Here is a 231,266-nt window from a genome sequence, read left to right as displayed (position 1 = left end):
TACCTGATTCCTACTGTAATCCCAGAGGCATCTCAGGGCCATTCCTGTGTTTTGCAAATTAAAAAAAAAAAATCAGCTGCAGATTGAAAGTTGGAAAAGGAAGCTGAAAAAGTGTAATACAGCCTTGATATTAATCTCATATTAACCCCATGGACATCACTGCACTGAGTTACTTGTTTTCATGTACAATTTAAGAGATAAAATCAGCTGCTATAGATCTACTCCTGATTTTCCACCCTGCTTTCCTAGAAGGGCTTAAAGCCCACCCACCCTTCAGAGCAGAGCTCAACCTACAGAAGAACCAAGCGGCCACGTGCATGGAGGTTTGCTCCTGCTCAGGACAGACATTTAGTCAAGCACGGGGCAAACAAGTGAAAACAAGTGTGGAGGATGAGTGCCTGTTGTGGACACTGCTGTGTGTTCTAGGAGGGGATGCCTGAGGGGAGACCACTGAAGAACCCTGCCCAGAGGACCCGCATGGCTGTGTGCCCTTCTGCCATGGTGACAGGCAGCCATGCGGAGGTAGACCCAAGTCCTGGCCACTCCTGGAGTCAAGCTTGGCATGGCCTCTGCACAGCCCTGAGTGTTTGTTCCATCGTAGCATTTCCTGACGGTTTACCTCCAGACCAAATTGTTTACAGGGAAAGGAAGAATGTGAACTAAATCATAAAAATCACTTGCTGCCAGAATTTCGAGAGTTCCCCAGGACCAGCACCTGGGGAGCAGTCTCTCGTGCTTACTCTCCGTGCATGGTATCTTGTGGGCTTATGTTTTTCTGACAGTAAGTGTTACATCAGGTATGATCTCTGTTATATTACTGCTGGTTTATGACCTATCTTGCTGCTAATTACCTGATTTCTGTTAAATGTATAAATAAAATGTAAATGGCAACCTGTTGAAAGTCAGATGAGACCCAGCTGTCAGGGTGTCTTTGCTTTTGTCGCATCACACCCCCCCACACACACACCCCTGCCCAAGCCCTACGTTTCTCTTTCTCCATCATATTTCCTCCAGACCCGGGGTGAGCGCAGCCACCCTTCCCTCAGAGACGGAGCCTGACTGGGCCAGTTGAAAACCAGAGCAGCCCCTCACAGAGGGGATGTCACAGGCTGCCACCATGACTCCTCACGGGGTGTCACTCAGCCCAAACGACAGCGCAACGTGAGCATGTGTGTGGTTTCAAGCCCTTCCAGTGAGCTCGCCCCGGGCAGAGCCAAGTCTGCAACCTGTCCTTGCCACACACCTGCTTGGGGTGCTCTCTGCCTGGCAACCATCCTTTAACCCCCCAAGGGGCAACGCTTTTGACTTGCACAGACTGAGCACTGTGATATTCTGTGGTTGGAAGAGTGTTTTAAACACATTCAGAATTCCCGTTTATCTGAATTAACAATTGCTGCCGCTAGAAACATCTTTTCTTGGACTACGAGAAATTACAGGCAACAAAAGATGTAGCATCTGAAAACCCCAGGAAGAAAAAGATCTTCCTTTAAAAAAATGATTGGTAAATACATTTAAGTGAAACACTTATCTGCTGGACATCAGCATCATAATGCACTCACTGGAGTAGGAAATGTGTGTGCCATGATAGATGCTGTGTGCTGAGAAACAAACGAAGACTTCAGATATGGCACGTAACAGAAAACAGAGCTAAAAAGATTGAGAGCCTTTTTGAAGGCAGACTCACAAGCCTAACATAATTGGGGGGAAGCAGTATTTGGAGAAATAAAACACCATATAACTAACTGATCTGAAGTATTTCTTTCCAAAGAAATAAATTATGTCATTTCTAAAGGTGATTTCCATTTAGATACCCCTTTGCAGAGCAGCGTCCACAATGCACTTCCATAGCAGAGCTGACACCTGGGCCTCGGGAAGACCCAACCTAGGTTACAAAAGGTAGAGAGTAACCTATGGTCATTCTCCTTCAGTTATTATTTAGTTATTATTGTCTGGTTATTCAAAGACCATTAGCCATGTGGACCCAGGTGCCACATGGCTAAGGCTGTTGGTGGAACCAGATACAAGAACTCAGAAGCATCAAGAGAAACTATGAGAGAAAAAGTTTAAAAATAAGTAAAACAGAACATGCAACAAGCAGCGCACCTATTGAACTCTTTGCCAATGGATGTTAGAGGTGTTACAGTTTGTTTCAAGAACAAATTAATGGAAGAGGAATCCATTGAGAGTTGCTAAACGCATATGAACTATGTTGAAAATGATGAGAAGCTGGGAGAATAGGAGGAGAACATTGCTATATGTGTCTGCCCTATTCCTACAGTCTTCCTTGCCTGTTCTCGCCTAGCCACTGCTAGAAACAAGATTTTGGGCTGGATGCACCAAAGGGCTGATCCAGGTTGAGTAAATTCAAGTAAAGCCTGCCTTGACACTACATATCCACCCATGAACTGTGGAGGGTTTCAGGCAGTTTTCTTCGGCCTCTGATGCTTAGAAGAAAGCATAAAAGAAAGCTTTTTCTCTTCCTTTCCTACATGGCTCCTGCACTTGCCTTGATGTTTATGTGGATTTTGTTAGCCTGGCTTACATGAAAGATGTGAGAGATGTTTTGTTTCTAAAATAGTTAGAGTTAATAAACACAGATGGTGTGAGAAAGAGAGAGGAATGGAGCTTCTGCTTTCTCATATAAAGGAAAGCTGTTCTCAAAAATATTTCTCATTTTCTCCCTTGAAGCAGTTGATTAAAAAAAATATATACACCATTTCCTGCCTTTTAATGTCCATAATGCTAATTCCCCCCCTCCCAAAATCTCTTACAGAATTCATTCAGAAAAAAAATCTTACCGATTTAACTGTCTTCTAAAGACAGAAGAAGATTGCAATAGTAGTAGAAATGGGAAGATTGGTAAGAATGGGGAAGGGCTGGCGATGGCTGGGTGTGAGGCACCAGAAGGGACCAAAGGCAGGAGACTATAGGTGAAAGCTGTAAGAGTGGCAGATGCTGATGGAACCTCGATGAGGAGCCCACCAAGACGTCAGCACACCCTGCGTGCAGCTGCTGGGAAGCAGTCAGGAAGCAAAGGGCAGGGAGTAAATCCTGGTAACTCCCAGGGGTGGAGCAGGATGGACAGTGTCGTTGCTGCCAGCAGCTAAAGAGTCCAAAAGGCACATCCACAGCCAGCACACAGTCACCAGTCTAAGAGGAATCCAGGAAATCTGATAAGGACAGTCAAAGTCATCACGAAGATGGACAAACACATCCTGGTGCCCACATGCTGGTCAGAGAGCTCAGATACACCCATCTCATGAGTACCTATGTATGAGAATATGAGCGTGACCGACTCAAATCAGTACTGCTTTAAAATAAATTCGCCTGTCTATAAGGTGATAAAGTCACCCTCCTATAGGGACTTGCATTGACTTTGCTATGTTGTAGCTGCTCATTGATTATTCACATACATCCAGCTTCTGTGCACCTCCAATTTATGGCCCATTGAACCTCCTCCTGTGCAGGTGTGGGAGAGCATTCTTTAGATGAAGTACATCCAAATTTGCCAACACTGGAGCAAGTGTCCAGCACAACTTTTTTAAATAAACCATGAGATGCTTCTGACCTAGCCAGCCCGATGGGCTTGGACACATCCTGGTGAATACCAGGCTGCCTCTGAAAAACATAGCTACAGACAGGAGAGCCATGAGTGCTGTCGATATAAGCACTCCGTCTCCTCTCTTCACCTGAGACTGTCTGGGAAGACCAACAAAAGGAAAGAACATAAGTGCACCACATCCGATTTCACTAAAGTGAAGGAAACATGAGGCTCCTATTGCCATTTACCACCTTTTTGTAGGCTTTGGAGTGCTGTGGTATTGAAGGGTTCCAGGAAGCCTGGTCTTGCGAGAACTGTTGGAAACAGGGTATTGAACTGCTCCATCTCAATAAAACCTGCCCTTGCAGGAAGCTTTCAGAGGCACGGCTCAGTCCTAGCAGAGTGGGAAGCCTGCGACAGCAGGGGCTGCTGGTAGATAGTTGCTTTCATTGAGGGGTCGCTTTGTTGGGACGAGCATTTATCCCACAGCCACTTCCTTCTGTCGTCAAGGTAATAAAAGGTCACATCCAAGTGCTGAGTTTGGAGATGCAGCATCCTCCCCTCTCCCTTCACAAACTCCCTGCAATGCCACGTCTGTACGGCCACATCCTCCTACACTCACGTTAAGCCCATGCTGCTCCCATACTGACTTGCACTCTGGCCCAAACTGCGGCGTTAAGTGGAAAAGCCGGTGGGAGAGCAATACAAGAAAAGACAAATGTATCCCCCCCACCCCTTTTGCAGCTGGCGTTATGGCGAGAGGACCCAGACACCTCTCGCCGCAGCTGGTCTCGGCTAACAAAAGCTGGCTCGGTGGGGTCCGCCAGCAGCCCCTGGCCACTTAGCAGGAGAGAGCGAGAGCTCTTTTTAGCCCGGATGATTCAGCACAAAGAAGCCTTTATAGCTCAGCAGCAGGCATCTCGCGCCTCTTCTCATCACGCCTCTTCTCGAGTCTTAAATACAAGGGGACAAAAGTTCTTACAAACCCCTGATTCTGTCAATTCCCTGAGCATATGCCTGTAAGGCTGTTTCTGGCATTTAAGTGTCTTTAAATGGAAAAGACGGAGCTCTTAGGAATCACGGGACACCGCACCCACCATCTCTCTCTCAGAGCCAGCATCTTCCTGGGCATAAGCTAATCACCAATATTCTGTAGCACTCTGCGTTTTGTAGGGCAGGATACTGAGCAACACTGAACAGAAAGATCTTCAACAGAAGAAAGTTCGATGTGAGCAGCTGCGCGCCACGAAAGATGAACAGGAGGTCCTCCGTGCCAAAGGGTATCACAGCAACCATGAGCTCAGCCATATTTTAAAAGGGATTAGAAGTGCAGAGATGGCAACAAGAATTTTAATAACAAAAGACTAAATAGATGCAAGCTTGCAAGCAAGGATAGCTCTCCGCTTTATAGGAAAGTTACACTAGAGACAAAGGAACAGCAGGAAGAAGTCTTATCCTGGCCTGGCAGCTGCTGTGGGGCTTGCAGGAGCCTCAGAAACAGCCCATACCTGTCAGCCCTCGCAAGGAGCCTCCACCAGGCGGAGGCAGAACAGAAATTAATTCCCTAAGTGCCTTATTCACATGAATAAATAGTTCAGACTGTTCATAGAATCATAGAATGGTTTAGGTTGGCAGGGACCTGGAAGATCACCTCTTTCCAACCCCCCTGCCACAGACAGGGACACCTCCCACTAGACCAGGTTGCTCAAAGCCCCATCCAGCCTGGCCTTGAACACCTCCAGGGATGGGGCATCCACTGCTTCTCTGGGCAACCTGTGCCAGTGCCTTACCACCCTCACAGTGAAAAATTTCTTTCTAATAGCTAATCTAAATCTCCCCTCTTCCAGTTTAAAGCCATTCCCCCTCGTCCTATCGCTACATGCCCTAGTAAAAAGTCCTTCCCCAGCTCTCCTGTAGGCCCCCTTTAGGTACTGGAAGGCCGCAATAAGATCTCCCTGGAGCCTTCTCTTTTCCAGGCTGAACAGCCCCAACTCTCTCAGCCTCTCCTCATAGGAGAGGTGCTCCAGCCTTCAGATCATCTGTTCAGAAAGGCATATTCAATTTTTGGAAGTTTTCCCTCTTTTTTTTTTTGCTTGTAATTTACAATTTGGATCACATTTTTCGTGTTTTCTTCCAGGGTTAGCCTGGCTGTGGATAACTCTGAGACCCAGGTACACACCTGCCAAGGCCTGAGCAGGCAACAACTCTTGGAAGTGCCCTAGAAAAATGTGAAGTCAACCTAAATACCTGCAGTTTTGCTTCTGGGCACAAAGATGCCAAGGCATCTGTGCCTATACAAGGCTGAACAACTTTGTACTGATACTTTATCCTGATGTCCTTCCAGTTTCTCTCTAGCAAGATGTCTTAGGAAAAGCAACAGCACGGAGCCACCGCTCACTTAATGCTATGCTATGGCTCAGGAAAAAAAAAGGCACCTTGTTTTCTTTCTTGCCGCAGTTTGGATGAGTGGGAAAGGAGGCTTGATGTAAGACCCCTGGCTGTCAGGAGGAGCCCAGGAATTGCTGGCTGTAGCCACCTGCTTCCCAGCTCACAAGCCCTAGCCCTACAATTGCTCCGATTCTGATCCTGGGACGTGCCTTCCTACCCCTCCTGCCACTGGGGCTGGGCCACTGTTTGGGAAAAAGAAATCAGGGAAAATACATGAAGGAAGAAGGAAGTGTTTGTGAAGCAAAGGATAACAGATCAGTACCCTATAAACTGATTGGTTTTATCTCTTAAATGATTAATGAGAAAAGCGCACGTGACTTGGAGCAGGAGTCCATTCCCCAGTGAGTGCCATCTCCTCCAGGCTCGGCATCAGGCGCACTTTCACTTTCTGTTAGTTTTGGACAAAGGGAGGGGGTCCAAAGATAAGGGGTTCTTGGAAATTAGACACAACAGTATTATTACTTAAATATCTCACGCATCTCTAATGCAGCTAAGTGCCTGCACACAGGTGGAAATCCAACCTCTGCTTCTCGTTCTAGCTTCAAAAAAGTCATCTTCTTAGCTGGGTCTGAAGATCCAAATGCTAGTGATAGTAGCATCTGTTGTTGTTGTTGTTGTCATCAACCTTCATAAATGGTCTTCTGCCTGTCCCTGAAGGCAGTTTAACAGTGAAACCCTTGGTATTATTTCAGCACTGAAAATAGCGTTCTCTCCATATCTTGGTTATATCACCTTTCTGCACTTGTCAGAAGACCCAGAAGAGGTAGAAGACATATCAGACAGTCTTCTCAGTCCCCCAGAGTCATCCAGGTATAAGGTTTGACGGGGTATTACGTAAGATTTATCAGAAGACAGGTGGTTGAGCTGACATCTCTGACCACTTGTGGGATTTCATGGCACAGTACACATCAGGTTGTGTTTCATTGTGCAGAGCTGCTGTTCTCCTGTACTGGCACCTCCCTGGTTCTGTCACTGAGCACTCACAATCCAGATTTAAGATGTGGATGTGTATTGTCTAAACTATACCAAGTATTATACCCTGTGTGTCTTGATAGATGGCCCGGTTGTTGTGTCAGCAAGCTCCAGTATGAGATCCTACTTAGATTCTCAGGTTATAATTAGGTGGGGTTTCACTAAGAATTGAACTTATTTTTAGCAAGGTGGAAAAAGTCCTTTTTCATCTTCTGATACTCGTTTCTCTCCTTCGAGATAGCCAGATCAGACACTTCCACCAGGGTGCTGATTCACACAAGCTGAGATGGTAGCACCTTGTCCTTCCAGAAATGGGTATGATACCGTCTGGGTTTTGAACCCTGAGCTGAAACAGTGCCTGTGCCACACTGACAAGCTGAGTCACTGAGACAGCCACAGGGAGAGAGGCCTTGGGCGCAGCAAATACACTCACCTGCAATCCAGTCCAAAACCCTGACCCTGAAGGACAATACACACGGAGCTCCATCCAGCAGCTCCTGTATGAGCCGTCTTTAACCTGCTGCTGACAGTTATTTTCATTCTGATAGATAAAGATAAGCAGTGGTATGGCAGAGCAGTATTTGGTATAAATCAGTTCACTGAAACTCAGCCAACTTGTGTCAGGGCTGAAAAAAAAAACTGAAAAGAGTAAGTCATCCATCCCAATTATTTTATTTTTATTTCAGCAGTGCTAAAATAATTCAAATGAGAGCAGGTCTCGACAGCAAAGAAAACAGCTTCTGTGCCAAAGAGGCTGCTCACAGGCACAGGGACAGGCTGGCGGGACGGCAAGGGCATGGCGAGGAGGACGGTGCCAGGCGACCCTGCCGGGGTCCATGGGAGCAGAGGGTGAGCGGCCGTCCCTGGCTCTGATGGCCGGCCCTGCCTCTTGCCCACACTTTGCGACCTGTGCAGTCTTCGGCCGGTCCCAGCGATGCCCCGTTGATGAGGTACAGCGTACATGTGCATCGGGCTCGTGGTGAGAGGCTGTGACACCACCACGTGCAGCCATTTGTGGGTGACTTTGGCCTGCTTGGCATAGAAAATGGCTGTTTTCTAGGCATAACTAACCCAGTATGGTTTTGTCCATTACCGCTACTCCCATATTTCATGGTCTGCAATAGCAGCAGGCTGTAGGCAGGACCCGGCAGGCAGGGGATGGTGGCTGTTTCAGTTCACCACTATAGCCAGAGGGACTGTGTGGCCACCTCTAGCTCAGACTTTACAGATGCTCCTCTCTGATTTAGCACTGACAATTGCAGCATGTTGAGGAAGCTTTCAGAGGAGATCCTGATGACAGCCTCCATTTCATTTTCTGTGGGTCTCTAATGGTTTCCAGACACGTACGTGGGACCCCTTGTTGCAGTCTGTTTGGTCAACATAAAACCACAGCGCCAATAACTGCTCGTATCCTACCTTGTTACCCGCAGCTTTCCAGCTTCTCCAGCCAAGTGCTGGCCTCATTGGGTCTCTGTCAGGCTCAAAATCCTTTCTGTAAAGTTTCCTCAAACCTCCCCCTCTTTCTTCTGCTCCTCACTGCAGGTGGCTTTGGCCGGTTCTTCCCTAAGAGGCAAGGAGGTACCATTTCCCTTTCTGAGCCCTTGCCTCCAGGAGCAGATTAAACTTGAAGAAATGAGGTTTTTATCTGTCTCAAAGCCCCTCACCACAAAGCACAGGTGAAAAGGCCTCAAAGGATCGCTCATCGTGCTGCTGCGATGAAGGAGGCTGAACGCTTACAGTGCAGTTGAAAGGGGAGTTGCAGTCCCAACACACGCTGGCAGCTGCAAAAACCCAGCGCTGATGAAGTCACTTCGCTTTGCTTTACTCTGCTCCGCCGACGTGACTAGTGCAGGTGCTGGTACCTCTCGTCACTGGAGAGAAGAGCATTTCCCACGCTGCGAGCCAGCTGACCTGTGCTAGGATGAAATGACCTACGCCCCAGGCGGGCACATTTCTCTCATTTTACAATGGAGGGAGTCTGAAAATCTTCGTTGAAGACCAATATCTGAAATCAGGCAAGTTTGTAGTAGGTAGGACGTGGAAGAAGGGGTACCCAGACCCATAAAGGGCCCATCCAGCCCTTTTCATCCCCCAGGATGTCACACCCCTGACTCTCCCACCAGCAGTCGTATGGAGGCTATTAACTGTTTGCCACGGCAGGCTGCTGTGCTGAGAGGATGGAACATGTCTGGTCCACCTCAGTGTGCTAAAGGCTGGCACAGACATGTCCTCTCCACAGACCTGATACTCACCAGAGCAGGGGACATATCCCAGCCAAAAGCTCTTCCAGAGCTACAGCCCTTCTGGGCTTCCCTTTATCATCTTTGTGTGTTTTAAGGCAGAAACACTGCCTGAGCCACCTCTCAGCAGGGTTTATCCGAAGGCAGCAGGCCAGGAACTTGGCCTGTGCCCTCTAGGGCGGTGGAGAGCCCCTTCCAAAGATTATGCCTGTGGCTCTGCTCTTCATGGACCACTCAACCAGCAGGGCTGCCTTGCCTTCCCCGCAGGAAACCTTTTTGTGAAAGGGAAAAACTCAGGACTGGTTTCTGAATCCCACAGAGAGCAAGACAAATCCACCTGTGGGGAAAAAAAGAAACAGAGCGTGCAAGTTTTGCAGGCAGCTTTCGCAGATGCCTGACATCAGTTGTGCATCTCTAGGTCCTGCCTGCAGCCGCTGCCAAAACAGAAGTTTTCTGCCCTTCCCAAATCTGTCCTGGAAGAGGTCATCTCTGCTGCTTGGAGGTGGTGAGCATAGGCAGGAGCCTGCAAACAGCCTTGGACTTCAGGAGCTTTGGCTTTACCTGTCCGTGGCATAGGGTTGACACCAAAAAGGTATCCCTAAGCCACCTGGCTGTGCTCCTCTTGCACTGAGCCATGGCAGGAGCGGCATGAAGCTGGGCAAATTCAGCCAACAGCTTCTCGGGGACTTGGTTCATGCCTAGCGCCAGTGGTCATGGAGTGGCCCACACACCCCCTTTCATCTTCTGGTTAGAAATAAACCAGGAAAATCATCCTTCCTCTCACCCTACCTCCTGTAAGAAAAGGGATAATGAAAGCAAAGATCCCTGAAGCTTTTGGAGGGCAGTTAAATATCACCACAGACTGATCAAACATCGTATTCAGCCATCCCCACTCTCCCTTCAGTGTTTCTTCTACCTAACAGCACTGGTCAAACCCACGGTGGTAATGTGGGTGTATTCCCATGGGCATACTCTGCAGCAGAATTTTTATTCCATTGCGTGGTGGGTGTTAGTTTCACCCAGCGTCATCATTTCAAAGGCGGGAGCGCAGGTTCTCTCCTCTACTGATGTCTTGGAGATGCCCTGAGGCAAACAAATCTGGCACTTGCACAGAGACAACAGGAGGATTAGGGACAGTTCTTTGAAGCCTCTGTTGCTTCTCTTGATGCTGGAGGGTTTAATCCCATTGCACCATGGTGGCAGGGGCAGAAGGTGACTCTATTTGAATTTGGCTTCCCTGAGCTAGCAGAACACGATGCTTTCCTCAGGCAGAGGAGGCTGTGTTCCTTCTCCTGTGTTTAGACCCTAGAGATTTGGGTTCCTTTGATTCTTCTTGCAAGTCATATCCCACACTTCACAACTTATGAAATAAGGTACTTGTGGGAACAGAATCTGACATGCCGCATCTCTCCCTAAAACTAACAGGATCCTACTACAGTGGGAATTTGGGGGTTTAGTAGCACTTAATTGCACAGTTCTTTGAGTAGAATGAATCTGCCTCGTACGCAGGTTGGAAGAGTCACAAGATAATGACAAATATTTGTTCTCTTTAATTATGTGTGGCAAGGGAGGACAGCCCAGCTCCCTCCAGCTTTCCTCTTCCATCACTCTGACAGCTTCACCACCACCTGCTCTTGGAGCAAAGCAAATGCAGAAATATCCACACTGATTTTTGGACCGGGCATCACAGGCTTGTAATGTGAGAGCGTGCACTTTATTTATAAGTACCAGCAAGGAACTTGGGCACACCTAAGACATCACTGACCTTTCTGATCATAGAATCATAGAATCATTTAGGTTGGAAAAGGCCTTTAAGACCATCAAGTCCAACCATAAACCCAACACTGCCAAGTCCACTATTAAACCATGTCCCTAAGCACCACATCTACCCATCTTTTAAATACCTCCAGGGATGGCGAATCCACCACTTCCCTGGGCAGCCTGTTCCAATGCTTGACAACTCTTTTGGTGAAGAAATTTTTCCTAACATCCAATCTAAACCTCCCCTGGCACAACTTGAGGCCATTTCCTCTTGTCCTATCACTTCTAACTTGGGAAAAGAGACTGACCCCCACCTGGCTACAACCTCCTTTCATTTAGTTGTAGAGAGTGATAAGGTCTCCCTTGAGCCTCCTTTTCTCCAGGCTAAACAACCCCAGTTCCCTCAGCTGCTTCTGATAAGATTTGTCCTCCAGACCCCTCACCAGCTTCGTTGCCCTTCTCTGGACATGCTCCTCATATCTTTCTTGTAGTGGGGGGCCCAAAACCGAACACGATATTCATGGGGGGGCCTCAGTAGTGCTGAGTACAGCAGGATAATCACTTCCCTAGTCCTGCTGGCCACACTGTTTCTGATATAGGCCAGGATGCTGTTGGCCTTCTTGACCACCTGGGTACACTGCTGGCTCATATTCAGCCAGCTGTCAACCAACACCCCCACCAGGGGTGTTGAAGCACTGCATGGGGTTGTTGTGACCCATGTGCAGGACCAAGCACTTGGCCTTGTTGAACCTTACACCATTGTCCTCGGCCCATCAATCCAGCCTGATCTAGTAATAGATGTTCCTGTCTGTGGCAGGGGGGTTGAACTAGATGGTCTTTGAATGTCCCTTCCAACCCAAACCATTCTGTCATTCTGAGGGAGTGAAGGCAACTGTCATCTGCATCTCCACACCGCTGACCTGGCAGCTGCCACACAGGACCTTCACACCTTGCCATCACACTCAAGGGTTTTTATATGAAGCTGCATATCTTGGACTTACCCAGCCTGGCTTCAGACCTATGCTGGGCCTGCCCGTGTACAGGGTACCACAGCAGGAGCTGTTTTGGGCTGTGCCCGCTTCCAGAGAGCAAGTCCTCAGGCTGTTCAAGTCTTTTCCTGAGGCTCAGTTAATCTCATCAGTCCAGAAAAGCTGAAAAAAAAATTCTTCTGGTCTTTCCTCCAGGCTGCCTTTCCTGTACATTGCTGTTATTCTTCTACCACCCTTCCTCCAGGCTCCCCATCCCTCACAACCCTCACTGCTGAAACTCCCTGGGGGTCCAGGACCAGCCTCGCAGGCTCCCACTGCTTCACCCTGCTCCTCACCTGTCAAGGACCACTGGAGTGCTCTCCCCTGCTTCCCAGGCTCTCCCAAAAATGGCTCCTACTCCCCAGCAGCTCTTTTCCTCCTTGTCCTCCTCATCATCATCACATGTTCACCCCTTTCCTTCCTCTGGGAAGGTAGTTTTAGGCTTCAATTGAAGCCTAAAAGTGCAGGATCATCCTGCTACTGAATTCACTTTTCAGACTAATCAAATTTCAGCTGTAAGTGGTAAACTCCGTTATCTCATCTCTGACTATCAGCCAAAGGGTCTTAAAACCGTCTCCTTGGAAAAACAGGGCTTCCTGCTCATGTCAGGAGGAGAAATCACTGATGAACCCTCTTCTGTTTTGAGAAGGAAGGGGCTTCCTCTGAAATATAAGGAAGGTTGTACAGAAGACAGTTCAAAAATGGATACAATCACATCACTCCAGCACCTGGGGCCCCAGGTGTTGATCTTCACCCGAGGCTTGGCCTGTACCACTATGCTACATCTGAAGGAGCATCCATATCCTGGCGATATTATTAGATGCAGGCTATTATTTTTGCATTACTAAATATTCAACAAAAGCTACAATTAAAGCTTGTTCTCTGGAGGCAGGCTGGACAGGCCAAGGCACTGCCAGCTCCACCTCTCGTGCTGGCTGACACTTGACCCTTCCTGATGGTCCTCCTGCTCTGCCTGGCATCGCTGGCTCGCTGCTGGCTCACAGGGCCCTCCTCTGCTTCATTCCCTGTAAGTAATCAGATGAAAATGAAGTTTCTGCTCTTCCTGTGTAACTCTCAGATGGTGAAAAAATAGGTTCAATGCATTAAATTACCGTTATAAACACATCGCGGTGAGGAGACTGGAAGGGCTGACCCGGCAGGCTGGTCTCGCCCTGCAAGGCATGGTTGGGTTTCAGGGTGATTACCAGCGAATGGAATAACATGCAATTTAAGGCCCAGTCCCTGGGGATTCAGACTGAAGCAGAAAACCGCTGCAGAGAAGTGACCAGACCTCAGCGAGTGCCAGACCCCAGGCTTTCATGGACCTACAGCAGCAGGAGGATGGATGGAAAAGAAACCCAGAGGCTGCTTTTCCATAGGAGTGTCAGCCTGCTGAGGGCCACCAGCGTGCTGCTGAGCCATGCATCTCCCAGTGCTGCCCGCCATGCTCAGATAGCAGAGCAGATGTCCTGTGACAACGCTGGGACCTCCACCAGCACCTGGCTGGTGTAGCCACATCTCCATGCCCCGTGTTCCCACCCCCAGGGTGTCCTACAGCACCCTCCAGCTGTGAAACTGGGCTCGGCATTTACACCCTCTGCTCTGTGGGGCTGAGAGATGACATTTTCAGGCAAAAGCTTGCCAACGGGTGACTTTTCCTTCTGGACTGATTCTGGGAAAAGGGAAAGAGTGACCCAAAGAGTGTCTAGGCTTTGAATTTTGGGTTGCTGAAAGAAGTTCCCTAGCATCTATAGCGAAAACCCATCCTGATGTAGTTGGATGGCTTTTGAGTTTTTTTTACATGGTAAAACCAGCAAGTACTTCAGGTGAGATGAAATCTTTACGATAAAGTGCTATCAGCACCTCCTGTACCCTCAGCAGCCGTCTGAGCGGTGTCCTCCCCTCCTGAGCCCCAGCAGTGCTGCCAGGGGAGGCAGGGAAATTCGCCTCCTCAGTGCCAGGGGACACTGGGAGGTGCGTACCACCACTCCCCCTTGCCAGCACCCTCCGCCCGGGGCCCTTAAGACTACCCAAAATGTGTAATCTTATATTACTCATCTATAACAGAATTCCAGTCATCTGCATTCAGTCATATTCATATAAAATTCATGGTTGGCAGCATTATTTTGCATGTATCAAATTTGCTCCTCTGATAGATTTTAGGAAACCAGCAAGCGTATCACTTCACTCTTCTTCGTACACTATTCCTAAGCTCCAAATCCTATGACATCTGAAAAAACTTAAAATATCTATCAGTTTCACCAAATTGTAATATTGATGTACTTTAGTGCAACTTTAATACACTTCTAAGGCTTTGAGGGAGTTTGTGGTTTGTTTTTGTTTGACTGGTGAATGAGTGGTTCTGTATGCTGGAATTTTGGAGGAGAGCTGGACACCTACAACCCTGCTCCTCCGAGACAGACGTGGATTATGAGCAGTCTCGTTCAAGTTTATACATGCACAGTTTGCGGCGTAATGGGATTCTGATCCACATCAGGGACTCCACTGAGCTGCTGCAATGGGAATAATAATAGGCACAGCTGATGTAGAAGGTCAAGAAAAGCTTTGTCTTTGAAAGATCAGGATTGATGCTGTTCCTGTACAGAAAATAAATGACACATGAAAATTTTGTCCTTGGTAGCCCAATAAGTTACATTTGTTTATGTTTTTTCTCCTTACAAGTAACCCCTGAAAACTCATGAAAACACTATGAGTGTAATATCGATATGTATATTCATTGTGTATATTTAGTATTTAATACCTTTGAGTTTTGGTGCTAAGATTTGGCTCTTTTTTTTAATGATTCTTTTCATAAGGCCAGATTTTAAAAGACTGTGATTTAGAAAACTCTTAATAGGCAAATTATTAAGTTTTCCTACGAAAAAGAAGAGAGACTTTCCAACGAGCTTCACCGGATGCTCTTTGAGAGAGCTAACACTTACTCCACTGTTTTTATCATTGTCTTAAAAGGTAGAGCAACTCTACCATGATTAATTTTTCATGCTTTGGGTAGGAAGGGATAATTAGAGTGTGCTTCATAACGATTGTCTGCAACAGCTTTCTAATTAACTAATTGACTACAGAGCTAATGAGATTCAAAATTAATTTTTATATTTGAATTTGGCCAGACCTATTTTAAGAACCGTAAAGACAGATTGGCCAGAAGCTTTCATTTGCTGTCAATCAGACCGGTATTTTGGAAATACTGTTACATTATCGCCTTGGTAGCTATTTTGCAACGGCTTTTGCCTCTACCTGGTGGCTGGAAGATGAATTGCATTTTTCTTTGGTGGGAGGCAGACAGTCTTTTGGGGCAAGAATATATGTAGAAACATGGAAAACACTCTAAGCTATCACTATCTAGGGATTCCTTTTTTCCCCCCGTTCCACGGTTGGGTGAAGAAACTATAGGAAGAAATAGATGGTGTGGATATGTGAATAAATATGATATATTCATCACAGCTAGCGTCAGCAGTCATGACTCACATATCTGTAAGAGTTCTTTTAACACATCGACATGTGAGTGTCAACAGACAAGCAAAACCCAACTGATACAGTCAACTCGATTTTCAAAAGGCATTGGGGAAATCCTTCAACAACAGCTCATAAAGTAGCTGCCGTGGAGTAAGAGGGAGTGTCTTCATGTGAGCAAGCAATTGGCAAAAACCAGGAATACACAAGCAATATTCACAGGGAAATGGGAGTCCCAGCTGGAATCCTACACTGACACGTGCTGTGGCTGCTCTGAGCAACTGATTGGTGAAAAATCTGCAGAAGGTGGTGAATAATAGACCTTCAGGGACAACGGGTAAAATCAGTCAACTGTACACAGCTGTCCAAAATAATAAAAGTTACTTCAGCACTTGTAAAAAGGTTTCAGAACACCCAGAAACTGGACAGTAAAATAGCAAATGAAATTTTCAGATAAAAGCCAGATAAGTTCAAGTAAAACCCATTAGCAAACCCAATTCAAACTTCCAATATGCAGAGATAAACCTGAACCAGCTATTGCAAATCAAAACATGACACACAGTTCTGGGCCCCCAGCTCAAGGCAAATATAGTGGAAAAAACAGTCACAGAAAAAAATTACAGCCATTAACCCTGAAAATAAAGAATTGAGGGGGGACTATGATGGCTGCCTACAAAATTCTGAGCGGTATGAAGAAAGGGAGAACAGGGCACTGTCTGAGGGTGTCTGAGACCCTGAGCTGGTGGCAGATGCTACAGGGAGGGGAGGGTTCCCCACACAGCACGTGCTGAAGCTGCACAACAGCTTGTGGGAGGATGGGAACGTTTACATGGTTCAGAAAGCAATCAGCCAAATTTGTGGAAGAAAAATCCATTTGCCACAATCAAAAATGAAGGCGTCATTTCTGGTCAGGAAGTCTATGGACCACAAATGGTTGCAATCTGAAAGCACTTTCGGGAAGCACCAGTATCTGCTTGTCCTCTCCTTACGCTCTGCCTGCAGGACCATCAACTAGCAACCATCAGAGACAGGGCAGCAAGCCAGGCAGCCCTTTGGTCTGCTTATTCTTGATTTTTATGTATCACTCGCATCCAGTACCTTCTGCATTTGAGAAAGACCCCAAAGGCTACTAAGCTTTTGCTGGAGCACATCTCATCTCCCACTAGATTGCGTTTAAAACCTCAGCAGGACCTGGTTTTCTACAGGGTCCGTGATAGGAATGGAGAAAGATAGCCAGAAAAGCCTCAACTAAATGCAAAAGAAGGGTAAAATCTTTTCCATTATTAAGTCCATACAACTGCTACGCTGAGAAACTGCAACGTACTCCCATAATACATGTACTTGAGGAGGCTGTATAGCATGCATAGCCCACCTTAATTCTGGCATACTTTAGCTCTTGAGAGCTTGACATTGCAAAGGCAGTGATGTTAATTTGGTCTGTGTGTGTGGTTTTGAGTGAATAATTACTGCGAATCATTTATAAAATCAGCAACGCTTTACATTTGCACTCGTTTTGAGATTACTTTCCTTTATCAGACCCAGTGTGGCTCAAGCTGCCTTCTCTATTCCTGTAAGAGCAGGCAAAGCCCATGCCAGCTGCGGACACTGACCCATTGGAGGGTCCTGTCTGCCTGTGGCTGCGCTGAAACCCTGAACGTGGTCCATGGTGAGCACTGGTGCTCGATGGACCTGAGAGATGCTGAGCACCCACCGCTGTGGCCACCCCACCTGCAAGCATGTTCCTCACTGCATGGCCAAGCCCCTGACAGCACCAAGAGTGAAAAGACAGGTCTGGTCTCCGTGGCTTTCAGATACGCTGATGGGTGCCAGATAAACTCTTGCAATGACAGTACTTAGTAACACAGTGGCAACCCAGCCCAAGCCAGGAAGCGGGGCTCAGACCTGCCAGCAGACAACGTGTCAGCTATGATTATCACATCCCGGCGTATCTCACTTAGCAAAACTGTCAGCGGATAATTCAGCAATCTAAATGAACACCGCCGGTGAGGCCCGCCGGGGAGGTCCATGCAGCGCTGTGTGTGCTTGGCGTGCCAGCTGCTTCTGATCCAGCGCTGCAACGCTGCAAGCTCATGCCCCAAAGCGGTTCCAGTTGCCGGGATTCGGACTCCAAGGGAGAGGGAAAAGCACAGAAAAATGCTTGATTAGGAGCCACGTCTCTTCGATCACCCCGCCGTCACCTCTGCACATCCGCAGGAAACCTCTGTGTCAGTACCCAGGTGATGGAGAGCGGGGATGAGGCAGATACTGGGCAGCTCTTCTGGCACTTCCAGGTTTCACTGGCTTGGTGTCGCAGCAGGACGGGCTGGCTCGGCACAGGCTGACTACAAACCACTGACAACCATCCCAAGATGCTCAGTACCAGGTAGAAAGCCTGCCAAGCTGTGCTATGATTACCATTTTCCAGTTTGCAGCCACTTTCTTCTGCAGCATTATAAGTCTTGAGGGAAACTGGTCTCAGACGGGGCCAGAAGAGAGGGAACACTAACCGGTGATCACTCCTGGCAGTCTTCTCCTTCTCTTCTCCTCTGCCTCAGTAATTCACCTAGCCCCATTTTTCTTGCCCTATTTTATCCTGCCCCGTGTCCACTCTTCACTGTCCTGTTTTGAATCACAGAATGGTTGATGTCAGAAGGGACCTCAAGAAGTCGTCTGGTCCAACCCCCCTGATCAAGCAGGGCCACATAGAGCAGGTTGCCCAGGCTGTGGCCAGGTATCCTTCCAACATCTCCAAGGATGGAGACTCCACAGCCTCCCTGGACAGCCTGTGCCAGTGGTTGGTCACTCTCAAAGTGAAAAGGTGTTTCCTGATGTTCAGAGGGAACCTCCTGTGTTTCAGTTTGTGCCCGTTGCCTCTGGTCCTGTCACTGGGCACCACTGAGAAGAGCCTGGCTCCGTCCTCTTTGCACGCTCCCTTCAGGTGTTTATAGACATTGATGAGATCCCCCTGAGCCTTCTGTTCTCCAGGCTGAACAGTCACAGCTCTCTCGGCCTTTCCTCATAGGAGAGATACTCCAGCCCCTTCATCATCTGTGTGGCCCTTTGTTGGATTCTCTCTAGTATGTCCACGTCGCTCTTGTACTGGGGAGCCCAGAACTGGACCCAGCACTCCAGCTGTGGCCTCCCCAGTGCTGAACAGAGGTGACGGATCACGTCCCTCAACCTGCTGCCAATACTTTGCCTAATGCAGCCTAGGATACTGTTAGCTCTCTTCATGGTGAGGGCACATGGCTGGCTCAGGAGTCCTGGCCCTGTCCCAGGCCCTGTGCACAATAGACCAAATTCTTCTCTCGGCTATTCACATTGTTTAAGAGGATTTTCTGGATCAGGCTGAGTTTGGCTCCATTAGCTAGGTCAGTATAACAGGGCAAGTGGAGAAGCAGAGATTTTGCTCTGAGCTTGTTCATGGCAGACACATTTAGTGTCATGTTTTGGCTGAAAAAGCTTGTGCAACCTCATCAAAACCAAAGCGTTGCTCACCAGAAGTAGCAAGGAAAATGAGGCAAAGAAACGCTCTGCAAAGTAACAAGCAGGAAACCTGTCAAACAGCACATCCCTCCACTGCACAGGACCAGAAAAATGCTGCAGAGCTCACCTGAGAAGAGAGGTTATGCTGAAGGTACTCTAATAGCCACCAAGTTCCTACCTAATGGATTAGCGTGGCTGACGCCTTCTGTATTTGAGAAAAATGCTGTCTTAGGGGTGAGTAAACCGTCTGATCAAAAGTTACAGTATATGAGAAAAGGAAGGATTTTTCAAGAGAGCCATATGGCAGTGCAGTGGATGGGGATCACGCATTAGGACAGGGCGCAATCTTGGCTGTATTAGAATAAGACACAGGTACAGGGCAATATGCCTTCACCAGCCCTACTGTTCCCAGGTGCTCTGGTCTCTGCAGGGTATATGCAACATGCAGTTGGGTGAGAAAGCAAGGGGAGAACAGGAAAATTCCCTCTTACAAACAAAAAGACTGAAGGTTTTTCTTCATCCCCTTTCCCAAGAAGCAACCAACTAACGCCCAGCAATTTCCACCCTTGAGAAATCCAGCATCCCAGTGCTACGTCCCATGAATAACCCAGGACTCTTCTCTGCCCCTGCCTGTGCTGACAACACGGTTTGCTGGTTAAAATTTTCAGAATAAGTCAATCCTTACAACATTTTCCATCAGTGACAGTGGCAGCTACAGGAATATTCTTAGTTCTGAGTCTCTCGTTCCCCTCAGAGCTCAGAAAATATTTCATTTTTTGCCCTGTGAGTTGAAATGGAGACTAGCACTTCCTGGTGGTACAGCGATGATCCCCAGATGGGTAGCAGAGATGGTGGTGGGAGTCCTGATGCTTTGCCCACGGCCTGCAAAGCCCAAGGGCACCTTTGCATTTTCCTCACGTGCCATGGCGGAAGGGGCAACTAATTGTAGAGACAATAGCTAGGGCTAATGCCGCACACCCCAGTAGGAACATCTAGAGATATTCCCAGATAATTTTTTACACCTGAAAATGTATTTTGTGCCCCTGAGGACAAAGAAATCATCAAGATGGCACTTGTAGCTGTAGGTCAGGTCTGGAGAAGCAGGCAGGGTGCATGTGGTGCCATTTCGGCTCTGCAGAGCCCAGTGCCGTTCATCCGGGAACGGCTGCTGGGGCAAGAGTGACGGTGGGATTTGAAACCAAAGCCACTCCATGAGAAACCACCCTGTGTGACTCTCATTACCCTGAGGACCGTGGGACCTATGTCTGTCAGTACGGGGAAAAATGTCTTGGCAGCAGCGGTAGGGATGGAGTACAAGCCTGACACCCGAATAACCTTCCCGCTCCCCAGCCTGCGTAACTGCTGATTATCTTTGTCCTTTTTCCTGACTGCAGCTTCCGGGCTAGAATATCTGAAGATAAGGTTGTTTTGGGGAATGCCAGGCCGAATAAGAAGTGACCCCTGTCTGTACCTGAGCAAGAAAGCGGGTCCCCTTGTTTCCACGTGGCGCATCCTCCTACAGCCGCTGCAGAGCTGCCGGTGAGGCTGCTGCGTGCAGAGGGGCTCCAGTCGCTGCAAATAGGCTTGGCCAATTTTTATTTAAAAGCAGAATTTGGAATGGGTCCCAGATTATAATTACTTATATATAAATATAATGCTAATTATGCTACCTAACCGAGACCTCAGAGCACAAAGCTGACAAGTGATGACAACTAAATTCATTAGGAGCACAAATGTTCTTCCTCTCTTTTATGAAACAATATTGAGTGATCCCCAAAGAAATCCAGCAACCAGAGACGTGATCTGCTAGTAAGTGTTGAACCCGGTGAAGGCTGGTGGAGAGGCAGGCCAACCAATGTCCCCCCCAGGAAGAGCCTTGGGGCCACATAGCGAGTAGAAGAGCAGAAAGTGGACAGTTACAACACAGGACTTTGAAAATATAACACGTTTCATCCATGTGAAGCGAAACTTTTCACTTAATTTATACTGGGAAATAAGGCAGGGCAGGGGCTGTTCTTTGGCACATGGTGTGGCATGGCTTGCACCCAGGGTAAAGCTCTTCTGGTTTTCCCAACATACACAGGGTAACCATGTCCCAGTTTCTCACTGGGTATGGTCTCAGGGCTGTGGTGAGCCCAGCCTGGCACGGGCTGGCTAAGGGGGTCAGCTGGCGTGGGGCAAAGCTCAGCCTGAAAGCCCGGCAGCAGTGCAACACCCGGTCGTGTGCCAGTGCTCGGGCCTGACCCGTGTGTGGGGTTTGCAGGAGGACATGGTGCCTCTACGTACCTGTCCCAGAGCCAGAAAAAGCCTAAAATGGGGCCCCTCACAGTCTTACTGATGCTTTTTAAAGCAATTTGGTGTACTGGCTTCTTGAACACTTTCTATTTTTTTCACATTCAGAGGTGCCAAGCCCCAGGGATGATGACAAATCCTCGGAAATACATGACGAAATGCATCTATGAGAAAAAAATGACTCTTCTGAGGCCTCTTGGGAAAAAATGAAAGGTGATGGTGGTGCATGGTGGGCTTCCAGACCAGGACTAGAAATAAAGACACTACCGTCCTGTCAAACTCAACGTATGGAATAAGACTAAGGACAAAATAGCAATAACCATAATACCTCATCTGCAAAAACTACAGTGATTAAGAGAAATGCTGAACATCTGCCTCACCTTCTTGGTCTTTTTGCTGAGACAGTCACAAAGCCTCAAACCCCACCGTCACCTGAGCAACCCGCTACACTGACTTCATATTCCCACATTAAGCATTTCAGCTGATGTTTTTATTTTTCCAACAGGTCAACTAATCCCCCGCCCGCACGTGTTTCATTACAGCTGTGTGCTCCCTCCCCTAAGGGTCTGAAATACTTTGTCTTTGAATGTAATTGAACTTCTGGAAAAGGAACAGTTTAGACCAAAGTCGCGGTGTCCTTGCTTTCACTCCACCTTCATGCCCATCCACCAGAAGCCCTTCGGATACTCTTTTATAAGCAGTTGAAAGAATTTCCCTCGATGGTTTTCCCGTGCAAAGGTTGCTGTGTCCGAGGAGCCCACGTCAAGCTTATGGAAAACAGGCTACAAAGCCCCACCACTGGGAAAGAGCTGAACAGAAAGGTGACTGAGTGTGCGGATGTCACAAAAATAGCCAGGATTGTTGAATCTAACCACATCAAATCTAAACAGCTTCTGGAGGGGTGAAGAAGAATCTCATGGCGCTGAGTGAGCGCGCGATATAACGGCAGATGATGCTCAGTGCTGATAAGCACAAAGTAACAGAGATTGGAAGGAAAAAACTAATCCTGTCTTTATGTAAACGATAAAAAGTTCAGAAAATACCAGTTCACTCTGGAAAAAATATTTTGGAGCCATGCAAATCCCTGGAAAACAGTGTTCCTGTAATAAATGGATGTCAAAAGAGTGGAGAGAGCTTAATGAATTACTAGGGGAGAAACTGGAGCAGGCTGGAGTGTAACAACACGCTACAAACATCTAAGTGTAGTCACCAAGGAGCAGTTACTGATGGTGGTATAAGAACGTTATCCCCATCCTCCCCTGTAAATACAGAGCATGCCTACCCTGTAAGCACGCCATGCAGTCCTGCAGAAGGCTGCTCCACAGCCAGAAACCTCCCTACCGGTACTTGAACCCTACTACTCAATCTGCTCATCTTCCCTGTCATCTCTTTGCTCCACGTATTCTTATACCACCATCAGTAACTGCTCCTCAGTGACTACACTTGGATGACTGTCACATTTTGTTAGACTCCAGCCCGCTCCAGTCCCCAACCTGTCTCTTAGCCAAGCTAGACGAGCCTATCTTTTGCGCTCTTTTCTTATTAATTAGTCCCCTTAATCCCCTGATTGAATACCAGAAGCTGACAAAGCAAGGAACCTGCCCCGCTGCACCTTTGTTTTGATGGGGAGGCAGCAAACTTTCAGCAAACTCACCTGCACCTCTTGGGCAAAGCCACAAGAGCTGACTTTTTAATCTGTTTGTACAACGTAGGGTGAGACCCTGTGAGAGAGAAAGGGCGAGTCCTGCAAAACAAATGGTAAAAGGCAATTCCCAAGGGTTTGTTGTTCACTCAGTACCTCTGTTAATGTACAGGAGAGACCTGAAAAGTGAAGAAAATCACATGAATCTGTAGACCTGGGCTTTCTACTCTGCTTACTTGAACTGGAGCATTCCTCTCGGGTTTTATATACCAGTTTGTTACAGAATTTGTTACAGAGCTTGTTAGTTTGTACGACTACATTTCTGATGCAGTAGCCTCTGCGTAGCTTTTCCCATAGATAAAAGTTGAGCCATACTCAGCTTTTATTTGTTCTTGGCCACTGTGCAATTTTGGGGCATGAAATTTGCTCTTCTATTGGTTTCTTTGTCTATTTGCATGTTGTAACTAGTGGAGCCTTTAGCTAATGTAAGTGAGGAGGGGAAAAACTACCCAAACCAATTTAGAGTGAGGAAATTCACAGGCAGTGTTTGAGAAGGGTGGGGCTGAGCTCCTTAGGGTAAGTTATAAGTGGATGGTATTAAGTCTAAGGAAATAAACAAGTTCCAACACCAAATCTCTGCCATCTCCACCAAGCATTTTAAAAGAAGCAACAGTACGATTGGCTACAACAAACTCATTGTCTAAGAGCTCTAAATTGTTTCTCCTCTTACTACAAGAGAGAAGCTACGTACAGCCAAGAAGCTTCGAACATCATTCCTGCAATAAGGATCCTAGTGTTTTGGAATCTGTTCTTGGCTTTAAGAATAATGAATGTTAGCAATAAAAGTATTTTCTGAAACATTTCCAAACCCTTGTGGTTCCTGCAATAGGTGAAGGTTCAAGTTTCACTTTATGTAGCTCGAACTAATTCTGTTCTTAAAATAAACTCGGATGAAACATGAAGAAAGTAATGACTTTTGCTTATTTGGGCTTTCTTGAGTTGGACGTGGAACAGATTCATACGGGGATTGGAAGTCCAAATGTTCATAGAGCAACTTGTTATCATGCTTCTTTCTAGTGACTGGAGAAATCATCCAAAATTCTGGGTTTATCCCATTTAAATTCACTAAAGCGTCACTGGGACTCACCTCCAGCCCTCGGACCAGTTTGGCATGCTGCACTGGGTGCTTTGGGCAGACGGAGACTCTCGCTGCGGCACCCAGCCCCACAGCACCAGGGACGAGTCAGCCAGCGGCAGCCCAGGGCTCCCACCAGCCTCCTGCCACAGGCGGAAGAAAAGAAATCAGGCCTTCAAAATTGGGGCATACCTTTTAGCTTTCCTCTCTCTTTTTTTATTAGATTTTGTCTGAGATGACAGAAGACTGATCTCTGCTGATGCGCGGTCCCAGACTATGAAGAGACCCAACCTTGAGGGTAGGATGTAACAGCAACTGGCACAGGGGGCCCAAAACCTAGCAAATTATTTGTTATTTGGGATTTTTTTTTTGTGCCTAGTATGTTGTTAGTTTATTTGAAATAGTGGATAATAAAGCTAATTTTGTTCACTTCTAATGTATGGCATAAAACAACTAGTCTCTTTCCAAGTGTCGGAAAATCAGAAGGTTGAAGAATAAAGTGTGGTTAAAGGCTCCTTTATTGCTGCCTGTTGTGGTTGCAAAAATTATTTTCTCAAAGCGTTACTTTAGCAGGAATAGATCACTGGTGCATTTCGGAAGTAAACAAATGCAGTTATGAATACCTGTTAGATGTATCACTTTAGGTTTAACACTATGTACATAGAGATCAAAGTACAAGTTTGTATTACATGGATGCCTAAATTTGAGGTGCATCTTCCTGTGCATAACCTCTCACCCAGCAAGAGTTTAGAAGATAAAACCACTGGTTGGGGGGGGGGGGGGGGGGAAGGGGGAAGGGGGACGGGGGACACGGGACACTGTATATCACCTTTTTGCAATATATTACACAAATCTCATGACTTACTCTTAAAGAAAAAAAGTAAGCTATTTGTAACACAGCATTATTGAGCATGAATTTTTAAGCCTTTCCTTAAAGCACAGATGGGCTGAGATGAGAAAAGCTTCAGCTCCTTCCAGAGAACCACCTCTTTCACAGGGATGGATGTTACACTGAATCACTTCATTCCCAACCTTAAAAATTGTTATCATCGGACCTAGATGCGGGGAACCCCAGCTCTGCCTTCCTCGGCCTCTGGGCTACAGATCTCACAGCAGAGTTTCAATTAAGGAATGAGTCTTGGTCTCTTCCCTGGTCTTGTGAACTTTATGTTTTAAGAAAATTCCTTGAAGTTTAGTTGGCTTTTTTGTTTGTTTGTTTGGGTTTTTTTTAGAGCTGAGCACTGAAGGGAAATGCATAACAATACTATCCTTTCTTATTTTAGCTTCTCAGTTTAGTTTTAAATTCACTTTGGAAAGAAACTTGAAATACTTCACTCCCAGACAAGTCGAAACAGAGCATTTTTTGAACTGTGAAATGAATATGTCATCAATTGGTACCAAGCAAACAAAGGGTCAGGCAAAACCTCACCCACTTGCATATTTTTATGGACATCACCCATCACGGTGGTGTCAGTGCAATTTCTTCTATAGAAAAGGGCAGCTTATACCAGAAAATCTGCAGAATCAGACCCAAAGGGAGTATCTGATTTTCTCAGCAGGATCAGCCTTCATTGAAAACTTGCCAGTTAAAACACGAGACAGATGTAATTCTGAATTTTCCTTCCCACCTTTAGTTTCCTTTACCAACCACTCGGTTTCACTGTTGCCTTCTCCAGCTCTTCTGGACCCGCAGAAGCAGCAGCAGAAACAGATCACGCCAGCCCTGACCTCTGAGCAAGCAGTGACCCCCGGTTCTGTAGGGAGCGACACACCACCCGGCATGAGCCATCTCACCATGCCGGTGTCTGAAAAGGGATTTGAGTCACCAACATGTTAAATAACCCATTCCTTTCACTAGGGCAAAGAGTCAGCCTTGCATTTCAATACTATACTTACCATTTTGCATTTGAAATCTATTTTTATGGTGAAACGATACAAAAAGCGGTGTAACGTGTGAAAGGAACAATAGGGATTATACAATTAATGAGAAAACAGTGAAACATGACAGATAAACAAGACAAAATTAACTGAAAATAGAGGGTAAGTCATACAAACAGGAACAGGATGGAGGATTTTGTTTAATTATGCACAGAATTGGTTTCATACAGATGTTTTTACAGTATCTTCCTTTTCCAAGACTCACGGATGATGCCTCTTGTTGCAATAAAATGGAAAGAAAAAAAGTTTAAATTGCCTTTTCTTGCAGATCTGTTTTATCTAATAAAAAGTCTGGAAACATGTACTTGGATCTCACTTTTAAAAATCCATAGAAAAGGATTATTTTCTAACAAAAGCTTATTTTTCAAAACGTGGACATTAAGCATTGCAGCAGGAAAATGTAGAAAGAAGTAAGAAAAGTATGGACTTAAACTAGCGTTTTCTTATGTGGAACCTGAGTTAATATTGATATGATTTAAACCAGCTACAGAGGGAGTTGCTTGATTTCTGGAGTATAAAACAGATATCCATCCACTCAAACTCAATAAAGGGAAAGTGATGTTTTAACCACTTCCTTCCGTTCTTCTTCCTTTTCATGAACTATCATTTTCACCAGAGGATCTAAAAAACCAACTAATCTTCTAAATTCAATTTAAAAAAAAAAAAAAAAAAAAAAAGAGTAAAGCTGAATTAGCTAAACGTCTTCCAAAACTGCAATTTATAAAGCTTTTTGTTTCCCCGTGACAGACGTATTGGCAATAATCCAAGTGGGTTTTTCTTTTTTTCCCCTTGCAATATTGCAGTTCCGGGGATGAAAGCAGTTGAAAGAAGCTGGGATTATTTTTTTTTTCACGGTCGTCTTCTAAGTGCTGAAGAGCCTGAACTGACAGTAACAGATTGCTCTAAAAGTTGCCTTCCAGCTCCTACGAGGCACAGCGTTTTGCAAAATCCCAGCCGGCAACCTTTGGCGGCTTACTGCTCGCCACCCCCTGGTCTCCCTGGCACGCAAAGCTCTTGCGGGCAACATCTCTGTAGGTGAACACCGGTATTCGCCCCCGCTGGCAGGATGAGCCCCGAAGTCGGGTACCAGAGACCCGCTGCTCCAGACGGGCTGACCCCCCCACACACCCGCTCCCCGGCGGCCGCGGGGTGCGCTGCCGGCGCCCTTCTCGCCGTCCCCACAAGGGGACAGTGCAGCCGCGGGGATGAGGGCTCAGCCTGCGCGCACCGCGCAACCCAGACGTTACAAAGGGGGGAGAAGGGGGGGGGGTAAAAGGAAAACGATATAAAGCGTCTTGCATAAATTCACAGAATTCATAGAATTTATTTACGTTATAACCACCAGGGCCACATTTACATGCGGGGTTTGGCGTTGCTTCTTCCCACAAACTAAGTTTGCATCTTGTATGTAATTATTTGCAATTGCCCGCAAGAAATCTTTTAATTCAGGGCTCCGCATCCTACCTGTTGTTTCGCATAGTTCCCAGCCGAGCGCGGAGCACGTCAGCAAAGCCAACCGCCGGGCGACACGGCGGTCCCTCAGCCAGGCGGGTGATGCTGATTTTGCCCTGAAAAGTACTTTTATTTTTAAAAAAAATCCTCCATAGGGATAATTTAAAAAAATAAAATAAAATACAATAAAATTCAATTTAACTTTGTTCTGGTCGACGGATCCGAGCCGACAGGTGGCTGCGAGCCGCCGGGCAGCGCCTTCCCGCGGCACCCCCGCCCCTCGGGCCGCCGCTTCTGGCCGGGGGGAGCGGGGCTGCCGCAGCGGTACCTGTCCCGCCCGCCGCCGCCTCCACTCCCCCCCCCCCCCCCCCAAAACCGGGGCGGGCAGCTCTGCCGGCAACCGGGACCGGCCGCCGAGAGGCGCCGGGCGGCGGGGCGGGACGGGAGCCCCGCGGGGCCGGAGCGGGCCCGGCCCCCGCCGCCGCCGCCGCCGCCGCCCGGGAGGGGCCGGGCGGGGCCCGCAGCAAACCCCGCCCCGGGCAGCGCCCGCCGCGCTCCGCGCAGTCTGCGCCGCTCAGCGCCGCCGCGGAACCGAGCGGAGCGGAGCGGGACGGCAGGGACAGAACGGGACGGGACGGGGCGGCTCCGCCGTGTCGCGCAGCCACGCGGGACCGCGCCGCCCGTGGGTCGGCCCCGCCGCGGGGAGGGGGGGGACTTCGGTATTTAATTTTCTTTTTTTTTTTTTTTTTTAAATTTCTTTTTTCCTTTTTGGCGAAGGAGACGAGCAGCAGGTTTATGCTAATCACCCTCTCGGGAGCGGCGGTGGGAGGAGGAGGAGAGGAGCCATTTTGAACTCACTTCAAAGTTTAAGGTGGAAAAGTTGGAGCTCTCCAGCCCGCTGCCCGGGGACGGTGACGGGGCGCGGGGCGCGGGGGGGACGGGGCCGGGGCCGATCCGGCGGCTGATGGATGAGGGCGGGCGGGCAGCCCGGCGGGTGGATGGATTGTACGGCAGCCCTCTGCCCGGCACCGCTGCCCGCTGAGCCCCGGAGATGCTGCGGCTGTCCGCCGCCGCCTGCCTGCCCTGGGCCGCGCTCCTCTGCGCCCTGGCGCCGGCGGGCGGCGGCGAGCTGCGGCCGCCCCGCGCCTCCCCGCTCCTCCACCTGCCCCCGGGGGCCGCGGGGCGCCGCGCCGCCGCCGCGGAGCCGCCGGTGCTGCCGCCGCCCGCCGGGCGCCTGAGGGCGGCGGGGGCCGCGCTGCGCCGCGCTCCGCCCGCCGAGCCCCGCGGCGGTGGGCCCTGCCCGCGGCGGCCCCGGCAGCGGGCGGCCGTCGGGCCCCCCGGAGCCGCCCCGTCGGCGGGGGAGGAGGGCGGCGGGCGGCGGGGAGCGCGGCGGGCGCGGAGCCTCAACAGCCCCCCGCAGTTCCAGCTGCCCAGCTACCAGGTCTCCATCCCCGAGAACGAGCCGGCCGGCACGGCGGTCATCGTGCTGCGGGCCCAGGACCCCGACGAGGGGGAGGCCGGCCGGCTGGCGTACTCCATGGAGGCGCTCTTCGACGAGCGCTCCAACGACTACTTCTCCATCGACGCCGAGACGGGCAGCGTGGTCACCGCCCGCAGCCTCGACCGGGAGACGAAGGACACCCATGTGCTGAAGGTGACCGCCTCCGACCACGGCTCCCCGCGCCGCCGCTCGGCCACCACCTATCTGACTGTGACGGTGAGCGACACTAACGACCACGAGCCAGTGTTTGAGCAGCCCGAGTACCGGGAGAGCATCAGGGAGAACCTGGAGGTGGGTTACGAGGTGCTGACCATCCGTGCCACCGATGGTGATGCCCCAGCCAACGCCAACATGCTTTATCGCCTGCTGGAGCCAGGAGCTGGTGATGGGGTCTTTGAGATCGACCCACGCTCTGGAGTTGTGAGGACCCGAGCCCCGGTTGACCGTGAGGAGGTCTCCGAGTACCACCTGGTGGTGGAAGCCAACGACCAGGGCAAGGATCCAGGACCGCGGAGCGCCACGGCTATGGTACACATCACTGTTGAGGATGAGAATGACAACTACCCTCAGTTCAGCGAGAAACGCTACCTGGTCCAGGTGCCAGAGGATGCCCCAGTGAACAGCCAGATACTGCAGGTGCAGGCCACAGATCGGGACCGGGGCAGCAATGCGCAGGTGCACTACAGCATCGTGAGCGGCAACCTGAAAGGCCAGTTCTACATTCACTCTTTCTCTGGCGCCATTGACCTGATCAACCCTCTGGATTATGAAACTATTCGGGAGTACACGCTCCGGATCAAAGCCCAGGATGGGGGCAGACCTCCCTTGATCAACTCTAGTGGCATGGTGTCGGTGCAGGTCGTGGACGTGAATGACAATGCCCCCATCTTTGTGAGCACTCCCTTCCAGGCCACGGTGCTGGAGAATGTTCCTCTGGGCTACTCGGTGCTGCACATCCAGGCTGTGGACGCTGACTCTGGGGAGAATGCCCGCCTGGAGTACAAACTCATAGAGATGGCACCCTCTGCCGGAGGTGCCCCTGTAGCAGGTGACTCTGGGTTCCCTTTTCAGATCAACAACAGCACGGGGTGGATCACGGTGGCTGCAGAGCTGGACCGAGAGACTGTGGAGAACTATCACTTTGGGGTGGAAGCCAGGGACCATGGTGTGCCAGTCATGACCTCCTCAGCCAGTGTGTCCATCACTGTCCTGGATGTGAACGACAACAACCCCACCTTCACGGAGAAGGTGTATCACCTCAGACTGAACGAGGACGCAGCTGTGGGCAGCAGTGTCCTGACCCTGACAGCAGTGGACAGGGACGTTAACAGCGTTGTGACTTACCAGATCACGAGCGGCAATACCAGGAACCGTTTTGCCATCACCAGTCAGAGTGGAGGGGGGCTGATCACGCTGGCCTTGCCCCTGGATTACAAGCAGGAAAGGCAGTATGTGCTGACAGTCACTGCCTCTGATGGCACTCGCTTTGACACCGTCCAGGTCTTTATCAATGTTACAGATGCCAACACACACCGCCCAGTCTTCCAGAGCTCCCACTACACAGTGAGTGTCAGCGAGGACAAGCCCATCGGCACGTCTATTGTCACCATCAGTGCCACTGATGAAGACACGGGGGAGAACGCGAGAATCACTTACATTTTGGATGATAACATACCCCAGTTCCGCATTGACCCTGACACAGGCACCATCACCACCCTGATGGAACTGGACTATGAGGACCAGGCTTCCTACACATTGGCCATTACAGCCCATGACAACGGCATCCCTCAGAAATCAGACACCACATACGTCGAGATCCTCATCCTGGATGCCAATGACAATGCGCCCCGCTTCCTGCGCGACCGCTACCAGGGCTCCGTTTTTGAGGATGTGCCACTCTCCACTAGCGTCCTGCAGCTATCTGCCACTGACCGCGACTCAGGCCTCAATGGCCGTCTACTCTACACGTTCCAAGGTGGTGACGATGGAGATGGAGACTTCTACATCGAACCCACTTCTGGAGTGATACGCACACTGCGCAAGCTGGACCGTGAGAATGTGGCTGTCTACAGCCTGCGGGCCTTTGCTGTGGACAGGGGCAGCCCGCCACTGAAAGCATCTGTGGATATCCAAGTGACTGTGCTGGACATCAATGACAACCCCCCAGTCTTTGAGAAGGATGAATTTGACATATTTGTGGAGGAGAACAGCCCTGTAGGCTCTATTGTGGCACGGATCAGTGCAGCTGACCCTGACGAAGGGACCAACGCACAGATCATGTACCAGATCGTGGAGGGGAATATCCCTGAGGTCTTCCAACTAGACTTGCTCAACGGAGACCTCACGGCCCTCATGGACCTGGATTACGAGAGCCGGACAGAGTATGTGATCGTGGTGCAGGCCACTTCAGCCCCTCTTGTGAGTCGGGCAACAGTGCACATCCGCCTCCTGGACCAGAACGATAACCCACCCGTGCTGCAGGACTTCCAGATCCTCTTCAATAATTATGTGACCAACAAGTCTAACAGCTTCCCCTCCGGTGTGATTGGCAAGATCCCAGCTCATGATCCCGATGTGTCGGACAGCCTGGCCTACACCTTTGTGCAAGGCAATGAATTAAACTTGCTTCTTTTGGACTCTGCCACTGGGGAACTCAAACTGAGTCGCGATCTGGACAACAACAGACCCCTGGAAGCCCTCATGAAAGTGTCGGTCTCAGGTAAGCAAGCGTTCGAGGCTCATAAAGTGCCTAATTTAGCTTGTCAGACCAGTACGGGGGCACGGGCAGAAATAACCTGCTTGCAGTGTGGTGCGTAGCTTTCGGTTTCCTGAGGCAGCAGTTTCTCTGTGAAATTTTTGGGGAGGGACCACAAAAATGTATCAAGCCTGTGTGCTGTGGATTGAAGTGGTGCGTTGAAGTTGTTTAGTAAACATGGATCACAAGGGTAAATAAATACGAGTGTGTGTGGAGGGGTATATACTCCCTCAGTTTAGGTGGTACCTTGGCTGAAGCTCTTCTGATGTGGTTGCATAAAGGTACTAAGTGATGTAATTTGCAAAGATGTAGGGAATGCACATGTAGCTCTAACGCCATCTCCCCTCCCTCTTTTTTTTTCCCTCTCAAAGAAAAAAAGAAAAAAAGAAGAGTTGAGATTTGGTATCTCGGCATTTTTAGTAACAGAACATGTTTATTCCTTTCTGCATACCGGGAGTTTTGGCTGGTAGATCTGTAGACCTCAGGCCAGTTCTCCACTGGTGTGGCCTGGGTGGATGTGCGGAGCTGCGCTGGTTTGCATTGCTGGTGTGTGTTCCTGTGGGAAATGGCAGCTCTGAAAGCAATGAGTTACGGCTGTGTAATAGCTGCGTAACGCAGCTAATTGCACCAGGCTTGCTTTAGGAGAGCTAGGGGCAGATACTGGCCAAACAGAGCCCAAAAGCAGCGCTGCCAGGGGGACGAGGGGACGGGGGGGGGGGAAAGAGGGAGGGGTGCTGTACCATTAACTTGCTTCCTAGTTTGTGTGCGTGTGTGTGAAGAGTGTTCCATGTTGTCCAATATATACTTTTATATGAGCACATATATGCTATTAGGACATGATTCTTTTTCTGCTCAGTCGCTTATTTATCATGGAATTACTTTTTATGCCTCTAATTGTGGCATCAATCATGCAATGAGTAATTTCCTCTGCAGGTGCCACTCTATAAAGTTTACTGTGGACCTGATCCCATACTTCTGTTGACTTTCAGAGGTTTAACCAGAGACATTCCTCGCCGCCTCTCTCTGCAACCTAAAGCTAATATTTGTATTCTTTCTGAAAAAAAAAAAAAATAGCTTGCAAGTACTAGGTCCATAAAATGAGATGCTTCTTTTCGGATGGTTGCATTAAAAAAAATAAAAATAATCAAATTGTGGCATAATCCTGGCAGCGCTTCTTTTACTGTAAGCGGTCATGGTGTGCAGCAGGGCCTCGGGGGAGCGAGCCGCGCTCTCTCTTGTGCTTGCAGGCTTGAGGTCCTTTTTGCTTCAGGAAAATGAAAGTGGTATTAATTGAACTGATTGAATTTACTGCGCTGCGTCACCTGACAAGCCGCTCCTGGTTCTTCCAAAATGCTGGGGGGCAGCTAATGTGGTAAGTTAGCTCATAAATGCCGTTTCCATGTCCTGTGAGGACTTGCAGAAAAAACAGACAGTTGGCTTGTGACCTTAAAGAAAAACATTTGGATTAAGGTGCAGGTGATTGCGTGGTCATTGTCTGCCTGAACCAGTAGCTCTTTATCTAGTAGAAGAAGATAAGAACTCAACTTGGAGCAAGAAGTTTGGAAGAGTCCTTTCGTTAGACTAGACGAAGAGTATGCTCAGACAGAAGAATAGATGACATGAACTGCTCCTTTCTCAATCTAATGATTTACGCAGTTTAAGTGGATGAAATCTCAGGTAGGAATGAAGACCTCTGTTGTCCTAAGTAATAGGAGCTTGATCGTTCCTGCATCATTTTCATGTTTGGTGAAGGTGTGAACTTTGAAACTCTGCTGTGATGTTGATCAAAACTGGCTGTCCCCTGCACGTCTTGAGATATTTGAAAGATTAAAGCTTTTTATGGGTAGGATTTTTAAATAATTTTGACAAGCGCTGAACTCCATTTGATATTAATTCGGAGAAGTTTGCTGTTTGGAAATGGAATGGGCAGAGTTTGGCGGTGTGTGATTGTGTCCAGGAAACTCTCACCTGCCTGCTTTCTCTGCTTTATCTGATGCAGTCTTCAAAAAAAAAAAAAAAAAAAAGACAGAGAAGGGGCTCAGACAGAAGTACTCCACAGGGTTATCTCTAAGTGTTGCAAAATACCTGCAAATCATCTGCTAAAATGACCTGCCAGTTAACTGAAAAACTTGTCTATGGAGTAGCCATTAACCTCTCAACCCAGACAAACACAAAGTCCTGCCCTGCTCACAGCTGCTGGTCAGGTCAGGGAAGGATTGGAGCTCTTTATGAACTTGGGGAATTTGATCTATATATGAGTCGGAAGTAACACTGCTGCTATAAAAATCTTATTTCCACCGAGTGCTGTGTTGTGCCGCGGAGGCATGTGAGTGTGTGTGAGGAGCTGCGCTGCTCAATTAAATTACTTTGGGACTTTGATACTTGGCTAAAACCAGTGTTCTTTCGTTTGGCTTGGGGATTATTCTAGTAAGCACGGTAATTTTGGCTTTCTGCATATAAACAAAACGGAGCTAATCGGTTTTGTAAAACCTGGAAATGGCACAGTTGGCATTTAGAACTTTATGCTAACGGTGTAAAGGTCGTCAGAAGCCAGGTGGGCCGGTGGGCAACCCTGGGCAGGCTCTGCCTTGGTCCTGGTGCCGCGGTACCTGCTGGGCTGTGCCCCCGCAGCCGCTCAGGGACCGACCCGAGCAAGAGGAATGAGGAGTGTGGGTGGTACGGGTGTCAGTGTTTTGCTTTGGATAGGGAGGGAGCTTTTTGAAGTCAGTCTCTTTTGAAGTGAATCTTTCTGGGTGCCCCTCAGCCCTTGCCGGTTGTGCAGAGCTGTCTGAGTGAGAAAACCGGACCCCTTTTGGATGAAACTAATCCAGATGTGCTCCAGCGGTCCCTTAAAAAGACACATTCTCCATTTCCCATTGTACTTTCAAGGCTTTACTATGGAAAGGCAGAGCTTGGCCTTATATTCCCATGCCTGTGCATTGTGTCCTTAGGTTTACGTTGTTTTAACAACTGGGGTGAGATCTGGACGCTGCTGAAATCCTGCTCTTGCTTTCCGGGGGGGCAGGATCTTACTTTGAGCTTCTGAAACAGGTGGTCAAGAGTCGACCAGTCTGTGGTTTCTTAGTGTTACTGGTAAATGTACAGCTTACGTTGGCAGGATCATTTAAAAATTACTTTTTGTCCACAGTGATGTTCACAATAATGCTAAATTGGGACTTACTTGGTCAAAAAATGGGTTAAACATTGCTCAAGTCACATGGCATTCGCCGGTGTTAAACATTATACTGTGGTCCCCACTGGTGCTGGGGCTGGGGGGGAATGCTGGTGCTGGCCTTAACTTTGCACAAGCGTTGCACAATTTTGCCTGGGTATTGCACTGCAAACGCTGCTGGCACCTGCTCAGCTGCGCTGCCACCAGTAGTCCCACTTATCATCAAGGACAGCTCGCTGGGATGCAGCAGGTGTGTGAGCAAACTCCTCTGGGAACCCAGCCTGATTCTCCAGTGCAGGCAAAACCCAACCGGACTGCTACTGAGTGGCCCAGATAAATGTGAAATATCATTATACAACATCCAATTTTGGGAAGGTAGTGCAGTGGCGGATAGACACCCATGTGTTTTTGAGGGCAGGAAAGCTCAAGTGTCGCCTTTTGCATTTCTTTGGCTTTTAATCTCCAGTGGCATTTAGTGAGGTTATTGACTATCTGGCAAATACAAATTAAGACAGAGCTCATTTGTGCTGCAATAAACTTGGGATTTTTACTCAAGGCTTGTTAAAGGATCCTTCATTATTATTGTAATTTAAAAGTCATTATGCTAATGGTCCTGGATCTCCAGCTCTGTGCCTTCTCCATACAAATGTAATAGAAGACAGGATGCTTTGGTTTAGCCCTTCTGATAAAGGTGAGGACACAGCTGTGCCTGAGGTGCCCTGACTGGGGGGTTATTTGTTCGTGAGAAGATTTGAGATTAAAGGGATAAAAGGAACTTATGGGAAAAGACATCTCTGTAAGCACAGGGGCACTTCTGGGTGCGGAGGGTGAGCAGGGGCGACCGCTGGGGATGCCATCCGGGCACCTTGGGGTGTGCCCTGGCCTCCTGCCCCCCACCTTTGGGGAGTGGGGTGGAAGGGGCTGCTGGGGCCTTGTGAGTTTCAGGGGGTAGATCCGTGGGGCGACTGGTTCTGTTAGGGGTGATGCTTCTGGCTGCATGCGAGGACTGGCTGTCAGGGTTGGCGAGGGGTAGTGAGCGCCCAAACTGCTCTCCATGGGTGCCCCCTCCAGGGAAAAACATTCCCGCAGGCAGCTTCAGTGGGATCCCTGCAGGTTATACAGTTAGGAGATGATGGAAAGGGATGGGTGGAGGCTCCTCTCCCTCCCTCCAGGTGGGAGCAGGGCTTTTGCACGCTCATGTTCCTGGGGGATTTGAGTGCTTGCACTTCATGCGTGCATCCTGCACGAAGAAGAGAGAAACCAGCAGCTGGAAGGCTGCAAAGAGCAGGCAGGAAACGATGAGGGACCTCATTTAAAAAGATGGTGTGATACTGCAAATTGTGAGATTGCAGCCCACATTGTTACTTGGTGTATTAAGTGGTGCTGAAGTGAAGGGGGACCCATAATGGTTTGTAGTGGTGGTTTTGAACACTTAATGTTTATTTTCCTAAAATAGCAAAGCAGGAGTAGTGCCCATAATTTTAAAGTTAGGGTAGCTCCTGGGTCTGCTGTGGCTACCTAAATCCTTTACTGCATCCATATAGGTTATATATTCTGTTCTGTTCTGTTCTATTCCACTCCACTCCACTCCACTCCACTCCACTCCACTCCACTCCACTCCACTCCACTCCACTCCACTCCACTCTATTCATGAGATGCATTTTAGATGTGCATCCCTCCAGCCTGCAGAAATTTGACTTTCCCTCTTCAGCTGTATGATCTGTTCCAGCTGATAAAAAGCTGTGGCTGCCTTGTTGCTTTTGTGTGTGCTTCCTTCCACTTCATCCCTGGGTTTCATAGGAGTGGTGTATTTTTGTTTCAAAAGACAGGAAAAGGTCTGTGGCTATGAGAGGAAAATATTTAGTGGAAGGCTGACTGACAAAATAGCTTTTATCTCAGTAAAAAGTTATCTTCTGCATGGAAATAAATAAAACAGGGAGTTATCTGCAGCTCAAGCTACTGTAAATAAACAATTTCTTTGCTAAAATAGTTATCCCTGGTAATAAAAAAAAAGAAGTGTTTATCACAGCACACTTTAGAAAGTTAATGAGATGTTTTATCTCAGATAGAACCTATTTTGTCAGTCAAGTTCTTTCAGAAAATGCTCCTGTGCAATGTAGCTGTCACTAAAAATGTTTGTTTCTCCCTGTTTCTGTCTCTGTGCAGTGCAGGCTGTATATTCCCGTTTTTAATTACACAGTTTTTAGCAAGATATTTCTACCTTAGTATGTCTTGGTGGTTGAAGCATACACAGACAGCACTTCTTAACCCTGTCCCATAAAGTGAAGCTTTGAACCATAAATACTGGAGGTCACAATCGGTTCCTGGAGGGGAAAAAAAAAATTGTATATCAAAGCCCTACATAAACCCAAACTCAGCAATGCTGTTTAAAAGCCAAGGGCGGGTTTGTATTTGCAGCATCTGCTTGTTAAGATTTCTGTACAAGCTGTTGGATTGCCTTGATTGAGAGGGTATGAGAAATGGTTTATTGAGGTTGCAGGGGGCTTTCACTGGTTTTGTACATGTTTTGCTCAGTGTACCAATATTTTTTTTTTTTGCCTAAATGTTGGTGCTTTTGCCTAGTGATTTCTGGGAAAGAGGTAGACTTTAGCATAACAAGGAGAAGGTATAAGAATTAGACTGAAGATGAGAGAGGGAGAAAGATCTACTAGGCTTTACTTGATAAGCAATTCCCAAGGGATCTGAATTAAATTTAGAGAAGTATGATGGTGGGATTGCCAGGATTTTTTTTTCCCCCCTATTTTCAAAATATTGGAAATGGGGAGGTAGTTGTCATAACCATTTTTAAATTGGATTAGTAATTGTTTTATAATTTTTGATTACTTTTTAAGCTTCAGGGGGTTTAATGAATTGTTTTCCTTAGTGTATTCCCTTGTTGTGATTTGCTTCCCTCTTAGATGTCGCTGAAGTGCTCTTACTTCTGACTTGCACTTGCAGGTTGGGAAGAATCCTCTTTTGTTCTGTGGTTCTGGTCACACGTTTCCTTGCAGTTCTGAATTGGTTTAGGTCAGGGTTGTGGAGCCTGCTGCAAGCTGCCAAAGACACAATAAACATCAAATTGTTTTCGAGGGTAATGACAAAAGAACCCTTTGTTTAGTATACAGGAACAGTTGTCTAGTTTTGGTTGTTAGGATGATAGTAAATCTGCTGTAGAATTAGTGGTGGGGAAAGTAGGTGATGTGAAGCAGTGGGATTTTATACTTCATTATCTCCAACATCCCAAGCGCTACCTGAGGAAGTGGCTGGCTGCTGATAAAGCGTATAATTTTACATTTGCTCATTGAATGGTCTGTTTTCCTTCAGCATATATACTTAATGTCTTGAAACTCCCTTTCATTGTTGACTCCCATCTTTGAGCTGAATGGATTTTCTCAGACATCCTGTGACTGAGGAAAGTAATGCAGGGTTTTGAACTGTGACATTGGGTGAAGGTAGGTAGTGTGCTCACCACTCTTCTGGTAGGGCTCTTACCGGTGGGACCCTTAGCAGACACTTGGATGGGAACCCAGGCATCCTCACATTTCCACCAGTCTGGTCAGAGTGTGGCCCTGGTGTCTCCCAGCATCTTCAAGGATGGGTTGGGGAGACTCATCTGTGGTCTTCCTGCCTCCTGCTTAGGTTGTGCTGCAGGTCTGCCAGACATCCCTGCATCTGACGGGTTGTCTCCGGCGTTTTGGCTGGCTAGGTGCTCAGGGGTCATGGGTTCAGGGGCATGTGATAGCACGCAACACCTATGACGGTGTTTGCAGTTCAGCCAAATGTGTAGCTGCTGCATACGTTAGCATAGCTGAGGTCACTTTCATCTGGTTATTTTGGGTGCAGGCAGCAATGATTGCACCGTAGCATGGCTTCGGCTTGCCATTCCACTGGGCCCCTTGATTCCCTCGTGGGTCAGGTAAGACAGATACAAATGCTGTGGGAAAGTGACTGCTGTAAAAGTTGAGAGCAGAATTACTTTCTGGGCAGGAAACAAGCAAACATGAAGCAGAAACCTCTTCTAAACCTACGTGCTACAAACACCTTTTCAATATTTAGCAGCCTAGGCAACTCTACCTTGTAACACTCACGCATGGAAGATGCGTAAAGGGAGGATCAAATGTCAGACACAAGATCTGCGCTCTCCATCCCTTCTCCCTCTCTTTTATAAGCCCTCAGGATTTTGAGAGCCAGTTGGTGGGGACAGACTCGCTACGTTTGAGTACTTGAGATAACAACACGACTTACCTGCTTACCTCAGTATTGCCTAATTTACAGGATTTGGGCAATTGTCTCTCTTCGCTTCCTTTGGCATACTGACTTGTATTTCCAAAAATAACTTCATAGAGTCTCTAGGAAATGTAGGAGGGTTAGAAGAGCTGAAGATATTCAGATCAGATCTAATGACCCTTTTTGGCAGTCTTCCATATTATAGTCTTTCTGTCCTGGTTTCTGCGGGAATGAAGATGTTTTTAGGTAAAATAATACTCCAGCTACCCTGACAATGACTTTGCCATTTAAGAAACAGCATGGCAGTGCTGTCTTCTATGAATGATAAGCTTTTTTGTTGTCTGCTCCTTTTTTAAGACTATTTGGCCAAAAGATTGCATAAATCAGAGTAAGAACAAATTGACGAGAGGCTCAGTTCTTCAAAGCCTTGTTCATAGTAGTTGTCCACTTGAAAGAAAGAACATCTGAGAGCTGATGAAATTTGATTTTGCCACTTTGTGTTTCTGTGACAAGTGATGGTTTTATTATTTTCCCCCCCAGTGCAGCTCTTTTTCCAGTGTTGAAAAACACTGAACTATTTATAGGTGTAACGCAAGTTTCCAAAAGGGGCAGGGTGTAATCTTCATGGAAAGTTTTGAAATCTGCTGTTAAGCGATCTCTTGTTTGTTTGGTGAGATTTGCCTAACACCTTTTTCTGTAAGACCCAGCAGCATACACTTTGGTTGAGATTTCATTGCAAAGCGTTGATTTTGGTGGATTGAAAAAGCGCTATTGAAGCTACAGCTTGGCTCTTGTGGTCAGATTTGTGTCACCTACTGTGATCTGCCTGAGAAGATCAGGTATCTCCTTCAAAGGTGGTCATGTAGGTTGCAGCCATGATTGGTTGGTAGGCAGGAGGGCTGCTGCCTGGAGGTGCCCATCTCGCCCCGCTGATTAAAGAGTGACTTCAGTGACTGAGTTGGGCTAATTGCCTTGTTGTTAGGTGGCTAAAGTTCAGTGGGATGAACCCACCCTGAATGTGTGTGCCAGGATGGAAGAGTTTGTTTTCTTTTGTAGTGATGATTGTACTTATTTCTGTTACAGCAAACTACCTGTAGTAACAGGCTTAGCAGATTAGATGGAAGGGGGAGGCTATAATTTGCAAACAGGAAAATGTTTTGCTGTGAATAATGTTAGGAGAGACTTTGAGTATTGTCAAGAGTTTGAGTGAATGAAGGGGGAAAGTATGCTTTTATGGGGATTTGGCATTCAACAAAGACATAAAAATTTAAAATACTTCAGGAAGATGATCTTCTCACTTGAAAAATAGCAGTTGGACAGCAAAGTAGGATTTGCTGGAGAGAAAGGAAAACTTTTGGACTTTGTTTCAACAAGTCGTTAATGCTGCTAAGCTGTAACCACCTTCGTATTTTTCCCAGTGTTTACACTTGCCAAGCACAAAAAAAGCAAATAAATGAAATGGTAAACCTGTAATAAATCCTCCGGGGACCACATAATAAACATAGACATGTTACGCTTATCAAATACAAAGGAAAGTAATCTGTTTTCAACACCATTGCCGAATGCGTGATAGATGTTAGATTCCATCAGGTCTCCAGCACTTTTGGAAATGACACATCTGGTCAAAATATTTCAGCGCTTTTTGAAGGAGGGAGAAGGAGAGGCCATTGTTAACAACCATTGTCAACACAGCATCTCCTGCCTGTTGTGGAGTCTGTGGGCTAGATCCAGTTTCAGGGAGAAGCAAAAGTATCTGGACCCCACCAAAAGGGGCAGAGCAGGGACTCTGTTATCAGATTTGAGTTTCACAGATGTGATGGCCAGCACCTAGCAATCTGTCTTTGCTGTTAAATGCCAGGGGGCTGGTAGGTTTGGAAGCAAATGTACTCTAGGTGATTTTGCGTGGCTGCCGTGCCACCGGAGCATGCATCATGGGTATAAAGAGCTGCTGCGTCGGCTGGGTTTGTTCTTTCCTTTCACTAGCTCCGAATCAGACTCCTTGACCCTGTTCAAAACTGATGTTAGCAAGTCATTGGGTTTATTGGATTGAATTCCTGTCATAGCACGTTTGGACTTTGCAGGAACCAGCCCAGCCCCTCATTTCCTTGTGTGCTTGTTCGTGCTGGGTTTATTTCTAAAGGAGACCCTTTAACATCCAAGCTGTGGTTTTTAATTTTTTTAGTTTTTTTATTTATTTAGCTGTCTGAATTTAGTTTAAGTTATGTAAAAGCTGTCTCACACTAGTGCATTGCTTGTTTTATCAGCGTGTGATTGCCAGCCTCCAGACACTGCAGGCACAGCTCTTGGAAGAGGCGTTTGGCACCTTTCACAGCTTCGGTCCAGTAGAGGACTTATATCTACCCATCAAATGCCACAGCACCTCGCTTTTAGGTGCCTGTTCCCTGCAGCGGTATCCTGTTTTAGGCAGTTAAGTGTCCTATAAAGTGGGAGTACTTGAAATACCATCCCGCTACAGCTTGGGCACTTCACTCAGCATAGCGATCAGGACACTTAGCCAGGGCAGAGATGGGCTGGGCTCCAGCCCTTAATCTCAAAGCTCTTACTGTGCTATACATTAAAGAGGAGCCAAACAAGGTACAGAAGCCGTTGCGGGACTCACATTTCCCATCTCTTTGGTACGTGCTATAAGCCACAGGGTCGTGCTCACACTTGCAGGGCGCCGGAGAAGAGGCTTTCTGGCTTGTGTTCGCCTGTGTGGACACCTCCGCTTCAGTCGAGCAGCGGTGTGGGCAGTCTGGCTTTGACCCTCAGCTACTGGATTTTGTCGAGGCCATAATAAAAGCTGGATTGTAAACCGTGTCAGGACTAGGTCAGTTGTGGCTGTAGCCAGGGACTCAGCTCTTCCCACCTGGGAACTCAAAGGTGAAACAAACAAGAACCCCCAGGCTTTCCAGGGAATACTTTCCTATTGATCAGAGCTGATGTGTTTGCCTTCTGGCTTTAACTATTTGTAAATGTATTTTACTTTTATGCAGAGCAGCCCCCATATGGGCGAAAGGGTCAGTTATGGAAGGATCCATGGGCTCAGACTTAAATTACGCTGCTAAATATCCAGAGTTCAACCCATCTTCGCCTACTGTTTAATCCTCTTTCTCACTGCAGTTTGCCCTGATGATAGACTAGCTAGTAATTATCAACGTGTTGCCGCTCGTCGCTTGGATCCTGTGGCTTTTCCCGCAATGTGCTCACTGACGCTACAGCTAGCCGACATTGTCCTGACACATACAGTAAAGGTCTCTTGGCAGCTGTGACTGGGTTGAACCACCCCGTCAGTTGACTCGGTTTCCCTTCTCACAGGGTGTATTTCTGATGTTGGCCTCCTTTTATTGACACAGTGTAATTTAACTGTGTGTGCTCTGCATGATGAGCTCTCCATCTGGCAGATAATTGCCTGCTAGTTTAAATCCCGTCTTAACTCCAGTTTCTTGAGATCACGAAACCTGCTGGTGCCTTCTGGTTGGTTTTGCGGGCTGTTCGCAAAAGGATTCGTTACAAACTCAAGTGATGTGGGCAAATTTCTGTGAGTTTTTTGGAATGTTAGGTACGACAGGTTAACTTTTAGGTCCTGCTTACGAAGCTACCCGACATTGTTCTGCATTGAGTTTGGCAATCGAACGCATGGGTTTGTTGACCAAGCTGCTGACGACAGGCGCTGGTTGTTTGCACTGGTTATGCAAAGCGGGAACCCTGGGTACATTTTAGGAGCTGGTGGATGCTGAAACTTGTTATACAAAACATGCCGCTGTTCATCTTTCCTTCTTGCTTATCTCCTTCTCCCTTCTCTCTTCACGTTCCTTGGATCTGTTTGCCTTGTGCCATTTTTCAGCGAGGCGCCGCGTCTGCGGGGTTTGCCTGCTGCAAGTTTGTACAGGGCCGTGCGCAGCGGAGACCTGGCGGAGGCTGCTTTTGTAATACCTGCTGTAAATAATTAGGATAACCACCAGGCATTGACTGACCGACTGCCCCATGAGATGGCCAGATACGGACGGCAGCACTGGGGACGGCCCCGGGCCCAGCCGATGGTGTGTCCGGCGGGCGCTGGGAGCCAGCAGGCAGTTGCCCACCAGGCGCGGTGCTGGCCGGTGGTGTGGCAGCATCCTTTCTCGCTGCCTTCCCTCTTCCCCTCGGGGGCCACGGCATGAGGTGGTGGCAGTCCCACAGAGGTTTTGCTGTCCGGCATCGACAGTCGTGGGACGTCTGTGGCCTACCCCAGGTTGCAGGGCATGCTGCGCGCTGAATGTTGGTGCTTGTTGTCTTTGCAGTCCGTGGGAGCAACACCTGTACCCACAAACTGGGAATTTGGCCCAGTTTGGGTATAGATGGTGACTTTTTTTTTTTCCTATCCCTGTGACAAGTTGCAATCGCTTTTATTGTCTGGTTCCTTTGTGCCTCAGCTCCCTTATGGCTCAGCTAATAGCGATGTCTGGGACTTTATTCAGCTTTAAGAGGCTTTAAACTAAGAAATTCCTATTTACTACCAACAGCATTGATGGACGTGACCAATTAATGGCAATAAACTCAGGTGAGAACCGAGAGACAAGGGCATTTTTTCTATTCTATGCAGTTAACTTGTTTGTTTTGTATGAATGAGTATTACAAACTTTTGTACGATCTGCTTTTAAAATATGTCCCTTGCCAAGTGGTTGGGGATTTCTTAAGCTGAGATGACTGATTCACTCCTTGGCTCAGCCAACATGCATCAGACTGCGCTGAAGCTGAGGTGCTGAGATGATCAGATAAAATTCCTCACTCCACTGGTGGAAGTTGAGCATCCATCCCTTTTTTTTTCCTGGGGGAAAGTCCTCCAGGAGAGGCTGTTTCACCGGCTCTGAGGTGGTGTCAGTGGCTCCCTGGGTGTTTGCTCTGCGTCTCCTTGATCAGACTTCAGCTGTAAAAAGATCCCATTGGTCTTTTCAAGGCCTAAAGGGAAAGTAAAGTGACAACTTTTGTGGCCAATTTGAAAGCTTTCTCAGGCTGGAAAGTGTCCCATGGTGTAAACCGACTTTACACATCGCATACTGATTATATAGGATGGCGTTTTATTGACTTAGTGCTGTGTAAAGTTGGGATATTGTGCATTTTGGGGTGTTTAAATGAACTTATATAAACGACTAATGATAAGAAAAGACTAATTCAATTTCATTCCTGTGCTGAAACTGAATTTTAAAGAAATCAGTCTGAGATACCAGCAGTTGTGAAGTTTGCAGTGTTGTTCTTTGCACTGTAGAGCCTTTGTGCTTACTGCTGTAGTCATATTACACGACATTGCCTAATACCCGGCGAGGCGTGTTCTTGGCTCATTCAGCAGGTACGGCCCCCCCAGGGTCACTGAATCGCTCCATGTACTCAACAGAGAGCTCAGCCTGATGATTTTACGGCCACGTGTCTGCCTTTGCATTTCCAATGCTTTTTCCTTTTTGCAGTAGTTTTCCCTTTTGAGATGCAGTGGTTATTAAAAGCAGGGCTCTGACTAGTTTATTGACCAGTGTCATCCCTCCCCGCTTCCCACTCCTGGCAGTCAGCAGCTAATTTGCTGGTGGTCTGTCCTGGGGATGGGTTTTTCGCTGTTGAGCACCTGCTCCATCCTTGTGGTGCAGTGGGAGAGGCCGGTGGGTGTAGGTGCCTTGTGGACATGTGGGACAAGGGCTTGAGCTCACAGCTGAGACCTGGTCCTTTAGCAAATGAGATGCTGATCCATTAGAGCTTCAGGTTAATTTAATCACTTTGGGATAGCACAGTAGTTAAGAAACCCACAGTAAGAAATTACCACTGCTTCTGTTCCTTATTAGACATCTTAATTAATTCCTTTTCCATTTCTGTTCTTCGGCATTTCATAGCATTTAATCTTCTCTACGATAATTTATGAGTCAAGAAATCTCTTGGAACAGGTTAGCCTCCATGTGATGGCATTTCAGCATTTCTTACATTTCCTTCAGTTGGATCGTGTGTTGCTGCATGTTTAGAGGCAATGCTGCCACTTCCCCGAGAAAAGCAATATATTGTTACCTGGGTGTGATGTGCCAGGACCACACTACCCTTTCTTTGGAGGTGGACCGTCCACTTACTTACGTAGTATTTAAAGTGCTCATCAAATACTGGGGTGGAAAATTTTTCCATTTTCTGAAATTACACTATTTGGGCGTCTGACTTTTCTTGTCCAGCCACTGCCTATGTGTTTGAGTTGGTTCAGAAAGATGGCAGCAACAGACCAGCTGAGAAATGGGTTGGCGCATGGGGCTTCCACCGCAGGGGTTTAAGTGGGATGGATTTATTAAAGAAAGCGAGGTATTACATGCTGTTGTACAAGGCACTGCGAATATCTCATCTATGTACTGTTCTGATAGTTCCTAGTCAAGAAAAGTTAATTTATATGGTAAAGAGAACAAGTTAGGGAACAGAGAATTTGTTTCACTGGAGGTTTCATTTATGGTAGAGGATTGAATCTTTCATATTGCAAAATGAAAACCAAAGAGGGCTGTGATTGCTACCTACCTCTCTGAAGTACTTACGGAGAACAAAGTTAAGAGCAGGGTAGTTTAAAGGAAAAAGTCTTGAAGTGAACCGACTCTCAGTAAATTTGGTTGGGATGTTAGAAGGGAGTTTGAAACCTTTAGGGAAGTAAATTTGTGGAACAACCTCTCTGTGAAGAGATCCAAAGAAGTGTAGCTGGGTATAAGATGAAGCTTGATAAATTAATGAATGCTTGATAGTTTATAAGTAGTATTATGTATATACAACACACTTCCTTGAGAAGCTTCCTTGAATAGAAAATTTAACTTGGTGAGAAAATTATTTCCCGTTCTCTTTTTGCTGCAGAAATTAAACACGCATATTAACAAATTGCAAATGCATTAGCCCTTTGAACTGCCTGAGCTTGTGTAACTTGTTATGTGTTGATAACAGCATTGCTATCTTCTCCTAAACTTGGTATCAAAAGAAGGTGAAGAATCCATAAGGCAGCATGGTTCAGCAGATAAATGAATGGAGCTGGAAGTTATTCACAAATGTCACAGGCTGCAAGTTACAGCAAATCTGAGCCAATCTTGCTCCTGGCTGTTACAGTCCTTCCCTTCCCAGCACCTGTATGACCTTGTGCTGGGCTGTTTCCATACACCAAGTTGCTAAAAAAGCCAACCTGCCATTAAAAAAACCTCAAAACGAACTTCTGACTTAGCATGAAGAAACAGCTCAGTCCATCAAACGATGATCACAAGACAGTGCAGGGAGGATGATAGTTGATAAAAAGCCAAACTACCAATAAAAAAAAAAACAAATAAATAAAGAAGTTCTGACTTAATGTGAAGAAGCAGTTCAATGCAATATGAGATGAGTGCCAGTGCAGAGGAGGAGAGGGACTGTGCAGCCAGCCCTTAGATTAGCTTAGAGCTGCCCTGCATTTGCAACACAGCCTAAAGAAAAATATTCCTTTTTGTTGGGTATTTTTGAGTAGGATTTTTATTACCTTGTGCTAGAACAGTTCAGCATGGCTGGACAGGTATCAGGGATAGTGTAAAAGAGGAGGCAGTAATTAGGTGGGTTTAGGGTCTGCCCTTGGCTTGGTGGGTTCTCTGCTGCTGCTTCTTGGAGGAGATTACGTACGTTTGCCTATGCTTGTGTTTTGTTCTTTCTGGAAGGCAGAAATTCTCTGGAAAGTCATTTCAACATATGAGAAGGTTATGCTTTCCCTGTGTGACCGCATTGACTCAAACTATGGGGAGAATTTGTTCCAGTGCTCTGTGCGCAATACTCGGCACCTAATCCATGTAGGCAAGTATGTCAGCACTCACCACTCTCTTTTGTGGGTACAAAACTCCCAGCTTTCATTTGTATGAAGTTCTGCCACCTAGAAGTCCTACAGCTTGAACCTACCGCAGATTTTGTGATGCAAAGTGCAGCTGCATTGTGCTAATATCAAAACCATAGGAGATGCTGTAAACATGTTTAAAAACACCAGTCTTGGAAACACACGGAGTGCAAGAATATATTGTAATAAATGAATGCAAAAATAAACAACTGAATAATTTTAATTCTTCATTCCCAGATTGCTGCCTTTCTAGGTTTGTTAATAAAAAAAATTAAAAAACTTTGATTAAAAAAAAGGTAAGAAATTCTCTTGTAGTAAGGATTTTGCATTGAGAATGTACATGTATTTATGAGCTCTGACTCAGTCCTTTGAATTATCTAGGCACTACTGTAACCGATAAGTGAATGCTGATAACCCTGTTAATATTTCAAGGACTCTTTGCAACTATAGGGGAGCAGTCGGGAACTATCACATTCCTTTGCACTGCAGGACAGGTTTTTTATTTGCTGTCTTAATGGTGTTATATACATACAGTTTTTTTTCGAGCTCTGTTCGCCTTGTCTCCCAGCGGCTCCTTGGCAAGCAGCCTCATGAACTCTTTAAGATGCTTCTTACAGCGGCTAGGCTCACTGCCTGCCCTGGTGTGGCTGGGATTTGGATTGCAAATTCCTGATCTGAACAAAGAGTGGGGAATAGAAAAGGCTGGTCTCTGGCCTCTCTCACACTTTAGGAAGCCTTGCTGGCTTCAGAGGGTTGTACTCATAACTCTGGCTATGCTTTTAAAAATGCTTTTAAAAAAAAAAAAAAAAAAAAAGAGAAAAGCTTCTATCTTTGAGAAGATGGGTGCAGCCCCACCAGTAGGCACGTTGCTCGAGGAGGGAAGGGAGAGGTGGCTCCGGGGAGGCTGCTGGCTGCTGGGATTTCAGGCATCATCTTATCTAGGGCTACTTCGAGCCTTGTCCACACTTCTTCCCTCTCTATCTTTCCCCCCATTTTGTCTCCTCAGAACCACAGGGCTGGAAATCAGCGTTTTTAGAAAAGAGAGAGGGTAGGGGGAGGAAAATCCTGGATAGAGACAAGCGGCGTGTGCAAGATGCGTCTGCATGCGTTCCCTCATGGCGCTGGGCAGCTGCACCCAGAGGCCGTACAATCCGAGCAGCGGCTTGCTGTAATTGCTTTCACGAGACAGTATCAACTGGGTAGGACTTGGCCTGTACTGGCTTGCGTTCGGTGAGGAGCAGAGGAGATGAGTCAAACTAAACAGGGTGACTCATCAGAATCGGGCCCATGCAAAGGTTTGTGCATAGAAGAATGCTCAGGGTTGGGAAACGGTCTGTCATGGTCATGAAATCATAATCTCCCTTTGGTTTGCCGCTCTTCAGAGCTGTTGAAGAAGACCTGTAAAGGCCGTGTCAGCTATAGTCAGAGCAAAAGGTTCTTAGCTGGCATCTGATTCCCTGGGGGCTGCAGGCAGGGACACGGATGTTACAGCGAGGCAGATGCCGAGACTAAACTCATGTCCTTGCAACTGTGGTTCCCTTTTTGCCGTCTCCATCACTGAAGGTGACCAAAAAAGCTCAAACCACTTGTCTGTGTGGAAGCCTGTACGGATGACTGCACATTAGGTAGCAGTGGGTCTGTATTCACCAGTTTGGTTTAGAAAGTGTGGCCATCGCTTCCCTCAAGCTAGGCTTGTGTTGTGCGATGAGGAAAGCTGCTTTTATGTCTCCTGAGCCGTCTTTTGATTTGAAACCACCCTCCCTCTTACTCTTCTCTCGGGCATTCTTGTGTTAAAAATATTCAGCGCACACTGAGATCTCCACCTCTCTTGTCGCATAAAGTCACAGGTCTTCATCTTAATGGACTCGGAGCCAGAGGGAGCATGGCCAGATGGACAGCAGGATTACCCTGCCCCTCACCCTGGGATCTATCAGAAGAAATCCAGTCAGGGATGCTTTCCTCCTGCATGAGAAACCCTCCTTTGGAGGTGAGCTGGAAGGCAGACCCAGCTGGGAAGCCCTGGCAGGAGAACCTGGTTTGGTCCGCAGGTGAGACCTCCTGTGGAGGCAGAGCTGGCGGTGGCGGCTGGGCGCTGCCACGGGGATCGAGGGCTGTGCTTGGTGGGAAGTAGCCCCCGGGCTCCCTCACAGCCATCTCTGCAGACAGGAACAGTCCCTCAGAAAGCGTTGTCTTGAATATAACATGCACAACACCAGCCTCTGGGAAAAGCTGGTGCTCACCGGAGAAGTTTTTGTGGTACATCCTGCTCTGTGAGCGAGTTACGATTTCTGTGGGGTACAACACACCCTTTTTGGATGTGTTTGTTAGTCAAAAAGGACACTGGCTTCCTTCTGTTTGAGGACGAGTGAGTCTGAAGGAGAGGCAGGTAAACAGTGAAAGAGGATCTCCTGGCACAGCGGCTCCTAGGGCCGGGAGGCCACACAGGGACTGGCACCTAGCTGGGCTGCCTGACTCAGCGCCATGTGTAGGTAACCAAGGTATACCCTCCAATTAGCCTAAATGGCCCTTTTATTGATGTGTGAGATCAATGAGCCCAACTGCCGGTATAGATAGCAGAAACCAGCCTGGATTATTTTAACCACTGTTTTGCATGTTTAAGTAATTTGAAGTTAGAAAAGACCTGCCCTGCTAATGTTTACAGAAGCTCGTTAAGCAAGGCAGGGACGCTTGCCTGCCCCGCAGGCTAAATGGCAGAGCCTGGCTGGGCCGGCATGGCTCCCTCTGCTCCCTCCCGGCCCGGCCCGGCCTGGCCAGGAGCCGTCCCTGCGAGCGAGCCAGCCTGGCAGGGCACTGCTGCAGCTGCCAAACGCTGCGCCAGGTCCAGCACTGACGCTGCTGCAGGTGATCGTATGCGGCGCCTTGTTTTATTTACTAGCGTAAGCATCACCTCTCAGTGCTCTCACGAGCATCACCTCATTCAGGCTGAATTAGATGAGGCCAAAGGGATGTCTAAGCTAATATCCCCCCTCTAGCTCTGCCTAGTAACAAATATTAAAGAAGGAGTATGAGAAACAAGGCAAGTACAGACTGGTCTTTCCCTTCTTGCCCTGTCCCAGCTCCCAGCAGGCAAATGTTTAAGGTTTTTGGGGGCTACAGGCTTTCCCCGGATCATGGTGTTGACTCGCCATGGGGCAAGTCAGTGCCACAATCCGTGGCCCCCTCATCTCTCAGTTTGTTTAATCCCTCTCTGAGGTTTCTGCCCAATCACAGTCCCCACTGTTCAGATGTACACACTTGCAGAAGTTTTCTGTTGAAACATGTTGCATGATCATTTCACTGGGCGATCTTTAGTTTTTATATTGTGAGGAACAGGGATTATTTGTTCTTTGATCCCCTTTTTATTGTGATTTTCTATTTCCTTGTCATGCCTCCCCTTAGCCATCTGTCTTCCCAGCCTACAAGGAGTGCTCCTAGCCTTGGAACACACTGTCAAGATGATTTCTCCAGATGTGCCTGACTTGCCCAGGAGGGTACAAATGAAAGCATCCCGCTGTAAATGGGTGTATTTACACCCAAACCATTTCCAGGGAAAGAGCAAATTACAGAGGTGGTAACTGCAGTTCTGTTCTCAGATGGTTTGAGCTTTGTTTTTTTCTGCAAAATTTTTACTGTGTTTACATAATTCTTTAAAACTCCTTTGCAAAACTTGCAAAGTTTGGCCATAGAAACACCCGTCCCTGGATGGCTGCTGCTGGTGGCTGCTGGTTACTTTCTGAAAAACAGCGGGGTGCCCCATCTAGTTTTTTGTTATTCTCTTTGCTCATCCCTCTAACTGGGTTGTTTTGGATACAGCTAATACCCATTTCGATACACAAATAGTAGCCATATTGCCTCCCCACTCATGTTAGAGCAAAGCTTAGTCATATATTTCAGAGAAGAGTAAAGAACCAGGTGCAGCGAATGTATTTTTACATTTCTATTTGTATTTGTTGGCAGCCTTTTAGCCTGCAGATTGCCAACACAAACGCACGCAGGAGAGCTGTGCCGAGCAGGGGTTCCTCTCCTCCCCGCACTGCAGGTGATACAGGGGAACCGGGACCTGGGCTGGGTTTCTTGTCAAAATTAAGGTGTTTGTCCCCATTTGTCTTTTGATTCCATTTGGGCCCGTCTCCAGGTAATTGCTGGTTGTGGAAACAACCAGGAGAAGGGGCGGGCAGGAGATACCCAGGACTTCAGGGTCTCTGCTTGCGTTAAGACAACGTGTGTGTCTCGCACCAGCCAAGCTGACTCCTGTGCTGGCAGCCATGCTGGGAGCAGGGACCATCAAGGCTCTCTTCCCTAGGGGAAGAGCTCGAATCAAGCTAAATGTTTACCCCCGTTTGCCAGTTTGTTTATTTGTTCATGTACCTGGATTCTTTCGCTATTGTAACCACATTACCTGTGAGTACATCTGAACCTGATACTTTAATTGCTATATGGATTGCCTGTGAATCGCTCAGGAAAATCCTTGTATTTTCCTTTAACAATTAATGCTGCCTTCCTGGTCGGGATTTTGCTTTGGGTTGGGACAGGTATGGCTGTCTGGTTTCTTAGACCCTTTGCTGACCCCTTTGTGATAGAAAGATCAAGGTGAGTGTACGTGGCCAGATTTTTTTTTACAAGAGCGCTTTCCACTAAAATCAGAACATGCTGAATTTCTTTACTAAGCCAAAATCAGTTCAGGAAAGAAGATTTCCATAGGCTTCAAAAAAAAGACCACAGCAGTGAGAATATTATCTAAATAGCATACAGAGTTCAGGGTTTTGGGAGCCTCAAGGTGTTGGGGAGAGGCTCTTCACAGGGACCCTGTCACCAGCCCATCAGAGAACAAGTTTACCCCAAATGGGAGTTCAGAGCTTGCCTTGAGGCAAACAAACTTGGGTGCATGTTATTTTTAGGTGTTAGGTTTAAATTTGTCTTTGTTTACTGGTTTAAACAAAGGCAAAAAAACGAACATCAGAAAATCTTCACAAACACTGTTCAAAGCACGTCTAAAAGAAAGTGTTTGCTGTTTTTTTTGCGTTTATGTTTGTAATAGCATAGGGTCGTGGTCCCATTTTGGATTATAAATCACTGTAATACAATGAAAAGAGCCAGCATATGCTTTGCCTTGCATGCAAGTATGATAGAGCATTTGGATTATTTAATTTTTTTAAGTTTTCCGTTTATGTTTTTGACTCCACTTTTAGTAGGTGAGACTTAACCGGAATCTTACTGGTGGTGGCTCGGTCACAGATGATTGAGCAGGGAATTATTAACCCAGCATAAGAGCTAACATGAGGATTACTGGAAAGTTCCTGTCTGTGTCAGCTTTAAGTGAACTGTGTTACTGCAAAAGCTGTGGAAAGTTCAAATTGCTTGAGATCGTGCCAAAGGATTGTCAGTGGTCTTTTGTTAGACGCTGACCACCTCAGGCAGGGCTCACAAAGAGAGCCTATTTTGTTTAAACTGAGCAGTGCTAGTTCTGTGCTCCAGAGTTACAGCCTAGCTACCTTCCCCTACATCAGTGGCTGGGATATTAAAACCTATTGTCAGTGTTTCTCCAAAAGCCTCCAGGAGGGAACCTGGCAGTGGTGTGACTCGGGTCTTCCCAGCTTTAATGAAACTTACTGCAAAGTGCCTGTAGTCTTATGGGCTACCTCCATCTTTACCTGAATCATAAAACTTGGTTTTGGCCAAATACTGCTGATTAACCCCTCCATGTATCTGGCACCTTGGTCATTGGTACTGAACTGGCCATCTCTGCTGATGTTAAGCCCTGCCAGATCGATATACAATTGAAACAGAGCAATACTCTGGGTGCTGGACAGTCCAGATGAGGCTCCGTGTCTTTTCTTAAGCAATGCAAAGCTGTGATGGAAACATTTGCAAGGCCCCTTGTGTGTTTGAGGTCTGGGGAACATGACCAGCAGTTCCCCTCTCCATTGCACGTTCCTCCTCTGTACCGGTCACATTGCTCTGGGGGATCTAGACATTGCACCGCAGTAGTTCTTGTGGAGCAGAAGACACTGAAATGTCATCAGTTGCACTGAGGAACAGGGTTTTCAGTGCATTGTGGCCAAACCTTTCTTATCAAATGGAACTGGAGTTAGGAGGCTGGACAACTTCAATTTCTCATATTGTCATTTAAAGCACTCTTCACTGTAGAAATGATGTTCTTGATGCCAGTATCTGCAACATCTGGATTTTAGATCATTTCAGGAGGGACTTTTCTAGGTTGCCAGACCCCTGGAGACAGAGGAAGCGGTGATATCAGCAGAACCAGGAGCTGTTCTTCACTGTCAGCTCCTGGAGGGGTTGAGTTCATCCTCCAGGAGACTGGAGGATGTGGAAACTTGTACTGTTTACCTTGCGATGGAAAACATCTTAAGTGGTGCCTACAAGAGGCCGGTTACAGGGGAGAGCAGTGGGGACTGGAGGGGTTTCTGTCAGTTCCCCAACTGCTCACATCTACCAAAGCCTTGCATTGCCAGCGGCTGCCCGGAGTATGTGACCACAGTTTTCCCAGGTGTTCCTGGAGGACACTGAGAGGACCAGCTGGAGAGCTGCACACCATTGGTGCCAATGGAGCTTGATGTTCTGTGGGTAGAGTATCCTGACACAAGTCTCCAAACGTGAACACATTTTGTTGAAATAACCTGGTCGGTGGCACTATGCCAGCAAAATTTGTGACTTTCAGCTTCTCTTGCCTTTTCGCCTCTTTTCTAGATGGCTTGACCTGTGTCTTCAGCTTTAGCTTGCAAGGTGTTGCCTTCTGGGCCAATTTTTTTCCGTCACTGTCAGCAGATCGGTGGGGCTATGACAGACTTTCTCCACCTGTGCCTGTGTTGACTTTGATGGATGCATGAGATTGTCACTCTTCAAGCTACTCCCAGCTTGGCCAGCATCTGTCCTGGAGGACTAGACAAGGACCAGTCTTTGTCTTAGCTGAGAGAAAATGTCATCTATGTACGGAAGCTATAGATAGCCCAGGGCTAAATGTATGCTCACATAGCTCTGCTGCCCTCGGAGCAAGAGGCTGCATTTCAGCAAAGGAATTTGTCACTCTCCTAATTCAGCAGAGAGCAGCATTGCCAGTCCTGCCCCTTCGGCATGTCCTGCCCACTCCCAGAGGTCCTCACTAAAGGGCCTTTTTGCTTGGTCTGGGGGGCTTTGGACACACAGCCTTTACTGGATGTTGTGTCTTGAAGTGGGATCTGGCTGCCTGTCCCTTTACTGATGTAATTTTTCTGACAAAGCTTATTTTCATTAGCCAAATGTATAGGCATTCATAAGTGTTTTCCAGAAAAATTCTTCAGATCCCTTGGCTGAACACTTTGGAGCTTAGTTTCTTTTTCTCTGATGACAGCATGGCAAACACAAGTATTACCACTTACTTGGTGGCTTATATATGCTCTTGAGAGGTCTATAAATATCCTTATATTGCAACATTTTTAATGTTTACTATGTGTCTGTATGTGAGTGTATCACTGCAACTATTTTGGAGGTCAAAATACTGAGACATCCACTGTTCTTCCAACATTTTAACCCATAAATCACATTAGTCTCGTGCAGTAGCAAGAGACAAGATCTTGTATTAGTTTGACCCTTTCAACAGCTTTATGACGCAGCAGATCTTGGTGAGAGTCACAGGCACAGATATGCAGCTTTATGCAGATTCTTCCAGAAACACAGGTGTTTCCCCAACCTCCTCATGTTTTTTACTGTAGCATCTCTTTTTCTTCTAACATGTGCTGCTTCTAGAGGAGAAGGCTCAGTACAGTCGTCGTACTTTTAGCTAAGCAAAGGCTACCCTGCGGGAGTACATACAACTCGGGCGCGTCTTACACGAAATCACCTCCTTCTTTTAACTATTGTATATTGGATAACACCGTATTGCTATTGTACACCACTGAAACCCTCTTTTGTGTGTGCATACCTACCACGTGTGAAGAACACCGCTTAAGCAGTAAAAGCGAACAATTCTTGCAACACGCTGTTACAGCCGTCAGCCGCCGATGCAGGCAGTTGTGTGAGCGTGCGTATGGCCTTTCCGTCCCTCAGATTCAATAGCAACAGCTGCCAGGGCTTTTGTGCCGGCTATGATTGCAAAACCGTTCCCTGCCTGTTTCTTCCCGTGCCGATCCGCCACCCCTGCAGCAGGCTGCCTGTGAGCTCGGGGTAGCGAGACCGCTCGTACAAGGCTGAGGCTCCAAAATCCTCATTTTGCGCTCCAGCATCTGCCGCTGATTTCCTGCCAGCTGTTCCAGCTGTGCCACGGAACCGGTGTTAAGTTATTTCCCTGTGAAAGGAGTAACAGGTCAGAAATCAGAGCAGAAAATGAGCTTGCTGGAACCTGGGTGGGTGCAAATCCTCACTGAAAGGGGAAACCGGGCGGCCGCATGGCTGCAAACCATCCCGCGGGAATCCAAAGCCCCTACGGAGCTGCGTTAATGTGCCTCTGAATTGACACCGGGTTGGAACTGCACTGTGAATATTGAAGAGTTTCTTTTATCGTATTCCCCATGAGGTAATTCTTATGGAATTACCTCAAATCACTGATGAAAGGGGAACTCTTTATTTGCTTATTCTAGAGAGAGATGGCAATATAGTACAAGAAATGCCCTGTAAATATGATGCAAGAAATGGTTGTGCCTGGTTTTGTTGATGGAGATGTAGCAGAGACTTAGCAGATAAAGACTAACAAAGGATCTTTATTGTGGATTGAAATAAAATGCAAATTTGGAGAGGGTACCTCATGTTCTCCTTGTCTGTCCCTATACAATGCATCTTTATAGGTTTGCAAACTCCCGAAGCACCGGCACCAAAACCGTTAGACCCCAGAACGCCTGTGTTTTACACAAATGACATTTATGGCAGGTTCTTTTTTGGTTTTTGTTTCTTATTCTCTCTATTGTTTTTTCACTTTACAGCAGCAATCTTTTGGCCAGCAATAATGCAAAATTCCCAGTTCTTTTTGAAAGCTGATGTTTGCCAAAACAGTAACCTCATAGATTATCTTCTTGTCAGTAAGGCTTTTAACAACAGTTTTGGCAGAGCCTCGAAACATGCCCTTTCTCAGGAAAGAGTTGTCTGGGCTAGAAAAGCATTGGCATTAAAAAGAGGTTGTCATAGTGATTGAAACCTCCTCATAGACATTCCTCAGGAAAAAGTAGGCTGCAAGATGCACCTTTGTAGTCCCTTTTTTAAGTAAGGGACCCTTTAAATTGAAGAGCCTATTTCATTGTCTAAATGCAGATTTCTGTCACTTGTAAAACAATAGGACTCTGGAGTGCTGTTTGTGTATCAATGCTTATTTTAATTACTTTCTACAAGAAATGGCTCAATGGGAATTAAGTTCCAATTTCTTACTATTGCAAGGCTCCATGTTTTTTAGGTCTAAACCAGGATCACAGCTTGGTTCCCTAGGTTAACAAGGAAAGATTCGAGGAAGACACTCAAACTGAGCCCTGAATGACTGGCCCTGAGCAGGCTTGAAAAGCACAGCCTGGGAAATCTGTCCTTGTAGAAGTTTGGTCTTTTGCCTGAAAAGACCTAAACAAGGTCAGGACTTCACTGTTATCTCCTGAGCAGGCAGATCCACGTGTATGACCAGTGTGGTTAAAAAAAAAAGAGAATTGAGAATAGGAACAAATCATTTGTATGCTAAAGTTAGAAATACAGCATTTATTCAGCATGCTTTTTATAGAGAGGTGTAATTATTCGTTTGAATCACTGATAAATCTGCGTTATATTTCTGTTTACCAAAATAGGCTGAGGCGGCACATGTTTCTAGGATAGGGTCTTGGCTATATAAAGTGAAGTGAAATACATGCTGGATAATCTGGGAAAAGATCGGAAGAGAATTAAGCTCGGAATAAAGTATGCGCAGGAACTGGGGTGAGGTTGTAGAAGTCTCCTGGCAATTATATCTTTCAGTGCTTGGAGTCTCTGGACGTGCCTTATTTCATACACCTACTTCCAATTCTTTCATAACACATGCACACGCAAAGAATATTAATTAGATGAAAGCTAAACTCGTGGCTAGCCCAGAGCCATCTGTTAGAAACCCTCTTTTTTTACCTGGCTGCCCAACAAGAAAGGTCTAATCCTGAGACATTTGGAGATGGTGGCAGAATGAGAGGTGTTGATGTGAGCTGCACTGGATTTCAATGCCTACTCCTGCAACAAAATTAACCTCAAATTCCAATCCTGTTGGGATTAAAGGAAGAGACAAAGAAAGAGACCTTTGGGAAGATCTTGTTATTTCTGGAAGTACCCAAAGCCCCGCTGGGAACAGGGCCTAATGAGAACCTATTATTGTTCTTATTGTTCTCTCTGAAGTCAAAGGGACTTCTGCAATCGACTTGAAAGGAGCAGGACCTGGGAGCCATTTATTTTACTTTCATCCCCTGCGTGAGAGTTCATCAGCTCCAAAATAGTGACTTCGGGGTTTGTGGGTATGGGAAAACCCATCTGAGTGAGAAATGGGCTGTTTTTTAATATTGCATCAGGGCGTCTGGGGAATTGGGCAAAGCTGCGTTGTAGTTTAAATCTCTCTCACCGTGGCTGCATCTATGTTACCACTTTAGCTCAGATCACAGGCCTGCTTTTGAAGCAGATCTGCTGATCATTCCCACTTAACTCCACTTTGATGTGCATGGTGGAGTCTCCTGGGAGCACACGAACTGGGCTCCTCCTGGTGAAACTAGTCCAGAGGATGTGCTCTAACTGCTGTCAGCTAGTCCTCGGGACTAAACCAGTGCAGGCGAGAGCAGGAACCCCTGGATTGCGTATGGAGAGGTTGTCAGCCCCTGCTCTTTCACCCCACGGATCCTATTGCACTGCTGTGTCTCCATCACCTGCTGGTGCTGCCACAGCAGCCCGGAGGGGAATACGTGCTCAACCCTGGGTTGCCTGGGTGTCCATCCTTGCGTGGGTGTCAGGTTGTAGCAAGTCCACGGGGTCTCATCAGGCGAGGAAAATCCACGGGAGGGTCTCTGAGCTCGCAAGACCTTCAACAGCAGGAGACGGGTTTTGTCATTTCAGCACACAGCCGTGCTCGCCCTGTGTCTGTCTTCTCTTGCTCTTGGGATGCTGCAGCAGGCACTGGGGTTACTGTTTTCATAGAAAAGTTTTTTCCGTTTGCATAAGCAGCTGATTTTAAATGCTTAAGAAATATTCCTGGGCTAATTGAAATATCTTTGGTAGTACATTTTTAAAGCAGCCCAACATGGTCAGACTTGGAGTCACTTGGCAAAGCAGCTGCTACAGGTGAACTGCGGTTGAAACAATGTTATGAACAATTTTTTTGTCTGCCCTTTCTTCTTGAAAGCCCCGAAGTTAAGGAGGCCCAAAATCTGGATCCAATTCAGAGTTTTGTGGCTGAAGTTTCCTCTTACATGTTATTCTCCACATGAGAAATTGCTGTGAATGCTCATTCAGAAATCCTTTAGGAAGAATAATAAAGGCATTTAGAGAAATTTGCTTTAATATTCGCTTTACGGTGACTCCCACCAGCTACAGGTGTCTCTCCAGCTGCAGTTTCAGCTTGGTCACTTTCCTGGTCCGCCTTCTCCAGGGTTTGTTTCATGCTGCTTGCAGCCTTTCATCCCTCCTTCCCGTCTGGGCCGGCGTTAGGGACCTGCCGGGAGCGCTGGGTGCGTGCCTTTGTCTCCGAGTTACTCATCAACCGGAGGGGCCGGCGGGGCTTGGGGGGCACCCGGTTACTGTGGTTACCGGCAGCATCGCACTCCGCTTGTAAATGCGATCTTTGACCATAGCCACCGCTCCGGAGGAATTTTCACAGCTCCCGGAGAAGACAAAACTCCGGGAGCTGGGATGTAAAAGGTTATCTGATACAAGGCGGATGAAGCGGAGGCTTGTTCTGCGGGAAAGCAAATCCCTCTGCCTTACAATGAGGGAAACGTCGGAAGGTTTTTAAGTTTCAGGCCTCTTCCCTTGCAGCTACGGTCTTGTTAAATTTGTTTTCTCTAGCTCCGGTACAAGGGTCGTGCACGGCAGTAGGGGTTTGGTCGTTGGCCGTTTGCAGAGGCATAAGGTCACTCAAAATTGTTCTTGTGCTTGTGTGTTCACCGCAAGAAAACTTTAATGAGTCTTTCATCGGTAGTAGCCAGATCGTATCTGTGCCAGGGTATCACTCATCTGGCCCCAGCAGAATTAACACGTTGAATGCCCTGAGCTAGGCTGAACTGGCAGAAAAGGAGCTCAAGACTTTGTCTGTGTAGTCACAGCAACAAAAAACCGCGGCTGAGCTATAGGTTTCTCCAGGATCTGACAATAAATGTGTTTTAGCCTGAAAGGTTGCGGTCACCTGCCTGTGGGAGGGTGTGCTCAGTCGGGGCTTTTTTTTTATTTTGTTCCCATCTGCTGCAAAAAGATATGTCACTGGATAACAGAAATAGGGGCCGTAGCACTGCAGACACAATAATACCGCTTCATTTACCATTGTGCCTCGTCTTACATTCACTATTACTTTAATGACTTTGTTTTTCAGAGGAGTTTGTCTCCATAGACCATATGTGTCTATTCCATATCGCATCGTTATTTACTTGAATTACTTAAAAAATTTAGTTGCAAGCACTGGTTTATCAGGGGAAGGGGCTGGTGGTCCCGAGCGCTGCCCTGGCTGAAGGGAAGTGCTGACATCGCCCCCCCTTGCCAGGACTTTGCCCCCCTCCTACCTGCTTCAGACGCTGCAGGGAGTGAACAGCCGGTCCGTTTTGGATGGTGTCAGGGGTGAAACCAAAGGAATTAATGCAGTTAAAACCTGTCTCCGTTTTTTTTTTCTCATCTCTCTCTTTACTTCTGCGGCAAGCTCCCAAGCCAGGTGTGATTCAGTGGGGCCCAACAATATGGGGGTTTGAGGATGCTCTCCTTGCACCACGTCGGGAGCTGAGGACGCAGAGCTTGAGGGGTGCTGCGAGGAGCGGTGCCCCAGCTGAAGCATGCGGGTGAAGGCAGTCAGGGCGGTGTAGCAGGCAGGGGCTGCGTGCCGCTGCAGGATTACAGCCCCGAATGGAGATGATAGCCAGATACAGTTTCACTGGGGCTGTACCGTGGCATAAAGGGCTCTTTTTAGTGCAGCCAAGAATCCCATTAGCCTTTTCTTTTCCTGAACAACCTCTCTACTATCCATTGGCAGTACATTTTGGTTACCTAGCATCGTATAGTGCGTCTGACATGGTTTAGCTATAAAATGCATGTCTTTACGTTTCCCCATCTTACAGCGAAGTCCATCGCCTCACTAGGAGCAGCTCCCATGAGCCTTTGTCATGCAGGGTGTCCTGCCTGGCTCCATGGGTCTGTTCCCATCGGGGGGGTGAACAGGGCTTGACTGCTGGCGTGACCTCAGCCATCCTGGCACAATCTGCACGAGTGGGGGCATTAAAACCTATTGAAGAGATTTGAGCGGTCTGGGGTGTGATGCCTTACAGCCTGCAAAATTGCGGTGCTATGATGATATTTTTGTGAGGTGTTTGACTTTACAGGAAATATTTTGGTCCTTTCCTGTAATTTTTGAAAATCTGTACCATTTTTAAAGACAGAAGTCCCCCACCTCTTCCCCTTGAATGTGGTGAGAAAGCAACTCTTTTCCTGTGTCATAAATGTTATAATACTGCCTATGTGTACTCCCTAGTTCCTATAATGTCACAGCACTCTGGACTAGGAGTTTGAGAACAATTATTTATGACTTTAGTGGAAAGAACACCCAAAATATCCAAGTTAAATATTATCAAAATTAAAACAGTAGATATTGGGCAATATCACTCTTATTTTAGTAGCTTTCTCCGCATTAGAGGAAATCCGTCCTATGAAAAGCCTTTTATCTGTGTGTAAAAGTATCTTAAAACTGTTTATAATCTAGCTGAATTACATGAGTGGTCCTTCTGCTGTTAGAGGTAAATACTAATTTAATTTCACTTTTTGATGGAGCTCTTTTAATTCCCATGTAGATAGCAACGGCTTATAACTAGTCCTGCCATCACACATCATCACAGAAAATGGACTGTCCAATGCTGACTTGCAGAATAAATTGCTTTGAGAAACTGTTGGCAAATAGACTATTGCAATTACACTATTGCAATTTACAACAGTGCTAATGAGAATACATTTGCAGGGATATTTGCCATGATTCAACGTGGCTAGCAATGACAGCCTCCGCTGTTTCTGCCTAAAATACAAGAATATGTGTAATTTGGTTGAAGGTGGTAAAACAGTTTTCAGGTATAAACAGGTCAATTCACTGAAGAGCATAGAGACACAGAAGCTCATTATAATAATTTTCAGGTCTAAAAATTCTGTCTGTCTCTCATAAACATCTCTCCAGGCACCAACACTGCAAATCCTTCCCTGGGTGAGCTGTCCTGTCTTCCTTGAGCAATTTCATTAATTTTACTCTAACTGCCTGTGTAGGAAGAGGTTTGCAAGACCAGGTCAACGGTTTGACTTCCTTTCCCACAAGGTGCTAGAGTTTATTATAACAAATCGATTTTGCTATTTTTAATTAATTTTTAAGAGGGCAGACTATTTTTGTTAAGCAGTCTAGACCCCGTTGTTTGTCCTTTTTGCGAACGGATTTTGCCTGCCTGGGGATTTTGTAATGTTTTTCCTCTGAGACCTATTCTTACTAGAATCGTTATTTTGGTAAAAGCCATACGCTTGCAGCGATTTGCATACCTAAAATGCTGAGGTCGCTTGTACAGTGATACCATTAGATTTCCGTGTCTCGTGTATTTGTCTCCCTGTCGGATTAACCATTCTTGCTATGCCACCAGGAACATCTGTCAATCTTTTCTGCGCTGTCTGGCAGCTTCATTAAGGATCTCAAATGCATGTAAACACCTTGGGGCTGGGGCTGTCTCTGACTTTTCTCTTGGCCAATGCCGTGTATTTCACCAGTGCTTAACCAGCTACAGTTTTGAGTAATAATGACACAGATACCATGTAAGTACTCATAAAAAGCAGAAAACTCAAAGTCCCATTTTGAAGGGTTTGGGAACCGGCCTCTCCCACAAAAGTCGTTTGGGTAGGAGAACTTTTCCATGTCAAGCTTTTAATTTCTAGAATGTCCTTTTTACTTTAAAAAGGCCAGATTATCTCACTGGCTGTTGTTATTGCAGGACGTTACCAGGTTCTGTTTTGCACTGGGGTTTACTGGTGGAAAGGTATTTGAGGTCCTGGTAATTTTGTGTGTTTATTTAGGTGAGGGTTTTTTTTGTGTGATCGCTTGAGGGAATCAATCAGTTCTTTTGTTTTTCTTAATTTTATTTTATACCTGCATCATTAGATCAGAGACGCGGTTTGCTCTTGGTACCTACACTTCAAGTGACATTTCCAATGGCAGCCATATGAAAAAGAAAGCAAACAATTGTAGTAGACACAATCCTTCCTTAGGGTACAATTAGTTTTTAAAAGGTGTATTGATCATAGAATCATAGAATGGTTTAGGTTGGAAGGGACCTTAAAGATCATCTAATTCCAACCCCTCTGCCGTGGGCAGGGACACCTCCCACTAGACCAGGTTGCTCAAAGCCCCATCCAGCCTGGCCTTGAACACCTCCAGGGATGGGGCATCCACAACTTCTCTAGGCAACCTGTTCCAGTGTCCCACCACCCTCAGAGTGAAAAATTTCTTCCTAATATCTAATCTAAATCTACCATCTTCCAGTTTAAAGCCATTCCCCCTCATACTACATCCCCTTGTAAAAAGTTGTACCCCATCTTCCCTGTAGGCCCCCTTTAGGTACTGGAAGAAGGCTATAAGGTCTCCCCAGAGCCTTCTCTTCTCCAGGCTGAATAACCCCAACTCTCTCAGCCTGTCCTCATAGGAGAGGTGCTCCAGCTCCCTGGCCATCTTTGTAGCCCTCCTCTGGACCTGCTCCAACAGGTCCCCATGACTTTCCTGTGTTTGGGGCTCCAGAGCTGGACGCATTACTCCAGGTGGGGTCTCACCAGAGCACAGTAGAGGGGAAGAACCACCTCCCTTGACATGCTGGCCACTCTTCTTCCGATGGAGCCCAGGATACAGTTGGCTTTCTGGGCTACGATCACGCATTGCCGTCTCATGTTGAACTTCTCATCAATCAACACCCCCAGTCTGTCTCCTCAGGGCTGCTGTCAGTCCATTCTCTGCCGAGCCTGTATTTGTGCTTGGGATTGCCCTGATCCAGGTGTAGGATGAAATGTACCTTCTAATCAGGAGACGCGTCAAGGAGAGGCTGAGCCCTTCACTTCAGGGGTAGGAAGGCGGAGGGGTGGGCTTGGCGGTCGCAGAGCTTTGGCTGCAGAGTGGATGTGGAGCAGGATGCCCGGAGCTGTGCATCAGGCAGAGCTGCCCTGAAATACGAGGTCTCCTTTCCCTATTGGGGTGGGGTTTGTCTTTTTTTTAGAATGCAACTTCCTTGGGCAGAGCATAATTCAAATAATCTGTGGCTGATAGCTGTTACTAGAGCTTTGCTTCTCAGATACAGTTCAGGGAGGAGGTGAAGAGAGGGCAACCAGGAGCCAGATTTCCCTCAGGGTAGGTGACGTGCACTAGTTAACTGCAGTTAAAATAAAACAAAAACCTCTCTCCCTTGAATTCAGATCCCAAATACTCTCCTAAACTTCCTTCCTGTGCTTCTTCTGATACTGCCAGTGCTAACATAGCTCTTGCTAACTGAATGATTGGTGCACCCTCATGGGGCTTTTCTCTTTCCCATTGGATGCAGATTTCGATTAGGTATTAGGAAGAAATTTTTCATTATGAGGGTGGTGGGACACTGGAACAGGTTGCCCAGGGAAGTTGTGGATGCCCCATCTCTAGAAGTGTTCCAGGCCAGGGTGGATGGGGCTTTGAGCAACCTGGTCTAGTGGGAGGTGTCCCTGCCCATGGTAGGGGGGTTGGAATTAGATGGTCTTTAAGGTCCCTTCCAACCCAAGCCATTCTATGGTTCTGTGATTCTATGTGGATGGCGATCTGGGAGAAGGATCCTCACATGTACCCAAATAGAGAAGGCAAAGAACTGCACCTGTAGCTCACAGGAGAGCTTGTTTTGTTGTTTCACTGTAGCTTTAGGTCAGTAGCTTTAGGTCAGTCTTTTCCATAGCATGCAGTTAGCCCAGTTCTAAATAGGGTACAGGCTTGCATTTCCTCCACATTTTTTTCTGTATAAATTACCTCTCTGTATATATTTGTGAATGTAGCAATATATGTATTTTTTTCTTATTAAAAGTTTAAAACTCCATAGAGCTTTTTAAGGCAATGACGTAAACTATGGGGTTACTAAAAGACACAAACATGTTACCTTGTTCTTATGTTTAGCCTGAATTATGGTGAGCAGAGAGTGATTTAGTAGGGCTTTGAGGATGTAATGAGTGCATATGCGGTCTTAAAAAATCAGTTTGTGAATCAAACCCTGACTCATGCACAAGGACTTTTGCCTTGCTGAGTTAGTAGGATTTCACAGAGCCAGCACATTCATGAAGTATATGAATTATTGGCCTTTCAGCAACTCCTTTTCCCTTTTTTTTAATATGTCAAATTTGCTAATAGTTAAGAAGTTATTTTAATTCTAAGTATGGGCATTTCATATTATAAAATCATTTTGCTAACTGTAGACTCCTAGTTAGCATTTTCCTATCCTTTCTTGGTAAAATTGATGTTCAGATTTCCAGGAGATTTGCATTGGCACAAATCACTGTCCGGCCTCAAAGGGCCGGAGGTGCCTCCTGCACACAGACTGTGCACCTCCTCCTCCCTCCGAGCTGCTCTTCCCTCCTCCAGCAGTTGCAGCACAGTATGGATGGCAAAACAGGTTCCTTAGCTGGAGGAGAGTACTGGAGACAACATTACCTTTTTTTTTTTTTTTCTGGCATGAAAATCTTGCAAGCAAGCACACTTACTGGTTTTCTTAATGCCCTGACACCTGGAGCTCTGCTATTTCACAGCAATCTGTTTCCCATTATAAGAAACATGGTTTTCTAGAGAAGCTTCAGGAGCCCCCAGTCCCCAGTGTCATTTAACGGCTTAGCTTTATAGCACAAGTAGTAAGATGACAATATTTATTTTTATTTGGATAAACCTCCTTGTTCTTTTTGAGGCTTAGCTCCTCATTTTTGAATACACAGCGTTGGAAAAAAAAATCATAAACATTCAAATACTTTTGTAAATGAATTCTCTTAGGCTGCAAGCAGGGAGAGGTAATAGTCTTACATTAGCATGGAAGCGCCTTAGGCCTTTCTTTCTCCTTTATTGATATCATCTGAAGCGTCTTTAGAGTCAGGTTCTAGATTCATTAAGTCTGGATTTATATGAGTGAGACATTGCTAATTAGCCATCACACTCAGTTTACTCCAGTCCAGCTGACACCTCTCTTCGTGGAAACCTGTAGAATTACGTGATTTACGTGGGTACCACTACAAGCGTACCTTCCCTTACAGCAAGCACTGTTCAGCAAGGTCAGGGGACTTTACCAGCATGACAGGCTGGGTGGCAACAGCAACTTCGGTCATTGCTGGAGCACTACCGGGCTTTGCTCCAGCACCTCCTCTCTGCATGCAGCACCAGTTGGGGTTAACCCTGGCCATAAAGCTCCTCTGACAATTTGAAGTACTGCTGTTACAGCTAATGGGACTTGCACGTCCTAATCCTTTAGATCACTTTGAGCATCTTAGACTAAATTTAAAAAAAAAAAAAGGGGGGGGGGGAGAAAAAAACAATGTTAAGCTAATGTTAAGGGTCTAACTTAAGCTCTCAAAAAACAAGAGGATTTGGCATCATTATCTCTGCCTGTTGTTCCTGTGTATTACTGCTACTGTGATTCTTTAAAAGAAAGACTAAGACCTTCGTGCGATTGAAAGCTCAAGGGAAAAAAATAAACCACTTTAATGAGCAAACATTTAATAGCTTTAATACAAGATTTCCCAACCTGCTGCAATTTCGTTTTAAAGTCACATGTTATTATGAAAAAGCCATACTCTGACAGTTGTGCTGCATTTTAATAGAGTCCTAGGGCCTAATTCTGCCATGTTTGCATTAAGCAACACTTTGTTCCAGGAGCAGTCAGATGGCAATTACCAGGAGTATGTTACTACACACCATGAGTAAGCAAGTGATTAAACTACCTGGTGGAAGATTCTCATTAGTGTGAGAAGAAATACTGACCTTTCCAAAGTCTAATACCTGAAGTTTAGCAAAACTGGACAAAACTGTTTTCTATCTAAAGCCAAGAGTATTCATTGAGCATCAGGAACTCCTTGTAAAAATGCGATGGGAAAAGTTGGCCACAGCTCTGGAAGAAGTGCCGTACGGGCTGGAGCCTGCACCATTCCTGGAGATGGGAATTTTTCCTTTGACTTGACAGAGAGCAAGATAAAGATCAGTTTGCTGAGCTCTGAGGGACCAGTTAGACAACTCTGGTGTTGGTCGCATTCTCATGGTAAGCCAATGGACTAAACATGCAACTACTTCAACAAGTAAATGCCTCTAAATTAACACTGATAAATTAACTAACCTAATCCTTTACTGTAAATAATGTCAGTTGTGTGCCATGTTTTAGCACGTTGGGATCTGAAGAGATTTGTAACAGAAGAGCAGACTCCGTTGAGGGAGAGCAAGTGTGCAAGCACACCTTACATATACCTTACTTTTAGGGATCTTAACAGGGCATTAATCAGTATATGCTTTATTAGCAAAATTCTCCTTTCAAGCCTGTTTATATAAAACACACTAATCACTTTTCATCAGAATTTCTTTCAGAGGGGGCGGCAAGAATCTCTGATGACAAAACTCGTCTTAGTGTGTTGCATTTGCTGGTAGCTGAAAGGGAAGGAGTTACATGCCATAAGAATTTATTCTCATCAGACTGGCGTAAAGAAAATCCACTCATTGCTCCCATGGTTTTCTTCATTTTTTTGGTTGTTCTTCACTAAGTGTCTTAGGTTTTTTGTTTGAAAGACATTTTGCTGCCCTGTAGATTTCTCTATGGTTTCTCGCTGTAAAGCTGTTGAGCTGAATTCTCAGCGAAGCTCTCTTCTGATTCTGTAGGTGCATCTTCTCAGATGATGGTTTTTAAGTTGGAAACCAGGGGAGCAGAAGGTCTTGGTGTATGCTGACACAGAGCTAAACTGGCTCTGACCAGGAGGACTGCTGGGTGTAGCCCTGGTGTGGTGGTTCCATTGACCTCAGGTCAGGAGAGCCGCAGAAAGCAAACCTGGGAGAGGCAAGACGAATGGGGATTACAGGGGGCAGGTTTTGGCCTGGAAGGGAAGAGTGCTCTCTCCTTAAAAAAAAAAAAAAAAACAAACAAACAAAAAAAAAAAACAAAAACAACAAACAAATTACATGTGGTTTGCTTCTGTTAATGGAACTCATTTGGTGCACTGAAAAGATTTAGAGCAGCAGCATTAACCAACAGCATTTAATAACTTATCTTCTAATAGTTAAAGTGTTGGTTTCATGGGGTGAGGAATCAGGATCTGCCTCCTTTCCTCACTGACTGTGTTGCAGTTAGCCTTGTAGCATGTGCCGTGATGAAGAAAGGGTGCCTGGAAATGCTCCAGTGGGATTTGAGTGCAGGAAGAGCAGGGACAGCCATTAGCTGTCCAGCTCTAGAGTTGCCTTTGCTTCCCAAGTCACACATCCTGAGGGGTTCACAGTGTATTGTTTTGTTCATTGTCTGAAAAATTTGTGCGACCATAATCTATGGTCTGTTTATTCATAAATACCAGCCCAATAATTTTGTTTAACTTCTCTGGCTCTATCTTGGAAAACAGTTATCTGGAATACTATAGACCATAAATGCCTGTGGATGCTGTACCTTTTCGGATTGCATTTTTATCTGTGTCTTACCTTGGCCTTTAGAGAATAGCAGAGAAAAACTGTATTCATAATTAACCATATAACATCTGCTCAGGGGACTTACTACCTAACTTGCACATGTGGTTGGATTCGTATGCAGTGTTGGCATGTTTGCTTTGCAGTATTTATGACCAAATTTGTGTGCAAGGTTGCTTGAACACCTTAGACACCAAGTCTGCCGTACCTTCTACATCATGCGACTGTCGGGCAGAAGATTCATTCTTTGTGCCACAGAAATATCTCAGGTGGTTCTTGTTCCCACACAAGGGAAACAGATTTCTTATTTCGTTACTTTTTCACTCTCCAAAGTATGGAGTGAGGACTCTGTGTCAGCCAGTGTTGAAATGTTGAAAAGCAGAAAATAATGAAAGGACAAAAATATATCCCTCTTCACAGCAGGAATCCCTCTCTATTAAAGTAAACAGAGAAAGAATTAATCTATAAATTCCCTTTTAAAACTTCCATCTGTTAAAATGGGATTATTTGAACAACATAATACAGGAAGTTATGTAAAGATTTTAATGATTTGCCATGTACCACTTTCAATTATTAATAGAGATCTCTTTCATTAATTGTATTTTGCCGTTTTGATGAGTAAGTGTTTTCACCTGAAGACGATGAGTGACAACTATGGAAGTTTTGGTGGAGCACTTCTCTCTGGCAGATGGATGGCCTCAGGGAGGCTTGGGGTGTCTCGTCAAGTAGGTGCCCATTGCTCCTGAGGTGTCGTTGGGAGCTGTGAGGAGGGAAAACACCGCTTGACTTCTCATCCTGGTGGCAGCCATGCTGCTCTGACGAATACTGCAGTAAAAGAGCTCAGTTTATACCACTTTGAGTAAGAGCTTGACCATACAAGCCTTACTTCATCGGATTTGTCTTCTCAAACTAAGAACAGACATTGTTGGAGAGCATTTCTCCAAGAAGTAATTCTTGCAAGGGTGGACCTGAGTTGACTTCTCTAGCATGGGCTGTAGGTCCTTGCAGTTTAGGCCTTGCAGTGAGATTCCTCATAGGTGTGAAGGTTTCTAGGATCAAAAGAATAGATTAATAGAAAAATGTTTAATATGGAGATTTATGAACTTTCTGTATCGCACGTGGAGATAGATATTTAAGAACTGAAGTGACCATGTGTTAAACAGTTAGAGCCACGTATCAAGCTGTGGCGCGTGGGGTGGTGTAACTGTCCCCTTTGGTCACAGCTCATTGTCTTCAACTCAAAATGTTAGCCCTCTTTTTTTTTTTTTTTCTTTTTTGTGCTACTTTTATAAACCTTTGGGCAGGAGCGCATTCTTGGCATTGTTCGGTGTTTTGGGGGAAAGCAATTCCACGCATTCTTAGCTTTGGGAAGTGGTCAGGCAGAAAGGCGTGAGCTAACGTCAGATGATTTATCATTGTTCCACCAGAAAAGGGACACAAGACCTTAAACAACTACTGGCTGTGTAAGCCCAGAAAGTTATTTTACACAGGGCTGTTTAAGCCCAAAATAGGAATAGTGGCAGCCTTGCACACTGGAGGCGTGTACTCTTGTTTAAAATCACAGGCATTATGTACTTGCATGTTAATTTTGATAATGCAATAATGGGAGAAAATGTAAAAAGGAGAGGTTTGCTTTCAGGAAAAATATTAAGACTGTGAAGGCTTAATATGTCAAAATGTTGGGTACTTTGTTCAGTGCGGGAGGTCTTTGTCTTTGTGTTCGTAACAATGGTCTTCTCCAACCTAGGATTTAAGTTCGTTGATGTGCTGTCTTGGTGAATGAAGAACTCCCTTTCTGTGATGCTGAGAGAAAGAAAACAGCCTACTTTACTGAGAGTCCCCTTTTATTAGATCCAAAACCAGTTACTGGACATCTGATCTTATGCTCCTGAGTTATTCATAGCAGAAACCTTGCATTTAAGCCCCTTTTATGTTCTACTACATATACTGTGTAGTAGAAATTGGCTAATTTAAATACAATGGTTGTAAAAGGAATATGTCAAGTGCTGTCTCTTTCACTCTTTCTCAGAAAGCAGTAGCAAATCAGATAGGCAGTAAATTGTTTCAATTTGCTTATGAATTCAGTAAGTATAATCTACAAAGCCATCACATTTCTAGGTTTTCTTGGACAAGTCTCCTTTCTCTTCCCAGCAATTTTGTCCAGGCAGAAAAACAGGGCTTTGCTTATATGAAAGTGCATGTGTCAGGCCCTTAGATATGTACTTCAAATGTGTGAAAACTTTGCCTAAGGAGGTATTTTATAATTAGGCTAATTAAAAGCAAGCACTAGGGCAGATTCGCTGAAGATATTTTTGGAAGTTATTTCTCTGTATAAACAGAAGGAAAGAAATAGGAGCAAAAAAAATACAGAAGTCATTACAAAGGGTGAACCTCACCATAATGTACAGCTCTTAGATTTGCTTAGGCTTTTCCTCTTGCTTCAAGCAGTCACTGAACATTGCCATACAACAGTGACGCAAAATGACCCACCTTCCACATTTGTTTGACTCTTGTGTCAGAAGAAGAGCTGCTTAGAAGGATGAAAACTTTAGTTTGTGTCCTTCAGGCCTGAACCAGAACAGTAACTAGCACGGCTGCTACTTTGGCTTTAAAGATAACACCACTGTGAAGTCTTGTCTGGTTTTAGGTACATAGTTTTCTGGGTGATAGTCTTTTGAAGTTTGTGATGGGCTACTTTGTACAAACACACACATGAAGTGTTTCCAGCCCTGGGTCACGATAAAGCCTCTTTAAAAGAAATCAAGCAATGTATTTTGTTATGGTTCACAAAAGTGGTGTTGAATAACGTAGTGAAAACCTTTGCTGCTTAGTGAATCGGGAGAGGGACAGCAGTCTGGCCCTGGAGGGAGGCGAGTCGTGATGCACCGAGCCTCAAGAAGGTGAGGTCCCAGGGCCTTTGGGTTTACATTCCAAAAGAAATAAAGTACATTTTCTTTTAGAGACAAATCAGTCTAATTCTAACTACCTTCAAGCAGGAACCATGGGCAGAGTCAGGAGCTACGAAGCAAAGCAGCCCCCCAGGGTGGGAGGGTGAGAACTGAGGGAGGGAACGCAAAAGGCTGTCAGTTGTGGGAAGCTGCTGGTGTTGGACACGCTTACTGAATCCTAAAGGGTTTCCTTTCCCAGCTGCCCCAGAGTTCCCTCCCTGCCCTCCTGGGGGAGAAATACCTGCTACCCTGGAGCTGGCAAAACGTCCGTCTCTGAAGGCATAGAGATGCCTGTTTACAGCTTTATTAAGAGAGGGGATATGTGGAAGGGGAGAGTGGGAGGGCAGGAATACGTGATGGGTCTTGTGGAACACCGTGTGTTTCCCAGCGCGCAGAGGACATGGGACTTAAACTCACTGCTTGGAAGACAGGACAGTGAATATACGTGTTTGTCCTCAATCCATCCATATCTATGGACATCTGGATATATTTATCTATCTCTGTGTGTGTATGTCTGTGTAATATACAGTCATATATTGGGATTTTGTATGGCAATGCAATTTCAGTTCTGTAAAGAGAGTGTTGAGTGAGCAATTGCCTACATTGTTATATAAATACTTAGTAGCATTTGGACTAAGTGGAAAATAGTGAAAAAAATACTTCTTTGAGGTAAAAAAAAACAACAAACAAACAAACAAGTGGAAACCCCCATTCCTATACATGAAAAATTATCATATTCAGCATCTGCAGCCGGAAGTGGTTCACTTTCAAACCTGAAGGTGAAAACTCCTTAAAATGAAGGAGTTGGGGGAAAAGAAAAGAATCATAAACCCAGAATTGTCCATGCAGTTTTAGAAATTTGTGCTTTAATACTCTTAAGAAAGGTGAAGGCATTTAGCGTTTTGCAGCACACATACACATGTGGCTGTTTTCAGTCGCGGCAGTATGAACCTCATCGGAACCAGTGGGATTACTTCATGTTGGCATCTGTGAGTGTGAGAATAACATTTGGCTTGTGATCTTGATATTTTAGCTTCTCACTAGGATGCAAATCCACAGGTAAAACACACTGATATTTTCCTGTGAAAGTGTGAATTCACAAGGGTAAAAACTAGGTAAAGAGCAGTTGTGCAAAGTCCTAAAACGGCAGATACTTAGGCTCAGATCTGCTTCCATTATAGCTAATGCCAAAACTCCTGTTGTTTTCAGTGAGAGCTGGATTAAGACCTTTATTGATATCATGCCAGTTTGAATTCCTTCTCTTATTCTTGATCTTGATCTTGACAATCACTTTTTCCATTACAGTTCTATTAGAGATTTAAAACAGTATAATAAAACTCAGTGAAAAAATAACTTAATGCACCTAAATTATTATGCAAATAGATACAAAATTAAACTCATTCACATCATTGCAGTTCTCTCTTTACACCGAACAATAGAATCCAAACTTTATTCTTTTCACTTGCTAATCAATTTTTTCATTCACTGCCTTTTTTTTCAGGGCTTTCTGGAGGATCAAAATAATTGAAAATAATTGGTCTTTCAGTTGTTTTACAGTTAGTACTTGGATAATTAAAAAAGAAACAGATTATGCACGTTTTATTTTAATAAAACAATTAATTATTATTCAGTGGCCTTTATTCAGTAGCCTCTATAGAGTATGCCTGGCAGCGCTCAGCCCCAAACCAACGGAGGCCAGTCCAGATGACAGAACTGGCCTCAGTATTTTGGCAGCAACTGAAATGTCTATTATGGAGCCTCCACAAGGAAGCAAAAATAAAAAGACTGAACTGTCCCTTTTTCCCCCTGGGGAGAAGTTGCTGCAGCAGAGATTTGGGAGCAGGGAGGGCAGAGGTGGAAGGTGTCAGAGGGTGCCGGGTCAGCTACATCTCTTCTTCATTCGCATTGGCATTTTTCCTAAGACTGAGGTAGAGGTGTCTAATTTGGGACCATATGTAGATCTAAGTAATAGTCCTCAGACAGTCTATATCAATGTAAATTCAGTCACAGGTGACCTCAATATGGTGATCTACCATATTATGTATTTACATAATTCTGAAAAATTGTAAACTTGACTTTAAGGACTATTGGCTCAGAATTTGCCTGTAGAAATCAGCAGGTATTGACTGAAGCTGCTGTTGGCTTTCAGTGTGCAACTTTGCTGTTATTCAGACTGATCATGTTTTAATTTTGTTTCTATGGTTTTGATATGAATTTGAAGATATGATACAAAGATATGGTTTAAAGAAAGAACCAAAGCGTTTCCCCCATTTTGGTTGTGGATCTCCATGATGTGAGTTCATTTGCCTCCAGCTTCCCCATAGGATAGGTGTAGGAGCATTGCTGTACTGTTTTACCCCTTCATTTGGCAAATATTGCAGACAATTAAAGATAGTTTGAAAAATGACCGTGTTTTTCAGATGTGAAAGAGGTTTTGTGACCAGACCAGCCTCTTGTCCACCGTCAATATGCAAGTCAGCTTTCATATTACACCCCGTAATAGCGCCTGATGCAGGCAAGGGAGGTTCTGCAAGTGCCGACTCCCTGCGAGCTGCCAGGAACCGAGTCTGGTTCAGGACATTTCCACCGCTTATCTATACTATCAGGGTCTTCAGGTACTGCATACAGACACTGAGTAAATAGTGATAAGGTAAGAGGCATCGTTCCCTCTTCTCTGCATAAGGGCACACAAGCATTAGACAGAGTCTTAAATCAGTCCCGGCAGCATGATGCTCCCTGTGAAGCTCAGGCCAGGATGGATGCTGGTTAATGAGACAGATGTGCATGGCCTCCGAAACCTTTGGCTGTCCTTATGGCAGGGCAGTTTTTTAATAGGAATAATGTGGGGCTAAGGAGCCTGTCATGGTCACCCAGTGCTGGCTCTGTGGTGGCTATTAGTGAGCATGAGCGTGTTCGTGCATTTTCCCCATGTGGTTGGACCAGGAAAAGAAGAGTAGATTAGATAAACCCAGTTAATGGAAATATTAGAGACGTGTTATACCTGGGTTTTTCCCCTTCTTTTCATACACTGTATTCTACATATGTTTCAAGCAGAATGAGACTTGCCAAAAGGAATGAGCGCCGTGCAGGGATGATGAAACCTGAATGCTGCAGCCCGCAGCCTGCCGAGGGCTGGGAGCCGGCGGTGCAGCCTTCCCAGGGCACCAGACTGGGTAGGCTAGCCCACATGCAAATCCCGATTTGAACTGTAAAAGCACTTTTGGGATGGGTCTTGCTGGGATGGGTGTTCCAGATCATTCTCATATTCCCAGGGCACGTGTATTACTGTTTCAGCATTTGGCTGAGACTCACAGAGCTAAGTTAGCTTTACTTTTTAAATCAGGGATGCCAAGTTCTCTATTCAGTAACAGTCATGTAAACGTCATCAAAATCGATAGAGTTACTTTGTATTGGCATCTTTGGTGTCGAGGATGGTGATGTTTTAGCTTCCTGCCAGACTTCAAAAACACAGATAAAAAGGAACTGGTTTCTTTTGGCTTGCTACAAACCAACCAGCTTTTCTCCAGCCAGGTTTGAGTGAGTTTTGGTGGCCCAAGTCTTTCATTCGTCGTGTATGGAGCATGGTGTGAAGGTGCTCTACTCGAGCTTTTGTGCTCCCTTGCTTTGCAGCAGCTCTGTTTGCATGCTCACAGGTGGGCAGGTTTGCCTGGAGATGTGCATCCAACCAACATGATTTCGTTCTTTAAGAGTCTTCTAATACTCCACTCAAAAGTTGATAAAATTGTCTTTCCCTTGCAGATTTAGAAACATCTCTCAGCTCCACTTTTAAGTAAATTCACATTATTTAATGGCATGTGGTGAGAAATCTTAGGTGTTGCAGAGCACTGGGGCGACTTCTGCACTTGTGGCTGGAAGGGCAGCAAATAGTACTGCCCCAGTACCACGTACCCAGTCCCAAACAGCATTACAGGATTTCTCTAATAGGGTTTCAATACTTTTTTTTAATCCTTATACACACACGTATACAAAAATCTGTATCTGTTCGGACTGCCGTAGGTTTATGGGCTGTATGCAAAGGGATTTCACTAAGGAGGGATGCTGGGGGGGAAGGTATGAACCAGGCTGGTGCAGCTGCGAGGACATTAGCAGAGCCATTGCCGAGGGCTTTCTGCTTTCTCCTTTCAGAGGAGACACACATACTTTCTGTGGCCGGTGTGGGAGTGTTACCTGGAGTGTTCTCTGTGAGGCCTCTCAGGTGAGTGAACACAAGCTTAGTAGAACAGAACAGCTCAAACAGTAATCAGGTGGTTGTTTGTATAGTAATATTTTTTTATCCTTTTCTTCACAAAAGGCTTCATCAAGGTGTGGGTTACTTGTTAACAGCTGAAGTCAAGTAGTGATAGGCGAATTGTTTCTCTCTATTTGCACAACATAACGCAAGAAAGCTGTGTTTTTGAAATAGTCTGTGTAAGGACTGTAAAAACAAATGTATCCACCCTTCACAAACAAAGGCTTTACTGGAAAGGCCATTTTCCAGATATAGAGCAGAGAAAAAGAAACAAAAATTTCATGATGGAAGTGAGAATCCTGGCCATTCCTCCCTCCATGGTTGCAAACGTATCTGGTGACTCCATGAGCTCTGCAGAGTTGAGCACGAAGAAGGAAGAGAAGAGCTTTGGGGCAACAGTCTGCACATCAACCTCCTCCCAAACCAGTGCATTTCTGAAACTGGTTTGAGAAGAAGCTAATGCCATTTGGCACCTCTAAGGGCTCTTCAGCATAGATTGCTGGTGGGGTCTTAATTTCTGAAGGTTGATGCTTGCTATTTCTGAAGGCTGATGCTTGGCTATACCTCACTCATGCCCTGAAGATACCTGTTCCCGTGCTAGTTAGTCACCAGTCTTCTATTTTGTACGCGTTAGCTGCTGCTTCCCATGCAACCAGAGGTGCACCACAAACAGGTTGCAACAAGACCCTTTAAAATGCTGAAAGGTTAGAATACAGCAAGTGGGATTTTCAGCACATTAAAAAAAATAATCTTGTAAACCTTTCATCCCCACATTTTTAATGGACGTTTTTAGTGTGTGTGTATCTTTCTAGGAAAAAAATTTACTTGAGATCTAGAAGTATAAATTCAACTGTAAATTGAATTGGGAAGGAATATTTTTTGAAATCGAGCAGTAGGATACATGAACTTGTAATGATTTTTCCAGTTGCCTACTTTTATTTTTTTTCAACATGGCTAGCTTTCTCTCTGCCTCTTGTTCTTCAAAATGAGGCTTGGTATGAATTGGGAGGTATCTCAGATCTTAGCAAATAAGGTATCTGAGCTCTGCACCAACTGCAGTTGCAGGTCTCCCCCACGTCAAACAAAAATCCCAGAAAGGAGCGTTTTTCTCTCCATGTCCATGGAGAGTAGGGGAACAGATGGTTGTCTTCTCCTTCCTTGCACTGGAAAAGATCTGCAGTAGAGGCTTAATTTGCAGAACACAAGGCTGTGTGAAGTCTCTTAGGGCCCTGTTTCTGAAATAGTGGTCTGCAAAACAGCAGAGAGGGACCCTTTGGTGCACTTTGGAAACTGTATAGTGTTTTCAATTTATCATTTGCTGTTGAGGTCCCGTTTTGGTGCTCAGAGAAGTCAGGTGGCCCAAAAAGCGCGGCCATTGCTTCTGCAAATCTTATCTAGAGGGGGCTGTAAGAGGTATTAAATGGGTTCAAGTTATGTCAGGGCAGGTTTAGATTGGATGTTAGGAAGCATTTTTTCACTGAAAGGGTTATTAAACATTGGAATAAGCTGCCCAGAGAGGTGGTGGATTCACCATCCCTGGAGGTGTTTAAGAAAAGGGTAGATGAGGTGCTTAGGGACATGGTTTAGGAGTGGTGGTGTTTTTATCAGGGTAGGTTAATGGTTGGACTTGATGATCTTAAAGGTCCCTTCCAACCTCACTGATTCTATGATTCTATGATTCTATGATTCTATTAGGAGAGGCAATCAGTGCTCAGCCACCCGCAGCGTGCCCGAAGCGGGACGTGGGCAGCCTGGGGTGACATGGCACGGGGCGGGCAACGGGGAGCAGAGTGGGAGCCACGGCAGCGGTGGCCCTGTGCCCTGCCCGGAGACGCTTGTATGTGGGACATTTTAGCAGAGTTTTAGTGCTGGAGTTTAAAGGAGCTGAGCAGCCCGAGCTGGGGGCGTTGGAGGCAGAGAGTGAGGGGCAGTTTAGGAATGGACTGTACCTCCTACTAATAATTAACTGCATACTCCAGACTAGATGAAAAATCTGCAAGCTGTTTGATTTTCTCTTTTCAATCCTTTTTTATATGCTGTTATAAATGGTAGAATTATGATGATCAGCCAAATAAGCTGGGGTGGGAAATGAAATGAGCATTATACAGGAAAGGATGTTACAGTGCTGTTCCCGTCTTCAGTTGAAATATGTTTGTCGTGTCTTTTTTATTGTTTAAATTGCCTAATTGCTGTGTTCTATAAAGGTATTATTTTACTCAATTTATTATTCTTTAATTTGCAAGGTAAGCTTTAATTCAGTGCCAAAAGGTCATCTTACGAATATTTTATATTTTTTAGTTATTTAACTTTGCTTTTAAGTCTTTCAGTGACCAGCATTTTGCAGCTTAACTCTGCTAATGCTCTCTGTCCTGTAAAATAACTCTTGAAATACACTGAATAAAATGAGGAATAAGAAACAAAGGGTAGAGTTCAATTAAATTTATCGGGAGCAGGGTGTCACTGGCTTGCCCAGACCTAAATACTGTGAATCGCTGGGTCCGCAGCACATTGCCCCTTGCAGAAGCAGCTTCTCCGAGAATTTGCTGAGCTTCTCTTGGCAAAGGTAGTCTCCCGTGCCAGGAGGAAGAACATCCCCTGGGTGCCAGCCTTGAACGGCTGCCGACCCCTGAGCCAGCCTGCGTTAGTCTGGTGGAGACAGATCGATGTGCTTCTCCCAGCATGTTTTAAAATGTTGCTAAAATCTTCCAAATGCTAGTCCATACACGTTAACCAGCGGAATTTTCTCCCTCGTCAGTGCCATAGGAAGGCACACTGCGTGTGTCTGAGCTTTACCTGAGCTCGGCTGTTTGCTCTGGTTTGGAGCAATAGGGGAACAACAGATGATATACATTCTTTCTCACAAACGTATTCTTTTTTCCATACTCCTCCTTGAAGGAGCTTATGCCAGAAGTCGCTAAGATGTTAGGAAGGCTCCGGAAGCCAGTAATTTGCTCACTTAGAGTTTCACAAAAGATACCGATTTTTTGTATTATTCTTACCATCTAAAGGCAAATATAATTAAGAAATTGAGTCAGCTTACAAATAGGTCATGGATCATGTAATAAACTGCAATTGTTGACATTTATGGAGGCTTTTTCTCCCAAACATTGTTTATGAAGGGCAACTGGCAACGGCAGCGAGACAAAAAGTGCTGTAGGCTCCTTTTCTGGGCAGTGCGCGGCCTCCCAGCTCCTCCTCCCTCCTCAGCGTATCTTTTGAAGCTCCCTTTTAGTATTTTCATGTATGTACATGCGCTACACTTCAAGTGGTGCAGTCGTTGATTTTCTTGTACCGAGAGCTGTGGGATGTTAATTGCGGGGCTGGTTTTAATGGGTTTCACCTGAACGCTGGCTTTCCCCCGAGGAGGCTGCGGTGCACGTCCGTGATTTCAGCCGTTGTCGGGGGGTTGGCGGGGCTGCTCAGGGTGGGTGTCCCAGGCCAGGCGCAGAGTGTCCTGCTGGGCTGCCAGATGTCCTGCAGGACCGCCACCTTCACCAGGTCAGTGTGGAGGCCTCCAGCTGTCTCCAGCAGCACAGACCTTTGTGCATCGCAGCCTCAAATTAACCTCTGGAACAGCTGTAGGCACACATATGGTCTTGCTCTTTGCGGGAGAGCAGCAGTATGTCAAAGCACCATAGCTGTTGTAGTCAAGAAGGGGTCAGGGTATAGTCTGTTTTTGAAGAAGCCAGTGAATTAGCCATCAGGTTTTTCTTATATCAGTCTGCTGTGGGTTGTATCCCATTCTTGTACCAGAATCGTCTACTCCAGTCAGAGGCGGCTGATCTGAACTAAAAAACTCTTGCTTGAGGCAAAATGCATATTCTCTCTTCATTACCCACACCAGACTGGTGAGAAAAAATGAAAGCGGGGGAGGCAGCGAAAACCAGATCGGGAAAGGAGTTGAAAGACCTGAGGCTGAGCTGAAGCCTCATCTGCGTTCAGTTTTTCTCCCATATCTTGTGTGCTCAGAGGTATGGTCGGTTGGAATCAGGAGAAGGAAAAAAAGGGTTAGCCAAGGGATGACCTGGAGCTGAGCTTCCCCAAAGCTGGCAGTATTGGGTTGCAAAGTTGTGTTTTAGCCCCATTGGCAAGGAGGCAAGGACAGGGCCAAACAGGATGGAAGCTGCATCCTGTGGGGATCTTCGAGGAACAATAGCATCTTTCATACTTCACGGCTATAAAATGCATGAATCAACTCACCTGAGGCAGGAGAAGTCAGGAGCAGCTGACATCAGCCACGGGAGCCGAGTCACTCATTCTTTTGGGGTTAGCACATTTCCCGATGGACCCAGTCTGTGCTCTGGAGGCTGTCTTCCTCCCTCCCTGCTGGTACGAGCTGGGGACAGATGTTTTATATACTTATTTCATTGTGTCAGATGACCCGTCGCTCCCACAGGGCCCACCATGTGGGAGCCCAGTGAGAGGCCCAGGTGGATGCTCCTGTTGCTGGACATAGTGCTGGGCAAGAGGTGTTGTGTCATGGCCTTGGTGGCACCCTCCCCCGGGTGTGATACTCTGCACCGCACAGGGTGTCGAGGACAGTCCTCAGCACGACGTGGGGGCAGCCCTGCTTTCCCTCTCCATGGGCAGCTTGGGATCAGCATGCAGGGCTTGGACTTTTGGATGGTCCATGTGAAATCCCACAGTCATGTCTGAGAGAACACCTTTCCCCCCCTGAATTTCTATAGTTGGAATTTTAGTGTAGAAGGTCCCAGAGTGACCAAGATGGGATTGAACCCATTCATGAGAAAACCCCCTGATGCAAAATATCGCCTCCTCGCGCTGCATGAGTCCGTGTTTGGAACACCCATAAAAGCCAGAGAGAAGCCAAGTTAAACTCATTTGATCTTTGTCTTTTGCCACGGCACTCAATGTGGTGTCAAAGACTCATACTAATAGGATTATTCTCTTGTCAGATGGGAGCTGGAGATAGTCATCCCAGATGTGCATGCCTGGTTTGAAGGCCTGATTATCTTGTTGGTGTCAGTTCTTGGCCTCTTATCAAAGGCACTCTCACGCACATCACCTTTCAGCTCCTCACTCTCAGCTCTACAAGGAGGAGGAGTACACTTAAACAATTTCCAGCTAGTAAGCCGACATTTGTCATTTTTTTTTCCTCCAGGGCGGTATTGTCAAGACAAACAGGCTCCCGAGCTTGTCAGGTAGGAGGTAGGATGGCAGAAGGTTTCTCGTGGTTGAGGTCGATAGCTGAGGACAGAGCTGACACGCCGCAGCCGGGAGGGTTACAGCGCGGCATATTGTCGAGCACATGGCACCTGTTGGAGCCTTTTGGGTGGTTGGGATATGGTTTAAGGTAGAAGAACACGTCTTTGCTCTGCCAAGTGTGTGGTATATCTGCTCGAGAAATGGCAAAATGTTGTGTTGGTTTTGGTGGGCGTCATTTGAAAAGACCCTTTACTGGTAAAATGCAGCTTAAAATCTGAAAGCGTTACCAGCTGGCTCGATAGGTGACCTTAGAGAGGAATCAGAAATTGAGTAAATATTTTTTAAAAATCATATATTATTTCACTTTTTTCAATATATCAAATAGATTAACTGGGAAGTCTGGCGTTTCTGGATTCATTTAGATGAACCATGTAGTATCTCTTTGTAACAAAGGTATCAAGAAGAGAAATCAACTGTTTTCTACCTCTAAAATCCCCAAAGATCATTTGGTGGCTGTCACTGTGTCACCAGGCTAAATACAGGCATACGTCCTTCTGAAACCAGCCAGAATATAATAAATATAGGAGCTTCAATCTCCATCGTTCACTGGAAGGGCAAGCTCGTCCTTTCCCAAGGCATGTTGATGAGGGGCTGTTTAATTGAGCTGAACAAACCGGCACTTTGGGGGGGGGGGGCTGCGCCGTGCGGCGTGGCACGGGGGGAGCTGCTGGAGGGAGAGCAGCACTGGCCTGCGGGGAGGCTGGGTTGGCTGGGAAACCCACGCCCGGCGAGGAGTCCTGGCTTGAAAAGTTGAACGTGCATTCTCCAGATGACTTCACGAAGTGCCGAGAGCCAAACCCACATGCTGCACTGCAACCGGTAGCGAGGGAGAGAAATTAAACGAGAGGAGGTGGCAGTTCAAGTGTAGGTGTGTCGCTCCCAGTTAGATTTGCACATGCAGCCATTGCAAACTCAACATATTGCGGCCGTCTCTTAGGTCCAGGTGGACTGGAAATTGCTCCTGTAAGTCAAATAAACATACTCTAAAGATATTCAACTTTTATCATGTATCATTAAAATCAGTAACTAGGCTATGCAAGGAAAGTGCAACCAGCCAAGTTTGTGTTCAGTTAAATTAGCTTGTGTCATGTTTGAATCCTGCAGATAGTGGCATCACTAGAATTAAATATTTTGTTGTTGTGTTTGGCACATCACTTTCAAATATGCTGGCTGCTGTGTTCATTACTAGCCCGTGATTACTAAAACTACAGTGTTACTGCATCACCAGCTAGTTCTTGTGTTAAGACATCTCAAGTCTCTTTTCTTGTAGTGAGATTCTACTGTTTCTGTATCGCAGAACCATCCTTTAGGTCTGCTAGCAGAAAATAAAGATATTTTTGTTACAGCGTGTGAAAACACAGTGTGTTAAAATTCCCTGCCTCTTTGCATGGTGTGCAAAGCCAAGCAAGTTTATATTGTGCTGTGATCTCAGCCTGATGCCTGACTTCAGTTGCCTCTTACAGTTGCTTTGGTTTTCACCCAGTTTATTCAGTCCCATAATGTTTCACCTCCTTATTCTTCTGTGTTATTGTTTGGGTTTTTTTATTATCCACGTCTGACATTGCATCACCCACCCCTCCACCTCTGTCTCTGTTCTCTCCATTGCAAGTCCGAGAATCACTGTGCTCTGTTTAGTGATGTTGCCTAGGTCCCAAATTGCATCATTTATTAATGTTTTTACCATAGCTTGCATGTTTCCCGTACCCTCTACGTTGTGTGCGCATACTTTAATGTAGCTGTCACTGAGTGCTTGTATTTTACTCTTTTAATTAGTATTTTGACTTTTGAGGATTTTTGGAGTCATAAAATGTGCCAGCTGAGAATTGGATTTACAGTCACATATTCAGCCATTGCCCCAGCCTGGCGGAAAACCCCCATTACCTCGACCTGAGAGGCGCGCGTGTGTTAGGACGATGTTTACATACTGTGGGGCTGACAGCAGCAGAAGCAAACACCAGCCATCAGCATACAATGTGTGTCTTAGCTTCTGGTAATGTGTATTGCAGCATACAATTGAGAATATATATTTAGGAATAAGAAAAGTAATTAATGTATCTTTTCTGTTATGCTTTGTGCTGGAGCCAGTGATGAGACCTGTGAGCCAAGTGCCTGCCCTCTTTTTTTCCACTTATCTTGAAGCTCTTCTGAATTGTCAGCTGTGAACACAGGGAGGTTAGCACCCTCTTTGCTTAAGACCATTTAATCTTAGTACTAACCTTTCATCGCAGAAGGCACCCGTGAGCCCTGCCAATGCCGGGCCATTTCTGCAGCACTCCTGTATCCTTTGGCTGCTGCGTGGTGCCTCTGCTGACCTGTGGTGGGTACCAGAGCAATCCTGGAGAGGGCTTCCCCTTGGCTTTCCTAGTCTCACATTTCTAGTATTCCTGAGGTTATTTTCCCTCCATATGTGTATTGTATGTGGAATTCACACAATATGTATTCCCAACATAGCTCCCAGAAGGCAACATAGCATCCCATTCTCCTTGTCACAGACCACAGATCTGGCTCTTCACCACATGAAGCTGCCAGTCACGGTCATTTATTTCATCCCTCTGTCTCATGTTTGCTTCTTGACTGTGAGTTTGGAGAGTTTGGGGTACGTCCATGCAGTGGTGTCTGTGGAAGCTGTAGCTCAGTCGGTCTGAGCAGTCCCTAAGCCTGTGCAGTAAATTCTCCAGAAACATATGCACTGGGACCACAAATCCTTTTCTGCTGAGACTCCTCTGCTGTGTTACTGTTATCTTCTTGTGTATTAACAGCCTGCTGAGAGTCAGAGCAAGATGTACAAACACAGAACAGACATCCATCCCTCGGGGCTGAGAAAAGAGATGGTAAAAGTTTGTCAGACTCACTCAGGGTGAGGGGTGGTGGAAGAGCAAGGCCAACAGTCAGCCATGTACATTTACCTCTATGTTTGCAATTGGGACCTTTCTTTATCCACAGTAGTGTATGAATTGGACATCAGTGAGTGAAGGCACTTGTGCCTGCTGTCTCCTGCCATCACAGGCAGGCAGTTTCCCATAGGTGCCTCAGGAGAGAGAATTTTACGGTGAGAATAGGAGGGAGGACTTTGTGGCCACTCTGGGAGGTGGAGGAAGGGGCAGACACATGAGAGGAGATGAAACATGGGGTAAATCTGATATTGGGAGACGGAGCCCTGCCGTGTTGGCAGAGCAGAGGGTGAGTGGCAATGCATCACGAGTAGAAGCAGCAGAGTGACCATAATGGTGCGGAAATCTCAGTGTGCCGTGCCTACAGCGAAATGTCAGCTCTCTGATGCAGTTCTCTGGCTCATGAGGATCCCATGACCTACTACACTACTGCTTTGAGGACTAAATTTGCTTTTGCTGGTGTGCTGGTTCTCCTTTCTTTCCCATCTCCTTTGAGCTCTTGTAGGGAGGACTTCCTACAGTTCCCAGTTTTCTTCTTTGCAAGCTCTGCAGGTCTCTCTGCATCTGCTCCAACAGAAGCATCTGCTTCAGACAAGGGCTGACAGAACCTGAGCCCGCACCAGTAGTACTGAACAAAAATAATATATAGTTACCCTTGAATGATTTGTTTTCATATCTGCATTCATGGTTTTCCCCTGCTTGTGCTTCTCTGCACCACTTCTTTACTGACTGTTGACAATTTGCATTTGGAGTAGTTGACTTCCGTATTAGCAGATGTTTTGTAGCAGTTTGGGATGCCAAACTGGGCCCTGTTCACCTCCCCAAATGTGCATCTGCCTCCTTGCCCTGCTTTGCAAATCTAGCAGCTGAGCAGAGAGGGATTAGCCTCTAGACAGGGCTTTCAGAAACAGACTTTAATTAAAGGTGCAGGATGGAGCTCAGTGATCACCTCCGATTACTAGTGCAAATGCTTTAAGAAGAGAAATTAGAGCAATGGCGTATTAAGAGGTGGGTTCTCAGGTCTTAATATCTCAAGCAGTTCAGTCTTTTTAAAAGTGATTTGGGCAGATTCTGCCTTCTGGTACCTGTGTGCAAATCTGGAGTATCCCCAGTACACCAAAGATGTTGCAGAGTGGCGTTATTTTGCTTGAGGCAATTCATCGTCCCTGTCCCTCCACCACTTCTCCTTCAAGTAGAGAGTGTTTGAGTTCAGTGCTGCTGAGCACATTACTCTACTTGGAAAAGAAAGTGGGAAGCACCATATTTATTTTACCGTGATAAGTGGCAATAGAGAATTTTTCTGTTTCATGCCTGTACGACCTCATTGGTGTCACATTATTTCTTACTGCTCAGCTTCTGCTGGTGACTTGGGATTGTGTTTAGTATTTTCTAGGATGGTATTACTCAAATCCCACCACTTACACAGCGGTGCACAGCATGCACTGAGTGAGATCAGTACTTTAAAAGTAATTACAGAGACATCGTTGCCTCATTGGCAAATTAAAACTTTTGTGAGAGAGGAGGTACAAGATGCACTCCGAGACCTAAGGAGCCCCCCTGTATTTCCATGGTCTCCAAAGCATCCTGTGTTTCCCGGACAACCCAGTCAGTAAAATGCAGCAGATGTTAAATGATACTATATATTAATAAAATGCAATATTCTATCTATTGGCCTTGGGTCCTGTCTGGGTATGAGTCATGGACCTGTACAAAAAACACCCAGCAAATTCTCGTTACAAGTGTGGATGTAAGGAAGAAGTGTATTGGGTAGGTGATGTTAAAATGTTTCCTCTTTTTGGGTGCTGACTTAACTTGAACCACCTGTCAGAGCATTTTCTGAAGCCTCAGGTTACTGCTACAGAAACAACATGCAGGAGATGTCTTGAGCCAACTGAGAAAGCGAGTCGAGAGAGGTCATTTTACAGAGCTTGAGCTGTTCTAAAGAGTAAGTTGCCCAGCACGGGAGCCTGGTGTCATAGCACAGTTTCCTGTTCACGGGAGCCTCTTTCAAAGACAAATGTGAAAGGATTTAGCAATTAAACGCAGAGCCGGCAGCAGTCCTGGAGTGAGAATGTGGGGTTGGATTTCCCTAAGAGGAGACTATGAAATGTCTTTTTTGCGAAACGGGTCTCTGAAAAAGAGGCAAAGACAAAATGGTAATTTGGAGGGGGCTAGAATATTTTATTTTGAGCTTGAATTTTTTTTTTAAATGTTACTGCTTTTTTTTTTTTTTTACTTTTAATTATACATCCATACTTATTTAGAACGGTGTTTTTTTTTTAATGAAACTGAAGTAGAAGATACATTTGGCAACTGGGGAAGCCCTTTTCAATTTTACTGTAATGAAATTAAAGTAAATTAGAGGTCATCAAGGCTCAAGTCTGGCTAAACACACCCCACCCCGCAGGCTTCATGCCTGCGAACAGTCGTGTGTTCCCCCGACATGCGGTGTCCAAGTTGGCTTCTGCTTCGCTGCTCAGCGTAGCTCACCCGTGTGAACTGTCCTGCTCCACCTCCACCTCCTTGTAGTTACAAATGGAGAAATATGTTTTGGCTTGGAAGGAAGCAAGAAGATAAAAAAAGGAGTAAAAGCCAGCTTCTCTGGGGTGATTCTCTGCTCTTGTGGGGGTCTTGGAGGAAGAGATGCTTCCACCTCTCATTAGCAGTCATGGGAGTCAGTGGTAACGGGAACAGCCTGAGCTGGAGGTCAAGAGCAGGGACTCTGTACAGGTGTCCTCACCAGTACAGGATTCTGAGTTATATATGGATATTAAAAAAAATATGTATGGGGTGGTAGAAATTATCTGAGTCATTCCCAATAAAAATCTCACTGGAATGGGTATGTTTCTGTTAATTTGTGATACTTCTGTATGCATGTTGCTCTGTGTTTATTTGACATGAGGGATAACATGTTTGACGAATTGTGGAGCCAGGTTGGGTGACAACTAGGTATCTTTGCAGGCCACCGCACTGCCCCCAGCTCTCCTGCCTGTGCTGCCTCTGACCTGGAGCGTGCCAAAGTCTTCTCCCTTCCTGGCACACGTTTATGGGAATTTTTCTGTCCTTTCCGCTAAGGTTGCCCCATGCTGTGCCGCTGCTGCCTGCACTGCTCAGGCACCCCAGCAGCCCTATAAACCTCTCCTGATCCGGGCTGCAGCTGCTTTGCCTTTCTCCCCATCACCAGCTGTCTTGTCCTGAGAGAAATACTTCTTTCCATGCAAATCCTGAATCTCTGCTTCCCTTTCCCAAGAGCCCACCTGTGAGACATTCAAGGAAATTAATGCTTCAAGCAGCCAGCACTGTGAGGTCCTGCAGCTGTGGACCACCATGGGCAGGATTTGGCCACCTTAGGCATCAGCAGTTTTCTTGCAGGCTGGGAGGCAGAGCGGCGTTTCTGGTGCGCCCTGCAGACAATCATAGAATCACAGAATGGTTTAGGTTGGAAGGGACCTTGAAGATCATCTAGTTCCAACCCCCCTGCCATGGGCAGGGACACCTCCCACTAGATCAGGTTGCTCAAAGCCCCATCCAGCCTGGCCTTGAACACCTCCCGGGATGGAGCTTCCACAGCTTCTCTGGGCAAAGAGAGGAGGAGTGGGTCTCCTCATGGGCCCACAGGACATTTGCAGGGGGTTATTAGTATAGTAATATCAGGCTAAATCTAAACAGGGGTTTATGAAACTGAGGAAATTTTAGAAAATACTTAAAAAACACTTTTCTTCTGAGAACTATATCACTGGATTGGTGTCGTGACGTACGCCTAGTTATATTGGAGAGAGAGAGAAGTGCTGCACTGAAGGACACACTCTGCAGAGCTCATGTCCTGTCCGTACAGATGGCCCAGGAGATCAGATGGTGAAAAAGTGTGCTATGGACACTGAAACAGCAAATCCTTTCTACTAATTAAACTTCAGCAATTATCTGAGCTCTTGGGAAATGACTCTGCAGTATAAAGCATCCTGCAGGAATTCAGATAAGCTCTTTGCAGAGAAAATCCTGATTTACAGACAGCTGCCTTTCAGCGTGTAGTACAAAATTTTAGAAAGGAGGATTTTTTAAAAAATACAATTAGTATTTATACTCACTCGGAGATAAAATTTATCCCATATTGCATGCATACAAATGGCTGACACAAGGATTTGGTAAGGTTTTATGGAAAGGTGATAGGACCTCTACTAATGCCGTGTGAAATCTCGCTTTTCTGACTCGGTGGTTTCTCAGGAAGTTGCGCTCTCTTGAAGTCGTACCAAAGTACAGTCTGGGAGCTCGGGCTGAAGGCTTCGTGTCCATCAGTCCCATAATGCTCAGGCTTTGCTGCTATCAGTGGGACTATATGGGTAAGGATTCCTAGAATGAGGATTTTCATGTTCTCCCTTAACAATTTACATTTTAAGGCTCAATGTTAATGGTGACAGTTTTTGAGGATATTTTGGATAGGCTCAGTATTTTGTATTTTTCCATAAAATACAATGAAAACAATGAAAAATAATGCCTTTAAAGATATTAATAGCAATCTGCTGCTACTATAATGAAGGAAAGATATATATTCACTAGACTTTGTAGAAAATACAAACAGCCTTGAGAAAACTCGTGTGCAATGAAGCTTTTTTCCATGAGTAGTTTATTTCATGGGAGTCAAAAAGTGCTTTTTCCATGGCACCACTAAGGTCATCATATGTCCAGCTTTCGTTGGATATGTCGTCTTTTCCACTTGGAAATTTTGCCTGGCTTGAAAAAGAGGACTTTGCTACCGGATGTCAGGATGTCCAGCGATCTGATAGCAACAATAGTTTCAATGGGATGTCTGGAAATGGTGGATAAATTGTCACTGCACCAGTAGAACTTTGTGCTGTGCATGATGCAGGTGGCATGAGGAATCGTCCTGCCCTGCCGAGGCGATGGCTCGGTGGCGGGCACGTGCCTGCTGGGTGTTGGCACTCGCCTGTAATGAGTGCTTGTCTGGATCATCTGTGGCCTTGGCAGAGTAGGAAGGAAAGAACTGTCACCCAGAAGAGAAAGACACAGTCACCCTGCCCTTGGCCAGCAGCATGGGACTGCCGGGCAGAGTCTAGGCTGGTACCCTCCTGGTGACGCCCTGCTAACGCTGTGGCAAGATCAAGGATGTATTGGGAGCACCAGTGTTTTCCTCTGTTATCCAGTGTAGTAAATTCCTGTGAAGATAATCTTTTGCTTATGAAATTGTTGGGAAGCTCTATGTTAGTCCTAGAATGCAAAATACATGTTTCACTCATGATCTGTGTCTTACAAAGTGTCCGGCAGAAAATTTTATCTGATTCTTAAAGAAGTGAATCATGTAGTTCTGAATCCATTCCTACAGCTCAGCTGAATAGGAGTCATTAGATAGGCATTTGAGATTACAGTATCGTTTCTGAAAATCGGTGTAATTTCTGTATTTCACCCGTGGCTCCGAGTCACTGAAGTTACCCACTTTAATCTGTCATAACTTGACCTGTCTTTTCTCTGCATCAGCTTCCCAAGATGACGTACGGCGATAGGAGTCAAGCTCTTGCATTCTCCGGATTTTGTCTGTGGGGCTGCTTTGTCTTTGGGATAGTTTTGGAGAGAAAAACACCCACTGCAGGTTCAGTATGATAGAAACAGGAAATAAGTGCTTTGTCCTTTTTGATTCATGTCCAGCATACTTTAACGGCAGGGATCCAAGAATAACCTTCTCAGTTGACCATGTGGCCAAAAATACGATGATCTCATTACCAGTGGCCAGTGACACATAGATGGTTAGCTAAGCAAAGTTCTTCTTTGTTTTTACATTGCGTTTTCAAAAGATTGTGTGAGTTGCCGATCAACAGAGAATCTGGACAAAGTACGCAAGCTTTTTTCTATAAGTACTGCCATTACCTGGTGAGTCTTTCCCAAAACTACAAAAGTTTGGTCCAGGTGTTTTTGCCTGCTCATTTTATCTTTCTGTTCTTATTTCTTTATTTTAATTGCGTAATGCAAGCAAATATTTTTTATTTTAGTTTCTTATTTGCTTAGGTTTTATTTCCTCAAATTTCCTATTTGCTTATTTGCTTCTTATTCTGCTTAACTCAGAAGACCTCAGTTAACAGAAAAGATCAGCAAAACTGGTCAGTTGAAAATCTAGTAAGAAAAAAGAAAACCTATTCCCTTTGAAACCAAAAATGGGGAAAAATGTGATATTTTGCAGAAGAAAATATTTTCATTCTGGATATTTCTAATCCAGTCAAGCTAATTGAAAGTCTAAATTCGGCAGACTGTGGGAGATGGTTGTATTTTGTGTTGGATCCCAGCAGAGGGACCATGATTCTCCCCATCGCTTCTCTTGATTTTGGTCTACTTCTTATTAAAAACTCTTAAACATTAATTGAATTTGAGAGAGAAAGAGGGAAGAGAGAGTTATAAGGTTCTGAAACCTTTCCTTTAGGACATGCACATTACAGGTCATGGCTGCCATCAACAAATTTGATGTGAACTGAAGCAGCATGAGACCATTACCCTGCCTGTGTGGGTCCCTTGTGTTCGAGCGTGTTCGAATCTCCTGAGGCAGAAGGAGCAGCTGCACCAACCTTTCCTCTGCCTGGTGCCTGTGGAAGCTGACACGTAGCCAGTACTGCTTGTCCTTCCCCAGATGGATACCCCTCTGCTTTTTCCTTGTATTAATTTTCAAATGGTCTTACGATGAGTGAAACTACAGAATACTGAAAAAAAAAAAATACACATGCGCCTAAGAACCCTCTTAGTTTCCCAAGCTTTGTTTAGGCAGAGCCCAAGCGCAGTCAGCAACCGGTTGAGCTATCACAGCTGAATTTTCCTGGTGGTTTTTCTGTTTCAGGGAGCTGGGCAAGTTTCTGCATTGCCCAGTATGTCAGTAACTCTTTCAGCTGATGCATAGCTGTTTTGAAAGCTTGACTGTAAACAGAAATGACATCAGAAAAACATGACCATCGTCTTTTTTCATTGTTCCCTCCTTTGTTTTCCAGTCAAGATAACAAACCTGAACTCCGTCCAGTGGGAAGCGTCCCCATGATTTCACTGTGGGTCGCAGCAAGGAGCAGAGCATATCGCCAGGCAAAAGGAACATGGGAATATAGAGACGTTTAGAAAAATAAATGTGATGGATTTTGTTTTGCTGATACTGTTTTGAAAGGATCCTTTTGAGGTTGCTAATAAGCAGTAGGGGTGCAAACACAGAGGCAGAGAAGCTATTTCCTTATTGTTGCTCCTGGTTTTGAAACTCCCAGGCCCCCACCCCAACTCTTCCCACCCCCCTTGCCATCCCCCAAAATAGTTTTCATCGGCTCCAGCTTTGAAAGTGCAGGGAGAAATTTGAGCGGAGCCCTGGCTTGCCAGGGGAAGTTCTTGCTTTAATCAGACCGAGTGAGTAAAAATGTTTGCAGGGGCTGCAAACTCCTCTCTAGGAGGAGAATGGAGGCTTTTGTGGGGACCCGTCGGTTGTTCCCTGGGCAGCACAGCCGGGCACCCCGAGCGGGGGCTCTCTCTTTTGAAGTGGGGTTAGTGACGTAAAAGCTTGTCTCGGGGTAAACGTGCTGCTGTTATCTTACTCTATACAAAATACATGATTTACTTGAAGACCGTGCCCTGAATGGAGATTAACACTTGAGCATCCTGTGACTGCAGTTTAGTTTGTCTGGTACTTTCATGGATCTTTTAAGAAACCTGTTTTGAGTCCTGTGTTCAACTGGTTACAGCTGGGAAGATAGAGACGCCCATGAATAGCCCTTTGGCTGTGGGATGAGTGGGTGACTGGGCTCCCTGTGCCTGGGCTTCGTGCACCCTGGTGCTCACCAGCATCTTCCCCTGCCCGGCAGAGCCCCGTCCAAGCCACTGTGGCCACGGTCCACTGCGAGATGTGGCTGCAGGCAATGCGAGCCTGCTGGGAAACCAACGCTTGCCTTTTAGCTATGGACATTTAGCTATGCATTTAATTAGAATGAAAATGTAAATGATATTAAACCCTCTCTCTTTAAAGTTCAGAGAGGCTTAAAAATTACGCAGTAATTAGTCTATAGTTTTGATTATACATGAAATGAGATCAAGCTTTACGGGAGGTGGCGGAGCCCCCAGCAAGTCAGTCTGTGCATCTATCTGGTGTAGCGATCTGGAGTGGGGTTTTTCATCTGAACAGGTCCGATGAGTGCTGTAAGACGCGCAGTCTCCGTGGACATTAGCATGAAATGGAGAGGCACCTCTCCAGCTCGTGTGCTGGCGGTGGAGCAGCAGCAGGGTGGGCTCCTGGGCTGTGCATCCCCTCCAGGGGACTGCGCGGCCGGCAGCCGGGCAGGGGAGCGCTGCCGGTGTGGGCAGGCTGGGAACTGGCCCGAGCCACGACGCTGGGGCAGGCTCAGCCCCGCTGCAGGAGGAGTCCTGCTGGTCCTTGCTAACAAGGAAAACCAGCTGAGGTACACGGAGACGTGCAGAGCCTGGGAAGGAAAATCAGTTTGCATTTTAGCTAACAGGGAAATCTTCTTGTCAGTAAAATGGACTGGAACGAGCTGGTTATTGGCGTGCTCACGCTATCTTCCCACACATCGTACTTCCCTCTAAGTTTCCTTCATCCTTGTGCTTTCTGCTCAGGACAGGGACTTGTTTCCACCTTGCCGCTGCTGCATCCCTGCCGGCTTCCCCCGCCTGCATCTCATCCCCCACAGCAGTGACACCCCCTGTGCACCAGGTACCTAAAGAGCAAGAGGTGATGCTGTGGGAGGGTGTTGGGGGAAGTTAGGCATCTTTTCAGCCTCGCTGCAGTCAGAATTCAAGAGTGCTTATTCTTGCCAGCAGATCCAACCTGCCTTACTTCCCACCCTCTGGAAATATTCCCCCAGACTAGTGTTATCAACCCAATTAGCATTTCAAAATTCTCAGCTTGCAGGTGCTGGTTTCAGAAAAGCTAATGGCAATCTTGTACAATGTTGAGCAATCCAGTTGGCATCAATTTGTTCTTAATCCTGTGTTCAAGCTGCAAACCAAAATACATTTTTTTTCTTTTCAGTATTGTGTGCAAAGTAAATAATCCTGAACAGCACAGGCTACACTAAAGATAATGATGCCAAAATTAGTCTGTTTTTCTCTCGTACACACGTCAGGAATTCACAGTTGCTTTATGCACAGTTTCTCCTCCCACAGCTTGGTTTTATTTTTTTTTAGCTGTCTGATTTAGTTGGTACTGCTATGGCTGCTGCCAAGGGGACCGCGGAGTGAGGGCTGCCGTGAGTCGCAAGCCCCAGGTCCCACTGCCCACCGTCCCCAGCTGTCCCAGATACCCGTCTCAGCCAGCACGAAGAGGTGACTCGTCTTGCAAAAAAAGTAGTACATGAAAGTTTGTCTTGAAGTGCTTTTAAGAGTGTCTGCAGCCTGTGAGCGTTAGGGGTGGCTTTGCCTGCGAGAGTCTGGACAGACTTGTGGGGACTCTTTGCTTGCAGTGACCCCAACACCGTTTCCTGAGCACAGGTGTGGCTGACGCTGTCATGGGGCAGTGCAGTGGCAGGGCACAAGCTGGCGTAGCCACAACCCGGGTACGTACCCCGTGTCCTGGGTGGGCCGGGGCAGACCCCTCGGGTGCCCTGAGCTGCGGCAGTGGCAGTGGGACGGTGCTGGCGGCAGTGTGGTTAACACTGGTTTGGGGAGAGCTGGTCGCAGGTGCCGTCATACATCGGCACTGACTCTCTGCCAGCATGGACCATTGCCTGGCCTCTGGCAATCTTCCAGCCTTGGACTAGTTAATCCCACATACCTTCTTTTCCCCCCAAAGATGTGTTTTCCCCAGGACACTCCCCTCCCACGTAGCTTGGTCAGGACTGAGCCCCCATCGCCGGTGTGTTTGCACACCCCGTGTGTCTCAGCTGCCTTCTGTTTTACTTTGCCCTGTGATCTAAAATCCCCCCATAACACCACGTAACTCATCTTTCTCTTCCTCCTGCCTGTGGCCCTTCCAAACCCTCTTTTTTTTTTCAAGGGACGCTGGGCAACACTGGCCAGTGTTTTCAAAACAGAGCATCTGCAGAAGGGGGGCTGTGGCTGCTCCTCCTTCCTGGAAATTGAGAGATGTCCAGGTATGGATTCAGACACCTGATTTTAGAAAAGCCCTTACAACCTTTACAAGTCGTGCTGTGCAGTCCATGTTGCGTGCTTCTGCTGTCTGCGTGCTTGCCCCGCTCATCCCTCGTCCTTTGCTTTCTACTCTTGCCATCTTGAATTTCAACCCCGAGTCTTTTCCCAGGCAGACTGTGGCTCTTGTTTGGGGCTGCCGGGTCGGGAATGAAGCTCTGCACGAGTGCACTGGCAGGGACTCAGGGAATTAGGCTCTTGGCCCAGTTTTGGCCGGGAGTGAAGCCCGCTGAAGTCAATGGGAATCTTCCTGTTGACATAATGGAGTTTGGAGCAGACCTGGGCTTCGATGTTCTTCAGAGTAGTGATTCCAATGTGAGCCTTTGACACTGTGTGAATAATAGATAATTATTTTTAGATATCCTTTCCAAAGCCCACAACTTGTGTTGGCAGTTAGTGCTCCTAAATGTGTGAAGCTAAGACTGGCAGTCTGAAACGAAGGGACAAAAGCAATGAAATAAGCCTCATGTGACCAAGGGGAATCATTTCCATGTCATTTCATCCGACTTGATACAAAGAAGGATTTGCTCATCAGCGGCTTTTCCAATCCCAATGAAAGGGAGGCTCTGACAGAATCCATTAGTGCCTGTCTAAGACATGATAGGACATTATACAAAATACGTTTATATTTTTCCACAAGGAGGTGTATATCTCAAGGACATGACCTTTCTGTTATTGCACTATTTAGTATCACTTTTCTCTAGCAAAAGACAAATTTGTACTTTCATCTGTTCCTACCAAAAAACAGGAACTACTTAGGGATGCGTGGAGGACATTTGCTGCTGCCCATCGCTCTGGCCTTTCAGAGATCGAAGGCCAACACCAGCCCCCTGTCCTTTGCCAAAGTGCGCTGAAGGCACTCAAACTGGGGTCACGTACACAGTTTCTGTCCTGAAACACTTCCCCAGTGAGGCTGCTCGCTAACTGGGAAGACCCTGGGGTAGGGTCCCTATAAATTCACAATTATCCCTATTTTCATTTTCCTTTCCGGTAATGTTTTCTGCTGTTTTGGCAAAGCATCTTGCTTAGGTTCCCACCCGGCATTTTCTGTGCAGCTTACTTTCTTCCAGGATATAAGCTATAAGCCCGTGAACTTTTCCATAAAGTAGAAAGTATTTTAAAGACTTTTCTTATGGATGCACGTAGGCTTCTGATTTCTACTTATAGAAGTGAAGCTTTGTAGTGCCTACAGCAGTGGTTTGGAAGGGACTATATTAATACAGTGATATTTTATGCATTTTAAATCTGTTTCCATGGTGGTAGAAGCACAGTGCAAGACTTGCCGACTTTCTGAGGCAAACTGAAACTGAGCGCAGGACTATGCCCCTTGCTTTTATGGATGTCTGCTGGTTTTTTACTGCTGTTTGCTCAGTGGGAAGTGTGGTTTGGGTTCCAGCTCTGCTCAGGCAGACGAGAATTGCCTGCGGTCGCCAATGCTACAAGCTGGTGCTACTTACGTGCTACTGCTACCCAAGCAGTGGAGAGGACACTAAAAGTGTGTCATCCTCAGCATTAAATCAAGGCTTAGTACTGGACTAGGTGTGTATTAACTCCCATGTGTAAAGAGGTGGCTGGAAGCGATGACAGATGGAGGTTTGCTCATTCAAAGGCATGTTACTAGGTGATGTTTGCTACCCATGGGCGTGACTGCTCCTTACGAGCTGAGCAGAGCAAGAGGTCATTTGAACCTATAGGGTGTCCGTATTCTACGTTTTGCTAGCCAAGGAGTTTACGTGGCTGTCGTAAACTCTGACATCTGTTACTGTCAGATGCATTATAAAGCAGAGTCAGACTAGATGTGGGGTGGGCTATCTATGAATTAAAGCTCTGATGCTAAAGTATTTATATAAAATACTCGGGTTTGATATGCAACCCTAAGACCTTTGTATATAATAAACCCCAAAAATGTTAATTATTTTATTTCTGCCAACTTAGAAAACAAACAAAAAGATCCTTTCTGGCCAGGTACTGCCATTGCCAAATGTGCATTTCAGTTAAACTTTGATGTGTTTACATTTCTAGATAATAAAATTCTTTGGTTTATGGACTGCCAGGAGATAGAAAGCTGAGATTAAAGTCTCGAATTTGATTGGGTTTGTCGTAAAGTAAGGGCAATCAGGAAACAATGACTATTTGATCAATTCTTAGTTATTAGTGTGTTTTAGAGAGGTTCAAGCTTTTGTCAGCCTTACTGTCTTTTTTCTTTGTAATACGTCAGGGTATGTGATTGCTATTGAATCTTTTCATTAGTTTGATGGAGGATGAGGATGGGTAGTTATGTTTTTAAGGAGCCTATTCAGTGATGACAATGACACAAAAGACAGCAGTCTGCTTTGATTTCCACCTTCTGGAGATTTCTTTTGTAGAAAGCATACATAAAATAATATTGCCAGGATATAAATTCGGTGTACAGGGACTGCGTAAGTAATGAACACCTCTTCTCCTGTGTGGCCACCCAGCTGTCCAGAATCTTCTTTGTCTGTTCACTGATATGTGAGACGCTAAGAGTCTTTTATTTTAATCTTCCCACCTTGTTTTTGATAAACTTGGCTGCAACAGCTTTTGAAAGAACCTTTTATGATTTGTGTAGGATATTTATGCTGTCTTCATTACCCCAGTATCTCAGCATTTCAGCATCTGCACCCGCTACTCCACAATGTACATGTAAGTGCCATTATCCCCACTTAACAGAAGAGAAATTCGGGGACAGAGTGACCAAAGCCATTGGTACAAGGGTTTTAGGAGCCAGCCCCACAATAGGATGGATCAAAACCTATCTTCCTCTTTGGTCCATCCTGCGTTTCCCTTTTCTCAGGCTGTCTGGGCGGCAAGGGCTTGGGCTGCTAAGGTCCAGGCTGTCTGCTCAAGCCACTCTTACCAGGATGCCTGTGGGTCCCATCTGCCGGCAAGGCTCGTGTTTTCAGAGCTCCTTCAGGAAGACTCCTGCATCCAGCCAGTTTGCTGAAGCCAGGCAGATGATGGCTGTGAGAACCTGTGACAGCTAAGCCTCGCATATGTGTATGTATTCATCTGTGCGGAGGTCTGCTCCAAAGAGTGAAGTGTAGCCGGAGTTCCTCCTAGGTAGAATCATTTGAAGGGTGTTTCACACCCCTGACTGAAGCCATCTTGCATCTGCCAAAACACGATAGGGACTTTGTATAGCTGTGTCATAAGACCTTTGAAAACTCAGGTTGTTAGAGCCTTTTTAGCAGAATAACAGATTGGTTGTGCCTGTATATCAGATAGCTGCATATGGTGGGCAAGTCAGGCAGTGAAAGGACATAAAATACTACTGCTCCATAAAATAGTACTCCCTAATACAAATTTTCTCACATTTCTGGCAGGAAACATTTGAAACTTCCATGGGGTATTTCACCTGTGAATCTCAAAACACATATAATATCATGTATTTAGGGCTTAATTCCATTCCCAATAAAGACGAGGACAAAATTTCCACTTTGTTTATTGTGCTTGTTCCATCTCTCAAAGCGCATGTTGTCTGTTGAAAGTAGAATAGATACTAATTTGGTCCCATAAAACCACAGATTGTTTCAACTTTCCACGAATTTGTGAATGAATGGATGATCGGATCCCGTGATGCTGCTCTCAGACTCGCTGCTGATATGAAAGAGGCGCTTGTCCAGCAGGCTGTATAGCCGTGCTGCTCTTTTGTTGCCCATAGTATACATGCTCAGCTCCTTTTTACTCTCTTTTTATTTTAGTGCTCTGCATCAGGGCTGCACAAAGCCGAATTGGCTTTTAAAACACGACTTCATTTTGCAGCTATACGTCTGTGCCCGGTTTTCTTTTGTGCTGCCTGCGGAACAAGGAGGCTGTGTGGTATCTGACACCGGGCTTTTTCCAGTGATTTATTAACTGTGTCAGAATAGCTGTTGTGAATGCTGGGAAGCTCTTGCATATTGTGACAGTTGATATTGATTATGACAGTTTGTAGACTCTAGTGCGTTGTCAGACAGTGGATCGTATTTTGTCTTCTTACTATACATACCATGGGCTGTAGATCATAGTGTTTTCTTAAGAAAAGGACCCATTGTCCAGCGTTCTCGCTGGTACGATGGAACTTCTGTAACGTATTGTGCAACAAATAGCAAAATAGTTCAGGCACCCTATGGGACAGTCAGGCAAATGTCAATTGCTTTAGGAAAAAAAAAAGTGAATAGTTTGTTCTGCTTCTGGCCGTTCAGGGGGACGAGCCGTGCAGTTGACAGAAGTGGGTAAACTAGTCTGAGGATGTCATTTTATGAAAATATGGTGCATCCTGTATTGTCTGTTGGCCACAAATCCACAGACTGTGCAGGAGGAGGAGGTTGCAATGAACACTGGGACTACCGATCGTTTTTAAAGGTTGCGTTGGGTCTTGATGGAGGCCAAAACTGCGTGTTTCTGGAGTCTGAGGAAGGGGAGATAAAGTTTTCTGCAAACTTGGGAGAAAGTGAAAGCTGGCGTGTGAGCTGCTGTGAGGGGTACATCAAACAGATCACCCCAATAATGACCTCTTCTGACTGTTTGGTTTTAGCTAGGCAGTAGTAAAGTAGCACACAGGAGAAAAGATTTTTCTGTTTGCCTAAAAGCTGCTTCAGTGTTGAAAAAAGTCAACAACTGAGCTTTTACAGACAACCTGATCAGGAGGAGGGAGTCAAAAGCCATTTGGTTAATTATGCTGCTGTAATTTACTATATTGCTACTATATTATTGGAGGAAAAATCTTCCAACAATACATTTGTTTTTAAAACAAAACAGCACTTGAGGTGTAGCGGTGACAGTGAGTAAGAAAGAAGCCGTTCTGATTCTTCTGTTCTTGAAAGACCTTTTATAAGAGACCATACTGGGTCATAAACTTACACTTTGAGATAATAAAGCATAGGACAATGATCTTTAGCAATCTGTGCTATTAGAATTTTGTTCACACACTGGGTTTAGATTGATTCAAATGCAGTTTCTGCTGCAGTTTTACATTGATGGGATTCAAAATCCATTTCCGCACATACTTTATGGTTTAACTGAAATAAATGTAATAGTAGGTCACTTGTGAAACGATTATTTCTGGGATACTTTGGACCACGACTATGGCACTGTGCTGGGACCTGGGGGAACTGAATTCAGTTCTTAATCCCCCTGGGGGCCTGGTACTGACCACTGAAAACAGTTCCTCTCTCTCATGAGATAAACTCACCCCCATTTCTGGTTGTTTATTTACACTATGAGATCTTTGAGAAGGAACATTTCCTATCAGAAGCCAGTTTTGATCTCTCCTGGGATTTCTAGATGCTGCTGTAATACTAGCCATGTTTTCTGTAATGCGATCTGTATTTTCTTAACGAGTCCCTAATGTTAGCAAGGAGACAGAATTAAACTAAGTGTTTTGGTTTCAGTGATGATGCAACTTCCCATTCCATGCTCGGATTGAATTTGGATTAATTATAGCACTCACTGTGTGATAATTATGTTTCATAATGATAGAATGCTCTAGAGTTTGTACATTCACAGCACTACTGTAAGCCTCAGGGTGTACTGAGATTTTACAGTGGCATCTCTCGGTCCAGTGTTAGGTATTAGTGCTATATTTATATATTTACAAGTTTTATTGCAGAACATCCACAGCAATAGCAGAAAGGCTTTAAAGGAAGGATAAATGGAAGAGTTTTTAAATGCCTGCGTTTTGTTACAGGCATTTTATTTGATTTTTTTTTCTAATTTCCATATAAGTATTTTGAAGTTAGGTGTGAGGAATGAAGAAGTTCAGGTGTTCAGATGTGAAGACTTGTTTTCTTAGATGACTTTTATCTACAGCTCTGGCAACAATTCTCTCTCTGTGCGTGGTGCTGGCTCCTTAAGCCCGAGACCACGCCTGGAGAAGATAATTTTGCTGTTGTGCTGTGAAAAGCGACAGCTTCCCAGCACCAGTTGTAGACTAGCAGTGACTTGTATGATGATCCATTCAGTTGCTATCAGGAGAGGCCCCTTCCCCTTGGCTTCCCCTTGACCATCCTGGGGCTCTCAGGCTGTCCATTTGCTCGCTAGCTCTTGCTCATCGTTTGCCTGGGATGTTCTCCAGGTATTCTGGACTCTTTGAGATGCCCCTGGTCCTTTGAGTTACAATCCTTAAGATATTTTGTTTTGTTTTCCTGAGTAAAGGCATTGATAATCACTGCAGAAGGTGGATACATTTCCCTCTCCCATCCCAGTGCCCCAAAATTCCTCGCACGTCTGTTTTATTTCCAGGAGACTGCAGGGTCCTCCTTGTCCGTGGGTTGAAGCCTTCTCTCTGATGTCACTGTTATCTTTCTCTCCTCCCTTCAGATGGTGTCCACAGTGTCACGGCAGTCTGCACCCTGCGTGTCACCATCATCACGGACGACATGCTCACCAACAGTATCACAGTGCGGCTGGAGAATATGTCCCAGGAGAGGTTCCTTTCCCCCCTTCTGTCCCTGTTTGTGGAAGGGGTGGCAACAGTGCTCTCCACTGCCAAGGACGGAATCTTCGTTTTCAACATCCAAAATGACACGGACGTCAGCTCCAACATCCTGAACGTGACCTTTTCAGCTTTGCTCCCTGGTGGCATTCGAAACAAGTTCTTCCCCTCCGAGGACCTGCAGGAGCAGATCTACCTCAATAGGACTCTGCTGACCATGATTTCCACGCAGAGGGTGCTGCCCTTCGATGACAACATCTGCTTGCGTGAGCCCTGTGAGAACTACATGAAGTGTGTCTCTGTCCTGAAGTTCGACAGCTCAGCGCCATTCATCAGCTCCAACACTGTCCTGTTCCGCCCCATCCACCCCATCAACGGGCTGCGGTGCCGATGTCCCCCGGGCTTCACGGGCGACTACTGTGAGACAGAGATTGACCTCTGCTATTCCAACCCCTGTGGGAGCAACGGGCTGTGCCGGAGCCGAGAAGGGGGCTACACTTGTGAATGCTACGAGGACTACACTGGTATGTGTTTATCTTATCTTTGACCCATGATTTATATGTTAGACCGTCAACCAAGCCAGCTCTGTGTCAAGCTGGAATTGCTGACATTCTTAGTCAAAGGGAGAAAAACTCCTGGCGCTGCCTTCTGGTCGGGAGAAGGCTTGTGAGTGTCACACATCACTTAGGGTAAGTCCCGTATCTCTGTGCATGCACGGTGGTAGGAACTGTGCCTTGGTCCAGGTCGTGCCGGGGGCCCAAAAGCTACTGAAGTGATTTGCATTGTGTGGATTTCTGCTCAAAATGCTTTATGCGAACATATTTCTTCTGTCTGGAAGGAAAAAAGGTGGGACATATCCCCTGGTTCATGGTCTTGCGTGTTAACGCCTTCCTGGCTCTGTAGCAGTCCCCTCCTGCCAGGGTATACTGGGGGTGCGCAGCCTCAGCAGGAGGTCATCAACCCTTTGGTTGTCCGCAAGCACAGAGCATGAGGATGGTTCATGGTCCCAAGAAACTGCAGTAGCACACATTTATGGGAGGTACTGCAAGCGAACTCCAGTTTGTAAATGCCCAGATAAACTCCAGAAGGGCATAGCTGCTTCCAGGCCTGTCTCCAGCGGCCTGCTGAGGAACGTACTTTGCCTCATCATGGACTTGACAGCTAATAAAGATCAAAGTGCTGCTTCTCAAATACTCCTGAGAAGTTATGAAAGAATATTAGCTGAATGTTTTCTGGTGCTTCAGTAAAGTCAGTGGGATTATTTATGTATTTGAAATTGCACACGCATTTAAGCGTTCTGCACAGACGTGCTGCTGGCTGTAATTTATGCTGCCGGCTCGGCAATGTCTGCTGTGACCCCCACAAACGAGGGGTGAAGCAGAGGGGGCTGTTCCCAATGCTGCCTCTCACTCCTAAAGTTATCAAAAATTGAAAACATAAATTATTTAAGTCTCCATGTAAAAAAAATCTAGATTATGTGTATGCCTACTGGGCTGGACCCAGCCCTCTAGGCGGAAGGGTTTTCTTTCAATTTCTGTGGCTTTAGGCTCAGGGATGTAATTAAAAATGTGACGATGGAAGGAGCTGGGAATCAGTGAGGAGGGACATGGCAGCAGCAGGTGAACTGGGCTTTCCCCAGCAATGGGGACAGGAGATGCTCCCCAAGATCAGAGCGGGGCTTAGGGCAGCAGGACCTTCCTCAGGAGATGCAGACAAATTTTTTTGCCTGACCAGTGAAGCCCTGAATAGAGCTGTGGGATGGTTGGGGTATTTGGTCTTTGTTGAGGAGTGGTTGTCCTGCCAGGCTTCTCATTAATGACTTCCACAGTGAAGTGTGTTATAAAGTCTGTTATCCATTACATACAGCTAATGCAAAATACGTGCAGCATTGGGCATCACAAAATAGATTTTATGACCAGTTGATTTCATTTAACATGCTTATGTACCATTATACTGTAAATAGGAATGGTTAGAAATAGCAAGTTTCATTAAACAAAGATATGCATATAAATAGAGTTAATTCATCCATGTCTTAGGTTTTGGAATGACGTGCATTCCTACAGCACACTTTGAGGGTCTCTTGCTAGAAATCTTCAGAAAAAAAGGCTAACTATACTTCAAAAATGAAAGAGATTAATCTTATATTAATAATGGATAGACGTATTTAATAATTAATGCTGTAGTCAGAACAGACTTGATACATATTTAGAGGAGAGGCACCATATTATTCATACACAAAGAAAGAGTTGATCTGAAACTGTATTTTCAGTGCATAGTTGTTGAGTTAAAGATTAACTGTCCTGCTGCCAGGATATTAAAGTGATCAGAAGTGAAAGAGTGAGCACTGCTTATAGCCTTGTCATCTTTAGGTTTCAGAGTTAACTACACTTCAGTGAAACACTTTATTCTTTGGAAGGACAGTTCGGATCGTGATCGCAGTCAGGTTGGCCAGGGGAAAACACACCCAACCATGACCTGGCTCTGGAATCCCTTATCCTGTAAATTGATACAAATATTACTGGGGTTTTTTTGTTTGTTTTATTGCTGAATGAATGCAGTAGAAATTTTGTATCTACTCTGTGGTTGGTTTACATTACATTAGTGCCTTTAGGCTCCATGTTGTGCGGCAATGTTTTTTTCCATCAAACCTGACACACTTACCCACATATGGTGGTCATTAGTTGGTTGATTTTCATCCCTTTACAGAATGAGGTAGAAAATGTTATCAACAAATAATCTATTACCAGAAATACTTTATGAAGACACATTATGGAATCTTGTTCCAATCTCCTTTAAGAACTGTTGTTTTACTATGATTTTTGTCCTTTCTTTAAGTACGTTCATATCCATTTGCAAGTTCAGTTTATATCTATTAATTTTAATACTGTTTTCTGCTTGTATAGAAATATTTATTGTTTACAACAATCCAGATTTTATATCTATTTAATATTTAAACAGCATAGGTTGTTTTCAATAGCAGCAGTGTGTATTGGCTCATGGAATGCAGCGATCATAAATCGGAATGAGCAGAGAATTGCTAAGGTGAAAGTTGGGAGATTTTGGTATTACTGAAATGTTACCGTGGTATTAACTCAGTGTCGTAACATACCAGCATGAGGTACTTATGAGTCTTTGAATTAATTGGAAAAGATGAAATAGAAATGGTAATAGTCAATGATACGCAGCCTGCTCTGGGAGCTCTCACGTTTCTAATTCCCAATTAAGACCCTACGTAGAAAAATAATTACAAGAAAATGCTAAGATCTGTCATCTCTATGGGGAGATATGCTGCAACTCGATGAGAAATCACTACACAATCATAACCCTGTGCTGAATCTATCCAACTGGTCACCTGTTAAAAATATAGTGTTTATTTCCTGTAGAAGGTAATTATGTCCTATCTTAATCGGGTGGAATTTCCCCCCATTTTTCCACCCTGCTTTGAAGGCCTCCATTTGTTTTGATGTAATTGTTAGTCATTTATACATGATGAAAGTTTCTCTGTCTTCAGGAGTCTTCTGTTACAGGCACCAAGGTAAACTGAGCTTCTACAAGATATTTCTGAAACCTGATTACTTGGCTAGTTTGGGGTAATTTAGAATTAGCTTCACTTCCTGTGATGTAAGGAGGTGAGTGAAGAAGGACATATATTTTTAATCATGTTTTTTCAGAATAGCGACCCCTTCAACCTTTTTTCTTTACACACAAATTAGTGTAGAGAAGTGAACAATGTACACCCTAACAGTCGTGCCACTGATGGCAGGGAGCTATGTGCATGGCTAAAGGGTTAAAGGATGGAATTTAAGTTAAGCAAACAAATTTAATGAACACTCTGGAAAGCCTGTGCAATTTTTCCAGCTGTGTTTCATGTACCTTTGAGTGCTGCAGAAGCCACTGAGATGAACTATAGGTGAAAGCTTGGACAGAGGTAGTCTGTCCTAGCCAGGGGCAAAACCCTGAAGAGCAAATGCATCATCTCACCTGTACCATTTTTGGAGGCGTGGTTGCCACAGTGGTTGCTGAATGAGCTCTACTTCCAGCCCAGTCCCAGTCCCTCCTGTAGGACATATCACTGTGGCCATGTCACCACCTGTTTGGGTATGAACTCTCACGATTCCTGCCCTGCTGTGAGCGGGTGCCTCCTGCCATCCCTGGGTCCTCCTGCAGCTCTTGCTGCAGTTAGATGCCCGTGGTCCATGGTTTAGCAGCCATTGCGACCGTTCACCTCAGGGGTTGTGCTCCCAAAACGTAAAAGGTAATTTGCACAGAGCAGAAGCACACTAAGGGGAAAAAAACCCACCAACCCCTGAAATAAGGAAGAGATGTAACGTTCCCACAGTTCTCCTTAGCACAGGGCATTGTCTCTGCCTCCTTTGCTACCTAACCCCTAGCAAGGAGCAGTTTCTAGGGAAAAAGATCGTCAGAGAATTTCCCATATCCTCTGCATCTCTCCTTGGATTTCATTCCAGAGAGGGGAGAAATCTTAAGTGGTTGTAAATCTTCTAGTAATCAAATACAGCAATTAGAGATCTTTTACATGTTACAATTTTTTTCCTCCTAATTTATTTTTGTGATACCATATTGACATGAGGAATCGTGACATCTAACTTGGCCGCCATGAATTCTGACTTTGTGTCATGAGAAGGTAATTATAGCTGGTTTTGCAGCATTGTGCCAGAAGTCCCTATTCATATTGTTTAGTAAGTTCTCAGTGTTTGGCTTTTGCAAACAACCTATGGCAGTAAAAGTAAACTTAAAGATTTGCTTCTGTGTTATCTTTACTTATATCCATTCTTCAGATAGTAATTTCCCTGCTCGGTCTGATACCAGATTCTCATTTTTCAGGCCAGAGAGATTTATTTGGGAGAATTTCAGCTTTCAAGTAGAGAAATCTGGCAGCCAGGGTAGCCGTAATGAGTGTTTTATCTTGGGCAAGAGGGTCTGAAATTCCACTCTCGGTTACACTTCTGCAGCTCTGCTGGAGCGGAGGGATCACAGGGATGTAACAGCCAAATCCTGTACAGCAAACCTTAATTTAATTCCTTCAGGTTTCTTACTGCATCTTTAACTCCTTGTTTAGCTTATGAAAGGCCATGGGTTTGTGACAGTAAGGATGAACAAAGATTATTCTCACAGGGTCATAAGGCTTTGCCAGCACTTTCAAACAGCTGTGACCAAGTTTGGCTTTGCCACAAAACACCAAATAAGAAATTCTGTCATTCCCAAACACTCCCATAAATGTAGGGACATTGTCCATGGTATGGCACGGCTTCTCCCTGTGGTACCTCAATCAAATGTTAAGGCAATGCAGTGAAGGTATGAAAATGTTTTGTATCGTTGCTGCAGTAACAGTGTCCCCTAGTCCAGGTCTTCAAAGTTATGCTACTGGTTTCCAGGTGCATTTATGTAATAAAGAGATTAAAACAGCCTAGGCAAGGTCTAATACTGAAAAAAACAGTATATTCATTTTCAAGGGTTTAAATATAATTACAGTTATTAGGGTGCTGTGTGATTTGCAGAATTTTCAGAATTTCAGGTTGTAGATTTTCTCATTTGCAAAGTCTTAACAGTTTTTTGAGAAGCTTTTCTGCTGATTTTGGATGCAGGAAAAGTTGAGGAAGAACACTGACTATCAGCCTTTTAATAACTTTTGTTGTTTCTCAGTGCCTCAGAAGAGAATACCTGGTTGCCTTTCCTTGCAGTTTCTGTATGGCAATATCGTGAAACAGCTTATGTAGGGTGGTTGCACCCTGGTGAAGGTCTGTATAATGTTGGAGGTCCAGAAATCTTTCTTCTTTTTCAGCAGTGCTATCCACGCCGTTGTTTTGATGTTTGTACTGAAACTGAGTCTGCATAACTGCAGCGCAATTTCCCTTCATTGCTGTGGACCTGTCACTCTCTGCAGCTGAGATGATAACTTTTTCACTCTGAGGGAGAGAGAAATGAATGTATGCTTACAAGATCCTTCCTTACGATTAGTACTCCTCAGTTTTGTTCCCTGCACACATGTCCCAGCAGAGTCTTTTCCATCAATCTTCAACTTTCTCTGTCTCATCAGCACGAAATTTTTGAGTGGAAAGCCCTCTTCTGCCTTTACTGAATCAGCAGACATCTCCATTGGTGCAGACGTGGCGAACTGTGTCCCTGCAGCTCGCAGCAGTCGGTTCCAGTCAGGTACCTCTGTTTTCTCCCAGCCTGTGGCCCCCTCCAAGCCCCAGGAGCTCACAGTGCTTGGGCAGCTGGTGAGGACCCGTAAGCAGTGCAGTGGATGGTCCAGAGGCAGAGCTTAACTCCTCCAAACATTTTTCAGAGCATGACTGTGCAAAACCTGGAAAAGCCTATCCTTTTCTCTTTTTATGGTCTTCAGCACTCAGCTATGTACTATGAGACATAACGTCTCATAAATCTTACTCTCAGTGCTTTGAAGTTTCCCCATTGCATTTACCCATGCCAAAGAGCAATGAACCCCAGATGTTGTCTCATGAGCTGACTTAATATCTAAGCATATAAGGAACCCATACAACCTATTCTTTGCAATTAGCCATGGATAATAAGTCTTCCATTGGCTCTTGGGCAGAGTATGCTGCATTTGAAGAGCACAGCAGTCAACTGTGGTGTTTGCTTTCCTTTCTCTCCTTTTAGCCCGATGTCCATTTTGTGTCATGAATTCCTGAAAATAAGTATTAGTTTTGATATTCAGATTAAGAGGAATCACCAGGCGGAATTGTTGCTTGTGGGTGTATATATACTGTGAGGGAGCTATGCCTTCAAACCATTACAGGCTGTACCTCTACAAAACACTTCATCTAAGGATCACTGCGGACTCTGCAAAAGTTACTAACAGCAAAGGAAGCCTGTGAGACACCCCTTTGAGCAAGAGGGTGTTTAACTCAGAGATTTATCGTGCATGTTAAAATGGGTCCTTGCTTGTTTTTGCAGCAAGGCTCGCTGTTAATGCGTGCAGGGATGGGGCCAGCGTGCCACAACCTTATGGCGGTGGGTTGGACCTGCAGCTGTGGCCCAGATAGCATGGCTGCGTGACGGCTTGCCTCCGCAGATGACTGAAATAATAACAGCAAAGTAAAGTTACACTTCCATATATTACACTCAAAGGCTGAAGCCTATTAAACTTTCAAATATTGTCATATTTCTGCTAACTATATTTCTGTCCATGTCAGTAAACCACAGGAGATGAACATTGGAAATTGAGTTTATGTCAGATTCACAGGCGTTACAGAGGTCTACCACTTCTATAGGTGGATTTTTATCTGGAGGATATGTCCTTCAGCGAATTTACAACCTATGCTCACTTGTCAGGGTGTGAAAAGTGTTTTCTTGTTGGATTACTGTGGTGTATTTGTTGACAGTTTAGTTCTCAAATGGTGGATATGGCCTGCAGCCTTCACATCAATCTGCTATGCCTTTTCCTAAACCCCAGCAAAGAGTTTTACCGCATTACCCTCATCCCGATGTGCATAAACTAGCTACTGTTTAAAGTCTGAAAGTTTTCCCAGTCATGTACAAACCCTCCCTTGCCCCCCGCCCTGAGATGCTGCACGTGGGATGATCTTTGATTCAGCCGAACTGCTGCAAGTGCCTCTTCTGGAGCCTCGCGTCTCGTCCTCCTTGCCTGTGGAAATACTTGCGCTGATCAAAGTCCTTTGCTGTCAAGTGGAAACCTAGCTAGATACTTAATGCTGTATTTCTTCTTTTTAATTAGTTTTAGAATGGTTTGACAAGACTTTTGTTCTTACCGGGCGCTCCCGCAGTGGAGGAGGGATGGGGGCTTTGTAAAAGCCAGCAGCAGATCACGCACCAGTGTAATCACTTAGCTCTGCCTTCAGAAGCTACCTTTAGTCATTCATCTGCAATACGCTCATGAATTTAGCTCTTCCAAAGAGTTCATGGTCTAGAAAATGCTCCTTACTGATCACAGCTTATCTTCTTTTGCTTCTCCTTGAGGCAGCTGTGTGGCTGGCCTGTCCTCTTCATTCACCCGCTCCCCTCATTTCTCACCGGCCAAATTTATCACTGATGATTTTACGCTTTCTCTGCCACTGTTGATAATTTCAAGTAGCATATAGCTAAAAATCGGTGGCCAAAGAACCTGGGCAATAACCTGTTTGAGGATGGTTCCATGCTTACAATTACACTTTTACACCTCCTTGCTATTAATGCCATTGATGTCTGTTAGATTACGGTGCAGTATGGGGAGAAGGGGGGTTCTTAATTGTGGGCTGTACAGTATGAAGTCAAAGAGCCGGCAGAGATGAGAGCCTGCGAGCACACGCTGTGGCAGTGCTGCTGTTGAACAAGCGCTGCCCCAGCTCTTCTGCAGTGCAGGTGTTTAATTGAGCCCTAATTGCTAGGTGCAATCATAGGGTCATAGGAAGGGACCTTTAGAGGTGATCTAGTCCAGCCCCCCTGCCGTCGGCTTCAGTCTCTTTCTTTAAAGTGAAATCCCGTTGAGTCCCTGATGTGAAAATAGCACATTTGACCCTGAAGCCAGGCCAAGCTAAGCTCACGTTTGCTGTCAGGCCGCTGGGTTTGCGGCAGACTGCTAACCCGGCGTGGGTACCTGCCCGCCTCTGGCACCTCACCTCTCCGTCCCACCTCTTGGCAAGAAAAGGCCCCCGGCGTGTGACTTGGTCAGTCAGTCGTGTTGCATGGGAGAGAGATACCTACTGAGCACCTCGGTTTCCCAGTGGCATTCCGGTCAGTAACAGACCAGTCTAAATTTAGGATTCTCTTTGTTCTAGCATACGTGAAATCTCTCTTTTATTGTCGTTAACATGTTGTACGTGTATTTCTTTTTGAATTATCTTGCTCCATCAATTTTCAGCATGTTTTAAGCTCTTGACTTGTGCTCATGGTTTTATACTGATGAGATTTCTGTTACCTCACTTAAATGGGAGTCACAATTCTCCCAGGCTTTTTTAAAACCTTTGTTATAAAGAATTTGCTTATCTTCATTGGTATAACTTTAAAAAAAAAGTGGAAGGTGGAGCATAATTACACAAAGTGGAGCTATTTGATATTATAATTTTATAGGTACATGTAAAACCCCTCCTCACTGACGTAGCTGAATTCTCACACACTATCATAATTTTGTACATATATATGCATTGCAGAACATTGATCTGAGAGAAAATATACACGCTGACGTTTGCTTTAATTAAAATATTTTAAACAGCAGTTTATTAAGCAACGACCAACTTCTCTGCGACCATAGTTTACAACTGTGTTTTTATTAATTTCGCTGCGTTGAGCCTTGTGTAACATAAGGCTTGGGGTTTTTTCTCATAGATTTTTTTTGTGTGTGTCAGATAGGTTAGCTGAATAAAATCTTAAACCTCATGTAAGCTACACAAATACATTCTAATACGTCAAAGCGTACACTTGCTAAGTGTCAAAATAGCCTATATATTAGACTACCCTTTAAGTGTTTGGGGTTTTTTTTGCTAACGGCTAGGTGTCTTGGTTTTTTCTCACTGAAAACAAATCAGATAGGGAAAAAGGAGACAAGAAAGGAGGAGAAAAAACTCAACAATTTGCCTTTAAGTTATTTGTGGGGAAGATAAAATCATAGTGAGATAGTATTTTTTCCAGTATACCTCATGTTCTGGAAAGCCCCTCACCATGTTCACAGCAGATCAGAGGTGAAGGCTAAAAAAAGAAATTCCAAGAAGGCTGGAATTAAATATTTTAGATCTTCCAAAATAAAAAAGAAATTTAACTTCCAAGGAACAAGGTAACAGGGCTCCTTTTCTCCTGGCTGTAAATACAAAACTGGGAAACAAAACAGGGAAGCCTCCTTACAATTCAGTAAGACTGAATTACAAAAACATACTGGGCTTCTGTACATATTTATAATCCCCAAGTTATACATTTTTATTTTCATCAGTAGATAAACAACAGGAAGGGGGCAGGAAGGATGAGGCAGGAAGGTGCAGAGATGAGGGTATCAGGATAACCTCCAGTTAGGGAGGAAAAAAGTATAGTTTCTTGTGTGTCTGTTCTTTGTGTTATGACGATTGAAAGTTTCGACAGTTGAGCACCAGACTGAGGCACATGCCCTTGAACATCAAGATAATTACAGTTCTGAAATACAGTTGTGCAGAACATGGTGGGAACCACAACCTCATTGTTGTTGCAAATGCTCTTTTGTTTAGAGCATCATGGTTCAGTGCCTGCATCCCCGCCGCTGCTCCTCCTGGGGCAGGTTTTGTTCTGCGACCCGCACTGTACGGTGCTTCCTCATCGCAGCTTCCCGAGCAGTCGTCGGCCTGAATTTTCAGTTTGTAAAAATCAAGATGAAGATACTTCACTTCAGGCTGTCTCTGAAATTCTCCATAGCTAAGCATATGAGAGCTATCATACAGCATTTGCCAATATAATAATTAAAAAACATACTTTAATGAGATAGGGCCACCCAGTTTCAAGGGGTCAGCACACTGATGTGCATATTGTAAGAAATTTTATTATGAAGATGAGTGTCTTATATTAATAACTAAACACAATCTAGATGACACAGTAAAGTATATTAACTCTAACAAGACGATAATCATTTAAAGTGATTTTAAAATGAAACCATATTTTACAAAAAGGTTGAATTTTAATCTACTAAACTGTTGTAACAGGGGTTAAGTACAAGTTGTGGAAGCTGCCTGGATTAATTTTTGATGAGTCTGTTTAAAAAAATTTTTTAAAGTAACTTTTTAATTTCTGTCTATTCTGTAGATTTAAAACTACATTGATTTTGAGATTTTGTGTGTTGTGTGAGACATTACAATGGCTTTTTCAAGAGTCATTAAGATTAAGTTGCTTTTTGTTTTCAGTTTATGTTTACTGACCTGTGTAGGAAATATTTTTGAGACTACCAAAATATAAAATTATGGGATTATCTTTTTAACCCTAATCCTTTTAATTTGACAAGCAAACAGTCATTTTTGATTTTTTTTTTTTTTTAATTTGCCTTCAGTGTATAACAATGGAAATTTGACGGGCATCTGATTGTTTTTTCCAGTTCTATCTGCTCCGTCAAGCAAAACCTTTGAACTCATACAATCCACAGTAAAGACAGTTATACAGTACTTTTAAGTATAACTTTCTTTTAAGCTAAGACTTCTCATATAAAATGAAAATATAAAGCTCTGAATTCCTAGCCTATTGTAATTACAATAGCAGATTTACTTTAAGCATGTTTTTCAGTTGCTTTATTAATATTTTATGGCTTCTCTTCCAATTATTCTCACTAATTGGCCATTATGTGTTTTTCCACCAGAGCTTCTGGGACCACCTAGGAGGTTAAGGAGCATAATTTGGTTTGAGGTCTGCTCATTTCTAAATGCCATCATTTTTACCATAGCATTAAATTATGCAGAAGATGTGAGAGTGAGATTTTCCTGTGAAAACTTTAATTTTTGGAAAACACAAAATACAGGATCTTGCCAGTCTTCCTTTAATGGAGGTGTGCAAAGTTAACTGCTTGGGCAGTTAATCCCACCAGGCTGCTGGGGACCGGGGCAGATGGTTTGTTCTGTGCTTTGTCTCTTGTTCTGAGCCAAAACATCAAGTCTGTAATAGCTACATGGAGAAAATTAAGCAGGATCTTAGTAGAATACAGGCCAGACACTTCTAAAGGCAACAGTGATGTTCGCTGTTGAAAGGGAGACCCTGATCTCCCTTTTCCCATATTCCTGAGCCCTTTTCTGTCTTCCTCTTTCTGAGGTCAATTATTTGCAGGTGTGTTGCCTATTTTCAGTGGCTTTAAGATGTTAACTTGCTCAAAAATAAATACTAGAGCTTTCCCCTTCCCTACAAATTTGGGAACTGGGAGTTGCAGCCCTTTGGTGTCTTCCTCTGTGAAAAGCAGTTTGGGGAAACCAAGCTGAAAGTGAGTGGGATGCCTGACGGTGCCTGGAAGCACGTCTGCTTTTCCGACTCCTTGAGTTCCTGTTGATAACAGATGTTATTGCGCACACACCCTGGCACAGCCACCATGCCTTGCTGGCTTTCCTCATTCACGTAAATAGATTTTGAAAAGCACAGTGTAAGGCCAAAACGGCCCGTGGAACAACAGCCTTAGGGAAATAACGGTGCCAGGGGTGGCATTTGGTGCCCAGTAAAAATTGCAGCTTTGCGTGATGAAATAGTCCTTTTTGTCATCTGAGCAGAGGCACGCCAAGTCTATGACTGCCCTTTTTCTTTCTCACTTCTGCTGGTGGAAGTAGGTGAGAACTAGGCATGGCAGCTGGTTCCCATGCTGAAGTGCCTGCAGGTGCGCAGGGATGCAAATACGGACCAGACTGCAAAGGAGGTCCCAAAGGGAACATGTCCTGCACGCCACGGTGGCTGCTCCAGCCTGCGGTTCCCTCCATGTGCCCCTTGAGTAATGCTCCTGGAGATGAATCATGGGGCTTAAAGAACAGAGGGGGGAGTGGGGGGAAAGTCGGATGTATATATAATAAAAATAGAGGATTACTGTTGCTCTTAAAAATAAGTGGAGGGAGAGATATTCCTCTGTAAATTAATATGTGTTGTGCAGAGGCGTGTTTTGTTCTTACACCTCCAGGTTTCTCATTGGTTTTAAGGTGGGATTTTTAGGAAGAGATTTATTCCAAGTAAGGCATAATGTAAATTGCAGACACAATGGCATAGTCTAATTTGTGTTTTATCTTTGACATCTACAGTAGTGCTTTCCCCCTACTAAAGGCATCCAGAGATAAAGCTTAGGCTTTTGAAAGACACTGCTTCATCACCGTATCTTACCCCAAAGCAGTGTAATTTGCATTATGATAAATTGTCTTACATATAAACCTGCCACAGAACTCAGCATAAACTGGAAATTTCGGTGCATTTCTTTTTTCTTTTGTGTAGATTTATGCTGTGTACAATCCCGGCTGAGAGGCAGAACCCAGAAAAGTATCTAAAGCTTTAACTTAAAGGTCAAACGCAGAGAGAGAGGACACCTTGTGAGGGCACCGTATGTTACAACAAATGAGTCAATAATTTCAGAGCTTAGGGATAGTTGTAAAATCGGCCAAGAGTAAAGATTAAGACATTAAGAAATTAGCTGTTGGATCTCATAGAGCAAAAATTGTTGTTAGGTAGCTGTGGCAGGGTGAAGGCATGGATGTTTTACTTCTTGTTTTCCTCGGCCACGCTAACACATTCCAAAGAAAGTGCTTTTCCTCATCATTTTGTCAGAAGCCTGGGGGTGATTATGTCCGACGCCGTGGGAGCAGGTGGCGGGGAGAAGCCAGGCACATTGCATGCACCTCTTTTTTTACTGTAGTGTCTGGCTCCTTACTCATCAGAGTGCTATCGGAAAAATAATCGCAGTACCTGCAATAAGTGTTGGTAGCGCTTCTGGTGCTCGCGCCACTCCTGGCCTCGTTGCTGGAAGGTGAAAGGTGAGCTATCTGGTGTAGACAGAGCGGAAGCTTAATGACTGATAATTTTTAATCCTCAACAAATACATGAGGAAGAGAGAACAGGTATTAAAGACTAAGTATTGGCTTTTGTCTGTGCTGTCTTCCTGCCAGCTCTGGTGGAAGTTGCATGGGAGGACAAGGTCCAGTGACCATTCAAATTGAGCATATATCATCTTGAGAACATGATCATAATTTCTGGAATACACAGACTAATTCATTTCTCCAACAGATGTGCCCCAAATATCACTAATCCTCCTCAGTATTGTTTCTTTTTTTTCCCCCCAATTATTCCTTCTCATTTAAATGCAAAAACGCAAAAAAAAACCCAAATCCCAAATCATCCATCCATCCATCCATCCATCCACCCACCCATCCCTGCAGGGTGTCTTTTGTTTTGCTTTGTTTTGCTTTGTTTTGTCACCAGGGAAGGGGAGGAGGCGAGGAGGAGAGGAACATCTTTGCTCAGGCTGATGCTGCGTGTAGGATCCTGGGCCTGATTTTGGACTGGTGAGGGGTCAGGTACCATTTCAGTGGCTGCTCTGCATATGCAGTGCATCAGCAGGCACAGCCTGAAGCAGCTTGAGAGATGGAGGCCTGAGCTTTCCCTGCTCTTGCTTTTGTAAAATACAGTTTAGCTTGGTTGCTAGTTGGAAAGGATCAGGAGGTGGGATGGGGTCCTGGCCTCTCCCTCGCCTCTTTGGCCAGGCGAGTTTTTCACTGTGGTTCTCCTCCCAGGAGATTGCAGGACCCCAGAGATGCAGCTGGGGTGCAGATGCTGTCCTCAAGGACCCCAGTGGGAAGAAGAGCTGGAAAAAGTCAAGCAGCATCTTCCTGTTGGGGTGGGAGTGGGAATGGGAGTTCCCTCAGAGCAGTTGGTTTCAGTCGTGTGTTTCAGGCTGGAATTTGACCACCAAGAGCTCTCACACGCCTTGGGGCCAGCAGAAGCCACCCGCAGCTTCAGAGGCAAATAAAAGAAGATAAAAAGCTTCCCATGTTCATTATTTTGGAGCATCTCATGATTAAAGATCTCATGACCTTTGTTTGGCCCAGTCTCATGATTTTTGGAAATCTGATTTGTGAGTTACCAGGGGTGCCTGGGAGCAACTTTGTGGAAGAAGGCATGCGGAAGGGAGAAGGGTGATGGTAAAGGAGATAGATGATATGTATAGCCAAGAAAGTACCAGTAATTCTGCACCCTCTCATCCCACCAGCTCAGAGCTTTGTGCTTATGCCCACAGAAAAATTAAGCCACGTCCAGAGATAAAACAGTGATTTCCTTAGTATCTTATTATAGGATCATTTTCTATCACCTCAGAGAGCTACTCGGCAAGCTATATATGTATATATACACACAGTGTGAGAGGAATGTTTTTGTTGTTATTTTGATTAGTGTTTTAAATTCGGGTTACTCTCTTGCAAATAGATCTTGTTAAATCTGGAACAGTTCGCACCTTAAATTCCAAAGGACAGCCATCACTACGAGTCAGTGGGATTTAGCGCTAAACAGTGTGAGTGTGTATGTGTGGTGTCTGCTTGTGTGCGTTTATGCATGTATTATTTTACTTTAACCTGTTTCTCATAGTATGCCTTTATAGTGCAGAAAGCAGCAAAGGGAGCAGAAAGCAAAGGGGAGGAGGGAGACTGGACCTTAAGCTGGTATTTCTCCCTGTGAAAGGGTTGGGGCAGATTTTAATTTTCCTAGATCAGTCCCAATTCTAAAACCATAAATGAATAGGTAAAAGGAAAGACCAAAGTATATTTTCAAATTTCAAAATCCAATATTAATTTTTATTATTTGACTTGCACCAACGTTTTACGCAATTTTTCCTGCAGGATATCCCTGCACAGTCAGTGGAGACAGGTGGGTATCTACTGAAGGTGTTGATCCAGTTCACCTAAGTCAAGCATGAGCCACTACGCTCACACATGAGCCATTTAAAATGGGTTAAAGCTGTATTTCCATAACAGTTAAACTTTTCTAAGACCATTCCTTCATTCTTATTCCTGAGTGCATGGTCCTGCCTCCTTCCCTTGTGCCTGCTGTGCTATTCATCCCATCAATCCTAGGAGGGACCGAATCAGAAGATCACTAACCCTACAATAAAGAAATGAATGGTGTTTTGCCATCTGAGCTCCACAAATCAGTCAACTGCAGGATTACATGAATGCCGACACAAGGGAGGGGGAGGAATGTGCAACGAGTCTGGGGAAAGGAGGGGACTACGGTAACTCCTACTCAGCCTAAACTATGGTGAAACCACCTCTAAAGTGGGTGCGTTGGATCCCAACCTCTTTATCTCTTCTAACAGTAGAGAATTCCAGGCTGATTCTGCAACTAAGCCTTCTTATTACTTAGTGCGCTGATTGCTTTAGTGCCAATTGTCATTTAAGGTTAGTAGCATTTTAGTTACTAGCGGAAGAAGAGGATTGATTTTCCCATAATATGCAAGATAGCAAATACATTTTTAATGACGGTTCTTTATTAGGGCAGTGGGTCAATGGGAATTCTTTGAAGAATCTAGTTGCCCTATTTCTTGTTGTTTCCACTTTTAAGTACATCATTTTAGGCTGGCTGCTTAAATCAGCTTCTCAAAATGCTTTGCATTATGGTGAAGCAACTACAAACACAGAGAAGAAGATTAATATGTATCTAGAGCAAATGGCAGGATGAAGCAAAGAAGAATCAGTTGAAGTCAAACAATTACAGATATTGAGTGAAAAATTAACATGTGTCTAGGGAAACTGGAAAAAATAAAGAAACAAGCACATCAGCGCAGGTCTGCTGCTTCATGTAAATATAGCATTTCAGTTGAAAACAACCAGAAAGTAGTACAAATTTTTGAGGACTAGTCCTCAAACAGGGATATTGTGGAAACATATTGCAGTAAACTGAAGTGTAGAGTTATTCTGTATTTATTCCAATGCCGTTGTGTTGTTTCCAGCAAGCTTTCCAAGGTTATACATTGTCTGTTGTTGTAAGGTCAAGCAACTCACCAGCAAAACCATGGGCAGATTTCTGCAAAGACCGACTCATTGATGCACACCAGTGTGCTGTGTGAAACCCATAATGTTCAGCTCAGAAGGTATTTGCAATTGTGAGATTATTTCTTCATTTTTCAGACAGCTTATTTTTATTTCTTTTCACTTTTTTTATCATCATTTCTTGTTTATTCATTAAACCCTTCCATTACTTTACTTGGAATAGGTCAGAAGACCCAATCTTTTAGCCAGTCTTTTGCTTTGCCTGTTCTTGTTATGTTACGCCCGATATTGTGGTATCCTCACTTACATAAAGTTAATAAGAAAAAAATTATGATTAACGTCTTTGTAAAGTTAGTCCTAAAATTGGAGAAGAGATATACGATGGTTGAGAGTAGGAAGCAACGTCGAAAGCAACTATCACATTGTGATCTCAAGTGCTTTAAAACCGGGAAGCACTACCTAAAGGGCTGTATAAAAGCCACAGGAGTCATAGCTTTAAGAGTCATCAATATTAATTGACAGCATATAAGATCAGCTACTGTCCTGTAACAGTAAACCGTTTTCTGGCTTGGGCCAGGATTTTTTCAAGACCCAGGAATCTGTCGGCAGATAACAGGCAGATAACGGCATGCTTTACATTTAGCAGCTGGAGGGACCGAGCTTCACATCTACTGCTTGGATTTTGCAGAGTCGTGATATGTAACTAGTTTTTTAAGTGATTCCTAAAATGCTGGCCAGTGTGAAAAATGAATTTATATTAGCAAAGGGGACGCCACGAGGAGCGAAGGGCAGTTCCACGGGCTGGGTGAGGGGGTGAGCTGTGCCGGTATCACCAGTGTCGCAGACTGTCCCCAGGCTGTGTACGACAGCTATCTGGGCTGTGCTCTTATCACCCCGAGCCCCTCCAGACCCTCCCTGCACAGCAGCTCTCCCTCTTTTCTGTACTATTTTTTCCCACCGGACTGCGAGACATCCCCTCCGACAGCGTGTCCCGGCCCTCCGACCTTCAGCTGCAAGCAGGCACACAGACGCTTTTCATCCCGGCGGCTGGCGGATGCACATCCCTTCCTATTCAGCTCCTCAAGTAGCTCTTCCCTTAGGGGCTTCCGACTCCGGCTCCAGCCAGCAACCAGCTCGTCCTTCAAGTACATGCGGGCTTTGGTTCAAATTTTGAGGATGCTTTTCAGGCCATGCCTCAAAGCTCCCGCAGGGCAGTGCTGTGGCACGGCGATGAGTGCGGGATGAAGTGGCCGCCCTTGGAAGAGCCGCACAAAAGCCAAGAGCCACACAAAGGTGTGTGCGGTGGCCAATCCTGATCAAAACAGTGCTTCGAATACTTGCTCAGATGGCTACTCCATACAGCCAAAAATGCCATGTTTCTAAATAATTCCAGGCACTTTGGGAAAAAAAGAGTAATTCAAGTTTCTTGGTAGACCTTTGTGCCTTGAAGCACAGTGGTGACTTGGAGTTGCTGTAGAGATTTAAAAAACACTATTTTAATATATTTTGTTAAATATACATAAAATATGAAAATACAACATCAAAGAATACGCATGAAATTCAGTTCTCATTTACATTACAGAGTAAAGAGAATTCAGAATAATTTTAGTAACTGGGACATCAATGATGCTACAGCTGAATGAATATAGGACAAAGGATCTTATTCAAAGTTGTACTACAGTTTTTTAAAACTGCTTCTTTAAGCATCATAATGAAAAGCAGTAATAACCATAATTTAATAGAACTTTTCAGTAGGCTTTCTTTTCTCTTAAATACTTTTCTGCCTGCATAGGGGGCTAAACAAACGGTCTATAAGTTCTTGTTATATCTCAGAATTAATAAAGAACCATCAATGAGTTCCAGCTTAGGCTTTTTTATTTCACCTCCATATTGCCATGGCATTTCCACAGTGTAGTACGGTGCCAGGAATCTCTCCTTTTAGCTCACTCCTTTTTCTCCCTGTGTGTTCAAGCCTGCGCGTTATTTGCTTTTGCCAAATATATCATTCTGTTTTCAGAAAGCCTTGAAGATTGCATTCCTCTCTGAGTTGGAGAGTTATTTGACAAAATATCCTACTACTTTTTTAAAGCAACAAACCTGTGTTTAGTCTTTCTATAGGAATTGTGTTTTTCCAGGTTTTTTGAGAGTTTTTGACACAAGATGTGTGTGTGTGTGTGTGTGTGTGTGTGTGTTAAGGGGGATTGGCTGTGCTTATGCTTTCTGTAGTGTCCTCTTGGTGTATCTGATGTGTGTGTCTGCTTTGTTTGGCATATCCAGTACACCAATTTTCTCTCTTGGATGATACATAAAATTTCTCTCCAAAGAACACATTGTAGAACATTTTAAAAGTGCTAAGGAAGGTGTATTCACGTAGTCTTGCCTGGTACTCACAGTTGATAAATGGAAACAGGAAAATATTTATCAAGTTGTTTTCACAGCATTTCCTCTTAATATTTTAAAGTGAGAATATAAGAACATCAATCCTGAATCAGAAATGCTGTAAGCACAGTCTTGAAGTTGAACTCTTGGCTATACGATTTATTACTTAAGAGGTTTTGGCTTGCACTCCCTCTAGGATGATGGGGAAAGTTTATTTCCCAATTTGTTGACTGTTGTTAGAATTATTATCAGAAAGAGATGTGGTCATCTCCCCGTGCTTTGTGTTGCATCCTTTTTAAATACACTGAAACACCCCAGTATATTTTTTGCCAGGAGATACCCACAAATGCATTCATCGGGAGGCAGTTGTACGATGGCTCAGCGCGTCATGGGGAGCACAGGGCAGGACCAGAGGTCCATCCTCTGGAGCTGAGCCCAACTGAATTGGTTGGCTGCATGGCTGTGGCAATCCTGTATTTGCTCCTGCATTTTGTCGGCGTACGTCGTACCTGCCTGAAAGGCACGTGATGTTGATGCGAGAGGAGAAAGGCATCAAAGCTGGAGAGCAGCAACGGCCAGGCTGTCCACCTCCCCCTGTCGCAGAGATCGCTACCCCTGGGGCAGTGGCCAAACCAGCTGCAATCCACGGCAGTTTTCAGGCTGGCAGAGAAAAGAGGTGCAGGTCCAGGTCTGGATGCGGCAATACTTTGGCGTGGGAACCTGTGGGAGCAGGGCTGCGGGGGCAGCGACTGGAGCAAAACTTTCCGTTTTAATTTGCCTTTGTTTGTGAGTCACTGCCCACAGCTCCCGCTGCTTTTACTTTCCTCCAGGAATGCATTTGCACGGTTTTAACTGTGCTTGAATTAATGTAATTGTATAATCTGGTAGTGAGTAATCATGCAAATATCAAACTGTTAGAAATGTATGCATTCCTTCAGCTGTCTGTGTTGAGTACTTTTGCTCTACGTTTATTTCTCAGACGTTCTTACTGGGTAAAATTCAACTATATATGCCATCTTCAATCTCTCTGAACAGTTTTACGTGCCGGATCTGAACACGCTTTATATCTTAGGAAGACACATGCCAAAACATAAATGTTAACTCATTAACTCACATAGAGGGTTTAGCTTTCTGTACAATGATTTATTTAGCAGCTGCTTTTGTCCCAACCACAGAATTTTTAAGTGGATATCCTCTCTTTATTATGAACACAAATTATTATTATTATCACAAATGATTATTATCACAAGTGATTGTTATCACAATTTTTTTTAAAAAAATTGGGCAAACACAGGAAAATTATGATGTACGTACAAAGCCAAGACACCTGATTCTGTAGTACTTGAATTTAACACATCTTGATACAGACTTTTGAATAGAATAAAGCCCAAGTATTTGGGGGGAAACAGCTTCTGCAAGTGGTACACAGAACCTGTAACTTCTGCAGAGCGTTACTACGCACATCTATGAAAGGTTCAGAAAATGGCTGTCACCTGCAGGATACATGGGAAAACATGGAAGCAATATGTATGTCATCGGCATCCTGTTTATTCTTCCTATACACATTCCACGAGCGTTGTCGCGAGCTCAGCTGTGCCCTGCCGCCTCCGTGGGCAGCAAAGCCAAATTCCACTGGAGGCGAAATGCAAACACTTACCTGTTTACACTATTTCCGACCCATAGTGAAACGCCGGAACAATTTACACATATTTTGGTTGACAGGGAGTGTGCAAATTTTTAACTGCTGGTGTTACCTCCTCCCGTATAGATCTGTCTGACACCAGCTTTATATTTATCACTGGGTCTCGAAGCGGCCAAGGAATCTGAAAACGGGGGCCAACGTTGTTGGATATTTGCAAGAGGATCGCTCGGCAAATCATATCCCGTACCCCCCTGAAAATTCAGACTTGAAAGAAGATGCAGCATCCTTACCCCCCTGCAATTACAGGCTCATACTTTGTTTGCGGAGGGGGTCAGGTGCAGAAGTTGGGAAGCAGCTTAACCTTTCTCCGAAACACGTGGGTAGCTGAGTGTCACAGCTTGCTGCTGCTGGGGTGAGGTGTCGCCTTCCCTGACGTCTGCTTCTCCTCTTGCAGGAGAGTACTGCGAGGTGAATGCACGCTCCGGACGCTGTGCTCCGGGAGTGTGTAAGAACGGAGGAACCTGCGTGAACCTGCTGATCGGGGGCTTCAAGTGCGAGTGTCCCCCGGGTGAATACGAGCGGCCGTACTGCGAGATGACCACCAGGAGCTTCCCACCACAGTCCTTCATCACCTTCAAGGGGCTGCGGCAGCGCTTCCACTTCACCGTCTCCCTCATGTAAGTCCCGGTAGGGAAGGGCTGTGTGGCTGGTGGCTTCTCCGCTGGAGCTTGGGGGGTGTTTCTTAAATATTGTCATCAAGCAAATTATCTGCATGTAGAAGTCACGCTGGGTGTTTCTGACGGTGACTTCTGTGAGTGGGGCACCATTGTGTTTTCTGAAAGCGTTTGGTTTCTACCCTGCTGAGGATACCGCTGAGATGCTAACTCCCGACCTTCCTCTGCTGCAGCACAGGATGATGGTACAGGGAAAGGGGACACTAAGGCCTATCTGGCCACCTCTCAGCAGCCCTAAGTTGGAAAGACACGAGGGTCCCCTAAGTTGGAAAGACACGAGGGTGGGTGGTGGGTTTGCCGCCTGTCAGGTGCTTTTCTAGTTGCGTCTGTGGCCTCCTGACATTCAGGTGGAGGCTGATAGTTTGTGCAGTTTGTTTGGGAGCACTCTTCCCCTCTCCTGTTCGCCCGCCTGTGGGAGGACCTGGTCTCCTCAGACCATGGCTGAGGACAGGCTGACCATTCTCAGGTCCTTGCTGTCTGTTGGTCCCCAGCCTTGGGATGACCCCAACTGTCCCAGCTCCTCGCCTCGCTCCTCTACACCCATCTCCTGCTTCTGGTCCCATCCTGGCTGCCAGGCACAACTGGCCTCCTCCCCATCCCAGCTGCTCCAACATCTCCACGTTGGACAGTCTTTTCTTGGGCTGACTGTCACTTTTCCCATGAGGGCACTCGAGGAACTCTTGGAGCTTGGGTGGCAGCTGCACTGCATGGACCAGGGCTCTCCTTCCCTGGCTCACACATCCTGGGGAAAAAAAAAAATCTTCTGGAGTAGACTTTTTGGGTCAGGCCATAGCATAGGGCTCTCCTGCCATGGAGCCAGAGAGGGTGCAGGTTTGCAGCTTTCCCATGGTTTATCTAGTCTGGATTGACCTTTGATTCTCCCTCGCGGTTGACTGTGAGTAAATAGTGCAAAATGTGTTAACCCCAACCCCAAAGAGCAAGGCCGGGGATTTGTTGATAGGTACAACAACAGCAACAATGACAGACGTCTTTGTGTGTTTGTCCAGAGAAAGTGCTCAGGGAGGACACCACCAGGCACAGGTTCCATTCAGCACCCAGCAGTTACCTGGGGTTTTACAGCTCTGAGAAGCCAGGAAGCTTCCTTCCATTTTATCCTTCGTCTGTCTTAATCCCAAGGTCTGAAATTTTATGGAATCTTGACATGTTGCTTAAATCAGAAAGCGCAGGCATGGTTTGCACGCGAGCCGAGGCAGGGAAGAGATGCGCCGGTGAAGATTGATTTAGAGCATCAGATCTAAGTACACGGAAAAGCTGAGGAGCAAAAGGCTCTGTTGGACTTGTCAGAGCTACAGTGAGTGCAAACAAAGGAGCAGCCTGGGCTGGATGCCAGCGTAAATTACCTGCACTACCCTTGGCTTGTCCCCACAGCTACGTGGTGTCATTTTTCAGGCTTTCAGGAAGAGATCTTTGACATGTAGGGTGCTTCAAGTTAAAGTGACTCAAATTCTCTGGGTAGGGGTTAGTGAGAAACAGCAAACTACTGTAGCAAGGTAGTGCTTACTCCAGGGTTTCTTCACCATCTTTAAAACTAAGATGGTATATTTACTCATGAGCTACACATTCCTCAGTCCACTCAGTATGATTATAAAAAGTCTAGACCATCACGGGGTTCATCCCACACTGTCTGGGATAACATTTATCATAGAATCATAGAATAATGACACATTTATCTGCTCATACCTGAAGTTCACTTTTATTTACACATGTTATTTCTTTGGTTTTTATATCCTTCAGTGCAGGTGGAAAACATTATGTGAGGAAAAGCAAGAATTAGCAGTTTGACTAGACAATGATTTGCCATTACATATTGTGTGATTTGGGGGCATTTGTAAAATCCCAGGGTGTCTAGCTTCCTTCGGCCTCAAAGTGGTTCATGACCCACCCCTGGCAGAGCAGAATGTTTGCATTGTCAAGTCTCATAACTAAAATGTGTTTTTTCTAAAAAAGTATTTAGGTTACTGACCAGGCGTGACTTTCTGCTCCTAACATTATACGTCTTCCTTGCTTCCTTCCAACACTTGCTACAAGAGACACTGTCAGTGGAGAGGTTTTCTCACTATTTATTCAAAATTCTCTAAGAAAGTGTCTTTTGTTTCCTATGTCCTGAGATTAAAAGTATCCCTTTTATTAAAAGACAGTATTTCTTTTCCCCAGCTGGTGATAACTAGACAAGTTCAAAAGCAATGGTGCTTTAACTATTAGTATGATACAAAAGATGCTTTTGACTTGTGGCAAAGAATGGAACTGAGCACACACAGAATAAAGATATACAAAAAATAGCTTAGGAATTTAATCAGAAATATATATTCAAACAGAAGTAGGGTTCCTGTTGTTGCTAATCAAACTAAGTCCTTCTGCCCACTAAGGAAGCGTCACTAATATTCTCATTTCTTTTGCTCATATATATTCTGAATAGATCTGATAAAATGTTTTGATGAAGCAGTTATCCATGGAAAAATACAGTCTTGGGAAATGTTTTACCAAAACTATATTCCTTTGGATGAAAGGTTTGATGGTGAAAAGTGAAAACTAAATCAGTGTTTTGATAATATTTCAACAGTATTGTCTTAGTTCATTTAGTTTGCCTTTTACTTCTATAATGCTATTTTATATTACATTAAATAAATTTAGAAATAAAGATGTATTTCAAAACTGATTAGTTGAATGGAGTTAAATCCAGTTGATGGCCAGTCACAAGTGGTGTTCCCCAGGGCTCAGTACTGGGGCCAGTTCAATACCTTTATCAACGACCTGGACAAGGGGATCGCATGCACCCTCAGTAAGTTTGCAGTTGACACCAAGCTGGGCGGAAGTGTTGATCTGCTTGAGGGTAGGAAGGCTCTACAGAGGGATCTGGACAGGTTGGATCGATGGGTGGAGGCCAATGGTATGAGGTTCAACAAGGCCAAGTGCCGGGTCCTGCACTTGGGTCACAACAACCCCATGCAGCGCTACAGGCTTGGGGCAGAGTGGCTCAAAAGCTGCCCAGCGGAAAAGGACCTGGGGGTGTTGGTCGGCAGCCAGCTGAATATGAGCCAGCAGTGTGCCCAGGTGGCCAAGAAGGCCAACAGCATCCTGGCCTGTATCAGGAATGGTATGGCCAGCAGGACTAGGGAAGCGATCATCCACTGTACTTGTCACTGGTGAAGCCCCACCTAGAATAGTGTGTTCTGTTTTGGGCCCCTCACTACAAGAAGGACATTGAGGTGCTGGAGCGTGTCCAGAGAACGGCAACGAAGCTGGTGAAGGGTCTGGAGCACAAGTCTTATGAGGAGCCGCTGAGGGAACTGGGGTTGTTTAGCCTGGAGAAAACAAGGCTGAGGGGAGACCTTATCACTCTCTACAACTACCTGAAAGGAGGTTGTAGAGAGGTGGGTGTCAGTCTCTTCTCCCAAGTAACAGTTGGTAAGACAAGAGGAAACGTCCTCAAGTTGTGCCAGGGGAGGTTTAGATTGGATGTTAGGAAACATTTCTTCACCAAAAGGGTTGTCGAGCGTTGGAACAGGCTGCCCAGGGAAGTGGTGGAGTCACCATCCCTGGAGGTATTTAAAAGACAGTTTTAGCAGTGTTAGGTTGATGGTTTGACTTGATGATCTTAAAGGTTCCTTCCAACCTAGACGATTCTAAGATTCTATTCTGTGATTGTAAAAGTAATCAAAGCAGTAATATACTATTTTTATGGACTATAACAGATATTCTTTGGAGTTAGTATTTTATTAGAAATGTCAAAATTTTGACTTCTGGGTTTTGAACCAGAACAATTCATTCTCCTTCAAAAATATTAAATAATGTATGGAATAAAAATTCCCATTTCCACGTAGCTCCGATTCAGGTTCTTGGTTCAAAAAGGCCTCTACTTGCTGTGATACACAACATACGTATGTCTGACAAACAACTTTTGTTAAAAAATATTCTTTGGTTTTGAAATTTTTTATTTCAAATACCAGACCTTGATGTTCTAAAATACTGCTTCTTTCACATTCTCTGAATGCAGGTTTTGTTGCATTGCATGGGAGTCTTGCTAGTAGACGTGACATGACAGGCACAAGAATCATTTCTTCTGTCCATGGAAGGAAGTTTTCATTAGCTGGGTTCAGCATTTGATTCATTTATAGGAAAAGTGGGTTAATTTAAATCAGGCATAATTCCTGAAGTTCAAGATACAAAATCAAACTACACTGACATTTGGAAACACAAGAAATTCCCATGGTTTCTCTCTTTTTCTCTGTATATAATATTAATCTTCATAAAAATGTTTCTGTAAAGTGTAATATTTTTTTTGCATTTCTAAGTAGATGAAAGCTGTATGTAAATCCCCAAAGATAATAGGATTCAATTAAAAATGATAACATACGTACAACATGCAGAAATTTGCAGACAAAAAAAAACCCAGGTTTTTTGAAAAGTGGGGTTGCCTCTTTTTCTGCAGGAAAGATGTGATACATCTCATATTAGAAGCACAAGAAAAATAAAATCAAAAAACACCCATTGGCACTGATTTAGTGGAATCATTTAAGTGTTTATTTTACTTCCTCCAACTGACTGACCTGTTGATTGATGAACCCTGATTGTCTACATGGCATTATTAAAGTAACTCTTATCTTCCTTTTCCCCTTGCCTCCCCATCAGGTCTTTTTAATCAGTTGATGACTCTCCGTGTACCCTGTAGCATTAGACAGCAAGCAGGCAGCAAGTATCCCCCCTTTGATGTGAAAATGCCTTCTAGCTTTTGGACTGTTTGCAAAGTGTAGTAAGTGCTACTGTTTGGCGAGCGTCAGATACTTACTCTGCATCGTGCGTCTGCCTAATTTTACCCCTTGTGAAGGTCAGCATCTGCAGCAGATCTCTGCAGAGTAGATTCTGTAATTTCCACCTTGCTTGCCTCTGTCGATTGTGAAAGTGTAGATTTATCCTGCGGCTGGCTCCTCAATTTTATAATTTTCTGTCTGAAGAAAGATTCCAAGGATTGCTTTTCTGCTAAATACAATGCCGTCTTTCTTCCGGGCGACTTGACCGTCAGTCTTTAATTCATAAGCCGTTAAGCACGACCTAACCCCTCATCTCTGCATTCTAGGTTTGCAACCCGGGAGAGGAACGCTCTCCTCCTCTACAACGGGCGGTTTAACGAGAAGCACGACTTCATTGCCTTGGAGATCATTGAGGAGCAGATCCAGCTCACGTTCTCTGCAGGTGAGGTCTCACTGGAATAGAGCATTTCTGCCTGTGGTCAGGAGATCCTCTCAAGCCGTTTGGAGATGCGCTTTTACGATTTTATATGGTTATTTGCTGCCTCATTAATTGAGTAACTGGCTGACATTGTACAATAAACAACTGATGCCGGGTGTTGCAAAGTACTCCAGATTGTAGCGGTGTGTGGTGGTTGCACTTGCTGTGGTAGGCAGGAGCTTGTCAACATATCAATTATAAAAGCTGGAGTTTATAACTACTATAAAAGATTGGCAGTAGCCTGAAAGTTGGCCTGTGAGCCAATGTTTGCTTAAATGATACTTCATTTTATCACACTGCAATAAATGTCGTGTGTTTATGCATTTTTACACTACGGCATCAGTGAAACTAGGTGCGTATCTAAAAAATACACGTGAGCCAAAGGACAAGCTTGCAGACAAATGAAAAATGCCTGCCCTTCGTTAGGGATTGGTGATGATCAAAGCTGTCGCTGGAATGCACTTTTGCACAGTAGAAGCACCTCCCCTTGGAAGAAGCCATAAACAACAACGAATTTAGGAGAACTTAACTGCCCACTCATTGCTATGGTGGGCTAGGAAACAAGAAAACAGAGGCTTTGGCATTTGCTTGCTTTCTGCACCAGGACAAAGCCACTGTCTTTTGGTGCTTCTGGGAGCAGAGAGAGGGGAAGGCTGACAAGCGATGCTCAGGGTGGCATGTATCCCTGCCACTGTGGCCTTCTCCCGGGCAAGAGGTTTCCTCCAGAAAATCAGGCCTGGCAGCGGTAAAGCTCTTCCCTGACAAAAATGTGATCAGAGCAAACCCCAACCGTTCCAGCCTCAACAGAGGGGTCTTTCCTGAGTTAAAAAAGCCCAAGTTTCATCCAAAAACTCATGCCCAACTGTGCTAATTGCTGTGGCAGGGGTAGCAGGTGAAGCTGTTAGCACGCAGCTGTACAGCGTGGTTGAAGCACATTGAAGCCACCAGGAATCACCCCCTGGACTTTAGCAGTCTTGTTGAGGCTCTTGGTGGACCACTGCTTCAGCCCAGGAGCAGGTCTGTGAGTTCAGTGGGAAGGCTTTGGGGGCTTTCCTAAATCTCAACAGAGCAGACAACCTCTAGTTGTCACAGGTTTAGAGGATATTTTCTGTTGGGACAGAAACAACTATCTGGGAAAGGCTGTTGTCGTGTAGGTCAAGTGGGGTTACGTGTAGGTCAAGTGAGATCTTAGTACCTCTGTACCAGGCACTTAATTCAGGAAATTACTGTGTTATTTCCCATTATCCATATTCAGGTTAGACATGCGGACTCTAGTCAACTTGCATTTTATGTTTGCGAAAAATGAGACATTGCAAGCAGTAAAGTGGTAGAAGCAGAGTCACAGCCCACATTGGTGTTTTACACTCATCGCCAGTGACGGCCGCTGCCCCCAGACCCAATGGTAAATCCTATGTGACCCCATCGATTTACCAGCGATGCTTAAGTGCATATCTGGGCCTTTTGGGTTGAAGATATCCGGTTTCATTTCCCCTTTATTACCTCAAAGTTGTCCAAATTAGATTTTAAGGCAGGTTTTTCAATGGATTAGTGTAATGAAATAACATGCTGCAGTTGGAGAGATGTGCTTTCTTCTGTAGCTCTGCTCCGCCTGTCTAAACTTGAATCAAATTGCTTGGAAGGCACCCTGGGGATGAATGAGAGAAAAATAAATTCTACTTGTACTTATATGCATTTAAATGTGGAGGAACTCCTTTAAAATACGTGAAACTAAATTTAGATTTGCACTGCTGCACCTGAGAGCAGGTCTGGTCCTGTATATTTACAAATGGTATTTTCTTTGGAAGGAGAATGGTTTATGTTTTATGGTTTTAAGTGGCTTTTAACGAACAGTACAAGTTTTAGACATCTGATCTGTCTGTTTTACCTGTCGCAACAACTTTTTCACAGAAAGCACAGCAAAAGGATCGGAGGCTGATGATCTTCCTTTTGCAGAAACTTACTAGCTGAATAAAAAACTCAGTTTTTACCATGGATTTTTTATCTCAAAATGTTAAAAAACATCACAGCAATATGTCAAATGTGCTAAGCTGAAATTTGTATTGTTTAAATAACAGAAGTATATAGAATGGGAGTTAAAAGAGAGTAGGGGACACAGAAATAATACCTCATGCAGGGTAAAGTATTCATTGCAAATAAAGAGTTGAAAGTACATTTTGAGCTCAACAAATACTATGAACTTCATTAGTTTACGGAAGGGAGTTATTTTTTCTGTGGTTTATTATGTAGAAATTTCCAACCGTTAAAAAAAAAAAAAAAAGAAAGAAAGAAAGAGAAAGAAAAAAAAAAAAGTCGAAACCTAGCAATCCCTTCTCTGTGCCAGGCCTTTTATGTACTTTCAACACGAATGTTTATTTTGCCGCTACCTCGGAACAGATATGCCTGGTTACTGAGCTGCTTCTGCTGACTCAGACCTGGCTTAAAAGCTTCTGCTTTCCAACTGCAATGGCAACGACTTGCTTTCAAATTTAAATACTGAAAGGCTGCCAATAATTTCATTAATCACTGGTAAAATTTTGCTGGGACCATGGTCACCATGGGTTTTATACTACTGTACTTCTGGATTTCACTTCCTCAGCTCTGACAAGGAGTAAGCTTCCCTTCCCTGACAAAATATCCTGGCATGATACTTCATCATAGTAAAAAATGTCAAAGTGCTGCTTTTGGCAGAAAAAGTCACGTACTTTTTTTTCCTTGGTTGACCACTTCAGCGATATCTGTATCTACCCAATGCATCTGCTACTGCGCTCTGCAGAAGCATAATAAAAAGTAACATAATTCACCTGAGTGTACCAGAAGCTATTTTTATATTTGTGCACCAAAATAATTCCACGAAACTGGGGATATTTACTGCCTTGCAGGACGAAACCCTAAATTCTTTCATGATGAAGTAAGACGGCTACATTTTGTGCCTGATGAGGGTCCCTCTGTGTTTCGGTTTAGTGCAGAACACTATTTCTACTGATGTTGACTTTTTTTTTCCCTTCTGCCTCCCTTGCAGGGGAGACAACCACTACGGTGGCACCATTCATTCCGGGAGGGGTCAGCGATGGGCAGTGGCACTCGGTCCAGGTGCAGTACTACAATAAGGTAAGATTAATTGTGTTCGTGATTAGCCTATTATTTGTAAAGTAATAGAGGCGCGGGTCATCTAGCTCTGACCTGATGCGTGCAGGTGACTTAAATTTCATTTATTTAACCAGGCACATTGCTACAGCTCTGCAGAAATGGTACTAGTATTGCTCACCTTGCCTGGGACAAAAATTCCCTCTGAGGACTTTTGAGTTTTATCTCGGGAAGGCGAAATCAGACTTAGTATGTCCTTTTCAGAAGTACTACCAGGGAAGCCTTCAGATACTTGGAACTATTTTAGTTTTCAGTTCTTTAAACCCTCACAAGTTTCAGTGTATCTAAAATAGCTGGTTCCCTGATTTGGTTCTTTTTAAAGAATTGTGCAGTGCAGGAGCCTTCAGTGTAGTAACTACAAACCACTAGTGTAGAATTTTCTGAAGCAAAGCAGAATTATTCCCTATAACTGTCTTTTCTTGTGTAAAATGACCAGTTTAGCTAGTGCAAGCTTCTCTGGTTTGGAAAATGTGGTTGTGAAATGGTTGACACTTTTCAATAATCAAGGGCTATCTTACTAAATCATTTTATGTCTGGTATATAAAAAGATGTGCAAACGAAATGCAAAAAGCATCATTGCACGCAGTCCATGGCACTCAGGGGTGGGTTCTAGGGTCCCTGTCCCACAGCTGCCCCCTTGGTAGCTGTCAAGAGCAGGTTCACTTTGATTGAACCAAAGGCGGGGGCTTTGTGCAAACCAGCCGTTTTGTGAAAAACCAAAAAGCAGGCTTTTAGGGTGTTCGGTGTCACTGTTTACAGATAGATGTCAGAGCTCTTCTACAATCTATAACAAAAATTAGAGAATTCACTTAGTTACTGAGAAGCATTGCTTTTAAGTCTGACATGATAGCATTATGGGGGATCACGTAAGGAAATAGAGGAGCATTGTTGGCTTTTAAAAAGGAAACAGGATACTGGTGTAGGAAGCTGAATGGAAGATGAAGGATTAATATGATCAGCAAGTTCTTTATTTCCCAGCACTGCATCATTTCATCACAGTTTGTGTGGCAGTTTGAATGGGAGGATTAAAATTTTCTTTGGACTCCTAGATAGGATCTCCTACCCTAAGGGTATTTTATTGACAAAATAAAAGTGTTTTTTAATAGTTATTTTATTAAAGAATAGCAACAAAACCACTTATTTTATAAGTTCCATACTTAATATACTTAATATACTCTCTGCTGTCCAGAGCAGAAGCGAAACTTGGGGTGTCACCATGCATACATCTGTGGACACTGTGGGGCTCTTCCGTACAAACTGCAACGTGCCATGTTTCCATAGTTTGTGTATTTCTTAGTGAATCACTTCAGCAGAGTAAGAGGCACTTGCTGAGGCAGCAGAGGGACATTCCAGCTTGCAAGCTCCTCGTTGGACGAGGAGGGGAGGGCACAGCCATGGGGACAGCCGCTGGAGCAGCTCGCTGAAGCACTGCTGAGCAGATAAGGGGCCCAGGCAGCCCCAGGATACTCTTTAAAAGGCAAAGAAATCTGTCATGGGTGTTAAAAATAAACGCCTGCCTCGTTTTCAGGGCTTGCTGGTCTTCAAGCAGACTGGTAGGTGAGCCATGTTAGCAGCTGGTGTTTTCCTGTCATTAACACGTGCACCCTGTCATCATTTTCTTCTTCTTCCCATTTTTCAAAGGGGAACAAGCAAGGCCCTGCTGCACGGGAGGAAACTCAGGGAAAAGAGGGAGAGCAGAGGGGCTGTGCCAGGAGACACCACTAACTTCACTGCCTTTGCCGCTGGCATTAAGTAAAAGTGATCAAAAGCAGGATCACTGCGTGGAAAGCAGCACTGTGCCCTTTGCTGTCCATGTTAGAGACAGAGGTCATCACCTTCCCCTTAGCAGTATTTCACAGAACCATAGTATGGGTTAGGTTGGAAGGGACCTTAAAGATCATCTAGTTCCAACCCCCCTGCCATGGGCAGGGACACCCCCCACTGGACCAGGTTGCTCAAAGCCTCCTTTATTCCAGAGTGGTTAAATCTGGGCTGGCAGAGGGGAGCTCACAATATTGAGTAAACGGCACGAGTAGGATATGCTAACCTATATGTATTTAGCGTGCTCTCAGGACTTCCCAGCATGTCTGAGAGTTGCCTCTGTTACAGCAGCTCTGCAGCAGTGAAGGGAGGAGCGGGGGCTGTGGGGCAGTGGCAGCCGGGGGCGGCTGTGCAGTCCTGCCCGCCGGGTTGCCCGCCGCACCCTGCAGCAGGGTTAAGCCTTCGCCTCAGCTGGTATTTGTTTGTAAAGCAGTTCCTTGGCTACTTCATGTTTTAACAAAGCTGGAAGAAAATTTCCTGTGAGGAGGTTGAAAAGACAGAGATAATTTAGGGATTTGAGTTGTGCCAAGATAAATGGGATGCTCTGTCTAAACTTGACACAACTGAGACATGTTTAAATAACAGAGTACCCAAAACTCATGAGTTTGCTTAAATTATGCACTCATATTATTTTGCAGGTACTGCATCCTTCCACTCTTTCTGAAATCCTACTGCACAGTGTCAGGGCCTTGTCCCATCGCCACTCAGCCCCTTTGCTCTGTTCAAGACACTGTGCAGCCCTCATGAGCAGGCAGAGCTCCCCTGAGCCATCTCCCTCCTTCCTCCCTCTGGCTGGTGTTTGATCCCCACCTCCAGCCCCTTCTGGACTCCCCTCCCTCCTCTCTGCCTCCAGCTCGCTCTGGCATTTTGCAGCAGGACCTGGTTCCTGGCGGTGGGGCCGCAGGGGCTGCCCCCACCAGCATCTCTGGGGGCTCCTTGTCCCTTCTTCTGTTCAGCTGCTTGCCCAGGGAGCTTCTGGTCTCTGCTCCTTTTTAGAGATCTCATCCTGATGTTGTCCATGGGAAATGTATAACTCATCATCCCAGATACCCATAGAGGTCCATTTTATTCATTTGTCTATGTCTCGCATTAAAAATCCCTTAAAGAGGTGTTTATACCTGCTCTTTCTTATCCCTCTCACCTGTTGAGTTTCATCTCCCTCCATCCGCCTTTTGCTCCATCAGCAGGTTTTCTTTATTTAATAAATATTATCACCTTTGCATTTAATAAATATTATCACCTTTGCCTATCCATTCATCGGTCCCTTCCTGTGTCACTTCTCTGCTTTTTTTTGCATAGCAAAACCCCTACAGACATTTTGAACTTTTTTTATTATTCACACTTTTACAGTTGAGTGCTGCCAGGCTGCTCATCCTGTGACTGGGGTCATGACGGTTGTGCCCGTCCTCTTTCTACCCACCACTGTGTCCTCGGGCAGTGACAGGCTTCTTCGAGCTGGACCCTTTCCTGCTGGGCATGTAGTGGTGCAGGTTGAAATAAATAGCAATTCAAAAATTTCCTGTTGTGCTCACAGCAAGCACGTGGGGTCAGGTGCTCCCTTAGCTTCATCCTTCTTTCCTGATTCCTTTTTTTGTTAAGCTTCTTTAAAGTATCTTTTCAAAAACTAAGCTAGAAATTGTTAATTTCCTTCTTTCCACGTTTGTACAGAATCTAACAAGGAAAAAAAAGGGTTCGGTCTTCTTCAGAGCTTTCAGGTAATGTTGTAATTCACATAAGGAGTATTAGATTTCATCACAGCCGAAATTAATTTGTCATCTTTAGTTTTTGAGAAGAGTGTCGAACAGATTTTGATACATAATCTAAATCACTTCAGTCCAAAGCAAACTTTTGTAGATGAGTGTTCACAGCTCTGAAGGCTGTTCCTGCAATCTGAGTTGGTCATGGTCGGATACGAGCAAAGGTTGAGTGGTTTTTGGCACTTGCAGCTCTGTGGACTATATTTGGCTGAGCACTGCTGGAATTTGGACTCCAGGAGTTGGATGTGGGGGGCAACTCTGGTGGGAAACTTCTGCAGCAGCTATTTCCTTAACGTGGCACACAGTTCTGCAGCATCCTGGTGATGCTGCCATCCTGTGCAAAGTTGGTTTGGTAATGATGATATTGAAACAAGAAGTGAGTGTAGAAGTGACTCCTGTAAATTATTTTCTGTACTCAGCTCAGAAGCAATGTGTGTGGTGATGTTTACCTTTAGTGTTGTTGAAAAATGGTGTTTTATAATTAACTCCTTAATGAGGGTCACCTGCCTCTTGGGGACAAACACTGGAGCCTCATTGGCAAGAGGCGAGTCCGGACCTGGCTTTGCGCCACTGTGTTTGTAGAGAAGCATTGAACCAGTCCTTTATCAGCTCAAGTATTTGATGCTTTCTTACAAATCCTGGTATGTGCAGGCCCTGTAAAACGTTGCAGTAAATAAACGGCTTGTATCAGGGGAGGAAGGGAAGCAGTGCCGTTTCATTTACCGTGTAGTGATGGAAATGGATGCTTACTCCCCTGGTAACAGTTGACATACTCGGTTTCAGTGGAATTGCCTAAGGGAAGCACATGGATGTTGTACTAAGGAAGTGTTGGCTCTGTATTGCATTTCTGGAAGGGAGAACACCAAGGGGAAGGAATTAGTAGCTATAAGAGAGCAGAAGCGAACTAGGAGTGTTTTATAACCATTCTCTAGTTTCAGTTATATATTAAAAGTCTTGTCAGCTACCGAGTAGCAAGGTATCAGTTTACCTGTTAGCAACATTACTTGCCATTATAGATGTTTGCTGACAGTGAGGGGAAAGCAGGGAGGAAAGCTACTCGCTGACTCTGTCAGTTCAAGCAGCTTACCTTCAGGAATCCTGATCTCGCAGCTGTTAAAATCAATGGGAGGTATTAAATTAAAGGTGGCCTGTGTGTGTGACCTGCTTTCTCAGGAAGTTGATAAATTGATAAGAAATTAGTAAGTTTAAATTGATAAGAAATTCAGAAGAAATGGGATTTTTTTAAAATTATCTTGGAAGGAAAAGTGGGAGAAGGGGGAAGATTTTAGCCTGTCAAATAAAACTGATGAAAAATAGCAGAAACAACCTGCCGCTTGTTCAGGCGATAGCTGGCGTAAAGGGCAGCAGCGATGCAAGCTGCCCTCTTTGCCTTGGTAATGTGCCTCCTCTCCCCAGGATGAGAGCGCAGTCAGCCTCCAATACAGTTTGGTCTTATCGTTTGGCTCTCCTGACCCTGCTAGTATGAGTGGTGATCAATACATTTAGCCATGCTGATACTAGTTTAGAATAGGGGTAAAAGCACCAGGATGTTTGATGGTAACAATGCTCACAGGAACTATGTGGCATTCATTGCACATACAGGATCATGTGTGATTGTAGGCAGTGCTTGGGATAGGAGGTTTTAATGAGCCCGGTAGTGGGTGGTGTTTTTAATTAAGTGAAAACTTCAAGCAACTCTTGCAAACTTCTGATAGAAATGCAATTTTGTTCAGAATTTAAGATACACCATCAAATTTATGTTAATGTTTTACCTGACTCATTACCTCAGGGTAGAATTCATCATTTGGCACAAGATAAAAATGTTTTACGTATGGACATGTTCCTTTAATTATAGAGGGCATGTACATGTATATTTATATACTGTGTATCTTATATGTTACTTATACATATATGACATCAAAGTCGCTTAAGGACGTTACTGTTCTGTAGGTGGAAACTCCTTCTGTGTCTGTTTAAGGGAGCACAGGATAATCACTGATGTGCTGTACAGTAATTCTGGGGAACAGGATGAACAAATCCCTGAATGACTCCCAGAATGACTCACAGAAGTCACGCTAGACTGGGCAGTGTGTGTGCATGGGATCCTCCTCCATGGTCAGGAGGTGCAAAACTGATGGGTGCCTCAGAAAGCATCTCAGCTGTACTGGTCACTTGAGCCTGCAGGCTCCCAAGACGAGATATTCAGGACAAACATTATCCTTTTTCCATAACTGGGCTAAGGTTTCTTCTCATATTTGATAATCAATAGCAAGCTGCTGTTCTTTGACTCCTTCCTTGTATGTCTTTAGACTGAAGAGTGCCATGGTGGTTGTTTCAGATGCTTGACTGTCTTGGGAGTAGCCCATCCTTTCACAGCAGTTAGAGTTAGCAGGGATCTGCTGCTTTCCGTCCCTGTGCACTTTCCACCCAGCAAAGCCCGGACCTGCGTTTAGCCTGAAGACAGCTGCCAGAGAAAACAGGCAAATTCTTCAGTGAGAGATAAACTTAAAAGAAATGAGGGCTGCTTAGGGCTGATCTTCAGTGTGTTGTGCATTCAAAGCGCATTGCTACGTGCATTGCTCTAAATCAGACTCACATATGCTTTCAAAAATCTCCTGCCTGTGGTAAGTGATGGTTTCTCTTGAGTTAACTGGCCTTCATCTGGGACAAGCTGGAGCTTGAATATCGCCGAAGTTTGAGCTAATGCTGTAGAGATTCAGCTTTCAGCCCACTCACGCACTAGAATTTGCCAGTACCTTTCCTTCCCGGAGAGCTTGGGTCTATCCCTCACCCACCGGCTGAAAGCTGTTTCCAGGTGCCAAAACAGCCTCTGTTTCTGTGCCAAGACCCACGCTGTAATTGATTTTCTGTACCTCAGGTGCGTGCTGCAGCTCTCCCCTTGTACTGGCTCAGCCGGCGGGCAGGAGGGCAGCTTTCTTCTTTACTTGTGGGTTCCTTGGACAACGCGGATCCCAAAGGGTTATTTAACCATACCTGTACAGCTGTGCTCCGGCGCCAGCAGAGCTCACCATTTTAAGTCTGCATCCACAAATCCTCCATACCATGGATCACCAGTAGTGCCCCACAGGCTGGTCATTGGTGCCGGGTGGTAGCATATGTCTGGGCAAAATCAACCGGCTCCATTTCTGGGGAGACCTCAATGAGCCCTGACTGCTTGTGCCATCTAAGTGGCAGCTCTCCAGTGCTGCTGGGCACCGCTTGTGTGCCCTGCTGGTCTCTGGATGGAACTGGGGCCAGCTGAGGGTCTTGAGGACCATGTGGAGTTGGGAATGCTGCCAGCCCAGGTAGGCCTGGGACAGATCCCGTCTGCACTTGCGTAGGACTCAGGGGGTGAAGTGGAGGGAGAGACAGGGTCAGGGAGGAAAAGACAGGAAGAAAAAGCAACCCCGGGCGGGCCAGGTCAGGATTTTGTTTGCTGCCGTTAGTCAGACAATGTGTTGGTCAGAAAGTGGAATGTTGTATGGGAGCTCTGTGCAGCTGGGTTTGGCCGTAGGGCTCAGGAAAGGCTCCACTTCCGCTCACCTTCAACATCCAAGGAGCAGGTCTGCACCATCACTGTTTCTCCTGACACCACCGTTCCCTGATGAAAACCTGCCCCCTCCTGTGATCATGCAGAGATCAGCCTTCAGCAACCAGCAGGGCCACTGTTTCTGGGAAACTATTGCCCTCTTCCAGTGCCCATCCTTTCTCATGCTGCTCCTCACCGTGTGGGCATCCCTGGCCAGCTACAGCCATCACTGCTGTCTCCATCAGCCTCAGCTTTCCTGAGTTCTCACACAGGATTTAAAGTGGGCTTCACGTGGCCTGGAAAAATCAAGGCCTTCAATGGAGGTTCATTTGCAAAAGGAGAGTGTCCTGAAACCTGAAACAGGTACTCTACCCTTTTCCCCAGCAGCTTGTTTATTTTGGCATGCATTTTACTCTGGTCTTGTAGACAGATTCCAGGAGCATCAGCATGTGCTGATTCCATCAGCACAATTTCCTGAGGGCCCTTCATGTTTTCTGGCAGCCCAAGCTTCTCTCTCTGTTTGCTAGAGCTAGCCATTCCCCAGCAGTCATTGTGTTTGCCCGTTATTCAGAAGTTGTCTGAATAGGCATAAATTGAGAGTTTAGTTAATGGGTGACAGTATCTGTCAATGCTCTTACTGTTAAAATCAAAAGCATCCACAGCTCTGCTCCAAACTACCCACCTTCACTCCATGCACACTCCATCTTCATGTGCGATTTTTGTCACATCCAAGTGTACTGGTTTTGACTGTCATAGGGTTAGTTTTCTTCATAGTAGCTTGTATGGGGTTGTGCTATGGATTTGTGACCAAAACAGTGCTGATAGCACAGGGATGTTTTACTTCCTGCTGAGCAGTGCGTGCACAGAGTCAGGGCCTTTTCTGCTTCTCACTCTGCCCCGCCAGCGAGTGGGCTGGGGGTGCACAAAAAGTTGGGAGGGGGCACAGCTGGGACAGCTGACCCCAATTGACCAAAGGGCTATTCCATACTACGGGATGTCATGCTCAGTATATAAAGCTGGGGAAGAAGAAGGAAGGGGGGGACGTTCAGAGCGATGGTGTTTGTCTTCCCATGTAACCGTTACACGTGATGGAGCCCTGCTTTCCTGGAGCTGGCTGAACACCTGCCTGCTGGTGGGAAGCGGTGAATGAATTCCTTCTTTTGCTTTGCCTGCGTGCACAGCTTTTGCGTTGCCTGTTAATCTGTCTTTGTCTTAACCCAAGAGTTTTCTCACTTTTACTTGTTTCTTGCTCCCATCTCACTGTGGGGCAGTGAGTGAGCGGCTCTGTGGGGTTTAGCTGCCCACCGGGGTTAAACCTCAACACTAAGCAAGTAATAAGAAGCACTTTACAACAGGCCTGGTGTTTAGCAGCTTCAGGATAAAGACTTTCTACAATGGACAAGAGCAAGGCTTTGAGATAAAAATTGCAATATTTACCTGGCCATCTTGGAGATGTAAAGGGAAGGTTGTTGGGTTTGGGGTTTTTTCCCCCCATTTTCTAAATGAAACAGAAAAGTTAAGCCAGTCTCTTTGCTTGAAAGGCTTTTCTGCACAGGTGCCTTCCAGACCTCCAGTCCAATGGCAGCTTCTGGTCTAAGAAAATGAGAAGGGTGGGTAAATGTACGGACTTGACAGAAAGCCTGATGAACCCACTGAGCTCCCAAGGGAGACGTGAGCAGGAAAGCAGCAGTCTCGCGGGGTGGCTGCAGAGGTGGTGGGAATGGGGAGTGCACAGTGGTCACCGGAGCCCACCAGCGGGCGTGCAGGAGGCAGTTACACACCAATGCAAAAAGTTAGCACAAATTTGCCTTAGATGCATGATGTATCTTGCTGGAGTGTGCCTTACTCATACAGAGCACCTGCTTTAGCTGACCAAATGGTGAGCATAAGCTCTTGGGTTCAGTCTTGTACATCCCCTGCATTGTCTCATACCCATACATGTGTTATGCCTGCCACTCAGTGGAATTATCTTTAGGATTATCTTTACAGCAAATCTCTAGCATTCATCACTGCCTTTGTTTTACTAGATCCTCTGTTTTGATTCTGGGAGCCTGTGTCGCGTAACTGCCTAGCAGGGGCCAGAGGCAGAGCATTGCTGAAGGACTTGAGGATGCGTACACAAAACTTCCTTTTTAAAAACTCAGGCCCACTCCCATTCTCCCACCCAAAAGGTGTCTGGGACCACATTTCATCCAGCCATCAGTCACTGGAGGGTGATACAGCTCTATCCTAAAAATCAAGACGTACAGGGCTGCATGCTGGTGTGCTCATGGGCACCTGGAAACTCGGTGGCCACTTGTGTTCCCCTGCCATGGGCAGGCAGGACCTGCCCTTTAATCCAAACCCTTTGCTTAAGCACAAGCGACACGGGCAGTCACAGGCAGTGGGAGTGGTGCTGATCTGCGCTGGAGCGGTTAATGTATTACTTCGTTTTGAAAAGAGTGGGATGAAATACAGCAACTCTGATGGTCTGCTATGGAGGTGAGCACAAGCCCTGCTGGCTATGGCAGATACGCCCCTGTGCCGGGTGCCTGTGGAGCTGACAGATAGGTTACCTCGTTTCCTTCTGAAAACACACACCCTCTTTGATGATGGCAAATTCACCTGTTATGGAAATATAATTATTCTTTATTCAGGACTGATAATTGATCTCACCCCTTTGCCTTTGGGAAAAAAAAAAAAAAAGGCTGATATCAACATTTTAGTGACACTCAGATTGTGACAACTGCGTCAAATACATGGAGGACACTGGTTACTGCTTTCTCTCCTGTAAAGGGGACTAATTCTTGTTAGAAGTTCAGGGTTCGTGGCTCCCCGTCCCCCCAGGACCTACAGGCAAACGAGCATCACGCAGTGGCTCAGCGCAGGCTTCCCGGTGCCACCCTGCCACCGCACTGCCCCTCGGGCGGGAGGCTCCTGTTCCAGCACGAAAGCCTTGTTTGCTCAGCCCTCGGTCTCCCTGCCGAGCCTGCCAACGAGGCTGCCAGCACCACGGCTGATTTATGAGGCAGGCACATGCCTGCAGCTGAATAGGGATTGCCAGCTACTTGGAGAAAAGCCACATAGCTGCCACCAGCTAGGCATAACTTCTAGTCATTGGACCCAAGGTGAAAGAGTTTGCCCTGAAAGTATCCAGGACACCAGCCAGTATCGTTTACTTCTTAATCTGAATGGTCAGGAAAAGTGGTTGGCAATTAAATTCTTAGATAGGTATTAGGTATTACACCCTGTGCCGGGGAGCACCTCTCGAACCGGGTCATGGTTGCCCCTGCCGAGTGCTGCGTTTTGTAACTCAGTTGGAAAAGACAGACCCCAATGGAAGTCAAATCACTGGAAATGCAATTAGTAATAAAGGCTGCGTATGACTTATGCAAATGTCTATCGCTCGTGACATCTGAGCAGACATAATTGCGATCTGAGGGAGCATTTCTGAAGTTAATCCTCCCGGTGGCTTCCAGACTAATTTGTTAAGGGATTGAGGGAGATTTTCTAAATAAACAATGCAGTTGTTGAAGATTATGATAATGCCACTGTTGATCAGATGTGGGCCCCGACAGAGTTTGGATTTGGCTGGCTCAGAGTGACTTGCTGTGTTTACAGTGTTCATGATCAACACAGCCCGCTCTAGCATTGCTTGGCATTGTCTGGTGAAGAAAAATGCAGAACATTAATTGCAATGTTAAGCAAATCTGGGAGGCGGGCGGTGCTGTAAATACTGAAAATGTCATTCAGTTAGGAACAACCTAGTTCTCTGGGCATATTTTCCCAGGAAGAAATAAACTTTGTGGATCTGCATTTCCAAACCTAAATTCATAATATCTCCAAGAAATGCCAATATAGCTTTTAAAGGTCCTCTCAAGTGTGCAAGGCAGAAAGTGTATTAAAATGTAGTGCTTCCTCTTAAAACAAATCACATATTCTTACTTAAGATTTAGCCATATTTCTAATTTTATCACTTCCTTATCCATCTCATTGTGAATAGTTAATATTTAATAGCAGAAGGTGCTGCAGTGTCGTGGAGGTCAGTGGTGGCATGGTGAGGAGCAGGCAGTGGACGGTGCTAACTTCCAGCAGAGAGCTGATGGTATACTTCACCAGATCATCAATTTGTGCTGGATGCCTTTCCTTCTACGCCATTTTCATGGGATCAAAAGTTCTGCCGTAGCTTAAGCACGGGAAAGCTTGGAGGACACCAAAAACACGGGGCGCATGACCGCAGTCAAGTCATCAGCTCTAGTTTTGAGAAGGACATTTCTGTGGTTATCTGTGTAAGTGCAGGGCCTCTTCTTCAGAGAGAAAGTTGCCAGGGTTTCTTCAGTTATACCAGGAAGAAAAGCAATTCAAGTGAAAAAGTCACTTTCTTTGCTAGCCACAACCAAAATTTTTAACCAACATCCTGAGGGACATACATGTTTAAATTACTTTCCAACTCAAGAGGTCAAGGAGTTCTTACTGGATTACCAATATTGTTAGCCAGATGCAGGTCACGGTAATTTTTCACAACTTTCTTACAAGATCTGTATCAGCAGATTATTGTGCTTCTTGGTGGGCAGGCTTGTATATTTATGAAGCATGATGGTAAGTAGTGCTGGAGGCACACGTACAATATGAGGGTATGACCTTTGAATCAGAGGAATTTGTAGCTATGCATTTGTGTTATTTATCTGTACTATATATTTTTGGTGCTAGTGGGTATGACTGCTTAAAAAAACCCCCAAACTGTAGCAATTAAAATTAAAAGCATCTAAAGGAAGGGAATGAGATTCGAGTTTCCATTGCTGAATGCATGCCAGAGTTTTACATTTAAAGTTCAAAATGTTGCTCTAGTAAAACACAAAATACGTTGCTCGTGTCTGACTGCAAAACATGTCATTTCCTATATACTCAGAACTCAATTTAAAAAATGCCATGAGAAAAGGTAATCTCTGCAAAAATAGTTCAGTTTATGAGTCATTTCCTGGCATTCTGGCTGAAGATTCAGACTCCCATCCTCGATGAGACCCAATTCATCCTCTTCCACCTAAATCCAGAGGATCATCAATGAAAGTCCTCGTCTTGTTAAGATGATAGCTTTGATATATAGAAATGGAAGCTTGACAGATTCTGATTAGAAATTATATACAGTAGCGTTAATAGTAAAGGTATATAATCTGCATAATAATCTGCCTACAGTTCTGATGGCTTTGCTGTCCTTTGAAATCTTTAAATCAAGTCAGTATTTCCCTTTCTGAAGGAAAATTTTAGCTCAGGTGCAAGCCATGTTATTGAGGCAGGACTCGCTGGGTGATGTTGTGTGGTTGTCAAAGGCAGAAGGCTGATTAGATGATAATATGAGTCCCTTCCATCCGTAAAATGTGGCACGATCCTGTGAAAACGCATCTCAAGCTTCAGCCTGCGGTCTTGCAGGTGGGAAGCCAAGAGCCAGGAGGACAGAAGTGTTGCTGCACATTTGCCCTGTTCTTACACTCTTCCACAGCATCTACCACTCCCTCAGTGGGACTTTGGTCTGGCCTGTGGCAACCATTTATGTTCCTAACATCTCCCGAAAAGCACTGAAGGGACGCCTGGCTAATATTTACTTTTCCTGGTCCCGCTCAGGCATGGTTGCGGAGCTCTTGCAGGTGGTTTTGGGTGTAACAGGGGGCAGCTGATCTGCCCTTGTGGAACAGGCACACGTGAGCCTGGACTTTAAAAGCCCTTCCCTGCAATTCCACCGATATTTATTCATGCGGGTTTCAATTAGTAGTAATTGGTTTTGTTGATTTTGGTTGTTGTTTTTTTTTCTGGTAGAGGGTAAGTGTGAAGTGATTGATATCTGGGAAAGGAAATCAGGATTTGGCGGCAGAGCGAGATTCCATTGTCTTGACACAAAACAACAAATAACTCGCCTCTAAATCTGTGTCTCGGGAAATGAAAGTGTAAAGCAGTGAAAGTCATTTGGAGGTTACTGAGAGGCGAAGTGTGTCCTGCTCCCCAGCCCTGCATTGCTCAGCTCTCCGTAACAGCTTTGGGCAATCTCTCGGGTGGCTGGAGAAGAGGAGGACTAGTGCATGCCCAGTGTCTGGCTCTTTCTCTCCCCTGCCTGCTTTCGGAAGTGTTCTTGCAGAGTTTGCAAACACCACCTGTAAACAGGGGTTGTTGTGGCAGTGATTTTATACACAAATGCAAACTAAATTTTCAGAAAGGGTCCCCAGAGTTTTCGTTCTGTGAGTGACAGTAGGGACCGTGTCATGTCAAAACCAACCCGAGCCCCAGCTCTTCTGGAAGCCTCCTCCTCAGCAAGGCTGCTCAGTGCTTACTCCTCTCGCTCCTCCCAGTTTTTAAAAAGCTTGACTTGCATGCCCGGTTACAGCACTCCCATTTCTTGGCCCAAGCTGGGTCTCAGCTGCATGACTCTCCCCATGGTGTGGGGCTCTCAGATCACCTTGGGGAAGGCGGCACCCGGTGGCGCTCCCTGAGCCTGATTCGGCTCGAGCTGAGCAGTCTAACACCTCTACACCGCCAAACACCTTGGAGGTTAATAGCACCTCCCAAAACGCTGATTTTCGGCTCCTCCTGAAGGCTAAGGAGGTGCGAGGGACCTCCATGAGAGCTGGCAGAGTGAATGGCCCTGTTCTCACCATAAGGCCCTGAGGATGGTGCTTGAAGGCTGTGCCGTGCAGCCCAGCCAGCCGAGGGCTTCTGCAAAGCCAGCAGAGTCATTGAAATGGCACCTCAGGAATTTGGTTTGAGTGCTTTGAAGTGCACTGTTATCTCCATTTAATCACACACTAAATCTACAGTACCTCGCTGATTTGCAGTAACTTTTCGGGTATTTTGCCTCTGTCGGTGGAGTGGGGGGAAGCAGCACTTTGCAATTACCTGGCCACGAAGGGTCTGTGTGTACCAGGAAACCCTTGCAAAGGCCCAACCATGAGGGGGGTAGCCGGTAGAGCAGTGTGAGATTCCTGGGTTTTATAGACTCGGTTGTGTCCCCGTCACCCACACTGAGCAGCAGTTTGCTTGGCAAGGTGTCACCAGGGATGAGTGGAAGGAGCAAGAGTTTAGTTGCTGTGAACAAATGTCACGTTGTGATATTTCTAGAAATTTCTTGGACTCTGACAGCAATAACATTTCCATCCTGGATGCAAAATTAAATCTTAAACATACAAGATTTATATAAGGGTGATACTTTGGCAGGTAGTTAGGGACAAATAGCAAAGGGAGAAGGGTTTGCTGAACTGAGGGAGAACAAGGATGCTCTTCCAGCATCCTTCACGTGCTCTGCTGTCCCAGTTCTTCAAGGATCCTGGAAGAGTGTCCTTGTTGGTGGAAAGGTTGGTGGAAGGGAGGGAGGCAGCAAAATAGGGAGAAAAAGGGTTCAGAAGGGAGGAGGGGGCAGGGAGAAAGCGTGCCAGCCACAGGGGCAGATCAGAGAGACGAAGAGGGCTGCAGAGGGTGGGTGAGGGAACCCACAGCAGCAGAGCACCGTGGTGAGTGGTGTTTCCTACGCGGAAAGCTGGATGTTGTCTTGAGGAGTGGTCATGGTCTCTCAGCAGCCAAAACAGGTCCTTCTTGCTGTGTCACTGATTTAGCATCAAAGAGCTGAGAAGTGTCTGGGAATAGGAATGTGAGGGTAAAATTTCCATTTGCGGGGCGGGGAACTCATTCTTCCTGTCAGCCCTACAGCAGCCTTTGCAAAATTAGTCAAATCTTAGAGTACACCTTTTGCAGGAGCTGGATGATATTTGTGAAGATGCTGATCGGGCTCTGTGGAGGGAAGGAGCACAACTGGATGCCCTGTGTGTGTAGCCATGGCTTTTCACAGCCTGACCATGCCATTGCCACATGGTGGGACAGGAGGGCCGCTCCCCATCTCTGCCCTACCACCAAAAGAGCAGCAGCAATTCGGGCAGCGCCGTTCATGTGTGCCAGGTCTCATAGCTGTGCCGAAAGCTCCAGCTTTGAATATCAAAGTTTAGCCTCTGGATGAAGCGTGAAGGAGATAACAAATCAGGCTAGTACAACTCGCTTGACTTTGTAGCCTAGCCTGGATCCTGAGGATGGGTGTTTCAGGGAGTTTGTCTAGGAAAAGGAACTGGTCTGGTGGCTTTTCAGGATTTGCATTTTTGACTCACCGGTGAGAAGATGAGAAGCTTTTTGGTTTTCCTTTTCACTGTCACAGGCTCTCATGTTTCTCTACAGACTCAAGCCAAGTTTGTATGAAGAAATGCCATTAAAATATTCAGGGAATAAAGGGGATACATACATCAAAGGAGTAAGGGGTTTATGTGAAACGATTTGTCCTGCCTTTCCCTGGTGACTAATCAGGATGCGTAAAAGATTCTCAGTTCTTCACACCACCTTATTTTAAAGGTGCTCTGGAAAGCTATAGGGGGAAACTTTAAAAAGCAGAGATTAACATGAATGGTTTCTCTTAATCTAACCTAATTTGGAGTTTCCCGATTGATCAGAACAGTCTGCAAGTCCATGCCACGGTGCTAAGCTTCTCTGGCATTTCCAAGTCTCTCCCCCTGGGATTGCAGGCACGGTGCTTTCCCCATTTGTTTTTTCCTGTTTATTTATTTATTATTCTTGCTGGGGCCTGGGCTCCGTCTGCTTGCCCAGGGACACTGCCTCCGCCGCAGACCCTTAATGAGCTTTTTGACCACTGAAGCAGCACAGCATCGCCTGGGAATCGGAGGGGGTTTCTCCCTTCCCCATGTTAGATAGAGGAGCAGAGGCCAGCGGGTTAACGAAGGAGCCGGGGCGGCTGGCGCGCTGCCTAATGAGCGCCAGGGAGCCAGCAAGGGGGGACCCCGCCAGCGGCCAGAGCCCCAGCAGCAGCCTCCAGCGGGACCCGATGCCAGTTGCTCCATTTTTTCCCATTATTACTGTAGCTGGAAGCGTTAGGAAGCAATGTGAACGTGAGGTGTTTTCCACCCAGCACTTCTGGGGGTGGTGGGGTCTGAACCAGCACATTAACAATGCAGAGGAGTGCTTTATTTTGGATTAAAAATAACTAGGAAACAGATTCTTTTTAACCTTTACCCACCCCGAACAGTCAATAAATCATTAGCTACTGATTAACAAAAACAGAAGGGTAACTTATTGTCCAGTAAGCAAACTCCTGGAAGTGCTGAAAGGCTGGCACTGACTTCAGGATGGCTTTTCTTTTTACACATTTGCACTTATTAAAAAGACAAACAAGCCAAGCTCTGCATTTTAAGCCATACCACACAAAGCATTTTGCGAAAAGACCGATTTTCTAAAATAGATATTTTTTTTTTTAATGTGTACAGTAACCTGAGCAAATGCAGTGTTTACGATACGCAACATTATATCTGTCCCCCAAGAAAACAGGTCTCCACATGTCACGCTTAAAGAGATGGGTTGTGTCTCATTTGCAAGGCCTCCCAGTTTGTGTTCTCAAAGTCTTGGCCATACTTGCAGTCTGCTGCTGAATCATCTCCTCGGCTGTCAGCTCCTTCAAAAGACTCAATGGGGTGGCTAAAGCAGGCGGAAATCCTCATGGCCAAGGTTCGGGCTGGAGAGCACAGCTTTCAGTCTGAGTTCAGGGAATGTCCGTGAAGTTGGAACACTTTCCCGTGGCCGATCAAAAACACTCTCCCTCTTTCCATCTGTGCGAAAAGTCAAGTGGCAATTTTTTATCTAGGAATGGAGGTTGGATAAAGGTGTTTCTAGTAGAGGAAATGCTTGTGGGACCTTTGTAAAAGCTCTATTATCTTGCGGATTAACTAATAAAAGGGTGAGATCCAGGATTATGAGTGTCATCACGGCTGCTGATTGACTAAACAAACATTTGCACTTTTTAGTATTGCTATTGTACGGTATCTCATCTTGTTTAATTCAAAATAAGTCTATTTGCTATTTTTTATGGACTATTTGCTTAAACATCTCCAACAATTTTGCATTGTGACTCTTGAAAACAATAGTATTTGCAATGTAAAAATCTAACAGTTAAGTATTTAAGACAAGGCTTTCATTGTCCGTTAATCTGTGTGTCTTTTCTGTTCACTGTGCATCGTTAGACCATCTGTGTCTTTAATAAGTAACTGTGTGGGCTCTCGCAGTTTAAATATTTACTTTAAAATAATAGAGGATCCAAATGAAACTGAGATACATGAGAATATCCGTGTCTGATGTTTTAAGTGGAATGGGAGTAGATTTGTGCAGAAGATTTGCAAACTATAAACAGATGTGTTTCGATGACCTTGTCTCCTCTATCTGGTCTCCATTTATAAAACACAAGTTCACAGATTAAGCTTCTCAGGGTTTTACATGCACCTGGGAGAACCTACATACGTTTATTTCTGTTGAAGTTGTGGGGAGAAGTCAAAACAGTTCATTGCTCCATACTTGGGTTTCATGAAAATCAGATTTGGCATCGCTGGTGAAATACCTTCACAGTGGCATTCTCTCACTGCAACCTGAATCACTGCAGGTGACCGAAGGCAGTTACATGCACCTCTGCAGCATGAGAAGGTCACTCCTCCAGGTCACCACTGAAGACAGTAGATGAATCTCACTGTTAATGCTGCTGTGGTCAGCAAGAGAGCTGCAATTTTCGAAAGACATCCTGGGAAACTGTCATTCTTGCAGTTACAGTTTGCCTGTGACTCTGTCTGGGCAAGGGAGAATGTTATGGGTTAGACATGAGATTTGAGGTTGTCCACCCATAGATCAGAACCACTAATCTCTGTCACGAAAACTCAGTGAGGCAAACTTTCATAACATTGTATACAATTTTAGGTACTAATTGCCATTATTTGAGGAACATAAATGTGGTTCGTCTTGTTTCACAGATAGGAAGGTAGATGGCTTCTGCTCTCATGTGTGCATCCTGAGTCAGGGCTGCTTCTTTCTCTTCTCCAGGTGACTTTGTATGCGATTATATCAAGAAAACATAAGGCTCAATACAATGAACACAATGTACTTTAACATGGGGTGCACAGAATGTTTGAAGAATCACTGTGTGGTGGTGATAATACACTGCAACACTTAAGGCTGCTTTCTTTCTTTCTTTCTTTTTTTTTTTCTTTGAGTCCAGGATGAATCAACTTCTTTCATAGTTTGTTTAAGGGAGGCCAAGTTCTCTCTCTGCCACTGTTTGGTACCTCTTCTTGCTGCTCAGTTTTACAGCATGTGGTCTTTGAAGTTTGAATTCCAACCTCTTTCTGGACAAGCACTAAGTAAAAAGGCAGCCTTTAGGGTTAGGCAGCACAAGGTAAATTTTCAGCCCCATGAGCAGGAACTCAGTTACATGACTTGCATTACCGTTAATGGGGGTCATGCTGGTAAATTCCTGTACACCACATTGAACATTTACTCATGAGTGCAGAATTGGCACAGCTAATGGAACTTGCCTTTCGGGTAGCATGGTGTTTCAGGAGATGAGTCTGACAGGCAGAAAGGACGGCTAAGTACCCAGATGAAAGTCTGGCTTTTAACTCCTTGAACATATTTCCAGGAAATAATAGTGTGAATTAATGCTGGTTAGTGTTAGCTGTTCCTACTGTTAGGGATCAGTCTTGCTCCAGTGGGATTCCATAGAGGCAAAGATGATGCCTGAAATGTAAATGTGTGTGCTGTCATTTAGTGTCTGTGATTCGCTTTCTTGTGTATTTTCCAAGTATTACATACTGTTAAGTATTTTCTTTCAAATGTAGGCTAGTCCTCTTGCTAACACCAGCTTCTATAATCACAAAAAAATTAAGTTCTTTTTTTATAATTTTCGCCCCTGCAGCTTTCCCAAAGATGACCCCTCCTATGGCAGAGCTTCACCTGCTGATTTCCAGCTTATATTACTCATGGGCATCTTATCCCCATCTGTTCTTGTACTGCGTCCGTTACAGTGGTAGCATCTTCTCATTTCCAAAACTCTTCCTTAGCCTTTACTTTCCAAAACTCTTAGCCTTTACTTTGCCAGGCTAAACACAGCAAGTCCTTTTTGTCTGTTTGATAAGATAAGCTTTCGATTGCCCTGGCTGTGGTTCTGTGCATCTGCTTTACTTGGAAGTTATTTTTAATAAATGACATCAAAATTGTCCACAATGTTGTATCCTGTTCAGTGTCATAAAATTTCCCTCATACTTTGCAACAACCCACTGTTGTATTGTGTTTTATGTATTTTAATCACACCATGGTTCATAATTGTCTTGTAGTCAATTAATGCAGTTAATTTTTTCTTCTTTTTCATCATTTGTAGCTGATGATCTCTGAGCCTGCAATAGAAATTCTTGTCATTATATCCCAAGTTTCATGGTCTGTGATTAATTCTCTTTCTAGGACTCAGCTATTCAAAGTGATTCTTTTTTTTAATGCATGATACTCTGAATATCCTTTGCGTCACCAGCAAACTATATTTAGTATTAATCAAAATATTAAATTACTAAAATCAGTTTCATGATTCAGTTCTGAAGGAACTCCTAACTTAGGCTCCCTCTGTTCCAGTCTTTTATTTATTTCACATTACTTCAGTTATAAATTATTCGCTACAGTAAGTGCAGAGAAGAGTAGTGTAGTACTTGCCACATATAAGTGAAAAAAAGAGTCCATGTCACATTAAATCACTCAGAGAATCTCTTTCCTTCCCCAGCAACATATTCTTCCACTTTAGGAAAAGCTTATTCTGCCAAATGAGCCTTTTAACATGATCAGAAAATCGCTATGTGTTTCAACTAAGTATGGTTTGAACTGGCGATAGGTCTCTTTTCATTCACCGGCATATTCCATTTCTTCATCAGCTTATGGTTCTGTGTGGTCAGCAGAGCCAAAGAGATGGCAGAGGTCTGCACTGCAATGACCAGTCGACATCTAGAGAAACACTTTGCAATTTCTATGTTGAGTAAAAATAGGGGGGGGGATCAATTTGCCACTGCAGCTCATTGACTGTGAAGGAGCAGCTGCAAACTGCTGAGTCTCATCAGGTTGCAATCTTGATTAACACTGGGCAGATCCCCCCCTGCTGTGAGAATAAATACCCTGCCTTTGTCAAGGCTTCCATGTAAGAAACAATAGGTTATTTCAGTGAAGCAAAAGAACGTAAATGTTAATCGAATCATTCCTCCAAATGAGTAGAAGTAGCACCCAGAATGTAAACATTTTAATTTTGGAAGGAAAGGTCTGCCTGTCAGTTGGTTAATTTTCTATGTATTTTTTCATTTACTTTGAAAAGCTACTGACTAACATTGCCATCATTGCATGCAATAACATTTTCAGCACTGCAAATACGTGTGCTTCCTGTCTTTCCAAGCTAGGCAGTGGCGAAGTCCAGGGAGTATCGGAAAAAATAAAATCTGCCTTAATATCACTCAAGAGAGGTCAAAACCTTGTACTGTAAAACTGCCAAACTATGTGATCACATTAGTTCTTGGTAGAGGAAATGGAAAATACTTTCCAACTGGAATCGACACCAGGAAACATCTTTTAAAAATGTTTTTTATACATTGGGATAATTACCCTTAGAAATAAATCTGTATCTCTTTACACATGATGAAAGTGGCTTTAGGTTTTTTTAAGAAATTTATGTGTGACCAAGCGAAACAGAAAGAATAGGCATTTATCTCCTTACTGCTTCCTTGTTTGATGTACAAATAAGGGATTTCGGTACGCAGTTGAGCAATATATGTTTTAAGCGAGTGTACAGTGTGATACCCAGACATCTTCCGTTTTCATATGGTTACAACTATTGTTGATCAACACATCATAAAAATACCTCTTGGCTTTCAGTTGTGTCATGTGTCTGGTCAGATCCTGATGACTTCACTCCTGTGGGGTGTCCCTTTGCCCGCAGAGGAATGGCAGCAAAGCCAGGGGAGTTCAGCTCACTGCTTTTCTTGTACCCATAAAGTCCTCAGAGATCCTGCACCAGTGGTGGATTAGGACTCTGTAGCTCTCTACAAACACTAAACATGGAAAACAGTTTTCTTACGTAATTTGCTAGTTCTTTGCTGAGGCTGAGATGCTGCTGTTTATACATGCGCCTTTTTTTAGCAGTCATGATGCACTTCACTGGAGGAATCTGTCTCTTGAGTTTCTGCATAGCACAGATCGTCTCCTGTCAGTCACACTGGTGTACATCCCATCAGTTAGTAAATTATTGGAGATGAAGGATATGTTTGTGGTGGAGGCACAGAAGTTTGGTGGTTGGGGTTAAATTCCTGATAGTCCATAGGCTTTCCTGTCTGTCTGGATCACTGAATTTCCCCAGTTTTTGGTAGTTGCTGAAGAGGGGAGAAATACAACTGCCAGCAGAGTGATTAGCAGAGTGAGCCAGTAACAGTGGAGGTGTGAAGCTGAGTGTGATAATTCTAGTTTTGTGGCCCACATTCACCAGGGCTCATTGTGATTGGGTGGACAGGAGTTTCCTACTGCCTGAGTGAAGCTGGAGATCAGGCCAAGCTGGAGCATCTATTGCCACTCTAAAACACGCTTTCTTCCCATCTTTCATGCACCACCCACAGTGTCAGTCTGCATGCCTGGACCGAAGTGGCTGCATGAGCAAGTTCATGCAAGCTCATTCATTATTTTTGATTGTCCAACTCTACAGGTCATTGATCTGTATTCTCCTGTGACTAGAAACCAGGGGTTTCTCAGCCAGCTCAGCAACGGGCAGTGGTTTTCTGTGCCCTCCATCTTGTAGCTGGAACAAGCGGTCTTCATCTAAGCTCCCTTCCAGTCATTAGACAACCTTTCTCTACAACCTTTATAGGAACCTGCACTCAGTTTCTGGTGGACCTGACAGAGTACCCCCATCAGAGAAAATCTGATTTAAGCCTTTAGCTTCATTTGTGATATTACATCATTTTATGGTTTTCTGTCTTTGGGCAGAAACAATGTTAAAATTCAAGTTACTTCATCCACTTGAGGTGAAGAGTTGCAAAATGAGCAGAATTTATTAGTTTGCTGTGCAGAAGCAACAAAACCCCTTTTTGGAGGTATTTGGGCAAAAATAGTTCAGCGGTGGAAAAGACCAAAGCCGCTTCTGACCTCACTCTGTATCGCGCTGGGCATGTGTGGACTCTCTTTGAAGTCATCCATTGGGGTTTTTTCTTGCCTAAATGTCGTAGGTCAACTTAACTTCTGCTATTTACATATCCTATTTTAGTCCCCTTTGGGGGGTAGGAAGAAGTATATTGTTGAGCTGGCTGAACCAGCATTTAAATCCCGTGTGTATGTAGCATTGTCTGATGTGTGCCATGTATTTCTTGAAGCCCAACATTGGGCGATTAGGAATTCCTCATGGGCCTTCAGGAGAGAAGGTGGCTGTGGTGACAGTGGACGACTGTGACACAGCAGTGGCTGTGCGCTTCGGGAGCCTCATTGGAAACTACACCTGTGCTGCCCAGGGGACTCAGACCGGCTCAAAGAAGTAAGGATTCCCTATATCTGCATTTTTCCACTCATTCTCTTCTTCCAGGGGAGAGTCAACAGTATGTGATTAACCACTAAGCAAATTAAGTTGGAAAAGCAGATATGGTTTAACAAGAAAAAGTGACAAGGTTTAGTTTGGTAGATGAAATTTGTTGGCGGCTACTGCAAGTGTCAGCACACTGCATGGAATGCACAGAGTTTTGTGTAGATATGTACCCAAATTACTTGTAAAATGCAAAGAAACCCCAAACACCTGGAGGTCACATCACACACATCTAGTCAGTGTGAAAACGGAGAGAGAAGGGCAAATAAAATGTTGGACTTTATGAATGAATAGGTTGGCGGAAGAGCATATTACTTCCATCATTTCTGTTAACAGTCCTATCTTAAAAGGAGATAGAAATAAAGGAGGTACAGAAAAGGCCATTGAAGAATTATCACAGAATCACAGAATTTTCAGAGTTGGAAGGGACCTCTAGAGATCACCTAGCCCAACTCCCCTGCTAAAGCAGGAGTGCCCAGAGCACATTACTCAGGACTGCATCCAGGCGGGTCTTGAAAATCTCCAGGGAAGGGGACTCCACAACCTCCCTGGGCAGCCTGTGCCAGTGCTCTGTCACCCTCACCGTAAAGAAGTTTTTCCATGTATTTGAACGGAACTTTCTATGTTCTAACTTGTGCCCATTGCCCCTCTAACTTGTGCCCATTGCCCTTAATGCATTATTATGCATTAAGAAAAAACTTTCCTGTGAGGAAAGACCCAACAAGATTAGTACTGCTGAGTTTAAAGACGAGATGGACAGCAAGCAACATAGTGGGGATATAAAATAATGAGTGATAGCAGAAAGACCATTGAGATGCCCATGCTGCTGGAGGGACCACAAAAATTAGGGTTAATTTAAACTGACCAGATGATACAATTTTCATACAGTGTGGAGTCACGCAGTGGATCCTGCCTCCACCAAATGTTATTAAGACTAAGATCTTCAGAGGATTTAAAAAGGGTCAGCAATGTATAATAATTAAGTCGTCATATCAAAATCTCCAGCACCTCAACCCCTGTGCTGTGGAGTATAAGCGAGCCCCTGGGTGACTGGAGTCAGAAAGAATTGTACTGCAGCTGGACATTTTTGCATAATTTTAATTTTTTTTTCTTCATATTTGCCACTGTTAGGGGCAGGTCATTGATTCTGTATGCGTATGACAGCTCCTAAGTTAAAAGTTATGGTGGTTCTAGAAGGTCCTTTGATTACAAACCCTGGAAGTGCTGATGTAGCAGAGGGAAGTGCATGGCAACACGGGTAAACTAAACAGCTCAAATGCGCTTATGGAAACAGTAAGAGAAAGAACAAAACAAAACAAACTGTATGCAAGAAATGAGGAGCATTTCTTTGTTTTTTCAGATCTTTGGACCTAACTGGCCCTCTCCTTCTTGGTGGTGTCCCAAACTTGCCTGAAGATTTCCCGGTGCACAACAGACAGTTCATCGGGTGCATGAGGAACCTCTCTATCGACAGCAAGCCGATTGACATGGCTAGTTTCATCGCCAATAACGGCACCCTGCCGGGTATGAGTGATTACCACCTCAAAAGTCAACACGAGAAAGCTCTCTGCCATAGCTGTGTGTGTAACAGGGCTTAGGATGTCAAAGGGGCCCATCCTGGGAGGAACCCCAGGAGGGGGCAGGGGACAGTGGGGTCTGAAATGGGCCCTGTCCCTCTGTTAGCACTGCTGAGTGCAAAGCATTTGCCCCAGACACCGTGGCAGGGGCTCGAGGTGCTGCTGGGCATTGCGCTGCCACTGTGTCACCAGCATGGCTGCAACCAGACCTGCTCGGCACACCTTGTTTGAGCAAGGAGCAGTCCGTGCCCGTGCCAGGGACACGCACAATAGCCTGTGGCACAGCGCACGCTTACAGGATTAAGCAGCATGCAGAAAAGGACCGGGCTTGTTTAGACCTTCTGCATTGATACGAGTTTCACCCAGGAATTTACTCCTAAATGAACTTTTCCTCTCTCTTTTTTTTTTTTTTTAAACTTACTTTTTAAATGTCACTTTGCTTTGAAAGCCGATGGGATTAGGTCATGAAAAAGACAACGTTTTTAATGACTTTTTCATAAATTATGTTTGTTCTGTAAATCAAATTCTGCAGTCCTCCAAATCTGAAACCTGCTTCATGAAGCAACCTTTTGGAGTTTCTGATTTGGTTTCCAGTCCCTGGATCCCAGGTCAGGATTAGTTCTGGTGTACAAAATGTTCTCATCATCATAAAACTGGCTCTTACACACAAGAGTGGCAAGTCCCTTCCTTCCACCCTGCTGAAGGTCTGTGTAAGAGCTAAATTGCAGTATTAGGTATGTTGCATTCATCATGGATTAAGAAGGGAGTCGTAGCATAAGCTTCAAATTGCTCTTTTGTCTTGGAGCCCTTTTTTAACAGTTATGTCTCTAATATTAGTTAAACACAAGTTTTTATCTTACAGAAATATACATCAGGAGGGACACAAAGTGTTTTCTTCAGGATGGACTTTTTTTTACCTCATTTGGAAACATGTTTCCATATATTTTAAATCAATGATATATAGTAGTGTTACTCCACTGTGTAACACTGTGCATTGGTTTTCCCTGGTTGGTGCATCGGTTAGATGACAGTAAGTTGTGAACAGTGGTGCTGAGTCACAGCACCAGTTGATCTGCCTGTTTCCAGCAGTGGATGCCAGGGGAAGGGTAAAAACAGGACAAGCATGCAGATATTTCCCCAAAAAAATCTCTTAGTCCCCAGTAATTTACATCTCAGTAACTGTATTTAATAACCTTTGATAGATTTGTCTTTATGAATTTGACACTTGCTCAGCTCATGTAAACTTTTGCCATCCACACTTTGCTTCACTGACTTCAAGGATATTAAAAAAAAAACAAAACCAAACCTATAATGGTCATGTCTTCTTTTTACATAAAAACTCAGGCTGTGCAGCACAGAGGAACTACTGCGAAACCAGCTGGTGCCAGAATGGAGGCACATGCATCAACAAGTGGAACACATACATCTGCGAGTGCCCCGTACGCTATGGAGGGAAAAACTGTGAGCAAGGTAGGATGCATAGACCTCTTCATGCATAGTCATGTGTGCAGGTTTCATTACCCATCATTAACGTCTCATAGCATGTATGTCAAACTGTGATGTTTAAAGGACAGATAACAGAAGATTGCAATTAAGACTAAAAATCACCCATTATCTATTTGAAACACTTTCAGAGATTGCCTATATAGTAAATATGATAGATGACATACTGTCATGAATAACAGCAGCTTTCATTGATTTACTTACATAAGCAAAGGAGTTCCACAGAACTTGGCAGTATTTAGTAATTTGTTTATAGTAAAAATGCCTGATCCTAAGCCCCTTTAAATCAGTGGAAAGAATCCCGCTGACTTTATTGGGCTTTGACTCAAACCAGGGATGAATGTGCAGTTTTAATCACCTCTTTCTTGGCAAGAAGGCAGTCTCTGCTGAGTACGAACACTTTCAGTTTTATTGGGTTTTTCTTTGATTGAACACAATGTGGGTATATGTGTAAAACCTCATTAATAAAGGGTGAGGAAGGAGCAGCAGGTGTGTTTTATAGGGCATGAAGAACTTGCAGTTAATTTCTTCCCAAGGAAGTGAGGAGTCGTCTGCATGAGGTGTCCCATGAGGTTACTGCAGCAGAAGGCTGCCTGCTGTAAGGTGGCACCTCCACATCTAGTGGAGGGTTGTTCATTTGGAGTCTTCCTGGAGGCTTCCAGGAAAGAAAACCTGCTTAAACTATGCATGGCTTTCCTAGAAACAGAAGGCCAAATTCTGGCCTCTGATGCAGATGTGGTAGGTCTTTGTATCCATTATCCCCCTGTGATGCTTATCATAGAATCATGGAATAGTTTGGGTTGGAAGAGACCTTTAAAGGTCATCTAGTCCAATGCCCCTGCCATAAGTAGGGACATCTTCAACTAGACCAGGTTGCTCAGAGCCCCCTCCAGCCTGACCTTGAATGTTTCCAAGGATGGGGCATCTACCACTTCTCTGGGCAACCTGTGCCAGTGTCTCACCAACCTTATTGTAAAAAATGTCTTGCTTATATCTAATCTAAATCTTCTCTCTTTTAGTTTAAAACCATTACCCCTTGTCCTGTCACACTTTTGCCCTCCTAAAAAGTTTGTCCCTGTCTTTCTTATAAGCCCCCTTTAAGTACTGAAAGGCCACAATAAGGTCTCCCTGGAGCTTTCTCTTCTCCAGGCTGAATAACCCCGACTCTCTCAGACTGTCCTCAGAGGAGATGTGTTCCAGCGCTCTGGTCATTTTTGTGGCCTTCATCTGGACTTGCTCCAACAGGTTCATGTCTTTCCTGTGCTGAGGGCTCCAGATCTGGATGCAGTACTCCAGGTGGGGTCTTACCCGAGCAGAGCAGAGGGGCAGAATCACCTCCCTTGAACTGCTGGCCACACTTCTTTTGATATAGCCCAGGATACAGTTGGCCTTCTGGGCTGTGAGTGCACACTGTCAGCTCACATCCAGCTTTTCATCCGCCAATACCCTCAAGTCCTGCTCAGCAGGGCTGCTCTCAATCCCTTCATCCCCCAACCTGTATTGATACCAGGGATTGCCCTGACTCAGGTGCAGGACTCTGCACTTGGCCTTGTTGAACCTCATGAGGTTCACATGTGCCTGTCCAGGTCCCTCCTGACGGCACCCCGTCCCTCAGACATGTCAACCGCATCACTCAGCTTGGTGTCATCAGCAAACTAGCTGAGGGTGCACTTGATCCCACTGTCTATGTCATTGAAGATATTAAACAGTGCTGGTCCTAATATGGCCCCCTGAGGGATACCACTTGTCACCAATCTCCATCTGGACATCGAGCCATTGACCACTTACCCTCTGGATGCGACCATCCAACCATTTCCTCATCCACCAAGCAGTCCACCCACCAAATGCATATCTCTCCAATTCAGACAGAAGGACGTTTTGGGGGGCCATGTCAAAGGTCTTAGAGAAGTCCAGATAGATGACATCCATAGCACTTCTCTTGTCCACTGATGTAGTCACTTAGCCCAGAATAGTTTGCAGTGTGATTGAGGATTTTGTTCTTTTGATGTATCAACCCCAAATCAGACACTGGTGATTTTTCACAGCAGGATATGAACCCTGGAATAGCAGGTCTCCAAGCAGAGATGCACACAGCACAGTGATTTGCAAATCACTTTAGCATAGTGTGCACCATCCTGGACCAGATCTAGGTGGTGGCAACTGCCCTCTCCTTGCCTGAGAAGCAGCAGCTTAGGAGGAGAGGACACATAGTTAAATTTCTGGGTAGAAATATTTGCATTCTTGTGTAGGAGTGGTTGGCTGATGCATTTCTTCAATCCCTTTGGCATTGCTGGATCTGCTTCAGGTTCACAGACAGCAATGGCTTTGGCAGGTTAGGAATTCAACTTTTTCAACTGCCCACTCTTCAGAAACTCTGGGATTTGATCTGCTAGTGAGCATGGGGTGTTTTACCTTCACCACCCGGCTAGGACCTGCTGACTCACCTTCTGGCAGCTCCCATCTCCCTCTGCTAACATATAGAAGAGAGAGAAAATTCAGGAAAAATGAGTTTCACCTCTGTTGTAGTTTAGTTCTTTTAAAAACTGAGATTTTGCAATGCTGTGAAGAAGATCTAGAAGCTGCACCCAACTCGCTCTTGGCTGTATAATGTCATTGTGCTGACCTTGGGCTGAACACCACAGGTTTGCACCAAAGCATAAGCTGTCATATGTCCGACACCCAAACTGCAGGTGACATTCTGGTGTTGGCAGTGTGTTTCCCCAGGCCCTCTGTCTCCACAGTGACGAGCCCTCACGTCTTTCTGATGGCCTTTTAAATGTAGAAGATTCTTAAAAACTTATGTAGATACACAGGCAGCACTTCAAAGTGACAAACCCTGAGAAAACAATTAGTTTGCATCACTGCGTTGCCGCTGGCAGGGAGGTGCTGTGCTTGGAAGCACGTGCCTCTGTGGTGACAGGGGTGGTCAGGTCCCCTCTGGAATCTTCGTATGTGGCCACCAGCCCCTCCACGGACACCCCTGGTCCCAGGTATGGGGAAGGGCTGGGGGCAGGAAGGAGGTCAGAGAGGGCTGACTGATGGGGATTTCTGTTTTGGTAGCAGGGGAAGGTGCACCCTGGCCCCAGGGAAGGGAGGGGAGTTGGGAGGAGGTGTGGGAAGGGAATGGTATTTGCAAGCACCAAAAGTCACCACCAGTGAGAAAAGGAAGAAGGTGGCTAATTGCCATGCCAGTCCAGTTCTCCCAGGAGCCGAGCTGAAATGCTTGCAAGCAGCATTCCCAGCCACCAGCAGGTGGGAAGGTCTGCTCTCTGGAGGCAGGCAGACTTAAAAATCTCAGCAACAGTCTAGAAAACCACCAGCAAAGAAGTTGAGAATTGAGGTCATCGTGAAGGTTGGTGCGGTAGAGGAGGAAGGAGAGAGCTGACTTTTGCATGTGTGGATCAGAAGGCGGAAATGATCATGCTCAACACTGATGTCCTGGTTACTTTTATGTTGATGTGGTGCAGTGCAGACTGGTGAATTGTGCCCTGGCCCAGACAGCCAGAACTCAGGCACTGGATTCCAGTTTTAAGCAAGCTGGGAACGACTATGTCTGGTGGCAAACCATTTTAAATCACTGTCTGGGTGTCAAGAGCAGACTAAGCTTCAGTTGTTCCATCATATGCCCTCACTGGCATTCATGGAGGATTGAGTGCAACTGCAAAGGGGAGATCCCAGCCTGGAGCAGGAGGGAGAGGGGCTGCCCTTTGGGGCTGCCTGCACGTACCCTGGGGTGGGGTGGTTGGGTAACCACATCTTAGAGAAGGGCAAGTCAAGTTACATCTCTGACTTGGCATGGGATAGTCCACTTGTCATTGACATCTTGTTTCTCACAAATAGGGAGCTGAAGGGCTCACAGGCAGCACTTCCCTCCAACCCTTGCGCTCCCACACACACAGCCCTTCCCCTTACAGAGACTGGCAAGCAGACATATCAGAATTTGGGGTTTGGGTTTTTCCCTCCAAAAAATGCAAGTTCACATCAACCTACTAACTCCATCTTCTGCAATCATGTTGTCCCTCTACCTTTTTCTAAGGACTTGCCATTTTATAGTAAGATGTATGCAATTGTATGTATACATGATCCCTTTTACTACAAGAACATCCAGAAGAGCCAGCAGATACAGTAGTGTGGAGCACAAGGGGAAGGGGACTGTTAAGCCCTGTCACCTCACTGACCATCCACATGGGCTCAGGACATGACGAGTTACAACACTGGGTGCCAGTGTTGTACCCAGTGGTGGGTACAACACTGGTGGTTGTACCCAGTCTCTAGGACCTACTTCCACTTGCAAAAAGCTGCCGTGAACTTCACCAGCATGCTCATGAGTGAGCACATCAGGCAGGTGCTGAATGCAGATCCCGCTACAATGTGCCATGCATGGTGGAGGTGCCATATGGGGTGCTGCAAATAGCACAGAGCTCCCACAACTTGATTTGTGCTTCTAATTAGTGGGATCCACTAGTCTGTGGTACTGTAGCTCCTGTTACCTGAGGTAACTACTTTAAAAGTCCAAAGGGTGGGTGTTTCCCTGTTTTCCATCAGCGGAATGCTTTTCATTGAAGGGTGTCATCAGTGTCTCCGTGTAGGAGCTGTGTTCATGCAGGGTTAGAGAGGAGGGCAACTCTTCAGCTGTCACCGTGAGATATTTAAGGCAGATGATTTCGGCAATTCCACACGAGGTTTCTCCCTGTGAAAAGGCTGCGTAGCTGCGACAGCTGAATAATCTGGCCCTGGAGTATTTATAATTAATTATATTTCCTGTTGCCTCCCAGCCTTTTCCTCTGTGTTTAATCTGTTAATTAGAAGTGGGTAATCAAGGATATGTTGAAAACATCTGCAGAAAATGTTGCCCTCATACTTCCTGCTCTGTCCACCCACTCATCAGCAGAACTGTATCAGTAGAGATCCCGAGCTTACCTTTCTAGGAACATCTCTCACCTGTGTAATGCCATAGCAGTGTGGAGGTGCTGTTTTTGAGTGCGGGCACTGAGACAAGGTGCCTACCCCACAACAAGGGTGGCTTGTGAATTTGCAGCATTATCGGCTGTTTCACAGTAACTGCCCTAGGCCAGCTGTTACTCCGTAGTAGATTAAAAATAGCTCAATGGGAGAGGGACTAGCTACCTTGCACCGTCACCGTGACATAGTGTCATTTCTCCTCTTAACCTTTGTCCTGAAGGATATCAACTGTTTCTCTCCTGTTTTTTGATTTACAGCAATGCCTTCTCCTCAGCGTTTCAGCGGTGAAAGCATTATCATTTGGAGTGACCTTGACATTACCATCTCTGTGCCATGGTACATTGGGCTGATGTTCAGAACCCGGAAAGTGAATGGCATGTTAATGCAAGCCAATGCTGGCACTGCATCCAAGATCAACATTCAGGTAAAACTGCGGCTCCCTTTGGTTGGAAAAGAATTAAGAAATTCTCCCCCATCAGGGGATACGGCCACATGAACTACATAGCTTTATCCACCCAGCTAAATGCACATCAATAAATACAAATTATTTTGTTCAGCCTTTTACAAAGATCAAAAGATAACGATCATTGTAAAATTCAGATTTGTTGGTTTAAGATTTTTTTTTTTTAAACAGAGGTAGTAGTGTGCATTAATATAGGTGCAAAAAATGTCTCTTGATTGTTTGGGGGTTTTTTTGGCAGTAGGGTAAGTTAGAGTCTGAATGTCTGAAGTTATACGAGGAGTTATTGCAAGTGTTCCCTTCTTTACTGTTTGGGCTTTTTTTCCTTTTGGGTTGTCTTAGAAAGTGTTATTGTCTTGCCCTTTACCCCCTTCCACATCAAATACAAATACGTAGCAAAAAATAGACATGATTTTTTTTTGTCAACAGATACTGAACAACTACGTGCAGTTTGAAGTATACAGTGGCCTGAGCCAGGTTGCTAGTTTGAAGATGAGCCAGTCACGAGTCAGTGATGGGGAATGGCATCATTTATTAATAGAGCTGAAGAGTGCTAAAGATGGTAAAGACATCAAGTACCTTGCTGTCATGTCCTTGGACTATGGGATGTACCAGGTGAGGCAGCATCATAACTTTGCCACTAAGCACTACAGGAATGTTTTTAGGAGAAAGTAGGATAAAGGAATGTGGACAGATACTTATGCTGTGCACCGTGTTCTGCAGTGAATTGTGCCTAATGAAGTTATATTAATTTATTAAGCCTAATGATAAGATATCTTATGAACAAATCTGTAAAAAGCCACATTCAGATGTCTTGCTCCTCACTGCTTTGATATTTTTTCTGTAATCCACTGTCAGATACTGCTTGACTCCATCACTACCAAAAGTAGGCTGTCTGCGTTACAGAGGATGATAGTGCTTCTTATCGACTGTCCTTTTCCTCAACAGAGCACTGTGCAAATTGGAAATCAACTACCTGGACTGAAAATGAAAAGCATCGTTGTGGGAGGTGTCTCTGGAGACCAAGTCTCTGTTCAGCAGGGATTTTATGGCTGTATGCAGGTATGAAATGAAAAGTGTAGCAACAAACTTCGAACTTTTAAGAAAATACCCATGTGAAAACGTGGGGTTTTCTTTTTCATCCGTCCCCAACATTTCTGTTTCCTCCATCAAAATATCTAAGAATCAAAATATTAAAGTCCACCTACTTTCCCAGGTATAAATCTGGGCTCACGGGGGAACAGCATTTGAAAAAAAACTCAGGGTTTGGCTCATTAGATGACATTTCTTTAAGCTGTAGCCGCATGGATTAATGGAAGTAGTGAAACACACAGTACTGTATTCTGAATAAAGATTCTAATTTAAAAATAATTTTCTTTTGTCACCAGGGAGTAAGAATGGGAGAGACATCTACAAATATAGCTACACTCAACATGAAACAGGCTATCAAGATCAATGTGAAGGAGGGTTGCGAAGTGGATAACCCCTGTGATTCCAACCCGTGTCCCCAGCACAGCTACTGCAGTGATGACTGGGACAGCTACTCCTGTGTCTGCGACCCAGGTAACTCAGTGACCATCCCATGTGCTCATCCAGGACCTGGATCACATTTTCATGAGCTCATCAGAAGAGCAGCAGCAGCAGCAGCATGCTTGCAAAGTGCTCATCTTCTGATTCTTCCTCTTCCAATCAGTATTATCTTTCTCAGTCTTACGGTAGCACCCTTGAAACTGCAGTCATGGACTAAGGATCATTTGTTCTAGGCAACGGATCAACCAAACAGAAAGACAGTCTCTGGTCCAAAGGGCTCTTTCCATGGACCTCCCCTTTTCTTTTCGTCTGTTTTCTTTTTCTTTTTTTTTCCTTTTTCTTTCCCGGCCTTTTCTGCTGTTGGATTTCAGTCTCACACCCTGCATCCTAATCAAGATACTTTGAATGTTTTCTCTGTTTGGGTGCGTGCAGCCAGCACATGCTGTCAGCACCCAGCACAGTCACCTCCCATACACACAGGGAGAGAATACAAAACTATTTGTAACACATGCCCTGAATATAAAACTGGGAACCAAAGGCACAAGGGTGCCTCAAGCATGTTAACAGACTGTCGAAAAGAACAACCCACTATCTTTTTTGCTAACAGGGAAAAGAGTACCTTCTTTCTGACAGTATCTCAGGGCGAATCTACTGATTATTGAAGATGTGTTATTAGTGTATAGGCTTAAAATAGATGATCTTTTGGAGACATGCAAATCATAAATTACAATGGTTGCTGTAATTTTATGACCTTGTCTCCCCAGGGTACTTTGGGAGAGACTGTGTTGATGTATGTAACTTGAACCCATGTGAGCATGTCTCCACATGCGTGCACAAACCTAGCTCATCCCACGGCTACACCTGCGAATGTGGACAAAGCTACTATGGACAGTACTGCGAGAGCAAGTAAGAGAATTATTTTTGTTCTTGGTTTCTTGATCCTTCCAGGTATCTCTTCTCCTAAGGCAGCAGTCCTCCTGCTTCACTTTCATAGAATTGCTGAGGTTGGAAGGGACCTTTAAGATCATCAAATCCGACCATTAACCTACCCTGACTAAAACCACTTCTAAACCACATCCCCAAGCACCACATCTACCCTTTTTTTAAACACCTTCAGGGATGGTGAATCCACCACCTCCCTGGGCAGCCTATTCCAATGTTCAATAACCCTTTCAGTGAAAAAGTGTTTCCTAATATTCAATCTAAACCTCCCCTGAGGTTTCTGCTCTGGTTAGCTTTCCTGTTACAATTTGAGTGTTCGTAGTAGATGGTATTTGCAAGCTCCATGCCCTTTGGCTCTCCTGAGCACTCTCAGAGACCAGGCAACCTTCCATATACTGGGAGGCTACTTTGCTTCAGCAGCAGCTCAGGGACTCGACTAATTGTGCTGTGTTACACAGCACTGCATCTGACCTGTACCTTGCAGTGGGCTTGCCCTGAGTTTGGTCTGTGTGTCTCCTTCAGCTCCCCCAGCACACACACACAGTGATGCACCCAGTTAGGTGGCCTTTGGCCAGATAAAACGGCTTTGCAGTTTGGGTCCAGTTCCTGGGCTGGCAAAAAAACATCTCTTCTGGACAGTCTGGGAGGTCTATGTCCTGTTCCTTTGTGGAAGAAACATGCCAATTCCCTCGTCACTGGCTTCCTGGTCTCAGATAAGCATTCAGTGACCGGCCTTATCCTAGAGAGGACGCTTTGATTTAGTGTAATATGGGCCATTCATGATGTGCAAATGAAGTGCATTTGTCTGCCCATTTAGGAATAGCTCATGTGATGTTTCCTTCCCTTTGAAAACCGCAAGCTTCTTCCTCCGCCTTTTGTTGTGTGGGCTTGCAAATGTTGGCCGTGCTGTTGCCAGATTCATCTTTCATTCCTCTGGATTAGCAACGGAGAGACGTTGTCCCTTGTCATTATCTGCTGACATCATGTCAAGTGCAGCATTGTGGTTTTTCGTATTATAAAGCATCGAAGTACAAACCTGGCAATTACCGTGAACAAAATTCGATGTGGTCTTTGAAACAGACAGTGAACAGCTTTTCTTTCCAAAAATGAGCAGCAGGGAGGGGATTCCTTGTGCATTATGCTGATCACAGACTCAGCAGTGTCATCCTTCAGGCTATTGCTTGATGAAGACTTCCAGCTAGCAGAGACCCTGGTTGCAGCCCTGACCCCTTTCCAGAGCTCTCCTTGCCAGCACTAGTGTTGGGGCATCTGTGGGACAAACCTGCTTAGAAGCTCACACAGCAGAAAAAGAACCAGTGAAAACAAGGGTTATTCTTCAGCAGGGGTGGCTTTTGGGTTGATGCACAGCCTCGACTAGCTGTGCTGCTCCAGTCATAGTCTGAATCAAAGCTGTCACCCTTCCCTCTTCCATGTCTCCAACCACATGTGTCCTCCTCCTCCTCCCTTGTTGCAAACCAGGGCTTTTCGGACCCTGTGGTGAACAGGCTGAGAAAGCCAGGTTGGCTGAAAGTAGTGACTTTTCTTCATAGGGTGAGCTTGCAGCCAGCTTTGTACCTGAGCCAGTGTCCCCGCAGGTGGGACGAGCACTGCTGTTCACAGGAGGGGTGAGACAGGAACCCATGGGGGTGGGAGGTGGGCTATAAAGTGCTGGGGAGCTGTACCCCAAGGCTGTTTATGGCAGCAGGTAAACCTGCTGCAGGGCACGAGCTGAGCTCAGCACTGTCTACAGTTGCCTGGTCTGTTGAAGTGCTAACACAGCCCGGCACAGGCCCTCCAGCCTGCCCCCCATCAGCGCTTTTCCCAACATGAGGCTGGGGCTGATGGGACCAGGACTCTTCCACTAGGCAGTGTGAGCCCCATTGCCCTCTCATGGAGGAAAGAGCACTTTATTTGCTTATATAGGTGTATACTCCTTATAAAGTGGAGCTGTTCTTGAAACGTTTATAGAAGCATTAGCACTCAGTAGCACTGATATTCTTTATCTTTTTTCATCACAGTGTTTATTTATTTATATATGCATTGAGTCTTGGCTGCTGCAGGTATCTCAGCATTAACACTCTATAAGCGGATGGAGTTGAGTGCAGTTTTGGCCCAAAGCTCTTTTTTCCCAGCTTTTAAGAGGAAGCTTAAAAGAACTTTCTTTCGTTGTGATATTCTTTTATAGGATTGACCTGCCTTGTCCCAGAGGCTGGTGGGGAAATCCCATCTGTGGTCCATGTAATTGTGAGACTAGCAAAGGGTTTGATTCTGATTGCAATAAGACCAATGGAGAATGCCACTGTAAGGTAAGCAAGAGAAACCTGTCTTAAGTCAAAATTTCTTTAGTTTAAAAAGTAACCATGCCACTAATAATTACAACAAGTGAGTAGCTGAGACAAAATACACACAGTCGTGCTTTATATCATATATATGTGTGCAGTGTAGTTAATCTTTACCTAAAACATTTTGCTGGCACCGCCTTTCACAAAATCATACTGTGCAGCTCTTATCTTATTTGCGTTTGGAAAGCAAAACTGGGAGGATGAAAGCCTGGCTCTGATCTCTCTGAAGTGCAGCCCGGTTTATCAGGGGAGATCAGACCTGGGTGCAGAGGAGTGCTGGTGGTGTTTTGTGTATCACAAGTGAGTAATAGCCATGGAACAGCTCGGGCCAGCTGGGTGAAGCTCTCCCCTCTGCAATGGGCCAGCAAAAGGCGCAGCAGCTGGAGGGAGGTAAATAATACGAGAGGCTAAACACTGTCCTCAGTGCCAGCTCTGTCGAGCTTAAGAGGAATATGCCACGGACAGGCAGGGACAGACAGAGATGCGGGAGGGGAGGCGCCTCCCTCCTGAAGGTTTTACAAAGGACTTTTCACAATAGGTTTTACAATAAGCTTGAATTACATCAGAGGAGCTGTGCCTGTGCAGACCAGTGGCAGCAAATCAGACCCCATACTCTTCCTAAATGCCAGCAGGACACACAGCAACTGTTGCATTAAATAGAGTCAGTGGGGTGCCAGCACCACGCTCTTGTGTAATTGTGTAACGCCTCAGATCAAAAGCATTTACAGATGCGATTTGAATACGTGATCATTGGTTGCTCTCCTCCCTGTACATGAAACAAATGGACAGTGCAGGAAGCTTCCTCTCTGGCTTGTTCATGCCATACAAGAGTGGAATTGCAAAGCAGAGAAAACTGCAAATCCCCCAAGAATATGTTTGCTGGGCACCAGCAGCAAGTACATGAAGCATAATGTGGTCCCTCCGCCCCCACTGCAAACAGTGGTCGGAACCATGGGTCTCCATGGCACAGGGCAGTCCAGCCTTCCCCCCAGTCAGTGCTCATCTCTTCCTCTCCGCATTGCCAGGGATAACACAGCACACTTCCCATAGCTATTAAGTTTTATGTTAGTAGTAATATCATTATTATCCCATGCTTTGCCAAATTAGCCCTTTCATGATGCCCTTTCTTTCATGAATTCAGAAAAACAAGTAATGTGGAATGTAAGTCAAATATCTCGTGTCTGTCGTTTTGGTTTTTCTAGGCAAATTACTACAGGCCCCAGAGCAGTGACACCTGCTACCCCTGCGACTGCTTCCCATCCGGCTCCCACACGCGCGCCTGCGACATGGAGACGGGACAGTGCCCTTGCAAACCTGGTGTCATCGGGCGGCAGTGCAACCGCTGCGACAACCCGTTTGCTGAAGTCACTGTGAAGGGTTGTGAAGGTACCTTCTGTCCAGCAAGTGCTGCTGGTCAGCTGGGCTGTGGCTACGGGATGAGAGCCGCGGGCGGTGGGGAGGTGGGGGGTGCAGAGCGGTGGGCACGCAGCTGCATCCCGGGGCACTCGTGAGCCCGGCCAGAATGCTCCAGCGGGGGCGATGGGAGCTACAGCAGCCTAAAGCTGCACCCCTCCTCCTAAATCTATCCTAATATGCCTCACAGGGGCTGGAGAAAAAGAAAAAAGCTCTTATTTCTTTAATTTTCATCAAATGGAAATATAGCTAGCTTGGGGAGGCGGAGCAAAACAGTAATCTTAATTTTGGGTGAAACCTGACTTCATCTGCTAGTGCAGCGTTGCCTCAGCTGTGCTGCAGCTGAAGAGGCGGGCGAGAGCCATCGCGCCTTCTGCCCACAGAGGCTGTGCCGTGTGCTTCGTGCCCTCTGCCCTTCTTCCCCATCTCGCCCATCCTGCCTTTCCTCTCACCCACCCACCCACCCGCCTCCTGCGATCAGCACAAAGCTGCTGCAGCAGCCATCGCGCCACAGTGTGTGGGTGAAATGAAGGAGAAACGTTTTCCCACAATAAAGGAGCAGGCAGAGATCGGCAGAGCCAAAATCCAGAGCCCCATAATCATCCTGAGCTCTCCTCTGCCTGTACCTGTCTGCCTACACTGCTGGATAAGGAGCAGTTGATAGGTTACAGCTTGGAAGGCACTGCAGAGGGCAGGTATCCTGATGGGGCTTGGGAATTACGAAAAGGTCCTTTAGGCAGGTTGAAATATCTCTGTGTTGTGATTTTTATCGTGTCAGAAAAGTTGCATCATTTCTTTTTCTGTTTTCAGTAATTTATAATGGCTGTCCCAAAGCTTTCGAGGCTGGTATTTGGTGGCCACAGACCAAGTTTGGACAGCCAGCTGCTGTGCCATGTCCTAAGGGATCAGTGGGTAAGTTCCCTGGGTAAAATGTTAACTACTTTATCTACATGCCTGTTTGAAAGGGGAAAAAAAAGAGCAGAAAAAATGTGTACATAGGGAATAGCATTAGTTCATTGGGTCTAGAGATTACAGCATAGCTCATGCATATCACAAGCCGAAAAGTTTAGCTAGCTGAAACTCAAGAAATTGTAAAATACATTTGGAATAGTGGCAATAAATAAATACAAAGGTGCAGCAAATAAATACATATAAAGAACAGAAATGCTTTATTTTCGAAAAAGCACAGTCCAACTTTCTGTTTTCTCTTTACTCTATCAACCACTTCTTACACATAGAACTTTTAGTTTCCAGTGACTTGTCTGTGTTCTTTAGTGATAAAGCTCTTCTGGACAAAGATAAAATGAGGAAAATCATTTACGTGATGATTGCTTTACTAGTATTGCAGGCTAAGAAAGCTAAGAGTTAAAACAGAACTCACGTTTTTCCACCCAACATCTTTTCTCTAACCCATAAGTCAGACGGCTGAAAAATGCATTTTATAAAGCACGTGAGCTGTGTTGTTTTGTACAGCAAGCAAATGACAACCTGTTTTTTCACACGTGAAAAATGAAACCTCTGTTTCTGTGGGAAGTGAAACCTCTGTCTCATTTCTGGGCCTTGTAACTCTGCTGTGAGCACTTCGCAGGATGAATGAGTTATAAATGGTTATGTGACTTCCCCAGATAGTACTGGGGGGAGGTCAGTGCCTGTAGGTGTGCAGACTTGTAGTCAACCAAGCTTCTGTTCTCAGGATTTTGGGAGTTAGAACTGATATTTTTTTTTTTTTTTAAGTGAAGAATATTTACATTGTTAAACAGTATAAAGTTGAATTAAAATAAGTTTTCTGCACTGTTCTGGTGGTTGACCCCGGTATCTCTTCTAGCAAATAGGCTAGCAGGCAAGGGTACGTATAGGAATTGCAGGTTTTAAGTGAATTTTACAGAACATTCAAAAAAAGTAAGCTTTATAATAATGAATATTGAAACTAAGAACCTGAGGCTTAGTTGTATTCACCTAATCATGGAAGAGAAATAATAGATATTGTTCATTTGATTATAATTCTTATTTAGATATTGGTAATTAAATGGCTTAGACACATGTAATGTATTATGTGCCAGTTAACTAGCACAATGTAAGTTTTGAATTTGATAACTTGCAATTGACTGTGAAGGATCCACAGCCGAGAATTACATTTTAAAATGATTTGACAAATAGTACAACATAATAGGCTAAATTAAACAGTAAGCTGCTCACAGACCATTCACAAGTGGCGAAAGGCAATTATACATGTTGGCTGAAGCGTTTACCGTGTGCAGCGTGCGAAAACACCAGCATGTTTTGACACGAAGACAGCATTTATTCCGGATGTCTTCCTGTATAGGCTATGGCACAGAAGTCTGAGCAGGGATATGTTTTCAGAAATATTTAAGAAGTGCACAGTCTTTCCCATATTTGGTGTAAATAAATTGCTGAATTCATTTGAGAACATTAGGGCAGTTAGGCTGAGAACGGTTAGGTAGATCTTGAAGCTTGCCTAACTTTTCTCTAAAGCCTGGGGAAAACGATTCATGAAGAGTAGCCTAGTTTTTTTCAGATAGGAATCCCAGTTTGGAAAGTGAAGTGTTTGTGTAGCTCTAAGAAACTTGAAAACGTAGGAAATCTGGCAGTCAAGGATCTTTGAAATCTATGAAGGTTTATCTAGCACAATTCAAAACAAAATTTACAATTAACACTCTGTTTCCTTCAGGAAATGCGGTTCGCCATTGTAACATTGAAAAGGGCTGGCTGCCTCCTGAGCTTTTCAACTGCACCACCAACACTTTTGTGGATCTAAAAATCATGGTAAGCTGTCTTTTCTCGTTTTTGCCTTTATTTTATAAAGGATCATCTGTTCAGACTCCAGTTTGATACCTCTGCACTCCATCTGTTGACTGAGCCCTTGAACCCCCTCATTTCCCATCAGGACCCTTGTGCTTTTCTGGCTCTCAGTTACATTTTCCATTGAATTGTCCTGTCTACCCATTGTCAAGACAAACACCATTTTGATCAAACAACTTCGTGCCTCAAATCCCTAAATGATGATTGTCTTTGTAACTAGAATGAAAAAAAAAAAAAAAGATAAATCATTGGGGTTTTTCTTCCTTCTTCTCCCTGATTCAGAATGAGAAGTTACACCACAATGAGACGAAATTGGATGGAGACAAAACCATACGGATCGTGCGAGTGCTGCAGAATGCCACGAAATACACACACAGCTTGTATGGCAATGATGTGAGGACAGCGTACCAGATGATGATCCGGGTACTCCAGTATGAGAGCCAGCAGCAAGGATTTGACTTGGCAGCCACGAGGGACGTGGAATTCAACGAAGTAAGAGAGATACTGTATACGGTTCTGAGCCTTTACAGTTCCCCATAAAAGTTTTATGGTGATGGATAATTACATTTGTCTTTGACCAAAGTGGAGCTAATATAATGTAGTTGCTTAATATGTTTCACAAATGAGTCAGTCTTCTCCATTTAAAATGGGAAGACGGTTATGCGTGTGTGTATGCACACATAATAAATATGATCATAATAACAACCAAAAGCAAAATTCCCCAAATGAAAAAATAATCAAGTTGATGTGTTATTCCTGGATAAAATAGCTTTGTGCAGCATATTCAGTTTTGTTGGAAAACCTGCCTAATGTGATCATTTTCATTTAAATGTGCAGTGAACTGCAGTCAGTTACTGACTCCAAAGGTTTCTTACAATTCAGTTTGGAAACACTTGAGTCATGTTTATTAAAGAGTTGGTACGTTGAAAGACGGTCCATACTGTACTGATATTTTAAGTGATGCAGGCACATAAAAAAAATGCATGCCAGAGGGCTTCTGCTAATCGGAGCGTTCATGAAAGACCCAGTTATTACCAAAGATCTGACCAGGTCTAGAGGACAAGCTGTAGCACCCTCCCTGTCTGGGGGAAACACATGGTTGTGGTGGAAAAATGCGAGATGTGGAGGAAGTTGGGAGCTTTCTGTGGTCTGAAAATGTGAAGGTTGGGTGACCCGTGTCAGGCTCGTACAGCTCTCCACATTGCCTCGTGTGCTGCGTGTCACTGCTGTCCGTGCTTGCCAATACTATTTCCAAGACCCCGACCATAGTGCAGCACAGAGTCAAAGCTAAAACATCCTGCTAGACCTGGACTAGCAGAGCCCAGAACTCGGGCACCAGTGTAGGGACGTTGGAAAAACCCTCCATGGGCCAAGACTGGCCTCTGTGCTGGCCAAAGGTGGTCTGGCTCCCATCTCACTGCTCACAGTACTCCAGGAGGACCAGCCCAGTCAGGCAGACTTTGGGGTGAGCTTGGAGACCCTGTGCGAGACCAAGCTGCGCCAGGAGAGGACATCCCTGGGGAGGTGGGAGCAGGAGGAAAAGTGGCTGAGAAAAGTCCTCTGTGTGTTGGGCTGTACAGTCAACAGAAAGTGGGGAACTTCTGAAACATTTGAGATTTTAGATACACTAGATTTTAAGAGATTCAGGTGGTTTTCGTCCTAAGGAGACACTGTGCTGACAAACTTGGACCTGCGAGCTATGGAGTGAATGAATTCTCCCATCCAGATCTTGAGGAGGAACATTTTTTTAATCATGTTTTTTTTTAAGTAAAAGTAAGAACAATAAGCAAAAAAAGAAAAAAATGGTTTGGAAATCTCTGCTTTAATTTATTATTCTCTGCACTTGGCACTGAAACTCATACAGATGATATTTTCAAGAACTCCCTAGATATTTTTAGGATAGGTCAGGAATTTGAAAACTAATCAGTAAAGCTTATGAGAAAAAGGAGGTAACATCCTAGGCTGAGGGAGCACAAGAAGAGCAGGAATTTATTTTTTTTATAGTCTCAGGTAGAAGGCTGAAAAATAGATAATAAAAAAACATAAATAACATTCACAAACACCGAGCAGGCCTGGTACCAAGTATGGCATGTGTCTCCTGAGTCCCTGGGGAACCACATACTGCTTCTCACCCTAGATAAAGATAGTCATACCGGCAGCCTCTTTTATCTCAGATACACGCTCGCAACCTCAGACAATACTTAGAGAATATAACATCTTCCCTGTCTGCTTCTAAATGAAACCTACATATTTGCCTTGGCTATTTTAGAGCTTAAAGTGATTAATTCCTACCATCATTTATGCAAATTTTACCTTGGTTAGGAATTAGGTTTTGACGCACCAGTGTAGTTCATATGTACACCAAGATTAAAAACTTGTTAGCACCTTTCCAATTTAAGCCATTTAACACTCTCTTTTGGGGTCTTTTTCCATTCAGCCTGAGGGTCCCTTTGCATATTCTTGTAAGAAAGGGCAGAAGGGGCAAGTCCTCAGCTAGAACTTCCTTTTTAACACCATTTGAAAGCAACATAAAAATGGGGGGAGAACAACATGTTTTAAGTTTTCTTGTGTATTTTCAAGTTTTTATATGCAAGTTAATATTTGCTCTTGTCATTCTTCACCATGTAAGTTTTCCTAGTTATCCAAGAATCAACAAGGTTAAAAAAAATATCAAAATAGAAAGCGATACTGCTGTCTGTGGCTTTCTTTTGATTTTTAACATATCACATTATTTTGATTTCCCCAGGGGAGTTCTTCAGTGTACAAACCAAGCACTCCGCTTTTCTTGTCTCTCATCTCTCCAAGACAGAGAACACGTGGTTAGGTTTTCCTTTGGCATTTTCTTGCTAGTTTCCTGTCGTAAAGGGGAAAGAAAGTAGGCAGTTCTCTTACAGCTTCCAATTTTGGATTACTTTGCTCATAAAAAATTTGGAGGGATTTGCTTTCTGTAATAAAAAAACCTCAGGGTGAGTAATTGGTGTACATATTTTCATACGGCTGCGGTAGAACATGCTTGCATTAAAATATTTCATTATACGCTCACCTGAGGCAGTAACGCCAATCATTTTCAATATTCCCAACTTGAAACCCAGCACTTTGTTTCCCTCATAATTTAGGCTTGTAATTTCTTTCTCAGAATATTATCAAAGTGGGTAGTGCTCTACTGGACCCCAGCAATAAGGAGCACTGGGAGCAAATTCAGCGAACGGAGGGTGGCACTGCTCACTTGCTCAGGCACTATGAGGAATATTTCAACAATGTGGCCCAGAACATGAAGAAAACCTACATGAGACCTTTTGTCATTGTTGCCGCTAACATGAGTGAGTATCTGTGTTGAAAACTGCCATTTTGTATTAGAGCTTTAAAAATGTGCTGGATAGAGGTGCTAGCTATTTGTTTTAGTAGTACCCACTGAGAAACGACATACTTGGATTTTCTAATCTAATCAGTGCTTTCATTTCAAGGCAATGGAGCCTTGATCCCTATCTCTCAGTTGCCATGGGGGCCTCCTGGGAGATCTCTGATCTGTTTTCCCCCTGGGTGGTGCCACTGCTCTGTGTGGCATTTGCTGCAGCCACAGAAGTGTACAGATGGTAGGCAGGACAAAGTTTGTAAGTAAAGGTAATGCCTTTTGAGAGCACCTAGTATAGCTGAACATAGTAGATCACATTTTTCTAAGAATCACACCATCACCACCACCTGAAGAATGACTGCAGTACAAAAAAAAACCCTACTATTGATTGTATACCTCTGATTTTCACATGCCTTCCTAGCCTGGAACCTATCCAGAAAATCATCTTCTGTAGAAATTCCTGTGCTGAAAGGTATTTTCTCAGAATCATCCATCCAAGCCTTCCAACACCCTCCCAGCCTCATAAAACTCGCCATCAGAGCAAAATCCTTGGGGTCCGAAATATCCAGAAAGGCTCTAAACCGAGAAGGAAACATCGCATGCGTACCAAGGCACCTTCCCCACCTGTCCCAGTAAATGCCTCCTCTGACAAGCAAATAGCACCTCCTGCATTTGCAGGACTGTAATGTACCTCACAGGTGTCCTGGTGGTAGACGTGCAAGCGAAGCACAGCAGCCACAGCCTGGTCAGCCTCTTTCCCCATTTTTCTCCTGCCGTCTCTATTTCATTTTCTCCCCAGGTACCAACAGTCTGAACTGATTGGGTGTTGGTGATAGTCCTGCTCTGACTGGGAGGTGAGATTGATCTGGGTGACCTTCAGAGGTCCCTCCCAAGCAGCATTGCTATCTGGTTTTTCTTTCAGAGGTGGTCTAAATTATTTTCAGCCTGAGTTTGTATTTTGCTTTTCAAGCTGCTGCTTTTATTTCAGACCTGAAGAAGGGCTGATGTGCCCAAAAGCTTGTCTTCCTTTCCCAACTACAACCATTGGTATGAGAAGTGAATTTACCTTTCCTACAAACCTTGTCCTGAGAGTGCTTCATGTCCACAGTCACAGGGGCATAAAAACCAAAGGCATGAGACAGTCGAGCTACAAAGTTCATAAAGTCCTGCATCAACTCCTGGTGGAAAGGATTATTGTTGAACTAAGCCAAACTGGAATACTTTGATTTCGGTTTAATAAACCAAAAATGGAATATTTCCTTTTGATTCATGACTATCAGAGTCAAAATAACTTTATCTTCACACTCAGAAAAAGAGTATGCTCAGTATTTTAACCAAACTGAACTGAGATGAAAACCAAAACCGGAATTTCTTGCAGGTTGTAAATCCTGATTTTTTTCAACCAGCTCTTCCTGAGTAAACAGGCGCGAGCTTGGGAGGGATGAGGCAATTCTGGCCTGAAAGGGGTCTGTTTTCTTTTGAACGGTTTTTCCAGGTGAACACGGTGTTAATGGAGTTTCCTAATGGCTCATCTGGGAGTTATTTAGAGACTAGGAAAGGAATAGGAATTTGCAGATCTTAACTTGGATATTTCTTCATATAGAAACTTGCAGTGGATCACAGCTTTCGGTGTAGGGTTACCCCCAGGACTTCCAGCTTCTCACTTTTATTAGAACATCTAAATTGGCACTCAATCTCTTAAATGGGAAAGTTCAAGCCAACTCAGCTGCTTTTAAATATTTTGGCAGTTAGACAACAGGCAGAGCTGATGAGGTGAGCCAGAGAGGAACTGCTAGTGTAGAGGAAGGAGAACTGGAGGACTAAGGAGTAGTCCCAGGTAAAATCCAGGTTATTTTCTTTGCTTAGCTGACTTTGCAATTTAACAGGTGTAGAAGTACTATATTTCTGAAGCAGCAGATTTAGCCTTCCCTACAAGAAGCAAGTCTGAAATTAGAACATGCCACTTCTATATTTCCAATGTCGGCAGTAGTGTTTTCCTAGTATGAGATACTGTCTTGTGAATTCCTTTCCACTGCAAAATAAATTTATAATTTGATAAATGTAGCATAATGCTGACATGTAAGCCCATAGTTGACATTTACGGTATTAATTGAGAAAAATTAAATTTTACTCTGTTTTGGGGGGTTTAAATGTCTTCTCTGCGTTGTGCAGATATTTTAGCCTTTCAATTGTGTTGCATTTTGTTGCAATATCGCATTTGAAAGCACTGAAGTTAATTTTATGGGAAACTTTTTTCCTCTCAGTTATTGCTGTTGACATCTTTGACAAGTCTAATTTCACGGGAGCTAGAATACCACGATTTCATGAGATTAAAGAAGATTATCCAAAAGATCTGGAGTCATCTGTTGTCTTCCCTGATACTTTGTTCAGACCTTCAGACAGGAAAGGTAAAACCCTTCTGCTGCCGTTCGGAGGGCAATTTTGACTAGTTCCCAAGGAGTGTGATTAATCCTCGCGAAGCGGAGTGGTACTAGGGTGAGAGCGGGGCGGCCGTCTACAGAAGCGAACATTATTTAGGGATGGAGCAGCTGTGCATACTTCTGAGGCATTTTGCCTGCCGGCAGCAGTGGGAGCATGGGGGGGGCTGCGTAACTGGCTGTACCTGTCTGTCAGGTCTCACTCGTGGCCCCTTGAACTGCCCTGTCAATGCGGGAGAAGCATTCTGCCTCTGTTCCCACCAGGATGAGACGGGATGCCTGCCCAGAGCCTGCAGCCCCACAGCCGCCTTCCCCCAGTCCCTGCAGAGATGGAGGGAAGTGGTGTGAGAACTGGGGAATCCAAACCTGGGAGCAGAGCCGTGTTACCAGAACTAGACAGCAAATAAAAAGTCTTGAGCTGCACAGGGAGATGGGTGATGAGGGAGGATGCGTGGGGAGGTACCTGCTTCCCAGTGTCGCTGAAGTGCCTGGAGATTGCTGAGAGGAACCACGAGTTGGGCAAGGGAAGAGAGAGAGGGTAACTTAAAGTGCAATAATTGTACACATACCGTGGCTGAATATCCTCCAAATGGGGAAATAGTAACACTTGTGAAAATAACACATAATAATGAATAACATCTTTATAACTTTTTCCTCAGAAACAGGGCACCTGCTTGTATCACTTGTATCTTTTCTGTAAGGGAAAAGGGAATACGAATTTTAAAAGATACTGCCAAAACTGGAAGCTCATTATATAACAGAATTAGCAGGGAGAAAACCCATATGACCAATTGTGGTATTTATAACACTAGCTTTGCCATATATGCAATTTAATAGCATGTGTATTGTTTGAATGTTCTCCTTAAATCATGCACAGAGTATTTATATACTTATGGATCTGCTAGCTTAGAAATGGCTTATTTTCTAGCTAGACTAAATGGTTATTCATGGTTCAATGGTTATTTGATTATCAGCTATATAACCATGAAATGTGCTAAAATTTTATTAAAAATACCAAAAATAACATCGTGAGCCTAGAGTTATAACAACAGTAACATCTCTTTATCTTTGCAAAGCAAAATTACTAGTTTAAATGGTAACTCCGAAGTTGTGTGGAAAGAATTTAATATTTGTGTAATTCCATAGCAGTGCCTACAATGAAGCCTTCAAATCAAAAATTATCCTCTAAGGTGAACAGTGATGCGCTAAGCCCTGAGAGTGCTTTTGCAAAGAGAAAGAAGCGACACCCAGATGACTCAACACATCATACTGTTGCCATGGTCATTATATACCGATCCCTGGGACACCTCCTGCCTGAAAACTATGATCCTGACCGAAGGAGCTTGAGGTAAACTTCTTCGACTTACTCTGAGTGTGCGGGGAAGGCAGAGCTGCTTTTATAGGGACCAAAATGTCACCTGTGCTGCAGTTGTCACCACAGTACTGTCTCTTGTCCTCCTCTGGCATGCTGTGGGAGAATAACCACTTCAGGACCTTTTGGAAACACAGCTGTCTCCAGGCTGATTGATGGTGCATCTGCTTCGCTTTCTCAGTGGAAGTGACTGGAAATCTTTTACTTGCAGAACCTTACCAAATCGGTGATTTGCATTTTAACATGTAGGTCACTGTTCAATTTTTCTCCTTCTGCAGATTGCCAAATCGCCCTATAATTAACACACCTGTAGTGAGCACAGCCATTCACAGTGACGGGGACCTTCCTCCCAACCTGGTGGAAAAGCCCATCATAGTGGAATATGCCATGCTGGAAACAGAGGAGAGAACGAAGCCCGTCTGTGTCTTCTGGAATCACTCCATCACGTATGTCTCCAGCTTGCTTTAGGGCTGTGCCTGGCAACTGTCTCAGTAGCAGAGAAGTTCCACCCAGGAAGATAATTCTGGAGGAAAACCCCTTTTACTCAGTTTATTCAACTGGCAACTGATTCCTGGTGGAACAGAGCTGTGTAGTCACTTCCCATCAACATGAGAAAAATTAAAATAATCGTCATAACTCTTCAAACAAAGGATTAGCCATGTGGTTTCCAACAAACACAATGCCATCATGTCTTTCTGCAGGGTTTATTTTCACTAAGCAATAATAAATCTCACAATTTCCTTGTATTTGCTCTTCCTGTTTGCCCACAGATCTATACCTGGACAGGCATAGTCCGATTCCAGTGTCTTAATTCATGGCTTGTCTGAGGTCCCTAGATCAGGACTCTCATTTCTCCATGCCCGTCTTTTTAGGAGGGCATCTCCAAGAGATGATTCAGTTCTTACATGAGCTGCATCTTCTCCTGTTACACTCCAGTGACTATGGACAGAGTACCTGGCAAGTGAGCACCAACCCGTGATGCCTCAGCTGGGGCCACTGCAAAAAATTACAAAACCAAGTCTTTGTGTTGGTAAAAAGGAGGACTGAGGTTTTGCAGATGAAATTATATGAGGAGAGATAATAAGTTTTTGAATCTCAAATTTTTTTATCAAAAGTCAACCCAAAGACAGTTCCACTGAAAATAAGCAGCTTACCTTTCATTCCACCAACTATTATGGATTTGCTTTCATTTGTTTTAGTGAAAAATTGGAGGGAGAGGAAATACCTTCTTTGGGATCTTAGACCTCTTCAAGTTGTTAGGAAGCAATCCATACATAAGCAGAACAAAAGCAGAAAGTATTTGACTCTCTAGGAGGAAAGTGTGAGGGAAAGATGAAATATTCTGAAAATAGCTTATTTAGGGTTTTTTGTATTCAGTAAAGTTAAAGATACAGACATATTTTTCTTGAAAATGTGAAAAATGTTAGGAACGCTATCTCCTCTCAAGTGTTTTGTCAGGTTTATGGCATTATGGAAACAGCACAGTCCTGTCGGAGACTGTGGATAAAATAAAAGAAAAAGAGAGGTAACTACACGCTCTGCATGTTATGATTTGACAATATTATAACTATTACATATATAATGCAATTTTCAACCATAAAACCACGTATATAGTGAGAGGATGATATTGTCTGCCCAAGGTAAGAGGAATACCTGTTACTCATTTCCTAATGATCCAAAAAGTCTAGTGAACCTATGGAAAAATCCCTTAAAAGGTAATATCCTGTGCTGGAAATAAAAGAGCAAACTAACCTAGGAAATGTTTGCCTCCTAGGCAAAAGCTTCGGGAGATTATATTATTGAAAGGATCAAAGAGGCAACAGAAATCTGTTACATTGGCAATAATAAACTACTCCATTTGCCTGCATGTAAAGTAGTGTAATTACTGCTATCCACAGATAATTCTGCCAATTTATGAGGGAATGGCAAGTTCTTTTTCATAAATTTTTAAACGTCGTAGGGGCTTGAATAACTCATTAGCTCTGAAGTGATTCATCTATCAGTTATTTGCTGGCAACTTCAATGGTATTGTTGTCTGTGTTACGTCTTCCTACAGCCACAGTTAAAAAGCAGCTTTTAAACTGCATGTAATGGAAGAGTTTTTAAAAAGTTAGTACTTTTCAAGAGAAAGTGATATTAAAACTGTTTAACAAGTATTTTATTGCAGAATGAAAAAGATCTCCTTTAATATCTAATTAAAAACTCCTTCAGTAACTACAAGATTATTTTTATTCCTCATTAACTTCAGCATAGTATAATTAATATTGATACAAAATCATTTCTGAAGTCATTAAAGTTGACCAAGGCTGCACAGGGAAGAATTTTTAAAGGAAGAATTTTTTCCTCCCCGATGTTAGTACAAGAGATCTCCCAATATGAAATACTGTTTACTGGTTTTAACCTTTTCTTGTGTACTTTTCAGAGGAATGCTATAACAAAATCATATTACTGCTGAAAAATATTTCAAATAAGAGCTTCACAGAGTTTAGATCTAGGGAAATGAGGATGACTCAAAAACACGTGTGTCACTGTGGTTTTGGTATTTTTTACCTGTGTTATGGCCAGTTTGCTCTGTGCAATCGCTTCACCATATTGCTTGCGTGGTCACTGACCCAAAAGCAAATTTTCTAATTTTTTTTTTTTAAAACTCAAAACAGATTGTTATAAAACCGCAAAAGTCGGCCAACAAAGCCAGCTGTCATATCAGAAACTGAAGGCTTTTTAAGTTGATGATATTCTTTCAGGCAGGTGACAGCTATAAATATTTCTGTCTTGGTACTTACAGTCCTCTCTGGTTGCGGAGCAAGAGCTGCCCCAGAGAGCAATAGCAGCGGGAGGTGAGGGGAGATCAGAGGACAGCTCTCAGAAATGCCTTTTTTCCCCACAGGATTGGTGGGACAGGTGCCTGGTCCTCCAGAGGATGTGAGCTGTTTTCCAGAAACCAGAGCCATATCGCTTGCCAGTGCAACCATATAACCAGCTTTGCCGTCCTGATGGACATTTCGAAACGAGAGGTGGGTGATCAGAGGCTCATGATTTTTGAGGGCTTTGGTTTTCGAGGGCTTTGGTTTTTGAGGGCTTTGATTCAGAGCTTCAGCTTGAGCTTTGAGCATGACTCAGAGCATCGTCAGCAGATTGATCCCATGTTGCAGTGTGTCAGGAGTGCATTGCCCCATGCCTCACAGCACTCACCATTGTGTCTGCTGAAAGGAGCTTCTTACCTAGTTGGTGCACCCTCTGGGTGCTGCCCGTACACACTCAACATGTTGAGTGACTTAGGAGGTGGCATCGTCCACTCCTGTCCTAAAGCAAATCTGTGCATTGGCTCAGTAGTAAAGAAAACATTGACATTCCGAGTAGTAGATTTGATTGGAGGAAAAAGAAGGAAAAACTCCCAGAGGTCCTGTCAATCTGTCTTTCTACAGAATGGGGAGGTGCTTCCTCTGAAGATCGTCACTTACACAACCATATCCATCTCCCTGGTGGCTTTGCTGATCACCTTCGTACTGCTGGTCCTGATCCGCACGCTACGATCCAACTTGCATAGTATCCACAAAAACCTGGTGGCTGCCCTTTTCTTCTCTGAGCTCGTCTTTCTTATTGGAATCAACCAGACTGAAAACCCGGTAAGAGTTTCTCTGTGCTTATTGCTAGATTTGTTGTCAAGCTTTAAATCAGGGGGTTCATATTGCAACTTTTACCTGCTCCAATCTGTTTCACTTTCTCTTCTTTTTTATTTCTGCTTGGCCTCAACAGTCATTTGGAAAACATCAGACTGTCAATATATTCTTGTTTGCTTTACATGATTAATAGCAATGCCAGGAGATCGGACTATATCTTATTTTCAGATAATAAATGACAGCAGCCCTGTTGAAGGCTTATCCCAGGAACTAAACCCTGAATACTGATTTCATCCTTCCTTTCCATCGGTATGTTTTCTGTCTTGCTTTGTCTGTTCAGTAGGAGACTCTCCAGTTTCTCCTGCAGCAGGTACCTCACAAGCCCAAATGGCTCCTGGTGTTGACTGGTAGGTTGTCAACTATATGTTGCTGTGCAGGTGCTAATATGCATGTTGCACACCCACCATGGCCTTTCTGGAGAAGCCACTTGCCAGGCATGGGACAGCTTGCTACATCCAAGAATCAGTAGGAAACCTGTCACTTCGCTTTGTACCTTCCAGCCACAGTGATTGTTGGCTTCAGCACATCATATCTGTTGCCAAAGCTTAGTGCAGGCACCTCCGGCATTGTGCTTGTCAAGAAATGCATGCTATGAATAGACTGAATGTGGGATATACACCACACACAAAGTGTGTATGTTCTGTACCTAGGACCTCATTGCTATCTTAACTGCATAGCATTATATGTAGTATTGCTGCTAATTCTTAGCAGCACCCATCTCAAAAGTCATGGTTACCATGCAGTCAGGTAGGAGCAAGCAGGCAAGGGTTCCAGTGCTGCCAAGCTTCAATCACCTTTGCCAGTCAGTAGGCAGATGGGGGATGACATGCAATAAAAAGTATGTCCTTAACAGATATGAAGAATATTCAAAATGTTAGCGTAGGGATTATCTGAACACTATGAAGAAAAATTATATTCTAGAAATCTTTTACTGTAGATGTTTCAATCTAGATTTTGAGAGGGAATTACAATCTTGAGATGAAAACATACCCAAAAAAAAATTAACCATACTGATTCCACATTGTCCAAGCAGCAGAAATGGGAGAAAATGCCTACATTCGGTGGGTATCATCACCATTATGGTAATGACACCATTGTGCCTGACATGTAGCCTCACTTACTATATAACTTAAGCCTAATGTGTCACCCTGGATTCTGATATCCATTTGAGCTATAACATGCATTTTAGAAAGTATCTGACCTTGACTTAGAGATTTGGTGTGGTGGCAGAGTCCGTTACCTCTGTGAGTGTAAGGTGTCATATTGTCTCATCACAGTTAAACATGCTGTTAGATTTTGTCTAATTTCAACTTCCAGTAACTGGGTGCTGTCAAGACCTTTTCCTAGTAAATTTGAGAGACCTCTCTTATAAAAATTGTCTTCTCAGGAAGCCTCTGTTCAATAGTATTTCTTTTGGAAAACTAAATAAAATTAAGCTGGTGTAATTCTTCAGTTTCTAAGATTCAGGTTATTGTGTTGCCTTTTTTTCTGGGCTTTCTTCCCTTACTTTACCTTTTGAAAAATTGTGAATGCTAGACTGGACAGTTTTCCAGCTGGCAATGTTGCTTCTAGTCCCGTATTCCGGTATTCCCCTGCACCAGGAACTCCAGTTATCTGCTGCTACAGTGAGGTCTTCTGCAGTGACCTGCCCACTGGGATATGGTTTCACATCATGTGTGACCCATCTTGTCTTTGTTTCATAATATATGAGTTTGCATATTAAAATAATTTTGCCCAAATGAACTCACATTGCCAATTGATCCACAGCACTCCGTGTAACTTGACCTTTCCCGTGCCTTCTTGAGCACACCACTCATTTTTCATTGCATTTCACTAGCGGGGAGTTTATACTCTTTCAGTTCTCTGACATGAGTACTGAGGAGCAGGGTGCCAAGCCCACATCCCTGCAGGATCTTACCAAAAATTATGCTGTAAATGATGGCTTCTCAAGTCCAGATTCCTTTCATTGTATCATGAAGCACCAAGCAAAGTTTATAAGAGTAGTAAAACAGTTCATTACAACAATACTAATGGTCATACTTGGTGAGACTGTTCCCTTTTGCTCCTTCCCATTTTCATGCTTTGGGGCTGATGGTGTGATCAAGTCCTGTACTGTTACCAGGACTCAATGAAACACCCCAAACCTCTAACCCACTTACAAAGATCTTTAAGTTACAGAATGTATTTCGTACATCAGAAAGCCGCTCCTTACAGCCTACCCAGTCAATTTGAGAAGTTAGGAGAGCTGTAAGCCATGTCTGCTTGAGACAATTATTCATCTGTCTGTATGGAATGAGAGTTGTCTAACGAGTCATGCACTGATGAACATAAAGAGGGAAAGAATGCTGGAGCACAAATAATGCTACGCTGCTTGGCACCCAGCCTGGCTTTTATGGGTTTCTGTAAATTAACAGTCACATTTCTGGGTGAGGTTTTAATCTTTCCCTGGACTATTGATAGAAAGTGATTTATTTTCTTTCTTTTTTTTCTTACCTGAAAAAGGTAATGTTCAGGGCAGCAGTCTACTCATATGCATGTGCCAGTAGGAACAAAAAAAGCCCTGCTTACATAGAGGGGAAAAAAGACTCTTATTTGGTGAGCTACATTTTCAATAACACTTGGTGTTATAATAAAGCTGATGCAGTAACTGAATCCAGAAAGTTGGCGGTCTTTGTACGATTCCTTCGCTTGGCAAAGTCAAACAAGGAAACTTACATTTCTGAGCACTGTACCTTGAAAAAACACTAGAAAGTCATGCCAAAATCTGAACACGGAGTCAGTACTGCACGAGAACAAAAGGATCCAAAACACAATGTAAAACATTTTGAAACAAAAATTGAATGGTTACACAAAGGGCTCTTAATTCAAGCTTTTCTACAGATCCTTACCAAAATACTTTGCTTTGCTTTTGAAAGGAAACGGTTAATTGCAGAATTTCAGTTCAGGTGTTGGATGCTTGTGGTCATTCCTGTTTTCACCCATCAAACCATTAAGGTGGGGAGGGAAAGCTGATTAGCAGATATTACAGAAATGCAAGTCTATGAAGGTCAGAGATTTCAAGGTGGCCATTTGGTCACAAAGATGACTTCAGCTACTAGTTTGCCTACTGTAGCTGTTTGTCACACTAAGGACTCAGGCTCTTTGGTTTCAGGAGGTCCTTCATTTTTGCTGCTCTCAGACTGGCAGAGCTGAGTGGTCCACCTTGTACTGCTGAAATAGGATTAAAACCAAATCCAGACCTGGGACTGGAAGCTCCAGATCCCTTTGTTCCTAGCTGAAGATGTTAACTACCCAGCCAGCACTAGCCTCCTTTCTGCTTCTCCTCATGACTTCCGTGCCTGACTGTAAGTAGCACAGCTGCAACAGATGGGTAGAGCCAAGCGTTTCTGGACCCAGTCTGTCCTACAGCCTGGAGATTAGGATGGTTTTCTGCAGTGGACAAGAAGGGGGTTAACCCCCCTACTCAAGCCAGGTAGGACCTAGAAGACACTCTCCCACTAGGTAGTCAAATACTCTGATTTTGACATTAGGTAAAAGGTTGATCTGTGGAGCAGGTGGTGATCTACTCTGGCTGCATCATTTTAGTCCAGTGATAACGGCCAGACATCCTCCATGACTTGTTGAAGTATAGATGTGCAAGGTCTGCATCATCAGTGAAGGGCAGAGCCGCAAGGACAAAAGAGACAGCCACTGCCTTACCCTATGCTTTTACTTCTCAATTTCTTTTTTTTAAAGAGTCTCAGAAAAGGAGATGTAGATGGAACAGATCTTTTCAGATCTATGACACAGTCACATAGGGGCAAAATGGTCTGCTGATCTTATGCTACATCATAGGATCACATCAAATTTTGCCTGTTTGTGAGACAGACATTACATTTAACTGGTAAGAAAATTCCTCAGAGGAATGCTGGATTTCTTTCATTAAGGTCTATAGATCATCTGTTGCTCACATTCAGCATGTTCATTTTTCCTGGGCTGAAGCTTCATGGATTTCTGTCCCCAGAAGTGAAGGTTTTCAGAGCAAGAAGGACTTCCTTGGGGACTGGTCCTAAACTGAAGACCTCACACCTCTCCTCAACCTCCGCCAAACTCAAGGAGAATTTCTTTGTACTTCTTTATCTACTAGCTTCAGGCACAAACTAGTGTCTACTTTAAGACAAAACAAAACTACCAAAATAGCACACTTTCTTGGAGAGAGATATCTCTCTCTCCCTGGAAAGAGTGAAGTAGCAGAAAAAACCCTGTAGGATGGCCCTTGATGTGGAAATTGGAGACACGGAGTCAGTCCAAGGATGGATGGCCGTTCTCAGGAGCAATTTGTTGGCTTTGCAGTGAGACCAGTTTAGCTGATACAGTTAAACACACTGTGGCTAAATTCACTGGAGTGGCATTGTGCAAGTGAGACTCTGCAGCCTCCCTAAGGGCATCCCCACCTCCTGCTCTGCACCATGCGGAAGACCCAGGAGCTCTGCCAGCCCTGCCCCCTCCTGCGAGCAGAAGGAATTTGGTCAGAATAGCTAAAAGACTCACCTGTGCAGGAAATTCGCATGGAGAAATTAGCCACAGAACATGGACGGCACAGGCAGTGACCAAAGCATGTTGAGTTGATAGGGTAAAGCTGAACCAGACTCTGAACAGGCCACATAATTAAAAAAAAAAAAAAAAAAGGCGCTTTCACAATATGAACAGCTTTTCTGAAACTCTGAAAACTTAATTAATGAAAGTATATTTGTTCTGCCAAAACCTTTTTATTACATTTGCCTTTAGCTGCACAGAGGAGCCTGTGACTCACCAGGTTGTGATTCAGGAGAGCAACTCTAATTTCCCTGCCCTTTCCCTTCTGCAGTTTGTGTGTACCGTGATTGCCATCCTCCTGCATTATTTCTACATGAGCACCTTTGCATGGATGTTCGTGGAGCAGCTCCACATCTACCGGATGCTGACTGAAGTGAGGAACATCAACTTTGGGCACATGCGGTTCTACTACGTTGTTGGCTGGGGCATTCCTGCCATCATAACAGGTACCCTCAACCACCCCAAAACAGCTGTGTTTCCCTCCCCTGATGTGCTCACTGGCCAGATTCAGGAAAGTTGACCCATCCAAGACAGCTATGAGTGCACTCAGCTACTGCTGTCACTTCAGCGTTCTCCGGAACAAGGGCAACACCAAATCATGTCTAGCAGAAGTCAGCCTGAATTTGGCAGATCTGTGTACCAAACGTCTGTTGACCCAGCTGAAGTGATACTGAGGGTTTTACAATAACATAAACATAATTGCACCTAGGGTAAAATGGGACTTGATAACATTGCTTGGGAATAACATTATTTTTATTTTAACGACTTTGCCTGTAGCCTTCAGAAATTTTCCTTCCCTGTGCTGGTACCTCGGGATATGAACACTCGGTCTCTTGGGGAGGTAGCTGCAGTGGCTTCAGCAGGGATGCTGCCCACAGGGCATGACTGCCCTTCACTGGACGTTCCTGTTGCCTACCCTCAACCAGCAGTAAATGCTCTCTGAAAGGGATTTCAGCAGTTCTGTTTTACTTGGCATAAAAACGAGCTGGGAGTACTCAAGCAACCTTTTACTTCATTTCAGATACAAATGCAATAACTTCCAGTTGAGGAAAAGTAATGAAATGCTGGAGGCAGTAATCTTTTAAACTGCTCCAGGGTGATCCACAGGAGCACATCCATCTCCGCCCTCACCATGCCTATTTTTGCAATCAGACATTTCCAGTGCTACCCTAAGCACATGGTGCTGCCTTAATTCAGGCAGACAGCTCCTTGGGAAGTGCGCTTCGCAGAACAGTTGGAGCGAGTTTTTTTGGTTCAACTGTTTCAGCATGTATCTGTTGCCATATGGGAAATCAGATCAGAGGCAGACAGTTAACTTTCATTCAATTACTTTTGTTTTTACAGATAGCAACATACTGTCAGCAACAGCAGAGGTTTAGATGTCTTTCAGATCAAACAAATAGCTATCACTCACATACACTCGGAAAAATACTGTGGAACAAGTTAGAATTTTTAAAATATAGGGAGTTTTTTCTATGTGGCTTAAGAAAATGTAATACAGAAACACAGCGTAGGTTAGTACAGGCTAGCTTTCATTCTGGCAAGCTGGTAAGTTTTTTCCATGTCACCTTATGCATCATTTCTGCTTCTATCAATTTATCCAGAACACAGCTGAAAGTACAGCCCAGAAGGCTCTGCCACTCTAGACATATATCTAACACTTTAAATAGATATCATCCTTGAACTTCTAAAACGTTTCAGGCCTGTGTAACTTTTATCACTACATACAGGACTACTGTAGTATATTTAGTATATTTAGGAATGTTTAAGTGCCATCAGATAGTTGGCAACATCATTTCTGGTAGAAAAGAAGTATTGTCATTAAACAGCAGTAAACAATTTGTGTTTCAGAAGACATAACTCTTTAGAAGAATTTTGTCAGAAGGATTTTCTGTTTCATGTTTAGTTTCTCCTGAATTTGGAATTAATTCAGACCTCCTCAACAGCGGTATTATGCAATCTAAATATTACAAGTGCACCGTTTTTACATTTTTCTACTTAGATATTGTTCTCTGTGATATGGAACTATTTTGCACTTTTAAAACTAGAGTTACAGTTCCAGGTTGTCTCCTGTAATTTAAACTCTGAATCTGCTGAATTTGCAGTTTATGTAAATGAAAAGTCTATTACTGAGCAAGTCAGAGGATTTTGTGAAATGAAGGATAAAGGAAACTAAGCCTGCATTTTGCCTTTCCAGGTTTAGAAACCATCTGAAGAGAAAAATATTTCATCATAAATAGTACAATGTGGGATTTCTTGCCCCTGGAAAACTTCGATACTGTATATATTTTAAATCTTCTTTTATAAATTTTAAATTTTAATATCTAAACAGTAAAAAGGTTTCACCTCCATAGCATGATCTTAAATGCAATTTCTTTTAAATTGCTTCATGAGAGAGGGATTGTGTATGTTTCTTAATAGTGGAAAAGTCTAGATATGGGAAAGGATTTTAGTCTGGGACATCCAAAGGACTTTTTTGTTTTACTTGAAAGACAAATATCTAGCCCATTTCATCTTTATCGTAGGTATCCTGAAAAAAAGAAAGAACCTATAATAGCAATGGCTTTACTCTGTTTTATTTATTTATTTTTTCTGTTTTCTGTGCTCAAACTGACATTCATTTCAGGCTGGGACGTAGTGGTCACGGAATCATGGAATCACGGAATTTTCAGAGTTGGAAGGGACCTCTAGAGATCATCTAGTCCAACTCCCCTGCTAAAGCCCAGAGCACATTACTCAGGACTGCATCCAGGCGGGTCTTGAAAATCTCCAGGGAAGGGGACTCCACAACCTCTCTGGGCAGCCTGTGCCAGTGCTCTGTCACCCTCACCGTAAAGAAGTTTTTCCATGTATTTGAACGGAACTTCCTGTGTTCTAACTTGTGCCCATTGCCCCTCGTCCTGTCACTGGGAACCATTGAAAAGAGCCTGGCTCCATCCTCCTTCAACCCACCCTTTAGATACTTGTACGCCATAATAAGGTCTCCCCTCAGCCTTCTTTTCTCCAGGCTAAAGAGTCCCAGCTCTCTCAGCCTTTCCTCATAACGGACACGCTCCAATCCCTTAATCATCTTAGTTGCCCTTCGCTGGACTCACTCCAGCAGTTCCCTGTCCCTCTTGAACTGGGGAGCCCAAAACTGGACACAGTATTCCAGTTGTGGCCTCACCAGGGCAGAGTAGAGGGGGAGAATGACCTCCCTCGACCTACTGGCCACACTCTTCCCTATGCAGCCCAGGATTCCATTGGCCTTTTTGGCAACAAGGGCACATTGTTGGGCCATGGATAATTTACTGTCTACCACGACCCCCAGATCCTTCTCCTCCAAGCTACTTCCCAGCAGGTCCACCCCTAACCTATACTGGTGCTTTGCATTCTTCCTCCCCAGGTGCAGGACCTTGCACTTGCTTTTGTTGAACCTCATTAGGTTCTTCTCTGCCCAGGTCTCCAGCCTGTCCAGGTCATGCTGGATGGCAGCACGGCCCTCTGGGGTGTCAGCCACCCCACCCAGTTTGGTATCATCAGCAAACTTGCTGAGGATACACTCTGTCCCCTCATCCAGGTCATTAATGAATATATTAAACAAAATTGGACCAAGTATTGACACCTGGGGGACACCACTGGTTACAGGCCTCCAACTAGACTCTGTGCCGCCAATCACAACCCTCTGAGTTCTGTCCCGCAGCCAACTCTCAATCCACCTCACTGTCACCTCATCTAGCCCATACTTCCTCAGCTTCCTAATGAGGATGTTATGGGAGACAGTGTCAAAAGCCTTGCTAAAGTCGAGGTAGATGACATCCACGACTCTCCCCTCATCCAGCCAACCAGTTATAACATCATAGAAAGGTATCAGATTGGTCAAGCACGATTTACCCTTGGTAAATCCACGTTGACCACTTCCAATAACTTCCTGTTGCTCAACGTGTTTGGAGATGACATCCAGAATGAGTCGCTCCATTACCTTCCCAGGGACAGAGGTGAGACTAACCGGTCTGTAGTTCCCTGGGTCCTCCTTCTTGCCTTTTTTGAGTGATGTCAGCCTTCCTCCAGTCCTCAGGCATCTCTCCTGTTCTCCATGACCTTTCAAAGACGATGGAGAGTGGTCTAGCAATAACATCCGCCAGCTCTCTCAGCACTCGCGGGTGCATGCCATCAGGGCCCATGGACTTATGAATGTCCAGCTTCACCAAGTGGTCTCTGACGCTGTCCTTCTCAACTGAGGGAAAATCTTCCTCTCTCCAGACCTTCCCCCTTGCCTTCAGAGTATGGGATTCATGAGGGACAGCTTTAGCAGTGAAGACCGAAGAAAAGAAGGCATTCAATAACTCTGCCTTCTCTGTGTCTTCCACCACTAGGGCACCCGCCTCATTCATCAGTGGGCCTACATTTTCCCTAGTCTTCCTTTTTCTATTGATGTACTGAAAGAATCTCTTCTTATTGTCTTTAACTGCAGTGGCCAAGCTAAGTTCTGAGTTCTGGTCCTAAGGCATCTGTGATGGGACCAGGCTACCTGCAGAAAGGAACCATGACCTTTAGCGGGGGGAAAACTTAGCAAAATGTTTACATAGGGAACACTCCAGCACAGAAGAACCACCTTTAATCACAGCATAGACAAGCAAATTGCCATGAATAAAAGTAGGATGCCAGTTGGGAGAAGGCTTACAGCCATCAAAAGAGTGTGGATCCGGAATATTCCTTCATGGGGAGCGATAGTGGAACATTTTAAATTTGCTTTAAACTTGCTCGTTTTAAAATGTAGTTTGATCCACCTGGGAGAGGGATTTTATGATTTCCTTGCCTCGGGAGCAAAGGGCTGGATTTGGCACCCAGCAAGACCCCTCCAGGTCTTGATGTCTTCGTGGCAACATGCTAACCGGTTGGCATGTGTGTGCTGTAAAGGCTTTGCCATGGAGACTGCAGTGCTCATGTTAAAACAGGTTCTTACATAGCCCTAAAACCAATATCCCCCAGAAAATGGCACTTCCCGAATCTGCTCTTTTCTGTCAATACTAAGCGAGGCGATGAGTCAGGTGAAGCTGACCTGCAGTCGCTTGAGTCACACGCAGCTTCTGAGCCCGCAGGAGCTCAGAAGGTTCAAAACGTGCCCCTCCAGCAGCACGTCCCCACGGCGTGCTCTTGACACGCACCCAGGATCGGTGCTGGTCCCCACAGGAAGCTCGGCTCAGCCATGGGACCAGCCCCAGTTTCTGCCAACACCAGTGAGGTATCGTGCTGCCCACACGCTTAGACTGCTTAGGACAGCCAGGCTGTAGCATTTAATTGATGTGCCAGAATGACTCCTTATATTACATTGCATTGGCTTAATTCTGCCTTTGGGTAAAGCATTATTTCACATGTTGTTGACTCCAGTAAAATTGGAACCACGTACCTGAAGACTGCAATTCACCCCATTTGTTTAATGAAGGACTTTAGGGTAGGATTTTGAGAGTGAAAAAATGTTGCTGTCTGCCAATTACTTTTAGAGCCAGATGTTTGGTCAAAACTTAGTTTAAGTCCCACTAATGGGGAAATCAAGTCCTGGGAAACGGGCTGTATCTATAGAATTGCGTCTGTATAAAATACTTTATGGTCCCTTAATCATTTATGGCTAATTCTTTCTGGATGGCAACTGCTGAGGGGGGTGGTGGAAGGGCCAATGAGAGCAGGGAGGGAGACCAGTCCTATCTCATTCCACACTTCAGAGAAAACAGATCCAATATCCACTTCTTTGCCAAATAGCCAGTTTAATTTTCACAGTCCGTAGGCTTGTACCAGATGTGAATATTGGCTGTGGGCCAGCTTTAAGCAGTGAGAGTGAAACACAGCTACCTCTCCCTTTTTCAGTGTCTTTTCATCAAAGCACGCGGGCTTCAATTAAAAAAAAAAAAAAGTGTTTATTAATGCACATGAATTCTCCTTGTGGAGAACGGCACTGTCGTCAACCTTGGCTGCCTGCTTGAGTCAGGACATACGCTCAACGCAATAGGTGCCCGCGATGCCCAGACAACATGCTGCAGCCATTTACCATATGTCATTGGCCATAGGCCTCATAGGGATCGATTTCTGTGTCTCGAAGAAGGAAGACCTCAGCAGTATTTTGCAGGTCAAAGGCAGCAATCCCAGCCTGTCGCCATACGGGCGAGGCGGAGGTCACCAAATCAGACGGCACTGTAAATCAACAGGTGGAGGTTGGACTCAAAGACTCCCTTGGAATTGTCCGGGCTTTGAAAAATAAAACAATAAAAGGTGTGTTCTTACCTCAGTTACCTTGGGGGCATTAGCAAACTCCATTTGAAACAGTGCTGAAAGCAAGGTGAGGTACCTGGGATGGCAGCTCAAAATGAATCCCACCTGAGCTCAAGCGGTTAACTCCCATGAGTTCCCAGGTTCCTTTGTCTCTGGTGTTATTTTAGTGACAGCAAGCTCACGGCGGTTAAGAATGCACTTTTTTTGTAGTATAGACATCTCCTCAGTTATGATTCATGTCATTCTGCTGCATAGGCTTATTGAAATTCCTCAACATGTCACTCACCCTCAAGGCTTCATCACACTGTGTGAGTATGACTATAAAACTGTGCTGAAACAGAATTAATTTGGGATTTGCATTTATTGTCATTTTTATGCAGCTGAACTTTGTTCTGGTAGGCAAAACTCATAGTATCGTTTGATATGGAGTGACCTGTGTAAAGGTTATGATTCATAAAAGTGTTATTTGAATATTTGCCTTGATTTTGACTTCCCACACTGTCCTATTGAACACATGTTGCCATTTTGTTTGTCAGAAAGTGATTTGAAAATGTTCCTGGTTATACAGAAGATCTCAACAGCACCTTTCTGATGTACTTTCTCTCCATTTTGTGACGCAGGGCTTGCTGTTGGTCTGGATCCACAAGGCTATGGGAACCCTGATTTCTGCTGGTTGTCTGTTCATGACACCCTTATCTGGAGTTTCGCTGGCCCCATCGTAATTGTTGTAGTTGTAAGTATGGTGGAATTGGCATCCTGAATTGTCTCTTCCTTACTGCTAACTTTTATGTTTTGTCAACCAGTAGTCATAATGTGAAGTGACTGTATTCTTTACATTTGAAGCTGATGTACTCAAGCTTGCTTCTTTTGCTTAAACAGATAAGACATGAGCTAAGCTCCTGGAAATCAGAGGGCTTCCTGCCAGTGCGAAGATTGCTTGTGGAGCAATGGCTGTATGGCCAGAAACCTATTTATTTGTTCCCGTTTGCTTTGTTCCATGTTTGAAGGGTTGGTCAGTGAGCTTATAAAACAAATCAACCAAATGAGCCCTAACAAGTCCCTTCATCCGGAAGTCCTAAAGGGATATTAAATAATTCAAATTTCAGGAATTTAAAAAAATGGGTTGGTGTTTAACTTCTCTCTTAAAACATCCCTCAGTAACAGAGCACCAGAAGGTACATATCCATGGTGTGACTGTATGTTGAATACCAAGTCTGGTCTCCTCATCTCAAAAAGTATGAAGTAGACCTGGAAGTGGTGTAGATTTGGGTCACTAGTCAGAGACACGGGACAGCCCCTGCCGGAGGAGCAACTAGGTGGACTAGGAGCCTTCTGCCTAGAGAAGAGAAAGCTGCAGAGAAGGGGAAGGGAGGAGCTTGTAATAGCATAGTGGCCTGGAGAATATGGCCGTGGAGCCAACCCCACCTAGTACATCCCAGCTCTGGAAATCAGTGGAGACTGGAGGAGTATTCAGAGGAATTATTGCCATATGCTTGCTCTGTTACTATATTCTGCTTTGGCCCAGCTGAAACACGATGCTGGGCTGAGTGAACTCTGGTCTGGGCAAGGACAGCCATTCTTCAGTTTTTGTTTCACTCAAGCCTCTTTGCATAGGGCTGTCTTACTGGGTTTCATCCAGATCAAGTCCCAGGATGCTCTTGACTGTGTGGCTTGAAATTAGATGAATTTTGGAACTTTGAGATGTGGAAATTGAAGGAAAAATATTCTTGGAACCACAAACCATTTTAGGATAAAAATTGCATTGTCATTGAAAGCTAAGCCCTAACAACTTTATAGAAGGGATCCATGATGTTATTTCGATTTCCCTTTCAGATAAACACTGTCATCTTTATACTGGCAATGAAAGCATCGTGCAGACGAAGGCAACGTTCATTTGAAAAAACTGGAGTTGTGTAAGTTTGGGTTCAAAAACCTGTAGACAAAATTCTTGCCAGGAATCATAAAGGGACAGAATTGCCTAAAAGCAAGTGTTGGGGTGGGAAATACATAAGATATTTGGAGGAGACAGTTAGCATTGGTAGAGGAGATTGGAGCTGCTTCACCAGCACCTACTCCTAGGTTCCCTTGGAGGCTCTGTAAAAACTCCACCATGCTGCTCTGCACCACCACCAAGTGTAGGCAGGAAAAGGGAGGGGAGAGGGAAAGGTCTGTTCCCCAGATGGATCATTACAGTCCTTCCAGAACTTTCATCATACTCCCTACAGCACCGTCACTTCGCCTCCACCCATCGCATGCTGTGGTAGACATAGTTCTGGGTCTCCCTGTGCTCACCCATGGCTCAGAAAGGTCTCCCCTCACGAATGCCTGGGTGACCGGCCGTGTCATGGCAGAGACCCATGCTGAGGGCTGGCCTCCCCCCAGCTCCCCGTGGGACGAGCAGAAAGCCTCGCAAGCTGCAACCTGCCGCCTTCCTGAGCCGCTGTGGCAGCATGTTCCCATTAATGTCTGTTTTGCCCAAAGCTCAGAATTTACCTGTGAACTGAAACGTGATTAGCTAGTGGCAAGACAGCCCTTTTTTGTTTTTTCATACAGGTAGCAGTATGAGATTTCAAAAGGCTTTTCCTAGCTATTTGCTCAGCCCTGGCTGCTGGGTAACCTTTTTCTTTTTTAAATCTCCCTAAACAAATGAAGTACTTAATGGCAGCTCTTATACTCATAGTACAAAACTTTTGCCACTGGAATTGTGACCATCTTTTGAAAGCGTCTGTGGAAATAATGTTTTTAAGCAAACAAATATTCCCCTGAGTGCCCTCGATCCAAAACCTCGGGCTGTAACACCGAGAAGGAATGTGAGAGTGAACTTGACAAACAGAAATGAGACAGATGTGGCCATTTACCGCCCAGATCTCTTCCTCAGAGTCAACAAGGCTGAACAGCATGGGCTTGGCGAACAGCCTGGTTTGTTTAAAGGAAACCTTGGAAACGAACTTGAAAAGAAAATACCTTTTTTTTACCTGAATATGCTAAGTCATTGAGTAGTGCAATGGGAGAGTTGGGAACTGGGAGCTGGTGAACACTGCCCTAATTTTCCCAAAGGTCCTTCCAGTTGGTGAATCCTTGGGCACGTGGCACCACCTGTGCGGAGAAGTTGGGCCATTCTCCTGTATCCTGTCACGCTGCAAATGCCCATCTGTGTTTGCTTTACAGCTCTGTGCTGCGAACGGCGTTCCTGCTCTTGCTGCTCATCAGTGCTACGTGGCTGCTGGGGTTGATGGCGGTGAACAGTGATGTCATGACGTTTCACTATCTCTTTGCCATTTTCAGCTGCCTGCAGGTAAGTTGGATGGCGTCTTGTCCGTGGCAGACCTCAGTGAGTATGATGCTGCACCCAGACCTCCAGAAACCTGCTAAACATGAGCTGACAGAGATGTCAAGTACAATTTTTGCTCTCTTTTCTCAAAGAAAGGGTTATTTTCACAAAAGCCATAACTGTGAGTAATTTCATCTCTCACTTTTAGTCATTCTAAAGATAAGTGCTCTACTACTGCAACCTGTGACAGATAAATAACAGAAGGCAATTATACCTCTGTTTTCCTAGAGACAGAAATCTTTGTTACTGTCTTCTGCCTGCTCGTTTTTAACAGTTGTTCTGTTGCTACGGCAAATAAGAGACTGTTTTATTTCATCCAGAGTGGATGGCTTCAAGTTCAAGGCTTTCACAAATTAAGTTAACTGTTTAAGGAAATGAGCCAAATAATTATTTTCAAATACAACCCATTGCATTAGGGATTTACTAGGTTGCCTGTCCTCGCGTGTGCACTTGTTGATTAAAGATGCAGAACATAGTTACTTGTAGGAGACCTGGCATGGAAGTAGTCATGAAGCTTCACGTTGGTCACAACTTGAATGTGACCAAGGACAGAAGTAACTGTCATGGCAAGTGCCTGCAGTATTAAAACAGCTGCTGCTAGCACGTGACTCTTGTCAGCTGCAGCACAACAGCCACAAATTGCTTCCAAGGAGAAAAAGAAGTCTGATGGGTCTCCTCCAGAGGTGACTGTCCCTGCCCTGGAGGTACCCCAGACAGGCCAGCCTGGAGCAAGGTTATTTTGCCATTGCAACTGGTGTGCTCTGAAATAAATACACCTACTCAGGCTGTAAAACCAGGCTTCGACAAGCCTAAAATTAAATTAAATTAAATATAAACCTGTTGAGAGGGAGGAAAGTCAGCAGCTGGAATTCTCCAAACTTGCCCAGAGAGGCACAACGTATGTGGCGTTTCACGTCATTGCCTTCTTTGAACTTGCATTTTTAGAGAGACATTTATGTGAATTTTATTAATGAATAATCCCGAAGTGCTAATGCCAGCTAATATCACCTTTGATTGAATGTTTAGAAAGTGAGCTTGAAGTTTAAAGTTTCTCTAGGTCAATTGCTTTGGCTGAAATCGTGAAATGCAGGCATCTTGTGGTGTTGGTACAGCTGCAACTTCATGAGTGATTGGCTTCTATATACTATATCTCCAACCAAAATTGATAACAATTTGGCAGCTGCATGAATTCCCTCAGAGTGAATACATCTGAAGGCACACACGTGTGTGCCCCGTGCCCCCTGCCCCAGCAAAAGCTGTTAATGTGGGTTTCTGGCAGCCAACAACTGCCCAGCCCTGAGGATTTCAACAATTTTCCCACCAGGAGGTATTGCTGAACCAAGGAAATTATGGGGCAGAAGTTGGGACCGCTCTGCCCCCAGTATCTCTCCACATTTCACAATGTTTCCTAAACTTCTCTAAGCAACAGTATTAAGGACACCTACCACAGAAGTTTCCCATTTCCAAAGGTTTTCACTAAAGGCTGTGATATTTTTTATGTGCTGCTGTTGATTTCCTCTCATCATCAGTGTAAAATTCTCTAAAATCTTACTGCAGGCACAACCCTGAAACTCGCTTCAGTGTCTTCAAGTGGGTCACTGAGGTCCCCATTAGATATTTTGAGAAGAACGTTGCCTCCCAAACAACCAGGGAGGGTGACACCTACCACAAGCTCTGCTCTGTAAATCCTGGAGTAGCACATCATTGTGCATATTTTCCCAGGCCCTTTTATGCACATTTGAACATGGAAGCAAATTATGAAGAAGTCTTAGGAGGTCAATCAATGGCATTTCAGTCAAAGACAGAAAATAGTTACCACTACTGAAATCATGGACTATGAACTGGAATTCGGGGGCTATTTCAGAAAGGCTGTTCTGTAATATCTGTTTGTATTTGCAGCTTGATAGTAATGAATCATTTAGATTTATTCTTCCTCTCTCTAAAATGATCCAGGGGCTGTTCATTTTCTTCTTCCACTGCGTGTTTAACAAAGAAGTCAGGAAGCACTTGAAGAACACTTTAACTGGAAAAAAACCTCTTCCGGATGATTCCACTGCAACAAGAGCTACGTTATTAACTGTAAGGAAAAAACACTGGGGAAAAAACATCCTTTTGCTGGTGGAAGTTACCTAAATACAGTTATAGTTGGCTTGTCCATAGTTAAGCGAATTCTGTGGTTGATCTCGGTGACTTGTACAAAGATTACTGATGGCCCCTCTCAAAAGTTTTGTTTACTGTTTTAATTAAAACTTTTGAGAGCAAATATTTTTTTTCCTCTACATCAAAAGCCACTTGGTTCCTCCAAGACTTTTAATGCATGGGTGGGTAACGTGTGTTTTTGGTAGGATCATTCACTGTTGTTTTGTGTCTTTTTATTTTTCTTTCAGCGATCTCTGAACTGTAACAACACATATATAGAAGAGCCAAATATGTATCGCACAACTATTGGGGAATCCACTGTCTCCCTAGAAAGCACCGTCAGGTCAGCCAAGAGCCACAATAGCTACCTTGCTTATATTCTCAGGTAATCAGGTGGCAGGTGCATGGCTTTCAGGTGCTTGCCTTTCCCTTCTCATTGCTCTTGTAGAAAACAGAAATGGTTTGGTTCAAATGCTACTCGTTTTGTGTCTTAACAGTTCTGGTTTATGCGACTGTCATTTTCTTCCATGCATTTTCTTTTGCATGTATCTTTGGTGGGGAGTTCCAACAGTGCAGTGCTGAACATAACTATTGGGTAACTACATGGGCCGTGCTGCTTGCCTGCTAAGATTCAGTCATGTCTTAAGGAGTGGGATTTAGCTTATTAACTGCAGGCTTTTTCAGAGTGTGATTCATGTGGCCAAAGGCAGACAGCTACGTTCGGATAACTCATGTCTTGCTGTAAAAGTGACCACAATGACATTCAAGCACAGGCTGGCGAGTGTCCGCTGCAGTTGTCTGTGTTTGACCAGAAGAATCTCATCTGCATGTCTGCCTGGTTGTTAAGAACAGTAAAGTGACCAAGAAAGTTGTCCGCTGTTTTTATTCCCTAAGGGATGAGGCTGCTCATAAGCTCAGTGGATCCTCAAGTCAAGCAAGGGCTGGTCAGACTGAAGCAGATTCCTCCATTTTTCATAGGAATCCATCAAAATCCAATGGTAAGAATTACTTCTAAATGCTTTGACCCAGTTTTGCACCTTTTCTTTCTCAGCACTTTTTTCAAAGGCTTTGATGATAGAAAGGATAGTTAGTCTGACTCAGTGTGTCTGATTCTCATTATGCTCTTGGCATAACGAGCTATGCAACGGTTGCTTTACTAGGGAATCCTGGAATGGAAATATCATGTATCTGCTTCTTGTGATGGTTCGGTTTTAATCTGACAGCTGTCACAGCTGTTGACAGTTTCTGGCGTCCCCTTTCTTTCTCACAAATTATGTGCTGTTGCTCTTGATTTTTAATTGGAGATCTTTTAACGTTTGAGACCTTGAGGCAATATCCTCTTTTATTGCTATGTGTTTTGTACAAGAAAATGAAAAGTGTCTCTTGCCTGACTTCCTTTCATTTGGGGTCTTGATGTTAAATTTTGTTGCCTTGTAGCAGTTTTTAAGAGTGCATTTGCAGATTCTTGATATTTCTAGGTACTTTGGTTTGCCTGTGTGTTCTGTTGATTGAGATCATTGAGATGTTCTGCATATTGAACAGGGTAAAAAGCATCCCCATTCTGTTCTGCACCTCCCGTGCGCGTAAGAGGTCCTGCCCCCTAGCTGGGCCAAACAGTTGTGCTTCCCATAATTACTTAGATGGATGGATGCCACAGTCCTTGTGAATTAATCCTATGTACACTTACGGATGTAAGAGCTCATCCCTGGCATGGCCTGAACCAGATGCCTGCCTTTCCTTTCTCCTTGTACATTTGTTAGATACATTTGCTCAACTCCTGTCTGCTCTCTCATCGCTGTGTTTCCCCTTTCCGCGTTTGTAGAGCACGATTCAGACTCCGACAGCGAACTGTCCCTTGATGAACACAGCAGCTCTTACGCCTCCTCCCATTCATCAGACAGTGAGGAAGATGGGCTCGAGCCGGAGAAAAAGTGGAACACATCCACTTCCAAAAACAATGAACGTGGCCCGCTCCACAGCACACCCAAAGGTACTCCCAGTGCAAGGGGAGAGCAATGGATTTATTCCCTTCTTTAAAATAGCTTTAGAGTAGATGGGACAATTTTGCCAGACTAGCAATACAATTGAGACAGCATCCCTACCACTTGCATTTTCTTCCTCCCAAGGGTTTGTTCACAGGGGTGGCTGAGTGCAATTAAAAGGATGCTTGACCAAGTCTGTGACTTACGGCACTCAGACAGACCGCAGTCAGGGGGTTTGCAGGCAGGTGCTACGCAGCCAGGAAAGTCTCACATGAAGGAAGAGGAAGAAGAGGAGGAAGGAGCTGGTTATTTTGAGGGCAGGGGGAAGAAATACCTGCCTCTTCTCATGCAATATGGGCATATAGATTTAGTGGGGTTGGGGAGGTCATGAACCTAAAGAGTAGGAGATCATTGGCCATGGGTATCAGTACTGTGTGGCAGAGTGCAGGCATTTCTAGGTGCAGTTCATCTTCTTTTAAGGATAAGTCGGCTTAGAGTGACAGATGTCCAGGCTGTGTGCTGGTGCTCTGCACGAGGTGCCTCAGGTGCCCTCACACTTCAGAAGCCAGCATCCCCAGGGAGCTGGTGGGATTGCCAGCCCTGGAGAGCTGAGAGAGCAGGTTTGACTCACACCTCTCAGAAATGGAGCCAGTGACCTTGCTTTGGGAAGGGTTTGGACACCCTGCCATCCTACCAGGCATATTTTGTGGGTGTTGCTGCACCCCGAGGGCAGTGCAGTCCAGCAGGGATGATCTGAAGCATGGCTCCGGTTTGACGTACAACTCCTCCCCAGCCACAGGGAAAAGGAGAGGCTGGACAGAGGTTGAGAAAGCCTATCAAAAGTGGTTTTCGAGCTAGTGTTCTTTTGCATTGCAGTTGATACCCTTCCCAATCATGTGAAACCCTATTGGCCCACAGAGTGCGTAATGGCCAGCGACAGCGAGGACCCCAGCGGGAAGCAGAAACTCAAAGTCGAGACCAAGGTCAACGTAGAGCTTCACAGGGAAAACCAGGTGAACCACAACAACGAAGCACCCCAGGACAAGGAGAACGAAGGACAACAGAAGGAGAACAGACCTCTGTCCTACCAGAATAACCAGCAGCCAGAGCAGAGGAAAGGTAGCATGGCCAACCCAGCCTCACAGCTGGACTGGGAGGTCCATATGGTAGCTCTATCTGGGAAGAGCACTTTCCAAATGGCTTCAACCTGTGTAATCAGATATGCCATGGGAAGCTTGTAGGTAGTTGCAGAAATCTAATATTTTGGTTTTGAAATAAAGTGACAAACTAGAAGTCTGATTAAGAAATATAAAATGTCACTTCTGGGATGTGTTCAGCTTGATAAATGAAATTACTGATACATTTCGAAATTCTCATTATTCCCTCTTTTCTGTAACAGGCATCTTAAAAAATAAAGTCACCTACCCTCCCCCACTGGTGGATAAGAATATGAAGAATCGACTGCGGGAAAAGCTATCAGATTACAATCAGACGACGATCTCATCCAGGACTACTTCCCTGGGGACAAATGATGGGGTCCGCTCTCCCTCAGACTCGGGGGTGACAGTAAAAAATGCTCGGAGGGAGCAGTCTCGAGACCAGCTCAATGGCATGGCCATGAACCTCCATGTGGGAACAGGACATGCTGACACCTCAGACTCAGAGTAAGTGCCACATCAGGATGCCCTGGCAGACCTCCTGTGGCTCCAGCCTCTCCTTCTGCTTTCCAGCCCCAAACTCCCACTGACCAAGGATTTCACTTGGTGACTGGACCAGAGTGCTTCACTAGTGACTGCCCTGAGTGCTTGTCCGTACCATGTCCTCCAGCCACGATGTTTCATTGATGAGAAGGCCAAAACCAAGTATCGCAAGCAAGGTGCCCTGACAGACCCCTGTCACTGGTCACCCTGGCATGATCTGAATCGGCAAGCTGGTGTGTTACTGGCACACTAGGGACTAGAGCAGCCTAGCTCTGCCCTGTCCCCTTGCTGTGGGGCTTGCTGTGCTTGGTGTGCTGACCTCTGGTCACAGCGAACCAGGCTCCCACGTCCACACTAAGTATCTATCTCCTCCCTTCCTGGTGAGCTGCTGAGGTCGTCACCTTCCCCAGCCCATCACCAGGACAAGGACTGGCTTTTTCCAGTCCCTCATACTGCTAGGTGTCCATGCTAGGCTCAGCAATGCCTGCCCACAGCCCCAGGAGCCATATGTGCCCTCAGGGGTGCTCTGCTCAGGGCTACCCCCTGCTCCTGCTGCTCTGCCACCAACCTCTCACCTTCACCCCCCTCAGACCATGGGAACAGGTTTTTTTTTCCCCTCTGTTTTTTACCTATCCTCCCCTTTTGCAGCGGGGAGAGTGTTTGGGGCCATTAAGGACCTATCACTAATAGGGTGCAGTTAATTATAATGTGGCCAGTACCAGGCACCCAAGGAAAAGGATAAGTGCAGGGCAATATCTAATGGAGCAGCACTTTTTGATGCATGTCCAGTAAGACCAAAAAGAGCTGTTGTGGGTGTCCGGCAGCCAGCTTGGAGGAGGGCGGGGGGGGGGGGGCAAGACCCCAGTAAAGAGGACCCCTGAGGAGGAAGCCCAGTGTTTTGGGGGGAAAAGGCACTAAGCTGGGGGGAACATGGGGTGGGTGTCCAGCTGGGCAGAGGGAAACCATTGCTGGAGCAGGAGATCCAAAGGCTACAGAGAAAGTGCCATGTCAAGCTAGTGACCCTAAATTACCAGGTGCACAATTCCCACCCGCTGCATGGCAATCACTGTGCATGTTTGCCATTGTAAGCTAAATCAAACATTAACAAAAGCCTGAGCAAGCTTTCAGCCAAAGGGTATTCTCAGAAACTTCATTAATTGTCATAACTCTCACATTTAAAATGAGACCAACAGCCATATGTAAAGTCTGCACAAACATTTTACGCACATAGTCTTTCTTATATTAACACCAATAATAGCCTCATTCTTTCTCCAAACCAAGAGAAAATTTCTCACCCAGCTTCCACTCTGACATTGTCCCACCGTGCGTTAAACACCCGTGTTGGCTGGGTGCACAAACCATTTCCAGCTCACTATAAAAGTACATCTTTCGTTTTCTGGGAACTGGCTGTTGAAATATATTCTGGTTAGCCAGGAAACAGAGATGTCTTTAACAAGCGATAACTACTTGTGGCTTCCAGGTAATACATTCATCACTAGAGAATAACTAGCCAACTTGTACTAAGCAACTGTTTTATCTCCACACCTTTTGCATACTGCAAAACTCTGCTGTTTGGCAGCAGAATGCATGAAATACCAGGTTTCTAACAGCTTGTAAGATCTGTGTGTGAACGTCACATCTTCATCCAAGCGTTAGCCAAATACAAGCCCTCTGTAGAGCTTCCTCTAAGAGTGCATCTCTTGTGTACTGCCCAGCATTGCTTCTCCCAGCTGGTCGTCCCCTCCAGGGCAGCATCGCCCATGCAAGTGTTGGATTGGCAAGGCATGGAGCGTGAGCCCTTGCTAAAAAGGATTAGGTGGATTTGGGTGGAGTGGTTTGCTTGTGCCCGTTTAACCATAAGCCTGCATGATTACTTCTTCTCACTAACAGAGGCAGTAACGAAACTTCAATTTGAACCATCAGGAGACTGTGATTGCCACTGCACGGTTCTGAACTCCTCGCCGCGGGGTCGCCGCCTGCCCGCCTCGGACTTCGTCGGAGTGGCCACGTAGCGAGGAGGATGAGGTGGGCATTGATTCCCACATGGTTTCACATTATGGCGGACTCCTGACTGCTCGCGGCGGATACACAGTGCCCAGTTGCACCTGCGATAAGGCTGCTGTGTGGTACGCTCCGCGCGGCATGAACCCATGCCAGAACGCATGGAAATGGCCACAGGGATGCACTGTGAGGGACCGATACCTGCTCGCAGTGTGGACAGTGCTGCAGGGGTTGCTTATTACTGGGGAGAACCAAGGCAAAACACATTATTATCACAGTGGACCTACAATAAGTCAGTCCATCAGCCTTAAGACAAGCACCAGGAGACATCTCTTGCAGAGTTTTGTCTGACTACAGTGTGAACCCTTCGGCTTGCTGGGCTCTAGGGAGGAATATCCCAACAAGTGTCCTTTCGTTTCTATGCCAGCATCTCTATCCACCCCCCTATGGACATGTTGTCTTAAGAGTAAAAAATAAAATCCTTTATATATATATAAAAAGTGTAGATACTTTTATATATTTTGTATGGTGTTGCTAAAGAAAAAGTTGCTTTGTATATTTTACATTTATATGGATTTTAATTTGATAATAGGAAATCAATTAAAAGAGGGTTTGATATTTTTTATATGAACATTGCACAATTTTACTTGAATTTGGCATTTGATAAAGTAACTGAGGTTTGCATGGAAGCCACCTTAAGATGCAATGCAGTTTTCAAAGTAATGTGGTAAAGATTACATTGAAATCCATGGCTGTAATTTATAAGTTTTGTTGACAGATTTTGGAACACTTTAAGGACACAGTATGTTTTTTTCGTAACCTCTTCTAAAACCTACAAAGAAATGTTTTGGTTTTTTTATTTCTTGGTGTTTTGACCTCTTCTCTCAAGTGCATTGAAATGTTCAGCAACTAAATGTTCAGGACTAAAAATAAGTCATATCTTCATCTAAGATTTCAACACAGTTCTTGTCTGGAAGAAGTCAAATCAATGTTTCCCTTACCAAGAACAAGAAAACAAGTGGGTCATTGTATGGTAGGCTTTGACTTTGGTCTGGCTCTGCAACAAACCAGCGCTCTGCGTGTCCCAAGAAGAGGGCCCTCCTCCTATGGGGCAAGTTCTGCCTCAGGCACAGTATTTTATTTTACTGTTAATTTCTTTCCGACCGGTGTCAACACGTTGCTAATCAAAGCAGAAATACAAGTCTTTAAGGATGGCCAGGTTTCACTGCCCCGCTCTTGGACAAGGCCCTGGCCTTCTTGCTGTTTCAAAAAGCACATTAAAAGGTTACGGTTACATGTTTCCTGCAAAATATGCTGGTTTCACAAGTATGGGAAAGTTAAGTGTGGCCTGTCTGCCACCTTCACCTTCCTGCAGTGTTTACAAGGAAAGGAAAAATAAGATGTGAAAAGGTTTGCATCCAACAGCGTGGGGCAGAGCTCTGCTGGCGCCTGCCCACGGTGGGAATACGCGACGCAGAGGGTGGTGATGGTGCGGCCGTGACCTGCTGTCTGTCGCCAAGGCTTTCAGGAGCTCCTTGATCACTGTAGCTTTTCCTCTTGGGAAAATACTGGCTTTCGTTTGTGTAACTGTGTGCAAAAGGGAAAAAAAGAGAAAATCAGGCTAAATAAAATGCAGAGGTTGAGGGGAAAATTAAATAATATATACTGTAATCTTGGTTTCGTTGTATTCCTATGCATTTTCAAATGTGTCGAGGAGGCCTTTGGAAGGGGAGAGGGAGGAAGGGTGCTGTTCCTTTAAAAATTATGCAACATACTGCGTGACATTTTCTGACTGAAAAAAAATTTTGAATGTTTTAAGGGTCTGGCACTTGGCTGTGTGCTCAGGCATTGTGTATAACCCATGCTAGTTGTTTTTACATCTGTGTATGTATATTTTGTCCCAGTGAGATGTAGGTAGTTTTTATTTTGATCAGAATTGTTGCAGTAAATGAGGGTCAGTTGTATTAATGACAAAAAAATTAAAACCTATTTTTATGACTTTTTAAAAGCTTTATGGCAGATTAGACACTGGAGGTTGTTTGTTTTTTTTTTAACAAATGTATATTTATTAATGTGCAGAACACTGGAATTGCAGCACAGATGAAAGGAGAATTTACAATAAATTAAGAACATTTTTTTTGAACTTGTTGTATTCTTCATCTGGTGGCTTATTTGAAGTGCAGTACAGATGCTGAGGATCCAAATGGCATTTCCCAGGATTTACAAAGTAGCAGGAGGGGGAACGTACGGGTATCCATCTCTCTCGCCGAGGAAGCCGAGGCTGTAAAGCATCAGCCACCAGCGCTGCTCCCTGTGGGATGCTTCCAGCCCTGGCTGCTGTCTCATGGGGGCTTTGCTCCCAGTGGACACACACACACACAATCCCCCTTCCAGCCCAGTGCCCTTTGCTGGCACAGGGTGCCACCGCATGCATTGCGTTTCAGTCCAAACCTGTGGCATTTCTCACACCCAGGAAACAGTCCATGGGAGGAAAACACCCTCTGCTAACCCAGAGCCATGCGGACCGCCAGGAAAGCAGTGGGTTTATAAAGCACGGTTTGGAGAGGAGCAAGGGGGGATGAGGCAGCCAGCCCAGCCCATGAAAGCCTGCAACGAGAAGGACCTTTTTGGACTTTGTTGGCTACGTTCTTGTCTGTCTCAAGCCAAGACCACCAAGCCGTGGTCTTGCTCACTCTGTACTTTTCAGGCAGTCATGCGTCATTCACGCGTCTCACAAGGCACAGCAGTGGCTTGCACGTGTCTGCCAGCTTTCTGGAAATGCAAGTATTTCTCAGTATCATCTGGCCAGCTTTTCCATAAATGTTTCTAAACATCAGGCAACAAACTGGGAGGGTGTGAGGTCAGGGGGAGAGAGGCTGGTTACTGTCATGATTTAGGGGCAAAATCAAAGAGAGGCTCTTCAATTTGCAAACAGCTCTGCCAAAACTTGCCATTAAACAAACCCAAGCAATTAGCCTGAAGGGAAACTGTTCTAAATTTTATTGTACAAGTTCATTTTTTGATGGAACGCTAATACGTGAGTTTGTCTCAAGTATTGTTCACTCTACTGTCGAAAAGCAGAAATAAGCCTCAGGCTTTCACATAAGCAGGATAGTCATGGGACAGACCAGCCCATGATCCCGTACCGGTAACAGCCAACAGCAGATGTTTAGGAAAAGAGGATTATCGGCCACACGTTACATGGCAAGGTGGCCCCAGCAGGGTCCAAAGCCCCCAGCACGCTGTAGCTCAGGGGTCCCCAACAGGAGGAGTTGTGCTTGTCTCCAGCAGCCCTCTTTTTTTCTCCAGTAACGTGTCCTGTTGTGTCTTGGCCCCATATGAACTTCTGGTACGCAGTGGGTTGCCTGATTCAGTCATAAGAAGCAAGAAAATGTTCTTACTCATCTTCAGCTTTAGTGCTGTTCCCTGCGGTGGACACCTTTGCTGCCTGCACCACGAGAGGCAGTAAGCAACCGTTTCTCAGTCACCTTTTCCAGGTTGCAGAGGAAGACTGGCTCTGTCCTAGAGCACTTGGGTTGCCTCTTTCCACCTGAACAGCTCAGAGCTCTGTAATTGTTCCTTGCACAGAAACGCTGCTGTACATTTTAGCCTTCCTTCTTGCCCTTCTTCAACCCCTTCCCGTGTCTAATGTAGCCCTTCTGGAGATGGCAGAGAGAGAAAAGACACCACAGCAGCCCAAAAAACACAAGCAGTATGCCTACCAACAACCAAAAAAAAAAAAAGAAAGAATAATTTTTAAAAATCTCCATTTCATTCCCTTTTACTGTCCTACTCTTTACAATGACGTTCAGCCTAAGCAAATTGTAAGAAAAAAGACTGCAGAAGAGATGAACCAGCGGCAGCACCATGGCACGATAAGGCTGCAGTAACCTAAGCAATCCCGTAGCCCAGGCACTCCCACAACCCAGGGTACTTGGGGATTTGTCTAATGTTCTTAAAAATCTAAATGATGATTCCAGTACATCTGCGAATAGCCTGCAATGGCACTGCCTAGCAGGAGGGGTTATCTGTCCGTATCCTTATGTCGTGCTTAGAGGCGCAGCTTGCTCAGCTGCAGAGGGTGCTCCTGCCGAGGTCTGGGGGATGGGGGGGGGAGGAATTGCAGAAAGGAGATTCCCTGGCAGCCTTGGTGAGATGTTGCCTTCATCCACACCAACATCATCTGCAGCACCAGGGCCAGTCTGGGATGCATTTTTCCCCGCAGCCTCGTATGCAGCTCACTTTTCCCCCTTGTATGTAGCAATTTGCACTGGACTCACTTTCCATTTTAGTCTCTAGATTTTTGGATCCAGTCTCCAGCTTTGCGTACTCATTAGTCCTGTCCGTGAGGATACTTGGAGTCCTTTGGCAGCATCTGCAGCCTTTACAAGCTACTTCTTATTTCATCATTCAAACCATGAATGAAAATATCAAATAAAACTGAGCCCAAGAGGGCTTTTGTAAAACTTCCCTTCTTGCCAACCAAATTTTGCACCTACCTTATATTGCTAAACGTCAGCCCGCACTGGCTGTGTTTTGCGTACGAGCATACAGCGTGGGACAGTATCAAACCATTTACTAAAGACATCCCATCTGCTGCTGCTCCTTTATCCACCACAACAGGTGTTGCATTAAAGAAGAAAATTAGATTAATCTGACGTATGTCTTGCAAAGAGACCGTGTTAATTTATTATTGTCTTCTATATACTTAAAAGTATTTGTAAGTGCCCCCAGGAGACTCCTGGAGCTCTGTACTGGGCCGGTGTCTCTCTGTCTGTCATGGTCAGACATCTACTGCTGCCGTCCCTTTGCTCAAAGACACTGTGAACAGGGTATCCACTCCTTCAACCTCAAATATTACATACTCTGAGCATATTTTCTTTATTTGAAGGGAGGCTCAGACCGATGTGTCTCTGAACTGGTGCTTCGTGAAGGCAGCCGAGGCTGCTGCGAGACCTCAGCCTCTGCACTGGGTCGGGAGACGCCGCAGAGGACTGGGGCCGAGCCACCCCTTTTGGAGAGGACTGTGCTTAAGTTGAGAGGTGCCCTGTCTCTCTGACAGCTACCGTGTGTCCCACGGCCATCCTTGGCCAAAACGGGGGACAACCCCCTGCCTGGCATGGCCTAAGGCTCCCGGAGCCCATCCTGGCCTTCGCAAAGCCATCATCTTACATCAGAGCCACTCGTGAAAGAAAAACAAACTCAAAGCTCCAGCTCTCCAGGTGCTGCCGCTCTCTTTCATTAAAATTGTGACAGTGCATCTAGTTGGGTGGTTTCCAATATCAGTTTCTTATGGGTTGGGTTTCCCCCACCCTGCAAACAAAACGCCAACCTTGGGCTAACGTGTGGGAAAACCTCTTACTTTTGGTCATTTGACAGCAGCTCTTTGGAAGTCCATCTCGACTGATCTAGTTTGCCTGTTAAGCCCATATCACATTTTCCAAGTGAAGAACGTAGGGTTGGGCCTGTGGTTTTTTTCGATATTCATGTGCTCGAGGAAATAATGAGCATGTGAAGTCCCATGCAAGTATAAAGAGGGCAGCTGAAGCAGTGGGTCCCCACGTATGATGTTTTTAAATGCAGTGAAAGTATTTATGAAGTACGAGTGATTCCAGCATCAACTCTGCAGGCAGAGGAAGAAACAGGTCTCCCCTTAAATCCTGGCAAGCAGATGCTGCCCGGCTGCTCTTCCCTCTGTGTGGGCAATTAATGGACATGACTGGTGGGGCAAGGGGAGACCTTAGCAAAGCACCAGCAGGGAGAGCCCACGCTGGTGCTGGCCCTTGCAGCCCCACGGCCCCCTCGGAGCCCGCCAGTGCTGCACGGCTGTGGCAGGAGTAAAAGGGTGAGAAAAATGAGAAGAGCTCCACGTGCGACGAACCAGATTGTCCCCGGCCAGGCAGAGCATCGGAGAGAGGTGCAGGTCCCAGCCGGGCTCCCGCGGGGACGGCAGTCCCAAGGGAGACTCCGCAGCCTGCGGTTCCTGCACCGAGCTGCCGGGTGCTGCTGGAGAATCACTCCGCAGCAGCAAAACTCCCAGCGCTGGCGAGCGCCCGCCCAAGCCGACTGAGGGTCTGTGACGGGAAGGCAAACCGGTGGGTTTTGCAATGACACGAGTACTCAGAAAGAAAAAAACCAAACCAAAACAAAACAAAAAAAACACACATTCATGGCACATGGCAAGCCACCCATAACAAAATAGCTGTGCTGGAGTGAGCACCCTGAAGGTACAAAGAGATAAGAGCGATCTTCAATCAAAGCAGCTGCATTTCTAGCGCATGCTTATCAGATTTAAAATTAAAAAAGAAAAAAAAAAAAAGAGAACAAAAAAAGAACCTACAGCAGTAATTTCATTAGTTATAAAAGCAGATCCCAAAAGGCCAGCATGTTTTAAGAGGGGAAAGAGTACCTGGTTTTAAAGGAAATAAATATCCCTTTCACCTGGATCCGTTCCATGCAGTCCCTTGAGGTTAGAAACGTCCCGCTGAATCCAGTACAAAACAGCAGCAGCTGCGGTTGGGAGCCAGTGAAGTGAACAAGTTTCCAGGTGAAGCAGTAAATCAGGCCTTGACTTTGAGAAAAACTGGTACGTTTTATTACGTTTCAATTTTCTGGATAAAATGAATGAGAAAGCCTGGAATGGTTAACTCCTTCCCTTCCAGCTGCACAGGGAACAAGTTTGGGGGACAGAAAGAGTCAGGGAAAAGCCCTGTTGGCTTAGGGTTGGGGGTGGGGTTGGAATTGGGGTTGGGGTTCATTCTGCTGAGACAAAATGGCCAAACTAATAGCAGCGAGTGGGTGGTCAGGAGGGACCGAGCTGCCATGCCACCAAAGCACGTCTGACACATGGTTCTTCTCCAGCAGGTTGTCCAAGGGAAAACACTTCCCTGGCCGGTCTCATCTAGGTTATGCCAAGCACAAACCAAGTGCAGCGTGTATATTTTCTTTCCCTCTCACTCGAGTCACGTGCCAGCTGACCATGTAGCCATCCGCCCCACGCGTGGTTTCCCTGCAGGCAGCCCTCTGCGGCAGAGCCAGTGCCATCGCAACTGAGGTGACCCCAAAGAGGTCTATGGACATGCCGGTTCCTCTCATTGGAGCAGACCGGCAGCAGAGCACTCCTGTTTCTCCCAAAGTGTTTGGCTTGGCTCCGCGGGTGATGCAGATCCATGCCCCGCATCCCTTGGGATTTGCTCCAAGCTCCGTCTGTGTTAAACCTGCCTCTCTCTAACTGGAGAGGAACCTTGTCTAAACTGGGCTGGATTTTCATGGCAGGTGCTCAGTACAGGTGCATTAGCTACGGGGATGAGTAACGGCAGATTCCCATTGCAATTAAAGGGTTAGATAGCTGTGGCAAGCAGCACACGAGCAGAGTTGCCTGCTCCGAGTCCCGGGATCAACCTTTTGCACTTAGCATGTACGTGTTCCTTCTGATCTGTCAGTGATGCTCAACCCCTGGATTCAGAAAGGAGGTAACTTTCGGGCAGCCACCTTAAAAGTCATCAGTCTCAAATCCTCCCCTCTCCGGAGCAAATTCTCCTGCTTTTTCTGCAATTCAAGTGCTGCTGTTGTATTGCAGTGCGGAGGAGACGCACCAGATGAGGACAGTCTCTGCTCCGTGAAACGGCCACATGGCTTAAATAAAGCTCAGCACCTGGCTACTGACCAGTTCACACGGATTTTTCTTGTGCTACCTTCTTCATCCTAAAAGCTAAGGTGTAAAACTAGCTCAGTGTAAAAACCTTACACCTTCTTTAATATTTAAAACCAGTGTAGGCTATTCTGATTCATTTCTATAGGTATTACAATGGCAATAAGTACTAATAGTACATAAATTGATCCTCAACTTAAAAGCCATGCCTGAAACCTTTCAAACTTTTAATAAATTGATCACACAGTTTTACTACATATAGCAAATTTGCTAACGGAGTTCCTTTGGCTGGTGTGACATAATCTGTAGACTCCTTCACATACTTCCAGAGAGGAATGATCGATGAAAATATGTGCACAGTAGAAAAACCCACCTTAAGTAACTAGATGAAAATAAAAACTACCTTTAATCCAGCACTGATCTGAAGTCCACCAGATGCCTCATATCTAGTTATCTCGGGTTTTGTATACCAGTCCTTTTTATGTTTATAATCCATCCTTCTTTGATGTTTATAATTTTATACAAAGCCTCATCCGGCGTAACGAAGCCATACCAGACCGGCTGCGCTCACTTTGCCACAGGCAGGAGCTGCAGCAGGGCTGGGGACGCAGCCTTGGCGACGTACAGATTGCCAAGGAGATCTCTGCTACTCCTCCTCTTTTTTTTTAGATGCAGGCTTCCCTGAAGTCCTTCAAATAAGAGAAGAAATGCTACCTTGCTGGTTCTAAACTTCTCAGTCTCTCCTCCTGTGTTGGGGTGAGCATAGCCCAGGGTTTTCCTGCTGTGCTGGACACACCATCAGCCTGGAGAAAGCAGCAGACTGGGAGATAGAGAGGGGGAGTCTCTACAGCACCTGCCCCAGGGGAGGGGAGCACACAGGACGTCTTCCCTGTTCCAGAGGATGCGGGTGAACCTCTCACCTCTGTTCTAACCAAATCTCATTAAATCAGAAGAGAACTGGATGCACAGAGGGATGAAAGAGCTAGCTCCCATCAAATCGATGCTACATATCTCTGAGTCTCCTCTTTCCTACCTAGGGGTTTTCTCAGAGCAAAAGAAGAAAAAGAGTAATTCACCATTTGTCCAAGAGTCCAACTTGAAGTTTGGCAGGACAACCCAGATGGCCCATCCGCCAACCAGAACCACCAGGTAAAGGCTGTCACCGACATTGCTTGCAGAGTACATCCAGCTCCTTGCAACCCCAGAGACACAGACCGAGGAGCCCTGCAGGAACACAATGCACCAGTGCAATTTCCATCACGAGCCTCCACAGCAGTACTGGAGAAATCCAGGATGGAGCAGTTGGGTCACTTTTCTCTTGACAAAGCTTCTTGCTAGAAGTGGATCTCCTGTTGCTTTTCCCCACAGGAACTGATGTGCTGTAATTACAGGGCTGCTGTTTTCCTGGGAGCATCCTCACAAGATGGTGCTACTGAATGGGAACGGTGCCACTGAATTATCAAAGTCCAGAGTGGGGCAGCCCCCCGGGAAATTTTAATTTCTCCATGTAGGGTCTGATTAAGGGGAATCTCTCCATGTATTTCATTGTTTCTAGGACATTAAAACTTTCAGAGTGAGTCTGAAGCTCTTTTGTATTGAAGAAATTACTCTATATGCTGTAAAATTGCATAGAATGAGGAGTCCATTAACTTTTTCTGTTCTCAAGTTTCTCTAGCTGATGCTATACATTTAGTAAAACACAAGATGCTTTAGAAAAGAAAAAGATCCTGGAGATTCAGCAAACCAAACCCAGAAGTTAGTGTTCATCAGGCTCATCACACACACAAATAAGTGTGAGAATCTGGTGCTAGTTCTCAAAATAAATAAATAAATAAATAAATAAATACATACATAAATAAAATCTCCTTCTTACCTCCGGCCATTCGAGAGCTAGATGAAGTTTAAGAGTGACCATGAAAGCGAACGACCAGAACAGCACGGAGCAGGGGACGGAGGACAGGCAGGACCTGAATTCTAAATAAAAAGCGTGTGTTTGCCCTGCTGCTGGGGCTGTCATGGGCCCGACTCAGCCCCGGATCACTGCCCAGCCCCGATGGGAGTTGGGCTCTAAAAAACTTCTGCTTCTCAGCCGGCTCATCGGTGTGCTGAAATGACAGTGTGTCTTTACCCCTGCCTTGAGCAAAGCCACCGAGTGAAAATTCTTCCAATGTGTTGACTCGGCAAAAAATCGAAAAAAAAAGGGGAAAACTTCACAATTATGGGTGCGGTAATTGCTGTTCCTATAGCCACCGCTTCCCAAGGCTGAGGCGTGCAGGCCTGGGAGGGATGAACGTGATGCCCTGGTGCCTCCTGGTGCTCAAGCTGGGAACAGCATGCTGCTGCACTGCATCATCCCAGCGCGCCGCGTTGGGGCGATTATCGCATTTATGATGGATAATTTCATGGTGTTTAATTCATTAAAGCAAGCAAATTTGAACATAGGAAGTTCCATCTATACATGAGGAGGAACTTCTGTACTTTGAGGGTGGCAGAGCACTGGCACAGGCTGCCCAGAGAGGTGGTGGAGTCTCCTGCTCTGGAAGCATTCAAAACCCGCCTGGACGCCGCCCTGTGCAACTTGCTGTAGGTGACCCTGTTCTGGCAGGGGGGTTGGACTAGATGATCTCCAGAGGTCCCTTCCAACCCTGACCATTCTGTGATTCTGTGAAATGCATATAAATACAGAGGAAGCATTTTTAAAATGCTAATCATAAACCGTGCATGGTTGCACGTTCCTCATCAGTGGGACATCCTCTTCACCTGCCATCATCATCATCTCCCAATTGTGCATGCTACCATGATGCTCATAACACCCACGTTTCCCAGTCCAGGTGTCCAGTACCCATCTCCTCATCCCCTTTTCTCCCTGTTTCTTGCATGGAAAACAAATCTTTTTTGTTTGCTTACCTGTTTGGATTTGGGAGGGGGTTGGCCTTGGTAGTTGTCAGGGCTGTTGGTCTTCTTTGCTTGGAGAAATTAAACAATATCTGGATGTATTTAAAGAAACCAGCATTTAAGGCATTCAGAGAAATCTGCAGTTTCAACCTGACTTTCTCTGACCTGTGGTCATCCTTACCTGATCTCTGATCAGCGGCTCCAACCTCCCCAGTTGGGGACCCTCGCTCCACATCAGCTTTTCACGTTTGCCCCCTTCCCGTGAACAGCCTCTTGCCTTCAGAAGCTTCTTCCTGTCTTCCAGCTCACCATATGTCTGAAGAAGCTGAAGAAACACTCATTAGTATCAGGACCAGCAAGCAGGAGATGGAAGGGCTTTACCTCTGGTGGCAGTTCCCACTGAGACTGGTCTACAGCTGTGGTGAAATCTCGGCCTTTTTTTTTTTTAATTTGGACAGTACCATAAACGTGACTGATAAGGGAGTCACATGCTTGTGGAGAGCAACCAGGAGACTTGCTTTGCTGCGCACCCTCCATATTATGTGCTCCATCTTCTAAAGGGGATCCAGCTTGAAGAAGGCATCACTGCAGAACAGACGCTGCTGCGTCCTTCCACGGCCTGACTCCGAGATCCCTCTGCAGCTTGTTCTGCCGTCCCTGGCTGCAATACCCAACAGCTTCCCCATGTAAAGAAGGGACCGCAGAGACCCTCGCCAGACCTTCCTGTGCTGAAGTCTCCAAGCTGAATGGGGTTTTTTGGACAAAGAGAGATTTGAGAATTCAAGTTTGGGAATAAAGGTGGAAGGGGAAGTAGTATCCTTGACTCTGAAACGGCACGACCCTGAAATCCAGGGAGTGGGGGCTGCACTGGGAATCTTCACTCGGGTCCCGTCCCATTACCTGCGGGGGTGAGTCAGCACAGGTGGCTGCGCACAGTCACCTCCCAGCTCCTGAGGGCTCAGCCTTGTCCACAGAGGCTAAATGGCAACGTGTATACATACAAACTTAAATGTTGCATCCAAAAAACTGTTATTTTTTTGCTTATAAGTATGCTGAAAAGACAGATCTGTTCTTAAAAGGAAAAAAAAAAAAAAAAAGGCTTCATAAAACCAACATCAGGTTTGTTCCCCGTGATTTGCAGCTACAGAGAGAAAGCACGTGAACATTTAATTTTGAAGCGGGAGGATGAAAGGTTCTTTCAGCCCTACAAGCCAACGCGAACACTAAGAGCTGATGCTTTTACTGCCGGACCGTAAACACTGAGCCGCCGCGATGTGACTGAAACCCTTCGCAACGCGAAGTGTCACCTCTCCAAAGACACCATCCAGGTGAAAGCAGCACCAGAGGACAATCCTTGCATGGGGGACAGCCCTGTCCTCCAGCTCTGCAGGATCAGCTGGGGCAGGAACACTGCCAAGAAAGAACGAAACCAGGACAGCAATTAAGACAGGATTTACACAAGCACTTTTGGAATAAAACGGCACTTGGAGTGTGATTTTTCAGACATTATACACTCAGCAATACAGGTTCCAACCATGTTCACAGGGTACAACAGAGATTTCAATCCCATCCCAGCCCTGAGCTGACATGAGTTGGGGTTTTTCAGTTATATGCTCCAACCCTTGCTATCATGTTCTCTACTTTAAAATGGAAAAGACCTTTTTTTTTTTTTTAAATAATTATTCCCTTGAATCTTTAAAACCAAGTATTTCAAGACCTCAGAAGCTTAATGACAACTTGAAAGTAAAATCAACTGCTTGCAATTTGTTCCCCAAAGTGGGAGAAAAATGACAAAAAAAGTGAAAAGCCAATATCTTTTTTAAAAGCATGTCAATGCTAATCTTCTGCAGTAGAGAAAAAAAAGAAAATTCACCCGCCAGTCAAACTGCTCTTACCCAGTTGAAGCCAAACGTTGGCCAAATTTGAGCCTTGGCAAAGGCTGCATAGGGGATGGTGTCAGTGATGGTCCCTCGTGAGGAGCATGGCTCCCCGACCCTTGGCACCGACCTCTGCTCTCACCTCGCTCTTTTACCTCCCAGTTTCCAGGCTGTTACAGCTGTGCCCTCACGCATTTTCACAACTGTTTGGAGATGGTCTAGGCTGGGCTGCAAGCCTCAGGGCAGGCTGGACCATGGGATTCAGGCACCACTCTCAACACTACCATGCTTTTGCCAAGAAAAGTTGGACAAAGTGATCCTTGAGGTCCCATCCAACCTGGTATTCCATGATTTTATGGGCTGGGTGGGACTTGTGTTACTGAAACTATCATCTTCTTTACAAACGCAGTCAGAAATGGTGACGGTGCTGCTCATCTTGCATGTAAGAGCCAGATCTAGCGGTAGAACTGTGCCTCTGTAGGCTGCTCTGCCAGACTCCCATGAGAAGCTGTGTCCCTGTGCAGGACAGGATAAAATTCCCCTTGCCAGAGACCCTACGTATGAGAGGAGCAAGGATCTCACGCAGGAGGACAGTAGTTAAGACCCTTACCCAGGAGAAACACATGGGATGGAAAGAACGTACCATCCCCCTCTGAACAGTACAAGCTATTTGGAAATGCTCTTTTAAACATGCAAGCTTCACATCGCTAAGCATGTGCAACCTGTTGTAAAGCATCCCATGCAAGAAGCTATTTGCAATTTGGATTTCATAAATGCCTACTAGTTCCTAGCTCCCAGCAGTGCAGTGGGAGTCACTGGGAGCAATAGCAGCAAATGCTTTGTCACGTCAAAGGTCATCATCACAGCAAGAGGTTGAGCTGCACTGAAGCCAAGAAGCGGCCATCCTTCTCAGACAATGAGTCTCTACTAAACAAACACCATCCATACTCACCTCTTCCTCGGATGAGGTTTCTTCAGAAGAACGGTGAGGTTCAGCTCTGATGATAAAATCAAAGTCCCTGGGTCTCAAAAGTGAATTAAGACCACTGCTAGAGAGGCTTCCACCAAAGAGCAGCATGTTAGCTTATGAATTTTCTGCATTAGCCATCCTGGATTGTTGCTGTATCCAATTTTAAGGATGCTTAAAGGACAAGAGGGAAGTGGAGCATTTGTTAAAAAGCTTCCATCCTATGGGAGCTGCAGCAGATGTGCATTGTACCCTGTGCCAGCTACGCACAAGCAGCAGTGGCTGAACTTTCTTGCTATAAGGCACCAGCTCAGCGCCTCTCAGCAAACCTGGGGGCTCATTGCCAGAACTCCTAAATTCACCATAACGATGTTAAAAACACTTATGACTTCTGCACCGACTGTGCCGTAGCCAAGTGAGCACCGAGTCCCCCGAGCTCAGGATGCACCTGGCATCGTACCCGCAGCCCAGTGGCAAAGCCTTCCCAGAGAAAACGCACGGGGAGCATCTGTCTTCAGAATGGGATTTATAAAATGTGAGCTGAGGAAGGGTGAAAAAAGTCCTTTTCTCTTCAAAGGTTAAGGAAGCACATTCAGGTCACGGGGAAACATGTCCCCTGCTTGAACGAGCCATCCATCCCCTGGAGCGAGGTGCTTTCTCACTGTGCTTTTGGCCAGCAACGCTGTGCCCAGGCAGTAAAGTAGGGCCAAACCAACCAGCAGCTCCACCCCATCACTGGTGTAACTCTCACACCCCGAAAAACTTTTCTTGCAAAAAAATAGCAAATCTATCAAAATTATTGTGGGATTTTTTTGTTGTTCTGAAAGTATTTGCAAAGCCTACAGTTTCTTTGCCTAGAAAACTTCTTCAGAGCAGGTTCAAAAGACTGTCTAAGAACAAGTGAGTTTAAAACCAGGACAATGGGAACCAGTTGAATGGATCTCGGCTCCTGCAACCTGAGCTCCAAGCAGAGTTCGGTACCTCAGTGTCCCCGGGCTGATGTGATTTCAGCGGGTTTGAGTAGGCCCAGAAGCAGATATTTTCAGGCAGCTCTGAGAACTTGCCTTGTGAACACTTGAATACGCCCGGGGGTCACAGGTGGCTATGCAATAGCTAAATTTTTGAGTTTTAGAGCCAAAAGCCCATTGAAATACTTGGAGGCACATAGAAAGGGAAACACTACCTGGTAGAAACAGGAAAGTGAAAAGGAGGTAAGGACTCATTATACAAGAGAAATGTTGATGGTTGGAGACTACTAGTGTCAAACAGAACTAAACGAAATTACCAGCTTGGCTATCACCGGGTCTGCAGCCATTTACCAACTCTAAAGATCTGACTTCCATTTCCAGGTGGTGCCAACCCCAACAGTACCAACTGAGCAACTTTAGGAATTTAAAAACCAGTAACTCGCATTCTTTTGAAGAATAAGGAATGTTAACTGTGACTCCAGAGGTCCTTGCCAACATCTGCAATTCCACGAATTTTAAAAGAAAGTGAATTTTGAAGACACAGAAACGGCTATGTCCTTTTTCATGTCCTCTTGAACCTACCTCTAACCAGTACAGTATTAAACAACAAATATACTTTAGAGCGTTGTGAGATTAATAATAAAAATTACACTAATATAATACGAAACACTTGTGAAGGTTTTAATTGGGACGTTTACTGGAAAACTCAAATGAGGACAACATGGAGCATTAACTCCTTAGTAATTAATTCCATATTTTGCATAGACTGAAGTTTCAGGAAAGATAAAGAAAACATTAGGGAAACCACATAAAGTCATGACCAGGACCCATAACACGACTAACCTAAGACAAATCAGGAGCTGACGTGAAGCATGAATAGTCTTTACAGTTAACCTGTACATGGATAGACACTCTGAAGACACACTTTGAAATTGAACTGATTTTGGCACCGGTGATAAAGGATGGCTTTTTTCCCCTCTCAAGCAGATCTACTGTAACGTCAAACAAATACGTAAGATTTTAACAATCAAGATTTTTTCCACAGGGCTCCCTGAACTGTGTGCTCAACTTTGCCAGACTAACAGGCAGACACTGAAGAGTGTTTTCTCCCCCTTTTACTTCCATACTTTGAAGAAAGGAGACTACCTTTTCCTTAACAGAATAAATAAAAGGAATTCTTAGAAGATACTAAGACAACAGAAAAGGATGTACGTGTAATCCAAGCCTTCAGATCTGCTGAAAAGATCTATTCAGGGTACAGCTTTCCTACCTCCCAAACTGGATGCAAATCTCAAAAATCTACACCCATCTGGAAAGTCCTGCTCCTGCACAGCTGTACTTAGGGACAGTCACCTTCTACTACCGTGTTGAAAGACAGGAATTTTTGTTGACTTATTGTAATTTTATAAGCTTAGGGAGTCCTCAATATGCACCCAATCCTTATAATCTTGGATAATTTCAACAGGGGTATTCTGCTCTTCCTAATACCTCTCCATTTTGACACATGGCAAGATACAACTATTACCTGGTCTATATTAAGTTAGCTACATAATAAGGAAATGTATAGGAACTTGCATTTTTCTGAAGCACAACAATGCATTCTCTTCTCCAGAAGACAAACCAGCCTCTGCCCTCAGCAGTTAAAGAAATAGTCACTTGTGTGAAAAAATGTAACAATCAAGACTGTTTGTAAGCCCCTAGATTTGTAATTCTGCATTAGGTAAACATCTGAAAACCGCTACTTAATACAGCTTAAGAATGTAAAGCATTTCTTATAAAATTATATAAAGTTAAAAATAAATATCTGTTGCTCAGAGTTCATTCAAAATGCTGAACTTAAATATCATTCAGTCCTTTTCCAGAGTTCAAAGCACAAACATGCATTTACTGTAAAACAACATATGTTCTTTACCTAGGGACAGGTATCTTCAAGTAAGAAAAAAACATATTTCATTTATGCACAAAAGATAGATTTATGATTTCAGACATCATTTTTATATTAAAATGCTTGTATGTGTAACTACTATTACAGAACAACTTTAAGACATCTCTTGATACATATTAACATAAATATCACCATCCAGTCCAATAAAATTGTACCAAACTGGCTTCAGTTTTAAACCTGTTCAGTGCTAACAGTCAAGAGCTGGGACTCAATGGCCAACTGACCTTTAAAACATACAGATCAACAAAAAATATGTTTATTATTGTCTTTATTATTCTCAGGCAGCAAATTCTCCAAAGTCCTCCAATACATAAACCCATGTGTTATGTTACTGGTTCTATCTTGTCAATCTCTTCCTTCTTTGGACCTTCCTCTCGGTTTTTGCCCTGTTGCATGGTATACACTGATGGGCCCATCCTTAGGATCTTCCCACTACCCAAGCACTCGTCACCCTTGTAGAACACGGCAAACTAGGAGATAAACACAGGGAGAGACTTCTCAGCAGCTGAACACGGCATGGTGAGCAACTGCAGGCTGTGCAAGACCTGCTGGACTGGGAGTGTATTGATTTATATCTGTTCTGACCAAATCTAAACAAAAAAGAAAATCAAAAAAGGAAAAAAACAGGATCTGTTGGCTCACATGAGTGTAAATATAAGCATGTTAGAGGAAATTCCATCGTGAACTTCATCTTCTCAGCTCAGATCGCTTTAGTGCATCTCTCTCTCTCTCCGTTACAAATAGTCCTCAGACAATTTGCCTTCTGATGTGTCCCACGGGCCCCTAAGTTTTAGGGAGGAAGGGTAGAAAGTATACTGGGAGAGGGCATGCAGAAAATGTTTGAGAACCACTGGTTCATGATGTGATGGAGTACTATTATCTTAGCAGTGTTAAAAGGCATCACTACGCAGTACGCCTTCTCAGTACTGTTCTGGGACAACGAAATTCACTGGACGCAGATCCTCATTAAACAGATTTGAACACTAAAAACATATTAAGCAGCCAATCACCAAACTAATGAGGTCGGGTTTTTTGAAGAGAACAACTGATCCCATTTCTGCACATACAACTGATTGCCAGAGATGCTTTCATGTATTTCTAAAACTTGTAAGCCAGCTTCTCAGATGATATGGATAACAACAAACTATTTAAAACTAGAAACAATCTCCTTCAAAATAGTTACGAATAGTCAAAATAGAGCTTACTGCTCTCAGGTGCAAGTAAGTTAACTCTTTTCCTCCAGCTAATAAAAACACTACTCTGTTTTATTAGCCAGATAAGCCAAAACACAAAAAAGGAAAGAAAATCACTTCTAATAACATACCTGCCCAGGTGTGATAGCTCTTGCTGGCTTCACCAGCGTCACCCACACACTCCCATCTTGGTTTAGAGTCAGCACACAGGGCACTAGAGCAGAAAATGGCCAAACACCTGCCAGTTAATCCTTATGTTCACATTAAAAAAGAAAAACTTTGATCACTAGGTTAAACAGATGTACGTCAAGATACTACTGCACAGAGTTGTTTTATAGAGACACCACAGAAACAGAAAGGTAAGCCAAAACATTTCAACCGTTTCTGCAAAACTACATTGAACACACTACCACGGTTTCACAAACTGAGTAAAACAAAACAAGGTTGGATTACCCAGTGACATCTGGTGCCGAAACCTGAAATGACATTCCATCATCTTATCTCTAACAAGCTCTGCAGGAGGTTCCTCTGCTATCCAGTGCACTCGGTTTGTCCGCAACAGGTCTCTGTACAGAGCAGGATGATCTGTTGATGGTGCCTTAAGATAAAAGGTTTATTTAACGTTGATATTTTTACCAGAGAGCATGTAGCTTGTGAAGTAAAGCATGAAATAGAGAAGCAGCATCAAGCCATATCAAAATGAAGGCAAAATGCGTAAGAAAGCAAGCATTTATTAGCACCTAATCAGCCTCCAGGTGGAAGCCTTTAATGAAAAAATTAGGCTAAAGCAAGCCTGAATTATTTGTCAGTCTTTTACATCTCAGAGTCATGCCACTTCTTGTGTTCTTTCTTCTCCAATCATATTTCTGCCTTCTTCAGGCTGAGTTCAGGTGTCTACTGCCCTCCTTATTCTGCCTCAACAAGATGCCACCTTCCTCTTCTCCAATTTCTCAATTCAATACCCCCTTGACAAAGGTGTTGCACAGACACAACCTTACTGTAGGGCATAAAGCAAATTCTTCGTGGTCCTGCCTGTTTCCTCTCAACTCTCATTTGGTTATGATTTTTCCCCCCAGGCACATCAAGTAGCAGAACACCTCATTATAATCACATCAGTGTCAAATAACAGTAACAACTACATGAACAGCAAGAAACATTAACAATGCTAGCAAGCCGCAGAACTCCCAGTCAGCTCATATGATTAGTCATTAAGACACTGACGATTCACAGTATCATATATATTCTGCCTCAGTTTTCAAAATGATAACACTGAATTACTGGCTACTACTTCTTTTACGAGGAAAAGGAAGTAGCAACACATAGTAAAACAAGATAATACATATTTTATATACTGTGTCATAATAACTACAATAAAAACCTCATGTTTTAGAGTAGAAAATGAAAGCTTGGTAGATTCACTGATTCTTTTCAGTATTTGCCCCTTGTTTGGAAAAGTTCTATGCCAAGAAAACTGCTACTACTCAAGAAAAGCCAGTTTTGACACGATGTTTCAAATCTACTGATGCTGCACCAGTTGATTCTTGTTTCCCACAAGAGCAAAGCCCAGAATTCTGCCCAGGTTAGAATCACATTCCATATAGCAGGAGTCACAAAACGCTTGCATTAGTCATTTGCAATACCAGTGTTAATTAACTCACCACAAAGACATCTCCAGTGCTGACATCTTTGTCTACAATGAACCAAGCATCCTTCAGGCCTGCTAGTCTAGCCCTCTGCCCTATTGTGTAGAGGAACCAACCTAAAGAAATACAAAAAAGCAATGCTGCTAGCAACCTTTAACCTTTTACTTTCAGAAAAATATGTTAAAATCATTTCCCCAAAACTTTACCACTAAACAAAGAATAACAAGTCAAGTTGCCTTAGAGAAGTATGCCAATTACAAACTAAACTAACATCTACTTGAAAGTTTTCATCTGTACCTGAAGCACATGATTTCAAACTAATCCATTTCAATTGTGGTATTCTTAGGGTTTCTAAAAGACAAACATTTCTGTACTTCAGCTTCAATTTGTGGTTTTACTACCACTCAGTCTTAGCAGTTTCCCTTACTTTTATGTACTAGCAGAGCAACCTACTTCAATAAATTACCCGAGAGAGGAAGTCAGTTCTGGCAGCTAGAACTGAGGAGAGCAAAGGAAGGACACAGAAGGAAAGGATAAGGTAAGCTGCCCGTGTTTGCTGATGTCCTACTGTGCATCACTGAGCTGGATGGTGTATTTTTTATGCAAACTTCAGGTAGTAAAGAATCTGGAACTGAAGCCTGGTCATTTCAAAAGAATTAAATTAACAACCACTTAGTATCATAGTAACCCTAATAGTTATAATTTAGTTCCTTGCAACACGGAATAACCAAGAATCAGTTGTAGTTCAAGGCTCTACTACCATATAAAGCAAGTTTCAGTTATCAAACTAGGAAAAACCTGCTGGTTTGCAATTTCACAAAATTTGTCCCTCCAAATATAAGCAGTATTGTTCCATTTATCTAAAAGTGGTTATTAAGGTGGGTTAGCCAATTACCTTTGTGCGTTCCCATCACCTTCTTATCTTCAATGGAAACAAAGTTACCTGGTTGAGGTTCTAAATACTACCAAATAGGAAGAGATTGTTTAAGTCACAAGATGGCCCCAAAAACTTTATTTTGTTTTATTTCAGGTTCTGTCACTACGTTCTCTTGAAGTTGGAAAACAACTTTTCAAGAAGCAAACTCTGTCCAAACAGCTTACTGCCTCTTCCCTGATGCTGCTTTAGAGAGAAAAGTAGGAAGGGCAGCCCCCCTCAGCAGTATTTCTGTGCTTCACTCCCCCCATCCTCGCTTATGCCAGGGATTCAGACATTTGCCCCTCTCACATCCTAATCACTTGCCAGAGCCTGGCAAGCACAGGAGTGCAAGTTCACGCACTTCTTTTACTATAGAAAGTGACTGACTGTTCACTGGTGGAAGGGCAAGATACTTCCTGCAGGCTGTTGGCATCAGATTCTGGGTAGGCTTGGGACTGCAAAGGGGGACGGGACATTGCTACTTCACGTGGGCCATGAGCTGCTGGAGATTTTTCTGTAGACAGGGTTATAAATTACTACTCAAAAGCAGAACAGAACATAAAGATTGTCATCGATTTAATGTTGCTCACCTCAAGAAGGAAATTTTCAAAGTTTCTTTCACCAATGAAACAGACTCCCATACTCTGAAAAGGAATGTGGTATTGAATCCATAAAAGCAGAGAAAAACATTTGAAATAATGTCTATTAATAATTTGTACAAGATGGATATTTTTTTCCCCCACTATGTATCCCAAACTATTCCAGGCATCTCATAAAATAAACAAAACCACATCTGCTCCAGCATAAGTAAACTAGGTAAACTAACTCTATACAGTATCAGTGACAGCCCTAAGCACAGAAGAAAAATAAAAAGAAATAGAACACATGTTCAATAAATAAATGCATTAACCTTGGTAACTACATTGCATGTATATTAAAACCACAAGTTTCTTTCAGATTAAAGTATAAAACTAACATAAACAATATAGTAAAGGTATACATCTCTTGGAAAAAAAACTTTCATAAACAAATAGGCTTTCCTTTTCCATTCAGTTACTGCCTACATCCTTCAAACAACCATTTATGGTACATGAATATAAACATTCAAAGCAATCAAGACACCATCAGCAATACAATTGTTGCCTGCATCATTTTTTTAAGATCAAATCATGAAGTATTATTTATCAGACAGGGAAACAGAACGTATTTTTTTTAAAAAAGTAATTGGAAAACAGTATGATCCAATATCTATAAAGACATACTGAAAAACAATATCAGTGAGGAAGCCTTTAATAGCTATGGAAAATAAAGCTCAAAGGCTTCTCACCTGCTGTACTAGAGAATACTCTCCTTAAGGCTCACAGCATCCTAACACATTCACCTTCACCTTAGTTCTTCTGAGATACAACAGCAGACTAAAAAGCTAAAATACATAACTAACCGCAAGCTCATAAAAGTACTTTTAAGTAGGCAGACAGCTATAGAACGGCTTCTCAACTTAGTCTATTATGGTGCTCACAAACAACCAAGTTATCACAGATTAAAGTTCAAAAAGCTCAGGAAAGTCTATTTTAGAGAGAAATACAAATCAAGAGAGTTTAAGTGTTACCATGCCTCTTTTTTCTTTAGCACATGATGAAGGTCATGTTCTGCTGCTATCTTCTTTACAAAACTTTTTGTTAAATCCCCTAAAGGGAAAATGGTTTTCCTCAAAGCATCCTGCGAGATCTGACTGAGAAAGAAGGTCTGGTCCTTAAAGAGGTCAGCCCCTTGAAGGAGTTTCACAGCTGCAAAGTGAAGAACAGATAAAGCACGAAAACATAACCCCCTTTAATACTTTAACTTCTTTTAGTGTTTTGCTTGACAATCAACATTTTGATTTTAGTCCAAACACATGTTAAAGACAGCGTTTTTCAGTTTTTTCAAAATCTAATTAAAAACGTTTGGGTATTTTCTCACCACTAAAAAGATCTAGAAAGACTGTGATTTTGTACAACACAGAATCTTACAAAGCCTTGCACCGCCTCATCCATTAGACTACTGCGTGTGTCACTGGGAAGAACACCAACAATATGAAACACAAAAGTAACTTTCACATTTCACATGAGAGAATGAACATTCAAACATCTCAGGGAGTATACTGTTCTTCAAAAAACCCTATTCAGTTTTGCCCTAAAATCACGCTGCTATAAATCAACGATTTGAACAATCAGCAGAGTTATTCCAAATAATCAGGAGTTTTACTTTCTTCTGTAAAATAGGTGAAGTCTTCTAATTGCCCAAATGAAATAAAATTGATACAGTTTTTCAGCTGTGTTCTGCCTACTCTCTTTAACAGCTAATAGCTCTAATGTTGTACAAACTCTACTGATGTGTTTCTCAACTCAAACGAACACTAACTACAGGCTAGTAGTTCAGCCACAACTAGTAACACAAAATCTCAGTAACAGGGCAGGAAGCCTGCTTAGAGCATCACAAAATACTACAACTGTGAATCAAAGTCTATCACAAGGATAGACCGTTGGTCCTGCTGGGACCATTTCAACTTTCCAGAAATAAAATTAGAACAAAGAAACAAATAAACCCCTTTAAGTCCAGAACAAACAAATGGAAGCGGGGAAACTGTAACACAAAGCATTACAATGGCAGCTTTGCATAGAGGTAGTTTGCAAGTTTCTTCCCCTTTGGGTATAGCATGCTTCTCATTATACATCAGAGCTTCATCTGAGTTACTTTCCTGCATTATGGCCCACTGCAGAGCTATTTGGGAAATCTCTGCGTTGCCGTCCAAGCTGTGAGAGTGCCATGCAGAGACATACCCAAAACAGCATTCCTCAAGCTGGCTTTGGTACTGATAACAAGAGAACCTCTGATCCTGTACAGCCACTGGCAGACCTGAGAATCGTATCCTTAAAAACGTCTGCGCATGCTGCACCTGCACTTTCCAATTGCAGTGTAGGCAGAACCTTGACCTACCTGGAAAAAACAGGCTTGTATATAGGCAGAACAGTCAAATTACTGAATATGAACCTGATTTTCTCCAGTAAAATAATATACAGTCCAATTACTGTACAAAAGAATGTTATTAATTTCATTGTTTCAAAGCCTTAATTCTAAAATTCCACTTAAGCATATCCCCATGACGAGTTCTAGTTATACTATATACTGAATAGCCAAAGAATACATTCCCTAAAATAAAAGAAACATTTAAAAAACCAAGTTTTTATGTGAGTCATGGAAATACATGATAAAGATTTCTTGAAATACTTCTCCAGGGTATAGGAGATAGCACTGTCTCCTTAATCCACATTACAGCTCCTCCAGAATGTTGATTACTACTGAAATGCCTGTTCTTACTTCTGCACCTGGATTAGAACTCTTAAAACAGAAAATGTAATACTTGACTAGTCAGGGTAATTTTTGGTAATGTAAATCCTCTGTTTTGCAAAATCAACCTTCTGCATAGGTTGGGGTTTAAATGGTAATCACTGTGTGTAAGGTAACGAGCTTACCTGACTCTGTGACACCAAATATACTTTAAACTTCTCTTTCATATCTAGGAGAAAATATGAAATGAAGAAACCACTTACTATTTCTAACTTCAAAACGGTTTCTGAAAAGCCTTTGTGGTGTCTTAATGTGTTTCTGTTGAAATACCTCCTCATCCTCTAGAGAGGTCCTAGCATAATGCCCAGTAGCAATTGCATCTGCTCCTATCAAGAAAAATAAAAAAAACAAAACACAAAGGCACATACTTGAAATTCACAGTTTAAAAAAGGATTATAAATATCCAGTAAGAAAAGCAGAAAGTAATGAAGAAAGAAAACCTACAGAGAAGTCTTATACTGACAATAATTGTACTCCTGCTATTTAAATAATGTAAACTATTCATCAGCACGCCAGCACTCGTGCTTTTGTACTTTAAGGACCACCTAAGAACATAAAACTTAATGCTCAGGTCCATGTATGTCCCTGAGTTAAATCTGTTCCTACATATGAGCAACCTAATCTCATGGAAGATGTCCCTGCCCAAAGCAGGGGGGTTGGAATAGATGACCTTTAAACATCCTTTCCAACTTGAACCATTCTATGATTCTACCTGTAAAAGCAAACTTAAAACCAAATACTTTGCAAATACTGAAATACTGACACAGAGATATGTGAATTAGGCATGCATATGAACTCATGTTTTTCCCCACCTTCTCAAGAGTTTGTATCCTTTAAGCATTTCCACAGCACACGCTCTGTACTGACACACTTGAAAATGCCTTACCAAGGTTATCCATAGCATAATGGAGAAAGTAGTTGAATTTGATGTGCTTGTTACACACAATATCGGGATTAGGAGTCCTTCCCAATTCATACTCTTTTAAGAGGTCACTGTAAAGTAAAGATTCAAATGTATATCAATGTTATTAACACTGAATAATACTATCCAAGACCTAATGATCTGTTTAAACATGAGAACTTGAGACCCAGTCATACTAAGCACTTTATGTAAGAAATAAAAAGTCCATTAGATTTTAACCTGTGAAAAACAATGTTTGGAAGATTTTCTCCAAAGTGCACTGAGGACATAGTCAAATGATCACTCACGATCTTCTAACCGTGTTTTATTAAATCAATACTCCCTCAGGGAGACACGGCTGGCCACTGTGCACATCCTACTCAACTCTTATGAAATACTTACTTGCAGAATTATACAACCTTCTTTAACTTTTCAAAGAGACAGTGCACTGGAGTACACCCCAGGAGTTACTGTGTCTCAGCTGAATAGACAATAACTTAATCTGCAATAATACCACTATAAGCAGTCATAAGCCTTAATTTTATAGAGATTTTTTCCTGTCTTTTTTTTTTTCCCTTCAAGAAATTCAGGTAGTTTCTCAAAGTCACGTTGCAGTTTTACACTGTCACATAATTAAAGTGCTTGCATTATTTGCTTGAAAACACTGAAATAACAACTAATGAAATTAAACCAGCATACAGTGATGCACTGAGATATCAAAAGGTCTGATCACTGCATTATTTGGCTTGTCCCCAGTAGTCAAGAGGAACTGAGGGCATAGACTGGATTTAAAAGAACACCACCAACCCTAGTATTTGGTTTTACTTTAGACTATCTGAAACAAAATTAATTGCTTCTTTCTTACCGAGTTATACCTTACATACATAAACAGAAAATAAAGCAACATATCTTTTATTTTGTCTAACTCCTTTCTAACAGTTCTGAATTCAACAATTCATACTAATAATTAAATCACCTGGGTCTACCCAGAGCTGCCTCCACACTGTACTCTTACGATAACACAATACTCCTTTGTAAATACTGCAAGAGTACGCTGGAAGCTTTATAAAAGACTCATCATAAAGCCAAGCTCACATTACTTGAAGTTTTGAACTTAAGCGCAGAACCAGAGAAAAGGCAATGAAGGATGCCTGCTGAATCTCTGACGTAAAGGTCTGAAACAGACTTTGCACAAACCATGGGAAAGAGAAGACCTGGAAGAGTTCCCTTGATAAAAGGTGGGCTGTGATAAATAACCCTTTAAAGAGAGGTCCAGAGTATAAGTAAATTCAAAGTCAGAGATGACAGCAAATTAAAAAGGATTTTGAAACAAACCCAGACACTTGCAACAGACTGTTTCTGAACACTGTACTAATAAATGATGAGAAGCAAGACAAAAGCTGATGTTCTATGATCTTTGATTCAGTGTCATTTACAGACACCCCACACCCCTCAAGAGTTTTGATAACATTTATTCATTCTCTCACACTAGGAGGAGAAAACGGAGTGAACTTTCCCAGAACAGGGCTGCTTTCTTCACTGACTGTACAAAAGTTTAATGCTCAACTTGATGTCACTTCAACATGAAGTAGAAGTAGTGTGACTGGGTTATCCTCAGTTCCTTCTAAGACAGAGACTAACAACAGCACTACTTAAAGGGGGGTGATGAAGATCAGGGAACAACTTTTACATACTCAAGTTGAGTGCATAAAGAGAAATTATGTTGTTATATCCTTCTTCTCCTGTCTCCTAAGAAAAACTCTCAGCTTTTCCTATGCAGAACTTTCTTCCCTTAAAGTGGAACAAATTCACAGAAAATCTGAACACCCTCTTTAGAGAACAGTTTCAAATTTGTTAGAAGTTTAAAGAAGTAAGGCTAGTTCATGATCACCTTGTGGTAAACTGAATTCAGTATATATTAATGTAAAACGCAATACATAAATTACATGCAAAGATAATAATAGCAACCCATTAAACATTTTTTTCTCAGGTTGCAATAAGGTTGGGCCAGTATCTGCTCAGCAGAAGAAATGAGGCCCAACAGAGCAATTGCTACACGCTCATAATACCTAGAGAGAAATCTCCCATAAATCTAAAACATAAGAAACATATTAAAACCAACATATAAATTCTGGACTTAAATAGGCTTCAGTACTTTCTCTTAGCACTGATAATACTGCAAGAAATTGCCATTTCCCATTATCTGTCCATCTTTACTTTTCATAATAACACACTACTACACTAATATACTGAAAGATCATCTATTTTAGACGTGTTTCTACCTGAATACTTCATTCCAGTATTCTTTCACGTAGGAAACCTGGTGAAAAGGAATATCAAGCTTCTGACAAACCCGGTATGCATCTTCGCAATCTCTGTCAATGGAGCAAGCTCCTTGTTCATCCAGAGGGTCCCAGTTCTTCATAAAGACACCTGTCACCTGGTAGCCTATGAAACGAAGGTAAGAATGACTTATAAAGGGAAAATCCTACAGCCTCGACCCCAAAACTGTTTTTCAAGACTTGCAAGAGTAACTGCTGCTTTCAGAAGACGTGAGCAGTCCTGTACTGAGCAAGCAACCTGTTAAGTTTTATAGTACGCTTCTTGTATGATTTTTTTTTTTCTATAGCCAACATAAAAACGAGCTCTTCTGGCAACCTAACAGGACGATATTTCATAGCTCCGAGTTCCTCCCATCTCCTCCTCTGCCCCTCACTGCCTGCCGCCCCCCGAGGGGCCTTGCCCGAGGTGAGGCTTTTCCACCGGCCGGTCTCAGCAGCGCGGAGAACAGCCGGGCAGGAGGGCCGAGAGAAGGCCCAGAGGGCACCGTGAGGTATCGGGAAGCCCCCGCAGCGCGAGCGGAGGGCAGCGCCCGGCCCCGCCGCCCTCACTCACCTCGGCGGCGCAGCAGCAGGGCGGCCACGGCGCTGTCCACCCCGCCGGAGACGGCGCAGGCCACCCGGCGCCCCGCCGCCAGCATCACCCTCGCTCCGCAGCCGCCGTAACCGCGGCGCCGCCGCTTCCGGCCGCTCGCCCCGCCCCTTCCGGCGGCCGCGGCGAGGGGCGGGGCCCAACGGCCGTTGCTTCCCCTCAGTGCTGCTGTCGATTCCGTTGTCTCCCAGCCTGTATCGATACTGGGGATTACCCCGGCCCAGGTAGAGGACCCTGCACTTCTTGTTGAACCCCATGAGGTTCACACGGGCCCACTTCTCGAGCCTGTCCAGGTCCCTGTGGATGGCATCTCGTCCCTCAGGCGTGTCAACTGCACCACTCATCTTGGTGCTGTCTGCAAACTTGCTGGGGGTGCACTCAGTCCTACTGTCTGTGTCATTGATGAAGATATTAAACAGTTAAGAAGTACAGTGAGCACTTGCATGTACCACCTGCTCACTTGTAAAGGCACACAGTAAAGTACTCTTGGTGTTTTTACCCCCTTCACCGCTTAGTTCAGCGCCACGCAGCTGGCCTGTGCCTCCCCCAGCAGGGGAGGGGGGGTTCAGGGTGGCGGCTGCAGGAGGGGTATGGTGGGGGCTGTGCAGGGGAGACAGTAACATTGTTCAACCAACCAGAAAGGTGGAAAAATCAGAAGAGCTTTCTGGCCTGCAGCCCTCCCCACTTCAAGTCAACCAGAACCCTCAAACACGTACTTCAAGCAGGAGCCCTCCAGCTGTCCGTGAACAACAGGACTCAGCAAATTGGACAAAGGACAAGCCAGAAGAAAACACTGTGACCTCTATTTGATTGCCTCATGTTCATTATCACTTAATAGTACAAGGAGTAATAGTACAAGGGGTAATGGATTCAAGCTGGAACACAAGAGGTTCCACTTAAATTTGAGAAGAAACTTCTTCTCAGTGAGGGTGACAGAGCACTGGAACAGGCTGCCCAGGGAGGTTGTGGAGTCTCCTTCTCTGGAGACATTCAAAACTCACCTGGACGCCTTCCTGTGCAACCTCATCTAGGTGTTCCTGCTCCGACAGGGGGATTGGACTAGATGATCTTTTGGGGTCCCTTCCAATCCCTAGCATACTGTGATAAGCCAAAGGCTATTCCACCTGGCTCCAGCTGCTACTACAGAGCAGTACAGTCTCCCCTAGCTCTGTGCCCCAGGTAGACATCCTGGGCTAACCATGCTTCAAGCATCTCTGGATGTTTGAGCAACAGACTGGTGCCTTAACAGTTGGAATTTTACTCTTGGTTGAAGACGCATCAAGCTATCAAATCAAGTGTCTGAATTCCAATGACTAGTTAGGGTATTCAATGCAGGTGGTGAATCCTGGAGTATTCAGCTGCCCAGGTGCCTGCTTTAGGACCACACATTTAGATGTTTGAATCAGCAGATGACTCACACTTGTTCATAAGTAGTCATGGTCATCCTCAAAACCAGGATTTAGATCTGCTGCCTGCAAAAGCACACATTCACAAAATGTAATTCTTAAGGGGCACAGAATGCACAGCTATCCTGCAAGCCCTTGAAGTATAGGGCATAAACGCATTTACCTTTTTTTTTAAAAAAAAAAAAAAAGAGAAATCACAAATACATCACTCAAAAAAAAGTTGTTTTTTTTGTTTTTTTTTTGTTTTTTTTTAAAAATAGATTCCTTTGTTTCAATTTAGAAATATGCAACCAAACTCATTTCTCCCACCGTTTAAAGACTCATTGAGGACCCGATTGGAGTGTTGCTTTTAACTGCACAGTACTGGTTCAAATGAAGTTTTAGTAAATGCTTCATTTGAATACACCCCTCTTGCTTTTCACAAAAGGAAAGCAAGAACAAGCAAAAAAAGATTCTATAAATTCCACATTTTCATGGTTCATGTTTGGCAGGAGCAGGTAGTACAGTTGTTTCCTCTGACTCAAAAGGGTCTTCACAGTCTGGCCAAAGGCCT

At 44.8% G+C, this 231,266-nt stretch overlaps 2 protein-coding genes across 4 annotated transcripts; one reads left to right on the top strand and one right to left on the bottom strand.

The window, feature by feature from the left end:
- Window positions 1-28,457: 28,457 nt before the first annotated feature.
- Window positions 28,458-201,947, top strand: CELSR1 (cadherin EGF LAG seven-pass G-type receptor 1; the record flags this gene model as incomplete). Its single annotated transcript, XM_082479271.1, has 35 exons — window positions 28,458-31,626; window positions 99,465-100,103; window positions 120,473-120,695; window positions 125,848-125,963; window positions 129,019-129,107; window positions 151,466-151,623; window positions 153,029-153,192; window positions 154,590-154,715; window positions 159,968-160,134; window positions 160,600-160,785; window positions 161,119-161,232; window positions 161,559-161,733; window positions 162,465-162,606; window positions 164,828-164,948; window positions 166,187-166,370; window positions 167,208-167,309; window positions 169,087-169,181; window positions 169,500-169,709; window positions 172,354-172,537; window positions 174,834-174,977; window positions 176,154-176,355; window positions 176,658-176,825; window positions 179,267-179,393; window positions 179,805-180,005; window positions 184,906-185,080; window positions 191,501-191,613; window positions 192,714-192,793; window positions 194,049-194,175; window positions 196,165-196,290; window positions 196,599-196,735; window positions 197,245-197,348; window positions 198,173-198,340; window positions 199,209-199,451; window positions 199,732-199,996; window positions 201,923-201,947. The coding sequence occupies 35 exons, from the start codon at window positions 28,458-28,460 to the stop codon at window positions 201,945-201,947; spliced, it is 8,769 nt and encodes a 2,922-aa protein (XP_082335397.1).
- Window positions 201,948-217,082: 15,135 nt separating this feature from the next.
- Window positions 217,083-229,368, bottom strand: TRMU (tRNA mitochondrial 2-thiouridylase). 3 transcript variants are annotated; one of them, XR_014270090.1, is made up of 12 exons: window positions 229,272-229,368; window positions 228,659-228,824; window positions 226,362-226,468; window positions 225,679-225,801; window positions 223,703-223,875; window positions 222,679-222,732; window positions 222,068-222,134; window positions 221,188-221,288; window positions 219,983-220,127; window positions 219,661-219,743; window positions 218,979-219,119; window positions 218,686-218,806 (listed from the first exon to the last, which is right to left on the bottom strand). XR_014270090.1 is itself a non-coding variant. In XM_082496000.1 (11 exons), exons 1-11 carry the CDS (start codon window positions 229,354-229,356, stop codon window positions 218,660-218,662), a joined length of 1,251 nt encoding a protein of 416 aa, XP_082352126.1. In that variant the 5' UTR covers window positions 229,357-229,368; the 3' UTR covers window positions 217,083-218,659. The 3 variants fall into 3 exon arrangements, 2 of the variants coding, with proteins under 2 accessions (XP_082352126.1, XP_082352127.1); XM_082496000.1 differs by lacking the exon at window positions 218,979-219,119 and having other exon boundaries at window positions 217,083-218,806; XM_082496001.1 differs by having other exon boundaries at window positions 218,669-219,119.
- Window positions 229,369-231,266: the final 1,898 nt, after the last annotated feature.

The sequence above is a fragment of the Vanellus vanellus genome (genome assembly GCF_965231255.1).
Source record: "Vanellus vanellus genome assembly, chromosome: 1".
NCBI lineage: Eukaryota > Metazoa > Chordata > Aves > Charadriiformes > Charadriidae > Vanellus > Vanellus vanellus.
Note: the sequence above shows the minus strand (reverse complement) of the source record. Positions and strands in the feature narration are given on the sequence as shown.

Excerpts from the sequence above, each read along its gene's own strand:
- TRMU (XM_082496000.1), bottom strand. The coding sequence starts at position 229,356 with ATGCTGGCGGCGGGGCGCCGGGTGGCCTGCGCCGTCTCCGGCGGGGTG. Across the intron at positions 223,876-225,678 it reads CCGTTTTGAAGTTAGAAATA|CTGTGAAACTCCTTCAAGGG; the intron begins GTAAGTGGTTTC and ends TTCACTTTGCAG. Across the intron at positions 220,128-221,187 it reads GCACTGGAGATGTCTTTGTG|GCACCATCAACAGATCATCC; the intron begins GTGAGTTAATTA and ends TTTTATCTTAAG.